At 45.7% G+C, this 256376-nt stretch overlaps 4 protein-coding genes and 1 long non-coding RNA gene across 9 annotated transcripts; 3 read left to right on the forward strand and 2 right to left on the reverse strand.

The window, feature by feature from the left end:
* Positions 1 to 16666: 16666 nt before the first annotated feature.
* On the reverse strand, positions 16667 to 18579 carry LOC141994990 (uncharacterized). The gene is made up of 3 exons (XR_012641231.1): positions 18509 to 18579; positions 18254 to 18381; positions 16667 to 16803 (listed from the first exon to the last, which is right to left on the reverse strand). It is a non-coding gene; the product is annotated as an uncharacterized LOC141994990 (long non-coding RNA).
* Positions 18580 to 22666: 4087 nt separating this feature from the next.
* HS3ST6 (heparan sulfate-glucosamine 3-sulfotransferase 6) lies at positions 22667 to 138279 on the forward strand. Its single transcript, XM_074965030.1, has 2 exons — positions 22667 to 23055; positions 135205 to 138279. Exons 1-2 carry the CDS (start codon positions 22667 to 22669, stop codon positions 135821 to 135823), a joined length of 1008 nt encoding a protein of 335 aa, XP_074821131.1. The 3' UTR covers positions 135824 to 138279.
* Positions 138280 to 205669: 67390 nt separating this feature from the next.
* On the forward strand, positions 205670 to 221618 carry MEIOB (meiosis specific with OB-fold). The gene is made up of 13 exons (XM_074964549.1): positions 205670 to 205738; positions 208793 to 208850; positions 210593 to 210724; positions 211525 to 211597; positions 213719 to 213914; positions 215068 to 215168; positions 216255 to 216307; positions 216409 to 216504; positions 217975 to 218076; positions 218743 to 218896; positions 219320 to 219503; positions 220457 to 220543; positions 221508 to 221618. The coding sequence occupies exons 1-13, from the start codon at positions 205670 to 205672 to the stop codon at positions 221616 to 221618; spliced, it is 1416 nt and encodes a 471-aa protein (XP_074820650.1).
* An 11285-nt stretch (positions 221619 to 232903) lies between these two features.
* FAHD1 (fumarylacetoacetate hydrolase domain containing 1) lies at positions 232904 to 235226 on the reverse strand. The gene has a single exon (XM_074965037.1). It carries the CDS (start codon positions 234810 to 234812, stop codon positions 234144 to 234146), a length of 669 nt encoding a protein of 222 aa, XP_074821138.1. The 5' UTR covers positions 234813 to 235226; the 3' UTR covers positions 232904 to 234143.
* Positions 235006 to 249271, forward strand: LOC141994734 (hydroxyacylglutathione hydrolase, mitochondrial). 5 transcript variants are annotated; one of them, XM_074965036.1, is made up of 10 exons: positions 235562 to 235624; positions 240194 to 240294; positions 241707 to 241888; positions 242442 to 242506; positions 243790 to 243907; positions 244999 to 245107; positions 245912 to 246015; positions 246485 to 246586; positions 247536 to 247615; positions 248365 to 249271. In XM_074965036.1, exons 3-10 carry the CDS (start codon positions 241784 to 241786, stop codon positions 248462 to 248464), a joined length of 783 nt encoding a protein of 260 aa, XP_074821137.1. In that variant the 5' UTR covers positions 235562 to 235624; positions 240194 to 240294; positions 241707 to 241783; the 3' UTR covers positions 248465 to 249271. The 5 variants fall into 5 exon arrangements, with proteins under 5 accessions (XP_074821134.1, XP_074821135.1, XP_074821137.1 ...); XM_074965033.1 differs by lacking the exons at positions 235562 to 235624; positions 240194 to 240294 and adding an exon at positions 235006 to 235397; XM_074965034.1 differs by lacking the exon at positions 240194 to 240294 and having other exon boundaries at positions 235500 to 235624.
* Positions 249272 to 256376: the final 7105 nt, after the last annotated feature.

The following is a 256376-nucleotide window of genomic DNA, read 5'->3' on the forward strand; positions in this document are numbered from 1 at the left end:
ATGAAATACAATGCACCTAAACCCATGTGGTATCTCCTGCTATTCCCGTCCTGAGTCCCCCTGGCTCAGCTTTGCCGATCAGCAGACAGCACCCTAGGCTATCCTTGTTTTGTGAACAGATAATGGCTAACATACGGTGGGTTCTCCCAAGGATGTGGAAGGGTATTAACACCTGGCAGTTTAGTGGCAATAGGAAACGTGAAAATCTTAAGTGGAATTAGTGGTTTTGAAAATAAACTTCCCCTGGCCTCTGGGAGTCCTGGGTTCAAATCCTGATTTGCCAGAGGTCACAAGTGGGAACTGTTAGTTCTCCAGTGGATATTTGTCCAGGGCAAAAATAACCAACCCTTTCACAGCTGAGTGTAATTGGCAGTCGTGGCAGAAGAGAAGTGCTGCTGGTTAGGCTTGTGGTGTATCCACAGAACTATCTGTATGGGGCGTCTACCTCTTGTATACACTCAGCCCCTCACAGAACCTTCCGGAACATCACCTTACCCTGATTTAGACATGAACAACGACAAAACCTCTTTTGGGAATGGCGCATTCCTGCTACTCCACGGTGTGCTGAAGAAAACTGACCCCCCGCCCCCTGCATACTGCTCCGTCTTTGTCTAAAGCGTTTTCACTTGACAGTAAAAATAGGAACGATCCATTCCTTAAGAAAGGGTGGGACGGAGAGCTTCTTTCTGTAAGCTGCAGCTGCTTAGCGGGGCAGGTTTGTCTGTGTTCATGCACCGGGCTAATAGAACTGCCTTTGAGTCTATCTACTAACTACCGCCTCTCCCAGTAGTGTAAATCAGGAGCAACTCCATGGCAGTCAATGGAGACAGGCCAGTGTAAAACCAGTGTGAGAAGAGATCCAGGCTCAATGGGCACAGTTCAAATCTGGTGTAAATGGGTGCACTTCTGCCATCATCAGTGCGTGATTGGTATGTTGGCACCATCTCTGTGAACACTCCTGCATGTGTCCCTGGGTTTTTCCACACGTACCCAAACAAAGCACTTTATTGGCCATTCAAAAGGCTTTCCCATTTGCCCACCTCTAAGTCAACCCTCTGTTGACTTGGATTTCATAGAATCAGAGAAGATCAGGGTTGGAAGAGACCTCAGGAGGTCATCTAGTCCAACCCCCTGCTCAAAGCAGGACCAACCCCAACTAAATCATCCCAGCCAGGGCTTTGTCAAGACGGGCCTTAAAAACCTCTAAGGATGGCGATTCCACCACCTCCCTAGGTAACCCATTTCAGTGCTTTACCTCCCTCCTAGTGAAATAGTGTTTCCTAATATCCAACCTAGACCTCCCCCACTGCAACTTGAGACCATTGCTCCTTGTTCTGTGATCTGCCACCACTGAGAACAGCCGAGCTCCATCCTCTTTGGAACCCCCCTTCAGGTAGTTGAAGGCTGCTATCAAATCCCCCCTCACTCTTCTCTTCTGCAGACTAAATAAGCCCAGTACCCTCAGCCTCTCCTCATAAGTCATGTGACCCAGCCCCCTAATCATTTTCGTTGGCCTCCGCTGGACTCTCTCCAATTTGTCCACATCCTTTCTCTAGTGGGGAGCCCAAAACTGGACGCAGTACTCCAGATATGGCCTCACCAGTGCCAAATAGAGGGGAATAATCACTTCCCTCGATCTGCTGGCAAAGCTCCAAGTAATACAGCCCAATATGCCGTTGGCCTTCTTGGCAATGAGGGCACACTGCTGACTCATATCCAGCTTCTCGGCCACTGTAATCCCCAGGTCCTTTTCTGCAGAACTGCTGCTTAGCCAGTTGGTCCCCAGCCTGTAGCAGTGCATGGGATTCTTCTGTCCTAAGTGCACTTGTCCTTGTTGAACCTCATCAGGGAGAAGAATTCTTTAAGCTTAGCACCAATGTGGACACAAGAACAAATGGATATAAACTGGTCATCGGAAAGTTTAGACTTGAAATTAGACGAAGGTTTCTAACCATCAGAGGAGTGAAGTCCTGGAACAGCCTTCCAAGAGAAGCAGTGGGGGCAAAAAAACCTATCTGGCTTTAAGATTAAACTCGATAAGTTTATGGAGGAGATGGTATGATGGGATAACATGATTTTGGCAATTAATTGATCTTTAAATATTCATGGTAAATAGGCCCAATGGCCTGAGATGGGATGTTAGATGGGGTGGGATATGAGTTACTACAGAGAATTCTTTCCTGGGTATCTGGCTGATGAATTTGCTCACACGCTCAGGGTTCAGCTGATCGCCATATTTGGGGTTGGGAAGGAATTTTCCTCCAGGGCAGATTGGAAGAGGCCCTGGAGGTTTTTCACCTTCCTCTGTAGCATGGGGCATGGGTCACTTGCTGGAGGATACTCTGCTCCTTGAAGTCTTTAAACCATGATTTGAGGACTTCAATAGCTCAGACATAGGTGAGAGGTTTATTGCAGGAGTGGGTGGGTGAGATTCTGTGGCCTGCATTGTGCAGGAGGTCAGACTAGATGACCATAATGCTCCCTTCTGACCTTAATATCTATGAGTCCATGAATCTATTTCTTTTTGGCCCAATCCTCTAATTTGTCTAGGTCACTCTGGACTCTATCCCTACCTTCCAGCATATCTACCTCTCCCCGCAGCTTAGCGTCATCCACAAACTTGCTGAGGGGTCAATCCGTCCCATCATCCAGATCCTTAATGAAGATGTTGAACAAAACTGGCCCCAGGACTGACCCCTTGGGCACTCCACTTGATACCAGCGGCCAACTAGACATTGAGCCGTTGATCACTATCTGTTGAGCCTGACGATCTAGCCAGCTTTCTATCCACCTTATAGTTCATTCATCCAATCCATACTGTGGGAGACCATATTGAAAGTTTTGCTAAAGTCAAGGTATATCACGTCCACCGCTTTCCCCATATCCACAGAGCCAGTTATCTCTTCATAGAAGGCAATTGGGTTGGTCAGGTGAATCCATGCTGACTGTTCCTGATCACCTTCCTCTCCTCCAAGTGCTTCAAAATGGATTTCTTGAGGACCTGCTCCATGATTTTTCCAGGAACTGAGGTGAGGCTGACTGGTGTGTAGTTCCCTGGATTCTCCTTCTTCCCCTTTTAAAAGATGGGCACTACATTTGCCTTTTTCCAATCATCCAGGACCTCCCCCGATTGCCATGAGTTTTCAGAGATAATGGCCAATGACTCTGCAATCACATTAGCCAACTCCCTCAGCACCCTCATATGCATTAGATCCGGACCTATGGACTTATGCATGCCCAGCGTTTCTAAATAGTCCTTAACCATCTCTTCTGCGCCCTTCACCATTGAGGGCTGCTCACCTCCTCCCCATACTGTGCTGCCCAGTGCAGCAGTCTGGGAGCTGACCTTGTCTGTGAGTCTTTGACAAAAGACTCTGCCCAGCATCCTCTTTGACACATGCCTGCTTTGAGGGCTGTGACTTCTCTCTGTGCTCACCCAAAGGGGCTCAATGAATCTTCAGCTGAGAGCTCCCTTCATCTCCATTCACAGAGAGAACATGGTGCTTGAGCCCAGCTGTGGATCCTTTGCATGTTTGCACTGAGAATGCACCTCCTCGAACTGGGCGTGAGGGCTCATGAGACTGGTAGGTGAGCACACGGCATTGGCCTTGGACTAATGACCTCTGGGAGGTCACAAGTGCTAGTTGGGCCTGGGAGGTGAGAGAATTGTGGTTTCTAATCTGGCATCTGGCCCTCTAGCTGGTTGACCTTGGACAAGAGACTTGTCTTACTTGTGGGTTATCTTAAGGCCAGCCTTAAAGGAGGGTGAAGGCAGACAATTGCCTTGACCCTACAGATCCTTGCATGGGGTACACAAGGCTATTGGTCTCCAGGGCAGGTGTGACTGGAGGCTCCATGCAGGCATGAGGTTAAGCTCTGGGTTGTGGGGAGTCCCTTGTGCACTGAATCCCTTACTTTTAGGGTAAAAAGGGGCAGGGTATGGGTGGAACATGGATGTGTCTGTTGAGAGACAGGATTCAGGGGGCTCCTGATCATGCTAATGCCAAGGAGAGTCTTTGGTGCCTGGACAAAGGAGGCTGTCCCTCTCTCTCTCGCTCGCTCTCTCTGTCTCACTGATGCTGTATCATGTTCTGCAGTGCTCCCTGCTCCTCCCCTTTTACCTTGTGCTTATGTGCACAGCCCTGCAGACGGGCGCTGTGCCTGGCCAAGCCCCAAGGCTCTGGCTGGGGTGAGCTCTGCGGTGGAACGTACAAAGCGACCGATGCCAGTCACTCACTCGCCTGCTTTGCCAACGTTTGAATGATGCTCTAAATCCTCCCTGTGATCAGACGCCAGCAGGTGCACAACATCGATAGGAGCTGGCAAGGCATTCTGGGTGCTGGCAAGGCATTCTGGGTACTGCCAAGCCAATGAGCCCGCCATGAGTTCCACTTGGCTCAATAATAGGCCTGGCCAAGCCAGGCATCATGGGGACATGCTCTGAGTAAACTTTCTGAGGAGGCCCACAGAGCTCTGCCAATGCTCCTCAATCCCTGAGGCTCCAACCCAAGGGACTCTCACACTGCTCTGCACGGCTCACACCTTGATTCGGACCTGCAGGACATCGGCTGTTCAAGTCCTCATCTCTGCCAATGCACCTCAATTCGGACCTGTGCCAGCCTTGGGCTTTCTCACTTCCCTTGCAAACACATCTTGATCCTGGCCTGCAGCATCCCTGCTGGTCCAGTCCCAGTATCCCCTGCCCAGCTCTGCCAGTGCATCTTGATCCTGACCAGCAGCATCTTTTCTGTGCCCTCCTGGGCTTCCCTTGAGTGCAGACTCCCAACTGTACCAGATTTCACAATTGTTGTGATATAAACAGACATCCACTGACATCCACTGTGGGACTAGGACCGAGAAACCACTAAACTAGAACTTTCCCATTTGAACCCTGGTCTCCTGCATTCACACACTGGCTCTCTGATGGGTTCCTTTCTATTTCTGGGGACCACGGGTCCAGCAGCAAAACCCCATGATACATTAACATTTTGAATTGGCCAGGAAAGCGAACGGATACAGCATGAAAAGGCATATTGAAATGGCACAGCTTGTATCCAGGAAGCACGGTTGAAAGACCTCGTGGCTGATGATGGGACAAACAGGGATCTGTCAGTAGACAGTGGCCCTAACCAGCAGCATACTGAGTGACTGTGGCAAGGGACCTTTCAACACCGTTAAGAAACTCACTAAAATCTTCACTCCCCAACAGACTGTGTTATCAGGGCAGTAGATGAAAAGGTGCTAACAGAAGGGGAAGACATCGAGCGGCCCTGGAGAGAATATTGTCTCAATGAACCACTGATGGATGGCCCAAACGTTAGCAAGAGTGAGTGCCCAGTGCCCATGCACCATCCAAATAATGACCTCAGGCAAATCACTTCACCACTCCCTGTGTACCTCGATTTCCCCTATGTCTGCCCAAACTCTGCAGGACAAGGACTCTGTCTCACTATGTCTCTGGGCAGTGCCTAGCACCACGTGTAGTGAGGTGGTCGTTTACTGAGCACCCCTTCGTGGCCAGGGTTGCTTTGCAGGCACCCTCCCCCTCTTAGAGCTCTCTTGCAGGTCATAGAATATCATAGAATATCAGGGTTGGAAGGGACCTCAGGAGGTCATCTAGTCCAACCCCCTGCTCAAAGCAGGACCAATCCCCAACTAAATCATCCCAGCCAGGGCTTTGTCAAGCCTGACCTTAAAAACTTCTAAGGAAGGAGATTCCACCACCTCCCTAGGTAACGCATTCCAGTGTTTCACCACCCTCCTAGTGAAAAAGTTTTTCCTAATATCCAACCTAAACCTGACCCACTGCAACTTGAGACCATTACTCCTTGTTCTGTCATCAGCTACCACTGAGAACAGTCTAGATCCATCCTCTTTGGAACCCCCTTTCAGGTAGTTGAAAGCAGCTATCAAATCCCCCCTCGTTCTCCTCTTCCGCAGACTAAACAATCCCAGTTCCCTCAGCCTTTCCTCATAAGTCATGTGTTCCAGTCCCCTAATCATTTTCGTTGCCCTCCGTTGGACGTTTTCCAGTTTTTCCACATCCTTCTTGTAGTGTGGGGCCCAAAACTGGACACAGTACTCCAGATGAGGCCTCACCAATGTCAAATAGAGGGGAACGATCACGACCCTCGATCTGCTGGCAATGTCCCTACTTATACATCCCAAAATGCCACTGGCCTTTTTGGCCTTCTTGTTGACTTATATCCAGCTTCTCGTCCACTGTAACCCCTAGGTCCTTTTCTGCAGAACTGCTGCCTAGCCATTCGGTCCCTAGTCTGTAGCGGTGCATGGGATTCTTCTGTCCTAAGTGCAGGACTCTGCACTTGTCCTTGTTGAACCTCATCAGATTTCTTTTGGCCCAATCCTCTAATTTGTCTAGGGCCCTCTGTATCCTATCCCTACCCTCCAGCGTATCTACCTCTCCTCCCAGTTTAGTGTTATCTGCAAACTTGTTGAGGGTGCAATCCACACCATCCTCCAGATCATTAATGAAGATATTGAACAAAACCGGCCCCAGGACCGACCCTTGGGGCACTCCGCTTGATACCGGCTGCCAACTAGACATGGAGCCATTGATCACTACCTGTTGAGCCCAACAGTCTAGCCAGCTTTCTATCCACCTTATCGTCCATTCATTCAGCTCATACTTCTTCTATTTACTGGCAAGAATACTGTGGGAGACAGTGTCAAAAGCTTTGCTAAAGTCAAGGAAAAACACGTCCACTGCTTTCCCCTCATCCACAGAGCCAGTTATCTCGTCATAGAAGGCAATTAGATTAGTCAGGCGTGACTTGCCCTTGGTGAATCCATGCTGACTGTTCCTGATCACTTTCCTCTCCTCTAAGTGCTTCAGAATTGATTCCTTGAGGACCTGCTCCATGATTTTTCCAGGGACTGACGTGAGGCTGACTGGCCTGTAGTTTCCAGGATCCTCCTTCTTCCCTTTTTAAAAGATGGGCACTACATTAGCCTTTTTCTGGTTGTCCGGGACCTCCCCGATCGCCATGAGTTTTCAGAGATGGCCAATGGCTCTGCAATCACATCCGCCAATTCCTTTAGCACTCTCGGATGCAGCACATCCGGCCCCATGGACTTGTGCTCGTCCAGCTTTTCTAAATAGTCCCGAACCACTTCTTTCTCCACAGAGGGCTGGTCACCTCCTCCCCATGCTGTGCTGCCCAGTGCAGCAGTCTGGGAGCTGACCTTGTTCGTGAAGATAGAGGTAAAAAAAAGTATTGAGTACATTAGCTTTTTCCACATCCTCTGTCACTAGGTTGCCTCCCTCATTCAGTAAGGGGCCCACACTTTCCTTGACTTTCTTCTTGTTGCTAACGTACCTGAAGAAACCCTTCTTGTTACTCTTAACATTTCTTGCTAGCTGCACCTCCAGGTGTGATTTGGCCTTCCTGATTTCACTCCTGCATGCCTGAAAAATATTTTTATACTCCTCCCTGGTCATTTGTCCAGTCTGCCACTTCTTGTAAGTGGAAGATCTGTGTTTAAGATCAGCAAGGATTTCACTGTTAAGTCAAGCTGGTCGCCTGCCATATTTACTATTCTTTCTACACATTGGGGTGATTTGTTCCTGTAACCTCAATAGGGATTCTTTAAAATACAGCCAGCTCTCCTGGACTTCTTTCCCCTCATGTTATTCTCCCAGGGGATCCTGCCCATCAGTTCCCTGAGGGAGTCAAAGTCTGCTTTTCTGAAGTCCAGGGTCCGTATTCTGCTGCTCTCTTTTCTTCCCTGTGTCAGGATCCTGAACTCGACCATCTCATGGTCACTGCCTCCCAGGTTCCCATCCACTTTAGCTTCCCCTACTAATTCCTCTCAGTTTGTGAGCAGCAGGTCAAGAAGAGCACTGCCCCTAGTTGGTTCCTCCAGCACTTGCACCAGGGAATTGTCCCCTACCCTTTCCAAAAACTTCCTGGATTGTCTGTGCACCGCTGTATTGCTCTCCCAGCAGATATCAGGGTGATTGAAGTCTCCCATGAGAACCAGGGCCTGCGATCTGGTAACTTCCGTGAGTTGCCGGAAGAAAGCCTCGTCCACCTCATCCCCCTGGTCCGGTGGTCTAGGGCAGACTACCACCACGACATCACCCTTGTTGCTCACACTTCTAAACTTAATCCAGAGACACTCACGTTTTTCTGCAGTTTCATACTTGAGCTCTGAGCAGTCATACTGCTCCCTTACACACAGTGCAACTCCCCCACCTTCTCTGCCCTGCCTGTCCTTCCTGAACAGTTTATATCCATCCATGACAATACTCCAGTCATGTGAGTTATCCCACCAAGTCTTTGTTATTCCAATCACATCATAAGTCCTTGACTGTGCCAGGACTTCCAGTTCTCCCTACTTGTTTCCCAGGCTTCTTGCATTTGTGTATAGGCACTTGAGATAACTTGCTGTTTGTCCTGTTTTCTTAGTATGAGGCAGGAGCCCTCCCCTTTCGTGTTCTCCTGCTCATGCTTCCTCCCGGTATCCCACTTCCCCACTTACCTCAGGGCTTTGGTCTCCTTTCCCCAGTGAACCTAGTTTAAAGCCCTCCTCACTAGCTTAGTCAGCCTGCTTCCGAAGATGCTCTTCCCTCTCTTCGTTTGGTGGAGCCCGTATCTGCCTAGCACTCCTCCTTCTTGGAACACCATCCCATGGTCAAAGAATCCAAAGCCTTCTCTCCGACACCACCTGCGTAGCCATTCGTTGACTTCCACGATTCGACGGTCTCTACCCCGGCCTTTTCCTTCTATGGGGAGGATGGACGAAAACACCACTTGCGCCTCAAACTCCTTTATCCTTCTTCCCAGAGCCAAGTAGTCCGCAGTGATCCACTCAAGGTCATTCTTGGCAGTATCATTGGCGCCCACGTGGAGAAGCAGGAAGGAGTAGTGATCCGAGGGCTTGATGAGTCTTGGCAGTCTCTCCGTCACATCGTGAATCCTAGCCTAATCCACTCTCCGCATTAGTACCTGTGGAGAGACCATGAAAACGGTTGCTTACCTTAAGAGCTGCATGCAGGTGTTCATGTGGGTAACATACCCTCTGCCTGGGGCTGGCTTAAGAACAAAAGCAGTTCTTAACACTCCTCGAGGTCCCAAAATAAAGTCCTGCGCCCCACAACAGTCTGTACTTAGCTCTGGTGTCATCTGTCGCAGCTCGAGCTCCTCTTCCGTCCCAGTCTGTTCTCACAGCCCATCCCACCAACTCTTCTGATCTGGAGCTCAGCCTCCTGGCCCTGTCTCTAGGTCCCCAAACTTCTAGGCCCCAAGTCCAGTCAGGTTTCCTCACAGGAGTAGGGGAGTGGCTCTCTATGTCCAAAAGGGCAGTACCTGTTTCCACATCACTGGTAGCATGGAAGAAAATGATCTGGAATGCTTATGGATCAATGCCCTAACAAATAAAGGACAAGCTGGGGTATTAGTTGGTGTCTGCTACAGACCACCAAATCAGACTAGGGAATAGGATGACCAGTTCCTTATGCGCCTATCTACAATGTGTAGGAAAAAAGCTGCAGGATCATGGGGGACTTCAGTGTGAGTGACATATGCTGGCGGTCGCATGCTGCCAGCACTAACAGCCTTGGAATTTCTAAACACGCCAGACGACAATTTCCTAACTCTAAAGGTGTTGCAGCCAACACGGAGGAATTCTTTATTAGACCTTGTCCTAAGAGAGAAAGGAACAGATCACAGAGCTAAAAATAATGGTAGCTTAGGTACTAGTGATCATGACTTGATCACATTTATAACGTGCAAGTAGAATAAAGTCCAGACCAGTAATATACATACCAGGTGCTTTAATAGGGCCATTTCCACAAAGCTCAAAACAGTTATGAGCTAAATCAGCTAGGAGGAAGAATTTAATCAGAAAAGAATGATCGTTGGGAATCATTTCAGAACACCTTACTAGAAGCTCAAAAAACCACAATCGAGGAAGAAGGTTGTGCTGGTTTAAAAAACCAACCCGGTTTAGAGGGAAGGCAAAGGCAGCTCTGTGTGTGTATCAAACACATGGAAGAAAGGGGAAATTGATGGTAATGACTTTAAAGTCTATGAAATCAAAAGTTAGGAATTGCAGAAAATTGATAAGGGAAGCCAAGGGACACAAGAAGAAGTCGATGGCCAGCAGAGTTAAGCGGGGGGGGGGGGGGGGGAAAGGGGGGGAAGGAGTTCCTTAAATGTACTAGGAACAAAAAGAATCCTGTCAGAGGTATTGGTCCATTACTAGATGGAAATGGTAGAATTATCAATAATAATGCAGAAAAGGGAGAAGTGTTTGATAATATTGCTGTTCTCTGTTTCGATATTAGGGCCCCAAAGCAAAACTCTTGATCCAAGCACTTCCAGCCTTTGGAGGAGTTTGGAGATGGAACTGAACTTTAAGGCCCTCTCCAGTGCCATGCTCTGGGATTATGATGGAGAAGTCAACCACCATACATTATTCCAGAATTAAAAAGGGGACACGCAAAGCATTGGACAAGTAACACAGGCACTTGCTATGGAAGACAGGTTCTGCCTGGCATGATCTGCCAGGCTAAGGCCATGTTACATTGCAGCAGCAGTATTGCCAACCTCAAATGTTCAAAAGTTATGATGTGGGCCCCCAAAATCAGGAGATTGGCTTAATCATGAAATTAAAAAAAGCCAACACGTGGGTGCTTTGTCTTGCCTCCTGGTTTCTGAGCCAGCAGGGTCACACTGAGGTCACATTTTCGAGCTTTTCTCTGCAATGATGAGGGCTAGAAGCTTATTTCTTGTATTAAATGAACGCTGAGATTCTCCCCTAATTAGTGCCTCCAGGAGCAGCAGGGGCTTTATGTAAAACATCAAATATCCTGAGTCTCATGCTACAAATCATGAGAGCGGGCCATGCTGGATCAGGCCCCATCGTGGGATCTCAGCTCAGGCTCTCAGTTAGAGAATCTTTGATTGAAAAGAGCAGATAATTGAATCAGACACTCTACATCCACTTCATTGATTAGCAGGAGGCCCTGGAGTGTGTCTCTTTCATACACAATGTCAATGCTTAGCACATATTTTACTGCTCACCTAATTGGATTGTTTTAAAAGCTGTTTGGCAAACAGCAGCAGGAAGCAGTGGCTTTGATCCTAGGGGAACTGTTGTCCCACGGGGCTGCATGCTCTCACTCTGCTCTTCGGAAAAGTGATGACATTTTTAACAGGGATTTGAACCTTGTGCATCACCTCATCAAATCTCTGCTCCTGAGGTCTGGTGCTGGTGAGGCTGAGAGTACCCAGTGAGATGACATGTTGGCTGTTTCCTCTAAAGACTGGGGTTTAAATGTTCGGTCTGAAGTAAAGCAGAATTTGGAGACATCATCTTGACATCTGCTGGGCATTTACCACAGAGTGTGGCATATGCTATGCAGCAGAGATGCGGCCTGGACTAGTGCAGTATATCAGGTGGCGTATGTTTGACCTGCTGGACGCAATCAGCCCTGTTCAGTGGAGTGGAGCACCAGCTCAGCTAGAAGCGTGAGAAGTCCGGTCTGTTTAAAGGTTGATTCTTCAAGGTGCTCTAAAATCTGCATGCTTTTGCAGCTTACCTTGCCATTTGCGGTGCCTCACATGGGTGCAGGGCAGCATTTGGGATCCACATTTGGGATCATAGATTTGTGCTTGTAAGACGTTAGTGGCTGGTCTGCACACATGGCCATTAGCCCCAGTACTAGTGACAGCTAATTGAGAATCTCTTCTATTTAATGAGGGTAGAGGGCTGTTGTTTTGGAAATAGAAGTTCTTTGGTTCCTCTTCTTTTTATTTTTTACTGCTTTTAACCTCCAGGAGGCAGTTTACAATCAAACAATTAACATGAAGATTAATTTCCCGAATGCTTATAGCTGCGCACAGTTATGCTAATATGGCCCACATTTGCAGGGTGTTGCTCCCAGCAACCAACTAGCAGGGTGGCAAAGAAAGGTTGGACGGAGCAAAACTGAAGAGGGAAAATATAGTCAGGGCAAGTGAGCAAACTTTAAGAGCAGGCAGAAGACACAGAATTTGCCACCCCTCTTGTTCAGTAAATACAAGGCTGTTAGAGGAGACCATTTGGGCTGCAGTATCATTGGCATGTGGATGACACTGCGCTCTAATCCTCCTTTCTGAAGATGTAGATGGTGGCGTTTACTTGCTTTCCGAGTGCCTGGCCAAAGGAGGGACCTGGGTAGGAGAACAACTGGTTGAAAGTCAGTCTGGAAAAGGGGGAGGCAACATGAGGGACTAATGTTTACTCCTATTCCATCTATTGGCTGGAGTATGTCCACTCCTTGCGAGATGCTTTTGGGCCTGCGATTACTTTCGGATTCTCAGGTGAGAGTGGCCCCTAGTCACACGATTTTCAGTCTGTGGTAATTCGGAGTTGCAGCCTTTCCTTTTTGATGTGGCCTTCATCACAGCCATCCACTTCCGGGCTTGAACACTGCAGTGTGTCCTACTTAGGGTGACCAGATAGCCAGTGTGAAAAATCGGGACGGGGGGTGGGGAGGAATAGGCATCTATATAAGACAAAGCCCCGATATATCAGGATTGCCCCTATAAAGTCGGGACATCTGGTCACCTTAGCGCTACTAGGGGCTACTCTTGAAGATGACACAGATGTTTCAAGATGGTTGAGCATGCGGTATGCTGCTCCTGGTGGAGTGTGTCAGTTTCAACTCATTCTACCTCAGCCCAGGGAAGTGCCCAGATTAGGACACTTTATGTGCTTCTGGGTGCAGTTCAAGGTCTTGTTTGTAATCTAGAAAACCCTGCATGGTGTCCATCCTTGATATCTTAGAGATGGGCCGCCATCCTATGAACCATCAGATTTTATGGCGATGAGGGACATATAAGTACCTGGATGGATGGTGGTAGCTGAACTCATCCAAGATGCTTTTGCTGACCATCTGCAGATGTGTACTGTTCAGCATATATTTAGTGAAGTGTCTCTGGTTGTGGAATTGCTCCTGGAGCATTTTCCAGAACCTGAATTTACCACTCTTCAGGGCACAAGTGCCAGATGCATCCCTTTGGTAACTCATTGGTTTTACTCTGGGCCATGGCTGAATTATGTCTGATTTGGTGGGAGGGCATAAGAAGTGGGGCTGAACGTGTTGTCCATCATGGCCAGTTTCATATTGATTGAACAGTTCATCGCTGCAATTTAAGCCCATTGCTTCTTGTCCTATCCTCAGAGATTAAGAAAAACAATTTTTCTTCCTCTTCCTTGTAACAATCTTTTACATGCTTGAAAACTGTTATCATGTCCCCTCTTGGTCTTCTCTTCTCCAGACTAAACAAACCCAATTTTTTCAATCTTTCGTCATAGGTCATGTTTTCTAGATCTTTAATCATTTTTGTTGCTCTTCTCTGGACTCTCTCCAATTTGTCCACATCTTTCCTGAAATGTGGTGCCCAGAACTGGACACAATCCTCCAGCTGAGGCCTAATCAGCAGAGTAGAGTGGAAGAATTACTTCTCGTGTCTTGCTTACAATACTCCTGCTAATACATGTTCTTTTTTTTTTTTTTTTAAAACAGTGTTACCCTGTTGACTTATATTTAGCTTGGGGTCCACTATGACCCCCAGATCCCTTTCTGCAGTACTCCTTCCTAGGCAGTCATTTCCCATTCTGAATGTGTGCAACTCATTGTTCCTTCCTAAATGGAGCACTTTGCATTTGTCTTTATTGAATTTCATCCTATTTACTTCAGAGCGTTTCTCCAGTTTGTCCAGATCATTTTGAATTTTAATCCTGTCCTCCAAAGCACTTGCAACCCCTCTCAGCTTGGTATCGTTCACAAACTTTATAAGTGTACTCTCTATGCCATTATCTAAATCATTGATGAATATATTGAACAGAACCAGACCCAGAACCGATCCCTGCGGGAACCCACTCGTTATGCCCTTCCAGCATGACTGTAATTATGGTCACTATTACCAAGCAGTCCAACCACATTCACCTCTTGGACCAGATCCTGTGCTCCACTTAGGACAAAATCAAGAGCTGCCTCTCCTCTTGTGGGTTCCAGGGCTACCTACTCCAAGAAGCAGTCAAGTAAGGTGTCAAGAAACTTTATCTCTGCATCCCGTCTTGAGGTGGCATGTACCCAGTCAATATGAGGACAGCTGAAATCTCCCAGACTCCCAGCTAGAGGCTGGTTCCTTATTTACTGGGAGCTGGGCTGAGACAAGCAATGTTTCACACAGACTAGTGTTTGGTGGTGACTGAACACTGTTAATAATCTAGGTGGCATTTGAACCATGTGACCTAGAGACAAAAGGCTCCCAACTACTAAGTCCCCACCCCACCCCCATGTCTTGAGCCATCCAGTCCCCTTGGCCGACTTAACTTTGGTGACAATTCTGCAGTCACCTAACTCCTCATCAAGCATAACAAAAATCTGTTCTAAAGCTTCCGAAAGACACTGATCCCTTTGCTTCGCAGAGATCCTGGCTCCTGTTTGCTAGTAAAGGCATCATGCACTGGCAGTAGGTGGGGGTTAGGATGCCTTCTAAGGCCACGGATCCTTTATCCTCTAGTCTAAACGATGCCTGTGTTTCCGGTGAATCAGAGTTATGTGAGCCTAACAAGAGCTGGCAAATGCTGTTGGCACCGCACTGTATATCCAGAGTTAGTTTCTGTTTATTAAAGTGCTCCCAGTAACAGGCTCACGTCCTTGTCTTAATCTTTATGTCTTGTTTTCCCTGCCTGGAGACGTTAGTGTAGTGAATCGGGAGGCTTAAGCTGTTCTCCCTGTAGCATCTTTGCCCTCTTGCTAAAAATCTACCAACTAATTTAGCAGTGAATCGCCGCTGATGTCCCTGGGCCTCCTACTTCAACTAGTACACTAGGGGGCGCTATTTCTCCCTCTTTCTCCGGCAGTGGGAGAACGTCTGGCTGCTACTCTGAAACCTGTGTTAGAAAAGGCTCTCCTGGCTTTTGGGTGCTCTGATATAGAAACCCCAACTCTCGTGGACATGTCCCCCATAGTTCTCATTCACAGAGAGCTGTAAGCGCACGCAGGGCTTGCCAAAACATTTAAAAGACCAGGTCCCTGTCCTGAACTGCTTGCAATCGAAATTCAGGTAAAACACCAACCATGAGACCACCACTTGCGTTTAGAGACGCCAGGCAATGTTTTAAACTCACTTCAAATGGGGACAGTGAACAGACTCTTGGGAATTAAAGGACTCTTGGGAAAAGGACTTGTGGGCCAAATTCAGCTGGTGAGCAGATACGACTATGTTAAAGCCACTTGGCCAGATTGAAGCCCTGGCATAAACTGATGCAACTGCCAATGAAATCCTCCTCCAATACACCCTCTGATGCCTTAGAACAGTTCCCCTTAGAACAGGACTCCGTTTGACCCATCAGGTCACAAATATTCTCCCTTCCCCAGACGGTTCATTAAAGCTTGTACAACGCTTTGAGATCCTTAGATGGAAAGCACTGACCAAATGCACAGTATTATTATTTATTCTGATTCACATTCTGTGATTTCTTAGTCTGGGTTGTCAATGTCACCACTGTGCTGTTCTGTTTCTTCTCCAGCCCCTCAAACTGTATCCTCCAGTTCTATTTAGAAACAGCAGCATCTGGTAATCACCTGCAGACGTCTCCAGCTATGACTTGGCTCGCAGTGCTGACATGTCCAGCGCAGTTTTTGGGTGCTTCAGGGGGTAGAATCATCTGAGCGTTAATAGGGTGGTTTCCGCTGGAACAAAAGATCGTCTTACTGCTTCTCTGTCTGATTGAGATTCCTTATCAGCTTAATCTTGTGCCTGCCTGTCAGGCCCTGCATTTTAGCTAAAAACGGCCGACTACAAAATTGGAAATGACTGAAGTGGCAGCGTTTCAGAAAGAGACTGATGGAAGGACCTGTGTGCTTCTCAGTTAAGTAGCCAGGGTTTCCATAAAGTTAGACCAGACTCCATAGTCTACGACTGAGGGCCTGGGGTGGAGATGTGTACAGACATATTTAATTTAGTAAGTTAGTTTGCGGCAGTTTTATTTCAATTCCAGTGATAAAATGTTCCTGGGGTGAAGAAAGGAAAAAGATGCTGAACGCAGTGGGTCAACATTTTCCCATTGCCAAGAAAATTTGGGGTGCATATTAACCCTAAAACTCCCCGTTGAAGGTCCAAATTACTCTGACAGATACAGGGTAAAATTTTCAAAAGAGCCTATGCTCCCGTTTCAAAAGTGATTTGGGTATTTGGGGCTAGATTTTTTTTTTAAAAGGTATTTAGATCACATTAAAAAAGGTCAATTACATGGTAGCAGATCTGTGGCTACCCATGCACTTATGAAAAGGAGTACTTGTGGCACCTTAGAGACTAACACATTTTCTTTTTGCGGATACAGACTAAGACGGCTGCTACTCTGAAACCTGTCATTATGCACTTATGGTTGTCAGTGTGCTGCATGCCTTGGCCATTTGGAACTTTGCAGTCACAGTGAGGATGTAACTTGGATTCTTTTACTCTAGAAGCCAAAGCCTCTACCACCAGAGCTAAAGGAAAATCTCTAAGAGCTGTTAGCAGTATAGGACCTATGACACACAGGCCAGCAGATCCAGTCCCATCCAGAAGAGGGCAGTAGTATAGAAACTAGTCACTTGACATCTAGTCACATTCTAACCTTCAAACAAAACTCTTTCTCCGGTGGACATTGGTTCATTCTCACTGGCAAGTCACATAAATAAGGTGTTGGCTTGTTTCCATTGGGTTGTATTTTTTCTTCCCGGTGTCAGTGCACTGTGCAGGCTTGAGTAAACTGCACAAGTGAAAGAGGAGTGCTCTGGAAAAGACAGAGAGAGAGAGAGAGAGAGAGAGTGTTTTGAGAGATTTCTCAGCCGGTATCAATGCAGAAATGTACCCCATCTCAACAGGTGCTGAGATCCCACAGAAAAAGAATGTAGCAGAAAGCTCCTTACACCATGACCCTTTTCGACATGACATGACTTGACAAGAATACCATGCATATTGCAAACTTAGGGCCTGATCCATCCAGCTGTTGAGTGCCCTGTGACTCAGTGGAAGTTAAGGGCACCCAGTAATGCACAGGATCAGGCCACTGGAAGAAGGAAAACTTTAAGCAGCACCTGGGAAGCTCAAATGATGTGTATAGATCTCAATATAAGGTGTTTCTCACTACACAATAACTGCTGTGGCAGACAAGGGGGAGGTCTGGTGGAGAGGACAGTGGGTGGGTATTAGGAGTCTTGGGTTCTTTTCTTGATCTGCCACTGACCCCAGCGTGACCTCAGGCAAATCCCTTTGCCTCTCTGCATGGCTCAGTTTCCCCATCTGGAAAACGGGGATGTTTGATGCCTAGATTGTAAAGCACATTTAGATTATCTTGTCATAAGTACTAAGTATTGTTATTTATTGCTTCCACCAAGACACAGGCCTTTACCCTGCTGTTCCAGGAGGCAGCATGCAAAAGTTGCAATCCCTAGAACAACTTGATTCAAATCCTGCTTGCCTTACTCACAAGAGTTGTTCCTGTGACCTCAATATAGCATATACATCGAATACCAGGGGTGTTTCAGAAAGTTAAATCAGACCTATTGAAGATGAGCAGGGTGAATAGGTAGACCCCTGCAAATCTGCAGATATCTGCTTTATATCTGTGAACTATGTTTCCAGATTGGATGCGGATACAAATTTTGTATTGGCGGAGGGCTCTACAAATCGGACATAACCTTCCAGAAATGTATAGGCAGTAGATCTTGTGCTTAAGTCACTATCATAGGACTCAGGAAACCTATGCTGTGACACAGACTTCCTGTGTGACCCTGGGCAAATCACTGAACCTCTCTGTTCCTTAGTTCCCCCATCTATAGATGGGATGATAATATTGCTTTGTCTGTCTTGTCTATTTAGATTGTAAGTTCTTTAAGGCAGGGCTGTCTCTGTGTGTTTGTAGAGTGTATAGCACAATGAAACCCTACTGCAGCTAGGAATTCCAAGTGCTACTGTAATCGAAATAATAATATAATACAGATATTGTAGCAAGAATGCACTGAATTTTCCACGAGAAAACAGCAGACAGGTTTTTGGTTCTCTCTGAGGTTTGCAAAAATGTATTTTTAATGTGACCCATCTCAAGTATTTGATTTTGAAAAAAAGTCCCACATTGTAAATTGTTTCCTTTTAACTTGTTTTGCAAGCCCTAAGGTAACTGAATAAACCTTTGAATGGTTTTCCCCAATCTGAAAATATATGTGCACTGTATTTATACTTACACATAAGAGCTGATGCAGTAGAATTAAAATTGACTTTCTCAGTGTTGATTGTTAATTGCCTGGCATTTGGCTATCATCTCAATCCTTATTGTTTATTTACAGCATATTTCCCCCTTTGATTAAAAACTCTGCAGTAAAAAAAGTTTGTTGTAAATCCCTTTGCATGATGTAAGTGATTTAAAACAATAATTAGAGTGCCATAAAAATGAAAACATATTTAGTTAATCAATTGTAGGCTGTAAAACAGTTTTTTACCTTCCAGTTTTATTGGTATTCAATCTCTGCTTGATCTTCATTTTAATTTAGAGACAAACTTTTCAATGTCCTTTTTTTGTCGCTGTGGGGGTGCTGTTCACTTGGGAAGGAAGCAGTTGGAACTTGGAAGGATTCTGCAAAATGAGCAGAACGCTTTTTGGTGCAACGCCCCACCTCTATTGCATGCATCGCAAATGGTTCAGTGGCACCCATAGATGCTGTTGTCATTACGGCTGATGTGGTATTTTCATCATAATGTTGTACTTTGGTGCTCAGCCCATGTCAGGGGCCTGTTTTGTCGCACACTTTGATTACATACGTTCAAACACTAAGGTCATCACTGGGAGAGGAACCAGAATTTTTCAGTGCCAAAAGCACAAATTGCTGCTTTCTGAGTCAGGGTCTAATTCTCATCTGGTCTAAATCGGCTTAGTGGCTTTGTGAGTAATGTGGATTTACACCAGCTGAGGGTCTGGACCTAACTCAGTAAATAGCAGGTGCTTGTATCCACTGGCGCCAGCCACTAAAGAAAGAGATGATCATATGCTCTGAGCCAATGAACAGAAATGTTCCTCTCTGGGTGAGCCAGGAATGGTGTTCATCACGGCAAAAGGCCTGAAAATCAGCCCTCTGTGACATACTGTGGTGTTATCCAGACCAGGGAGGGGCTGTGTCATCACCTTCCCCCTTTTAACTGGAGGCTCCTGCAATGTTTCGCTGCTGTATATCCCAACCTGGATCGCTCACAAACAGCCTTCAGCATGCAGGTGTCCCCAAGTGTCTATGTGTAACTGCAGCCTGCTAGCCACACTGGGGCTCTCGGCAGCCTTGGTTACTACTGCAGGGTGACCCCAACACGCTCCCAGTCCAAAAATGTATGTTCTGTACTGTCCAGCCCACTCCTGGACAGTCCAGAGGTATTAAGCCTGCAGTCCCTCTATGGGAACAATACACAACAACTTGCCACCTTAAATGGAGTTACCCAGACAGTTTAACTTAAACACACTGGATTGGATTAAACAATACAACAAGTTTTATTAACAAAAGAAGAGAGGATTTTAAGTAATGAGGCATAAAAGTCATAAATCGTTACACAAAAAATAAAGACAAAACATTTCCTAGTGCCTAACTTAACAAACTATACTTGAGTCAAGGCAAAGTCCTAATCACATCATTCAAAAGCATTACTTACCAAAATCTTCAGGTCAGGACCCCTTCCCCAAAGTCCAATAGCTGTTTCTTTTGTCTTCCTAGGTTCAAGGAGTGAGATGGACAGGGAGAGAGATACCTTGGGGTGTTTGCCCCTCACTTTTATAGTTCAGCCCCCCCCTAAAGTTCTATCCATCTGAGCAGAAGGAAATACGGAGTCTAGTGAGGAAAGATGCTTCATGCCGTTTTCTTTCACTTGTGTGTGCTCAGATGCAGATTTTCTTTTCTCTCTTGCTGTCTGAGGACTCTGTTTACAGCTTATATGCAAACTGAAGGAACTCTACACCCCTTTCTTTAAGACATGCTTGACCAGTTATGCCTTAATTTGTGCTACATGAGTTGGAACATGTGCCTTTAACATTAGATACGGGGGATTTCATAACTTTACACCCAGTGTTGCTGCATACATTTCACCATGATAGTGTTGACCAGCGAGTTATTAGTCTTCAAATTTTACCTCACAAGGCCTATTATAAGATTATTATACTAGGGTGTAGGGTGTGAATACAGGTGTGGCTATTGCCGGGGGGAAGGAATGTGGCATAGCTAGAGATTTCCATAGCCCCGCAAGCACCTCCTGCTCCATGCTGGTTCTGACCAGACACTTTTAATTTAACTCCTTGTGTTGCCTGGAAAATATGAATGGACAATAGGCTAAATTTTGGCTCTGTTAGCCTACTCGGGATTTGTATTGAGAACTCCCTATTGCATTCATAAAGGGGGGAGGGATAGCTCAGTGGTTTGAGCATTGGCCTGCTCAAACCCAGGGTTGTGAGCTCAATCCTTGAGGGGGCCATTGAGGGATCTGGGGCAAAAAGTGGGGATTGGCCCTGCTTGGAGCAGGGGGTGGGACTAGGTGACCTCCTGAGGTCCCCTCCAATCCTGATATTCTATGATTAATTCAGTGAAGAATTTCACATATGGATCAATAGCAGGCCTGAGCATTCATCCTGGAAGCTAATTTCCAGACTTAATGAAGCAGCTTGATTTAATAATTATTGTTGCATCTCTTTTAGGGTTCAATAATAATATATTAAGACTTTGCAATATATTTATGTATTATTGGCTGAGCTGGTAGCAACACTTACAGATAAGAGTTCATTATAAAGACTGTTTTTCAGTTGCGTATAACTTTGCAGAACTTTAACCCTTTGGGCCCAAATTTTCCAAGCTGGGTGTCTGCCTCAGGCTGAACTTTTTGGGAAACTCTTGAGCAAAGATGGCATAGCCATTTCCAAGAACAAGGATGGGGGGAAATATGCTGTTTTGCCCAGGATAACCACTATTACAAATGTTTCCTTGAGAAACGCTAGCCTCTCCATGCTTTGGAGCAGGGATGGGAAATTTGGCAGGGGATCACCATGGGATCAGACAGGTGCCTTTTGCTGCCCCTCTGCAAATCCACACAAATCTATTCAAGTGAGTAGCATGTGAAAACTGCCAGTTGCACATACACAGGAGAAGTTTGTTACATGTTATGGCAGCAAAATTCTTTGACAGATTCTGCCTGGCATTCAGCATGCTCCACTCCTACAGAGCTGACTGCGCATGCTCCCTCCCAGGGCTGCAGGGGCTGAGCCTGAGTTCACGGCTGGTGCCCTCTGTGGTGCCAGGTATTGGCACTGAGAACAATCTCAGACAGAGCAAACCGGTTTTCGCTAGCTCCCAGTGTTCCTCCTGCTGCTGCCCAGGAGAAGGGGGGAAAGCCTGAGCTGAATGCACAGGGGTGAGGAACAGAGGGGGAACAGGGCAGGTTGGGAATAATAGAAGCGGAGGGGGATAGGCTGGAGAGATGTTCAGGGGCAGAGTGCTCCAGGCTGGGGTGTAGGAAAGGGGACACCAGGTCTGTAAGCACTACTTGAACCCACCCCTACAGAACCAGGACCCCAGCCTCAATATTCCTCTGCTGTCGAGCGAATAGCTGGCAAAGGGCGTACCTCACCCCCACTCCTAGAGTCTGGTGCCTCGCCTGGGAAAGAAAAGGTGTGTTTTTAACTTGGCTAAGGTGTCAAAATCCTAGTGTAGACAAGGCAGGGTGTAGATTTAACAGGTGCTAAAGGGCTCATGGTAACTCCTAGGCTCCCCCCTAAACTGTAACTCCCCCGGTTTAAAACCCTGCCTTGTGTATAGGAGACTTTTAGAAGGTGCTAGCTCACACCTTCCCATCCTACTCCGGACAGAGCCTGAGGCTGGCATCCTGAATCCTCGACAGAGGCAGGAGTTCATTCTCCGGGTCTGGCTAGCGCGCCGCTGCCACAGCAGGGCCCGTGCGTGTCCCGCAGCCGGAGCCCGGCACCCCCGCCCCCGGGGCCGCCCCCCTGCTCGGGCTGAGTGCCGCTGGGGGCCGGGGGGTGGGTGTCAAGCTCCGCTCCTTCAGCCCGACGCTTCGCAGGCGCATCCCGCCGAGCGTCAGGAGCCCGGCTGGTCCCTGCCTCTCGCCCCGCCGCTGCCTGCGCCGTCTCCAAAAGGGGAGGGACTTTGCCAACTCCCCGGCCCCGCACCGCCGGCGTCTTTGCCCAGGTCAGGCACCCGCGGGACTCCCCTGCCCCGCCCGGGACCGGCCCCGGCCGCGGACTCCGAAAGGGGACGGAGCAGCCGCCGCACCAGCAGCTCCCGCCGCCGGCGCGCCTTTGCGGGGTGCCCGCCCGCGGTCCCCGGGGCTCCCCGCCTCGGAGCGGCTCCCCTCGGGCAGGAGCCGGGGACCCGCCCCCGCAGCGGGACAGTGGCAGAGGAGGAGGGCGGCGAAGGGGGCTGGCTCAGAGGTGGCTCCGCCGGTGCCCAGCGCTGGCCCCGGGACCGGGCGCTGCATCCTCCCGCGGCTGGGCAGCAGCCTGGGGGGCCCCCGCTGGGCCAGGCTCGCCCGGGCCCGCGGGGCGGCGGCGGCGGCGGCGGCCGAGGGGAGCATGTGCCGGCCGGGCGGCGCTGGCCGGCCCCCGGCAGCGGCGCCCCATGGGCGGTAGCCGCGGCGGGCTGGCGGGGCAGCTGGGCGGGCTGCTGCGGGCGCAGCCCCGCGCCTCCCTCGGCCTCCCCATGCTGCTGCTCGGCACCTACTTCTTCTACTGCCTGACGGGCTCCTGCGAGCCGCTGCCGCCCGCCGCCCGCCAGCTGCGCCCGCCGCCCCGCGACCCCGCCGGGGACCGGCCCGAGGAGCCGGCGGCGGCCGGGGGCAGGTCCGGGCCGGGCAGCCGGCGCTTCCCGCAGGCCATCATCGTGGGGGTGAAGAAGGGCGGCACCCGGGCGCTGCTGGAGTTCCTGCGGGCGCACCCCTCCGTGCGCGCCCTGGGCGCCGAGCCCCACTTCTTCGACCGCGGCTACGAGAAGGGGCTGCGCTGGTACAGGTGAGACCCGGGACAGCCCGCTCCGCTCCGCCCCGCCCCGGGGATTCCTCCGTCGCGTAGCCCGGGTCAGTCCCCGTTCCCCGCACCCAGCCCGGAGCACGCCCGCGTAGCCCGGGTCAGTCCCCTTTCCCCGCACCCAGCCCGGGTCAGTCCCCTTTCCCCGCACCGAGCCCGCAGCACGCCCGCGTAGCCCGGGTCAGTCCCCTTTCCCCGCACCGAGCCCGCAGCACGCCCGCGTAGCCCGGGTCAGTCCCCTTTCCCCGCACCCAGCCCGGGTCAGTCCCCGTTCCCCGCACCCAGCCCGGAGCACGCCCGCGTAGCCCGGGTCAGTGCCCTTTCCCCGCACTAAGCCCGGGTCAGTCCCCGTTCCCCGCACCCAGCCCGCAGCACGCCCGCGTAGCCCGGGTCAGTCCCCGTTCCCCGCACCCAGCCCGGGTCAGTCCCCGTTCTCCGCACTCAGCCCGGGGCACTCCAGTGTCGTCCGGGTTCGCTCCTGCTCAAGCCGGGGCACTCCTGTGTTCTGGCTGGGTTCGCTCCTGCTCGCAGGCCACACGGTCCAAGTGACTCCTCTGTAATATACACCGGCTTAGCTCCCTTTTCCTGCACTCAATACAGGTCACTCCAGTGTAACCCGGTTTCACTCCTGCTCCTCCACCCAACCCGGGTCACTCCAATGTAATCCAGGATTGCCCCTGTTCCCACCGCACTTCATTCAAGTTACTCCTCTATAATGTGCTCCACGTTACCCCCTTTCCCCACACTCAACCGAGGTCACTCCAGTGTAATGTGGGTTCACTCCTGCTTCCACTCCCAGTCAACCCCCATGACTCCTCTTTAGTGTAATCCAGGTTAGCCCCCTTTCCCTGCACTCAGTCCATGTCACTAATCTGGGTTCACTCCTGCTTCCACCCAGCTCCATCCAGGTTACTCTGTTGTAATCTGGGTTACCCCTTTTTCGGCACTCAGTCCAGGTCACTCCAATGTAATCTGGGTTTACTCCTGCTGCCCCACAATCTAGATCACTCGTCTTTATTGTAATTCAGGTTCACTCCTGTGCCCACCCCACTGAATCCAGGTTACTCTGTTGTAGTCTGGGGTACCCCTGGTCCCCCCACTCAATACAGGTTACTCTTCTTGAATATAATCTGGGTTCACTCCTGCTCTCCCCACTTAATCCAGATTACTCCAGTATAATCTGTGTTCACCCCTGCTCACATCCACTCAATCCAGGTTACTCCTCTTTAATATAATCCCAGTTAGCTGTTGCTCCCAACAATTCAATCCAGACTAACCACCCCCTAATCCATGCAATTCAGGTTGCCCTCTGCTCCCATTCAACTAAAACCAGGTTGCCCCTCTAAAATTAATTACTGTCTCTTTAAAAATTTTCTGTGCACACTTTTTGAGGGGGTTATGGTGTGGAAAGATGACCCGGGTTGCATTGGTTTTGTCCCGTCCCTCCCCGCATTAGAAAAAGGCAATAATAATCTTTCAAGGCATGAATGGGCTGTTAGTTTAAAAAACAATCATGCCAGGGAGTGTGTATGTGGGAACCCTGTACCTAATTTTTATTAGCAGAGTGACTAAAATGCCAAGTCTAAGAAATCGACTTTATGTACAGCCTTTATAAAAGTGTGCCTAGCCTTTCCCAATCTCTCCCTCCTTGGGAAGTCATTCACCTCTCTGGGTCTCTGCGGATGCTGCGTTTTCATAGCACAGCAGGAATGAATGCCCCGTGTGCATAATAAATCGTGAGCCACTTCTCTGCAGCATCATACAGTTTAAAGTATGCCAACCTGTGTCAGACCTGTGGTGGGGTATCTGGTAGTGCCTTGGTCTCTGCTCGGGTGCCAAAGCAACAGGTTTACAGTGATCAGGCTTTAAGTTCCAGCCCATGCCGCCCTGTGTGCTTTGGAAAGCTCTGAGCATGTGCTGGGGGCTCTCAGTCTAAATTATTAATAATAATCAGTCTAATTTTTTTTATTCTTAACACTTAAAAACAACTTTTTTTTTTTTTTAAAGGGAGGCTGACAGAAGTTCCAGTACTAAACCATACTTAAAATGACCTTTCATACCTGCTAGTTGCAAGGCTGGCTTTCGCTGCAAAAATGTTTATCAGAACAAAACCTGTCTTTGTGTTGCAAATCCGATGACTTCTTGTTTCCTGAGTCTGAATGTTATTTCAGGGATTCGGAGGCCAGTGATCGACCAATCAGTGGTCTTAATAAAAACAAAAATTAAATTGCAGGCATGGATGGGAACAGACCATTGCAAGTTTGTTGGTTAATGTCAGCATGAACCCAGTGAATCTTGCATGATAGGAAGCCCTGGGTCTATTTTTCAGAGGAGCTGATTGCCAGCCATTCTCACTGCCTTCAGCTGGAGTTGTGAGCGCTCAGTAACTGTGCAAATCGGGCCCCCTGTTCTTAATGCACCATACTAACATACCTATATGTGGCAGGCTTCGCTGGTTCTGGGACAGATGGCATAGGTTAAGGAAAGACTGATGAATCTAGAGACTTGGCTTCTGAATTACCTGGGATTTATGGTTTTAACCCTTAATATTTTATCCTTGATACACCTGCAATTTTTTCCCATTTCCTTTTATGGTGTTTCATTTAGGGAGTTTAAAAAAGACTGAGTACCCATTAGCATTGCATGACATGGTTGAATCGATCAAAGGAATCACTTATTTACAGTGGGTTGGAAATATTGGCACAGTGGAGAGAAGCGGGAAAAAAACTATTGTCTGAATTCCTTGATACGTTACGGCCGGCCCGTTGTGTCAAAGGGCAGACCCGTATTGATTCAAGGGAGTTGTTTGGTTTCAAGGGTTTCAATGGAGTTGAACTCTTCAGGCGATAAAACATTTGGAAGAGCAGCTACTGTGCATGTGGTGTCTATTAAACTTCCATATCTTGGCCAACTGGAAGTGTCTGGGCCAAATTCACTCATGATGTAAGTCCCCCAAAGTCAGTGAATGAATCTAGCCTGTTAGGTTGAAGAGAGCCAACATGTGCAGATTGATAAAGTGTCACTCTGTTTTATTCAAACATCTGAAAGTAATGAACTGGGGAGCCCTGTCTGTCTTTCTGTCGGTTCAGCTATTGTTTTCTCTTCTAAACCAAAACAAAAAAGGTTTTTTTCTTTTCAATTACTTCATCTTTCTTCACATTTCTTTCCGTCACGGGGAAGGTTTAAGGTAATAATTCTCCCTGAAACACAAACCCTTGAAAGTCAGGGCTTTGAATGGAAAGTGAGGTAACTTTAGCCTCACAGTTGCAGCTCTGTAATACCACATCTGGGCTGTGAAGTTGTTGACTTAGTGCCCCTTCAAGTACAGTGAGCAGCAAAGGTATTTTTATGATTGTATTAATGTTACAATGATTTATGATTTCATTTCTAAGTTCCATATATTCCTACGCTGTTGACAATAATCAGTCGTCTCTTTCTCGTTGAAAACCAATCGATGGATCTAACCAGCCAGAAAAACATTTTAATGACAATTATACACATTATGAAACCCCATACAGAAGTTAGAATACTCTTTAATGGCTGACAGTGGAGCAAAGAGAAAGTTGCAGCGTGTATCGCGGAGGTATAAAATGAGTAAATATGCTTCGTGCCGCATTAGTTGTGAATTTGAGGGATATAAATGTTTGCGGAGAGTTTAGGTGAGACCAACGAAACGTTTTAAAATGGTTCTGAGCATTGTGGAATCAGTGGAAATACAAGTAGAGAACATTTTTATATCGTTAACTGAATACCAGAAATGGGTGCAATATTCTATAAAGATGTGACCATTTTCTCTCTGGTAAAGAAGAATCTTTAAAGAGACTTCGCTGTGATTCAGAGTAGAGCAAGTCTGCATTCAAAACAATATGTATAAGAATATTTCTTCTATTACTCTTTGCTTTTCCAGTTTTATTTTCATATGAAAATGTGTTTTCATTGTTGTTTCTTCATTTAACGTCAGACTGAGCTAAAGTTGAGATGTGCCTGTGTGAAAAGAGAAGGTGGATGAAAGTTTAAACTTTTCCTAGGACTGTCTCAAAGTGGCGTAAACATTTTTTTTTAAATATTTGAATGAGCCAAGAAACTAAAATTACACCAAAGCTTTTAATGTCAACACATTGGGGCCCTGGGGCACCTGTATAGAGTTGTTGCTTGCCTTAAGTAAATTAAAAAAAAAAATTCCTCTAGAATATGTACAACTCCAGATTCCCCTTCTTCATAATCATAGTTCAGTTTCCCGTGCTTGGAACAATTGCTGTACTGAAATGAGCAGTATTTAGTTGTAGTTGTGGAGTAGTTTATATTATATTACCCACTTAAAGCATTGTTTAGTTAATTGATTACAAACATTCATTCTAAGTTAGTCTTTCACTGTGTATTTAAATTCAATTTATCTGCTCTGCCTTTTTGAAAAGGGTAGGGTGGGGTGGGGGTCTTTGTTAATGGCTCGAAAGCCTTCAGCATAAACCGACCAAATATCTAATGTGACGGTTTTCTGGTTACTATAGGTTTAACTCATAATGTGAGGATAAACAGCTTTCCTTTCTGGTTTATGACATAAATAACCTAATGGACAATCCAAGCATGAAGTGAATTATTATCCTAAAGCAAAACCACTTTTTTTGCACTTAACACTGTGTAAACTAAACCTAAATGGAAAGCAAAGCTGATGTTTGTAGTCAGTTTGGCTACTGGGGTAACAATGCACTGTCTTTCAAAGGAGAAGGGGTTCTTTTTTTTTTTTAATTTAAATATTAGCACTTTATTGTCTCTATGTCTAGTTATTTCTCTGCTTTATGGAAATAAAGAAAAGGGAAAATGTAAATACTTCAAATTGCATGAAGACATAAGTTGACAAGTGATTTTTAGAATTCTAGCAGGAATATTTTTAGGGATGCTAACTAACCATGAAGACATGGGGGCAGTTCTGCACTCATTTGGATCGGTGCATGTATCCCCTAACTCTACTGAAGTAAAGGGCCTCAGCTACTGTAATACATTGACATAATGCCTTCATTTCACTGGAGCTCTGCCTATTTACATCAGCAGACTATCTGGCCCAATGCAGTTAGTCTGTACTTGCCATGTAAACGGGATCAGAATCAGGGCCACAACCTGTATTGAAAGAGGCTGGATAGAAAGAACTGCAGAATATTTCAATTCAATAAAACTTTTATGTGGAGAATTTCTAGCTGTAAAAGGCTGTGGCTGATTTAACATACAGCAGAAATTGCTCATCTCTGATTGTATAACTGGGGATGTTTTTTTTTTGGGGGGGGGATCTAAAATGTTGCATTTGATTTTTTTGTTTGTTTGTTACTAGTGCTGAGATTTTTCGTTCAGATTGTTAGATCTTAATTTGTTCTCATGGCAGCTATAACTTAAACGGATTCTCTAAAATCTCCCAGTTCCTTGCTTCACAGAACGGCCTCAACGATTCTAGTGTCACGGGGAGAGTATGGAAAAGTTTGGATAATGGGGGTTTTGGGTAATTGAGGGAACTTTCAATGGAATGACTAGATCTTTAGGGACATTATGTTAGATAGCAGGGAGTTCTGGGTCATTAAGGTTTTTAAAATCAGCTGATGCAAAGAGCAGTTTCCCTGCACTGAAGCCCTGCAGAATGCAACAGCACAGACTAGCCAGTTCATTGTCAACCGAATAACTAGCAGTGCGTTTTCTATTTCCTCATCTTATTGACGATCCGCTCCGTCCCGCAGCCTGTATTTTGATACCTAAAGGAACACAGTTTTACAGAGGCAGGATAAGTGCGGTGCTGTGCCAAAGCACTAGATAACTGATCACATGTTTGTTGCCTCTGACAAACACTGAAAGTGCAGCTGCTGAAAGATTAGCCTCTTGTGCCACAAAATTTTACACTGCGGATGTTGGCCCACATCAGATTTTTATAGGAACTCAAAAAAATGCATACTTCATTAATTTTTTTTGGCATAAATAACAAAGCCACACAATCATGGCTGCATGTATGCAATGGTAACAGCTGGCAGGCCCTTGTGGACGAATATAAATGCTTGATCTGTGGACCGTGCTGTAGCACAGAGAGGTTATGCATAGTACTTGTGCCCTTAGGTCTCCATCAATTTAATAAAACAATTTAAACCCGCTGAATTTATTTGAGCCTCTCCCTCCAAACTTTGTATTTCTTAATTTTCCGTTGTTCAAAAAGAGTACACACAGGCCAAAAGGAGGAGCTAATTATTAATATTGTTTGTGTACACACTTGTGTGTGTGTGTGTGTAGAATGGGACTAGAGGTAGTTAAACCTTGCCATCTGCAAGCGTTTCTTCTGTCTCACTGTTAGAGGCAAGTAACAATCTTATAAGGAAGCTGGGAGACAGGGTTTCTTGGGGCAGGCTTTCTTATCTGGAACCCTTGTTGTCCTTAAGTCTTTGCGCGGGCGTGGAAAAGATACACAAAAAGACTGCTGTGATTCCAGTGTTGCTCTTTTGACATTAGCTGAGAATGTTATTGGCAGTTGAAAAGCAGAGTTAAGTGGATGCCTCAAGGGTTTTTGCGTGTGTTGTGATTTGTGCAGACAGATCAAGACATCCTATAGCAGGATCCATTAAATAAATGGACATTTTCACTTCCTAGTGATCGCCAAGATGCATTTTGGCATGAAACTCATGTCCTTGCTTGAGGAAAGCTTTTCACAGAAGCATTTAAGTAATATATAGGTGGGGAGAGACAAAGAAATCTTACAAAATAAACATGGAATCAGATGACAAAACATCCAAGGAGCTTGACTTTAATGCATTATCTTTATTCGTTGACAAAGGCTAATCTGGTTTCCTAATGAACTAACTTCCAAATCCTCAAAGTTTGAGAGCAGTCTTCCTTTCACAGTGTCTTCCTACAAATTGAGTTCTGGAGCACACTTCTTAGTTATCATTTTCTTATCCCATTTTTTAAAATGTCAGAAGCAATGTCTATCTTCACGACCTCCAAACCCCTCACATCGGGTCACAACAATCCAAAAAATATATAAAACAAAAACAAAAAGACAGAAAAGTCAATCAGGCTAGCCCCTCATTAAGAAATTTTAAGCTTTGCACCTTAAATTGTCTGGGTCTGTAGAATAACTATTTAACTTTCTTTCAGCTGAAATAGCAAAATTATCTCACCTGGATAGCAACCCTTTTGTGCACTTAGCTTGCTGTTAGTTACATAACATTTAGCCCTGCGCTCTGCAGACACCAAGCCAAATGAGCCTCACATGCATGAGTGTTTGCAGGATTGGGCCCTCTCTGGGTCATTTGGCCTAGACAGTAGTTATGAAGCAATCTGTCGGGATGCAGGACATGCAGATTTTTGGCATTTTGCAAACTGCTTTCAAGTGGGATTAAAAATAGCTTTTACTGCTGCTAGGATGGGGAAGAAACGTTTGAAAATGTTTAAGATGATCACAGGGCAGGCGTTATTCATGATGACCGAGATGGGCTATGCTGTTGCTGTTTCGAAAACTCTTTGCAACTAAAGCATAATCAGCTCTGAGGCAAAGGGCCTGATTCTGATCTCATGTACATCAATTTCACACTAGTGTGACGCTGTTGACTTTAATGGGGTGGCTTCTGGTTTTGGCCCCAGTCCAAACCCCATAGAAGTCAATGAAATTCTCTTCACTCACTTCAACAGACTTTAGATCACACCACTAGACTGGTGCAACTGCAAAGGAATTAGGCCCATTTATTCTCTGTGTTGTTAAATAGACACCATCAGGTTAAAACTGATTAAGGCTGTGTGTTGCTATTAGCTATGGTCTTCCTGATAAAAGCTCTCACTCTTAGGATGGAGCAAGTTATGTTCTTTGTAATCAGCTGCGCAAGACTTTTAATTATTTTTTTTTAAACAAATTTGCAATGTAGTGAAGCTTTGGGGAGTGACATGGGGTTTTAAATGGTTCAAAACAGTATTGCCGACCCTAAGCATTCACAAACCATGAGCCAGGCCCCAAGAAATCATGTAATCATGAAATTTAACAAATAATACACTTGGAATTCTTTTTATATTTGCCTTCTGGCTTTTGAACCTTTGGACTTCAGGTTTTCAAGCTTATCTCTGCAACCACAAGGATTAAAACGTACTGTTTTTATACAAAAACTCAGATTCTTGTGTATTCACATGACTCCAGGGTCTGAAGTTTTAAGAAAAACCTCAAACATTGTGAAACTCTACTATAAAAAATAGCAAAAGCTGCAGCACTGCTGTTAGCTTAATTATTATGGAACAGTTTTAAATAATTGTCATTGCAAAATAAATGACATTCAACACAAAGCAATGTGCCACTGTGAAGTTTGCTCATATTTTCTCTGCATTTGTGAATTTTGCATGTTATAGTGTGTCATGATTTTTCTGCTATGACAATCAAATCAAGGTTACAGTTAATATATTTATTAAACTCTTAGCTATGTTACAGATTAGATTATTAAAACGGAAAGAACTAAAAAAAATCCTAATTTACTCTTTGCACTTTATGCTCTTTGTTTACTGGCTGCATTTCTCTATTTGGACAATGACAATAAACTAGCCAGTTTCGCTTTTGCTTCTAGTCATTTTCTCTGTCTGATTTTCATGCATTCATGCAGTGCGGCATTGTCTGAATTGCAAACACTACCTTTATTGATAAACTGTTTTCATTAGCTTAAAGGCCATCACAGAAATATTGGTCTTAAACTCTTTGAAAGCTTTTTTTAATACAAAATATTAATTCTGGATCAGATTTGTCCTGTGTCCCTTTAAGAAAAAGGACTATTTAAAAGTCGTATTAAAAGAAAAGTCGGGGCTGATTATCAGAAGTTCTGAGCACCTGCAGCTCCTGTTGAACGTCAACGGGGATTTGGGGTACTCAGCTGTTCTGAAAATCCAGCTTCTTAATTGTTACATGGATAGATACAATGCAACATTGCTGCTGTAAAGGGGGATGATACATTGCTCTTCTTGACTTGATGATTTTAAATTGATATATCCAGTGTATGATCATGCACATTGCATCTGATAACATGAAGTAATTGCGATTGTCCTGAAAGACAATAACGCCTTTCTTAGCAGCGACCCTACTTATTCTTGAAAATACCGTGGTTTTTTTTCTCTCTAGGCAGCTTTTACAAGTAAATAATGACAGGAAAGTGGAAAAGGCTAATGGAGTTGGATGCTGCCTAAATGCAAATGGAATCTGTTAGTTAAGACTGTTCAAAGATTTTTAAAATAGTAATTATAGTCACCCTGCGAAGGAAGTGGGCTGCTCAGAGGAAGTTGTGGAGAGAAGCACAAAAGTTAATTGGAGAACATGCTTAAAAGCTTATTCCTGACCCTTTCAAAACTCTTCACTGTATTAAGCTTGGGTGGGGATTGAAAACTTGGCTAATGAAAGGCCTGGTTTAATACCAGGATTTAGCTCTAAATGGCTTTTCAAAGAGCTTTCAAAATCCATCTGCTTACAAAGCTCATCAGCAACGGACTGATTCTTCCCTGCCCCCTCTGCAAAAGGATGGCCTGCCCAAAGCAGAAGCTGCCGCATAAGAGTTGTCTCTGATGGCAAATACTTTAAAGAGTCAAGGGGTTAACTTCAGATCAGCTACCCTGCTCCCTTGCAGTGGGTGCTCAGGGGAAAGGCTATAAGCGGACAGCTTGGGAGGCAGTGGGGAGAAGGGAGTTTGGGTTTCACGCTCAGGGTCTAAGGGCCATGCTGAGCCCCAAGCAGGAGAGTTTCCCCTTTTCACTTCCGTTGCTCACTGACCCTACAAGGTACTGATCATTCTGGCCCCGATTCCAGCAAAGCACTTATGTATGTGCTTAACCTTAAGAATATGATTAGATCCCCATGAAGTCAAGGGGAATTTACTCACATGCTTAACATTAAGCAGTGTGGCGCACCGCATGTCCTCGTGGGAGGGACTTGGGAGACCTGGGTTTTATTCCTGGCTCTGCCACTGGCCTGCTGGGTGACTGCTCTGTGCCTCAGTTCCCCATCTGTAAAATGGGGATAATGATCCTGCCCTCCCGTGTTAAAGCACTTTGAGATCAACTGATGAAAAGCACTATAGAAGAGCTAGGGATTGTTGTTGTTGTTGTTGTTATTTTGTTATAATACATACTGAAGAAAAGACCTTTCTGATTGCATCTGAATATTTCTGCTGAGTCTCTCCACCTCCTTGCAGTCAGCCTCTATGTACCATACAAAGCAACAGTATCAAATCCCAATCCCTCCTTCCTCTTTTTCTCTTCACAGTCTCCATTCCCCATCTCCTAAAATGAACCCAAAAATGGGGGTCACACAAGGGAAGGGATTTTTAAGAAAACCCCCCAACTTGCTTTAGGTTCCAAAGCTGCTTTGATTCTCTAACTTTCCTTCCTGCAATTCCCTCCCTAACTTTTGCAGCTTCGTTCGTGGCCACTGTTTTGAAATGGTGTGACGTGCATTAATCCAACAGGAAGGTCTCTTGGTTCTGAACCACATCAGGCTAGGGATAAAAAGGAACTGTAGATGGTGAATGTCACAATCTCTTTAGAATTCACTTCCTTTGGTAGATATTTGACTTGTGGGAGAAGGAGGTGAGATGGGAATGAGAGGAAGAAGGGGCCAGGGAAGGCAGCCGTCAAACGGGTTTAGGGTTTTAATTTTGAAAGCTTCAAAACTTGCAGAGGTTATGGACCAAATCCTGCTCTCTGTTATGGTGTAAATCTGGAGTAGCTCCAGTGAAGTCAGTGGTGTGAATCTGGCCTCTTGTCTCAGGTTCCTAGGTCAGGTTTTAACGCTGTGATCTTATTTTAAAGTGAGCCTTTATTTTCTAAAAGATCTATGGACGTGCTCCAGTAAACATTTACTGCCAAGCACAGGCCTTGCTACCATGAACCATTGGCTTCAGTGGGACACCTTGCCATAGTCTCATGAGTATGGGTTTGCTGGATCATGCTCTGTTTTGGCTGCATGTAACAGTTACATCAAGCTCATGCCCAACAGAGGGTTTTACAAGAGCGGTGCCCAAACTTCGTTCCGCTTGTGGCAGGGGGCGTCACATTGACAATTTTCTAGGAACCCCCTGGGGTGCCCTGGAAATAGATAGCAGCTTTCCTCAACTTCAGTTTGGGGCTCATATCTGCTGTGGGTCTCAGCTTGCGGTGCCCCATCAGTCCGTGGCTCTGACTGAATGAGCCTTGCATGCTGGGCTCAGAGGGGTCTGTGGGCCAGAACCCCGTGTTAGGGTCCCGCAAGCAGTGTAGGGTTCAAGAGCTGCAATTTCCCCATTCGTTTCACTTTAGCCACCCCGCTCTGTGATTCTGTGGTCCCCAAACTGTCCATGTTAGAAGGTATAATATGCTAACCCATTACACAAAAATTGCAAACCCTCATTTTGAGCTAATGAACCTGGGTGAATAATTCACATCAAATAAGGTGGTTTGACAAATTGTGGCTTGTTTTTTTTCCTGGTAGTAAATTGCTTATGAACACACACATCTGAAAGGTGTCAGCAATTCAGAATTATTCGCTACTCCCTTTGGTGAATAGTTCTTGGTCTGCAGATTGTCCGAAATGCAAATGGGGACTGTTACAATTCGGTGTACACTTTGCTCTGTAACTTCAGCAACTAACTCCTGCCACATGTCTGACTAACTTATTTTGAAGATTTAAGTGGGACCTTTTTAAAGTGGTGTGTGGAATGGAATTTCAGGCTGCAAATTTCAAATGGTGACTTGCACATCGTGACTATCAATTAAATAATTATTATTTGTGATTTGTGTTACTGTCACACCCATGAACCCCGCGCTATGGACCAGGACCCCACTGTGTTGGTTGCCATACAAACACAGCACAGGAAGATTAGCCCTGCCGTGTAATCTTTTATTTGTGTGGTGTGTGTTATTTAGCTACATTGTCCAATCAGGGAACAAGGCCCAATACCATGTGACTGATATAACTAATCAAGGCGGCCCGAATTTTGCATTTTGAATAATATAATCAAATTTGCTCCCTGCAAATATTCTCATTGAACATTTGCTTTTTGTGAGTAGCTGGGCTAGGAAAGCCTCAATACACAAATGTTCACGGACAGCAAAGGTGAAAGGGCTGCAAACATCTTGTAATCAAAACACACTGTCAAATTCGATTTAAATATTCACTGCAAATATTTGCCTCTCTTTGTCAAGCCGTAGTACTGAAGATGTTCCAAAGTGAAGAAATCTTGGCACCAACAGGACATCATAAATGTAAAATTCTTTATGTGAAACAGCTGATCGAAAGGAGCTGGTGTGGGGGGAGGGAGGGGGAGAGACAAGTGATTTCAGGCATCAAAAATAGCTGTGAATTTTAACACAGAACATTGATTACAAGCAGGAGAGAATTACATTAATGTAGTCACTTGTCACTGGGGTCTTATTAGTAATCTTCACTCATTAGTCTGGAGAGAATAAGAATGTGACCTTGTTAAGCGTCCTTGCTGTTGGAAGTACTGACCATTCTGGTATTGATTTACTACTTAGACCCATAAATACGCTGCGTGTGTGCGTTTGCGTTCTTGCATGCATATGCAGCAGGTGTATTTGCAGCTATAATGAAGAATTAGCAGTCTCCTAACCTGCCACCATTTGTACTCATTTGGTAGCTCAGCTGGTGAATTAGCAGGTGTTTTGGACATGCACCATATTGTGCAAAAAGGAGTCTCTGGTGATTGATGGGAAGGCACAAGAAATCTGACAGATACGGTCCCTGGAGGCCAAATCATGTTTCCTTCTCTCCCCAGCTTCTTGTGTTCTGTGTAGGGACCTGGCTGCAGCAGGTTTGCTGCTGGTGCATGGGGGTAGGCAGCATTCTGGGAGCCCACCCTTGGTGTCTGAACTCTGCCCGTGCGCGCTGAGCCATGAGAGCTCCCTAAACCCCAGTATTCTGAACGATGGAGCTCTTAGCTGGGGATAGCCCTGGGGCTGGGATGGTTGATCCACTGGCCATTCCCCACCCTGGATTCCTTCTGACCCTGGTGGATTTCGCCATCACACAACCTGCTCACTTGAGCTGTGGACTGAGGGCAGAATTGACCCCGACGTGACTTTAACAGTCAGCCTTCTCTGACCCCTTGCACCAGAAGTGACCCTTATCCCAGAACACTCTACAAACATTAACTCAGTCCTGCAGTCCTCCTGTGAGGTTGGCAGATACTCTTCCCTTTCACAGATAGAGGTAAATAGAAGCACAAAGAAGCTAAAGTGACTTGCCCAAGGTCACATGCAGAGTCAGTGGCGGAGCTGGGACTAGCAAAAGAAGATTCTTGTTTTCCAAGCTCCATTTTTAACCACTGGGCAGTGCTGCGCCAATAGAGAGGTTACAACTTTGGATTTATGATTACTCTACCTTCCCCTCCTCCCCTATGCCCTCTCCCCTGATTGGCTCTGAACAGACTCTGTCCTGCTCTGGCATGCCTAAGCCATGTGTACCGTGATGTAGTTTTTAACTTTCTTGAGGCAATATTACTTATGGCAACTGGTAGGCTCATTTTGTTTTCCTTCGTGCTTTTAGCAACATGCCGCCTTATCTAACGTGCATCAGGCAACAGGCATCTCTCTTTAAGTGCATCTGCTGGGGAGGTTGTAGGGGTGCAGAAGTCAGCCTGTCCTTCTGTTCAGTTGTATAAATGTGCACTTTTCAAATGGCTGATTGCACCCCAACAGCTTCCGGTGCTGGATTATTCGAACACCTCAATGCCGTGTGGTTGTTGCTAATCTTGCCCTGTGTCTTGAAGTCGCACTGTAATTCCTAGTGACAAGTTGTGTGTCAGCGCCCGATGGAGGAACTGTCAATAATGATGGAAGTGAAAGCAGTTCCCCAATTACCGGGTGCACAGAGTGGGCTGTTAAAGGAATATGAAGAAGGTGTCATTGATCAGGTGCTGGACTAGGAGCTCTCCAGCGTGTCAGTACGCAGTCCCTCATTACTTACACTTGTCAATTGATGCTTAGGGTTTGGGATGGAGCCATTGGCAAGGGACTGAATAGGCTGCCAATAAAATGCCGTCCATCGACACAGCCTGCTCAACAAAAGTGGCATGCTGAGGTCTCCTGGGTTATTGATGGCAACGCAAACCTTTTCATGGACTGTCCTAACCTTGCTCGCGTTTGCCTGCCAAGTCCCTTCCCTGAAGTGACAACTCAGTGGGGTGTGTGTGCTGGGGCTGCATTTGAGCCACTGAGCTTTTGGCATAAGCGGGGGAGGTTATTCTCTCCAAATGAGAACGTACGCTGCTTCCTCTGGCCGCTTTTATATTTCGGAAAGTCATGTTCCAAAGCCACACAGACGGTGAGAAAAACGCAAGGGCCGCTGCCAAGTCAGTTAGGCTCAGAATTTTGGTTTTGTTGAAGGAAAGAAATGCTCGTTTCAATGAAAAGCTTTTTGGGGGGTAGATTTAAACATTCGCCTGCCGTGTTGTAGACCGAAGCATGAGGGAAAAACCTACATCTGCTTGGGCTAATATTCAGAAGTGAAATTGTTTCACTTTGCCTGGCTGGTCAATCGATTTTTATTTTGTGTCCAAGTGAATGAAATGCAGCAGGTGAACTGGCAGGATGCAGAATGGTTATCGGTTACTAAAAGGGAAATGAAAGTTCGTGGCGGAGGGCCTGGTTCTCCCCGGACTTCCACATGGCTTGGCCACTTATGCCTGTGCAACAGGGGTGTAAAGTGTTACCAGATCAGAATGCGCCCGTGTTGCACGAGCACAAATTGATTATTCATTTCAGCTACGGTAGAATCCAGGTACAGTAGAACCTCAGAATGGGAACAACGAGATCCAGACTAACACGGCTACCCCTCTGATACTTGGTATGGAGGCTGTTTGTTTGTAACGCTGAACAAACCGTTATGATGGTTCTTTCAAAAGCTCAAAACTGGACAGTGACTTAATACAGCTCTGAAACTTTACTATGCAGAAAAAAATGCTGCTTTCCTTTTTTTGTTAGTAGTTTACGTTTAACACAGTGCTATAATGTACTCACTTGTGTGTGTGTGTGTGTGTGTGTGTGTGTGTGTGTGTGCGCGGGTCCTCTGCTACTGCCTGATTCCGGTTCCAAAGGAGGTGTGCGGTTGACTGGTCACTTCGTAACTCTGGTGTTCATAACTCTGAGGTTCCACTGTACCTCAATCCAGGATGAGGGCCCATGGTCTAGGCAGACAAGGAATAAAGAAGACCATGTCTACCCTGAGAGCGTATATGGTGTCCACAGTTGAAGGTGAGGATCATGCTCAACTGCTCTAACACTATATTATGTTGAATAGAATGAGCCATATTTGGATTTCAGCTACATTGGTGTCAGTCCTCTTGGCAAGTTGTACTACTTATTCACAGTAGTACAGCTAAGAGCAGAATTTGGCCCCTGGTGTTTCCGTAACGAGGTCTGACTTGTTTGTCAGGATTTACGGTGAACCTGCTGGGACTTTAATCTGAGGTAGCTACTGAAGTTATTACTTATTTAATATTTACAAAGCATCATTAATGTGTATGGGATTTCACAGAAATAAAAAAGACATGTTGCCCAGTATGGACCTGTATGTTTTTACACACTCAGATATATATTTGCTTTCTGCAATATGGCTTGGATTGAGGGAAGGTCAATCTTACTGGCTGCTAGTCAGGCTTTGTAACAGAATGAGGCACTGTTTGGTAATACTTGACGGTATTGCTCACCTCCTTTTCCTGTCTCTTCCTCTGTGACATGAGTACAACATTGGAGGACAAACATAGAGATCGAGTCTCCCGGCTAGTGCATTGCTGAATGGGTGTTGGAAATATTCTGCTGGTGTAGACGGTGTCAACTGGATTGAGTCCCATTCTAAGGGACAGTGCTCGACCCCACACTTTAAACAGGGGATGATCATATTTTCTACCCTGGGTGTTAAATAGTTTGTTCTCTGCATATACCAGCACCCAATCCAGTTCAACCAGTCGATGGTCCTGTACTGCTGACAACTCCTTGATGTGACTTCAGGTTCCACCCACATAGTTTTTTTGTTACAACCAGAACTGCTTAAAAGGGCACAGAAGATTCTGAGGTTGAGTGGAACACTGGACATGCTTATTCATTTGCATATTGCTACCCACAATGCTTTGCAAGCGCCCAATTAATCTTGCAGCAGATGCTGGTGGTAGATCTCTGCTCACTTTTGTATAGCGCATTTCCCCCTTTCTGATTTTCTTTAATTTCAATAAGCTCAGTGCAGAGCATCTCAGGTCTCTGCTTTTACCTCTTTTACGTTATTAGTTAAAAGTGACTCTTGTACTCAGTGAAAAACCATTGTTGGCTGACGCAGCATTTCCTGCTTTTTAATTAATTGGCAGGTCTTTTTTAAACTCAAGCTTTTTTCCAGCCCTAGTTCTGTCTCTGGTCTCACTCATCTCAGAACCTGTCTGGGCTACTTTAAGCCAAGTAATTGGAGAACCTCCAGAGACCTCTGTTTGGATGATTATCCAAACCTTTTCTGAATCTCCTGGGTCTGATAGTCAAAAAAGGTGGTCTCCTGAGATATGAGGTGTTCTGGAGAGATTTCTGGTGTTATACCAGATCCATCTAGAAATACCAAAAAAACATGCTTTTATTTTTTTCTGATATTTCAGCACATCTGCTCCTGGTCCCAGCCTCATTATGAAAATGCAGAGGCATCGGGAACAGACTGAACAAGTATTTGTCTGAAAGGCTTGAAACCTCAAAATAGCAGATGGCTGTTGAGGTTGGTTTTGAGTCAGTTCCTGTGTTACCCGAACACAGTCTTCTTCCATCCTGCTTTCATAGTCAGAACGCTTCCATCCCTATTTCTACAGCCCTGAGTTTGTTCCTTAAATAGGAAGTATCCAGTGCCTTGGCCATTGCTTAATCCTGATTGAGAAGCCAACATCCCCCATCCCAGATTTTAAGGGTCCAATCCAAGCCCAAATGGGAGTCTTTCCATTGACTTCTGTGGTGGAAAAACTGGGTCCAATCCTCAGCTGGTGCCATGCAGTCTTTCCATTGATTTCAGTACGGCTCTGTTGATTTACACCAGCTGAAGATCTGGTGCATTGTATTTCCAGGTACGGCTAACACAGCAGCTGGGAGGTGTAATTCCCAGCTTGGGCAGACATACATGCCCTAGCTCTGCTTGAGCTAACAACTGTCATTTGCTGTATGGCCCTGGCAGCATGGGCAGCAGCTAAGGCCAGCTACCCGAGCACAATCCTGATGGAGCCCAGGTACGTACTCCAGCAGCTAACCCAAATTCCCATGGTGCTGTGGCCACGTTCAAGCAGAGCGAGTGTGTGTGTGTCTATCCCTGCTGGGAATTACACCTCCCATCTGCTGTGTAGACATACCCTAAGGGACCAGATTCTGTTCTCATTTACACTGGTGTATATCTGGAGTAACACCACTGATTTCAGTGTAGTGGCTCTGGATTAACACTAGAACGACTGGAATCAGACTCTGGCACAAGGTCAATAATAATAATAAAAGATAATATCACAATTCATTTGGCAAAGCAAAGAAGCAGCTGCCAAAGTTGTTTGAAATCACGGAGTCCCAATGGGTTGTCATAATCAGTCTGGACAGAGTCTTGGAGTTTGGTGCTCTGGTTAATTTCCTAACACACAAATGAAAGAGAAACTTGGTGGTCCAATGTAATCCAGCTCTCTCTTCACCTAGGGATATGTTTTGACTTGATTCTGATCTTGTTATAAGGCAGATACCAGGGCTATGTGTTAGAACTTCAAATTTGTTTGGTTTTGAGTGTACTAAGAAAATGATTAAGGGCCAGATTCTGCAGCCTTTACTCATGTGACTTAACAGAGTAAGGACTAATCATAGGAGTAAGGCTTTGCAAGATCAGGGTCCTACACTTTCAGAAGTAATTTGCAAAGAGTGAGTTATTGAATGTGTAACATGACCAAATATGTCAGTGAGTCAATTCCACATTTAGCGTTACACCTCCTGATAGCTCCACTAAACCTTTTTTCTACTGATGTGTTAATTGAAAATAAATGAAAATATTAGGTCCCAGTTTATCTTCCAGCAATGTCTGTAATTGGCAGCCAGCTGATTTCAATTCTGCGTTTTTAACGTTCGTGACCCAATTGAGGAGCCCTCATGTGAATGAGTGAGCCTGCATCAGCGTGGGTAAAGGGCAGAGACAACCTGCCCCCGCTGATAGTGGGGGCGGGGTGCAGCGTGAGGGCAGCTGGCTTCAGCAGTGTTACTGAGTGTGCTCAGTACAAGCCAAGCAGCAAATCTGGAGAGCCATGTGACCCTGCATGCCCCATCCCACACGTTGCCACTGGTAAAGGGTTCCACAGTCTGACCATGAATGTTCAAACATGGAGCTGATGTTACCTGGTCTCTGATGGACATGACATTCCTGGTCCGTGAATTAGACCTACGACAGCGTGTAATGCACCCTGTGTTTCTCAGAGTGAAAAATACATTTCCATTTAAATGAAATGAGGAATCATATTCATTTCCAAAAAAGTGAGAAGTAAAAACACACTCTTTGGGAAGAATTCTGAGGGTAAAAGTCTGCAGTATTCCACTGGGATTGTTTAAACAAGAGATACTTCTCTTAAGTCACAATTAGAATTAATGTTCAAAACATAATCTGTGTGCTATGCAGCAGTGCAAACTCCTGCAATTGTATGATGAGTCTCATGATATTTGTTGTTTATCTTAAAGCCCCAGATCCTGAAGTCATGTTATAATGGGAGGATCTCCACTGTCACTTCTTTTAAAAAAAACATGTTTCCCAGAAAGTGTCAACTCTAAAGGCTCAGAAATTAGAAGGCTAATAAAAATATCCCATATTTCTAATTTAAAAAAAATACTCCATGATTTTTAAGCCAGTCTCATAGTCTTTTGGGGCCTGGCCCCTGGCTGGGTTGGCAAAAGTACAAGCCTGCCTGCCTGACCCCACCAGGTCCATCCTCGGATGGCTGCTCCGGTCTGGGCTGCAACATCCGTGATGCCGTTTTTCATGCTCTAGCTCGAGCGGAGCTAGCGTGTGTCTGTCTACCTGGGTTGGGATGCAGTGTGGGTGTACTCGAAGAGGCCAGGCTACCACAGAAGCTACATGGAGGCCCTGAGCTTCTACAGAAATCTCACTGACCTGCGCGGCTCTCTCAAGGTCTGCTGGTTTTAGGGGGCCCCTCTTGTTCTTTGGGGAGCAAACAGTGATGGCCTGACGTGGGTTTCCCATCCCGTATGTGGGCTTCTTTCATGTAGGGGATGACCTGGTCTGTCTTTGTCGGCCTTGTACACGCTAAATGGTAGTTTCTTGGTTACCATGTGGGGAAGGCAAGAATGCTTTAAAGCACAACTAAAAAGGTTGTCATCTCAGAATCATAGAATCTCAGGGTTGGAAGGGACCTCAGGAGGTCATCAGAATTGATGCCAGACTAGTGATGTTCCTTTATTCTCCTTTGAGTTGATTTCTTTGCCTCTGTCTTAGCATCCTGTTAAATTCCCAGTTGCAATCCAAACACTGCAAGCAGCAAGGCACACATTAGGAATAGACTGCTCCAGCCTTTTTTAGCCTTCCCGTATCAGTTACTCGTGTTTCTCTTGCCCTGCTATAACACATCTGAAGCACACTGGTGTAATGTGGAGATCTGTTTTGGGTTTTTTTTAATATGAAGTATGGTGTATGCAAAGTCCCAGACTCGGCGTTCTCAGCAGGCAGGTCTGTTGTCCCGACAGCTTCGTACGGTGGCATAGAAAGAGGTCCCCGATAAACCTGTTTAAATACACTAATGAGTAATTTATACAGCCACCTGAGAAGTGTCTGATGATTTATGCTGTTATTAAAAGGCTATCGGAAGAGGAGAAAAGATTTGTCACATCTGCATATGAAATCCAGCCCTGACCCTAACACCCAAGATACTGACCTATTAAATATCCAAACAGGCATTCAGGCGTGCAGCTCACTTGGAGAGATCCGTACACATCTGGTAACACTTGGTCTGATACTTAAGACCATGAACAGTGTGTAATTAAGTGTAATACACTCCCTGTCCCATTGTGGAGCTGCCCTTACGCTCCAGGCTCCCCAGTTCTCTTTGAAGCAAGGTTCCACAGGCCTCATGAAAATTGAATGAGAGGCCGCGTCAATCCCAGTGTTAAGTGTCCAGCTGGGCGTCTGACACAAGCGCTTTACCAGGGATGGCTAAGAGGAGAGAGTCATTTTGCAGGGAAGCTGCGATCGCCGGGCTGGGAAAGGATTCAAGACCGGTGTTTTCAAACCCTGGGTGCCTAGATTTAGGGACCTAAATATCCCTAGATAGCTGAGCTGATTTTTCAGAGATGCTGAGCACCTGTATCTTCCTGTTGGCCTAGCATATTGGGGGAAAACGTAGATGTGAAGCAAAATCCTTCGCTTTTCACTCTCTTCCCTAGATGCTTTCGTCTTGTTCTATGTAACGTGGCTGTGTCAATACTTATCACTGCTGTCCACTCACTCTTGGCAGCCTCTAGAGACCTGCCAAGAGGATATGAGCAATCGGTTATTAGCACTCAGTGTAGATGTCTGTTAACTTTAGCGGCAGGAGCTTGTGTTTTTGGAGCAGAAGGTTCCTGTGTTGCCCGTTTAGAGTTTAGCAAGTCACCTTTGCATCTGTTATTTGCCGCTATAGATTCATGGCACCATCAAATGAACAGAGTGTTCTGCTAGAGAAAAATTCACAGCAGGAAACAAGACCAGTGAGGAAAGGAGAGAGAGAGGAGAATAATCATGGTAGAATGGCGCTGAATCAAGGCCTGGCCTTATTACCATTATACAAGGCACCGGTGAGACCTCCTCTGGAGTAGTGTGTGCAGTTCTGGCCTCCCACGTTTAAGAAAGATGAATTCAAACTGGAACAGGTACAGAGAAGGGCTACTAGGATGGTCAGGGAAATGGAGAAGCTACCTTATGAGAGGGGAATTAAGGAGCTTGGCTTGTTTAGCCTAACCAAGTGAAGGCTATGGAGCGATATGATTGCTCTTTACAAATGCATCAGAGGGATAAACACCTGGGAGGGAGAGGAGTTATTTAAGATAAGGACCAATACCGGCACAAGAACAAATGGATATAAACTGTCCATCAATAAGCTTAGGCTTGAAATTGGACAGCTTCTAACCAACAGAGGAGTGAAGTTCTGGAACAGCTTTTCAAGGGGAGCAGCAGGGGCAAAAATCTTGACTTGTTTTAAGACTGAGCTTGATAAGTTTACGGAGGGGATGGTGTGATGAGGTTACCTACAATGGCATGTGGCCCATCTGCAGCTGCTGGTAGCAAATATCTCCAACACCTGGAGATGCGACACTACAGTGGAAGGCTCTGAGTTATTACGGTGAATTCTTTTCCTGGTGTCTAGCTGGTGGGTCTTGTCCACGTGCTCAGGATCTAACTGATCATCATATTTGGGGTTGGGAAGGAATTTTCTTCCAGGTCAGACTGGAAGAGACCCTGGCGGAGGGGAGAAAGGGAAGGGTTTGCTGCCTTCTGCAGTGTGGAGCATGGATCATTTGCTGAGTAAATGGTGGATTCTCTGTAACTTGAAGTCTTTAAATTAAGATTTGAAGACTTCATTAACTCAGCCAGGGGCTAGGGGCCTACCTCAGGAGTGGGTGTGTGAGGTTCTGTGGCCTGCAATGTGCGAGAGATCAGACAAGATGGTCCCTTCTGGCCTTGAAGTCTATGAGTCTTTGAGGTCTGACTGATCCTAGGGGTAGGAATTGTGGGTCGTTTGAATAGTGCTGCTTGCTCGGAAATTGGTTTGTGATGTTCTGAGTGCTTCTGAACAGTGTTTTGGGAAAGGGTCTGCTTACTTTGATGTGTATTTCCTGCGGCTACCATGAACAGAACTATAGGAAAATAGCCTCATTCTCCATGGCCTTGCAAGTTGAGTGGACATCGAGGCATGGATCCTCTGTGGTATAAATTGACAAAGCTCCATTGGCTTCAATGGAGAGATGCTGATTTACGCCAATGGAGGATCTGGTCCTCAGTGTGTCTGACTCAAAAATTCCACATGGTGGGCCAACAAGAGCAGCTTTATTGCTTAGCAAAGACCCTTTTCCTCTTTGTCACCAGTGGTGGAAAACTGCCCTTGTGGGTGAGAATGGCTTGAGCAAGTGGGTCCATTTGTTACAAGGGCTAAAATGTACCCAACACTTTACAGGATTAGCATGGAGCCAGTTCTGAGAGTGAGGGTGGAAGGGGTGACGCGCCTGTGTTCAGAGAGCAGAGGGAAAGCTGGGGGTGGTGGGAGGGGATAAAAGCAACATATGTTGAATCATGTAGATGGTGAAATGCAGGCCAGATGGCTACAAATACGGAGAATTTGTTTAACAATTTGTAAGATATTCGCTCTATGGAGCAAGATCACAGGGACCCACATTCTGTTCCTCTGTACTTGGGATAGGCTCCTGGTTGTTAGCATTAATCTTTTGGCTACTAGGTAGAGATCTTAGTAGGGATTTTTCATCAGCTTCAGAAATTTGAGGCATTGTCAATATATATAAAGCTCAGCGTCCTCTGGGAAGCAGGAGATGGATTCTGATAAGAACGGCACCTACATTCTAGGGTGAGGGGTGCTTTTGAAGCGCCACTGATAAACTGGCATCTTCTGTGGTGTGAACATTGCCTCTGGCTCCAATTAGTGCATGCCATAGGGGAATGTTCTGTAGTGTCACCCTGAGCAATCGTCTGCAAGGTTTAGAGTCACAGGGTTCGGTTCTGATCTCACTTGGCCTGCTACGTCTGATTGACACTGGTGAAAGTGAGATTGGGACCAGAAGAAATGGAGTCATGCCATTGAAATCAATGTAGGCTCACCAGTGTAAAACCAGAGTAAGCGTGATCAGAATCTGTAGGATGACCAGATAGCAAGTGTGAAAAATCGGGATGGGGTGGGCGGTAATAGGAGCCTATATAAGAAAAAGCCCAAAATATTGGGACTGTCCCTATAAAATTGGGACATCTGGTCACCCTAAGAATCTGACCACTTGAACCTGCATTCTTTCAATCTACAATAGCTACCCTGAGTGCTAAGCCATTGGCCCTGTGGTTGAGTCTCTTCTGTGTGAGTACTTAAAAATGGAGGTCCTGTCTGTTGGCTACCCCTCTCCGCTCGAGAGATGGCTGTATTTCTCTGTTATACTGGGATATATGTTTTGTGAGGGACTTCGGGATGAAGGCAAGGGCACTGCAGTACAGAAATGTAAATGATGGTTATACTCCTGGTGGATCTAGAGCAGTGGTTTTAACCTTTACTGCAGCCTGCACCCCTTTGGTTCTCAAAATATATTCTTGCACCCCTTATCAAAAATCGTTGAAGTCGGTCAGTTCTTTAAACCAAGATATATTTTTTGGTGGTACATTACAATAATCGTTACAAAATGTATCGTGTTAATAAACACACAGGTTTGATGAAACAAAGTAGTTGTACTTACGTGCCTGTGCTTAATTTGTGTTTTGGATGATTTACCTTCTAAAAAAATCTGGCATGTCTCGCACCCCCAGAAAGGGTGTCTCGCACCTCCAGGGAGTGCATGCACCCCAGGTTAAGAACCACTGATCAAGAGTATATTGCACCCCATGCAGTTCATCCTATTGAACACTCCAGACCAACAGTTTCTGTTTAGAGCCCAAGATACTTTGAAATATGAGTTTGTGCTAATGCAAGGGGGCTGACTGGTAAGTCTGGAATCTGTCCCCATAGCTCTGTGGTGGTTTCCATAGAACAGCTACAGCATGGGCCTGCTGTATTGCCGGCTTCCCGCCCCCTGCCAATGTCCCTTCGTCTTGGCCTGAAAGAAACACTGTTAAGGAAGAAGGGGTATTCCAGTTTCCATGCCAGTGCATTCACTGAGATTGCCCAAGAAGGCTAATTACAGAGCTGGCTGTTGTGAGATGGACACCTGTCTAGTCCATAATGAAGCCAAAGTCATCACCTCCTGTCACAGAGCTCTGCACAAAGAAGTGTTTTTCCTTTTTTCTTTTATTAGTCTAATGTGTGTATTGTCCTAGCCAAATCCCAGAAATTTTAATTTTCCATGCAGTAGATAGGAATGTATTTTATTTAACCAAATATTCCACACCTGAGGTACGGAAAGGCAAGGATATTGTGCAAACACGCTGCAAACCACAGTGAGACGCTAGTAAGGGCCAACTCTGGCGAAATGTGTTATTCCAAAGTATAAAAGGAGAGCATGGGTGTAGCAAGCCTGCAGCTGCGTAGCACCTCGGGATGCGATCTTGTCAGTTGTCACAAGCTGGGCAGGTTTTGGCATGGTTTGAAATGGGGTTGGGCAGATTGATTTGGATTAAAAGAAAAATAGCCCTGCCCTCTGAATTTGCACCTGTTTTTTAAGAACCAAACCCGCACAAAACCTTCTGGGAGGCTCTGAAATGTTCGGAGAAGCCAGTTTTCTCTTTACGTTTCCAAGACCAGCTGGAAGTGCCAAAATACCGTGGACTAGATGGACTGGAAGTGGAAATGTTAGAAATCCTGTTCTCATGAGATTTCCAGACCAGTTCTGCACACTTGGGAGGCTCAGATCATTCAGAAAAACATCAGATTCGTCCTTTAGCCCAACTAAACTTGAATTCTGACCCTTTTGAGGTTCCCCCAGTCCCAGCCAATCCTCCAAAGAGCACCCCGTGTGTTGAGGGAAGTAGTGTTGGTGACTCATTTGAACTCCAATTCAGGACATCATCTTTATTTGGGGCAGCATTGAAGCACAATCTAAAGTCCCACTGAAGTCACTGAGATTCAAGCGCATGGTTAAAGGTAACCGTGTGGTTACGTACTGTCCGGAATATAGATCTAGACTTAAGCATTTACTTGAATTCTTTCCTGGACTGGGAATGGACTTGAGGATGCTAGCATACAGCGAGGAGCGAGTCTCCTGCAGGAGTGTATATATAATAATAATAATTAATAATACCTAGCTCTCATATAGCATTTGTGGAACACTTTGAGATCTGTGGATGACAATCTTTAATGTATTTATCCTTGCCACCCACCCCTGAGAGATAGGAAAGTATTATCCTCATCGGACAGCTGGGGAACCGAGGCACACAACGGCTAAGTGTCCTGCCCAAGGTCACGCAGAGTGTCCCTGGCAGAGCAGGGAAGTGCTCCTGGCTATTAGTGGCGGAGGAAAACTGTTTTGGTGAAATGTCGTGCAATGGTGTGTGCATTTTCATTCCATTTTAAGCCCCCACATTTTGGTTTTTGTGAACTGTTCACTTTTTCGTTGAAACGTGGGTAGATACAGATTTTTTTTTTAATGCGGAAATGGATCTTTTTCCAGATGAGATTTTGAATTTCATGAGTGTTGGTGGTTCTGGTTGAAAACAGGGCAGTTTTTGAGTAGGACACCTATAATTTGGGGCGGGTTTGGGGCAAAGTGGGGTTGTTTTTGTGAATAAACACCAAAATGTAAAGTCCTTAATTTCATTGTGAATATTTCACTAATTCTTAGAAACAGAAACTATTATTACATGACACTTTCTGTAAGATGTTAGCTGTTTTGTCCTGGCCAAATTCCATTTGGAGTGATAACATTCTGCCACTTAAGGGACCACTCTTGTCAACACCGATAGATACGGTAAGGTCTGCAGGATTGGCTCCTGCTTATGTGTTGTTAAAAAGAGCTGCCATTTTTCACTCTAGAGGTGGCTGTACTTCAGAATCGAATGAAGTATTTTCTGTATATAATGTTAATAAAAGTCTGTGGCTTCCTTCAAGGTGAAAAGCACTATAAAAAAGTAAGTTCTTATTCCGGTACATTGGAAACCCCCAGCATGAACAAAAATTAACAAACTTCAGATTTTGACGGGCTAGCTTTCTGTTCTCACTCAGCTTACCCCCCCTCCTCATGTATAACATTTATTCTGTGGGACATGAAATGGCAAATAAGAAAAATAAATTCAAATATTCAGATTAATTCTTTTATTCCGAGCACAACTCCATGTAGCATTCTAAACATCGAGGGATTCAGGGAACTGGAGAGATTGTCAATGTTTTTTTGGTAACAAGTATAAAGTGTAGTGAGTTGGAAAACGTGAGAACCTGTTTCTGATTAATTTCTCTTCTTTTGACAACTTCGTTTTTTCTTTTCAGAAAAGAGAGGGAAAGTTTTTTTTTTTTGTAACATAGCTGGGTTAAAGAGGAAAAATCAGTTTAGAATATGCAGGGAACTGAAAAAAATCTTGAGTGAAGAATAAATTTAACTGACCTTAAAGTATCCCATTGCCATAAGGGATTGGAAAGTAATACTTCACATGGATTTTGGTGAGGCATTTAAGGCTGTGAGGAAGAGAATATTTTACTCAAAATATTTTCTGATCTAAAATTTTTTAGGATATCTATAAAAAAACTCAACCCTGACATGCATTAAATGTTGTTTTAAAAAAATTATTGACAGAGGAGGAAAAAGCAGTTTTCCTTAAAGTGATTTTTCTGATCTCAGTTCCTAAAGCACAACACAGTCAAACTGTGTGTGTGTGTGTAGGGACAGATCCTCAGTTGTCATAGTTGTATTGCTCTGGATCTCTGTTGATTGACAGCAGTTGGGGACTTGCGCAGCATTAATGTTAATCAGACATTCTGGTAAATGTTCTCACCTCCTCTCTTCACCAAGAGCTGGCCACTGCTGGTCAATTGTGAGAGCTTCTGCAAAGTCCATGCTAACACTTACTGCCCAGGACTTTAATGCATGCTTTGTATGCTGTGTGGAGCTGCAGTTTGCCAATTCGATCTGATAAGTACAGTCTCTTCTCTTGGCATGCACATAACTCCTCTGGGCTACGAGCATAGCTTTTGTATTGGGGACATGCCCTGAGAGATCATACCCGTTGACGGTCTAACAGTGTTCCTCTCGGTGATGGAAAATAAGGGTCTATTACAATGGAAATACTGATAGATCTTCGCCTGTAGGGATGGGGTATGATCCATAGGCCAGTAAGCAGTAGGAGGTGAAGGTCTTCCACACACAGCAGGAGTAAGCACCTAGTGGACAAAGCACTGGACTAGAGTCACAAGATCCTGGTTTTCTCTTCCCAACTCTGCCACTGACCTGCTATATGGCCTGGGCAAGTCCCTTACCCTTGTCTGTCAAGTCTGTGAGCTTTTCAGTGCAGCAGCTGTCGCTCCCTATGTGTCCGTACAGTGCCTTGCACAACAGGGACTCCATCTCAGTTGGTGCATCTAGGTGCTACCTAGATTATTATACTGTATTATTCATAATACGGTATAATAATGAATAGCAGTAGCGCTGTACAGGAGAGAGGGAGTCGGGGCCCACTGAATTCCTGTCACTTAGCCTCTCTGTGCTTCGGTTTCCCCAGCTATAAACACCCAGATATAATTCCCTCCCTCACAGGTGTGTCATGATGGTTCGGCAGTTAAGGTTTGGAGAGTGCTTTGAAATCCCCGATGAAAGGTGCTCGAGGAGGTAAAGCATTAGTAACGGGAGTGCAGAGAGGGATGCTATAACACAGTAACCACCCATCCCCTGTAATGGCATCCGATGAAGTGAGCTGTAGCTCACGAGAGCTTATGCTCAAATAAATTGGTTAGTCTCTAAGGTGCCACAAGTCCTCCTTTTCTTTTTGCGAATACAGACTAACACGGCTACTACTCTGAAACCTTTCAAATTGTGTTACCTTCCTCCCATCTGAGAACCCAGATTCAATTTAAACCAAAAAGAAAAATGTCTGGCTTCCACAGTGGCCAGCAGAAGCCCCAAGAAATCGATTTCGATAGGTTTCCGAGGTGGGGGAGCCCATTGGATTGTTTTCATTCGATCCAGCCTACATCACATCCCGCCCCCTCTTTTAAAAAAAACCCACCGCCAACACAAAAGAGCATTAACACCCTCCTCCGCCCCCCCCCCCCCGCAACTAAATCCAATCCTCTGATCCCAAGTCTGTTTTGGACCCATCCCCAGATTCAGGAGGGAAACTCCAAGGCTCTGCCACTGTCAACAGGAGTTGGCGTTCAGGGCTCAGTGCTGAGAGCTATTCAGTGGCAGCTCCCAGGAATCACGGACACGTCGTTCTCATGAAAATGCCGAGAAGCTTTCACAACGTGTGTGTGTGTGTGTCTTTTCCCTTTGAAATGGTTCTAACGTGCGTGCTCTGGATTCCAGTTGGCTGCCATTAAAAGTGGGAGCTTTATAGTCTCCTGGCACCCATTTTACACAAGCGCTGCTCAGCTCCTGACTGTGTGCAGTGGATGTGGGTTGCTGTTTTTTTTTTAAACACCGAAATCATTTCCTTATGCTGTGCCTATGGCTGGGCCAACTGGAAATGTTGAGATTTCAACTCCTGGCTGGAAAACTGGTGGACGGATCAGCTCTAACCGCCTCGCTTTGGAACTGTCTGCTAGGTCTGTTTGGGGAAGAGCCTGGATGAGATTTGGAAGGGAGCCAACTGTCCTGCTCCAAAAGCCATGATGAGGAAAATGTGCTCGGTGAACGTCAGTGGTGGGAACGCCCTGCTACCGCCTGGAGAGAAAAATGGATCCATTTAATCCTCAAGTAGAGCGTGAGTTGCAGAGTGAAGGAGTGGAAGGGATGAGTTCAGCAAACTGAGCCAGGGGGATGCAGGCAGTGTGTATAAATAGTGTAATTGTTAAGAGCTGAGACATCACCCATCTCCTCTCTTCTCTTAAACGGCAGCATTTTCAGGTGGGCAACTGGTCAGTGGCTGAGCCAGGAATCGAATCCAGTCTCTGATGCCCAATCCAATGCCCCACGGACTAGACCATGATGCCTTGTTGAGTTTAAGGTCAGAAGGAACATGACCATCTAATCCGACCTCCTGCACATCCCAAGCCTCCTTAGTTTCTCCTGCACTGAGCCCAGACACTTGCATTTGGACTCAAGAGACTAAACCGTTGTGTGTCACAGCACAGCAGAGGAGAGAGCGAGAGAGGTGCACGGGTGCTCGAGGCCCCTGAAATGGCAGGAAGTTGGTTAGGTGAGCTATGCCCAGATGATGCTAGAAAGTGACCTGCTCTCTATGCTGCAGTAGAAGGTGAAAAAACACCAAAGTCTCTGCCAATCTGATATGCGACGGGGGGAGGGGGGGGATTCCTTCCTGACCTGGAGAATGGTGATCAGGTTGACCTGAGCGTGGGAGCAAGACCCACCAGCCAGGCATCTGGGAAAAAGACGTCTTTATAGCTCCTACTGAAGCTCCTCGATATCAGTGATACACCCAGCGTGAAATCGCGGGTCTGGAGGCATATCCTTCAACTTTTAGAGATGGGCAAAAATCAGTGGTGGATTTTGCCTGTCAAAACTAAGACAGGGCAAGGTTCAGATCTGGGTCACAATTCATCTGACCCCATTGTTAAGGAGTTGTTGGATTGATGGCTCCAACTCTCAAAAAGAGGATATGCAGCGGAGCTAGCAAAATTTTTTGGCCAAAACTTTTTTTGGCAAATAAATAAATAAATAAAATGGAGACTCAGCAACACCGAAACAGTTTGTAAATTCATGTTGATTTCTCTGAATTATTTGTTTAAAAAAACCCCTCAAATTCTGAAAAGATCTAAATGTTTTCTTTTCTGGGCTTAAGCAAATTTTAGTTTAAAAATGTCTTTTAATTTTAATTTTTTAAAAAAATCAAAAATGTTTAAAAATGGCCGAAATCAAGATAAAACATTTTGTTCGACCCCAAACAATTTTTTTGTTTACTTTTCGAAATTGCAAAACATCTGTTATTCCCCGGCTCTAATTTGCAATCTGTTTTACTTGTGTTCCCCTCCGGGGGTTAAGTCTCCTCTTGCTACAACAGGTACTCTGTCATCCTGCCTGTGTGTGTCTAACCTTCGCTGTTTAGATCACGCTGCAGGTTAAGAGCCATTTAAAATGCAATTTGCTATGCTCTGCATTGCACGCAGGAAAGGCTGAAATCTAGAATCCTGCCTGCGAGTTCCTATCATAGTTTTTGCAAACTCTGATGAAAATCAACCCTGGATTAATTTGACATATGCTCTCAATTTCCTCAGTAGGCAGTTTGGTGGGGATCCAGAACTGTGCTGGTTTCTTGAATGTAAAAAGCTCCATTTCCACTATCTGTAGGATTTTCTCACTGTAAACACCTGAGTCTGCAGGCCTGGCACAGATGTGGCCTAATGTCGGCTGCCATGTATCCGTTGCTGACTGATTTACCCTCCCTGAAAGCATGAGGGCAAAACCAAATTCACCAAAGACTCCGGCTGTCACAGTTGTGGCCACTGGGAATTTAGCACCAGCTGGGACAGAACTCTGATCCTCCCTCTCCAAAAGCCTAGGCCTCCATCATTTGGGCTAAAGGAGAATCTTTTTAAATTGCCCTCCAGGACTTCCCATAAAAAAAGGAGGCTTGCTATCCGAAAGAGAAGAGTTCACGCCTTTCTCATGGGGACTGTAAGAAGATCCCACAAGTAATGTAAAATGGGGCTCTTGGAAATACTCGTACTGAGTTGTAACTCACCACCCCACCTAATGTACAGAGCAAGCTCCCAATATACTTAGTGTTTTTAAACCCCAGATGAAATTCCCAGGCTTGCTGGACAGCTTTATAATTAGCTGTGTGTGCATTGCAAGGAGAGCCTCTTGGTGACTGACCATTTAATACTCACCAAATGTCCCAAGATGTTGCTTTTATTACCCACACATGAAAAGAAAGAACGGTGTGGTCCCAAGGCAAACGCCCTGTGCTCTGAGAAGAATTTCTTCGGATCCTTCCTATGAGATGCAGGGGTTAGGTAGACCCTGATAGCTGAGGGCTGATCCCCGAAACACTGAACTTGCGCTGTGCGCTGGATGAAAACTGTGTGAAAACCCTTCCGTTTCCCATCGTTTGTGCTGCTGTTGTGAAAGGGAACCAGGAGCAAACAGATCAGTGTTATGTGAGTGTATAAACAAAGGGTTCTGTCTGGGCTTGTGCCGCTTATGAATACAAGGCCACGTTTTGAGCTGGTGTAAATCTGTGCAGCTTCGTTAACTTCAAGGGAGCAATGCTGATTGACCCGAGCTGTGGATCTGGCCCTTGAGAAGGCCTTGTCTGCAGTTTTTGTGCCGATTTAACTCTGGTGAGTGGTGGGATTTTGTAGGGATATGATAAAATCAGTCCAACCCCACAGTTACACCGGTGTAAAAGTGCTTATATCAGGAGAGCTCATTTCTGTCCATTTATAGGAATAATTTATAAGGGGAACCTTTATATTGGCACTAGAGGGCTGTGCTGCTTTAATTAAACCCGTCTCTCAACACATTTCAGGAGAGTGGGAAGCTTTCAGGGGAACGTGGCGGCGGTTTTGTTCTTTCCTTCAAAATCTCAGAAAGCCTCCTAATATATGGTCCTGGGCACCAGATCCTCTGCTGGCGTAAATCAGCACAGCTGCATTGACTTTGAAGGAACTGATGCCTGCTGAGAATCTGGCCCTGTATGTGAAATGGCACCATCTGAGCAGAACTGATGTTCATCAGTGAAATGTTTGGAGAGATGCATGGGGCAAAGGCACTGATGTCTCCACGTTCTTCCCTGTTCTCTGTCACTCGCTCCTTCTCTTCTCCATTGCTCTAAGGCGTCTGCATTCAAAGCCTGTTGGTCAGCATTTCCAGTCTCGCTCTGGTGGGTAAGGCGGGCAACACTATTTCTGCGGTGGCAGCAGGTCAGTCTGTTTTTTTTTTCTCTGTAAACCACATCTGTTGCAAGCCGGCAGGAGGCTGGCAGGTTAGCTGCTTTGTGGGGATGCAGGAAGGCAGCACCGGTTGCTTCATCTGCCAATGACAACTAGATGCTTCCAATTGCACAACGTTGTACAGTTGGCCTTGTGCATAATTGCCTTTCCAGGAATCATGGGTGTTAGCCACTGCCAGGAACTGTATCCTGAGCTTGATGGAACTATGGGCTGATCTGGTCTGACAAAACCTGCTTCTGTGCCTTCCTTTATAGCATATAGCATATTTCCCTAATATTGTGTTCCATGGGCCAGTCCCAAGTCTCGCCACCGCCACCCCACCCCCGGGATGATGTGCATCCCAGAGAAGTCCTGAGCGTGCCTCTTGTGCCCTCGCAGAAGACTTTGTCAGAATCGGGGCCTGACACTCGTGGAAGTTAATGGAAAGGCTTCCATTGATTTCACTGGAGCTGGACTGGACCCACGAGAGGCAGTCACAGTGATCTGCCGGCATGACCCACCCCAGCCTGGAGAGAGACGCTGCCAGGGAGGTCAGTCTCCACGGTCCATTCAAGGCCTCTGTCTATTGAGATTCTAGCAAAGGGGGCTATTGCATTTTTAAGATGTCTTTTAGAGTTAAACAACAATGAAAAGAAGTCCACCCGAAGAGTTCTCGGCACCGTAATGGCAGTGGTGCAGTGAATTAACAATAACATGGTGATGACCAGCTCACAGCATTAAGAACTCGTGTGCAGGTAGCATAGTAACTCGACTAGCCAGGGTGGCGGAGGAGATTTTGTGGTGTGCGCCCCTGACTTCTAGGCGCCAGATCAGAGACACCGACTTTTTCCACCAAGGTCACAAAAGAGCCATCGGACAGTAATGACTTTAGGTCAGCTTAGAAACCTGGGCTGGGTTCATACTGTTAGGATACAGATATTCAGGCCTGTCTGTAAAGGCCTATACTCTAATTTAGGTGTATTCTTATCACTTGGCTAGTTCTAGGGGTATAAAAGAAAGGATCAAAATCACTGTCTGCGGGTGTAAGGGCCTTCTCTCACTGTGACAGTCTGAGGCCCTGTGCTTAGGCTAAGGCCTTTGGCGAGGCAGCCATAAGCTGGGAAGCGACCGGTCACCTCCTCACATCCCAAACTAGTCACATTGAAATAAGGTGCTATTGGGCTGTTAGGATACAATCCTGTCCTGATAATGCCTGTCGCCTCCAGAGAAAGGGAAGTGCCTAGAAAATGTAAAAGGAAACTTAGTTTGATAGCATCCTGTCTGGCAAGAACTCACTTATCAATAGCTGGGATGTGAAATCCTCATTTCTGTGTTTGTTCTATCACTGTAGTCCCCATTTCCCTATTGTTTGTCTGCATAATCTCTGTCTGGTTCTGTGATTGTTTCTGTCTGCTGTATAATTAATTTTGCTGGGGGTAAACTAATTAAGGTGGTGGGATATAATTGGTTAAATAATCATGTTACAATACGTTAGGATTGGTTAGTTAAATTTCAGGAAAATGATTGGTTAAGGTATAGCTCAGCAGAACTCAAGTTTTACTATATAGTCTGCAGTCAATCAGGAAGTGTGGGTGGGTGGGGGGAAAATGGGAACAGGGAATGGGGGTGGGGAAATTGGAATCGTGTTTGGCTAAGGGCAGGAATGGGAACAGGGACACAGGTATAAGGCTCTGTGGTGTCAGAGCTGGGAAGGGGGACACTAAGGAAGGAAACTGGAATCATGCTTGCTGGAAGTTCACTGCAATAAACATCGAATTGTTTGCACCTTTGGACTTCGGGTATTGTTGCTCTCTGTTCCTGCGAGAAGGACCAGGGAAGTAAGTGGGTGAAGGAATAAGTCCCCTAACACATACCAGCAGCCTAGAAATGAAAGACACCATCTTCTAGAGCCGGTTGCCTGAACTGTCTCCTCTCCAGGCATCTTGTTACTCTGAAACGCACTAAGAGCAGTAGGTATGAAGTGGCCGGACAGAGGGGTCATGTTTCTCTAAGGGAAGGTTGGTTAGCAGATCCAGGAAGGGAAGCCGGTTTAAAAAGGCAGGTTTAATGGAAAAAATATTCTCTGCATTTTTTTGAACTAAGAAAAACAGAGTCTTGCATCTCGAAGGCAGTGAGAGTTTGTGGGAGTTACCTTTTTAATTAAGGTAAATTCCTCGTTATACCCAGTGAGACCTGACCCAATAATATCTATCAAAAACAAAAAATAATGGGTATAAACCTAGAATGTTCAGCCCTTTGGCTTCACCTCCATTCTTCGTTCCTGCCGTGGTGCCCAGATCTCATAGCCTGTTTGGTGTACTGGGTAAGACCATCTGCTGTTTGCAAACACGCTGTAGTATCTCAGATGGAGCCCAGCCATCTTAACACCGGAGTGTCGACCTCTTTGAACGGCCAGGTACTGACAAGCTTTTCACTTGACTTTGCCATAGTTGCAAGCAGGGCTTTGGCTGGAGATGGCCAGCTGTCAAACTAATTGTGTGTGTCCCATGTATAAGATTCCCATGCATGTTACTCTCCTTGTGACATCTGGGGTGGCTTCTGTGACTTCTCTTTGTTGCTCTTTTCAGCGGCTGGGTATTAGTGAAGAGCAGGCCAAGTTGCGCTGTTATGCTTTGTGTATCCAAAACTGTGGTCTCTTGAGTGCTTTTTCATCTCGACGACCCTTCATTATGCTTGTTCTTAGGGAAACCATCAACCACTGCACGCGTGAGCCAGGAGGGATGATCAAATCCCCCTGTGGGAGCAAAGAATTATTGCAAGTTTCCTAGTTGGGTGTTCAGATTGGGGATTAAAGTCTCTCTGCCTGGTAATACCTATGACCTGTATATGGAGACTTGGTAATCTGGAGACCAAATACTTCCAAGAGGCCCCAATCTAGGGAACGTCCTACTTTCAGTGCTTTACTTTTAGGCAAATTCCAGGTCATTTTTTTTATGAGTAAAAACTGGGTTTTTTTTAGCATTGCTTTAAGAAGAATTTTTGGAGCTGCTGGCCCCTTCCAAACCTTGCAAAAATGGCTAATTTAGAGGATTTCTTCAAGTTCTAGGGTGGCTTCTATTTTGATTGACCCACTTTACCCATCCTTAGTGCAGCCTAGTTATTTCTCACTCGAGCTGTAGTTCAGAAACTCACCCTAAAATCCCGATGATCAAGTCTTCTCCTTCCCAAAGCTGTTTCTTGGCCGCTGATCAGACGCTGCCAGCTGGAACTGGCGACTCCTCCTAAAGAACCCAAATGGAGTTTGGTGCTGCTTCTTTCTGCCATGCAAGGACTGATGGGACTACTGGGCTGTCTGGAGCTGAGCGGGGTTTCCCTTTCAGTGGAATGAAACTTACCAGAAGTGGTGTACTGTTCGAGCAGGAAACAAGAATCTCTCTGTTTAATTTCCAGCGTCAGTTGCAGGGATTCTTTGCCATCTTTGTACAAAATAAGGAGACCTGATCTCCACTCTCCTCGCCAGCCTACAGTAACCTAATAGTGAAGCGGAAAAATCCGCCTGCTACGTTTATTACCGGAGGGGGCAGGGAATATATATATATAAAGTGTCTTTTGTGCTGTTATTCGGCCTGTATTCTGAGGCACGGGGTGGGGTGGCTGCCTCCTACGTCATCTGCAGTTTGATGATCTAATGATTAAACAGAATTGATTTTTCTGCCATGTTTGAGTAGCTCTTGAGAAGTGTTCCCTCTAATTTTTGACAGGCCGTGTCTGCAAAAAATTTCTTCTGTGCAAATTGTTGTGTGCGCGTTGTTTCGGATCTGTGTGTGCGCGCAAAGCTTAGAGGGAACAGTGCTCTCGAGTGTTGATCTGTTGGAATGGGTCCGTTTAATCATAGCCATACTGTGCCTCTCCAGTCTGTCTGGCACAGTTTGTGCTTGGCTCTGGAGATTGACGATTGCTTGTGTTTTCTTGTCACGCTGCTCTGTTTCTTTACGCTGTGTTGTTTCGATCACGCAGTACCCTGAGCTGGCAAGGCAGGACTTTATACAACGGAGGCTTCCTTCGATATTCCCCCACCTCTGCATTCTCCTTTCCTTTTTTATTTGCTCCCATACCTGGGTGTCAGCTTGGATCAGCGTGTTCTCAACCTGCCTCTGGGTCCCTGCTCCCCAAAATGAGCTGGCTGACCTTAACCACCACTCCAGAGCATCTTCTCCAGGTCTTACAAAGCAGCCATGTCTTCGCTGCTTTGGACCAAAAGGGTGAGCAACGGTCTGAGGCCAGGAGTGGTGTCAGTTTGTGGCTCAGTTACCAAATGAGTGGATTGATCTGTTTGTCTGTCTAGCTCCATCCATCCGTCTGCCCCTGTAGTGTCCAAGTATTTAGTTAAAGATGCTAAGACAAGTAGTATGCAGGAAATATTTTCAAATTAGTGTCTGGTGGTTTAATTGTTTTACTCACACGTGTACGCAACTGTGTGTGTACACGCACAAGCACAAACATACTTACGTGCAATGGGATCTGTGGAGTGAAATCACTGGGCACTCTGTTTCATGCTGACTACACAGTGCCAGAATTCACACCCCGGTGTGCTGGGGCCATGTGTGGCTGACCCTGTTCTCTCCAGATCTGATGACAATCCTAGATGTTTCTGTTGAAGTCATCAGCATTGAAATAGTTAACGAAAGATAACATCGAGCCTGTCATCGTTCGGCTCCAGTGCAAATGTCCCATAGAGACAAATGGTCCCAGTTCACACCTCTCTTGGGAGTTATTGTTTCTGTCTGTCTGCCAGCAGATGTGAGAAGATGACACTGTGTCAGTTCACAGTGAGACTTTGGCCAGATCTGCGCTAGGAACATACACCTGTGTAACTGTGTCGCTCAGGGGTGTGAAAATCCACCCCCCTGAGCAAGGTAGTTATACCGACCTAATCCCACATGTGGACCGTGCTAGGTCATTGGGAGAGCTTCTCCCGCCAGTATAGCTACTGCCCCTCGGGGAGGTGGATTAATGACACCGATGGGAGCAGCCCCCCTCGGCATAGGAGCATCTTCCCTTCAGTACTACAGCAGTGAAGCTGCATCGATGCAGCATTTGAAGTGCAGACCTGCCCTCTATCTCTGTCGCCATAAGGGGGCTAGAAACTTTTTTTTTTTTTTTTAAATAATAAAATAAAAATTTCTGCAGCAGCTGCTGGGATCCCCAGAGAATTGCTGACACAGCTCACCAGCCTTTGACAGTGCAGTCCAACCTCAGCCGGGCCCCTTGGTCTCCCCGAAGATTCATTTCATTCCCCCCCTTGCACTTCCCCACCCAAGCAGCATAGCACTTTGTTATTTCATGCCCATGTCTCTGGGTCACTCTGGGTCACATCTGGGTCCTCACTGGTTTTTGCAGTGCCTCCCAGTGTATGATCATCAGCCTGTTGCATGGCCATGCTATTTGCTTCTGTGATGGGATACAGCAGGGATGGGCAAACTACGGCCTGTGGGCCAGATCCGGCCCATCAGGGCTTTGGATCTGGCCCATGGGATTGCCACCCCCTATCGCCATGGGCCCCGCACCATACCTGGAAACAGCCAGCACCACGTCCCTGCGGCCCCTGGGGGATTGGTGGGGGGAGGGAGGGCAGAGGGCTCCGTGCACTGCCCTCGCCTTCAGGCACCGCCCCCTGGAACGGGGAACCGCGGCCAGTGGGAGCTTTCGGGGAGGTACCTGCAGGCGAGGGCAGCGCTTGGAGTCCTCTGGCCTCCCCCCCCCCCGACCCCAGGGGCCGCAGGGACGTGGTGCCGGCTGCTTCCGGGAGCGGTGCGGGGCCAGGGCAGGCAGGGAGCCTGCCTTAGCCTCACTGCGCACCGCTGCCACCCCTGAGCTGCTCCAGGCAAGCAGCGCCGGGCCAGAGCCCGCACCCTGAACCCTTCCTGAACCTCAACTCCCTGCCCTGAGCCTCCTGCCACATCCCGCACCCCTCCTGCGCCCCAACCCCCTGCCCTGAGCGCCTTCCTGCACACCGCACCCCTTCCCACACCCAGCACTCCCTCCTGCACCCCAACCCTCTGCCCCAGCCCTACATTCATGGCCTTGCATGCAATTTCCCCACCCAGATGTGGCCCTCGGGCCAAAAAGTTTGCCCACTCTTGGGATACACAAACCCCACACCAGGCGGCGTGGGGTTAATGGGCTAACATGTGCTCCAGTGGCCCTGCCCCATTACACCTTTGAGAGATGTCGGCATTGCAGGCAGGAGCTTAAAAGGGAGAAAACCAGCTCAGCTGCTGGTGGGCCAGGAAGGAGAGCAGGTCCCCAGTGCTCAGCTCCTGGTGAGAGGGGGCTCAAGGCAGGAGCTCCAGCACAACCCCTGCCCGACAGCCAGAAGGAAGGGAGGGCCCAGTGGTGACTCACCCTGAGAGGGGACTATTCCTCTGTAGTGACATGTGAACGCCACTTAGTGACCCAGCCTGACAAATGCTCTCTGAAGGCAGAGAACCTTTACCCAGCTTTGGGGTGGGTTTTCTGTGATTTGACAACCCCAGGAAGGGTGGACTGTCTGGGGCCCAGCCAGAGGATTGGAACTGGAGTGGGAAAACCCTCCGGACATCATAGAGTAGGGGTCTGGGTGAGTGCTGGGGCTGTGCCCCGAGCCTCTGGGATGCCCAGGGGGAAGGAAGCATAGGGGACGCCTAAGAGGAAGGAACCCTGGAGACATCTTTATCTTCTATACGTTGATGAAGATGTTAAATAAGGCGGGACCTGGCCCCGCCTGCTAGCAGAGCCGGACGTGTGATTATCCACCAAAGAGCCATGTTCCACTTTACTCACTGCAGTTGTTTTTAGCAGGGAGCAGCTTCAAGCCCTAACCTCAAACTTGCCCACTTTCCTTTGCCAGCCAAAGCCTGCAGCTCATCCCTGGCAGCCCCAGGGCACGTCCATGCTCCCAGCCGTCACGCTCTGCCCACGAGCATGCTGCTGTGGGGTGAGACAGCCTCGTAGCCAACCGTTTGGCGAGGCTGAGTCTCGCCATATCCTTGTGATCCAGGAATTCACCGACTCAGCCCTTTGCGCTGCCGTGCCAGTCACCACCCTGCCGGTGGTTCTTGGTTTAACACCATAATTGTAGATCTCGAGGGCAGCTCAGAGTTATCAATGAAATGTTTTCCCATCAGAAAAAGCTGATTCATTGCAGACAAACAATTTTTGCAGACATTTATTGATTTAGCCAAAACTTTTGTCAGGAAGGTTCTAGGGTCCATGTGATTTCTGGTCAAAATAAGAGAGAGAGAGAGAGAGAGAGAGAGAGATGCCAGTCGTTAGCACACCCCTGGGACGTGGGAAACCTAGGTTCAAATAAGGCAGAACCTGTGTCTTCCATCTCCCACTGGGCTAGTGGGTGTTCTAGTGTGGGTGGGTCTCTCTCTTCCATAAGAAGTCTCAGAAGGTCTTGTTTTTGTTCTGGTGGGGCATGAAAACAAATGCTGCGACACTGACATCTTGTGCATAATGGAATTCTTGGTTTTTGGCAGCGCATCTGGTGAAGACGCTCCATGCCGACGGGAGAGAGCTCTCCTGTCGGCATCATCAAACCACCTCCGCGAGAGGCGGTCGCTGTGCTGGCGGGAGAGACATGCACTGTCCACACCAGCGCGTAGGTCGGTGTAACTTATGTCACTCGGGGAGTGGCTTATTCACACCCCTGAGCGACATAAATTATGCCGACATAAATTGTAGTTTAGTCATAGCCTAAATCTGAATGATTCTGGAACCACAAGGCCTATCAAGGTGACTATACGGAATACACCCCAAGACACAGAAATGATGTCATCTGAATAAAGGGGTCACCTTGAAGCGAATTTGCCAGCTGGTACCCCAGCATGGCGAGTCCCTTTGCTAAGAAAGGTGCATTACCTTAGCACGCCAGGCGATAGGTTCTCGTGCACTGATAGTTGGTCTCTTCATGCCCAGCACGATTAAAAACTAAAGGAAAAGGTGCAACAGGTTTTGCTTTCGTAAATTGTAACCATTTCTACTCCTCCCCTATGTTTTCTGGACCAGATCCTGAGCAGGTGTAAATTGATGTCACTCCTTGGAGTTCAATGGTTCAGATGATTTGAAAGCCCCTCCTTCCATAATTCTGCATGGGATCGATTGTCTGAGAAGCAGTTAGCAGGAGGGAAAGGAAAGGCAAGGGATGGGAGCCACCCAAGGGATTCAGAGAAGAGGGGGTTTGGGACCAAAAGTCATCACCATCTGGATGTTTGTGGTTTTTGTGACATGAGTCAGTGGCCTCAGGTTATTTCTTGGAGACATCGTTGTGTGCTTCACAATTCTCTCCAGTCTACTCCCTTGCTGGGCAGTCTGAACAAAGACTGAATGGGCCGTGGAGAGGGAACTCCTCACTCTTTTCTTGTATGCGTCCCTGGGTGAAATGGCAGTGGTGGGTGTGGGGAGTTTGCATTGCCTGAAGTGCCCCTGTCCGGTAGCTAGACAAAGGAATTCAGTCTAGGGCAGCTAGTCTGGCTCCTTTCACCAGCATTGTGTTTGCTCTGATAAAACAGAGCAACCCATGGGTGTAAAAATGCCGACGCACCATCGGGAAGAAGAGTGGGGCGAGGGATAAAGGCTGCAGGAGATCTAAGGTCAATTCCAGCTCTGCCCTGTATAACCTGGGGCAAATCACTTAATCTCTCTGTGCCTCAGCTCTCCTTCCTCTGCAGCACGGGGATAATAATAAAAGTTTAATTCAGGCATCAGTCATAATCCTGCTCCAGCATGCTAGTGGGCGCTCTGGGGTTGTTCTCCCTTGTTGTCTAGATGCTTGCACCAAAAGTAACAAATTATACACTTTAATTCCAGCACCTCCTCCAGCTACTGCAGTCAGGATCGAGGACACCTCTAGGGACCCGAACGAGCCAAGGCGGGGTTATTTTCTTTCTTGGCCCGGCCATTCGTCTGGATCTATTAGTATTTCTCCTGGCATACTTCTCCCAAACCCATCCCAGAGCCTATAACCTAAAGCAGGGACCAAACCACAAACATCATCCAAATCACCAGCTGTAATTTACTCTCTGTGTTTTCCGAGTTGGCGTGGACTAGCACATGGAAACGTTTTACTGCTGATAAATTTAGGAGAGAAAACTACAAGGTTCTTGGGAATGGCTCGGGGTGGGGGAGATGGAAAAAGGGGGACCCATTCATCTCGCAGGAGAGAGAAGAAGGATGTTTCTTTTCAAAGGCTTGCAGTTCCTGGCATTGCTGCTGAGGCGGGGCTTTGGTGCAAACAGATCAGTGGTGACTTGGTCGCAATCAGTGAATGAGAAGCAGAGCCCGTGCATGCTTACCTGCTGTGCTCTGGTTTTTGCTGGGAAAGGAGCAATGGAGGATGAAGCTGAAATTCTTTCCCCTGTTGGATGCCCAGAGATAGCCCAATTCCAGTGTGGACTGTTTGGCTAGAACCGTACTAGCTGGGTGTACCTGCTGGGAGGAAGGCTGGGCTTGTGGGTAAAGCACTGGGCTGGGACTCGGGAGATGTACACTTAATTCCCAGTTCCACTGCTCTTGCTGTATAATCACTTAATCTCTCTGTGCCTCAGTTCTCTTCCATCTGTAAAATGGGGATAATAATTCTGTCTTGTCTGTTTTAGATTTACAAGCTGTTTGGGGTAAGAACCCTTCCTTACTACGTGTCTGTAGTGCCCAGAACAATGGGCCCTGATCCCAGTTGGGGTTTGGGAGAGGGACCATCTTTCAATTTTGTGTTTGCGTACAGCCCCCAGCGCACTGAGGTCCTGGCCCATGACTCAGGCTCTTACTTAATGCAAATAAATAACAATAAATACTACCAACTACAAATGATGATGTAAATAAATCTACACAATAAAATGCTGGAATTCAATTTTGTATGTTGCAGCTTACATAAAAATCAGGGGGTAGCCATGTTAGTCTGTATCCAAAAAAACGTTACTCCAAACCATAGCAGTGTTTCTCTATGAAGGGTTCTGGTAGCTTACTGAACTGAATAACTGCAGAGAATGTGGTCTGACCATTCAGGCCTGATTATTTAGAACGTAGGGCGTGCAAGCAAGCGTGCAAAATGCTTGCCCAGTTTGCTAACACAGTTACTGTGAAAAGAAAAGGAGTACTTGTGGCACCTTAGAGACTAACCAATTTATTTGAGCATAAGCTCACGAAAGCTTATGCTCAAATAAATTGGTTAGTCTCTAAGGTGCCACAAGTACTCCTTTTCTTTTTGCGAATACAGACTAACACGGCTGCTACTCTGAAACAGTTACTGTGGTTGTGTTTGCACGTGGTTGGAGTTTCTGCACAGATGGCTGATGGTGGGCATTGCATGTATCCAGTTTGCAGGTACACTCACGGGAGGTGTACGGTTGCATCCTCATTTTATGCATGCAATTTCCCAACTTGACCTTCCCTCCCTCCCCCACAAAAAACAAAACCCAGCCCTTACTATGTATCCATATCCTTCTAGTGTTTTGTACTTTTAAACTCTGTCGAGGTTCATTTTCACTCTCCCTTGCGTTTTATTATCTATTTAAAAATGAATTTAGTGTTAATGAAACACGCCTCCTTGAGAGTGTTGTAGGCTGAAGCCCTCTTGTTTGTCAGTATAATAGTACAGTTTCTCCCATGTAGGGTGACCAGATGCCCTGATTTTATAGGGACAGTCCCGATATTCGGGGCTTTGTCTTATATAGGCATCTATTAGCCCCATCCTGATTTTTCACACTTGCTATCTGGTCACCCTGCTGCCACTGCCTAGTCAGTGTGTCTCAGCCCTGATCAGGCAGGTGAGAGGTTCATTCATTGTCCAATGCCCATTCAGTCCTTGATGTCTCTGGGGTTGGGGAGATGGGGTCAGTGCAGTTGGTGTTTCTTGTGAGATGGACCTATCTCCTCCAGACCTTAGACTAGAGCTACCTTGACCTCTTCACAGAGAGACCTCTCTGAAGCTAACTCTCCTGCTGTCCTTCAGCTGAGATGTCAAGCCAGGTCATCGTCTCTTCTGGGAGCAAATTTTCAAATGTGCCTCAGTGATTTAGGAACCTAAGTCCACATTGTCTTTTAACGCACTTAGGCTTTTAGGTCCATTAGGTGCTTTTGAAAATTTGACCCCTTTTGAAGATCTTTTGAAGATCCTGTCATGTTTTTTAAATACCAGAATTGGGAGTGTCAGTCCAGCCTGACCAGATTCTAATTCTGGTCACACATCATGGTTCCTGGTAGTTTCATTTTTGCAAGGTGTTCATTCTGTATTCTTCTTGCCCTGAATTGGTGTGCCCTATTAAATAGCTGCTACGTTCCCCTCCAGAGACGGTTGTATGTCAGCAGTGGGTGAAGTGATTTTTGTGTACAGCATACATAGGCTTGGCAGAATTTGATTGTTTGTTTTTTATCATTTTGATGGATAATATAGATGCTTGTGTTAAAGGATTTTTTAAATTTTTTATTGATTTTTAAATTTTCACTATTGCAGGAAGTTGTGGGGGGAAACAGACAATAATGAATGTCAGTAGATGTTGAGATTCAAAAAGTTAAAGCTTGATAACCACTAAAACACAAATTGTCAACATCACATGTCAAAATATACCAAGTAAATACCCTTACATCAAATATTAAGTTCTCATGAAAGCATTTTTCTGACTTTTCCTCTCTCTACATTTTGATTATTATCAATGGAAATATTTTTTCCTCCGCTTGTGTGAGGACGGTGAAATTGATGTTTACCGATTAAAATTTAATCCTTCCAAGCCGACATATCCTGTTCCTTGGGGGCCTGGTTGCTTTTGAATTAAACACTCAGTACTAATCCCCAGCATTTATGGAATGAGTCTCCCACTTAAAAGAGTAAGTGATTCTTGAGGGCAGACAAACATTTCTTTCCAGTTCCTTGGTGGTCTCAGGATTAACACAGGAGTCTCTGATTTCTCAGAAGCCACCTCCCTAATAAAAGCAGAGTAGGTCTCCATCCTGATATCGAAATGATGGCAATTAATGTATCTTGTGAGCATTTTTAGATCAGGGGCCAAATTCAACCATGGTGTAATTTCATTGGCTCTAAGGAAGTTGCACTGAAGATGTTGCTGGCACATGAGGTTTAGGGGAAGGAGGGTAGTGGAATCATCCAGTTAAAATTCTATGATATCAGGCATTAAAGCAAAAAAAGAAAAAAAATAGCCAAAATCTTATTTATGTGCCTGGGCTTTTAGTAGCGATGGAGGAACCTCAAGATCTTCAGGCATGTGGTCTGAAGCCCCTCGGAAGTTCACTGCTTTTCTGACACAACCTCCTCCCCCCTCTCCGGCACTGCCACTGCCTTGAGTCTACAGACTTGCGCTTGAAACTTCACCTAACAGGCGCTCTCGCAAAGAACGGCCAGTGAGCACTCCCGGGTGGAATCTGGTGAGCAGAGGCTGCAGCAAACATGAAAAATTTAACCCAACTATTTGAACCTGAAGAGAAGGTTTTGCTTGGGTATAGTCACGGCTGGAATCAGGTTTGTCTTTCACTGTCTTTTAATTGATCCTGAAGGGGTCTTTTCAGACTGAGGAGACTTGCACAGAGGTTCTGGGAGATCCTGCGCAGAGATCCAATTTTTAGAGATGTCTCAAACGTGGAAAACTCAAACCCTGCTCTGCATTTGGAACAACTGCAAAGTCTGAATGTTCTTTGGATCCAGTGTTGTGGTCTGGCCCCTTACCAAGACAGGAGCCATGTGGAAAATTCCGTTCCAGGTCCCAATTTCATACTTCCAGGACATGGGATGGTTGAGGTTTGATGTTCTGGTGTGGGCCTGTATCTGGCTAATCTGCCTATCTAGTGTTAGATCATGCCCATCACCTCCTGCATTTGAGCCGGACTGCCACCCTTTCTCATACTGGTGAGTAGTTACTCACAGAAATACTTCTGTTGACATCAGGGTGACTTGTGTGAGTAAATGCTCACCAGTGCGAGAGAGGTTTGCAAATCTGGCTTTTTGTTTACATCTTAGATTGTAAACTCTTTGGGGGCAGGGACCGTCCTTTTTTTCTGTGTCTGTACAGCAGCTAGCACAGTGGGGTCCCATTAATCGTCCAACGTCTGGTTTGCTGTGACCATCTGAACTCTGCTTGCAGCCTGGACAGGTCTGAAATTCTCTTACTTGTTCACAAGCCAGGTAGTGTTGTTGGCATATTCTTGGTTGGTAAACACTTCTTGACCAACCTTGAGTCTGACGTGTAGAACGGCAAGTCCTGATATCCAGTCAACAGAATAGCACTGGGGAGGGAATACATCCCTGCCGCGCACTTGAGGCTGTGTAGAAATGCAGCAAAAGCTGCGAATTGTCAAGCACGCTTGCACTGGTACTGATGTGAAGGTCACGCATCGATTTAGCAAAGATTTAGCAAACTCCTTTAAGTGTGAGCCAGAGGGCTGGCCTGTTGACTGAATCAGAAGCTGCTTTTTATGTTGATATTTGCCACATGAAACGGGTGGTTAAATTCTCAGTGCATCTCAGCCAAAAGCCGGGGATTGTTGACCGCCCAACAGTGAACCCTGATTGCGTGTTAAAGAATGGCTGCATCCTACCAAGCAGAACATGAGCAAAGACCTCTCTGGGGACTGATTACAATGAATCATAGAATCATAGGACTGGAAGGGACCTCAAGAGGTCATCTAGTCCAGTCCCCTGCACTCATGGCAGGACTAAGTATTATCTAGGCCATCCCTGACAGGTGTTTGTCTAACCTGCTCCTAAAAATCTCCAGTGGTGGAGATTCCACAACCTCCCTAGGCAATTTATTCCAGGGCTTAACCACCCTGACAGGAAGTTTTTCCTAATGTCCAACATAAACCTCCCTTGCTGCAATTTAAGCCCATTTCTTCTTCTCCTATCCTCAGAGGTTAAGAAGAACAATTTTTCTCCCTCCTCCTTGTAACAACCTTTTATGTACTTGAAAACTGTTATCATGTCCCCTCTCAGTCTTCTCTTCTCCAGACTAAACAAACCCAATTTTTTCCATCTTCCCTCTTAGGTCATGTTTTCTAGACCTTTGATCATTTTTGTCGCTCTTCTCTGGACTTTCTCCAATTTGTCCACATTCTTCCTGAAATGCGGCGCCCAGAACTGGATACAATACTCGTGATGAGGCCATATCAGCGTGGACTAGAGCAGAAGAATTACTTCTTGTGTCTTGCTTACAACACTCTGCTAATACAGCCCAGAATGATGTTCGCTTTTTTTGCAACAGTGTTACAATGTTGACTTATATTTAGCTTGTGATCCACTATGTCCCCCAGATCCCTTTCCTCAGTACTCCTTCCTAGGCAGTCATTTCCCATTTTGTATGTGTGCAACTGATTGTTCCTTCCTAAGTGGAGTACTCTGCATTTGTCCATATTGAATTTCATCCTATTTACTTCAGACTATTTCTCCAGTTTGTCCAGATCATTTTGAATTTTAATCTTATCCTCCAAAGCACTTGTAACCCTTCCCAGCTTAGTATCATCTGTCAGCTTTATAAGTGTACTCTCTAGACCATTATCTAAATCACTGATGAAGATATTGAATAGAACCAGACCCTGAACTGATCCCTGCGGGACCCCACTCATTATGCCCTTCCAGCGTGACTGTGAACCACTGATAACTACTCTCTGGGAATGGTTTTCCAACCAGTTTTGCACCCACCTTATAGTAGCTCCATCTAGGATGCATTTCCCTAGTTTGTTTATGAGAAGGTCATGTGAGACAGTATCAAAAGCTTTATTAAAGACAAGATATACCACATCTACCGCTTTCCCCCATCCACAAGGCTTGTTGCCCCGTCAAGATTGGCCCGTAGTTGCCACACACAGTTTGAGATTCTTTGCCCTTGTTCAGGGACACTATGATACCATCTTTCTATTCTGCTTGTACTTTGCCTGATGTCCATGCTCTTAAGAACAGTGGATGGAGGCTGATGCCTTAGTATAGTGAACACCTTTGAGCAGCTCAGGTGGAATACCATCAGGCCCAGAAGCATGTCCATTCTGTAACTTTTGGGTGGTCTTTTATACTTCCTTTGATGTCACTGAAGATGGTATTATATGTGGAGACCAACTGAAGAGAGATTCAGGCAGGATCTCAGGTAGGGCTCCTCATCCCACTCCTCCCAAGAGGCGGAGTGGAATTAGGAGGAGATGGCCTGAGAACACAGTGGAAACCAGTAGCATAAATGTGTTGTAGGCAATTGTAATTGGGATAAGCTGGTTTCCCATGATGTGTCTGGACATCATATCATGTTACCTCTCTATAAATCTATGGAGATGGAGTGGCTGTGCCAGCCAGCGAGGGAACTGGAGTCCGGACATTCTTGTTAAGGGCTCCTTGCCGGTGGAATTAGTTTCACCAAAGCTAAGATGCATTGCCCACCAGGCCTTACTGCGTGGCCGAGTTGTCCTTCCAAGCCTGCAAGGGATGATGTGAGAGAGCTGGTTGTGGAGAGAGCTTGGGAAGGTTCAGTTTGTTGGATGTTGGGCCTCGCTGTTTTATACCGTGCTCAGAACATTGGCTAGAACTGGCCAGCCGCTGTTCCCCCATTCCCTTTTCCCAGCCCACATACCAGATGCTGGGCAGATGGACTGATAACCGTTTGTTTGAATCCCCACTAACGACATGTTGCTAGAACATGCTTTGATGCTGATGGGCATTTGATGGTTTCCTTCTGAAGAAGGCGGTTTGGGGGAAGCACAGCCACTGAGTTTCCTCAAAGGCTAAAGTTACATGGAGAGGCTCAGCCCAGAGTTCACAGGGAGGAGAACTGTAGCATCAGGGCTTTGGGGTCCTTTCAAATCCTTGTTGTGTCTGGCCAGGCTATAATTACTTATTGGTGCTTAAGATCTGGGCAGAAGGAAGGACAAACCACAGTGAGTCCTCCAGAAAGCAGGTGCTTCTCTTTCCTTTGTCTCCCTCCCCCCTTTTTTCTTTTCTAGCAGGAGGGTCAGTGGCTTGCGGCATGTCCATCGACTGTTTTCTATTGTAACCAGCTGCCAAAGGAAATAAGCCAGAGAAGAGCACATGGGAAGTTTCCTGGAATTATTCCTGACATGCCGGGGGCTGCTCACCAAGCCCCAGAAGGAACTGGGTGGTCCTGGCTGGGATGGTCAGGGTTTCCCATCCTGACTTAGCAAGTTCAGGGCAGCTGTAGAGAAAAGCTTTGAGACGTAATTGTAATAATAACAGTACCTTGTGTTTCCATAGTATGCTCACCCTGAAGGGCTTCAAAGCCATGAGGGGCTGATCTAAAGCCCAGTGAAGTACATAAAAACTATTCAAAAGGTGCTGGGTCATCCCCTTAAACTACAGAAACTGCTCATCTGCTACTGAAATGCAGCCACCTCTGGAGTGCAACATGGCAGCTGTTTAAAGGGCCATTGCCAGGTGGATTTCGGTTCTGTAAAAAGGGAGTTCAGTTCAATGGAAAGGTTTTTATGGGTTTATGTTTACAATTTCAGTGAATTGTATTTTAATTGGAACTGGAACAATCCCCATTCTGCTGGGTTTGCAGGCCAAACATTGCAGCATCATGCTGGTGTCTGAGAGCTTGAAAGTGAAACAAAACTTGATTTCATCCTCCCAGCTGAGTGAAATGCAAAGAGTTTAAACAAGTGGTGAAAAGAAAACGATTTAGGGGCCGGTTTTCAAAAGAGCCTCATGCATTTAGGAGCATATGTCCTGCTGACTTGTGCTCCTAAATCTTTTAGGCACTTTGGAAAATCTTCCCCGTAGCATTTCGTAAGCAGAGGCCATGTCTACACTATAGATTTGGTTTTTGCACCAGTGTTGGTGTACCCGGCAGCTGATGTAAAGCCTAGTGTGGATGTGCTGTGGTGTGCAAGTCATGGTTTAAACTGATGCAGGGAGTCTACCCTAGGAGCATGTACTGGGGTGTCATGCTGACAAAAAAACCACCACCACCACTAATAACATAGGGAAGCTGAAAGTGTTTTTAATAAGCCCAGTATGAAACAATTTCCTGCCCCCCGACCTGTTAAATATGTTTATAAAAGTGACGGTGTCTAACAGCTCAGGGCAACACAGCACAAGTTTAGGACAGGAAGTGAAGACTCCCGCATAAGGGTGGGTAAGTGGCAGGGTGCATTGAAGTAAGGATGCGGGGCGGGAGGGAGAGAGACAGATTATTTTCCTGGACTGACCACTTCCAAGCAACTCAGAGACACTAATGAACTGGAAAACTACCCTCTGCAGAAATGTTAATGGCACCCGTAAAACCCGACCTGGGGAGCCGTGGCCTTTGGAAAAGGATTGTCTAATAGAAACTTCGGGAGCTGTTAGCAGCAAATGATTCCAGCTCAGCTGGAGCTGCAGTGGCCAGAATGGTGCCAGATACGGAAACATGCCCCAGATCTGAAAAAAGCTTCCTAGCGTCTCTGCTGTGTTTCTGTGTGTGGGAATCAGAGGAATGGCTTTGTGAACAGGCGGATGTGTCAAGCCTGCTCCCGTCTGCATTGTATGGGCTCCATGTTGGTGCCAGCAGGGTCTGATTCTAGGGCTTCAGGCACCGTGGGCGAGATGACCTCTTACATCCCTGAAAGAGACACATGCATGTTCGGAGGCATCCAAAAAATCATGATAGTGCAGGAAGTTGTGTTGTATTCATGAGCTCGATCTGGACAGATTTCTGATCATGTAGCATTCTCGGTCAGTGGGGAAGCATTTATCAGATAATACGGAAGTGCAAAGGGCTTCTGTAGTACAGAGGTATGGAAATGGCTGGACAGGTTGTCAAGAAAAATAACCATGTGGCAACCACACGTCAGCAATAATCGGCCGTGGAAATACACGGTGGTGCTCGTTGGCTTTTTCTCATCTCCCTTTAGGGCAGCTCCCATGAGACGCTCCTTGTTGCAGGCCTGGTGCTGGGTGGTACTTTTGCCACTGGCTGGTAAGCTGGGGAGAGCATAACACTCTGAAACCAGCCGTTATTTGTCCGTGTGACTGCATCACTGCTGTGGCCCAAGGTGGAATGTTATTGCGCTTTCTGCCCGCAAATGAGGGGGTTTTTTATGGTAAAAAGAGTGAAATTTGTTCCTTATCTTCCCCCAGGCAAAACTGAAAATTTGACACAGATGGGAATTTTTCCATTTTTGTGGGAAATGTGATGCCATTTCCATCTCAAAGAGAGCCTTGCCATGGGGAGGTAACAGCTTTCTGCCTGCAAAAAACCCACCTTCCATGGCCAAGGGGGAGAGGAGAGAAAAGGAGATTCTCTTCCCTAACTCCCAGAAGCCCCAGTGTGCCTTAGAACATCGATGCAACCACATGTGCCCGGTGTTAGCCCTTGTGATGCCTCACACCAGGCAAGCTGTTGTTTCTGAGCAGTTAGGAGGAGGTGTGGAAAGGCCTCTAGACCAAGGGTTCCAGGGGTGTCAATGAAAAGAGACTTTTTAAATTCAAAACTTCCCTGGCAGACTTAGAAAATCAAACCCAAGGGCATTGTGCTCGGGCCTGTGAAGTTGAAAGTGACGAAAAACCAGGTGCCTGATTCTCATCTCACAGAGTACATCTAGACTGCTGACTCCACGTGTGTCCAGGGCATGACCGTGCCCGACACTCCCCTTGTCCACACACAAACCCCCGAAGTGCGCATCTCGGGACAAGTAGGTGCCAAGCTAACGAGCAGGCAAGGAGATTAACACCACAGAAAAGGATTTTGCTTTAAAGCACTGTTCTTATCTCATTAACAGGCAAGTCCAGCCTCAATTACCAGAGGCATTCTTATCCGCTGGGTCATTTTTAAGAGTTTGCAAACTAGGATATGGGCCAGATTTGGTCCTTCCAGTCCATTGGGTGCTTCAGTGGCTTAATTCAGCCCCAGCCGCTAATTGGAGGCCTCAATGATCATGTGGGGCTTCGTTGCGTCCCGGGACACCGATAATTTTGAATTCCTCAGGGGTTATAGACAAATATTCTGAATCTTCTGTTGGAGGATTCAAAAGACTCAAGTCTACACAAACCCTCCCATTCTGCATGAGCCTGGGGAGCGGGGTTAGCTCCCACTTCAGAGACGGGGAAATGGAGACAAAGGGAGGTTAAGGGAATGACTTATGGTCAGGACACGACTGAGCTGGGACGAGAACCAGGAACGCTGACTCCTCCCGCTAGGCCAAATTTCCCCTTTTAAGGCAGTGTTACTGCTTCCCCTGACAGCCCAGGTCTGGAGAAGACCAGCCGTGGAGAGGAGCTCTGCACACTGTGCTCAGGGGTCCTCCTGCCCCCAGCCAGCCCCCAGCCACCCCCCAGCAAAGCGAGCAGAATGAGCTTCCAGCAACCGCCCCTAGTCATCGCTGGCCGTTGGAACGAGGGTTTTCAGCCACCTTTGCCCAGCATCTCACTTCGTCCGGAGAGCCCCATTGCCCAGGAGGCTGGTGCCTCAGGAGGGTGCAGGCTTGGTCACATCTGCTTCATTTTCTTGCTGACTCCCTTTCCAAGTCTCTTCAGGCACACCGAGTGCCAGGGAGGACATGGGTTGCCTACGGGGTGCAGAGCCAAATCCCCATGTCCTCCCTTTTGGTCACAGTGAAGGACAGAAAGAAAAGGAGTACTTGTGGCACCTTAGAGACTAACAGGCTCTCTGGGAGCTCAGCTTGTTACCTGGAGCTGCTGTCTCGTCAACCTATTATCCTGGACAGGTTTGTACAGCGTGTGTGACCAAGAGGACCCGGAGCCTGGGGGAGAGACAACAACAGGCTGCAGGTTCCACCCAGGGCCAAGTGGGCAGTGTCCCAGGAATCGATAACTTGAGTCCTGTCAAAAGAAATCTCAGGGAAAAGGGAAGACGGGGTCATTTCATTCCCACCTCCAGCATGGGGCTGGCTACAGGATCCGGTGAGGTTTGCAAACATGGATGAGCTGTCTTCCTGTTCTAAATGCACTATCGGATTTGTCCTCCGAGACCCTTAGGCTTTGCACAGCTGAGACCACAGCCGTGGTTTTCCTATCTCCTCTGGCCCCCTCCTTGAGTAATGGAACATCCTAATTGCTGCTGCCTCTGACCACACCTGCACCTGCAGGGGCAACATGGCCTTCTGCTCTTCATGCTGTTCCCATGCCAGACATCTGCTCCTTACTCTGAACCATGCAGGGGCTCGGTGTCAGGTCCCCCGGCCCCCCAAGCCAAGCGCTAATGATGCAGATGACACCATTCACCTGCTGGCTATTAAATCTGGCATGAGGGTTGTCAGGTTGGCTGCCATCAAAGTTCTGCTGAGCTCAGATTATACTGCCAAATCAGCACTCGCCAGCCTGTGGGCCAGATTCTGCCGCCTTTACTCAGTTTTCATGCTGTTTTCCAAAGGCAAACTCCCCCTGACTTCAGGGCTACTGAACCTGTGGATTTGGGTCTGTTTTGCTGGGTTTGGTGCTGCAGCAAAGCCCCCTAAAGCCCACGGCACAAAAATATTAAATAACGTAGCATCTTTTAATGCCGTTTAGGAGCCCTGTCGGCTCTGATCTGTGCGGTCCGTGTGTCAGACTCAGTTAGCCTGGATATTAACATGCTGAATAACGTAACGTTCAAATGCAGCCGCTTGATTTTCTGGGGGGCGGGAGGTAGACCTGTTCTAATGAGGGATTCAGTTAGGCTGAGAAATGCCAAGTGACCTGTGATCCATGGCACAGATTTGTATTGGAATCCTCCTCCTCTTCTCCCTTATTCATTTGGTGATCCAACCCCTCCCACCCCCCAAGGCTTAATACTCTTCCATGGGTCATATTGGTGACAGTCCCCATATGGCCTGCTGCCCAGGTACCCTTTTGCAGACAAACGTGTGAATATCATCATGGGGTTTTCTTTCTTGTTGAATTCCAGTCAGTTATTTTCTGTCCTCCCAAGCCTGCGGTTATGTCATTTATAGTAGATAGAAATACTCTGCTTTGCATAATTTCCGAGTTCTCTCTCGCCCTTCAGGCCCAGCCTGCCCACCCCAGCCATTCACACAATCAATAGGCAGAATGTCAAGTGGAACCAAATTAAAGCTCTGGAAACCCATCCATCATTGTCATCAAACGGAGCCGCTTGAAACGGACGACGGCTCACCTTGCGGGATGGCGAGCTGGGCTGGGGTGGCGCGAGGGTTAAAGGAGGAAACGAGACTTGATTTTAACTTGCCACTTGCAGCTTGGACTCATTTGCAGAATGTGATGCCAACATCTAATTTTAATGGGTACAGCGGGATGAGAGGGAGAAAGAGAGCTGCCAGTGGCAAGACAAGGAGCTTGCTTAGCGCTCCTGTCTTCATGATAAACAGAAGACACATTTGTGGTGTGGATGCAGAAATGTTCTTGGAAAGGTTAATTCCCCTGAAGGGCTCAGGGCTCTCTTTGCGGCTGTGGAAAGCAGTTTAAAAGGATTGTTGACTCTCCCTGAATAGGCGTCTCCCATGGCTGTTCTCCCTCTCTGTCTATACGAGACACAGGACTGGAGAAAGAATTAGTCATGCCTTCAGCTTCCAGGGCCTGAGCCGAAGCCCGCTGACTTCAGTGGGGGTATGTCTACACGGCAGCTGGAAGCGCACCTGCTAGCCCGGGTAGGCAGACTTATGCTAGTGCCACTCGAGATAAATAGCATGGGCGGCAGCTTGGACCGGGGGGGTGTCTGTCGGGCTTGGAGGAGGGTGAGCTCACGCTGCGGCCTGTGCCACGACGCCCACATGGCTATTTTTAACACGCTAGGTCAAGAGGAACCAGCGCGAGTCTGTCTACACGCTCCCAGCTGTAGTGTAGACGTAGTTTGGGAGACTTTCCATTGACTCCCCTAGGCTTTGGATCCAGCCCCACGTTGGCTATGGAGCCTGAGTGGCTGCAGTCCTGGATTGCCATCCTCCCTGATCGTGCACATCTCCAGAAGGTAGGTGAGGATCCAGGCATGGGTGCTTCTTCCCTTCCCCATGAGTTTATTGATGATTATTTCTACTGTGTTAGTGTTCAAAGGTCCCAGTCGGGGCAGTGGCCCCATTGTGCTAGGCACTGTACAAATGCATAGGAAGACACAGTCCCTGCACCAAAGGGCATACAATTGACATGGGAAACTTTCCTGATCGAACCCAAAGACTTTATTACAGACCCCAAATGTGGCCCAGGTTCACAAGCTGGGACTAATTTGTGGTTTTTAGGTGGAAACCAGGCGGCTTTGGAGGACTTTGACTGAGAGACATTGGGCTCATTTGAACCTGTAATTCAAGTCAAAACTCAAGGGGTGTTAACATAGGTGAAGCCAAGCTGGAAAAGAATTTGCACAAATGCCCTTGAAATGCAATTGCCAATTTCACAACAGCTCCACATGATACCTGTGAGCCTTCACCTGTGAGTGTGAAAATCACCAGCCAGTGATGCAAGAAGCAGTTATTCCAATGGCTAACGCAAGGCTCTTGCCTTGTTAAAGATTACGCTTACCTCCCAGGCTATGGTTGACTTTGACCTGCTAACCCTCTTTTAAATACTACCTGCTCTGTCTACACTAGGTGCAAGGTCCTGTTTCAAATCACGTTAGTCAAAACAGGTTCGCTAGCATGTTTAACCTATTTGCCTAGTATAGACCTAGCCTTTATTATTCTGTGTATCGTGGTATCAAAACCCTTTGTGTTAGGGGCTGTACAAACCCATATCAAGAAGATGGGCCCTGCCCTAGAGAACAGCCAGTCTAAGCGAATGTAGCTTCTCAAGATCTTTGTGTGATGTTCTGTACAGGAGTGTGACTCTTTCGCTGGCACTGAAAGTTGATTTTTTTAAGCAAGGGCTTAGTGCTTTTTAAACTGGTTCCATCATAATTTGCTCCTCTATATCATTTGTCACTGGAAATTCTAAACATGCTTTACAAACATTGGGTCATGTTATTAATTAATTAATATATGATGGTTATTACTCCGTGTAAGTCAGTGTAATTCCACTGCAGTCAAAGGGGCTGTATCAGTTTACACCAGGAAAGAATCTGGCTCACTTAATTAAGCCTCACGGTAGCCCTTGGGGTGGGTAAATATCATTAGCCCCACTTTTATAGGTGGGGAAACTGACACGTCTCTGTTAAGTGACTGGCCTAAGATCACACGATGTGTCAGTGGGTGAGCTATGAATTGAACCCAGCTCTAACCACTAGATCCCACTTCTTCTCTGTAAATAAATTGTACTCAGTATGAAAATCAGCAGTGTTCAATGGTACTTTCATTGGGTATTAGATGACTAGAGGCTTTGGTCTGTTTGTACCAGACTGCATTCATACTGCCCCATGTCACTGCACTCTAAGAGAGGGACCTGGGGCTTCTGAATCAGAGGCAGGAGTCTGCCTGGGATTGTAACATGTGTTGCCCTGTTTTAAAATTTAATAGAGTAAAATTCCCTCTGCAGAACAGTTCTTAAGTTTTCAGGGAGTCTAGGCAAAAATGTAGGTCAGGATTCAAAATCCAGGGGCAGCCGAATGTGGAAGTGTTGGGTAGACATTAACATACTCTGAGACCTCCGATACTCTTTCAGAGAGAACATCTGTTATCTGGTAACTTAGCCAGGAATCAAAGCTTTTGTACCGCACAGTTGTTTAAAGAATTTTAAATGGGGACGGATCAGCTGGTTAAAGCCCTCAACTCACCTGGGAGCTATTCTTCAACCAGCTGGGAGCAGTCCCCTAATTCACAGCGCTTGCCCTCACGTGACCTGCTCAATGACAGTGAGAGACCCGTGTGGCACTAATCAGTAGCACCCTGTGAGTGAGAAGGAAACCTCCTCTTCCCCTGGTGCAGGCAGTGTGGGGATGGGCATGGACACATATCTCTATGGAAATGCAGCATCAATCTGCTCCATATCGGATGGCAGGCAGCTAAGGACCAAGGTGGATTCTGATCTCAGTTGCACCAGTGTAAGTATGGAGTAAATCAACTGATCTCTCATTCTGCTCACAGCAGGAACTCCACCTACTGGAGCTGAGGCAAGTGTCTGGATCAGTGTCTTAGCTAAGCACACTAGCCAGTCAGTTTCTCTTTGATTTTTATAGTCAGTTTCACTTTCTGGTTCTCCAGCCCTGGCATGATGATGTGGTGGACCTGTTACAACTGAAGATCCAAGTAACTAGCTGCACTGTTTTTGGAATATAACTGTACCCTGAACAGACCCTCGTAGCGGACCGGGAGAGCTCCAGGAACTCAGGGCTGCATTCTGGCTGCACGTCACAAGGGTGGGGGGGGGGGGAGAGGGAGGAATACAAGAATGCTCTCCATGCCCCACACCCACTGTTGCAGGGCTAGCCCAAATCCCCGTGGAAAGTATAGTCCGAGTACCTACATGGGCACTAGCTGCGCATACAGGGGATGGGTGGGTGCAGCCCCGTGTCCATTCGTTTCAGCCCATGAAGCAGGCCGGGTGGGGAGCACGTGGCATCCTCTAGGCTTGTGCATATGCCAGGAGAACTCTGAGTCAGCCAGGATCCCACCTGGAGGGACGCAGCTCCAACGCGTCTCCCCTGTATCCCGCCTCCTGTGAGCTGGGCAGAACCCTGCCCTGAAAGCAGGCAAAATTCACCCCAGGCCCGGGGCGTCTGCAGCACTTAGCCCTGGGTTTGGGGTTCTGTGAGCCTCTTGTGCAGGGGTGAATTTCATGGTGCTGCTCTGCAAGCGTCTGAGCATCTCTTTAGATTCTTGCCCTGTCAGGTGTTTTACTCCGATGCATTGTTCCTTTCCTAGTGGGAGTCCATTTCCTATAAGGCAGTAACATGGGGCTGGCTCACTGCTGGTTTCTCCCACAGTGTGACTCTACCCAAGTCAACACGGTTACTCCAGCTCCATGCCAGGGTAAGGCAGTGGTGAATGAAGCCCTGTATGACTCGGCGGTAAATTTCCTGCAGTCTAGCCTCCAAACCTAATGGAAAACCTGCTGTGAACTCCACTGCTCCTCCCCAGCTCAGAGCTGGAGCAAGCCATCCTCCACCCTTGATGCAAAGGTTTACAACGTGCTATTGATCCCATTTGGCTAGTCCCACCTTCTACAGCCGCAAGCGATTATGCGATCTGAAGGGGATGTGTAATTATCATCCTCGGAGCAATTTCCCATGAATCACAAACCGGCCTGTTGAAATCTCTGCAGCCAGGTAGGGAGGCCGCCCTCTTCGGAGTTTACAGCCAAATGCGAATGCTGGCCTGGCTCAGGTTTTCGACTCGTGCTGCTGACGAAAGGCAGACGGCGGCTCCTGATCTGGTTTGAATTACAGTGGCTGTGAGTCCAAGGCCTGGGTTTCCTCTGCTGCTGTGGGTTTCCTCGCCACTCAGATCGAACGTGGAACAGAAGTACGAAGCGACTCAACACGCTGTGTTCTCAGAACCTGCTGGAGTGGGGCCTACACTGAAAGTATCTTCAGCTGTATGGGGTGTGAGCCCAGCACAGGGCCTTGTGCCTTCTTACCTAGAGGCTCCCTGGTTCAGCCCTTGGCATGGATTAGAGGAGCCCTAAGGGCTGCCCTAACTTGCACCCTGCCTGCTATGGCAATGGTGGGCTGTTGCGACCAGGAAACAACTGGGGCGTTGGAACACACCCCAGGCCACCCTGCTCCTCCTGGACCAGGTGCTTCTGGAAAGGCTTCATGGATTCCCCTGCGGCCAGTTCTGAGGCATTTCCTTCCAAGCTCAGTCAGGGTTAAGAGCTGAGTTCTGCATCACTTTCTTGTCCCTAGCAAACCCCATCAGCTCCTGCTGTTGTCTAGACACTCTCACTAGAAACACCTGTTCTGCACACTTTCCTGTCCAAGTCCTACTGAATTAATTGCTGAGCTTCTTAACTCCAGCATCCCCTTCCTGCCAAATGCCCAGAAGCCACCATGGGCTCGGAGTTTTTCTTTTGGCAGGCCATGGGGATGCCAGGCACGTGGGGGATCCCAGCATGGTTGCAAGGTCAGGTGTTAGGGCAGGAATCTAACCTCTGTGCTATATTCTACCATCATTTTACATCAAGCCAATTAAACCTGGCTTTAATTCACAGGGGAGACTAGCCCAGCCCCTGGCGTGCATGGTAGCTGCTGCAGGAGGATCGTGTCCCCAAAGCCAGCACAATCAGTGTTGTAAAGACTGCTCCACCACCCCAAATTCTTGCTGCGCCCCTGTCCCCCGTACATCCAACTGGTCCCTAGCCGCTGTGTGAACCTTTAAGGGCTGCTGGCAGCCAATGTTTAGCGTGATGCCAGGGGGTGATCCAGTTGGGTGAGTGCAAAGGCGGTCTTTCCTGTCCCTCACCTGAGTGGCTGTCCTCAGCCCTAGCAGAGGGGCTGGGTCTCTGGCCCCACACCGCTCTCCCTCCCACTCCATTTGGAGGAGCTCCACTGAAGTCAACTGACCCTGGTGCTGAATGTGTGTGAACGAGCATCGAGTCGAAGCACACTCCCCTACAAAGCACTGGAGGACTGATCAGGCTTCGGTTGAGGCCGCTGGGAGTTCTGCCTTGGTAAGGGCTTTCAGGGTCATGCCTGTTAAAAGGAGCTCAGGGTAACCACAAACATGCCTTTCAGTTTGTCCCCCCCACCCAGGCCTGCTAGAAGATGAATTCCTCCACCCAGCACTGCCCCTGCCAGTTCTAGAGCCCTGGGCGTATTCAGCCCAGCACCATAAAAAGACTAGACAGAATTATCAAGGGCCAAGATATTCTTTCCTTTAGTCCTTATTACTTCTCTCCCTGGGTTACCACTGATTCCAAAGACGCCCACCGAAGAGTGGTTTTAATTAATGACCCAGCAGCAGCCATGCTGTGCTGAGCAGTGCTCCTGGGTAGATACAAGAGAAATGGTGCCAGCTGAAGACAGAGATGATTAGGGCAGAGCTTGGCTCTTACGGTTTTGTGATGTCTGCTCTCCGCTGGGGACAGACAGTCGCTGGGACCAGCTCATACATTTTCCATAGCTCAACACAGGAGGTTTATCCTAGATCGACGCTGTTAGTTGTTCTGAGCTTTACGCTCCCTAGAATGTTTAAGGAGCCCAAGGCAGGCACAGGGGTAGAGAGGGGAAAGTTGTACTTAGAGCTTCGTCAGGGAGCACTGAGATACAGCAGTTCGATGAGAGGAGACGAGGGTGGTGAATAATTACATAGTTACATATAAGACCCATTACATTATTTTTGACCCTAAATCAAATAATGATGGCAGTTGGAAACAGGATGGGAAGATCCTGGTCTGATGGGCTCTTGAAACCTTTTCAAATAGTGTAAAATATTTTCCACCCCTTTGCCATACTGCGCTTTGGTTTCAGTTCACAGATCTAACCATACCAAGACACAGCAGGGTCAATATCCAAACATAAATGAGAAATATTAATAGACTTGTTTTTCTCTCTTATTAAAATACTCTGACCCAAATATGTAGAGACCTGTCGTATAGCCAGATCCTCAGCAGTTGTAACTCACTGTAGCTCCAGTTGCTGCAGTGGAACGAGGCTGATGCATAAGTGGGTGATGATTTGGCCCATGAAATATTTGCAGTGCACTGTCATGCAGTGCGGCGAAACTCACAAATCTCTTTGTGTTATCAATAAATCGGAGAGTTTTGCAGTCTGCTCGTGAGCACAAAAAGAGGTGGAAACTCGATGGCTAATTGGGTTACAAATTAATCCGCTCAGCTCTAGTAATTACCTGGCTTGGAATGTGGCCATGATTCTGCACCTAACTCCCCTAGGCTTGCAAAAAGTGCCTGCGGAACGGTAATGACCGCAAGTAATCAGGAGCCGTGTTTCATCAGCACACGTTCACACTGATCCTCTGCCACGGACACACGTTTAGCCGTTCTTATACAGAGTTATTCCTGCTGGTAGGAATTATTTCATAGGATTCCCTTATTATCGCCTAGACTCGTGTCGTGATACTGTTTCATCCGCCGATGGTAAAGCTCACGACTCCTGTGCAGCACCCAGCCTTTGAACTTGTGTTCGCCTCAGAGTTTTTAACAAGAAATGCCACAGTTCGAAGCACACACGAAACTCTCCCTCTTTATGGGAGACCTGATCCAGCTCAGGGAAATTCATAGCATGGGAAACATCTGACACTATAAAAAAGAAAATCCTGTAATGTTAACTAAAACTGAGGTGGGGGAGGCATAGCCACAGATGAAATACTGCGCTGGGAAAAGCAGCTAGTAAATAACCACTTAAAAGAAGGAAGGAAAATAGGGCTGGAACCTAAGCCAGAGTCATGCAAACCAGTTAATAACAACAGTAATAAAACAACAACTGGAATTTTCTGCAGGAGGCTTGTTTGGGCAGCTAACGAGTCTTGTTCCTGTGAACTCTGCGAGCTCCATCATGTGCTGGGTGGTGATAATATTTAGCACAGTGTGTTGGACACATTCAGCCATAGAGCTTGAAGCATTCCGATTTCAAATACAGGGGGAAACTGAGGCACAGAGAGGGGAAGTGACTGGCCCAAGCAGGTCAGTGGCAGATGGAGGAGTAGAATCCAGGTCTCCTGGTTCCAGGTCTGTTGCCTATCCACTGGAACACACTGCCTGTCCCATAAACCGTATACAGCTGGACACCTTCCCAAGGGTATAAAGAAGGTCCCCTGTCCTCAGACTACCTCCACTGATGCCCCAGCTGTTTTAGATCCAGTTCGATATTGACCTTTTATGGCTGAAACCCCAGAAGCAGAACCTTCTTTGCTGGTGTGCACCCAGTAGATCCACACAGTTAGCAGGTCTCCTAGCAGTGGGACAGCCAGTTGTCTGACCAGGCCCACTGTGTCCCTCTCCAGACTGCCTCGCTAACAGCCTCTCCCTCCAGTTGTCTAGTGCCAGCCTCTCTCCAATCCCTTCACTCGCTCTCACCGCATTTGATAGCATAGTTCCTGGCACCTAGAAGAGCCCGTCTCATCCACTCTCCATCCCATTCCAATTCTAAGCTGAAAACGTCCTTTCCCTTTTGCTTTTAACTTTGCTCCTTCTGTTTAACTTTGCAAAGTGGTTCGGGACACAGGTTTGATGATATGAAATTGTATTGTAGCAAACAATGCTCTCCGTTCTTCTCCTCAGAAGCTTGATCCGCTTCAATCTGATGAGAATAACTGAGATTGGTTTTGTCCTATGTGGTGGCCATCCTATATAATACGGGTACAGTCCTATGCCTGACCACAAAGCCATCCCATATTTCTGCTTCTTTTAAATCATCCTCGCTGTTCTCTCACACATGGTGGTGATTTGCTTTGAGGTTTTCTTATTCCCCAGCCCCTCGGAATTGGAGCTGAAGTTCCTCTCAGCTTCCCTTCAAGAAATAAAAAAAACCTGCTGAAGGAAGAGGCTTTTAACCCTTAATTCAATCAAGCATCCAGTTGCCCACCCAAAAAAAAAAAATAAAATAAAAAGGCCTCATCGGTTGACCAAACTTGACAGCTTTTCCACACCAGATTAATTATCCCATCTCTGGAGTCTGCTCTTATTTCATGGAGCAGATTCATCCCGCAGAGCCAAATATCCCAGTCAGATGTTCCTCTGCCGTTGTGTCCCGTAGATAACAGGGAGTTCCCGCAGCTGCTTCCGTTTTGTGCCACTGGAAGAAATCTGTATACTGGCCACGTGTTGGGATTATCCGCGCTGCGTCACAGCGTGGGGGACCTTTGAAGGCGGCCCAAGCTTCGAATTTGTTGTTGCTGCTGTCTAGGTTATCGTTTATTGGGGAAATCTGGCTGTATGAGGCCTCATCTCCCCTTGTTCGCTTTGGAGAGATCTCTCTGGCATTGCAAGCTGGCCAATAGCAAAGGGCTCTCAGCATTTTCTGTCTGTTGCACGTTGAGTCACGTTAAATTCCCTGTTGCCACTGGAGTTGGAGCTACAGGAATATGAGGAAAGCTGGGCGGGAAATAGCTTTCCCATCCTGCGCAAATTTTCCTGATTTTTGAAATGTTTTCCTATCCTGAATTGGGCCAAAAAGTGAGAATCTGTAACGGGTCTGTGAATCGACAGACTGAACGTTTCTTTGATTTGGGTCAATCAAAAGAAGTTGTTCCAATTTCATTCCCTTTTGAAACTCTTTTAAAATACAAATTAACTTAAATTTCTAACCAGAAAGTCATTTTGGAACGAAAAGCCAAGCCGGTTTGTCCTGACAGGGTTGACACAAGCCCTACAGCGAATTCAGAACTCTTCTTTTCCTCCACTTCTTTGTCAGGAGACTTGTTGAAAATGACCTGTGGCTGCCAGCCGTTCTGGTCTCGACCAATTGGTGTTTTTTGGGAGTGGGAGGGGAAAGTTTTTAGTAAAAAATTCCCAACCAGCTCTAAGTCTGGGGCTTCTTGTTTCCTGCCTGGGTTTGGTCCAGCACCCTGGGAGTTGAATGATGCTGCATGCGTAGAGGTGAGTCTGCTTCATGACCTGCTCCCACACCCCACAGAAAATCCCTCTGTAAGGCGGTGTCCAGGTGGAAAGGAGGGGGGACTGTGTGGGCTCCTCCAGACTGTCCCTCTCCCAGACCCGGGGAGGGGAAAGCAATGTACATTAATACAGCCTGAGTCCTGGGTTCACATCCTCTTGACAAGCTACGGGGCCTCAGCATCACAGCCCTGACGGGTGTGCGGGTCTGTGTGCGGGATTTTCTTGCTTAACTCAGGTTGACGTGTTTGGCAGCCTCTGCTGCTGTGAAACTAAGGGATGGAAATGGCAGGAGTGTTGCAAGTCCGAACTGAGGGGCAGCCGCAGAGCTGGGGTGGGGGCAGCAAGCCCAGGACTGGAATACCAGAGGAAGGGTGGGTGCTGCAGGTCAAGACTCGGGTGCATTGAAGAGCTGGGTATGGGGCACCCCGGACTGGACTAGTGGGGGAGAAGGTCAGGAGCGAGGTGTCTTACAAAGGGGGCTGTTCGCTATGATTGGGCTGCATTGCAGGAGAGTTAGGTAGACCTGATTCTCCCCTGTCTGGGTGAGTGCACGTGGCCGGTGTCGGTACAAGCTGTCATGGTGGAGATTCCAGAAAATAGCCACCCTAGCCTAGGCTTCCACTGGCTGCGGTGCCAGGTGTCCGAGGCTGGGCTTTGTAAGAGCTGCTGATCAAAAGCCAAGCAGGGGTAGCCTCTACTGAGATCAAATAAAGGGAAATTATTCATAGCTCTGGGGACTCATCCAGAGGCTTTCGCAGCATCTGCTACTTGAGAAATGGGCAGAAATCAAAGGGTCTGTCAATTCCTAGACAAACGGGAACGGTCTCGAGACAAGTGTGAATCCTTCCTTCCTTCCATTTGTTCTTCATTATCGTATGCCTAAATGGTGACTGCGCTGGGTTGGGCTTGTCAACTGCACATCTTGCAGTGGGGGCGTGCTCAAAATTTACCAGCATGCTGGAGAGATCCCTTTGCAAATATGGCCCAAATTGCATATCCAGAGATCTTCTGTTCACTTGGCTTAATTGTCTCGCTTTCTGTTTTCCCTCTGGCAAGATGGAGCATGGGAATCCAACACAACAACCGTTCCTAGGAACATCCCAACTTTCTAAGCACCCCACTTTGCCTGAACCTTGGCCTGTCAGGTTGTCATATGCAAGTCAGGGAGCTGCTCCGGAAGAGGAACATTGAGAATATAAGGCAATGATTTACCCCCAGTGTTGGAAGTTACTTTTGTATGGTGTACATACTGCATTTGTCATATTCAGTAGTTCAACCCTTTATTTGCAAATAAGACAGACCCTTAATATTTCTTAATGCTCCAGATCCAGGGTTTTATTTACCCTCTGTGATTTTCGCCTTTATGATTGAAAGGTTTTGTGGGTGGGTGATCTGAAGACTTCCTGTTGTGTTAAAAAGGAAAATAAATGTGTCCCCTCTGTGGCTTTCCAAAATCCATTTGTCAGTGATTTTCCTGGGGTGGTATTCTGCATATCTGTGTGAATATCCTTAGTGTGGAAAAGAGGATGTGGTCCGTGTAGAATCTCATCTCTTCTGCAGTAGCACTGAAAACTCAACAGGCAAAACTGCTGAATTGTTGATAATTCCCCCCCCCTCCAAAACATAATAGATATAGAAAGCTCATGCAAGATGTAACACAGACTAGATGATCATGATGGTCCCTTCTGACCTAAATATCTATGAATCTATGGAAAAAAAACCCACCATGGAAGTGAAAAATGCTCGCTTCCCTAGGCGAGCTGCCTTCCCATATGATATTGGCACATACAGAACTCCCGTTACTATTTGTGTGTATTTCATGCATGGGGGTCTTATCCAAAGCCAGTTGTTGTCCAGGAGTATCTTCCTATGGCCGATGGATTAGATCCAAAAGGAAGGAAGGCAAGAACCATAAAACCATGAGAGTTTTGTGGTTTCATTTGTATTTTATAATCTGTGAGCCCAACCTTCCCTCTACCACTGGTTAGGTGCGAGAGCGCAGTGTAGGGAGTGATTTAGTCAGCTGGAGACCTTCCATGTAGGGGCTACTGGAGCCAATGGGAGTCTTTTTTTTCACTGACTTCAGGGGGAGTTGGACCGCACGCTAAGTCAGTCCAGAACCAATGTGCCAGCACAGTGTTTGGAGATCTGTGTGGTTAGAAGTGCCAATTCCTAGATGAAATACAGTTCCTCATTATTTTAATACCAGATCTTGAATATCTCCTATAAAATGCCATGAGGACACAGCTGCAGATGCCCCAGCATCTTGGCCAAATTCTCCTTGGGGTAACTAAAAGTGCCTAGCTAAAATGCCTGCTGCATTTTCACCTGGAGAGAATATTCTATTTCAGGTCTATCCAGAGCTGTTTTCTACTGTTAGAACTCTTCTGTTCCACCCCAGCAGTAGCTCCATTTCAGAGGCGAGTAAAGCAATCCCTGTGTATAGGGTTTGTACAGCATTGTGGAGTTCTTTAGTGGGAAAGGTGCAAGATGTGTAGATGCAATTCTGAAATTCTAACTTCAAAGAGATGCTCTGAAACTATCAGCTGAGGATTTGGTTGAGAATCTGACTCTTAGCGTTTCATAGGATGGACTCTTTTAGGTAGAGAAGAGAATGTTCTGAGTGATGTAGGACTGATGTACTCGTGTTAAGGAGTGAGACTCCCTCTGTGTGTTTTAGGTGTGTAATATAAATATCCCTTTGGTGTTCATTACAAATAACACGTTAGATTGTCAAAAATGAAAACTGTTAAATATCACATCCCCTTCATTTCATTCCTCATTTAGGTTGTTTGTTTATGGCTTTTATTCCTCTTAGCCTGGGCAATGAAACAAAGAGTGGTTAGTTTCACTTCCTGGGTTTTGTACAGTTGCCCAGCGCTGCAGGAGAATGTTTAAATCAAAACCGAATTCCTTCTTTCCTTCCCTGCCCTTCCCCGCCCAAGAATTGAAAAAAGTTCATAGAAATGTTTATCCTGGTCTGAGGGGTTTGCTTTTAGCAGAACCTAAGTTTTGGGCCTAAATTGCTTTGATTGAAAATCTACCGTCTCTGTGCTCTGTATGAAATATTCAAACTGGGATCATCTTTTTTTTTTTTACATGGCCTGTTGTTAACCAGTGTAATGGCGGCTCACATGCTTGTATGTCTGCTGTAGGAGTATGGTCACACCTGGGCTGGTATCCCATTTGCCTAGTTCAGTTTGGTGGCCTCCTCTGCAATGACAGGCCTCAATTCTGCTCCTTTTCCCACACTTGCTGCAATGATTCAAAGCCCCAAACTTGGCAGCCCAGTTGAGTTTTAAAAGCAAATTTTCCTGATTTATTGGCATGCTCAAGAAACCCCAGTTACCAGAGGTATAAAATTTGTCACCGGTACCTCCTCTGTGTTTGCAGAAGGGCGTAATTTTTTGTTTTACCACTTGCAGACAGCAAGTCAAGTATCTTCAGCTAGTCATAAAACACAAGATGCCAGTTTAGGAAGTACACGTTTAAAAGGCTGATCCCTCTGAAAGGTGTAATAATCTGCTGGATTACTAGCTGGATAGCTGCTGGCAAATTTACTGCTCTGGGAATAGATAATGAGCAGCTGCTGAAGCCAGCAGATTTCTTTCTGTGTTATAAAAGAAAAGGAACCTTTGGATTGAGTTTGTGCTGTTTGTCTCCATAACCAGTGTTTTCACTCCAACAGTAAAACTGATCATCTCAGTTTTAATAACCCAGAAGAACAAAGCGGCTAAGAGCCCAAGCTTTGCACTTATCCACTCTAAGGCCCTGATTTGACAAAGTACTTATATATGTGCTTAACTTTAAGCATGTGCTTTCAGTTAGACATGTGATCAAGTGCATTTTTGAGTTGGAGACTTAAGCACCAATCCTGCAGTTGGTTCTCTGTGGGCATTGCAAGATCAGGCCCATGGGGTCTGGCACTATCAGGTGTTGAGTGCCTCCTGACTGATACTGAGCACCCTCAACTCCCCTTGGCTTTGTCTGGGGATGAGGCACTCAGCACCTCACAGGATTGGGCCCCTAACTCTCTCTCTATTCCCTTGTTGAGCCCAGTGGCTCAAACTGATATGCACGTAGGTCTCAATCCAAAACCTGATGAAGTTAATGGGGAATCTTGCCCCAATGGGCATTGGATCAGGCCCTTAGGTTGGGATGTGAGGCCAGGAGCTAATGCTGGAGCTGAGTGATATGACAGGTTCAACAATAGTTGCTAGAAAGGAACAAAGTCCTTTATATTTGGAGATCTTAGAGATTAGAATCATAGAACTGGAAGGGACTTCAAGAAGTCATCTAGTCCAGTCCCTTGCACTGAGGCAGGACTAAGTATTATCTAGACCATCCCTGACAGGTGTTTGTCCAACCTGCTCTTAAAAATCCCCGATGATGGAGACTCCACAACCTCCCTGGGCAATGTATACCAGTGCTTAACTACTCTGACAGGAAGTTTTTCCTAATATCCAACCTAAACCTCCCTTGCTGCAATTTAAGCCCATTGCTTCTTGTCCTGTCCTCAGAGGTTAAGAAGAACAATTTTTCTCCCTCCTCCTTGTAACAACCTTTTATGTACTTGAAAACTGTTATCATGTCCCCTCTTGGTCTTCTCTTCTCCAGACTAAACAAACCCAATTTTTTCCATCTTCCCTAATAGGTCATGTTTTCTAGATCTTTAATCATTTTTGTTGCTCTTCTCTGGACTTTCTCCAATTTGTCCACATTTTTCCTGAAATGTGGCGTCCAGAACTGGACACAATACTCCAGTTGAAGCCATATCAGTGTGGAGTAGAATGGAAGAGATCTTTAAAGGGGTGCTGTCAATTTAAAGGTCAAAGCACTTTTTAAAAGTCCCTGCTTGTCTTGCTAAACAATACTTTTGAATAGTGAAAGGAAATTTTGTCAAAATTTAATTTTTACGTGTGTGTGTGTGTGGAGTGTTTCCCCTTCTGCATTTCACAGACTTGCATAGTAGAAATAGATTAGTCAGCACACATTTGTTCCTAGTCAGTTTCACTTTCTGATTAATGCCATGTTGTAATGGCTCGTGAGCTCTTGTTTAAATCTAGACAAAGACTATTTTCGATGCCGTGTTGTTTTTCAAGGCATGATTTAATAAAACAAAACAAAACAAACCTTGTGTTTTCAAACACAACCTCCACCCCCCGGAGGCTTTGGACCTAACCTCCCCATGAGCATCCCTTTTAAAAAAGTATCCAGGTGCCAGGCCTACAGGAATGCTTTTTTGTCTAATTGTAGAGCAGGACAGGACTGTCTTCCCCATGGGCTAAATGAAAAACTTCCTTTAATAGAAATCCAGACCCGGGCCAACCCCTTCTGCAGAAAAAATCCGCGAGAGGTGAGAGAATCTCCACAGAGACACTCTTGCCCAGTCCCATGGAGGGGGGCAAGGGTTGGATTTGCCTCAGGTGGAAAACTCATGGGAACCCTAAACAATGAGCCCCGGTCATGTTGCTGCTGTTCTGAGCGGTTACGATGAGATGAGCTCCTCTTTTAGGCACCAAACTGTATATTCGAGCAATTGGGGGGTGTTTTTTTGTTCTTATTTAAGGGAGAGGGATAATGGCAGGCTTGGGTAGCTAACCCCTTTAATTATGTGCAATGAAGGCTGACCGTTTTGAGGATCAGTCTTTAAGAGGGGTAGTGAACCTTTAATTCCTGAATAAATCATCTCCAGTCTGTTGCCCCTTCATCTGCAAGCTGTTTGAGCGCTGTACATATTCACTGATGGAAAGGGTCATTTGGAGATCAGAGCCCTCAATTGACCCGGGTCACAGGCAAGACACCTGTCACAGAGTCTCCTCTCCGCCCCCGATGGCAACAAGGACTTGTGAATCAAAGAGACACTAGGGAGGGAATATCAATAAAAGGATTTCTAATTGCGGCTTTGCCAACACATTTCATTCCAGGAGGATAGGAAGGGGTGGTTTGTCCCATTCTCTTCTCACCCCAGCCCCTGCATCTCTCCGTCTCGTAAACATAATAATTCTTTTGCGGTTTGAGTTCTGCAAGTCCTTAGAAATCTCCCTTTGTAAACACGAAGGAAAGAAGAAACTAGAGTCCCTAGCTTTGTACCCCTCTGAGCGTTGAGTTTGCATGCAATATTAATAACAATCTAAGGATGAATTAATAGCTGTTATTAAAACACCTGTAGGTGCTAGGAAGGTCTGCTTTGCTTGCTTCCTCTAACTCTGCATCGGTAGAGTGTTCTAGCAGGGTCCAGCTATTGTGTTTTATCTCGTCATAGAACGTCTCTAATCTGCTGATCCCTAAGCTGTGCACTTAATAATGAACTCCTGGCGGTTTCCCAGGTGGAGTTTCAGTGCCCACCTCCTGTGAGCAAAGGGTTAATATTACTGCTGTGGGGAGGCCTCTTTGTACCCCACTTTCCTTAATTCTAAGACTTAATCCTGTGCTTTCACTAGGATTCTGGGGGGTATTTCTCTCTCTCAAAAAAAATCAAACACAACTGCAATATGCAAATCAAAGGAATAAAGCACGCTGTGGGGATACATCAGCCTCGCTGTGCTGGAGCCGACCATTCTGCAGCCCAGCAAAATGTTTAAATATGTGCTTCAAGTTAAGCACGTGCTTAACTGTAGGTCTGGCCAAACCCGGTAAGTTTTCAATTAAAAAAACCCAAACCTTAGTTTTTTCCATTGGTCAGGTTTTTTGTTTTTACTTCTCCCCGCCTTTCTTCTCCCCCTCCACACCGTTCCTCTTTCAGGACAAAATCAGGAAAAGGAAGAGGGAGGAAAAAATTTGAAAATGGAAAATTGTTTGATTTGTTGGAAACCTTGGAAAGAAATGAATTTTCTCTAAAGGTCACTTTTTAATGCTAAAAAGTTTTCAGAGGGGAAAAAATTATGATTGACTCTTCTTAAGTAGGTTCATCCAGAATGGATCCATAATGGGCTAAACGTACTGGCTACACGTGTAACATACAGTCACTCTTGGGGTTCCTCCCAGTCATCGGTGTGAATTAACGATGTTACTTCTAGTGTGGCCATCACCGTGGTATCTGGACACCAAAATACCAGAATGAAAAGTTTTCCATGATGCCCTCATAAGAATGATCTTCTCTGCTCTTTTTTATATTTCATTCCATGGTTTCTCCTTCTACAGAAAGCAGATGATGGTAGTTTTGCTGACAAACCATGTTCCGTAAACCAATCTTTTGTTATTTACAAGAATGAATTGAGCTGTTTCGTGTATCACACCAGCTTTCCTGGAAAAATGGGTTTGGCTGCTTTTTCATTACTGTAACTTTTAGAATATCTTTAAATTAACGAAGTGAAATGCTGCAGTCTGAGTATTAGGTTGACTTTCTTAATGATCTCGGTAGTTAAGTGGCATTCTCACTGTATTGATTCATTGTATTACGATAGTTCTAGACGGCGCGGACCAGCTGTGGGTTTTTCTTTGCTGTGTATGTAATACCGACAGACCCCGGTCGTCAGCAGGCGGGATTGAATCTGGGGCCTCTGGAGCTTAGTGCATAACTCTCTAGTCATTAATCTCTTTCTAAGTGGTCTCAGTGCCACTAAATGGGACAGAACACCACACCCAGAAGGTGCGTGGGTTATGTGTTGACATACCCTGAGTGACTTAGACCTTCATCCTCAAAAATGTTTAGTCACCTAACTTCTGTTGAAACCAGTGGGAATTAGGCACCTAAATACCTTTGAGGATCTGGGCCTTTATCTCCCCCTGGCTTCCGTGGTTGTTGAGGGCACACAGCACCATTCAGGATCAGAACTCTCTTGGAAAGGGTGGCTCTTTCTGACTATAAATTGGATTCTTCTTTCCTACCTACAATACTAAATAGCACAAGGCTGAGGAGGTGGGAGGATTCAGTGCCCTGCAAGGTGGAACAGGCATCTATCTCCAGCCGGTATTGAGGGGAGCTAATGTGTCAAGCCAACAGGCGGTGTGGGATTGAAAGAGCATCCCCTGAAGCAGGTCCCCTCTGATGGCTGGAGAGAGGGTTCAGGGAAGAGCCACGAGAATGACTGAAGGATTAGAAAACCTGCCTCATTCTGATAGAGGCCCGGAGCTCAATCTAATTAGCATAACCTCCGTGTTAAAGGGTGACTTGATCATACTCTGTACGTACCTACCTAGGGAACAAATATTTAATAATGGCCTCTTCAGTCTAGCAGAGAAAGGATAACATGATCCAATGGCTGGATGTTGAAGCTAGACAAATTCAGACTGGAAATAAGATATAAATTTTTAACAGTGAGTGTCATTAATAAGGCTATGTTTTAGTCACAGGTATTTTTAATAAAAGTCATGGACAGGTCACGGGCACTAAACAAAAATTCACAGCCCGTGACCTGTCCATGACTTGTACTATATACCCCTGACTAAATCTTGGGTGCTCTGGGGGTAGGGGGCTGCCCAGGGGCACTGTGTGTGCTCTGGGGGAGGTGGCCTGAGGGTGCTGCGGGTGCTCTGGGGGGTGGCGGTGTGCGGTCTGGGACTCCCACTGCCGCTGGGGGGTGGAGTTTGGTAGGGCTGGCAGGTTCCCTACCTGGCTCTGTGCACTGGTCCTGGAAGCAGCCAGCATGTCCCTCGGCTCCTAGGTGGAGGTGCAGCCTGGGGGGTTCCGCACACTGTTCTCGCCCTGAGCGCCAGCTCTGCAGCTCCCATTGGTTGGTAACAGCGGCCAATGGGAACTGTGGGCGGGGGGGCGGAGCCTGTGGGCGGAGGCAGTGCGCAGAGCCGCCTGGCCACGCCTCCGCCTAGGAGCCGAGGGACATGTCGCCACTTCTGGGGAGCCCCTTGGGGTAAGTGCCGCCTGGAGCCCTCACCCCCTCCCATTCTCCAATCCCCTGCCCCAGCCCTGAGCCCCCTTCCACACCCAAACTCCTGCTGTTGCTGGGCTTGGGGCGCAGTGGCCTGAGACTGTCCCAGCAGTGGCCAGCTGCACTGGCCGCTGCAGAAGTCACGGAATCCATGACTTCCATGACCTCCATGACAGACTCACAGCCTTAGTCATTAACCACTGGAACAATTTACCAAGCAAGGGTCATGGTGGATTCTTCTCCATCACTGACAATTTTTAAATCAAGATGGAATGTTTTTCTGGAAGATCTGCTCTAGGGGTTATTGTGGGGCAGGTCTCTGGCCTGAGCTATACAGGAGGTCAGACTAGATGGTCACAGTGGTCCCTTCATGCCTTGGAATATGTGAACGGCTGGGGGCTTGTGTGAAATGAGCTGCTGGATTGCAGTCCAGTTCCTTCCAGAACTAGGTATCCATGTCACAGAAAACCATACTCAAATAGGCACAAATTGACCGGCAGGGTCAACAAAGAGCCCAGGGAATGGATGGGATATGTCCCCTACTGCCCCGTTGGAGCTTTCCCCACACCGGGAATGAGGCACATGGTTAGGATGGATAAACCGAGGACTCCAGTCTCTAGGGCTGTCACCTTTCCACTTAGTTAATGTCTTCTAAGAAGAAAAGAAATGGCCCCTTTAATTGTCTCTTATATCCCACTATACATAGTCATATGCTGTTATGTGCATTTACCAGTAACCCTCTGGCCTTAACAACTCTATGGAAATGAGCATGACTTCCGGCCTTGGAAAGAAAACACCGTAATCCTCCCAAAGGAGTGAAATGTTATTACTATTGACTATCCCCTGTGCTCTCCAGAGACAAAGCACTGAACCCATGCTGCCGTTTGGGAATAAAGGCTTCCTTGTCTTCACAACCTGAGATTAAAAGGCAGCCCTTGCGGGCTTGGCTCATAGGCCTGTGGCGTTCGGAGTTGGAGGAGGAATCAGCCAGCCGTACTGGATTTTCCAAAGTATTGGGTTCAGAGGGAAAATCTTGTGTTAGTCACTTACAAACCTGCAGGGCGTTGAACTGCCCATAATTACACAGCCTGGGTCATAAAAATTAGCATGATCTTAATGTAAATCAAATGCTGAATGAAGGGGGGTAGGTTATGTCTCAAAGGAGATGAGGATCACTTAGAAAGGGTTGTACCCAACCACGTGGAGTGGGGGTGACCCCTTTATCTCCCCTTTCAGTGACTGTTTCGAGGTTCAGTCTCTGCAGTGTGTCCCTGGGACACATTCTGATCTCATTCACGTGGGTGAAAATCCAGACTAACTCCACTGACTTCAGCGGATTCACTCACCTGCAGAAATGAGATTGGGATCTGGCCCTCCATTGGATCCAACTCTGCAAATGCTTTGGGGCTTCAGCGCTTATTGAAATGAGGAGCTAACTACAGAGCCAGGCAGATGGTGGACACGGTTACTCCACACAGCTGTGCCAGTGCATCCTGGTTTCCGTGTACGAACCCTTTGTGCTTCCACTCCTTGGAACCCACCCAGCTCCTCCAGTCCTGGTCTTGGGATCTCACTCGGCCACGCCAATGCACCTCATGCCTGACTGCCCTATTTCAGTCCTAGCCGGAGGGGTCCCCCCAACCTACAACTCCATCACTACACCCAAACCTGTATGACTTCTCTTCCTGCACACCCCTCTGCTAGCGCCCCTCAATACTGACCTGCAGCGTCCCTCGCTCTCCCAGTCCTCGGCGTGTCAGCCAGTAAAGCCAAACTGCTCTCGCCCTGAGCACAAACGGGATCTGAGACAATCCCACACAAACCAGCATCCAAACCCAGGTCTGCTGGAGCTGCCGGCTAATGTGCTCTCTCCGCTCATCTCCCTCCTCTGGGATAATCGCTTTAGGCTGTGCTGTCGTGTTTGGCAGATGACACCAATTAACTTTTTGAAAATCCGAAGTGGCTGTGGCGGTGTCAGAAATCGGCTCGGCTCTTATCTAAGGTTAATAACCGGGCCTCGGAGAACTGATTCAAGTGGAAATTACTCCAAATGGCAATGTTAATATTGGCTCTGAGTCAGGATTCTGTCCTCTTTGTCACTCCAAATCCCTCCAGGTCTTAAATGTAAATAGCTGGCAAAGGAAAACTGGTTGCTTTCTGGCCCACAACCCCTGCCTGTGCTCTCTGAACAGTCAGTTATTAGAAGCAGCTTCCGGGTCATGACCTCCGCTGGGGTCATTGACTTGTGGACACTGCGGACCAAACTCGCTTAACTCTGCATCCAGGAGGGATCTGTCTGTACTGGGCTAAATCCTGCTGTTTGCAAGACCAAAGTGAGCAAGGGAAACGTTTTGACTCTCTCTGTTTCTTGCAGCAGAACCAGGATTTATACTGTAACCTTGGGCTCTCTTCCCCTATCCCACCAGCCCCTCTTCATGTACCTCAGCCGTACGCTGGATGGGCAACCCCTGTGGGGGAGAATTCAGTTTCCAGTGGCGAGTTTTGGGTGCCACACAGACATTTGCCCACTAGGAGATAGTCTCAGACCCGGCTGCTCCATTTCATGCACACCACCAGGCTTGACTGCTATTGAACCAGATTCAAACCAGGGACCTCAGAGCGAAAGGCACCAGGCCCTGGCCCATCCACTCCTTGCTCTGGAGACAGCAGGAGGTGCTTTGTGCTGGCCAAGCTCCGGAGCATGGACCATGTTCCTTCAAGCAGCAAATATCTGGGGCAGGGGGATCGTTCCCCCACCCAGACCTTGGATATTCTTGTATCAAACTGTAATTAGGTGCAAAGGGCGGTGTACGTGTGTGGGGAAAGCGCATTAATAAATTGTCCTCCTTGTTGTTAATTGATGGGTCTCAAAGTCAGCGGATTGTTGAGCCGAGGGGCTGGCTTTCATTCCAGGGGCATCGTCGCTTCGTTATTGCCTCTATTAGCATATTCAGGTTTCCCTTCTTAAAGGCAATTAGCTCACAGCCAGGCCTGATTGGAAACCCACAGCCTCATTTGCACGGTTTTTGAATCAAAAATAATAGATTGAGGAATTGATGTGCCCGGAGGGCCCAGTGACTGCCTTTGTGAGTCACTTGAAGTGAAATGCTGGATTCTCTGAAGCGGGGGGAAGAAGGGGGAAGATTAAAGTAATTAGAAGTAAAAAGGTTTCCTGTTGCCAAAAGGAACTTGGCCTAATTTGCTCCCGGGCAGCTTGCTGGAGCGCTAATGCTCCCCTGCCTTGCATGTGGGAAGGCAAGGAGGGACATTAGAGATTCAACAGAAGCTCTGACATGCCTCTCCAATAGGCGCTTCGGCGGGGGGGATTGGGGGCCCTGGCGCACCCGCTGAGCATTTGGAAGTGGCTCCAGCATGCTGCAGGGTCTTGGTGGGAACAGGGGTTGTGGACAGAAGTGGCAGTTCTGCTTCCATGTGCATCTCTTCGGAGACTGGCCACGTCATTGTGAACCAGGAATTTCAAGCGCCTCTTTCCGTCTGTTCCCAAGTCGGGAACAAAAACACCCCATTTGGGCCATGGTCATCCTCCGCGTAACTCCATCTGCGATAGCATGGGGTTACCCCAGCACTGGCTCTGGGCCCTTATTTTCAGTCTAGGTGCTGCTGTTTCGATGCTCCCCCCCACCGCCAAAAAGAAAAAGGGAAAGGCTGGTATATCTGCAATGTAATAACTTCGCAGCAGTGGCTTTCCACTCTCACAAAGGCGGCCTTGTCTCAACTTTGCTGCAGATAAGCCTGTTATTGTGATTCATATGCAGAGATGGGTGGTACTGTATGTCTGGTGTGAGCGGATAAATCTGCACCAACCATCGGCCCCCTTTCCTGGTTCCAAACTGTTTTACATTTTCACAAAAAGGGTTCTGTCCCCCTTAAGCTCCGTTCCTGGGGCAGCCTGTCACGCTGCCTTTGAAAGAGGCACTCCCAGCCTAATTGTGGCCGGACTGAATTCAGAGCATCGCCCCTGCTATTCTAGGGGCCGCCTGAGTGAATTGAGGAGGGGAGGGGAAGGGGCGCAAAGGAAAGGGGAAATTAATCTGTGTTGGCCTTGCTGGGAGTCTTGTCCCCACCACGATGCCATCGGCTTCCCAGCTCACTGGCTTGAAAGGGTGACTCTTTCTTTAGCACTGGAGAATCTTTCAACCGTATCGGCCCCAGGATAAATCCCATTGCCTTTTGCTTGCTTTTGTGGCGTTTTTATAATGAGACACAGTTTCTTCCCTGGTTTCCTAACAACTTTGGGTACGTCTACACTGCAGCAGGGAGTGTGCGTCCCGGCTTGGGTGGACAGGTGCATGCTAGCTGTTCTCCAGCTAAAGCGCGACCAATAGCAATGTAGCTGGGGGTGGCGTGGGGAAGCTGGGGCTCGCCGCCTGAGTACAAACCCACCTGGGCTCGCTGGATCCCTATCCTGGCGGCTAGCCTTAGCTGCAGTGGCCGCACTGCTGGTTTTAGCATGCTAGCTCCAGCAGACCTAGCGCGCCTGTCTGCCCAAGTGGGAAAGCACCTCCCACCTGCGGAGGCAGGTGTGGGCTGAGGTGGACCCATATATGAGTAGCCTTTGTTTATGGTTGTGATCTTTAATCTATGGACAAGGCACCCAGAGCACTGGATGGCCGCCTACGGCTGTATTTTTAAAGAGGTGAAGAAATAAATAATCTAATGAATGGGCTTACTGGCAGTAACAGGCATGGGAATTTGGATTTAAATGGGGACTGTTGCATACGCAGCATATTTTGAATGTATAACCCTGAGTGCTGGCACCTTCATTTATTACTATTTGTATTTGGGTGGCATCTGTAGGCCCTGACATGCTGGGAGCTGTACACGCCCAGGGTATGTGTACACTGCAGTTAGACACCTGCGGCTGGCCCGTGCCAGCTGGATCAGGCTCAGGGGCTCTAAGATCCTGTGAGGTGGGAGGGTCCCAGAGCTCGGGCTGCAGGCTGAGCCTGAATGTCTACACTGCAATTAAACAGCCCGGCAGCCTGAGCCCCGTGAGCCTGAGTCAGCTGGCTCGGGCCAGCCGCGGGGATCTAATTGCAGTGTAGACGTAACTACAGAGTGAGAGACAGCTTCTGCCCCAAAGAGCATACAGCATAAATAGAGAGAGGGGAAAGTCACGCAGGAAGGGACTTACTCAGGGACATGCAGTAGGTCAGTGGCAGGGCTGGGGTTAGAAGCCAAGTCTCTTAAATTCTAGTCTAGTGCCCCCTGCTAGACCACTCTGCCTTCTTCAGATCGGAGGCTAACAGTTGTGCTCTCATCGAAGCAGGGAACAGAAACCGGCCATGTGACTTACATGTGCCATCCCAAGTGTGCTCATTCACAATATCATAGGGAGAATATCATGTTTGTGAGCCCTGTGAAGGTTATTCATTGGAAGGGTTTGGATGATAACTGAGGAACAAATCTGAGCAAATTCAGATCTGTTTGCAGGAAATTTGCAAGTAGGAAAAGAGGTCACGTTCCCTGAAGAAATGAATTGTGAATGACTCACCCAGTTCTACAGTTCTCAAAGAAGTTTGCCCTTCTAGTGAGGAATTGGCTCAATCTTTCTCCACTTACATCTGTCCTGTGATATGATATTTCTTCTTCTGATTTAAAGAGCTCCATAAATCAAGACACTTAAGACCAGATTGTGCAGATACATCTTGCACCACATCCCAAGAACTACCAAACCTGGACTGAGAGAGAATGCTAGGGCTGAGGCCCTGGCACAAAGAATGGCCTTCCATCCACTCTCCCACGCTGGTGAGAGATTAATGGCCACAGCGTTTGACCTGATCCCATGCCCTGGTTTCATGGTAGTTGGGGAGTGGTGGTCCCAGTGATAACTGGGGTTCATACATTTTAGTGCCTTGAGCCCCATCCTCTGTCCTCTTGTGACCTGACTCCTAGCGATGTCATGTTAGTGCTGGATTTTGTAATATACTACTTGACTCCATGGCATTAGCTGAGACTTGAAAGCAAGAAGCAGGTGAAGCAGATTTTGGGCCCTGGGGCTGGGAGAATGGCAATAGGGCCAACCTCAAGAGTTTAAAAAAAAAAAAAAAAAGGTCATGAACCAGTGGCTCAAAAAATCTGGAGAGTGGCTTAAAAAAAGATTTTGTAAAAAATAAAAGTGGTGGTTTTTTTTAATTGACCTGGTCTCTGCCCTATAGGGTGCACTCCGGTCACACTCCCAAGCGGTTCTCCACCACTGCAAAAGCTGGAAACTTACTTTCTGTTAAATGAAAGCTGCAAATCCCCTGTATCCACCTGACTCCAGGAACTGGAGCTTTGAGAAACACACTGAGCGGTGTGACCACTGGTTAGGGCGGTAGTATGGGACTCAGGAGATCCCCATTCAATTCTCTGCTCTGGCAGGGGCTTCGTGGATGTCTTTGGGCTAGTCACTTAGACTCTCTGGCCCAGATCCTCAAAGGTATTTAGGCTCCTCACTTCCATTGCAATCAATACCTTTGAGGATCAGTGCCTCAGTTTCCCATCTGTAAAATGAGAATAGTATCACTGTCTTATGTCTTTGGGGCACCATGAGGATAAATACATTAGCGATTCTGAGATGCTCAGATACTACGGAGATGGGATGCCTTAAAGTACTTGGATGCGCCGTTTTGTTGTGGCCCAGACTTTTGGGAAACTCTGCATCTGTCTCTGGGAGCCGGCGACTTGTGCTGTTACCATCTGGCAGTGTTTTCATTTTAATTCAAACTCCCTGGAATGCTCTCTTCTGTTGATTTCCTCCTTCCCCGCTTCAAATCGTAGATCTCAATAATGAGTCTGATTTTTCAGAGGTGCTGAGCACCTGTAGCTCCCAGTGAGTGTAATCAAGTCCTCGGCCAGATGCCCAGGACTTCTGAAAATGCGATGTGTTGTATTGTAGGTCGTGTTTTGCTGATCCTGTGGGAAGTCAGCAGTGGAGCTGCCTGCCCACTTTGTCCCATTACAGTTTCATAGGAAGCCTGCTGAGTCTTCTATGTTGTTCCTCCAAGGAGCACACTCCTGCTAGTTGTGAGCATTGAGCAGCCTCGCTCCCCTTGAACAGCACCTTTACATTAGGGACGTGTTTTACGCAGTTTCCTACCACATCACTCTTTGGACGAGATCAAGAAACTCTCCATATTAAGTCCATATAATACCAGTAATGGTGCTGTCCATGTCTCCCATCCCTTCCATCCAGTAGGACTGCAAAGGGCCAAGAGCTAGACTTACAAAGGTATTTAGGCACCTAAAGATATAGATAGGTGCCTACCAGATTATGTACCTAATTCCCTTTGGTATCAGTGGCAGTTAGGCACCAAGTGGATTAGGTTCCTATTTGCATCTTTAGGTGCCTAAATACCATTGGCCCTAAATCCTGGGGAATAGTGCAGGACATAGGCATATACCTCCAGACAAGTTAACTTGGAAATCAGCCCTTTCTTCCTCACTTTCCCTGTCCCTAAAATTTATCTCCATTTTGCAGCTTCTGTGGGGATTGCTTAACTTGCTCTGCGATCCTCAGATGAAGAGGCGTTGCTGTGGTGTAGTTATAATAATTTCACTTACATGTGGAGAAGTATTTTTAAGATCAGATTCTGGCCTTTGGTGCTTTGAATACAACCGCTGTGTCCTCCATCAGCAAAGCAACATCACACAGATGTTGTTTGAAATGGCCTTGCTCTTAATTAAAACTTATTGACGCAGAGGTGCTTGTGAAGGCTCTTGTACAGTTGCCCAACACCAGCAGTGTGATAACTGGAAGACGATATATCTCAGATCCCAACCAGATAGCTTGCAAGGCAGCGAGGAGAACAGTGTGGGGCAGGGCAGGGCAGATTTCCCTAGGTAACCGTGGGGGAGGATGACACTTGTGGATTGGAGAGATCTTCCCTTATCTCCGGTATCTGGTGACGAGGCAGGTCCTAGGACACTTGCAATTGTCAGATCTGCTGAGGAAGAGATGCAGCTAATGGAAGATGCCTCTAGCACACAAATTAATGGTCGTGCTCTAGAGTGGGGAAGGAGAGACTCTTTAGCAGCTGCTGGGAATCTAGCTTCCGTGGCTAAGGAAGAATAGGGGCAGCATCTCTGATGGAACTTTCTAGACATATCCCAGGTGCTTGCTGCGCGACTGAGTGCTGTCATGGGGCTTGCCAGAGATGGCATGGCCTCTAAGGATCATGGGAGCAGCCTCCTCCATGCCTGTCAGACATGCCCTGAGGGGGATTCTGGGTAAACGTTTGGGGCCGTGGTAAGCGCCACGGGCAATGCTTAGGATAACGTTTGTCAAGTAAAGAGGCAGCCCCATTGGGAAAGGTGTCTGTGGTCCACCTGGCGTTCGGGTTTCTCTCCTGGAGCATTGCAAGGTGATGGCTGAAAAGGGATTTCAGGGAAGAGCAGTGGGAATGGTTAGAGCCTGATTTATGAGGAGAGATATTAAGAGCTAAATACGTCCAGCTTGGCTAAGCCGTGATTAAGCAGGGGGCAGGGAAGGAGTGAGACAGGATAACTGTCTGTCTGCAAATATTTGAACGGTATGAACGCCCAAGGAGGAAGAGGAATTATGAGCATAATAAAACGGAGTTTAACTGCGAGGAAGGGGAAATCTAGTCAGAATATTCTGTAAAACTTTCTGACAGGCCTGTTAATCTTCCCCAGGGAAGTGGTGGATGTGTCATTGCTTGGCACCTTTAAAACGAGACTGGGCCATTCACTAACACACAAAACTCCCATTGCCAGAGTGAGGGCTGCACTCAGGAGCTGGACAGTAGGTTTGTACTGGGATTGGTTAGTGTGTAATCTCCTTCCCATATATCTGCAACCCTCATTTCCCTGTAAAACGTAACCCACACCTGGACCATCAGCCGGGTCAGTAATGTGCCCCACGCAGTTAACCAGCTCCTGCTAAGGAGCGAGAGAGAGCGGGCGGGCTCCCTCAGATAGGTGAATCTCAAAGAGTTAACGCTGAGTTTTTTTTGGCAGGGCAGTGTTTTGTGCTAGGTCCTGCGATGGCGGCTGCGTTACCAGTGCCAAGATGGGAAAGATGGTAGCCGGGTTCACTGAGCTCAGGCCCGTCTCATAGCAGTTCAGCAAACGAGGGCTGAGGAGGCTGGCAGAGCCGGTGAGCTGCTAACCCTGCCTCCCATCTCATTCCCCTCCCGTATCCATCAAGACATCTACAGTAAGAAAGGTTCTGGGCCTTGTTCAATAGCAGGAGGTGGCTCAACCAGTTTGACTTTCCAGGTGAACCAGCAGGAGTTGGTTCAGTTCACAAGGGCTCGAAGAGGAACAGTGGGTGGGCAGATGGACCAGATTCCTGCTGTAATGGGTTATGAATTAGGCTGGGGGAATCCTGTAGGGTCCGTTTACAAAGGGAGCCAGTGAACAGAACTAGGAGGGTCAAGTTGGATGAGCCATCTCCTCCCATCCATCGAGACCCAAGGCCCTTCTTACTGTATATGTCTTCTTGGAAGGAGAAAGATGATCCCGGGGGGTGGAGGGGAATGAGATGGGAGGGAAGGTTACCAGCTTACCAGCTGTGCCAACCAGCTCAGCCCTTGTTTGCCAAACTGCTATGAGACGGGCTGAGATTAGCCAACCCATCGAGCATCTTGATCTGTTATTTATTTATTTTGTGCGTTTCAGTAGCTCCTAGGAGCCTCAGTCAGGGACATGAAGCCCATGCGCTAGGGGCTGTACAAACTCAATCAAAAGGTGATTACCACTTCAAAGCGCTTACAGTCCAGGCATGTTAGTGGTGGAGAGCCTCCTTAGCTGGTATAAATCAGTGTGGCTCCTGTGACTTCAGTGAAGTGACGCTGCTTTAGATCAGCTGAGGATCTCACCCTCTGGGAAAATGTCTCAGAAATCTGGTTTGTGCATGGCCCTTGTGCTGGGCGGGGCATGCACAAACAATAACCCTCGCTAGCACCTAGTGCACTGTGGTTGGAAGAACCAGAGCCAGAGCCGCAGACTTCTCTATCCCCTTATTGTATCATTAGGATGTTTGTTAGTGCCCTAGGCTTTCCAGGCAAATGACATTTTCACTTTGCAGGGGAAGGCGGGAAATCCATGTTTATGCTCTTTAATGGAGCACTCTCCCAGAAAGCCTTCCCAACCAGCAACATGCATTCTAGCCGTAATGAGACTTGGTGATGTGAAATCAATCCCGCCTCGTAATGAAGCTGGACCTCTGGCCTCACTAAAGCTATTTCCTGACATTTTTAAAGGAATAAATTGTGCTCCCTCCCCCCCATTTTAAATAGTAAATCAGCTCACGGGGCCTCTGCCACAAAGGCACCTACAGATAAACAAGCAAAGATCATGAGGCTTATTTTATATGAATCTTCCTCCAGTGGGCTGGACTGAGGGGAATTTTGGATCACATGGTGCCAGTTCTGACACATAGGCATCATTTAAACCCTTGTAGATCGGATCGCCTCATCTGTGTTCTGTTCAGGTTCTTATACCTCATCCATCACCGTGGTATCAGAGTGCGTACAGCTCCTGACGTTAGGGGGGAAAAAAGAGAGAGAGACAACAATACAATGGATGGACGCCCTTTAGCACCAAGGAGAAAGGAACCTCAGATCATGGATTCTCAACCTAGGGGGAGGCAACAGGGGTCTGGAATTGTGACCACCGTGCCCTTCCCATGCTGCTAAATGTCTGCGGATGGCACCCATCTAAATGGGACGAAGGGTTTTCCCCTGCTTTGTGTCAAGTAATAATTCTACTTTGCTCTTCTATCGGCTGTTTCATTCCAGAACCTGAAAACACTGTGCAAATATTAGATGATAAAATTTCCTTTGAAAGTCACTACCCTCTGGGATGGCAAATAACAGCCCTGTGAACCATGTGCAGCAAGCCCGCATTGCAGGCTAGGATGGGAGAGCATAAGAAGATTAACAGCAGTTTAAATTGCACTTTGGAATGAGTCATAAACTAGAGGTCCTGGGATGTTTCCCAAGAGCAGGGGCCTTAGCCCCAGTTTACTGGCCAGATTCTAATTTGGGTCTTTACTGTTCCCACGTGTTTCAGCATAAGATGCTGAAAGACCCCCGGTCACTGGTGTTGTGATAACCGCTTTCTGACTTCTAGACGTGCTGTATTTGCCTCTGTAGGTCCTATCAGGTGGGAGGCTCTGGCTCTGCAATCTTACTTGTCAGTGAGTGCATCCTCCCTTAAACAGCTGGTTCCATTATGTGATGGTCTCAGCGTGTTATCAACGGAACTCCTTCCTCTGTGTGACCGGGTTTGACTCACCACCGCAGCGCCACCTACTGGCCATCCTGGGAATTAGCTCTCATTTCACCGGAGCACCCTGGTTTAGTGGTGTCTCACTTGTCGTCACTCTTGCCTCCACCTCTAGGATCCACGTCACTCCCCGGACGTGGCATCCTCTTCTGGACACAGCCCCCTGGCTGTGCCCCACTTGGTTCTCTCCCCACTTCCGGGGGACCTGACAGTCCTCAGTCTAGCCACTCGCCTCAGTGGCAAACTGCAGTCCACGCACTGGCCACTCCCCTCAGTGGCAAGTGGGGGGACAAAGAGAGGGGACCCGGGCCCGCCCGCTACTCTGGGTCCTGGCCCAGGGACCCTGTAGCCGGCAGCCACCTCCTGGCCCTACTCCTACTCTGCTGTCTGTTTACCTGGGCCACTTCCCCACAGCCCTAGCACCTTCTCCGCCCTTGCACCAGGGCCTCAGTCTGGCAGCCCTTAGGCTGCAGATCCCTCTTGCTCCCCTGACCCTGCCCAGCACTGCTCTGTCCGAGGTGCTGTCTCGCTTAACCCTCCTACAGGGCAGCCAGTCCTCCTCCCTTGGCCTCCTCCCTCTGTTCTGCTCAGCAGCCCTTCTTATATGGGCCAGCCTGGCCCTGATTGGCTGCTCCACTGAGCCTTCTCCCTATTGGCTGGCTCAATAAGCCCTCTTCTGATTGGCTGGGTTCTGTGCAGCCTCCCCAAGGTTGTTTTAACCCTTCTTCTGCCTGTGTGGGGAAGCTGCCCCACCACCCTCTGCAACAAAATCATTCTAGATTCCAGGAATTGTGAACCAATTAACACTGGATGGTTATCTCTGTCCAAGCTTTTGAATTTTGCTGGTGATGTGTATTTAATGCCACTATGCATGCATTTTTATCAGTGTTAGACTTATTACACTTCGTTACCTAAATGCAAGTAATTAATCTTGCAAGGCATTTTGGAAGTACAGTCTTAATCTGAACTTTCTGTTTGAATCCAATATATGTGCCCTCTGAAATGTCCAGCAAAGTGAATCTTCGCTGGCCTCCGAAACGGTTCTCTACTGATAGCAATTATAGACCGTTAAAGACATGAGCTTGTTAGCTCAACCCCTCAGTGACTGATAATTGAAGTCCAGGGTCATGTTTCATTTCACATGCAGAGGCTGACATTATATGGGAGCAATTATGCAGCCTCCAAGTGAACAAGCATGCCTTGAATGGACAAGAGCGTTTACGTGGTGATGGCCCTGGCTCTTAATTGTCTACATTTATGTTCCTCCTACCGGACCATTGGTGACTCCTTTTTAACACTTTGAATATTGGTATTTCCCAGATGCCAGACAAATAAATACTTAGCTGAACTCATGAGTGCTGTCCCTCTAAAGCAATAGCCTGACAGGGTTTGGATTAGGATGTTTGGGTTGCTGGAGAGATAGGGATTATTAGCATCATAGAATCATAGAATATCAGGGTTGGAAGGGACCCCAGAAGGTCATCAAGTCCAACCCCCTGCTCGAAGCAGGACCAATTCCCAGTTAAATCATCCCAGCCAGGGCTTTGTCAAGCCTGACCTTAAAAACCTCTAAGGAAGGAGATTCTACCACCTCCCTAGGTAATGCATTCCAGTGTTTCACCACCCTCTTAGTGAAAAAGTTTTTCCTAATATCCAATCTAAACCTCCCCCATTGCAACTTGAGACCATTACTCCTCGTTCTGTCATCTGCTACCATTGAGAACAGTCTAGAGCCATCCTCTTTGGAACCCCCTTTCAGGTAGTTGAAAGCAGCTATCAAATCCCCCCTCATTCTTCTCTTCTGCAGACTAAACAATCCCAGCTCCCTCAGCCTCTCTTCATAAGTCATGTGCTCTAGACCCCTAATCATTTTTGTTGCCCTTCGCTGGACTCTCTCCAATTTATCCACATCCTTCTTGTAGTGTGGGGCCCAAAACTGGACACAGTACTCCAGATGAGGCCTCACCAGTGTCGAATAGAGGGGAACGATCACATCCCTCGATCTGCTGGCTATGCCCCTACTTATACATCCCAAAATGCCATTGGCCTTCTTGGCAACAAGGGCACACTGTTGACTCATATCCAGCTTCTCGTCCACTGTCACCCCTAGGTCCTTTTCCGCAGAACTGCTGCCTAGCCATTCGGTCCCTAGTCTGTAGCGGTGCATTGGATTCTTCCATCCTAAGTGCAGGACCCTGCACTTATCCTTATTGAACCTCATCAGATTTCTTTTGGCCCAATCCTCCAATTTGTCTAGGTCCTTCTGTATCCTATCCCTCCCCTCCAGCGTATCTACCACTCCTCCCAGTTTAGTATCATCTGCAAATTTGCTGAGAGTGCAATCCACACCATCCTCCAGATCATTTATGAAGATATTGAACAGAACCGGCCCCAGGACCGACCCCTGGGGCACTCCACTTGACACCGGCTGCCAACTAGACATGGAGCCATTTATCACTACCCGTTGAGCCCGGGTTATTATATTGTGGTAGCACCTAGACAGCACTAGACAAGGGCTCCATTGGGCTGGGCACCAGGAGCAGGTTAGCTTGGTAGATTAGATCGAAATGGACACGGAAATGGTAGAACCTGGTTGTCATTTGGATCTACTGGAACCAATACATCTTTCACCAAGTCATGGGTGAACCTCAGAGGGTTTGATGTTCTGGTTCAGATGTTCATCCCATCCTTCTGAGTCTGCACAGTCAGCCTGGAACTCTCCTGAGGACTGGCTTTCTTGCAAGGCTTTTGCACGTCCTGATTTGGGGCATCTTCGAAAGGGGTGCTGCTCCAAAGATACTTGTGCTGCTGTCCAGACATGCCTGGATATATAAAACAATGGAGAAGGAGAAGGTGATCCTGCCATTTTTCCTCCAGCAAGGACTTGGATTCACTCTGACTTCATGGCCACGCTCTGAGCAGCCTTTTGTTTGATCCTAACCACTTCCTCCTCCCTGCCCCTTCTCGCCAGCAGATGCAGGCACAGCCCTGTTTTGTGCATGTCAGGCACCTGCTCCCGGGCTCCCACATGGGAGGGAAATGTGAGGAGTGAGTCTGAAGAATCAAAGGCAGACTTTGCGAAGCAGTTGCTGAAACTCCTCTCCTGGGCTGGGACCAATTAGACCGAAGTCCGTTGACACACGGTCTGCATGGCACATTACTGCAAACAGCGCAGACGTGCCAGATTTCTGTTGCTCTCCACAGGTGTGGTAGCACCAGGACAGTGCAGAGGCCCAGTGCAGAGGCCTAGCTTCCAGTGTTCAATGCTTAAGGCTCTTGTGGGGGATGGTATTTTACTCTTGGGGGGACAACGATGAAGAGAGTGGCAGAAATCTGGATTCTTCACATTCGTATTTTATTTAATGAAGCACAAAAAAAGAAGCAGGGGGTTTGGGCCCTAAATCGTAAGGATCCCTCTCCCAAGATCCACTCTGATCATAGATCAGACACATGGCCACCAGCACAGGGGCCACTCTCCCGCTCCAGTAAAGCTGGGTCCCTGGGACCCACTATGGGGGACAGTTTCCCCATGATGCAGTGTGTATTCTATTCCCTCTAGTCCTCAAGCCTCCTTCCCACCCCGTAACACAAATCATAGAATCATAGAATCATAGAATATCAGGGTTGGAAGGGACCCCAGAAGGTCATCTAGTCCAACCCCCTGCTCGAAGCAGGACCAATTCCCAGTTAAATCATCCCAGCCAGGGCTTTGTCAAGCCTGACCTTAAAAACCTCTAAGGAAGGAGATTCTACCACCTCCCTAGGTAACGCATTCCAGTGTTTCACCACCCTCTTAGTGAAAAAGTTTTTCCTAATATCCAATCTAAACCTCCCCCATTGCAACTTGAGACCATTACTCCTCGTTCTGTCATCTGCTACCATTGAGAACAGTCTAGAGCCATCCTCTTTGGAACCCCCTTTCAGGTAGTTGAAAGCAGCTATCAAATCCCCCCTCATTCTTCTCTTCTGCAGACTAAACAATCCCAGCTCCCTCAGCCTCTCTTCATAAGTCATGTGCTCTAGACCCCTAATCATTTTTGTTGCCCTTCGCTGGACTCTCTCCAATTTATCCACATCCTTCTTGTAGTGTGGGGCCCAAAACTGGACACAGTACTCCAGATGAGGCCTCACCAGTGTCGAATAGAGGGGAACGATCACATCCCTCGATCTGCTCGCTATGCCCCTACTTATACATCCCAAAATGCCATTGGCCTTCTTGGCAACAAGGGCACACTGTTGACTCATATCCAGCTTCTCGTCCACTGTCACCCCTAGGTCCTTTTCCGCAGAACTGCTGCCTAGCCATTCGGTCCCTAGTCTGTAGCGGTGCATTGGATTCTTCCATCCTAAGTGCAGGACCCTGCACTTATCCTTATTGAACCTCATCAGATTTCTTTTGGCCCAATCCTCCAATTTGTCTAGGTCCTTCTGTATCCTATCCCTCCCCTCCAGCATATCTACCACTCCTCCCAGTTTAGTGTCATCTGCAAATTTGCTGAGAGTGCAATCCACACCATCCTCCAGATCATTTATGAAGATATTGAACAAAAACCGGCCCCAGGACCGACCCCTGGGGCACTCCACTTGACACCGGCTGCCAACTAGACATGGAGCCATTTATCACTACCCGTTGAGCCCGACAATCTAGCCAGCTTTCTACCCACCTTATAGTGCATTCATCTAGCCCATACTTCCTTAACTTGCTGACAAGAATACTGTGGGAGACCGTGTCAAAAGCTTTGCTAAAGTCAAGAAACAATACATCCACTGCTTTCCCTTCATCCACAGAACCAGTAATCTCATCATAAAAGGCGATTAGATTAGTCAGGCATGACCTTCCCTTGGTGAATCCATGCTGACTGTTCCTGATCACTTTCCTCTCATGTAAGTGCTTCAGGATTGATTCTTTGAGGACCTGCTCCATGATTTTTCCAGGGACTGAGGTGAGGCTGACCGGACTGTAGTTCCCAGGATCCTCCTTCTTCCCTTTTTTAAAGATTGGCACTACATTAGCCTTTTTCCAGTCATCCGGGACTTCCCCCGTTCGCCACGAGTTTTCAAAGATAATGGCCAAGGGCTCTGCAATCACAGCCGCCAATTCCTTCAGCACTCTCGGATGTAACTCGTCCGGCCCCATGGACTTGTGCACGTCCAGCTTTTCTAAATAGTCCCTAACCACCTCTATCTCCACAGAGGGCTGGCCATCTCTTCCCCATTCTGTGATGCCCAGCGCAGCAGTCTGGGAGCTGACCTTGTTAGTGAAAACAGAGGCAAAAAAAGCATTGAGTACATTAGCTTTTTCCACATCCTCTGTCACTAGGTTGGGCTCTCCAGATGGGCAACAATCCACTGGCCCATCTGGAGAGCCCTCCGCCCATGCAGGAACAGGGTGGAGGATGCCACAGAGGGTGTGGAGATCCATGCACAGAGGTTCCTCTCCATATACAGATCCTGGAAGAGGAGTAAGGATCTTTGGCTTTGCTCCCTCGGAAGCTTGCGGAGCAGCCCAGATTTGCTGAGGAATTGTGATGACTGGTATATAAGACGTTTGTGGCTCTGACCCAGGCTCGCTGGAGAATGGAGGGAGCAGCGAAATGAGCTCCCTGCCCGTTGGGGCTGTGCATATATCTATTTTGGGGCTGGGAGCACAAGATTCAGAATCATCACTCATCAGGAACAGAAAACGTGGAGCCAGGGAACCTAGAAGCCTGGATCCAATCACTGAGCCAATGGGACAAAACCCATGGCCTGTTAGCCTGTAAGCAACTGCCACGAACAGTCGCTCCACAAGGTGGGGGGGACAAGGGAAGCAGGGTAGGTTGCCAAAGGTGTACGTAAAGGAAAACTTTCGAGAATGAAAAGATAAATCACTCCTGGGAGATCACAGGGCCAGTGACATTTTCCGTACGTCTGAGGTTTTCTAAACGTTAGCAGTTTGATGCGTTGAATGCCCCCACATAGGATATCCTGTCTCTGATGCCCAACGAATGCCAGTCACTTTAGTATTTATTAACGATCGAAATGTATCAGCTTAATAGAGAGGCAAAAATGTTTTATTCTCCCTGCCAGGCATTAGCTCTCCACTTGAAATATAAGTCCTTTCGAAGCGTGCCTGAGTGCGCCGTCATTTGAATCTCTCACCTTGTACCTGTAGGCAATGCTTAGCATTCCAAAGATAGCCTCTTAAGGTCAATAGGAATTAACTATAAATTTAATTAAAGTTTCCAATGCTTTCGCCAAAGTGGAGCCTGGCCTTTCATTTGCCAGTTTCATCTAGATGTGGAGGGAGAGTGGGGTTGTCAATAATTAACAGACGTAATTTAGGAGAAAGTATTAGGGAGTTAATGAAAATGTGAAATAGTGTAATTATCTCGCAGTAGCTGGGAATTTGTGTGCTGGAGCCGCAGAGGAAGAGGATGCATCTCACAATTAACTATGGAGGCGGTGGGTGGCGTTTCCGACGTGATCCCAAAATGGGGGAGCGACCAGACACTAAAAATAATGTCAAGAATATATTCTTCCATCTGTGACCTGGTCTGTGCCGGTGGTTGGTCTGAGTTAACTAAAGGTGCGACTTTAAACTGAGTTAGTTAAATCGGTGCATCATTGTACATTGACTCTAGTTTCAGTGTTAACCTGGCTTATATCGGTTTTGCCTGGTGCGAGCTAACCTTGTATGAGTCAGGGGTAAATTGATTTGAGTGTCGGGGTTTGCACTGGTTTCACTAGCTCGCTTTTGAAACTGGTGCAGCTTGTGTGTGTAGTTAAGCTCTTGGATGCAAGACTACACAAACAATTGGAAAAGTGTCCAGTGCCTTTGGCTCATTAAAGACCTTGATTTCCCCAGGGATTGTACTTTGTGGAACAGTCATCTCTCAGCTAGAGAGAAAGGGGCGCCAGTGTGTCCCTGCCTTGTTGCAAGGCCTTTGCAGGGGTGCAGAATGGTTGGGGAACTGGTTCACCTTGGTCCTGTCCCCTACATGCCCCCTACCTGTGGCCCATCCCCTCTCTGCCCTGCCTCTGAGCCCGGGGCTACTGTCGATGTGGCTCTGAGCAGGAACCAGAGCGGTGGTGATCGTCTGCAGTGGCAGCTGTTCTTTGGGATCTCTTATCCCTGGCCGCTAGCCCCTTACTCTGCTGTCATTCCCACCTATGCAAAGTGGGTATAAAATGCCTTTAAAGTCAAAATACTTCACTCAGGTTCATAGCAGCATTTTATACCCACTTTGCGCAGGTGGAGATGGCTCTGAGCGGGGGACTCCAGCGTGGAGGCGACCCTTTCAGTTAACTTCACTGGGATTTGGGTCCATAAATCCAGTAGGCCCTTGGGTAAAGGTTGTGCTTTCTATTCCTTGCTGCACAGGAAAATGCACTTGTTTTGTGGAGTGAATGTTTTAAATGCCGGTTCATAAACCTTTCCGACCACCCACATCCAGTGTTCTGTAAAAGGTGGCAAATTCAGATCTATTTTACAGTGTTTGGGCTCCAGTGTATTTGTGGACGAGTTATTTTTTATTTGCACTTTACCTGCCATAAGAAGTTTTTAAAATAAGATTTTTACAGTTCCAGATGGTCAAACCATTCCTACATTTGTATAGCCGCTTTAAAGAAATGACTGCTAATGCACAGTTATTACCCACCACCTCTGCTTGTTACCAACTCTTATGGGTTTCCTCTTGAGTTTATTTTTAAGGAGCACCAGTTAGGGCACATAAAATAAATCTGAACCATTATGTTTTCTGAAAACTGAACAGAACCTGAGTTCTTGTGCTGAGTTCATAGAAATGCCATTCTATGATGCAGGGATTTAGAAAAGCAGCGTTTCGGTTTAACGTGGTCCCTTCCGAGATGATGTAATCACCAGCTTTTTCTGCTTGATAATAAACATTTTATTGCACGTTAAACAGAGGGATTAATTTAGCTCTCAAGTCTGTGTCTGCTGAGTGATATTTTTATGTCTGTTAGCAGCACATGGAAAGAATCATTTTCCTGTACAAAAATATTAATGACATCCCAGGAAAGCACTGGGGAACAGCATAAATTCTTCAGCAGTCTACGCAGAGCAGCTCTATAAAACAGCTTGGCAAATCTTATGACAGATTTCTGAACGTAATTAAACGTATATTGCCTGCTTATCTTATTGAGCAAAAAACAGCAGCAGGTTTAAGGTGTGCTAATGGGCTCTTTAACAGAGGTGCGGAGCTTCAAAGACATTTTGGCTTCCTTCTGCAAATGTAGACCATCACTCAACCGACAATCTGCTGCTCAAAGGGTAGATGAAAACAGTGCTGCAAGCAGGCTCCAAGGGCCCCTTCCGATTCTTATTAAAGTTAATGGAAACATTCCCCAAACATCAGGCCCTGGGTGCATATTAGAAATATCAACGTCCTGGGCCACTCGTGTTCTCACTGAGATTGGCACGGCAGAATCTGGCTTGCTGCTTTTTCCCGAGTCAGTCTCCAGATCAAAGTGGAATGGAATGAAGGATGCAGACCCATGACCAAAAAGCTTCCTGTGAAAGAACCCAGCTCTTATTCTGTTTCATGCAACACCCTAAATGCACGCAGGAAGGATGAAATTCAGGCCTCTGCAGAGGCCAGCACAAGTAACCCACTGGTGAGTGTGTGTTACAGGTTCCTCTCTCAGCCCAAACTGCAGAGGATATGAGAGTTACAGTCCCGGCGAGGGAGCTTTAGTGCAAGCTGGAGCAGCTCATGCTTTGAGCTCTGGAAGTGCCTGGTTTAATCCCTGAGCTGTTGGCCAAGATGGTGACTGATACACATACCCCTCTTAGTTGTGGGGTTCCCAAACCTGAGCAGGAACTGTGGCTCGTATGCTTCCAGGAGGCACAACGCCGCCCAGAGTTTCCCAGGTGCAGAGAGGGAATGCATCCATAGTGCCTTCCCACCTGCTTAGTTGTAAACTAAGGCTAATCCCTGGGGCAAAGTCAAACATTTCCCAAACAAGGGTACAAATGTGAGGTTAATTGGGGGAGAGGGGGAAGTATTAAAAAAGGCTTGGGAAGCAACCAAATCTCTTCCTCTTTCAGAGCTCCCCACTTGCAGGCATGCAGGCAAACTGTCTCATGCCAAGCGGGAACAGGAGCATGCTAGACACTCATACCAGCTGTGCTCCCGGCTCTCCAAACGTATGGAAACTGCATGTGCTCTGCCAGTTGCTTCAGAGTGGCAGCAAAGCCGGGAATGAATAACCGGCACTGTAAATGCTGACCCAATCAAAAGCCACAGTCGCTCTGCCATGGCGTTCCATGGGAGTGTGTGAGGAATAACCTCGCGAATGCTTTTAATAAAATGTTCTTTCCTGCATTCAGAAACCCCCCAACCTCCCGTCCTCTTCCCAAGTTGCCAGCTCTGCTGGGTAGAGAGCTAGCATTGAGAAAGCACAACCTCTTCTAACTGTGAGGGCCCCTAGACTGTGGGCTAGCTTCCCAGGCAGAGGAAAGGAATTGCTTTGGGGATGCGGGGCTTGGGGTGTGCTGTGTGCTGATCTGGGGGGGTGTCTCATTCATCATTCCCATCAGACATTGGGAGAAATATTCTGAATCTCCCAAACTTTGCACAGGTTTTAGCATGGATGAATTTTCCACAGGATATTCATCCCGGAAAGTGAGCTCTTTGTCAGTTACATTTTGCTGTGTGATACCCTATTGTTTGGTGGGTTCTTGCTATCCATTGGGGAACACAGAATCACGGGTTAGTGTGCAGGGGACCCTGCACCCCTATGACCCTAGCAACATCTCATTGTGAGAGGGCAAGGGGCTCACTGGTATCTGGTAGTGAGTTTCAGCTGGCCTGACCAGTTCAGAATATCTCAATTTATTAATGTCATAAACTGTATCCAATATGGGTCATGTAAGGTATAATTAGAAAACTAATAACACACTGATCATTAATATTCTTATGTGGTGTGTCTATGATAAACACCCGGGGACCATACAAATATGAAGGAAATGTAGAACTAAAGTGTGTTTATCAGACAAGTCCAGGGAATGGGTAAACAGGTTTCTCCCAGATAAAGGACAGGCCAACGCCTCCAGCCAGGTGTCATCAGAGTCCATTAGCAATCACATGTCAAGTGGCCATTCATTTGCATTGGAGAGGACAGGAACAACTCAACTTGCCTTGCCTCAACTCAAACACCAGCAGGAGAAGAAACCTGCATGAAACTTCCTTCCCCACCAGACTCACAGCTTGAATGAACTTTATTTTGGGGGATAAGCTTCAGAGCAATCCTATGCTGAGTTTCCCTAGACTATAAAAGAAAGGGGCAAAGAACCCCAAGTTATCTTTCACCTAGGAGGATAAGGGGAACCAGTAGCCTGTGGTTCTGTGAAAGGTCCTGACTAAGAGCGAGTCAGCCATGCTGGGCAGAGTGTTTGGTGAGAGACATCATCTTAAACAAAGGCTGTTCCTTGCTAGATGGGTATTTTTCACTTATTGCTTGTAACCGTTTCCACCTTTATTGCTTTTACTTGGCATCACTTAACCTACGTCCTGCTGTTAATAAATCTAAACCAACCCATTGCTGTGTTTGAATTGAAGTGATTGTTAACTCCAGTTCATGTGGCGAGCTTCTGGGTATTGACTCTTTAAAGGAGCAAACAAACCTCATTATTCCTCTGAAAGGTGCAGGAAAGGCCTGGACATAGTAGAACACACGGTTTTGGGAAAATTTGGGGTTAGGAGTGCATGGGGTCATTTGGCTGGTGGCAATCAAGGTTGGTGGAGAGCAGCATGTGGCTGGGGTGTAACAAACAGGCTGCTGCAATCAGAACGCTGACCCAGAGCTGCTTAACACACAGACACGCAGTGTATGCTTGTCTGGTGTCCGGGCTGGGAGCCACAACAGCAGAGCCCTGAAGGCACCCAGGGTTACAGCGCAGGCAGGACACAACCCCTCACTGGTCTGGATTGCATCCCCAGAAAGGGACAACCCCAAGTCATCCCTTAGGATGATTCAGCCTGGTGCCCCTTGGTACTTTCAGACCAATAATAATCTGCGTTAGGTCAGTGCAGAGTTGGGTCAGGACTGTAGTCCCATCTCCTCCCTAACTGTTCTCTAGCCTTTGACCCTCCCATCTGGAACAGGCCTGTCAGATTTGTTATCCAGCTTTCCACACACTGCCTGGGACTCTTGGACTCTGCCTTGTTCCCCAGCTCTTTGCAGTGGATCACTGGCAATCTCACGGCCTAACCCTGGGTTTGACAGTGCCCCATTCCGTAGCGGGCAGTAACACATTTATACCCATTCTCACGGTGATCCTCTCCTACAATTCCTGGGCTAAGTGTATTCTCCACCAATCACGGAGGTGGTGAGTTTGCCCAATGCAATGTAGGAACTTTCCTTCATCCTCTTTCGCTCTTTAGATTGAGTTAGAGAGAAATGCTTGGAACAAATGTAAGCCTGCAGCTAAATACAGTCCTTTCTCAGTTGCACAGGTGTCAATATTAGTCAGCATGACAGGCTGTTGAGATTATCTCATCCTTCCCCGGTGCTCCCCTGTCTGTTTGTCTCCATCTGTTTGTCTCTTTTCCTGTGCTTAGATTGTAAGCTGTTTGGGGCAGCTGTGTCTGTACAGCTCCTAGCACTGTGGGGTCCTGGTCCATGACTGAGATGCCTAGGCCCTATGGTAATACAAACAATAAGTAATACTAATAGTCATTGTTTTGAATTGATCTCCCAGCCCAACTGGAAGCCTGTGGCAGTGATGAATATCGTTGTTTATTTGGCCGTCTTTTGATCTGGTAGCTGCAGACACATATGCCTCCCCTCCCATTGAGAGTGCCGGCTTTGCAGTCTAAGAAACCTCAGTCGGCAGGAGGAAACCCTAATGTACCGTGCTTACAGGTGGCAGGACTAGCTAAGAAAACCTAGCAGTTAAACTTCTGGAAATCTGGCTTTTAGTCATCCTTTTTCCTTCATTCCAAGCTAATTGAGTGTGATGCTGTTTAATATATTTAGTGAGGAAAACCCTGGTGTTGCATTTGGAAAGGCCAGTCTCACACTAAATAACATTGTTGGGGGCCCAGTGGGGACTTGCCCAGGGTTTGGGCAGCAGTCCCTTCTCCAGTGCTCCAGATGGGGAGAGGCTGGGAGGTATTTTTAACTCAGCAGTTCCACTCTCACCTCTCTTCCCTTGGCTGCTAAAAATAGACGGGCGGTGACGCTAGACGGCTTGCCATTTGTCTGCAGGATACAGACCTGTTGGCTAAGGCAAGCTTGTTCAGCCCGGGATGTACACATGCAGTTGGCTGATGCACTGGTTCTGAACCTGCCGAAGGTTGCTAAGCCATGGGATCAATTTATTTTTGTATAAAACTCAATTTCGTGCACAAGGCTCCCCATTTCAGCTTGCTTGGGCTTGTTCTACCACATACCTGTCCGAGTGCTGAAGGCCTCAGTGGCTTAACTGACCGGGCTGGATTGTCACCCCATATTCTGTTGGTGGGCAGCGACTCTCCATGAAAAAAGTGGGATTCCCCATGTAAATAGCTGCTCGCCAGTGGGGCTTCAAGGACTCACAGTCTGGCCATAAGACAGGAGTTGGAATTGGAGGAGATTGGAAGTCTCTGACCACTTCTCAGTCAACTTGTAGGGGTCTCCCCTTAATACTTTCCCCACTGCTAGGTATAGTCCTGAAGAAACCGCCTGGTAAGATTAGGGCTTGTCTGGGCATGACAGAGAGCTCCTGAGGGAAGAGCATCTTCGCAAGCAGTCTGGCTAACCTAGTGAGGAGGGCTTTAAACTAGGTTCACCAGGGGAAGGAGACCAAAGCCGTGAGGTAAGTGGGGAAGTGGGATACTGGGAGGAAGCACGAGCAGGAACGCGCGAGAGGGCAGGGCTCCTGCCTCATACTGAGAAAGAGGGACGATCAGCGAGTTATCTCAAGTGCCTATACACAAATGCAAGAAGCCTGGGAAACAAGCAGGGAGAACTGGAAGTCCTGGCACAGTCAAGGAATTATGATGTGTTTGGAATAACAGAGACTTGGTGGGATAACTCACATGACTGGAGTACTGTCATGGATTGATATAAGCTGTTCAGGAAGGACAGGAAGGGCAGAGAAGGTGGGGGAGTTGCACTGTGTGTAAGGGAGCAGTATGACTGCTCAGAGCTCAAGTATGAAACTGCAGAAAAATGTGAGAGTCTCTGGATTAAGTTTAGAAGTGTGAGCAACAAGGGTGATGTCGTGGTGGTAGTCTGCCCTAGACCACCGGACCAGGGGGATGAGGTGGACGAGGCTTTCTTCCGGCAACTCACGGAAGTTACCAGATCGCAGGCCCTGGTTCTCATGGGAGACTTCAATCACCCTGATATCTGCTGGGAGAGCAATACAGCGGTGCACAGACAATCCAGGAAGTTTTTGGAAAGGGTAGGGGACAATTCCCTGGTGCAAGTGCTGGAGGAACCAACTAGGGGCAGTGCTCTTCTTGACCTGCTGCTCACAAACTGAGAGGAATTAGTAGGGGAAGCTAAAGTGGATGGGAACCTGGGAGGCAGTGACCATGAGATGGTCGAGTTCAGGATCCTGACACAGGGAAGAAAAGAGAGCAGCAGAATATGGACCGTGGACTTCAGAAAAGCAGACTTTGACTCCCTCAGGGAACTGATGGGCAGGATCCCCTGGGAGAATAACATGAGGGGGAAAGGGGTCCAGGAGAGCTGGCTGTATTTTAAAGAATCCTTATTGAGGTTATAGGGACAAACCATCCCAATGTGTAGAAAGAATAGTAAATATGGCAGGCGACCAGCTTGGCTTAACAGTGAAATCCTTGCTGATCTTAAACACAAAAAAGAAGCTTACAAGAAGTGGCAGATTGGACAAATGACCAGGGATGAGTATAAAAATATTGCTCGGGCATGCAGGAGTGAAATCAGGAAGGCCAAATCACACCTGGAGGTGCAGCTAGCAAGAAATGTTAAGAGTAAAAAGAAGGGTTTCTTCAGGTATGTTAGCAACAAGAAGAAAGTCAAGGAAAGTGTGGGCCCCTTACTGAATGAGGGAGGCAACCTAGTGGCAGAGGATGTGGAAAAAGCTAATGTACTCAATGCTTTTTTTGCCTCTGTCTTCACGAACAAGGTCAGCTCCCAGACTGCTGCACTGGGCAGCACAGCATGGGGAGGAGGCGACCAGCCCTCTGTGGAGAAAGAAGTGGTTTGGGACTATTTAGAAAAGCTGGACGAGCACTAGTCCCTGGGGCTGGATGCGCTGCATCCGAGAGTGCTAAAGGAGATGGCGGATGTGATTGCAGAGCCATTGGCCATTATCTTTGAAAACTCATGGCGATCGGGGGAAGTCCCGGACTACTGGAAAAAGGCTAATGTAGTGCCCATCTTTAAAAAAGGGAAGGAGGATCCTGGGAACTACAGGCCAGTCAGCCTCACCTCAGTCCCTGGAAAAATCATGGAGCAGGTCCTCAAGGAATCAATTCTGAAGCACTAAGAGGAGAGGAAAGTGATCAGGAACAGTCAGCATGGATTCACCAAGGGCAAGTCATGCCTGACTAATCTAATTGCCTTCTATGATGAGATAACTGGCTCTGTGGATGAGGGGAAAGCAGTGGACATGTTGTTCCTTGACTTTAGCAAAGCTTTTGGTACGGTCTCACCACAGTATTCTTGCCAGCAAGTTAAAGAAGTATGGGCTGGATGAATGGACTATAAGGTGGATAGAAAGTTGGCTAGATTGTCGGGCTCAACGGGTAGTGATCAATGGCTCCATGTCTAGTTGGCAGCCGGTATCAAGTGGAGTGCCCCAAGGGTCAGTCCTGGGGCTGGTTTTGTTCAATATCTTCATAAATGATCTGGAGGATGGTGTGGATTGCACCCTCAGCAAGTTTGCAGATGACACTAAACTGGGAGGAGAGGTAGATACGCTGGAGGGTAGAGATAGGATACAGAGGGCCCTAGACAAATTAGAGGATTGGGCCAAAAGAAATCTGATGAGGTTCAACAAGGGCAAGTGCAGAGTCCTGCACTTAGGATGGAAGAATCCCATGCACCACTACAGACTAGGGACCGAATGGCTAGGCAGCAGTTCTGCAGAAAAGGACCTACGGGTTACAGTGGACGAGAAGCTGGATATGAGTCAACAGTGTGCCCTTGTTGCCAAGAAGGCCAATGGCATTTTGGGATGTATATGTAGGGGCTTTGCCAGCAGATCGAGGGACGTGATCGTTCCCCTCTATTCGACATTGGTGAGGCCTCATCTGGAGTACTGTGTCCAGTTTTGGGCCCCACACTACAAGAAGGATGAGGAAAAATTGGAAAGAGTCCAGCGAAGGGCAACAAAAATGATTAGGGGTCTGGAACACATGACTTATGAGGAGAGGCTGAGGGAACTGGGAATGTTTAGTCTACAGAAGAGAAGAATGAGGGGGGATTTGATAGCTGCTTTCAACTACCTGAGAGGTGGTTCCAGAGAGGATGGTTCTAGACTATTCTCAGTGGTAGAAGAGGACAGGACAAGGAGTAATGGTCTCAAGTTGCAGTGGGGGAGGTTTAGGTTGGATATTAGGAAAAACTTTTTCACTAGGAGGGTGGTGAAACACTGGAATGCGTTACCTAGGGAGGTGGTGGAATCTCCTTCCTTAGAAGTTTTTAAGGTCAGGCTTGACAAAGCCCTGGCTGGGATGATTTAGTTGGGGATTGGTCCTGCTTTGAGCAGGGGGTTGGACTAGATGACCTCCTGAGGTCCCTTCCAACCCTGATATTCTATGATTCTATGATGAGCGCCAAGTCTGGTGACTGCATTATGTTTCTGTATTTGTTGGAAGTGGAAGACACTCTGCAGTTAGGTCTCTGTTAGCACGGGGGGGTTAGTGTGATGTGTGAGTCTAGGTACATTCAGGGTGGTTTCCTCGACAGGCCATTTCCTTGTTTCTCCATGTTTGCACTGGGTCGTTTTGCATTTAAGCAGCCCTGTCGATTAACCAACCAAATCTTTGTTGGTGGGGACATACGTCGGAACAATTCCCAGCTGCCCTTCTCTGGGGGGTTGGAACGAAAAAATGAACTCACAAGGCATGTGCCAATCATCACACTGATGGCTCTGCTTCTGTGTGTTGCGTCTCTCCTCTTCCACCTTTCTTCTCTTGTCTAGATGGCAAGCTTTATGGGCCTGGGAGTGTCTCTTCATATGTGAGTGTATGGCGTTTAGCCCTTTTGGGTTGCTACTACAATATTAATAAAAATGACCTGAACATGCTTTGACTTGAGTTCTCCGTGATCTGTGACTGCATTGGCTGGAGTCATCTTTACTTTATAGAAGTCTAACATTAGTCTGGACTTGTTAATTTTATATGTCTGTGCAGTTCCTGAGTATAAAAAGGAACAACACTCTGAGCTAGGAAACTCATCAAAGAGAAGCTTAAGGAATTGGTTTAGAAAAAATTCCCCAGGCTAGGGCATGTGGCTGAGCTTGTTTTCAATCATGCAGTATAAAAATTGCTGCCATAAACTGAATTAAAAAAGTATAAAGGTGCACGTCTGGTGGTGCAGGGTTGTCTAATCCTTTCCAAATACCCTCAGTGAGTATCCATCATTGCACCTCCCTTTGAAAATCCAGGAGGAAATCTGTGGAGGAAATCTGATTGAAATGTGGAATTTTCATTCCATGGGAAATTTTGACATTTCACATTTTTTTTTATTCCGAATTGGAACAAAAAGTCAAAATTTCCTGCAAAACAAAATTCCCTGAAAGGACAATCAATTTGAAAAAAATATTTAAAAGTCTGAATGAAAATGAAATGTTGATTGACCCTAAATGATTTTTCTATTTCATATTTGTATTTTAAAATTAGGGTTTAATCATTTAAAAATTATCATGTAGAATAATGAAAAATTAAATAGATTTCAAAATGCAAAGTCAATTAAGAGAAAAAACCAAAATGTTCCATTCTCAAAAAAAACTAATTGAAACATTTTGAGCGTTTCTTTAAAACATTGAAATTGAAGTGTTCGCGTGTAATATTTCTAATTTGACAAATTGGCATTTTCTGATGGACAGACATTCCATTGGAACACTTTCTACTGGCTCCACTCTGGAGTATTCCAGCCACTGAGGCCTGCTAGCCAGCAGTGGTGGTGACCCGATGTAGTACTTGTCCTATGGAGTAAACACAGGACAGATGCCTCGGTGTGATGATATGGGTGGGGATCTGTGCTGCTGCAGGAGACATCTTTCCAGAGTTTATAATCACTGAAGATTAATGGCAATTTTGGCATGAGGGATTAGGCCGGAAGGATGTGCCCATGGGTAGCGAGCTAGCTTGGGATGTGGAAAACAGATTCAGGTTCAATTCCCTGAAGTGCCACAGGCTTCTTACGTGGAGAAGTCACTTAACCTCTCTCTACTTCACTTCCCCATCTGTACAATGGTGATAATAGCACTGGGCTTCCTTGCAGGGGTGTCGTGGGGATAAATACAGGAAACATCGAGAGGTGACAGGAAGCATAGAAATACCAGATATCTAGCTGCATCCTAAACAAATTGTCGCGTTGTCTATCTATGTTAGCAGTGTCTTTTTCTTATAGGTTTGTAAATGAATTTCACAACTTTTAGCCCCAATATTTATTGGTCCAAAAATGTGTCCCAAAAAGTGCATTATTCAGCATGCCTCAGACACTGTTCACATCCTCAAAAAACGTTTATTTCATCGGGAAGCAGAAACAATATCGTGACTATTGAAGTTGAAGTGAACAGCTTGCGAACGTCCCCAGGGGCTGAAATTTGTTTGCTTAAGAGCTATGGTGTAAATATTTGTGAATAACAACTACTTCCTTAGAATTCAGGATCATGACCGCTTTGCAGTGAGTAATAATGGTATATTTCCTACATTGGTTACATAGGATCCTTTCTCTTTAACAAAGTTGCCATTGGACATAATATACTTTTTTTCCTTGAGGCGTCTCAGAGCCAAAACGTTGTGCTTGCCTATGGAAATAAGCAGGGTAGAAAAGAAATTCCAAAGTGAACTTTTCCCTATTTTGCTAATGCATCAGGAAACCCAGTGTGAGAGATTGTTTTTAAAAATATTACGTTTGGCTGCAAAAGTGCCCACTTATTTCTCTACTGGCTTATGCATTATTAAAACCCATGCCTTATGGCAATTTTCAAAGCCAAAGGATCTTTGTATTTTTTTTTAAATTTAAACAAAATGGATCTTATCTTAGAAATTAAAAAATCTGTTTCAAAGCTCAGTGCTGAGTGAGCTAATGGTAGAGGGTGTGTATGCATAGCTAGCTTCCAGACCAGCAATGAGTGTTCATCAGAGCCATCTGCATTAGTGCTAATGTAATGTAATGTTTGGAGACTCTGTGGCCTAGTGGTTAGATCAAAGTGTTCGGAGGCAGGGGGAAGTAATTCAGACCAAGCCACTGAATTGCTCTGGGGCCTGAGGCGAGTTACTTAATTTCCTTGTGGCGTAGTCAGATGAGCTGTGAGAGTAAAGCTGATCTCTAGTGCACATTTCCCCACATGTGGGGTTTCAATTCTTGTTGATGGCAGTTTCCCAATCTGCAGACAGAACAGGAGCCAAATAGGCAGTCAGGAATTGGGATCCATTTTCGCTGTGGATCAGAGAAGAAACTTCTCCCCTAATTCTGGAACAGGCTGAGCATCAGGTAGTGTCGCTTTCTACATTTGGTTAATACTGATAATACTTTGCAATTCTATAATGTTTTCCACTGGAAGAATTCAAAGTGCTTTAAAAGCATGAATTAATCCAGCTCCACAGCTGCTGTGAGGAGAAGAATTATTATCATCACCATCTCACAGATGGGGAACTGATGCACAGAACAGGTAAGTGATTTACCTGTGCGGCCAGGAGTAAAACCCAAGAATCCTGAGATGGAACCAGGGCCTTCCAGAGCTAAAGGCATGAGCTAATGAGGACAGTTTGAGGACTGTGTTGGATTACAGATGTGAGTAAAGATACTCATGAGTTTCCAGGCTGAAGCCCTTTGGTTGGGAGCTCTGTAGGCCAGGAAATGCGTCAATCTGTGCTAACAAACTGCTGTGTACGACACAGATTTAGCCACACAGATTTAGCAACATCAAAAGCTTTCACAACTTTGTGTTGATTTTGCTGAACTTAAAAAAATGCTGAAAAAAAATTGAAATATTAATTTTTGACATTTTCAAAATGAAATGTTTCAATTTTTGGTTCAAAATGACTTTTTGTTCCCAAATTTCCTTTCAGGTTATCCCCCCTCCCCCGCAGAAAATTTTTAAAAATGGATAAAGCCAAAAAGAAACATTTTAGATTTTAGTGAGCTGTAGCTCACGAAAGCTTATGCTCAAATAAATTGGTGAGTCTCTAAGATGCCACAAGTACTCCTTTTCTTTTTGCGAATACAGACTAACACGGCTGTTACTCTGAAACCTGTCATTTTAGATTTTGTCATAACAAAACATTTCATTTGATCCCCCCAAATGTCATTTTTTGGAGCTTTTTCAGCAAAGCAAAAAAGGCTTTATTTGCCCAGCTCTACTGGATCCATCACATTCATGGTGCTATATAAAGTGAGCGAGGGCCATGGGAATTCGCCTAGGAATAGCAGACACTTCCATTCCGACGTAACTTCCTAAGCGTAACTTCCAAAGCACCAAACATCGAAGCGTCGCATATGTTGCATTTCGCAAATGTAACACAGTGTGCTGGATCAAAATCAAACTGCAGCCGTAAAGTCATCAAACATACTTGTGTTACTTCTTGAAAGCCATAACTCACGATTAGCAAATGCCCCCAGGCTTGTGCTGCCATTTCCACTTCCGCTTCCTGGCTTCAGCCCAATAAAGCAGCAGGTCAGCAGGTTTTTAGAAGTTGATTGGAATGTACTTTCCTTCTGGCTCGAGCCAATACGATGGAGGCTAAAGCAAAAGAGATTCAGGTTAAATAATTTGTCCAAGCAAAAGCAAATCCATTCCCAACGGAAATCCCCCGTGCTACGGGGAGTATGTGTAATGGAAGCCAGGGAATGTTTGGCTGACTTCAGGCAAGGGAGGAATTTAAAGAATTGCATTACAGAGCTGCTCAAACAAGCAGAGGTATGGAGAGACAATGTAATCTAGTGGATTGAGCACTGGATAAGGAATTGGTTTATCTAGGTTTGATCTCAACTCTGCTACTGACTTGCTGTGCAACCTTGGGCAAGTCTCTTCACCTTTCTGAGCCTGGGTGTCTTCCCACTGTCTGTATTTATGTAGATTGTAAACTGTGCAGGGTATGTACTCTCTCTCACTAGGTCTAGCTCAGTGGGACTCAGCACTTGGTCGGAGCGTCCAGGCGTTACTGTAATAAAAACACACACACACACGTATCCAATTTGGCCTTTTTTCTGTTCAGCGATAATCTTTGGTGAGACCTGGATTTTTATGGCTCTGTTGTTATCTGTACTTGTTCACAGAATAGGCTTTATTATCATAGTTGGGCAGACAGGTTTATCTCAAACAGTTCAGATCGATAACTCCATTGTATTTTAATATTTGGAATCCACTGCTCCAGGGGCACGATTAGCTACTGGATGAATACCTTTTCTGTTCATTCCCTCTGAAGCACCTGGCATTGGTCACTGTCGGAAGACAGGATACTGGGCTAGGTGGACCTTTGGTGTGACCCAGTATGTCCGTTCTTATGTTCTTAATATCAGTGTTTATTTTTAAACATTTTTTATTTTTTATCTAAATTGATAAAATTTAAAATAATTTTCACAGTTGTGAGAAATGGGGGGGGTCAGCATGAGGGGGGTCAGACAATTATTTAATGATAGTAGACACTGACACTCAAAAAGGCTTATAACTATTAAATCACCTTGTAACCATTGTCAACGTCACATATCAAAATATACGTAAATAAGTATATAGGTACTTATATAAGTAAATATCCTTAAATCAAACTCTGATAAGTTCTCATGCAGCACTTATGGGTTCTCATGCTTATGGGTACATTTTCATTATTATTGATGGAAATATTTTTCTGTCAGTTGTGTGTTCGGTGAAATCGATATTTACCGACATTTGCTGATAAAAAGCGAATCCTTCCAAGCCTAAATATAAAAGGATCCTGCAGAGTAACTGGCCGCAGCCCTGACACAAACAGCAACTCTTCAAAATAATGGGAGGGAAAGAGAACAATTGCTGAACGTAGCTAGGTGCAGCCCCTCGTAAATGCACTGCTCACAGACCCACTTCAGTGGCTGGCAAATCATTTTGGATGAGCTCCCTGCCTTGCAAAGCTACAGATGGAGCAGTCAGAGTCAGATTTAAAAAAAAAAAACCCAACAATATGTTCTGATTGCTCAGACGTTCTCATTCCGTAGCTTCTTTCCTTTATTTGATTACCCAATTTGTAATCTTTCCGGTTTGTTCACTTGAGAGGCGAAGATATTTTTGAGGATGATCTGCTGACAATGTATGTCTTACAGAAAAGCTGTTGGTAAAGGTTACCTTTTGGATACTGGCTGCTAATGCACCATAGAAATTGAATCACTTCTCTTGATTTCCGTATTGCTTTTTAAGCTGTTTAGAAGATTTCATTCGCTTTAAGGTACTTTTAATTTGGGGAGTAGACAACACAAAAGCCACCACCTCTAATAACACTAATTGGGCAGGTTCAGCAGTAGAGTTGATTGGAAGTCAAAATTTCCATCCCATTGAAATTCCAATATTTCAGTACTTAGTTTTGTCCTGAATCTGGGTGAAAAGTCGAAATAGTGAAAGTTTCATGCCGCAGAAAGTTCCAGTAAAATTCTGTTTGGAAAAGTTGAAATGTTTCATTTCAGTTTTTTGGTTTATGAAATGTTGACATTACTCTCCCTGTCCTTCAGCCACTGCGATGCATTGTGGGGCCCCTAGGAGGCACTGTGACAGCTCAGCCACAGCGAGGGACTGCTGTGCATCATGGGAGGTGTAGTCTGCCTGGGGAACTTGACTGATAGAGGAGACTGGGAGCAGGAGGGATGTGGAACTACAGTTCTCATGAGGCACTGCAGCCCCTCAGGCAGCTGCAGAGATGATTGTTCATCCGGAACCAAACATTTAATTTCGTTTCAGAAAATTCTCCCCAAATTTACCTTTTCCCCGTGGATAACTTAGATTTCAACAAAACTCCATTTTCTGACAGAAATGTTTTTGGCTAGCCTTATTCAGCAAAGAGGCCAGGGACTGAACTGCCTTCTCTGTCCTAAAAATGGTGTCTCCAGAGCAGAATTAAGGGTCTAAGGCAGCAGTTCCCACACAATGGGTTGTGGCCCCAGGTGGGGTTGTGTCATCAGTGGATGCGGTTGTGGCAATCCCGTGTGTACAGAGGACACCATTTTACAAAATGGCCTCCTCCACACAGCATGAACTTGCACTCACCCTCCATGAACGATCACCCTGTGCGTAGGATGCCACTCTGTAGAGCAAAATGGCGTCTTCCATGTGGCATGACCTCGCACATACGATGCACATGAGATTATGCTCTGCGGAGTATGTCATTTTGTAGGGTGTGCTCTCGCCCATGCAGTGGGGTCACGCAGAGGAAAAGTTTGGTGTAAGGGTCTCTGTCTCCTCTCACTTACCTTGTGTCACTCCACTGACTTCAGTGGAGTCTCTCCCAATTACTGCCCGTCGAAGTGAGAGGAGGATCAGGCTCACGGTACGGAGAGAGCTTGCTGTGCTGATCCCGGTTCTGTGGATGTAGCTCACTGATTTCAGGGTTCAGGCATCCTTCGCCAGCGCTGAATTCATTCTAAAATCATATGGGTCAGATCCCCCTCTACTGTAAATCGGTGTAGCTTCATTGACTGGGTTGTGCACGTTATGGTGGGTTGACTTCAATGGAACAAGGCTGATTTGCACTATCTGGCCCAATCGATGTTTTTAGTGTATCAATATGCATAAGGGGAAATGCACTGAATTTCAGTGCTTCTGAAACTCAGGGCACTGGGTGAATCCAGGTGTCATGGGGACAGGTGCTTTTAATCCCCTCCCCCCCCCCAGCTTTGTGGCTGCTGCTTAGTCATGAACAGCAAGGCACTTTGCTTCCCTTGACGCAGAGCTTGCTGAGTTATGGGGTGGTTCTATGGTGTAAACACCCCCCCACTTGGGAACACTCATGTCACCTCTGCTCTAAAGTGGCTCTGACCTTAATTCCTATGGGATGAAAGGCGAACACATGAGCTCCCTTGGCCACCTGGCATGTGGCCCTTTGTAAAGAAAAATCAAGGGTCGTGCTGGGGGGGTAGACTGAACGTTTGTGGAGTAGGTGTTTAATCCCCAGTGTCTCCCCTTGCCTACCCACTGAAGTGGGGTTCTTTTCTGAATAACCTGACACCAAAGCGAAAATCAGGGGATAGATGGCTGAGTCAATGCAGCATGCAGAAAACTGTGTATGTCAGTGAAGGGCATGAGCATCAATAGTATTGCAGCAAGTGCAGACCGCAAAGATGGTGTGTTAGGTACAGAATGAAATGACTGCAGACATGGAAAAACCCAGCACTAATCTTAACAGTGAATAAACAACTCTGGAAAGGACACTACAAAATACACAAATCATAAACAACACACAGTTACACACACAAACACACAATCTCTGACCCTCATGCCTACTCATGCACCAAATCACTCCTAATTCCACGCAGCCACTTCCCTGAACACCATCCCACACATTGCAACCACAGGCACTGGCGCAGGTGGGCCTGTGAGGACTCTGGTGGTGCCGTGTGCGAGGGAGGCAGCTACCCTCAGTTGTGTGCGGGTACTTGGTCACAGGTTCAGGAAGGATGTTTTAAAAATGTGCTCCCACCGATCCATCTGGAAGACCAGGTGTGATGGAGGAGTCAGAAGGTGACTCCAGGAGCTAGACTAGATGATCTAGTCTAGCATAGAATTATTCTATGATTCACCAAGGAAAAAGTGTGGAGCTTTCTGGGAGATTGGGGCCAGTCCTGAGGCTGATGAGCAGGGACCAGCTGGAGGCTAGTGCACCGGGGCCCTATTGCTGACAGGGGCCATTGTGCTGCTATGTGACATAAATGATAAATATTCTAATAATAATAGTACTTAATTAGCCTTGGAGTCAGCTAATTTGGGGGCAGATCCTGAGGTCTGACTCCGGAAAACTCCCGTTCAATTTTGTTGGAGTAAGATCTCAGGATCTGTCTCTTTGCTATGAGCAAATCACTCAGATTCTTTTGTCCTTATTGCTGGACTCCGCTAAGCCTTCCTGAGTTCATCTGTATCCCACCTTCCTTGCGGCCTGCCTGGGAATGGCTGAGCAATCCCCCCATAGGCTGGCCTGTTATTTGTTACTAGGCGAACATCACTTCACTGGTGAATGAGACAGCCTGGTGCTATGAAATAATCATGACTGTGAGCCCTGTGTTTGGGACAGTGTCCCCGCTGCATGGGACAAGAGACTGGTGTTCACAGTGAGGAAGTCTACGTGCTCCCAAATCTCTTTCCTTCCTCTCGCTGCACCCCTTTTGGCATTACACCTCACGTCTGGCTGATGTGGACAGAAGACGACTTCGGGGGATGAGGGGGTGATCAAAGGGTTGGGTTCGGTTGTAGGGAGCCGGTTATTTTGCAGCACATCCCAGCTAGGCAGGGTAAGGGGGAGAGTCAAGTGAAGCTCAGTGGGATTTGCTCCCAGGGGTTGCCAGGTATCACTTCACCTGGGTTCACCCAGCCATCCCTGTGCTGTTTCTATTTTCTAGACAGCTGCAGCTTTTGGACCGTTGGAGAAGTCTGACGGGCCTGGGAAACTGGCATCGTGTGAATCCAGACCAAAGTGACATTGAGCAAATTTTGTTAATGTGTAGCCAGTGTGGACTGTAATAATATATATTGGAAGAGAGCGATAAAATACCATTCAGTGGGGATATTGTCATTGGGTACGAATTGCCATGTTCCTTCAGACCAGGGTCCATCTACTCCAATATCCTGTCTCTAGCAGTGACTTCAGAGAAAGGTGAAGGAAAGCCTGCAGCAGGCAGTTATGGGGTAACCTGCTCCCAGGGAAAGTATCTTCCTGCTCCCCATCAGTTAATATAGTAACAACAGCTAGCTGTCATACAGCACTTTCCATCTGTCGATCTCAAAACACCTCCCAAAGGAGGGCACTCTCAGGGGTGGATTAACACATAGGCAAACTAGGCACGTACCTAAGGCCCAAATTCATGAGGGGCCCAACCCAAGGGGCACTGTGACCCCCTGTGCCCTGGCGCAATGCCACCTGCTCAGATTTGGTCCGGCCTCCCCTCTGTCATCACACAGGGCCCCGGGGTCAAACCTGAATGGCCAGTGGGGCGGCCAATGCTGCTTCTCACAGCTTCCATGGGGCTGGCTCCTGCACCAGGTCTCCCCACTTTGGGCCTTCCTGGCCTTGTCCCACTTCCAGCACCCCGACCCCTCTGCTCTGCCCACTCAGCGACAGTCTTGAGACCTGTTAGCAGTACAGGGAGCTGCTGTGAATGCCCACACGGGGAAGCTGGCCCAAGGAGCCCAGTGGGTGGGACATGTGGGGTAGTGTCTGGGCAGCAGGAGCCAGTCACTGACTGACCTGGACAAAAGAGGGTTAACTAAGCAACATCTGTGTGGTGGGAGCCAGATGTGTTTGGGTTAATAGATCACTAGTGCAACTGTGCTGGCCAGGACACTGTTAACATAAAGGTGCCCACACCATGGGAGCATCTAGTTTAGCTGGCCAGCAGAGGGGCCCAGAAGTGTATGTTTGTCTAGGGCTCAGTGATGGGTTAATCCAGCCCTGGTGGTTATCATTATTCCCATTTTACAGATGGGTAAACTGAGGCACAGGGAATGGACGTAACTTGCCTAAGGTCACTTAACAAACCAGTGGCAGAGGCAGGAATTGAAGCCAGGGTTCCTGAGTCCCAAGCCTGTTTGGCTTATGCTCTGAGCAGGGGTTTTATATCCCTTTCAAAATTCTGCTTTGTTTTTAATCCTTACAATTGTAACTCCACATTGTGCTGTTACAACATTAGCTGGGTGTTAGAACAAACAAAACATTTCCCTCTCCCACCTAAATTTGCATGCTGCCCTAAAAATAGAAACCGGACCAGATTTTCAGCTGTGTAAATTCGCATAGGTCCCACACCAGTTCATACCAGCTATTTCGCCTGGGTTGTTTATCATCATCTGTAAGTTTCAGTTCGCCCACAGCACATTTCAGAGAGACGACAGGATGTGCTAAAAGCACATTTGAATTTTTAAACAATGGCTGGGGTCTTATGTTGTCGAAAAAACATCTTGGAGTGTGTACTGGACAAGTCCAATGAAATGCTGCGTATTCCATGCGTTTCCTGTCTTCCTGAGTGAAGCGCTGGTCAGGGGAGTGGGTGGCAGAAGAATTAGCAAAGGAATGCGCAGGACTCAATCTGGCATTTTATTTGCATTTTTGCTCACACCTTTTGTGTGCAAAATTGGGAACTGAACGGTTTTTAAGAGAAGGAGTTCACTGTGCTGTTGGCAAGTCCCACAGCATCCCAGCTGGCCTCTCTACAGTTATTGATTAAACAGTAACATTGCCAGGAGTTCTCCATCCGTCACTGTGATGGGAACTCCAATCAGGAAAACACAAGAGTGAAAGAAAAAGCCTTTACAATGACAACCTGCAGCTCACTAAATGAAGAATAAAAAACGATTGAACACCCTATAAATATTTATTGGCGCAGCAATAAGAGAAATTTGCTTTTGTGTTAAAGGGCTTGAGACTGGATTTGCTGAGCAATGAGTCAGAGAGAGAGAAACCGTCTCCAGTAAGAGAGAAAGTGGACTGAAAACGCTTTGTAGCTGTTGGATTGTGATAGGGTGCAGTTAGGTGAGAGATTTTACCTTAGTCTCTTCTTTAAGTCCATTAATGGCTATTAGCCAGGATGGGTAAGGAATGGTGTCCCTAACCTCTGTTTGTCAGAGGGTGGAGATGAGATGGATGGCAGGAGAGAGATCACTGGATCATTACCTGTTAGATTCACTCCCTCTGGGGCACCTGGCATTGGCCACTGTCAGTAGACAGGATACTGGGCTGGATGGACCTTTGGTCTGACCCAGTATGGCCATTCTTATGTTCTTACGTTTAATAAAGTGAATTTGATTGGGCTGCTGACAGTGAGTAGCAGGCATGGGAAGTCACCTCATGTCCCTGGCCCCTCGGGATGCTAGTACAGCCTAGCAGAGTTGAATCTGTCCAAACTGGGCTAACCAGTGTGGTACAGAATGAGCTTTCCCTTCTCCCTGTGCAGCCCGAAGCGTGTGGCTACACCTGGCTGATAAACCCCCGTCGGGGAAGAGTTTGCGCTGTAACGCTTCTCGCTCTTTGACGTTTGCAGTAGAGACAGGTCTGTTACGAGACAGGTCTGTTACAAGACTGTGCTGTAGAGTAAGTCCTTGAAGACCTGGTTCCCCACACTCCTCTCCTCTCACTTTCCTTATTCTCCTCTCCTCTCATTATTTTCAAGTAGCTCTGATGGTCCTCGGAGCAGCCCCAGAAACTCACGTAGCTCAGGCCCTCATCCGCCTGTGAGGATATTTATGCAGACAGACTGATTAATTCTTCCCTCCTGAATTCCAAGCAGCGTGGGCCTGCTTGCCGTGTCTGAGACTTACACGGCACCAAACTGAGCTTGACAGCTCAGGAAGAGGGCAGCCCCTTTGGCTTCAGACAAGGAGAAGGGTTTGTGGGGGAGTCGATCTGAAATCAATCGTTGACACAGCTGGGGTCTTCTCTTCAAGAAGCCTGGGCCAAATTCACGGGGGATGTACTCAGTGGGGCTATGCCCAGTGGCAATGTGACCCCCTGAGCTCTTAGAGAGAACAATTTCCATCCAGAAATTCTTTATGTGGAAAGGTCCTTCTAGATTTCTTTGAAGGAAACTCAGCATTTTTCTAAACTTGTCTTAATTTCTAGCTTCTGAGCTTCCTTTAAAGAAACAAACAAACAAACAAACAAAAAGGATGCTAGCTTCTTTTGAAAGCTCTTCTGAGGTCAGCCCTGTGTAGTAGTGACACAATCCATGGCCCCTGAGGGCTTTTGTGGATTTTAAGGGCAGGTGGGATCATATTAATTCTCTAATCTGACCTCCTGCATCACACAGGCTAGAGAACCGATGTTGAGCCCATAACGTCTGTTGGAGCCATAGCAGAAAGACATCCAGTCTTGGCTTAGAGCCAGCAAGTGATGGCGAATCCATCACATCGCTAGGTGAGCACCATGGCCCTGAGGCTTGCTGAGCAGCCTTGTTGCTCAGAACTCCACCGTGACCAAACTCACATCCAAATATACAGACTCTTACCCTTTGAGGTGACAGAGAACCTCTCCTAAACGTTAGCCCTGGGGCTGGCTGGAAAGCAGTGAATCTATTTTGCAAAGAATTTCAAAGTTTTGAAATTTGTTTTCATTCTGTTACGGAATGAAACTAAGGCCTTTGGAATTTTTTCACAAGAAAACAAAAACAGCAAAGCGAGATACCTTTCCACTCTGGAATCCAGGTTAAAGTCATTGCTTTGAATGAGGCAGAGTGGGGACTGGAACCGGGATCCTCCATATCAGATGAGTGCTTTAACCACTGAGCTAATGACTATTCACACTTTTTGGTTTGGAATCAATGGCATTTTTCAGTGGAAAAGTTTCACTGACATCTTTTCAACCAGCTCCAGTTAGCACTATTGGGTTTATGATACAAAGCTGAACAGTTCTGAGTCCCTCCAGCAGGGGGCAGTCATGCACATACACACTGGCCAGTTCCTGACGATACCATGGTACGCAGCATTCTGTTTGTTTTGGTAGCGAAATCTTGGAAGGGACTCTGTAAGTGAGCAAGTCCAGCCTGTCAGAAAACAAAGTGCCCATTAGAGTCTAAATGGACCCCCATTTCCCAGGTCTTATTAGCTGGCAGGCAGTTTTAAATGAACAAACTGGTGTGTGAAGGCAGGTAAAAGGAAGAAAAGGGGTTCTTTTTTGTGGTGTGAGAACCTGTGGCCACTGTTTCTGGGGGTCAGATAGTAGTTTGGTCTCCCCAGCCATTTCAACCTTTCCTTGGCTTTTTTGCTGATGATGCCAACAATGGTGCCAATTAGTATCAAAGATGATGATGACTTTGGTGCTGTGGACAATTGGACAGTCTGAACTGGACCTGGCTCTCCACCCATTCAAGAGAGGGCCTGGACCGGCCTCAGATGGCAACATCGTCGCTCGCCATTATAATTTAACTTTTTTCTGGTAGAGCCCACAATGTGCCAGGTGCTGAACAAATGGAAGGGAAGGCGCGGTCATTGCTGACCCATTCTGGAGTCCCACCAGCTAATTAGAAAAGAAAGTCTTCTACTAATCATCCTTTGCCTCCCATCCACACTCCTCAGAGTGACTCCAGATCTTATACCAAGGTCATTGACATCAGAACCTTGACCTGTGTGCTTAATTCAGGGGAAGACCAGTAATGTGATTGTCGTACTGTACTTTGCTTTTTGTCAGCACTATTACAGACTAAAGCCAGTTCCTGCTCTGACTTACATCCCATGCAACCCCACTATAGTCAATGGGTTTGCACTCGGTGTGTCCGTCTGTACTGGGGTCACATCTAGCAACCCCAGACCAGGATCAGGACTCCATTGTGCTAAGCACTGTGTAGACAAGTACCGAGAACAGTCCTTGCCCAAGGCAGCTAACAGTCTAGCCATGCCAGAGGTGGACAAAACAGAGAAATGAGGTCGGGGTCTGTTGGAGAGGGAGGTAACAAAAGAAACAGTTTGGCAAAAAAATAGAAGTCACAACCCTAATCGGGGCCTGATGGGAATGGCTCGTAGGCAGCACAACACAATAGGGCTTAAGTAGGGATTTTAAAGAGTTTTGATGAAGGATTTTCCCTGTGCATTGGGCTTGGCATGTGGGGGCTGACGGCTTGATATTATCAGCTAGTTCTTACACTGGTGCGAATCATTGAAGATGTTAATGGGTCAAAGCTGGACAGATCCACTTGAGTCATTACTGTTGTCCTTTCCTTTCCACAGGAACCTGATGCCACGGACTCTAGAGGGGCAGATCACGATGGAGAAAACCCCGAGTTACTTTGTGACCAAGGAGGCTCCCAAACGTATTTACAACATGTCCAGGGAAACCAAGCTGATTGTGGTGGTGAGGAACCCGGTCACCAGGGCCATCTCAGACTACACACAGACACTATCCAAAAACCCCACCATCCCCAGCTTCCAGGCTCTGGCCTTCAAGAATGTCAGCACGGGCCTCATCGACACCACTTGGAGTGCAGTGCGGATCGGCATCTATGCCAAGCACCTGGATAACTGGCTGCAGTACTTCCCCCTTTCAAAATTCCTCTTTGTCAGCGGGGAAAGACTCGTGAGTGACCCGGCTGGGGAGATGGGCCGAGTGCAAGACTTTTTGGGTCTCAAGAGAGTCGTGACGGACAAACACTTCTATTTCAATGAGACCAAGGGCTTCCCTTGCCTGAAGAAGCCCGAAGGAAGCAGCCGGCCCCGCTGTTTGGGGAAGTCCAAAGGGCGACCTCATCCAAAAATCCATGGGCAGGTGATCCAGCGCCTGCAGGAGTTTTACAGACCCTTCAACATGAAGTTCTATCAGATGACTGGGCAGGACTTTGGGTGGGACTGAGATCTCACCAGGCCAATGGCTTTCTAAGCCACAGTGGAGAGAGGACAACTAGTCTCCTTAGCAGACCTACAGGGCCCTTGGCACATTGTGTGCCAAACTTCCCAGGGACTCTAGCATAGGTGTGTCCAAGGCAAACTTTTGGAAGACACTTCCCATGTTCTAATTTATAACGGACTTGTTCCTGGAGAGAAATGTACACTTACTGACTAGAGAGAAATATTTAAGAAAGAAAAACAAACAAACAAACAAAAAAAAAAACCCAACCCCAGATCAGATTAAATATTCTTCCATATAAATCTTGCTAATCTATATTAACCAGAACGGTTTTCAGATGGTGAGAGAGAGAGAGAGAGAGAGAGTGTGTGTGTGTGTGTGTGTGTGTGTGTGTGTGTGCAGTGACAAAGGCACTAAGATTCACAATAAAGCTTTGCAAATCAGAGTTGGCCTCCTAATGCTGCTCTTTCTCTGACTATACTGAGAGTGCTGTAATATTCACAATCAGCCATCCCGACCCTTTTAATTAGCAGGCAAAAGGGCCCTAGACACCAGTGCTGTGTTGAGGTCTTGGATGCCTTCCTTGCAAAGGGACACTGTAAAGATAACAACTGCAGCCAGGTTCAAAGCTGCTGTACAGCAATGTAGGTCCATTGACTTCAAAGGAGCTAGGTTGGTTTACATCAGCTGAGGCTCTGGCCTGGTATATTAAAAACACTAATGACTTATGATAATAACATGTTAGGAGACTGACCTTGCTCCTCCCATTGGAATCAATGGAATTTTGGCCATTGACTTTATTGGGGCCAGTAGCATGCCCCAGTTTAAAAAAAAAATCTTATTTCCCTATTACTTTTTATGCTATTTGTTTTTCTTTGTGCTTCACTAAGTTGGGCCAGTGAGTTTTGGCCTAGATCCTCAAAGGCACCTAACTCCCCTCCACATACCTTTGATGATCTGGGCCTATGTGTTTCTAGTCAATTTCACTTTCCAGTGCCTACGCCCTGCAAGTTTGGTTTTCGGTTTCCCATGCTTCAAGAGGACATGGATGCCCTCCTCTTCCCAAAGCTCTTTTTCCTTAAAATGTACAATAAATAAAATAAAATGTTGTGTTTATTAGAGTTTTGTAAAAGCCCTTTTAAAAAAGACAATCTGAATTTTGGACCTAAGTCATGTTTGGTGTCCTTAGAAACAGTTACCTGGTTTGATAGTTTCGGTCAGATCTGCAAAAAACAGGACACAATGAATCTACAAAATAATACAAATCTGTGGGTGATTTATTGTTATTTAAAGGCTTGATTCTGCCTCAGAAGTCAGTGGGAGTTTTAACATTGCCTTCAGTGAGGGCAGAATTGTGTCTTAAATGCACAGGGTAGAATGTTGACCCTCTCTGAAGTTAACGGCAAAAGTCCCATTGAGTTCAGTTGTCCAGGATTTTACCCACAGTTCTTTTCTGGCTAACCTGTTTGCATTAAAAATTCTATTCTGGTGTGGTTTCAGGAACATACAATACTGACAACTCTGGGCAAAAAAGAGTAGAAAAATCTCCCGTTCTTAATTGTGACAAAAGTTGCAGCTCTACAAAATTGTTATAAAAATTTACTAGGCCACATCACAAAATCTGCTTGCCAGCTCTTTTCCCCAGGAGAATACAAAATTATTGGTACTTTTCAGTCCAAATATTATTTGTCTTGGTGGGTGGTCAAATAGCATATGACAAGGTTGGACAGAAGAACTGTAAATTGGCAAAGTTTGAAATAAAAGGAAATATTAATTCTGTCCCTAATAAGCAAAATCGTCTTAAGCACATAGTCAGCTTTAAATTGGTACTTATATGTAATTGACCTCAATGGGAGTTAAGCACCTGCTTAAAGCTTAGCAGGTGGTTAAATGCTTTGTTGAATCAGGGCCTTAATAGTTGAGTCAAAACACTCATTGAATAGAATGGGACCACTCACATGCTAAAAGCTTAGACACATGCTCAAGTACCTTGCAGGATTGGGGCCCTGTTTTCAGAATGGCACTTTGACCATTTTCTCTTTCCCATTTTGCAGCTGGCTCTGCATCTCTCATGTTGATTTTTATTGAGGCGAGCTTCCTTTCTGAGATTGGGCAGTGACTGGCATTTGATGATACATCTGGTTGAACAGCGAATCCAGAGAATGGTGTATTTTTCCTGATTTAAAATAGTCTGAAAGAATAAAAACAATTAGCGGCAGTAGTTCTGAATATATTCCAGATCCAGTTGCATTGTGTATCGCATGCAACACAGGTGATAAAGTTGGAGACCTCCAAGAGTAAGGACAAATATTCCTCCCTCCCTGGAACAATTTTGCCAAAGAACATATAGCAAATAAAGTCTGACCTTTAGCCCAGTGCCTATCAATCGGTTTCCAGATTTGCAGCCACAAAGGGCAGTCATGGGAGGCCGGTGGAATGAGTTTCAAGTTTTCTCATAATTAAGGAGGGGCAAAAAACACTTTGTTAACCTTTCATAATCTTATTAGTGACTTGTTTGTCTTTTTAAGTAGTTCATTACATGGTTTTGGAGGGCCCCAAGGCCCTGCACGGTTTTTACTATGTGATAGATCCATTTGATTCCAGTACAACATAGTCTCAGTGCTGGCTATCCTGTAAGGCGTAGGGTTGACTTGCTGTTTCAATGGTCACAAGCCACTGGTTGCAAACCATCCCGGCTGCATTGTTAAACAAAAATGTTAAACTCTTTCAGGTAGCCCATGTTTTCCTTGACAAATACAATGTAAACAAAGAGCCTCTGCCCTTTCCAGTGCGTCCCTTAGTGCTCCAGTCATTCTCCAGATTGATTTTGCATCTGGCATTTCACATGGGGTGTTTTTAGTTGGTTTGCAATACATGTTGCTAAAGCTTCTCCCACTTCTTTGCTTTTTCTACAATAAGAGACTCCCCTTTGTTCTTCATCCTCTTCAGTGGCATTTCTTTTCTATGGGTGGCGCTTAAAGCCTCTAAACTCACGGCTAACGGTCAGCGCTCTAGTCTGTTTCAGACAGGAGGCTAATCTGTTTACTGCTGCAACAAACGATGCACAAAATGATGCAACTCAATGTCAGGTCTAAGTTGAACACAAACATCTCAGCTATTTATATATTGAGAGATGGAGAGAGAAACGTGAACTTTTTTTGGTATACCTTGGAAATTGACATGACTTCTAATTTGCATTGTCTTTGCCCTGCTTTAAATTCCTGTCAGTTTCTAAAGCCAATGTAGCTGCATTGTACCTGGTTAAGACGCTGTGGTAGGTTAAACAACAAAGAAAATCTGAATTAATTTTGTGCGGCGCTCGAAAGGCTGGATCCTCACCTGGGGTAAATCAGAGCAGTTCCATTGATTTCAGTGGAACTACAGTGATTTCAGGCCAGCTGAGGATATGGTCCTGAAGAGGCAATTGAAGCAGAGAGCGGTGCAGGCTACACGTAAATGGCATCTTCCCCCATTTCCGTAGCTTTTCCCGTGAAGTAATTCTACAGCTTCGTATGGTTGGTTTTGTCTGGCTTTGTACAAACCACAGAGGAATCTCTCTCTCCTCCCCTCATATCCTACCCCCACTCCTTTGAAAATTCATGCCAAAATGAGGCCCGATCCCAGGTGCTGCTGAGCACCCTCTAGCCAGGGGGAACTGAGGGTGCTCAGCCCCAACAGCAGGTGCCCAGCACCTCGTAAAATTGCCCTCCCCCAAGTGTGCAAATCCTGCCAAGGTGAGCGGCCCAAGGAAAGGGAAGTGCCCTCTCCACCAACCCGCTTGGGGTTGGATGTCAGAGCTGCTGGAGCCTGTTGTCACTTTCGCTGGCAGCACCACATGATGGACTGCACTTTGCTTGTTTAGGTTTTGTTTCCAGCCACGACATTCGACCAAATTATTCTCCACGAAGGGCTTTAAAGTTTCCCAAGTGCCTGTGAAAGCCTAGAAATGCTGATAGTGACCCTATTTCTCAGCTGAGTGGCTACATTCAGCCAGAGCCATATTGATATGCAAAACGTTAAGGGCCCCGGGTCTAAAGATGGTTTCTGTCTGCCTTGTGAAAGGGGGCCATACTTTTTTAAAGCCTAGGCCTTTCTAAAGCTGCACAATACCATATAGACTATGCCATTTAAAGCATCTGAAGCAACCCAAAATGTATTGAAAGCTTGCTTTGCAAACTCATTAAGATTACTCAATAGGTTCTGGCAAATACCGTGCCAGGGCTGACCGCACGGATTAAGACTTTTGAAGTGATACACAAACCTCCTGCTTAAACTAATTGCTGCCCCATGGCTCATGAGGTCAAGTATTTGTATTCATTGCATTCGAGAGGAGCCATTTGTGGGGCTGTCCAGGTGAAGTCTGCACTTCATTAGACCAGGACAATAAGCTGGAAGTTCCCTGTAGGAAGGGGAAAGGTAACCAAGATGGAAATTTCATGGATCTCTCAAAGGAGAATCACTGAATACAAACAAACTTATGTCCACCACTGCAGGGTTTTTCAATGAAAGAGTTCCCACATGGAATAGTGGCTTTGCAATCTAATATACTAAATGCGGGGAGGTAGCCTTGCCAAATGCTTCATTACGATCTTTGTTGTGCTACCCTAAAATGGCCAGTTCAATTAAAAGGGAATGTAACTTTAATTACATATATCAGTTCAGTGTGTACAAATCTCTGTCGTTTTGGTTCGTACACAATGCTGCAGTTTTTTGTTACTGTCACCCCCTGGGAGTTACTTTGAAACCTATTACTTGAATTCTATGAATTTTGTTACAGGTATACTGAAAGAAAAATTGCAAAGCTGACTGAGATCAGAGAAAATCCACTGACATTTCATTTTCTTTGCCTTCAGCCCTAGATGTGTTTGCTGGGCAGCAAAATTTCATCCTTGCCTATGACACTGTGGGGATGTATCTTCCATATCCTGCGTTTAAACTTTCACAATGAATTGAACATTAATAAATAGGCCAGGCTTGTCCTAAAATGTTTGTCTTCCTGTTTTGGGTAGGGGGACTTACCTCATCAGTAAGGAAAGAAAAGCAGCAGCAAGAGGCAGAATTGGCATCCAAGTGATGGTGAATTAGAGAGGAGATTGGATAGTGAATGCTCTACCTTATATCACCGGGGCTGCTTGAAATTCAACGTTATCTCCTAAGAGTTCTCCGTCGTGACACATTGAAAAATGCCACCACAATCTTAGCAAATTGCTGCCATTGGTTAAACTGTTCCAAAGGCAACGTTCTCCTGTGACACCACTAAAGCATTGCGCCCAGCATGAGAAATATAACATGCTTCAAACATCCATCAAGTTCTATGGCTAGCATTTCAATTTATGCAGAATCATTAGCCTGTGATAACCCTTAAAGCCAGAGGAATTCCAAACGATTCACTTCTGTTTGCCATCAGTGGACAGTTAACGATTGCTGGTGAAAACCAAGATGCAAAGTCTACATTGGGCTGGTAGAATCAAATCCATTGAATGAGCAGTGGTCACTTTTGTGATGCATTGATCCCCAATTACAAGTGGGTTCCTTTCAGCGACAGAATGGGGAACCCATCATGTGTTAACACATGTGCCTCGTGTATATCCTAGAAGAAATGGCCTTTGTCGTCACTTGCTAATGGGCCTAATTAAAAAAGAAAATTTAGAAAAATTAGGGGCGAGATTTTCTAAAGATTTCAGCCAGCTTTTCCATTAAGGCACAACATACTGTAGTTCCAATCCCTCCCAATGGGAGCTAATGAGCGCTGAGAACTTTTGAAAAAAAAAAAAAACGTTGATCTCTTCATTTTGGGTGTCTAAGTGGGACACTTAGAAAAATCTGTCCTCAATTGTGGGTACTGAGTACTAATGAAAATCTAATCCAAAATGTCTATTCTTTTTTCCCACTGGCCGATTTCACCTAATTTACAATCACTTTTTTTTAAATTCCTCTAAGCCTGTGGGCATCAAACTTGTATTGTGAAAAACCAAAATGCTACATTCTTTATACAGGCAAAACTCCCCCAGGAGCCACTGGGAGTTTTGCCTCAGTAAGAATGCAGCAGTTGGCTCTGGAAATATCATCGTATGGTGTGAAATGTATTTGAATGTCGTAAATTATCAGATGGATTGTTTGGCTTGGATTGTGCTATTATATTTTTTTCCCCTTTTCCCTATATGGAAGATACATCTTTGTGTTTATATTTTGTTAACAGAGAGAGCGCTCTGGGTCTGATATCACTCTCCTTTGCTGGAGTTTTCTCACCACTTGTAAAACTTGTATAAGCAGTCTCCACTGGGATAACAAAGCTGGGTGAAAATATGTCAGAATCTGATCACACTCAAAAAAAAATAACCACTATATTTTTCTGCACAAGATCTCTGAAAATAAAGTTATAAAGAAAATGATGCAGGACTATTGTTTGTTTTCGTTGGTGCATTTGCTGTTCTGGACCAGTGTGAAAAATAGACTCTTGTTATTTTCATAGATTTTTTCTCCCCTTTTGTCCCTATCTTGAATTTGTAAAAATTCAGATTTTTCAGGTTAGTTGGAAGTCAATATTTATTCTCCAGGATGTCTAGTTATAAAGGAACCTGGCCTCAAAACATGAGAGAGAGAGAGCCTGACATATATCAAACATTTTCTTCCCACGTGCTACTGACTGCTGTTAGGTCAAGACATTTCCAAATTAGCATGCAAATGATGGTTTGGATAATGTATGTGGATTTCGGTTTGCTCCGAGAAAGCACTATCAGGCCTCCTACAGCTAAAAATGTAAGGATCATGCATACATGATGCAAGAATCATACACTGAGTGCTCCTTAACTAGGCATAATCTGGGCACGTTCCTTCCATTAAACCGTTATCTTGGCATGCCTTGCATCATCCATGTGTGAGCTGAAATTGATCACAGAGAGAGGGAAGGCAAAGCTGAATGTGTTAATGTGTCAAAGGTGCTTTATTGCCAATGAATTCTGGTCATGTGACTCTACAGTGAACTGTAACTAGTAATTTTGTGCCTTCTGCATCCTTAGTAATTTTGTTTACATAGATGAAAATAATGGTGAACATTTTCCCGTCACCTCCCACAGCTTTGGAAATTGCACCTTGCCAGGATTATTCTGTTCGGTGAGCTCTAGGAAGGAAAAAAATTGTATCAGAGACTCCTCTGGCATATAAACGACATTGTCGTATTCTACACACATTTCCCTCAGCTCTCTTCAACTGCCCCCAGCCCCACAAGTTTTCTACAGGGATTCTGACTATTTAAACATTTTGGGTAAAGTGTCAGTTATATTCAGACTTTCTGGCAGGGTCACCCAGTGATCATGTGACCTTGTCAGTCACAGATCTCCCTGGCTTTCTTGTCATGTGACCTTGTCAAGTGTTTGGACAGAGGGCAGCGTTCACTGTCAACTGAGATTAACTTGCACTGAGAAAGTTACACATATTGATAAAAATGTTTGCATCCAGAGACGATCACAATCTATATCTGGGGTCCTGCTCAATGACATTTTCTCTGGTTCAGTTGAATCCATTAGTCCAGAAGTTTGTTATGGAGTCTGCTCATGAAAATGACCCTAATTGTGAGCTGGCTACACTTAAATGGGTGACCATTTAATAATTGTAAGCAAGGCCCATTTGCTGTGGAAAACACTTGGCTAGAAATAAAGAATTCTATGCACAAAGGATACCCCTTTCCACAAAACTCACATTTTACTGTGTGATCTGGCCTTCCTCAATGTCACATGCTACCAGGATCTGCATATATCAAATGCCAGAAGGCGGCCTTGATTGTCTTTCTGCTTTGAAGTGGTGTTGAGCATGCTTGACTCATGGAGTCTGCAAATGTTGATTACAGCCAGCCTATTGAGGAGGGAGTGGAAGAGTGGAATGGTGCTGAAGGAGTCTGTCAGCATGGCTGGTGCAGGAGACAGTGCTTATTTATAATCTAGCTATGGTCACCAACAGGAAAGCAGTTCATCACCACATTTTGCAGCGTGCATCTGATTGGCAGTGCCACCATCACACCTGGTAAATGATCAGTCATCCATTAAATGGGGCGCGATCTGTGCAGTGACACAAACACAAAACTTTCATATTCCCTTACACATACAGTGAGTCAGAAAAACCATTTTTTTCTAGGAAAAATTTCAGCTGGAAAACTGTCATTTGAAATTTTTCAGGAGAAATTTTTGAAAGGAAATTTTCATAGGGTTTTGATTCAAATCGAAATTTTCATTTCAAACTGAGATTTTTCCTTGTGGGTAATATTTTGAAAACTGACCTTTTAAAATAAAATAAAATAATTGGATTCCCCTCCCCCCCCGCCACAAACTTTCTTTGGCCACTGAATGTGCTAGGCGGAATGATGTGTTTATTTTCTTTCCACTTTTTTCACACTGTAAATATTCAAAACTTCTCCAACTTTGGAAAAGTTTCAGAGTTTCTATTGCGTTTGGTGGCCCCCTCCCTCCCAAAAAGGAAAACAGCAAGGGAAAGGCAGGAAAACAAAAAATCTAACATTTTGAAAATTTTCCATTTTCAAAAACCAAAACTGAAATGTCAGTATGAAATGAGACCATTTAATTGTGCAATTTCCTGTACAAGAAAAGGAAAAATAATTCAATCATAAATGATATTTTGCCATGAAAAATGATATTTTTCAAAGCAAACTCAGTTTGGTAGCAAAAATTCTCAGTCAAAATCTTGTAATCAGCTGTAGCTATTTTTATCAATGTGTCTCAAATCTCTTTGCAAAGCCAGGTGACCATCCTCCTCCTCATTTCATAGGTGAGGTAGAAGAGGCACAGAGAAAGTTGAGTGATTTGCTCAGGGTCACACAAGGAGTGAGTGACAGAGTGGAGCATAGAACCTAGCTCTCTCTACAGATCAGAGAACAGCCTGATACTGAGGTAGGACACCAAAGTGCAGCCATACTAAGATTTCAGTGCAGGATGCTCAGAGTACATCTATACAAAGAACATCTATAAAAAACATTGCATCACAGGGACATAACTATTGCAAAACCACCAGGCTCCAGCCTTGAGAAAGCCCAGGGTGTCTTCCACCCACATTCCTGGCCCTTACAAAGATGGGACTTCAGCTCATCTCAAGTAACTATTTCCTCTGCACTCACTTGGTTTCCAATATAGGCTCACTAGCCTTTCCCAGCATGCTTTTCTGATTACTGGCTCTTTAAATTTGAGAGGGTCAGCAGCTGCAGCCCTAGAACAGCCATTTTGTATCTAGCTGCAGTAGACTGCCCATCACTCCGTCCCTCCCTGCTGGTAAGTACTCTGAGATCCTATACCTGTGAGATGTCCCTCTGATGTTCCCTTCTTCCTGAGCAAATGGAATATCGCCCAGGGATGTTTAGAAAACAGTTCTGAACCATAAGATCAGTTGGGCAGTGGCACAGGCTGCCGGGGAGATGTGACCAGGGAGGGCACCATCCCTGAATACAGTCAAGAAATGAGGAAATTAAAAAAAAACAACAAAACAAAACAAAACAACAACAACAAAAAACCCAAGAAGAGTGGGAATGATGTGAAGATGGGAGCTAAGGGGTCAGGGCATATGGGGTCAGGGCATATGGCCCTGGAAATTTCTGGCCCTGATGATTCATGCTGACTGGTTCATATGACCATGTGAAAGAGTTGGGTGAAACCTAGCCTTCACTTAAATCTTAAAAACAGACGACAGGTGAGACCTGAGTGGTGCATAAGCTGCATGCCGGTGGTGGGTCATTAGCAGTGGGTATTGAACCTGGGGGCTCTGGAGCTAATGTGTGACCTTCTAGTGCCTTGGCTACAAAAATCTAGCTCTCTCAGCTAAGGAGAGACTCATCAACCACTTATGTGGACCACCTGCCACTACAGGGGGACAGCTGTCATACTGAATGGGGGTGGGTTACATCTGCATGGGTCAATTTCACTTTGAAAGAGCAGGAGAGGAGAAAATTAGGTTTACCAATGTACATGGCATGCACAGAGTAGGCAGCAGTGATCCCTGTGTGCATGTGGGTTAGCTGTGTTAGCCCCGTGGGCTGCCAAAATCCATTTCATTTGCTGGTCAGGGATTCTGGAGAGAATTTTTTCCCCCCAGCCTTGGTTATATGAATGGAAATGAAACCTGAGCACTAGAAGAGAGTCTGTTTGCATGGTGATACTTGGTGTAAAATTATCACAGTTTAGGTAGAGCTGGCTGGGAATTTTTTGACCAAAAAATGCCAATTTGTAGAAATGGAAACTTTTCATAGAAATGTATTGGTTTCTAGGAAAAATTTTGTTGGGAAGGTTTCTTGGGTCCAGGATGAAATTTATGGTGAAATTGCTTAGGGCATTCATCGAGGATGTGGGGAGGCCAGCTTCAACTCCCTAGTCTGCTTGATTTGGAGCAGGGATTCAAACCTAGGTCTCCTACATCCCAAGTGACTGATCTAACCATCACGCGATTGAGTCAATTTCTGCTGTTGTGTCACTCTCTTCTTTTGGAGCTGTTCCACTCTGTATAATGGACAATGGTTAGGGCGCTCACTTGGGAGGTGGGAGGCCCAATTCCCTGCTTCATATCAAGCTCATTCAAATTAAACGAGGAGATGGCTAGTACAGAAATCATCTTTTGACAAGATCTCTTCAATTTGAAGACCTCCCACTGCATAACACTAAGAAGCAAGCTGTATGACATGCTTGAGGTATGGGGTCAAATTAGTTCATTGTAGCTGTATTGACAGCAGTATAATATAGTCACCACTGGCCAAAGTGACCATGAGCCTGTTGCAATCAATGGAGTGGCGCCTGCTTTCATCTGTGGGGAATCTAGCCCACAAAACTTTGGGATGCTCATATAAAAAGCACCGGAAGCCCAATATGAACCAAGGCTTAAGGCTCAGAACATGTCCATGAATTAGGTAAGATACCTGTTTTACAGATGGGTAAAGTGAGGCATAGCGAGCTTAATATAAGTTGCTAAAGGTCACATAGCAATTCAGTATCAGCACTGGGAATAGAACCCAGGAGTCCTGGCGCCCAATCTTGTGGTCAAGCTAAGGGATAATACTTTCTCTATGGGCCCGATCCTGCTGCCCCTATTCAGGATGAGTAGTGCCTTTCACCACAGCTAATCCTACTGAAAACAATTACCATGAGCAAGGATGGCAAAATTGGGCCCTATATGAGTGTTACATACTCTATATACCATGTTACATTCTGAGACCACTGGTAGCTCGGCTGCCTGCTCTGCGGTTCCTATAACCATCAGCAGCACTTTCAGCAGCTAGGAGATACTCAATGACCTAGAGCTTCCCAGCCAAGAGCACTCTTGTATCTTCAACTTCCAACACCGGTAAACAGATCAGCTGGTTGCTGAGGCAAGCAAAACTGTACATGATGTCTACACTGCAGCTGGGACCATGCTTCCCAGCTCAGATAGAGGTGTGCAGTAGCTCTGCTTGAGCTAACCCACTAAAAATAGCAGTGTAGCCAGGGGTAGCATGGGTGCTGGCTCAGACTCGTTACCTGAGTATGCACCCAGGGGCGCAGGTGTGTTTGTACTCAGGCAGATAGTCTGAGCTGCTGTGTTCATTACCCCTGGCTGCACTGCTAGCCCATCCGTCCACCTTAGCCGGGAACTGCAGTCCCAGCGGCTGTGTAGACATACCCTATGTTGCAGCCCTTTGGGAATTCGGAATTGCCACTGGCTAGGGATTTTCAACGAACCATACTTAACAAAAATTGCATTTCCCCCTTCCCCCCAACACAGGCAAAACACTTTTACTTTTGTACCACTTGGTTACAGACCATATTCCAGTGGGCTATACTAGTTCAGAGAGAATTGGTATCTTAACATACCATTACTTTAATCATATAACTCCTGAAACAAGAACTAACTCCCATTATAAACCACTTATTTTTCAAACCATCTCTCTAATTTCCCAGTGTGCTTGTACTATACCATTAGGCCGTTTTGCACAATTTAACCAGATGCAGACTTCCATCTTTCCAATATGCTGCTCTTTTCCATGAGAAGAGAGCCTCAGTAAGACTCATTGCTGAGCTACATTAAAGGATGAAATGTTATATAAAATCTTATTGTACAAAATGAAACTTGTGTTCAGAACTGGTAGAATAAAACAAAATGTGATTTGTAACTAAAAGTGATGAACTCGGTTTGCTGTGATTTATTGTCTGAGATAAATTCATGGAGGACAGGTCCCCCAGTGGCTATTAGCCAAGATGATCAGGGGCACAACTCCATGCTCTGGGTTCCAACTGCCAGAAGCTGGGACTGGATAACAGGGGGTGGATCACTTGATAATTGTGTTCTGTTCATTCCCTATGAAGTATCTGGCCAGATGGACCATTGGTCTGACCCAGTATGGCCATTCTTACGCTCTGAAGAGTGTATCCATCCCGCTCAGCACTCGTGAAAATATTGGTAAAACCTCAAACTTTCACAACTGATTATTTGTCCAACAATTTGTATCAGCAGTTTAATTCTTTTCTATTAATTATTTGTCATTCTGTTTAAAATGTTTCAGTCTTCCAATCAGGGAGTAGAAGCAATATCGTGTGACTTAGCTGACCAAAAGAAGGTGGTGAATCTCAAATACTTAATGGAATGAAGGCCTTGAAGCCAAGGCATTTGTGTGTGACCTTGGGCAAGTCACTTGATTTATCTGGGCCTCAGTCTCTCATTTTTAAAATGGGGATAACAATATTTCCTTTCTCCTGCCCTTTGTATTGTCTGTTTGGATTGTAAGCTCCTCAGGGCAGGACTGATCCCTTACTAAGCGTGTGTACAGTGTGGCCCCAATCATGGGTAGGGCCTCTAGGTGCAACCATAGCTGAAGTGAATGGTACATGCAGTGCTTAATTTGTAAAGAAAGAGATGCCAGAGCTCAAGCAATAACGATAGTGTGCTCTGCACAGCATGAACTCGCACGTATCATCCATGTGAGGTCACACCCTACTCTCCACTGACAGAAGAGGTGCTGGGGCTGAATCCTGGCAAACCCTGGCACAAAATAAGCTCTAACTCCATGAATAATGCAAAGACTAGAAACAGCTGAGCGATCTGGTGAATGGTACCAGTATCACTGAGCAGCACCTTCCTTCATCCACTGTCTCATTGAAATAAATAAGACTCCGCTTGCTGACTAAGTTTCTATACAGCCTGAGCAAGGATATGAGAACCTGGCTCTATGTTTGCAGATTGTTCTTAAATGCTTCCTGGAGAGAAGAAAGGGCTAAACTGACAATGGCTATTGTTTCACAAGAAATAATTCCATCTGCTGCGTTGTCAGCACTAGGGATCTGAGCCAGATCCATCCTCGGTTTGACACAGTTCACGGCAGGGATGAATTTAACATTTTGTTGACTCAACAGCCTCTTGTAGTGAAGAACTCTCCCCGATGAAACTGAATGAAAAGTAAAATCATAATGTCAGCTGCAGATTATTTGCCTCCTATCATCAGGTACTTCCCCGAAAGACTCCTTTAAGGAAGGGAGTACATCTATGACATTTCCCTTCAAAAGACGTAACATTCCTCACAATGACTGGGCAGGGTGCAAGATGACAGCATAGAGAACAGTTACATTCCTGGGGAGAAAAATGTTTTTTGCCTTTTGGGGAGTTTTCTTTCTTTCCACTGACATTTGATGTAAAGTATTCATGGCTTTGAGCATGGTTCTTGAGCTGCAGAAAGCCAGAATAGCTTTGCAACATTCAGCCCAGCCGAGTTCTACATTTTATGTTCTGGTTTCAATCTCAATGTAATCCCAATACATAGAATAAACTCATGCCATATTCCTCAGTCGTCAAGAAAATGCCCATGCCAAAGGAGAGAGTGTTGTAATTGTATCCACATGCCAATGGCCTGGCTCCAAGTCATCTAATGTTAAGTCTGGTCTACACATGTGCGTACAAACATGATCAGGCATTGCCGGTTTATGCAAGTATGTAAATGAGAGGGAAACCAGATACACTGAGAGTATTTTCTAATTTTCAAATCAGTTGGCATGCTTTGGTTTAATATCTGCCTTAATTATCGTACAAGGCTATCGGTTACCCAGAATGAGAGTGGAGCAAATATGATATTTGACTAATTTAGCCTCTAGTTCAGTTTGCTAACTGTCTGCAAGCAACTTACTGTTTCCTTGAAGGCATTTGTTTTTTTAAATTGTTTGCCCAATAATGTCAGCAGATAATTCTTATTCTGTAGCTTGTGAGCAATTTACTGTGATTATTTACTATTTGAAAGCTGATCTGTGTTGGTTCAAATTCATTGGATGCACAGGTCCCAGGGTTTCTGTTTCCTGACTGGATGAGCATAGCTTCTGAGTCGTGTTTCAGGGGACACACACACATTCACTTGCCACCAGTATGCTCCAAAAGCCCTTTAACATTCATGGTTTCTGCAAACATTTATCCCAGTAAACTCAGTGATTAAAAGTGAATGCAAAAGAGGGGCAAATACACTCAAAGTGCATTCATTAAATTAACAATTCAAACAAACTTTCATGAAAATTTTTCCACAGCATGCACGAAGGTCTCCCCAGAATGCTTGTTTCAGCTCCATATTGATTTTTAAAAAAAGGCACCACACGCAGGATGTTCCATAAATGAAGAGCATTGTGTGTGTGTGTGCGCATCATCCAGCACATTTCAGTCGGCATCCAGAATTCAGACAGGTGACCAGCTAAGGCTTAACGTAACAATTGGCTAGGTGCAGAGTCAATGATGAGCATTCTGCAGGCACTCACTGAGCCAATAGCAAAGCCATATAAAGGCTTCACTCCTGCTGCCACAGAAGTCAACAGCAAAACACGCTTTGCCTTCAACCGGAGTGGGCTTGAGCCAACGCGTCTTATCCACAGCGAGAATGTTGGAAACAAGAGGCTGTGTGGCATGAAGCTAGCTGAGGGCTTTCAAGACCTGCAAGAAAGCACAGAGGGGTAGGATGGTTTAGTTCCTATCACCCAGACGTAGCACCATCAGGTTTTTGCTGACCAGTCTTTCCATCAGCCTCCTCCAGCTCTAACGTAACTTATTCAGCTTCCCCAACGAGAGAAGGAGGCATGTGCCAGAATAGACCACACGGTGCTGAACTAACGAGACACTGCCTAGAGACAGGATGAAGATGAAAGAGGGTGTTCTTAATAACGACATTAACGAGTACCTTGGATGACATGGCCAAATGAATGGGGACATCAAGGTTTCTGAGTTTAGCCTCCGGAACCTAAGCAAGTTGATCAAAAGGAATTAGTGTGCAGGAGGGTGGGGGCAACAGACAACCCATAATCAAACCATGGGGAACAGCAGTTGAAGGCAATTCTGTTTCATCGGCACTGGGGGTTTTAAAAATGCCTCCATCATCCGGGCCGCCGTGTCCCATACACAAAGTAAGATGGACCGCTCCACGCCCATCCAGCTCATTAGGGATCCTCAGCAAGGGCGCAGGGAATGAATATGTCCTCAGCACATGTATGTTAATCACGGCCAGATCTGAGTATAATGGGGCCGGGAGGGAGCCGATGAATATTAAAAAGAATAGGTGCGAGAAGAGGACCCTAGGGGACCTCCCAAATCAATAAGGAAAGGGCTAGGTCAGAGAAGCAGCAACCCAGTACAACTCAATCCGGTGTTACTGACAGAGCAGGGAGACCAGGGGACCTGAGGAAAATGGTGAGATGCTAGAATGTCAGTTCGCAGCTAGAACAGTCCCCCGGGGTCTCATTGCATTGAAACGAATAAGGCTTTTCATTAGGCTCAGAGGGTCAGATACTCCAGGCTGTAAATTGGTGTAGCTGCAGCAAAGGCAATGGCGTGATGCTGGTTTACACCAGCTAAGGGTCTGACCTTGGGGCCTTGTCTCCACTAGCCTTTTTTTTTCCCCCTAAAGTTTTTCCACTGCTGCTCCCATTGGTGCAGCACCACCAGTGGGAGGAAAGGTGGGAATGCTGGAGTGTAGACAAGGCACAGACATCCTTAGCACCATGTTGTTTAAATCTGCCACCTGGACAGAGAGAAACACAGGATGGCGTTCCAGAAAATCCACCTCTTGATCCACCTTCTCAAATGCTAAGGAAGTGCTCCGCACCTGGAACATGGATATAAATCACTTGTGCAACCATTGTTTCCACCTCAGGGTAACCTGAAGGCCTGACTTCCTGATCACTTACAAGGTGTCTTAGATGTTTCCACAGCTCACCTTCATCATTGTCTTTTCTGATCACTTAGTAAGAAAGCATGAGGTTGAACAGCTGATAGTCCTGAGGCTATTGGGAGTCATCGGGGAGGGATAGCTCAGTGGTTTGAGCATTGGCCTGCTAAACCCAAGGTTGTGAGTTCAATCGTTGAGGGGGCCATTTAGGGATCTGGGGCAAAAATTGGGGATTGGTCCTGCTTTGAGCAGGGGGTTGGACTAGATGACCTCCTGTGGTCCCTTCCAACCCTGATATCCTATGATTCTATGGGGGATTGATTTCAGGGTAGCAGAGAAGTAGCCAGCTATGCTTGCAGGATCATTTGCAGACTTTGATGATAACACCAAAGCTGCTGTCCACAGGTTTTTGCAAGCAATGCGGGGAGAGCATCAAGAAGTTATATGGCCGCAGAATAACAGAACTGACTTCTGCAGCTGTCCAGGCTGCCGTTTATTAATACGCAGGTGTCTACAAGAGACGAGTCAGCGTACTCAAGCCCATACTGTGGAAATTGTTCTAGCTGTCGCTGTTCCCACCAATCTTATTACTGCAGCAATGCGAAAACTGATTCCAGCCCTTCAGGAGCGCTGCCAGGAGCTGGCTGTTCAGGCATAGCAGAACCGAGAAGCCATTGGAGTGAGGATAAATCCCCCGAGCTAGCCATTTTTAGTGGCTACCATGACCTCCCCACATCTGAAAGCAAAGGGTCAACTCAGATGTCTTACACCTTTTCTGTTCCCCAGCCAGCTCCTTGACCCCTACCTTGGCAAGTCAATTCAGAAGACTGTTGTGTCTGGGAGTGAGCTGGTGCCACATAGTCAACAACGTTTCAGGGCGTGGCATTAGCTGCGTCAGGCATTGCCCATCAATGGGGGGGTGGGGCACAGACCGTGTAGAAGGCCTGTGCCAACCATGAAAATTGATATACAGCGGGGTGGGAAAGGAGATACAAAGGCATTATCTCTGCAAGCATAGAGTGGAAGATAGCCGTCAGTGGTAGGGCCCTCAAAATAATGCAAGTATCTCTGAGAGACTTGTGTATAAGAGACCGTCTCATCAAGGAGTGACTAAGAGACTCGACCTGGTGACCATGTAGAATCCTCTGTTTTTTCCCTCCCTGCGCTCAGCCTGGCTATAAAGAAGGCAGTTTCCATATGTGGAGTCTTGCCTTTCACAGGCCCTGATTTTGCTTGCTAACAAAAGGAGGGATTGAAGGTCTTTTCTCTTCCTGCCTCTGAATAGTTCAGTTTTTGTGCTGAGACTTTAAAACCCCCTTGATAAGGCGCTCGCCGTTTGGGGAAGTGACGCTTTTATTCTGGTGCCTGTAATTCTAGAAGCGACTGCCCGGCCTGAGTTGCAAGGGTTCGACTCCATTCTCTGTTTTGATTTCACAAAGACAACAGAAAGGAGGAGAAAAAAAAAGGCCCAGAACAGTGCACACTGTAGGCTGAAAGATTTGTTCTCCACTCCTCAATATTGTAACAATGATAAAGCCTCGCTCTTTTCATCAGTAGCTCAAAGTGTTTTACAAAGGGGGTCAGTATCATTAACTCCCTTTTACAGATGGGCAAACTGAGGCATATAGACTTACCCGAGGTCTTCCAGCAGCGAAGCTGAGAATAGACTCCAGGTCTCCTGAGTCCCAGTACAGTGCCCTATTGCTCTGCTGAACACCCCTGGGCACTTAGCAATTCATATGGACAGCAGGGACAAAACCCAGATCCTCCCACTCCAAAAACCCATGCCCCCACCAGTTGAGCTATAGGAGCAGTCTCCTTTAATTTATAGCAATATAGGGTGTATGGTACATAGTGGAGTGGCTCTGATTCCATCCAGCAGATGGCAGTGATACACTAGCCAGATCATTACAAACTACAAGCCATAGAAATTTAGTGAACCCTGCACTTCCCTTACAGCCATTTCATCAGCATCTTTAGTTGTTTAGTCGGTTTCTGGTCCTGCTTTGAGCAGGGGGTTGGACTAGATGACCTCCTGAGGTCCCTTCCAACCCTGATATTCTATGATTCTTGGTTTACTGCAGTTCTGTAGTGTCCCATGCAGTTGTAGAGCTACCCTGGGATCTCCTGGGAGCAAAGGCTCACTAAAGCCAGTCTGAATTCTCCTCCAGGGCTGGAGAATTGTGGAGTGAACTGGCCACCCGGCACTCCCTTCACCGTGCTCCAGGGGTGGGAACTCAAAGGGCGGGCAGCCTTTTTGCAGCTGGCACTTCTTCCCAGCATAGTAGGACAGGAGCACAGCCTTGAGGCCTTGTCTTCACTGCTAACAAGGGTGTACACTTCTTAACCTTGGGGTAACTAATGCACGTGAGCTATCCTGACATAAGAACACAGTGCCAACAAGGCATTTTAGTTTTACGAGTGCAAAATGTTATCATTCTGCTTTGGTTGTGCATAACACCCATTTTGCATGGGTGAAGATGAATGCACGAGGTTCGTGGCAACGCAGAATCAGGCCCAAATTGTCACAGCACTACGCAGACGCTAACTGATAGAGTCTTGCACATCCCCAGGAAGTCAAGCAGTAACTTTGAGTATCTCAGCTTGTCGCACGGGGAGGCTGGTGTTCAGTGAGACTTCAAGCCTATACACAGCGTCAGTGTCAGAGCCACAATTAGAATGCAGGAGCTCCTCACTGCTGGTCCCATTCTTGGTCTGCCTGACCAAATTATTTGTTTATTAATCTAGCTACAAATCCAGAGCTTGCTTCTTTTTCTCCATCACCCTATACCTGCTTTCGATCACAGTCACCCACTTGTAAATCAGGAGTAAAGCCATCAGTGGTGTGATTCTTCTCTCATTTTTACCTGGCTCTACTGAAACCAGTGGAGTCCCCCCAGTATCAAACAGGTGTAAGGGAGAGCAGAAGCAGCCCCCTGTGTGTGTTAATTATGATAAATGTAGCGTCTCTCGTTGGAAAGTTTTCCAAACCATTTCGGCCTTATGAGCCACATGCCTCACACAGATATAAACTTTTGTCATTGTGTTAAAGAACCACAACTGCCTACCACGTAGAGAAAAGACAAGGATTCAAAGGAAGCCAGCACATTCCTGGACAAAGTCATCATATTTTTGTTGTGAACTTTTGCATGTATTGAGTGCCTAAGTTAAATTAACGAAAGAGGCTTTGGTTTTCTTTGATTAGAAACAGCATTATGCTGCCTAACAAAATACTCCAATTTATAGCAATAAAATAAAAAAATGGTGCCTTTGGATATTTGACACAGGAGATACAAAATCAAATTCTGATCCTCCCTCTACATAAAATACCTTCTTGCTCCCACTCTTTAATGCAAAGCAGGCTCACACGAAAGCCTCTCTGTATCCTGGATGAGTCACTAGTGAGCCCATGTGAGAGAGACCCAGTCAGATGCAGTGCTTTTAAAAAGAGCAGTGGGGACGAGTTGACCACAGATGGTCTGAGAACCAGTCACATGTGCTTATAGCTTTTGCATCATGTTATAAAAGCGAGGCTCTAAAAGCAGAAGAAGATCTGGGGTGGGTTTCTCACATGCGCTTAGCAGAGGCCTGACTGCTCCTATTGAAGTCAAAAGAAAAGGAGTACTTGTGGCACCTTAGAGACTAACAAATTTATTTGCGCATCAGCTTTCGAGAGCTACAGCTCACTTCATTGGATTCATTGGACCTGTCATTATTGAAGTCAGTGGGAGTTCTCTCATTGACCTCAATGGGGACAGGCTTAGGCAAAGGCTGAGTGCCTTCAAAAACCCAGCCCTGAGATTTGCATGGGTTCCTGGCTCCCCAAAACAATTCTCCCTGTTCTGGAACATAAATGGAAGCACAAGTTATAAGAGTAAAAGGACAGTGGGCCAGATTCTGATCTTAGTTCCACAGGTGTGAATCCATATTGACTCCATTTACTTCAGTGAAGTCATTCCGGATTCGCTGTGGTGTAGGTGAGAACAGAATCTCTCCCAGGGATTTCTGATCAGTGCCCTTCTGGCAGGGTTTCAATCCTTTTTCAATTCCCCTCATTTTGTTGCTCTTTGCTGGGACCTTGCAGCCTGGTGCAGGAGTGCCCGGTGAAAGAGGATGGCTGCCAACGGATAGGGTGACTCCAGGGGCTAGTAACCATATATAACTTTTTTTCACCTTCAGTTCTCCCCATCCAGCCTGGTTTAAGGGGCGGGGGGGGGGGGGGATAGGTGCCGCCAGCTGGTGGCTGCTCAGGGGTCTGTCTGAAATGAGTTTGGTAGTCTCAGTCCAATTCACCTCACAAAAGTGGCTCTCCTGCCTGTGGGCAGCCTCAGCAGAGAGAAGACGGGTTGAATGGGCCTTGGATGCCAAGCTACCATTTACCTGGAGAAGTGACTTGTTTAGGTCATGGTTGCAACGTGCATTGGCAGGGCAGTACGACTGGAATGGCGCAGGGGGTAGGGGTGGGGGAAGAGATATTTGGTGGTTAAGGCACTAGACTGGGACTCTGGGGACCTGGGCTGAATGTGCTGCACTGCTACAGACTCTGTGGGGTGACCTTGGACCAGTCATATAATCTCACCACCAATCTCGCCTCAATTCTCTATCTGTAACCAGCAGGTAATAATTCTTCCTTTCTCCCCTCCTGACCCTAGTCAGATAGTAACCTCTTCAGGGCAGGGACTGTCCCTCAGGGAACATCAAGACAGCGAAAAAAACCCCAAAGCCCAAGGCAGCAAAGCTCAGTCTTGATGGCAAGTCTAGACGCTGCCTAAAGAAACCACATGTGAATGAGAAGAGGGCAAGAATTTGTTTTCCCCATTTCTGCTGTGAATGAAAACGTCCATGTGACCACAAAGGGTCAGCACTTCAGCTCAACCTCTCCCAGCTATGTGCCTCCCGACACACTCAGGACAGAGAGAGAGAAAGGACTAGCAATGACAGGTGGGGTGGGAGTTGGGGGTCTGGGAAAATGTTCTGGTTAAGATAGGAAAGAGTTTTACAGAACAGTCAGCCTTCAATTAAGGGTCTGTAAAGTGATTTTCCAGCTGGTTCACATTGCTTTGCCATACTGGAATGGTTTAGACGCAATGCTCTTCTGAAATTATTCTCTTCCTGTTTAGTCACAGGCTTAAGTGACAGCGGCCTGCCCACCCATCTTCCAACCCCCATATGCTACCTGCCTGGGAAAGAAGGGATAGGACCATTGAACCATTTCAAGGTGGAGGGGAACAAGAAAGGAAGCAAAGAAGAAAAACACTTGGGAAAATAGCTGAAGTCTGTTTTTTTTGGGCAGTGAGATACAAAGTCCAGATATTCTTCTATGTCGAATGTGCCGCCTCAGTACCACTTCTGAAAGCAATGGAATCTACTGTCTGCAAACCAACACGTTGTCTTAATTGCCACCAGACATTGTGCTGGCTGAGCGTTTGTCTTGCATCGGGTGCAGAGACGACTTCCTTTCTTGGGAGCTCATTCAGAGAGGATGTGACTAACCCTGGAGCCGAATTGAGCTTTGGTTAGGAGTGGAATGACGGGAGGGGTTTGCTGAGATCTGGGGACAGCAAACCTGAGCTGAGACTGAAGCAAACCTGGCCCTCTGGCACCAGTGAACGTGGGCCATCAAGGTTTTGGGTGGGAGTCACGTGAAGTTCAGCAAAGCCCCTGCTCAGAGTGAAGCCCTTCTGCAGAGCTCAGAAATGACCAGTGGCCACTCATGAGTTTGTGGACAGGTGAGGCACACATCACAAAAGCAGCAGGTGGACCCGGGAGCTAGAGCCACTACCGGTGCTGGCGGCTTCTGGCCCACATGCACGTGGGGTAAGAGACTGGGCAGGGGTAGGATGCAGGCCCCATCCTTGCCCCCTGCAATTCCCTAGCAGCCCAGGCTTAATGGCTACAAACCCATCGTGGCCTCACCAAGCAGCGGTTACCATGGCAACGCCCTTATAAAGTGACTCCTGGGCGTGGCAAATTGCCATGGCCACAAGGCAGCTTCTCGAGGAACTACTCGAGATACCACGATTTGAGCCTCACGCAGCACTATAGTCCTCCATCTTCCTGGGATTGCGTTTTGCTGCCAGGGCAAGAGAGGTTGTGGCATTTACATCCAATCACAAATTGTCCTGAAATCTGTATACACTGATCGGGGAAACAAAAAACATGTCTATGTAGTAGCTTGTGGGAATTCTTCGTTAGGCTGTGCCTCACTTGCCCAGGCTGACGAGCCGCCCCGGAAATGACCCCGTTGTGAGCATTCTTCACGGTACCAACATCTCGGCCCTTACAGTGTAGCCAGTAGTCTGTGTGAGTAAGCCTGGGAGCAAGAGACCGAGAGACCCACCAAGTCTGTCTGTGTCCAGCAGCCTCAGTAAAGAAATCCCTTTTTTAATATCCATTACAACCTGTGCCCAGGGGCGCTGGGACAATGTGTATAGTGCGGGTGCTGAGAGCCATTGAACCAAACTGTAAACCCTGGATATGGAAACCATGTCAAGTCAGGGGGTACGGCAACACCCCTAGTTCCAGCACCTGCGCCTGTCTCTTTCTACCATGAGAGATGCTAGAGACTTCACATTGGCAGTCCTGAGCATAGCCCTGGCAGAGAAGTCACAGATTCTGCTTTCTTGAGGCTAACCGAGATTGCTGATTCCACATAAACATAAGAGACAGCTACGGGCTCCCCACTACAGCTGTTAGCAGCTTCTATGAAAAGATTTTTCTCTCCTCCAACTTCTTATGTGTTACATTGCTTTGGGCCAGTGTACAGATCTGGTAAAGCTTCCTCCTGCACGGCCAGACTTAGAAGCACAGAAAAACCAAGGGACATATATATAGAGAGAGATAATATATATCATGTTGGCTACATACTGCCACATTGGGACTGCAAGATGTATGACCCATACTGTCAGTGTGGTTCATAAGGAGCTGTGTGGGCTCCCCCCGCTCACCGGGAGGTATCCTGCTTTGCTGACAGCCTGGATTTTCTTTAGATAGCTCAGCACATTTTTCAACAAGAATGTAAAAAATAAAATAGGCTTTTTTGCGGGGGTGGAGGAGAAGAGTGGGGGGTGAGTTCTTTCTTCTTCTGACAAAGAAAGTGGGATAAATAGAATATGCCAGGGTACCAGAAATCTAACGCGGGAATTCCTGATTGTGCTGGAGAGGCAGAAAGGGAAGAGAGTTTGATGCTCAGAGTTGATAAGGCTTTAAGAGAGAATGGTGCATCTCTCTTGAGGAAGGAAGCAGGGGGATTGCTCCTGAGGTTCAGACAAGGACTGGGAACGGAGGAATCTGGGTTCTGCTCCAATTGGGCTCACCTCATCTCAAAAAGGACATAGTGGAACTGGAAAAGATTCAGAAAAGGGCAACAAAGATCACATGGGGTATGGAGCGGCACCTTCATGAGGAGAAACGAAAAGGAGGGGGGCTGTGCAGCTAAGAAAAGAGACGACTGAGGGAAGACATGATAGCGGTCTATAAAATCATGACGGGTGTGGCAAAAGTGAATAAGAAAGTGTCATTTCCCCTTTCCCACAATACAAAAACCAGGAGTCACCTGATGAAATTAACAGGCAGCAGGTTTGATACCAACAAAAGGAAGTACTTTTTCACACAACACATAGTTAACATGTGGAACTCATTGCCAAGAGATGTCGTGAAGGCCAAAAGTATAACTGGGTTAAAAAAAGAATTAGATAAGTTCATGACGGATAGATTCATCAATGACTATTAGCCAAGATGGTCAGGGATGTAACCCCTTGCTCAGGGCGACCCTAAACCTCTGACTGCCAGAAGCCGGGAGGGAAAGATGGGGTGGATCCCATGATAATTGCCCTGTTTGTGACACTATCCGTGTAGCTCTAGTGTAGGGCACTGTAAGACACAGGATACTGGGCTAGATGGACCATGGTCCATCCCAGCTCTTACATTCTCTGTCCTGGGCTGACTATGGATGAGATTCATCTTCATGCCAGAAGCCAGCACAAGATCTAGGAGTTCGGTTAATGCATTACGGGGCCCTGCGTCCAGCAGCAGAGGACAAGGACTCTTTGATCACTCCAGGGCACAGTGCAACCTGAGCTCAGCAAGGAACGTGCTCGGGAGGGAGCCAGAGGCTGCATGGGAGCAGAAGCAGCAGGCTGGGATCTAGCGGTGGAGGGAAGGCTGGACAGTACACAGGCTGGGCAATCTATGGCTGGAAAGCCTGGGGTCTGGCCAGAGCCACACCCTCTTACCAGTGGGGAATTAGTAGCAGCTGCAGCAGGAGGTTTGCAGGTGGGAGGATGGTGTGAAAAGGTCACTGTGAGACCAGTTTACCCTTAGAGAGACAAGGTGGGTGAGATTATATCTATTGTTGGACCAACTTTCATTGGTGAAAAGAAAAGGAGTACTTGTGGCACCTTAGAGACTAACCAATTTATTTGAGCATAAGCTTTCGTGAGCGACAGCTCACTTCATCGGATGCATTCAGTGGAAAATACAGTGAGGAGATTTATATACACACAGAACATGAAAAAATGGGTGTTATCATACACACTGTAAGGAGAGTGATCACTTAAGATGAGCTATTACCAGCAGGAGAGCAGGGCGGGGGTGGGGGGGAAACCTTTTGTAGTGATAATCAAGGTGGGCCATTTCCAGCAGTTAACAGGAATGTCTGAGGAACAGTGGGGGGTGGGGAGGGGGAATAAACATGGGGAAATAGTTTTACTTTGTGTAATGATCCATCCACTCCCAGTCTCTATTCAAGCCTAAATTAATTGTATCCAGTTTGCAAATTAATTCCAATTCAGCAGTCTCTTGTTGGAGTCTGTTTTTGAAGTCTTTTTGTTGTAATATTGCGACTTTTAGGTCTGTAATCGAGTGACCAGAGAGATTGAAGTGTTCTCCGACTGGTTTATGAATGTTATAATTCTTGACATCTGATTTGCGTCCGTTTATTCTTTTACGTAGAGACTGTCCAGTTTGACCAATGTACATGGCAGAGAGGCATTGCTGGCACATGATCGCATATATCACATTGGTAGATGTGCAGGTGAACAAGCCTCTGATAGTTGGTGAGAGAGACAAGCTTTCGAGCTACACAGAGCTCTTCCGCAGGTCTGGGAAAGGTACTCAGGGTGTCACAGCTAAATACCAGGTCAAACAAATAGTTTAGCATGAGCAGCTAGCATGTATTTTAAGGGACCACACCACTCCTTTGTAGCATCAGCCAAATGGTACAGGACAATTGCCATTCTGAATTGGCTCTTCATTCAATGGTGTTCCATAGCCCGTGTGGCAAATGGAAAGCTAGCTTAATTACACCTTCATATAAACACTGACATGGAAGGGCTGATACTGCTTTAGAAAAAAAAAAACCCAACCCAACACCACCATGTAGTGTCCTTCATTCTCTGTAAATTTCTTTCCTCTCAGGCTCAAGTCAGGGATGGGGGAGAAGGGCAGAATATGAACATTTGCAAAAAGAGCGACAGATTCTTTGGCACACGCAGGAAAATGTGAGATTATTGCGGTTCATGCAAAACTAGAAACAGCAGCAAACTCCTTGAACACCCCACCCCCAGCTCTAACACACCAACAGGTAAGAATTGTTGCCCGGTATTTCTTGGATGGAAAATATTTGAAAGCTAATACTGAGATTTATTTGCTCTAGAGGTGAGATAGGGGTGTGGGCTTGTCTCTGCACAGGGCCAAGCACAATCAGGCCCTTGCCTCTGTGTGTTAGCATAAAATAAAATAAACAACAATAATAATATCAACATCCCTAGAAATGCAGGGCTGGTTAAATAAAGAAAAACTAGATGAATAAACAGACTAATTTTGCTCCATGACTGTTGATGGGGCAAATTAATCATAAGTGCTCCATTTGCAGCTCCTTAAAGAAGAGCATATTCCACGGGAGTAGAGCAGTGAGTTTCTTGTACTATCAAAAGAAGAGGTGGGGAGGGGGTGTCAGTTAATCACCTTTAGTATTACTTTCTGATGTGCTTTATAATAGCTGTAAAAGTTTATTGCATGAAGGTCCCTGGAAGATGATACAGCCCCTGACAGGGGCCTGGGAAAGGTTCCTTAGCCTCCGTGTTTAGTCTGTATAAAAATGAAGTTATTTCTTTATAAACATTGCCAGGGACTATAAGTGAGGGAAAGGCCTTTCTATAATCACTGCGAGCTATGTACCATGGCTCCAGGCAGCTGAGTTAAGGCCCCAATCCCCAGCACAGCTGCCTAGGACCTGCTTGGATTGTGGGTCCGGAAGCAGAGGCTGTGGCTCCTAACCCCCTGTCATGAACAAGTGGGTGGGGAAGCGGTGGAGCAGTGGCTAATCCTCTCCTGCTATATGCCAGCTACCAGTGGAGGGACAGCTGGCTACACGCTGAAAAGGGGTGCGATAAATTCCTCTTGCCCCATCCCTGAAGCAAGGGCAAGTAAGGAAAAGATGAGGATTCCCCAAAGCACAATTCCTTCCTGGGGTAGTGTCGCTACAGGCTGCCTCTCATTCAGGGTGTGCGGCAAAGACACAATTTAGCCCACATGGAAAAAGTAACAATATCCCCTTTCATCCACTTTTCTTCAGCCCTTTGCAAACCCCTCTTCCCTGGTCCTGTTGCTTGCAAACAATTGACCTTGATTTGCCCAAAAATCATGGGGAAAATGTGTGTGTGCGTAGGGGGGTGGGGGTGGGTAGCAATTTTAATGAATGTTTTTGATTTTCATGGAAAGGATTTCCGAATTCTTGTATCTTCATATGACCTTTGGGCAAACTAAGCCTCCATTTTTGAAATTCAACATTTTGAAATTTTGGGACAAATTGCGGGCTGTTCTAGAGCGAAAACGAGCTAATTTTCACTCCGACAGGTCCTGCTTGCAAGCAAAGGTTCCCTGAAAGTTCCTGGGTTTTTCACAAACCAGGACTGATTATGCAAATTGGAAAAGCAAGGCAAAGCTTGCAAAGTTTCATGGAAAAGTGCTGTAGAATTTAGGGCCTGAACTAACTGCCATTAGTGCCACCAGTGCATCCATTGACTTGTTCAGTGGAAGTTGAATTGGCTCCATGATCAAGCAGGAGAAGGACGGAGCAGTGGTTGCCCCCTGCGGTCCTCCAGCTGCTAGATCTGTGCTTCCATGGGCCTCCCACAACCTAGTGTATAGGCTGGTACACAGGCCACTTGGGAATTCTTCCCCAGTTCGTAGGGGATCCAGAAGCCACCGCTACAGCAGGGCTTCCTCAGACCAGTGTCGTCCTGGGGCAAATCTGTTGGATTCTGAACATTGTTCTCTCGCCATTAAACCCAGCACCTCCTTTTGCTTCCTACTCCCACCCAGGCTATAGCCCACTTAGAGGCAGCGGGCCATAGCTCCCTCTGGTGTAACTGGGTGCAACTTCTCTCAAGCCAATGGAACTGTGCCCATTTACCCCAGCAGAGGACTTGACCCAGTGCACATAACTGACTGGTGTGTGTGTATGAGGGACAGCAAGCAACTGGGGGCAGAGAGGGGAAATGAATCAATGAACTGCCTTACCTAACTGTGTTTTAATCTTGCTCCTGACTGCCCTGCATGGATTGACATGGTGACATTTGGAGCAAAGGTGTAGCTCTTAATGCGTACGTGACTAAGTAATGCTGAACAAGGAGCGAGGGCAGGGGTGAAAATCAATGGCAAACTATAAGCACCCGTAATAAAATATTGATGAGCCTGCTGCTTTAAATGGCACCAAGACGCTGCTTAGAAATTTACACATTTATTAAAGTTGTTCCATTTGCCATATCCATTAAACTCAAGTGCGTGGTTTGGTCGTTCCAGGCTTGACGGATCTTTGAGAGACGCTAATGTTCTAGTGAAGAGATTGTGTGTGGGAGGGTGGTTTTAAGGAAAATCAAACCAAATTATGATCTCATTAGTGCAGGTTAATTTATTTGCAACTTCAGCTCAATACTTAACAGTTAAATCACTAGTGTAATTCTGTTCTCATTAAAGGCGTGGACAAAACATTATCGTTATGTGAGGTATAGGAAGAGATGTAATTTGTTTGTGTATGAACCCAGATGTAAATAAGTATCTTAGATGTGTGTATGATCTATCTATCTAATCTTCATTAAATGTAAACCCAAAGGACAATGTGTTCATAAACTTCCCCATTTCAAAATCCTGTTTTCCCCATTATTTGGCTTCCCATTTTTTTGGACTGCTCTAAATTCCTTGCTCTTTTCATTACACATTCATATGTCCCCCTTCCCCACTTCCCTTTCATTCCATTTTCATTGATATACACTTGACATGAGACATGGCATCTGTTTTCTCTGATGATGGTGCTTTGAATTGTTCCCGACGGTTCACTGCCCCATGTGCCTTTATGCTACACAGTAATGAGCTGGCTTTAGATCTTTGTCTTCACTGCCAGTTTTACATATGGAAATATAGCCATATGTTACAGGGAAGATGTCCCCCTCCTGTTATCTAGTCAAGGTCTTGCTATGCTTTTAAAGCTGTGGTGAGCTACTCTAGTGAGTGCAGGAGAAGGCCCCCCAATAGCATGTGTGTCATCAGTTCTTAAAAGGTCTGACGACTTGGCTTTCAAAACAACACCAATGCTGAACCCTTGGGCCATTGTTTGTCCGCACTGTTTTTTGTCTCATCCAGCATGGAAACATCTGTATAGTGCGATATGTGATAGCCCAGTTCACCTAAGCAACGCCCACGGTGAGGTGTTTCCGCTCCATTTTTGCGGATATGTCACTGGCAAAGTGTGTTGTCTGATCCTTTTCTATTGCAGTTCACACCTCCTTCCGAAGCCAACACTGTGTTTTCTCCTAAGGGAACAATTGGATCCTCCATTATGCACTCTGTGTGAACTCAAAAGCTGTGATCTCAAATCTCTTAAAGCCTTAATTGGAGGTCAGATCCTGCTGTCAGGTGATATGGTGTAAATCCAGGGTAATTCCTTTAGGCCTGATTCTGATCTCACACTGATGGCTGGATCGTGACTGACTCGTGCGCAGGCACATGGGATGGCAAGAAGCTTCCTCCCACTTGTACAAGGCCTATCACAGCAGCCATCCCTGTGAATATGGCCTGCTTGGTCCTCACTCCCTCCAGGGTGCATGTTACCCAGAAGGGGGCAGGGTGGAGGCGGGGCTATTATCAGCTCCCTGCTTCTGCCAAACGCAATGGTGGCTGTTCACACAGCTCTAGAGTAGAGGAAACCCTTATGGCTCTGATTCAGGAAAACATCCAGATTCAGGGAGGCACTGAGCACATGATTTCCGGAACTAGGTCCTAAATCAGGAGGCAATGGTGTGTCTAGTGGTTAGCAGTGAGGAAATGGGAGAAGCAGGACTCCTGGGTACTTTGCCCAGCTCCGCCACTAATACCCTTGGGCAAGTCACTTAACCTATCTGGAGCTAACCTAGCCACTAACTTAACCTGTCTGTGTCCCAGTTAACCCATCTATAAAGTGATATTTATTATTGGGTATGAAAATATTTGCCTACCTCCAAGGAGGAGTGGGGGGCATTTTTGATTTATTCTGCACGTAAATCCCTCTGAAAATGCGTGTTTGTGCACAGGAGCTGTTTCCACCAAGTGCTTTTGTTACCATGGAGCATTTTTTCCCCTCAACGTCCCACCAAAATTGCCTCATCTCAGATCAGCTTCATCCTTATTAAAGCACAAGACCCACTGGTCCAGAGGGGCAAGAAAGCTGTAAGATGTGATATATTGTGCCCCCTTTGCTGGCAAGATTTATTAACGAAATGAAAGAAAGGAAAGTGCCCCATGTATCAAAGTCATGCTGGCCTGCCGTGAAGCCTTGTAAATAATGCAGGGACTTAGTTTGAACAGAGTAGTGTTTAACAAATCAGGTTGCTGCTAGGCCCTATTGAGAAGGGCTGCTAATGAGCAGAGCTGCAGAGTCAATTCTGCACCCCAAACCGGCCCTGTTTGTAACCTTTCCCTTCCTGATTTCTCACCATCTGTCAATAGCCTGTGCTGTGTTCTGTGTTGTTTCTGCATGAGGGGAGAAGTCTTGTTGCATGTTGACTCTGATCCTGATGCCTAAAGGGCGCCTGATTTTGCCAAACAGCTTGACGACGGTGCTGCTCCGAACAAAACCCCCCAAAGGGGAAGACACTCCCCCAAAATGTTCAGCATTTTTTCTGTCAGAATTTGTAATTTTGACCCAGTTTTTCAGGGACGTCTCAAAAGTGGAAAAATTTCAGCCTGTTCCAAAACCATTGGAAGGACCTGGCTTGTATGAGTGAGCGCCACGCCCCCTGCTGGAGGGAATTAGCTTGGTGCACAGCAGAGCACATGACAGTGGAAGTTCACCAGTAGGCAGCAAGCGGTAAAGTAAAGCAGCCAGTTCCCAGGGAGCACAGAGAGCCAAAGCAGCTGTGAGTGTCTCCAAGCTGGCCAGTGGATTGACTCCACATATCTGAGCTGCAATATAGGGTTGTAGTGTAGACTAGGCCTCTGGCTTTCAACCGCTTCTTATATTGCATTTTTTGGTGCTTCAGGGACTTTTTAATGGTATGTCTCAACTTGGGGAGTTGATGCAGTGACACTTGAGAAACCCTTCAAATTTGGGTAAGTTTCTGGAGGGGGTTGCCCCAATGTGAAGCCCCACTCTGCTCGGGTTCTGTGCATGTGCGCTGGGGTTGCACTGATTTAGCGCTTGACTACATGAGCAATTAGTTTGTGGCAAGCTGGGGTGTGAATCTACCCCAAACTGGCCTGCTGCGGCCTAACTGTCCGTGTGGACCCTGCTGATTAATGTGCTTTGATGTTGTCTTCTTTCAGACGGGAGTAGATCAAAACCATCAGCAGGGGCAGGATGGACAGTTCATAGAATCTCAGGGTTGGAAGGGACCTCAGGAGGTCATCTAGTCCAACCCCCTGCTCAAAGCAGGACCAATCCCTAATTTTTGCCCCAGATCCCTAAATGGCCCCCTCAAGGATTGAACTCTGAACCCTGGGTTTAGCAGGCTAATGCTCAAACCACTGAGCTATCCCTCCCCCCAGTTAGCCCACAGCAGGCTAACGCAGGGTAGATTCACACCCCAACTTGCCATGAACTAAATGTTTGTGTAGACTTGCAATAGCTACATCATTGAAGACACATCCCAGGACACATCCCAGTACATCACCCTTCTGTGGAATTATTGTCACTTGGCACTTGTTTCCACAGGATACCTAGAGATAAAATAATTAATGCTATTAACATTTTTGGAAGGTTTATACAACTTCATGCTTTGGGGTTTAAGCCAATCACTAACTGTTAGTTCTTAGGATTGGACCTTCATGGGGGGGCAGATTGTCCCTCAATTGCCTACAGCAAGATTTATTACATCCTCCTCTGGAGTATCTGCTGCCCTGAACTGTCTAGGTGGCCCTCAGGTCTGATCCAGTCTGGCAATTCCTATGTTCCTCTTTCTATTTCCCCTCCCCTGAGCTGACTCCTTTAGCAGAAGTAGCTCTGCTGTTATTTTAAACTCTTAATGTGAACTGCGGTGAGATTTTTGCTCCAACTCCCCCTAAAGAGACCCTATCACGTCAGATCCCAGGTATATTAAAAAGTAGCCAAACCCCATGTGCCTGCACCTTCTGCACATTAATGTGTGGAAAAACACTGGCTTCCTAAACTGCCTTATAAAGAATGGGTGGTGCATTTTACTGTGTGTTAATATTGTTCAGGGGCTGTTTTCAGCCTTTTAAACATAGCTCCTTCGGGTTTTTTTTTTTTTCCCCTTTTGCATCCCTAGCCTTTTACCAATAACAATATAAAATGTGCTGCCGGATCTTTACAAAGTTGTTTTAAGAAACTGGTGTTTTTACAGATTGGGTCCAACACGCAGTCTTGTGTATGTGTGTGGTCATGCATGGGTGGCCATGTACTCACCGCAGTAGATCCCAGGATGACTGGAAGCCCAGGTGGAGTAATAGTAATAACATCGGGCTTTCGCACCAGCCTTATTCCAGTTACAAGTAACATGAACGTTCTCAGGATATAAAGATCATTTAAAATGTTAACGTTCCTGTTATAATGAATGCCTATAAAAGGTACATTAACCATTGGCCTGTGCCCATGGCCTCACTTAGCCCTTCTGTAACTCAGCCCCCCCAGGCACTGAAGGAAGGCAACCTTTTATTTATAAACATCCACTGCATTAAACCCAGAAAAGACACTACTCCCAGATGTCCAACCCTCTGCTGATATTAAACTCTCCTGCCTGGAACAATATGACATCAGTGGGAGAGGTTCCCGGCTCTCCTACCTTTATAAAGAATCAATAGCCAAAGCCACCAGCTGGGGAAAATGTCCCGTGAAAGGGCTCCGTTCTGCTCTCTGTACCCATGTGGTGCTGAGGAGAGTTACCCGTGTGCATGGAGAGCGGACTGGGGCCCATTTGCAGCTCCCAATATATCTGCCTTGAGCAGCAACCCCTTCCCAGCATGCAAGGAGCTCTGACCCCTCCTGGTCTGACCATGGTGGGAGAATCCCTGGCAATTCCAATCTCCATTAACCCTATGCCTTTCCCAGCCAGATCCCCACCACCCACCAAGATCTTGACTACAAGCTAGACATCTCTCTGGTCTAGTGATCAGGATATGGTGTTCTCATTGCCATACCCTGGGTTCAATTCCTGATCAGGGACGCATCTCCATAGGATGAGAAGCAATGGGCTTAAATTGCAGAAAGGGCGGTTCAGGTTGGACATTAGGAAAAACTTCCTAACTGTCAGGGTGGTTAAGCACTGGAATAAATTGCCCAGGGAGGTTGTGGAATCTCCATCATTGGGGATTTTTAAGAGCTGGTTAGACAAACACCTGTCAGGGATATTCTAGATAATACTTAGCCCTGCCCTGAGTGCAGGGGACTGGACTAGATGACCTCTCGAGGTTCCTTCCAGTCTTGTGATTCTAATTGGTCTCAGCCAGACTATGGAGATGGGTGTGGTTTTAGTGCCTAGATGGATAAAATCAGCAGGTCTCCATTGCTATAATGGTCCAAATCCTGGGTCTGTACGCTCTTGAACTTTGGGGAAATTCTGTCCTCGTGTTGGAGCCATATTTTGAAACTTGTGTCAAACCAAGGAGGCTAAAGATAGGAAGTGGGGGAGAAATACCATGTTAGTTGACTTTCTCTCCTTAGTCTGTTAAGGGAAACCTATAGCAAATATTCCCCCTTTGCCCGAAACACTTACAGCCAATTTGCACCAGCTGATCAGCACAAAGGGGCTGTAAAGTTAGCAGATCTCTCCCGCGGGAGTAGTTACCTCCACTGTCGCCCACTTGCAGCCTCCAATGTAGGGGTTGTGTCCAGAGTGTCAATGCACTCTGGCAATCCCTAGCTGGCAGAACAGCCTCTAGAGTCCCATAGCCCAGCCGGTAGAGTTTAGAGCAGCCCTGAGATTGCTGTAATCTACATTGTGGAGAGAGCCGCAGAAAATCAGCCCTGGGAGTAAGGAGTTTCAACTGGCTCCTTAATGGGCCCCTCCTAACTACACCCAGTTGGGTGCAAAAGGGGAATCTGAGTCTTTGTTCCTCCTGGGAACATTTCACACAGGCCCTGAGTCTGCATGTGCACTCACTTGCCACTGCTGTGACTCCATTGGCTCTAATAGTGACTCCAGATTAAGAGCAGTTTAAGTGAGGTCAGAAACAGGCCCAAACGCTTTCTGCTGTGGTTCCTGCGGGCCTACGTTTCAGAGGGGCTGAGTATTCCCAGTGTCAGCTGAAATCAGTGGGAGCTGCAGGCACTTAGCCCAGTTTTCTAAAAGGATTGAGGCATTGTTGCAATGCCTAACTGAGTTAGGAGACTGAATCTCATTTTCATAAGGGATTTAGGCACTTAAGAGCCTGAATGCCACTGAATGCCCTTTTGACAATGAAATGTAGGTCCTAAATCGGTTAGGCTGTGCACTGCTGAGCTCTGCAATGTCTAAATACCTTTAAAAATCTGGGCCTAAACCCCTCGGGAAATCAGGCTATGTACATATCTGTGTGTGTGCTGGTTTAAATCTAAACATCAATATTGCGTATTTTATTTACCACCTCAAACTTTTCACCAGCCATTGTAGTTCTCTCCAGTAACGAAAACATAAACTCATCCAAAGTCCCAATTATTTCCGTTTCAAACTGTATTTGTAAAGGGAGGGAATCCAACTGACCCGTCATTGTTTTTCTCTCCTGGGACGTGGAGTGACCCCCAGAGGCTTGTGCAGAACAGAGAACATTTCACTCGGAACTATGAAATTTCTAACTTAAAAAAAAAAAAAAAAAAGCCAACCAGCAAAACATTCAGACATGAAATGTGCCTTCCCTCCCCCCCCTAAATGGTCCCTTGATCAAAGCTGCAGAATGACTGGCAGAACTGATGAATACCCATCCTTCTCCTCCTGAATGAGGCCCACAGCAGAGCACAGGCCTGTCCTCACAACAGCAGCTTTCCCAGCTTGAAACTCCAGAGTCTGTCAACTCTGATGATATGGTTGGCTCCAGGGCTCTTTCCACTTCCATTCTATTCTTTTATCTGCTGAAAATCAGAATAGAGACTAAAATGAAACTTTAATACTATAAAGTTACAGAAGACTTAAAAAAAAAAGGGGGGGGGGGGTTGAGAGAAAAGAACTCATGAATGGGGCTAAAGAAACACATAGCTGGGAAGCTCCCAACCATGATTGAAAGAGTTTTGCTCATAAACTCAAGCATTTAAAAAAACATTTTCTATCTCTGCAGTGCCATCAGTGTGTGGATTTATATTTTCGGGGGGCAAAGAGGTGCCTGGTACGTGTATAAATTCTTTTGGGTTTGATTTCAGATGGATAGATTTTAAATATCCAGCCCTTCCAGAAGACGCCAGGTTGCACTCAATACATCACCCGGCAATCAGCATAATTGTGATGGCTTTTCAAAAATTAATGGGGGCTGTGGTTTGGGCTGGAAATAGCCAAATAATATATTTTGAAGAATCAGAGACCAAAAAAAAAAAGAAGTTATGCCATTAAACCAAATGAACCTTCATGCTTCCAGCATTGTGCAATAGGTCCCACATTTAGCTGCTAATCTAATCCAGAGCAACATTTACATAGCCTGGATTTGTGAATTACAGAAGGCTCAGGGAACTGGAGGGGGAAGGATTTAGAGGGGAGGGACTGGGTGCTGCAACACTGGAGTCAATGGGAGATTGGTGACTGACTTCAGTGGGAGTGGGCCCACCGAGAGGTGCTAATCTAGAGGACCCGGTGCCGCACCCACATGTTGTTCTTGAACAGGCATTTATTCCAGAAGGCTCGGGGCCCAATCCTGCTCCTAGTGGAATTTTTTCCTTGAGCTCTGTGGGAAGACGATCAATCCCTTGGGAAGCCCATTTTGGTTTGGTGCATGGACAAATGAGTTGTTTAACAGATCTGATTATTTATTTTGTAATGGCGCACTGGGCATTGATTCTTCTCCCAGGTCTAGTCCTGGATCAGCTGCTCAGCTGAGAAGTATTTCTGTGAATGTTTGGGGGCCAGATAGTCCCCCTGAGATCTAGGCATGGGGAAGAGCCTCTGTGCATGGATGTTTGAACCCTTTGAACACATGAGGATAGTGTCGGCTCCCACCCACAAGCCCCTGCATCCCAGATCATGCAGAAAGCTTTCCATGGGGTTGGATATGCACAAGCGGGGAGGGCGGGGACTAGAACCACAAACCCAATGGAGAATCCGCTCACAAGTGAATACAACCTAGGGCTATGTGTAACATCTAAGCAGAGCCTATCCATGAAGGGAAATCCTTGAAGGAGGAACTCCTTGAGAGGCGCAAGACAGGGGTCTGTAACCTGTACAGACCCCAGGTTCAAATCTAGCAGTGACCAAATGTCATTAGCAGCCGATGGCTGACCTATGTGAAATGAGTTGGTTAGGTCTCATTCCAGTCCTAGAGCACAAAACCCACCAGTCGACTTAACACCCTTGTGGGCAGTCGGAGCAGGAAAACGAAGGATCGCTTAGGCAGGGACAGTGAACTAGCCTCTCACAGCTCCTCGGGGCTGAGGCACAAAGATTCACTGCTTTGCCTGGGCTGTACAGGTTTTGTGTCTAAACAGAGGACTTAGCCTCCAGGGCCCCAAGCTAGCCCCTTTCACAAGCACCAGATCCATTTTAAAAGTCAGACTAATGCTGCAACTGATAAAATCCCACTCCCCATCATAGAGGCGTAGCACGTGCGGAGCAATTTGCCCTAGCAGAAGTGCTGAAGAAAACATCATGGGCCTGATCCCCAGCGGATGTAAGATGGGATAGTGCGGCTGGCTTCATTCAGGATTTGGCTTTGTGTTTATCTTGGGGAAATCCTAGTCTGTCACATCACAGAGCAATTCAGAGAGCTGCAATTTGAGCATGCTGAAAACAGTTGGAATATTTAAACATAGCAGGGTTTGATGCTCCATTACCTTCCTCCTCGGCTCATTCTTTTGCTTCTGTGAGAGGGAGAGTAAAATGCTACCACTCTGGGGGTGTTTTACACTCTCTTTGCACCTGCTTGGCACACCACTCCATGACCCAGTAAAGCGCAAGGCAGTAGGAAATCGGCCCAGCTACGATCACAACACAACAAAGTTAATTTTTCTTAACAGCCTTTCTGCAGCCAGAGGTTACGCAAAGCACGTGGTATGATGTCCACTCTGTTTTTTGCAGCCTGACAGCTTGCAGTGAGTGGGATTAGCTCCCGATAAGCTTCATAAGAACCTGTAAATTGAAGTACAACCAACAGAGGGGTCAGATAACTGATGGAATAAATTGCAAGTCTTACAAGACTTCACAGAAATTTCCATCTTCTGTAACTTATCTCAAAAGGGGGGGAAGAAAGGCAAGCCTGAAATAATGACACAAGCGAACAGTAATTGAAGTGTTGTTTACTGTAAGCACTGGTCACTTACTGTATTTAGCTCAACAGTCTTGGCTTTTAATGCATGAGAAAACAATGATTAAGGGATTTCAGTTGCAGAATCATTTTACTTACATACACTGTAATGTACACACGCAACTGGGTGAAATTCTCTTCTCTGTGACACACAAAGAACTCTGCTGATGAAGTCCACTAATGTCCCGGAGAAAAGAACGTAGCTCCATCTGTCTTGATTAGAAACGAGTGCAAACCCAGAGCATGGACTGAAACCTGGGCAAGGAATCTCCTCCCTGGCGTGGCCAGTTTATGCTGCCCTGCATCCGGCTGGGGAATAATTCCTCTGGTGTGGGAGATGAATAAAACAGAAGCCCCCTCTACAGGATCCAGTGGGTGTGGAGGGCCCAATTTGTAGCAGACACTGCTACAGTGATTTTATGCTGCTAATTTTAGGCAGCTCATCCAGAATTGGGAGGCTTAAAGCCGCTTTAGCCCCTCCTTTTCCTGCGCCTCCTAGAGGCAGAGCATGAACTCGCAGCCTTGGAACCAGGCCCAAACTTTGCAGATGGCTCCTGTTAATAAAGGGCTGAATCAAAAATCGTTCTCTGAATATTCACAAGTTGGGGGGTGTTCCGATTGCAGCCATGGAATTGCATTTGACAGTGTGAGTCCTGCTTCAGTCTCTTTCTAAATGCACTGGGCCTGATTCTCAGTCAACTCTGACTTCACGCCCGCATGCTTCCATCCACAGATAACTCCAGGTGCAACTTTGCAGGTGCAGTTAAGTAGTTAGATACCTAAATGCTATAAAATGCATCATAATTATTTAGGTTTCAGAGTAGCAGCTGTGTTAGTCTGTATTTGCAAAAAGAAAAGGAGTACTTGTGGCACCTTAGAGACTAACAAATTTATTTGAGCATAAGCTTTCGTGAGCTTTCATGCTGTAGCTCACGAAAGCTTATGTTCAAATAAATTTGTTAGTCTCTAAGGTGCCACAAGTACTCCTTTTCTTTTTGCATAATTATTTAAACCGACATTTTTATTTTGCCTGTGCAAAATTTGAGGGCACTTCAGAAAATCAGGGCTTACGACGTTTGTGTTGGTACATATCTCTGTCTTTGCGGAGAAAGTGAGAACTTCATTTAGTAACCTTTTAATACTGAAAACCTGATTCTGATCCCATTTACACTGGCACAAACCCAGAGTAACTCTGCTGAAGTCAGTTATGCTAGACAAGTATATAAACAGTGACGGAGGCATCAGAACAGGGCCCGGAGTCTACATAATACTGAGATACGGTACAACCCTGTTTGTCATGTTTCGGGGACATATTTGGATGATCAAGGAAGCAGCCCACACAAGCTGATCCACAAATGCTCCTCCTAGGAAACATAACCCTGATTTGGGCAAGAAGGCATGTTAGCTGTTCAAGGTTCACATGATCAGAGTGGTTTTGTGTTATCGCTGGCAGATGGCTAACTATGGAAGTGCAGCTAGATATTGCTACCATGAAAACAGCTAAGTATCCTGGTTACCAGCAACGCACCTGCATCAAACACACTCAGCACATGATCGCTGCTGGGCAGGCTATATCGGTTTTGTTCACCCTTTTGGCCAGCACCGTTTATTCCCTCTGACACAAGGGTGGAGGGTCCCCCATTGAACCTTGAAGAGTTCTTCTAGTAAATATGTCCATCCACTTTGGGATGATGACCAGGTAAACTGGAAGGAGACCCGTCTACTGCTAGAGAGACATCCAGATGCCATCTTCACAGCATGTCCCAAAACAACCAGAGTCCAAAGAAATGATTCTTGTTTTCACATTACAATACATAGCCTTCATACAACATGCCACCCTCAGACTGCAGTTTAGGTTCCAGACAGCCCAAAACTGCGATTTCACCAGATAAGTTGTTACCACGTAGTAGAGTTTTTGGATCCAGTCTCAACCCCACCCAAAGGGACTTGAAGGTGCTTGGTACATTGCAGGATCGGACCGTTATTTTGCAGTCTGTGGGCCCACTCCTGCAAACAGTAATGCATGGTGCTTAACGTGACACGTGTCAGTGATCCCGCTGAAATCAGTGGGATGGGTCACCTGTACAAAGTCTCACACATGCTTCAAGTGTTTGCAGGATGGGGGCAAGTGATACAAAATTCACAACTCTACATCCACATGGTGTGAATGGCCTCAACATTATTCCATAAACTCTACTCTCGTACTTGATCGACTACCCATCTTCAGAAATTCAAATCCAGCTTTTGATCCCCGATGCAATCACTGGATGCAGAGCCACCTTCTCCCAGAAGAAATGTTCAGTGCAGTAAGCTAAGCAAGAGCCAACCTTTGAAAAATGCCTTTTGAAAACATAACTAGGAGACAGAGACAATAGGTATATGCTCCCTGGTTTGAGTGAGAGGAATTCTTTTCATGCTGCTTAATTTGATCCACATTTTCTGTGTCCTGTGCTGAGAGCAACCCTAGCGAAGACAACTAAAAGCAGATAATACAAAAACTTGAAGCCGGAAGAATTTCATAGACAATAAATTAAATAAATGAAAAAATAAAAAACACAACAGAGTAGGCAACTCAGAACAATCAGGGATCTTGTTTCTCTTTTCTATAGACCCTGCTGCACCTGAAGAGAAGCTTTGCCCCAACTTGATTATTTTTTTGTCGGTCAGATAGTATCTTACCCTCTTCCGTTCTTTAGAAAGAAGGCTGGGTCCTCAGGCTATTATCTGATTGGAAAACAAACCTAATGCAAATGCTTTAGTTCTGCATAAAGGAAGAAATATATAGATTGGTAGATTTTTAGGGCCAGAAGAGGGAATATTACTATCATCTAATCTGACCTCCTACACAACACGGGCCAGAGAACCTCACTCAGTAATTTCTCTAGTCTAGTCTATCCTTTATCGATTCTGATACCCCACCTTCCCTCCACGGTATTTGAGTGACTTGCAGTAGTGCATTAAGTGACATGACTAACATCCATCACATGTTGTCTGTTCTCTCATGCTCTCTCCAGGGGGAGAAGTGTGTGCAGTAGAGTGAATGTTTTGGTAGGTTGTTTAGGGGTTGTTGTTGTTGTTGTTTTTTAATATGTATGTTGCTATATGTTTATGGTAGAGAAGGGAAGGTCAAAGAAATACATCTTGCACTTGGAGCGGAAGGCGGGGAGGTTTGTGATCAGGGAGTTCATTCCAGAGTCTGGGACTAGCCCCCGAGAAGGTGCTGTCCACCGCACAGACAAGCTTTGCCCTTATTGTAGAGAGTTCAGTTGTGTCCAAGGAATGTAACTGTCCACCATGATCTCATCCCAGAGCTTAGCCTTTAAGAGTCCATAACTTCTGTAGAGATCTGTATCACTTCTCCAAGGTCTTCAGCTCATGTCAGTCGTAGCAGCATTGATTTCAGTGGAGCTGTGCTCATTTACACCAACTGAGAATCTGTCCCATTTACTAAAAAACGGATCCTTAACAGCTTCTGGCAATGAAAACTTCAGACCAGATGGCCTTTTTCCTTTAGGAAATCCTATAGGGTTATGTGACAGGGTGAGACCTCAGTATGGGCTAGAGAGAGTTAAAGGCCAGATAGTCACATTTACTACATCTGTGGTGTAGTTAATTAGTTGCTCCTCAGCCAGAGGGGGTCTAACAGGGGTCAAGTGATAACTTTATGGACAGCAGGGCCTCATAAAAGTTGAGAGAGCTCCGCCTGGAGGATGAGACATGGAGAGACTCCTGGGCAGGAGAACAGATACCTCAGAAAGACTCACTCTGAGGGGGGCAGTGCTCAGTATTGGAGCTGGGGAGAAGGTTCTGGAGTAGCCACCAGAAAGGGGAATGAAGACAGAGCCCAGAGGATGGGCTGATTTGTTGAGACAGTTTGGATGTTACTTTGACTTTTGTAACCCTGCAGAGGATCTGAACTAGATGCTTCTCAGCTGAGGGTTGAATGGCACACAAGGACAGACTGCCTACAGGGGTGGCTGGAGCATGGACCCCTGCAACGAGAAGCCCTGATGAGAGGGGGTGCTACAGTGGTAAGTGCAACTGCTTACAGGCAATTCTGTGCTCTTTGTAAGCATGCAGATGGGAATAGGTCCCCTCCATTAGTTCTTTTTTACATTGTTGCTTCCTCAGATTTAGAGCCAAAATTCTACTCTGGTATACGGGTGTGAAATCAGTGACACACTGAGGTGTCTACTCATGGATTGTTGACAGATCATTTGATTGCAAGCCGTCCTAGAACCTGTTGCAGAACTGGGGGTTGGACGATGGGCCAAATTCAGCCCTGGTGTAAATATGTTGAACTTCAGTGAAGTCAAGAGGTCAGATCACCAGTTGGTGTCAATCAAGTCAAAAGAGCTACATAGATTTACACCAGATGAGGATCTGGCTCAAATATTCCTCCTTGTTTGTTGTACCCTCTGACTTTGACTAAAGACAATTGAATAGAGATCTATCAACTTGAAATGTATCCAGCATGACACTCTGCTTTCCCAGTCTTTGCTCTTTATTACAGAAGAGGGGGTGTCTGATGAAATATGTGGGACAGTTGAGAGATATGGGTCTGCACATCCAGCATTATGTAGATTTTCCTGTTGATCTTACTCCTGAAAAAGCCCAAGAATCCACAGACATTGAATAAATTCTGCATACATTAAATATGCTAATTGAGTAACTATTTATACACAGATGGTTAATGCACTATTTTTCACCCCAAAATGTGCACAAATCAAACCCAAAACATCTATACGCAGGGCTTTTCTTTTTAATAATGCCCTATTTTTTATTCCAGAGTGTAACTGCTGAGTGTACCACAGCTACATTGGCATATCACTACTCTAATAACTTCCTGACAGATGCTCTGGGCACCTGGAGAATGGTTTGAACTACACTAGGCAGCCACTTTTCAACTGCTTCGTGGTCACCATCATTACCCTACTAAAGTCAACTGCAAACTTCCCGTTGACCTCCATGGTGCAGGAGGAATCCCATATCATTTCAGATACCTTCCTAGTATTTACCATCCAGGCGGAGATGGTGTCTGTGAGGCCAGTTCTCCACTTAAGGGTCTGATCCATTTCCCATCGAAATCTGAAAATGGGAGTTGGATTTGTCCCTAAATTCTTTCTTTGATTATAAAGAGGAAAGCCTATTTGATAAGAGGCTCCATCAAACTGGAACGGCTGTTGAAATTCACCCAACTCTGGATTCATTTTCATCACTGGCTATGTACATGGTCAGTCTTCAGCTGTGTTCTTCGCTTATTTAAATGAATTGTGCTGGTTGGCATTATTGACTTTACCAATCAATAAATAATATAGGCAGCCAGCTGTATTTCATGCACACAACATTATACACGTACCCGCAACTATATTTCATGAGTGTAAATAATACTGGTGCATCAGTGGAAATTAAAAACAAACAGATATACCTTAGAACGATTTACATCGGATGTTTCTTAACATAATGGGGAATTAAGGAAACAAGATGGAAAACAGATCTCTAGAGGACATGTGAACCCACATTATCAAGACCTTCTGCTTTCTTGTGGAGGTTTAGGGTTGCTAGCCATCCAGATCCACTCAAGATCTGAAAGAGACTGTGGCCTTTATCTATAGATTTGCACTGATTCCAACATTCGATGGCCAGCCAATACAAACCCAAGAGTAGATAAGGAAAGCTGCCTTTTGCACTGGAGGAACTCACTGCTGCTTGAAACCACAGTTAACCCCACTGATGCAAATTGCAGCTTTCCTTGTCCCCCTTGTGGTTTGCACTCATGCAGCTATGCTGGTGGCTCACTCTCGATTGCTGGAATTGAAGCAAATTACCAGCAGTGCAGACAATGCTTGTGTTCTGCCCTTTAGCCTGGCAACAGAGTCTACTTCTTCCTGGCAAAAGAGAGATGCTTCCTAAAGGGCCTCCTGGAACCAGAGGCATTTGTAAACAGGGGCTCTTCTCAGGAAAGAAGGATTCTCTTTCTTTGGTCTTACGGAAATGGAAATAACCATGCTGGTCATAAAGCCTCTCTTCCTCCATCTTGTGAGCCATACAACAAGCACAGCTACTGTTGAGTGGTTTCTCTTTGTGTGGGATCCTTTGTGTTGAGTCGGGTATTTATGTTTGCTGATGAAACTTTGTGTAAGGTTTAGCTTATTTTTTGCACAGCACTTGGATGCCTCTCGGCTACAGGGTCCTTTGGTAAATAAGAGTTGTGTTATGTTTTTATTATTGCAAAGGTAGCATGGACAGAAATGACAAAAGGGTGTAGGATGTAACCCTCTCTGGAGTAAGTGAGACCCAGCCTGACACATAGCTGAGGGGTCTGTCTTTTTCTTACACTTTGGCAACACTTGCATATCTTGTAAGGCCAACAAAGTCACATTGAAATGACGTGAATTGAAAAACTGTAAGCTGGGAGCAGTCCCTGTGGACTGCCCTGCCGTGTTAAAGATGGAGGGCAGTTGCAATCTGCTCCATTGGTGTGCAATTTATATGACCCTGAACTGAGCAAGATTTGAAGGCCTCTGCACTGGGACCAGACCATGAGAGATTGCAGATCATTTCCTGTGAAGTGCTGAGTGCCTTCAGGCCCATCCTGTAGAAGTCAATGAAAAGAGAAGCGAGCGCCTCCCAGCTTCAGACCTTCAGTGTGTAATAAGGCTCCCCACTGAAAACCGCATTAGTGTCTGTGGTCCACTTTCCACTAAGTGCCCACCCTGCACATCCTGTCCCTACTGGCTATGACTGCAGAAGTGTTCATTGCAGTGACATCGCTTTACTTTATGCCTATTTTCTTCTCCTGGCGTTTATTTTGGTAGAGGGTCTGTAATCCAGTGGCGTGTGCTGCTGTCTCTGAGCTATTTGTTTTCCTTGAAAATTTAATATAGATTTAATTATATGAAAATGAAGTACAATAAATAGACCAATTATTCAGCCCCACCATCTAAACATCAGCCGTGGGGGATATGACTCCTTCATCCAGACAAACATGCTATGGGTATACACAATGAGCTCTCAATTACCCTTCCTTCTGTTAGCATTTAACCATTTCCCTCACCCTGGTGATGCAGAAGCCATGCCTAAATCAACTCAGGTAGAAGTGCATTCGCTCTGGCTTTGAAGAGGCATTAGATCTTTGAACAGAGGGCTTCTTGCTGGGTGATCCTGTATTTCCTTGTGGGAGGTGGATCTGGAGCCCATTTTGTGTGTTGGAGAAGGCTCAGTGGCGGGGAAGGGAGACAAAAACGAACAGCTTGGCTTTGCTGACAAAAATAGTCTTGACACCATGCACCCTGTGCGCCATTAAAACCCCCCGACACACTTATTTACTAGGAAGACATACGTATTGATTTAGCAGTAATCAGAATTAAATGCAGAAAGGTCTGGGCATGCAGAAAGGCTCCACATCAGATGCCCCTGATTTAGGGCTTGATCCTGCCAAGTGATGAGTAGCCTCCAGCTCCAAGTCACGGGGAGGGGAGGTTGCTCAGTACTTTGTAGGATGAGAAATGAGCAACCAAGTGGACATACTCAAGCCGGTTCAGACACACGTCTCTGATGTCAGGCATCTCGTCAGGCATCTCTTCACCTGCACCATGGTCTGCATTGCTGATTTCATTTTGCATGTTGCAGTTTTATCACCTGACAAGAAGGCTGCTTTGAATTAAAGGAGGGAGGCAGAGCCAGTTGCGACAGTACATCAGTTATAATGAACACATCAGCTGTCAGCAGGGAACAAACACAGTTTCCCCATCGATTGGTGCCAATCATTTTTGGCATATACATCTCTTAACCACTCTTTTCTGTAGCACCAGAGACCTTTGCAAAATGTCAGTTTGTGAGTACAGTTATGCATGCTGGCCACTTAGAAATTGGTGTATATTGTACTGTAATGAAGCGGTTAATCTGTACATGTCATCACTGCCCTCTTCTGGGTGGAGCCAGCAGTACTGAATTTTGTGCCATAGTCCCTATACTGCTAACTGCTAGTTTCCGGTACGAAACTGTGGTAAAACCTGAGTGTCTCTGGATTAAGTTTAGAAGTGTGTGCAACAAGAGTGATGTAGTGGTGGGAGTCTGCTATAGACCACCGGACCAGGGGGATGAGGTGGATGAGGCTTTCTTCCGGCAACTCACGGAAGCTACTAGATCGCATGCCCTGATTCTCATGGGTGACTTTAATCTTCCTGATATCTGCTGGGAGAGCAATACAGCGGTGCATAGACAATCCAGGAAGTTTTTGGAAAGCGTAGGGGACAATTTCCTGGCGCAAGTGCTAGGGGAGCCAACTAGGGGGGGCGCTTTTCTTGACCTGCTGCTCACAAACCGGGTAGAATTAGTGGGGGAAGCAAAAGTGGATGGGAATCTGGGAGGCAGTGACCATGAGTTGGTTGAGTTCAGGATCCTGACGCAGGGAAGAAAGGTAAGCAGCAGGATACGGACCCTGGACTTCAGGAAAGCAGACTTCGACTCCCTCAGGGAACAGATGGCCAGGATCCCCTGGGGGACTAACATGAAGGGGAAGGGAGTCCAGGAGAGCTGGCTGTATTTCAAGGAATCCCTGTTGAGGTTACAGGGACAAACCATCCCGATGAGTCGAAAGAATAGTAAACATGGCAAGCGACCAGCTTGGCTTAATGGTGAAATCCTAGCGGATCTTAAACATAAAAAAGAAGCTTACAAGAAGTGGAAGGTTGGACATATGACCAGGGAAGAGTATAAAAATATTGCTCGGGCATGTAGGAAAGATATCAGGAGGGCCAAATCGCACCTGGAGCTGCAGCTAGCAAGAGATGTCAAGAGTAACAAGAAGGGTTTCTTCAGGTATGTTGGCAACAAGAAGAAAGCCAAGGAAAGTGTGGGCCCCTTACTGAATGAGGGAGGCAACCTAGTGACAGAGGATGTGGAAAAAGCTAATGTACTCAATGCTTTTTTTGCCTCTGTTTTCACTAACAAGGTCAGCTCCCAGACTGCTGCGCTGGGCATCACAGAATGGGGAAGAGATGGCCAGCCCTCTGTGGAGATAGAGGTGGTTAGGGACTATTTAGAAAAGCTGGACGTGCACAAGTCCATGGGGCCGGACGAGTTACATCCGAGAGTGCTGAAGGAATTGGCGGCTGTGATTGCAGAGCCCTTGGCCATTATCTTTGAAAACTCGTGGCGAACGGGGGAAGTCCCGGATGACTGGAAAAAGGCTAATGTAGTGCCAATCTTTAAAAAAGGGAAGAAGGAGGATCCTGGGAACTACAGGCCAGTCAGCCTCACCTCAGTCCCTGGAAAAATCATGGAGCAGGTCCTCAAAGAATCAATCCTGAAGCACTTACATGAGAGGAAAGTGATCAGGAACAGTCAGCATGGATTCACCAAGGGAAGGTCATGCCTGACTAATCTAATCGCCTTTTATGATGAGATTACTGGTTCTGTGGATGAAGGGAAAGCAGTGGATGTATTGTTTCTTGACTTTAGCAAAGCTTTTGACACGGTCTCCCACAGTATTCTTGTCAGCAAGTTAAGGAAGTATGGGCTAGATGAATGCACTATAAGGTGGGTAGAAAGCTGGCTAGATTGTCGGGCTCAACGGGTAGTGATAAATGGCTCCATGTCTAGTTGGCAGCCGGTGTCAAGTGGAGTGCCCCAGGGGTCGGTCCTGGGGCCGGTTTTTGTTCAATATCTTCATAAATGATCTGGAGGATGGTGTGGATTGCACTCTCAGCAAATTTGCAGATGATACTAAACTGGGAGGAGTGGTAGATATGCTGGAGGGGAGGGATAGGATACAGAAGGACCTAGACAAATTGGAGGATTGGGCCAAAAGAAATCTGATGAGGTTCAATAAGGATAAGTGCAGGGTCCTGCACTTAGGATGGAAGAATCCAATGCACCGCTACAGACTAGGGACCGAATGGCTAGGCAGCAGTTCTGCGGAAAAGGACCTAGGGGTGACAGTGGACGAGAAGCTGGATATGAGTCAACAGTGTGCCCTTGTTGCCAAGAAGGCCAATGGCATTTTGGGATGTATAAGTAGGGGCATAGCGAGCAGATCGAGGGATGTGATCGTTCCCCTCTATTCGACACTGGTGAGGCCTCATCTGGAGTACTGTGTCCAGTTTTGGGCCCCACACTACAAGAAGGATGTGGATAAATTGGAGAGAGTCCAGCGAAGGGCAACAAAAATGATTAGGGGTCTAGAGCACATGACTTATGAAGAGAGGCTGAGGGAGCTGGGATTGTTTAGTCTGCAGAAGAGAAGAATGAGGGGGGATTTGATAGCTGCTTTCAACTACCTGAAAGGGGGTTCCAAAGAGGATGGCTCTAGACTGTTCTCAATGGTAGCAGATGACAGAACGAGGAGTAATGGTCTCAAGTTGCAATGGGGGAGGTTTAGATTGGATATTAGGAAAAACTTTTTCACTAAGAGGGTGGTGAAACACTGGAATGCGTTACCTAGGGAGGTGGTGGAATCTCCTTCCTTAGAGGTTTTTAAGGTCAGGCTTGACAAAGCCCTGGCTGGGATGATTTAACTGGGAATTGGTCCTGCTTTGAGCAGGGGGTTGGACTAGATGACCTTCTGGGGTCCCTTCCAACCCTGATATTCTATGATTCTATGAACTGAGATTCTCCATGAGCTCAAGAGGAACTGATAGGTTTGAAGCAGGAGGGTCTGTTTTCTACCCCTGTTGGTGCAGAGGATAAATTCATCAAGGTATGAAAGCTGTCCACATAGTACAGTGATGGACATTATAGAAAAGTTTAGCGTATACATACATTTTGGCCACCATTGTGACCAGGCAGTAGGATTACACAGGTGTAGCTGAAGACATGATTTGGCCCACCCTGTTTTGCTTTTATGCTTGTTCCCGTGTCGGTAAGCTGGCACGGAGGTGGCAGGCTTGTTTTTTCTTGGCTTAGTAGTGTTTTGTGTTAGTGAAAAGCCTGGCATTTCCCCATCTTTGGAAGTGGTCATGCCGTGTGCCCAGATGGGCTCTATGGAAATGGAAACCCTTTGTTGCAGGGATGGTTTGAACTTGTGTGCATGTATTCTTCCCTTACCAACTTCAAAGGGAGCAGAAAGTTATTGCAGACACTGACACGCTTGCATGTCATCGGAGTGAATGCCCCAGCCTGTTTGCAACTATCTTTCCAGTCCAGTGTTAAAGCCCGTAATGTTAGAGTATAGCAGGGAAGGAGTTGCATAGTTTTTACTTCTCTAAACTGTGTTAAAAGAAGGAGTTAAAGTGCTAGCAGGGAGGCTCTGCACAGGGGGGAAGTTGCTGATCTCAATCCCATTGCACAGTGTACCTGGCCCAACTGTGTTTATGTTCATTATTATTTATTACTCTGTGTGCATTGCACTTAACAGACCCATAGAGGGACATATCCATGCCCTGAGTCAATTACACACAAGGGCTCAAGTACCACATTAGGGCCCGGAGTCTGAGGGACAGCATAAAATAACCCCTATAGTCCCTTGCTCCCCACGGTGTAAGGAGTTAGTTACAATTTATTCTGTTCTATACAGATTCTTATCCTGTGCTCATCACTGTAGTATCTGAGAGCCTTCCAGAAGTGCATTAAGTGATGTGACTACACACCTGTCACATGTTGTTTGTTCTCTCATCCTCTCCCCAGGGGGAGAAGTGTGCGCAGTGAAGCTGGCTCAGGAACAGGTTTGCCACTGGGTGAGAGTTGGCTAGAACCAGTATGTCCAGGGTAGGGTGACCAGATGTCTGGATTTTATAGGGACTGTCCCGCTATTCAGAGCTTTGTCTTATATAGGCACCTATTACCTCCCACCCCCGTCCCAATTTTTCACCTTTGCTATCTGGTCACCCTAATTCAGGGCAGGTTTCTCGAGTGTTGGTTGGATTATTGCATGTTTGAAGGAGTAAGGGAAGATTCCTCCTCTGCATGATGTGTTGGCTATTTTGGTCAGGAGTGGCACCTCCTTCCCAATCCAGGAAGGGCCTGGGTTGGATTCACAAATCTTGGAACAAGACTCCTTTAGGGTGTTCAGAACTTCTTGATGAGTGAGTGTACTGAACTCTGGGAAAGTGGGCAGGCAGTTGGTTGGTGGGGGCAGGTGCAGTGGCTCCATGCTGTTTGAGAAAACTTCCTGAATGTGTGTGATCTTTTCAGCGCAGTCAGGTGATAGTTCTTCACTGCACTTGGTGCTCAGTTGTGTTTGGGTTTTAGGCATTCAGAAGTGATGGAAGCAGTTTGCCAGCCCGGATAGCTCCTGCAGGCAGAATCTGATAATGGGAGCCAGTGAGTCAATGGTGCGCTAGCGACAATGATCATGATTCACCAGGTCCCCGACTCCTCATCCTGTGAGTAGAGTGCTGTTGTCCTTTCGTGTGTTCTGGTGGAGTCCATGAGTCTCTGTGGTTGAATCAAAGTCATTGGTCTTTCTTGTTGCCTGGGAGCTGGAAGATCTCTGACCACAGCCTTAATGAGGTAATGGTCTGTCCAAGACAGTGGCTGGGTTGTGATATACTCTGTCGAGACATCTAGGCTGAAGATCAGGTTCAGGATGTGACCGTCTGTGTGGGTTGGGCCAGAGATGACCTGTGAACGTCCTAGAAGGGTATGTGGGGAGATGAGGTTTTGGGCTTTTGCATCTCAATCCCTGGTCCTTTCTGAGCTTAGGCGCTGATCCGCGCTAGAAGGCCATGTGACCCAAAAGGATTGGGGAGGAGAAGGCAGCTTCATGGCTCCTCCTCCCCTTATGCCAGCCAGCTCTGTGTAGAAGAGAGTATGCTGCACCCCAATGGGCCATATCAGCCATCATGCTCCAATGTCTGCATCAGGTTGCTCGGGGAGGCACAGCGCTCACAAAGATGCCTGCTGAGGCAAGGTGTCTCCACCACACCCTCAACAGCACAGTGTCTAAAAACCACAGCAGAGCCCTTAGCAGTGGGTGAAGTAGATTGAAAGGGGAACATGAAATAGGGGTATTGCAAATCTTAGCCTAGACAAGCATGCGCTATGTTCTGCGTTAGCGACTTCCTTGAATGAAACAGTTCAGGATTTCTCCTGTACATTTTGATAAGATACCTGTGAAAATGCCTGAGAACTGTTCTAATCCAAGAAATGACTAATGTTGATCATAGTGCATCCTATTTGAGAGTCCTGCTTTGCAACACCCCTGGAATGGTCCATGACACTGCGCAGTTATATTGCTGTGAATAGCATTTAGTGCAACCTGGGCCTCCCTGATCGTTACAAAGGGAGGGACAGAAGAACGGATCTCCCTGAAATATTTTGAAGGGGTCCGTTTGGCAGATCTTTAAAGGCAATTTCAACATGAAGCATTAAGCAGCAGTCTGTTTGCTCTTCTGTCTTGCTGGGCCATTTCCATGAAGGCAAAAGCCAAGCTGTTGAGTGACTATTCAGGATTGCCATATGGAGCTTGCCTTTGGCTGATTTCTAGGAGAAAGTCATTCGGAGCAAAATTCACAGCACTTATCCACAAGGACTACTCATCATGTGTGAGGGTTGCAAAATCTGGTTCACAGTAAGGGTTTATCTACACATGAAAGTTAATCTGGAATAAAGTAGGGTGAACATTTACATTGGGGGTCAATTTTGAAAGTGGATTAAACTAATTTGGAATAAGGCACTCTTTTGCCGGAATAAGAGCATCTACATATGGAGTTAATCCAGAATAGCTATTCTGGAATAAGTCCCCATGTAGACAAGCCTTCAGAAAGAAGAGCTATATTACAGCTCTGACTCACCAAGACACTTACTCATGTGCTTAACTTTAATCACACGAGTAGTCCTGGTGACTTCAGAGAGACTACTTACGTGCTTAGAATTAAGCATATGCTTTGCTGGATCAGGGTCCTTAATCTTTTGATTTGAGTTTCCTTGAATCTTCTCTGGTTGAGCTAGTGTCTCACCTGAGACAGTCTCACAGCTTGAGAAGCCTGGATTTACCTTCAGCATTTCTTTGGATCATTATCTATTTTAGAGGCCTCAGGAATGAGGAGATTGTTAGTCCAGAACAGCTAGATAATTGCTTTGAACAACAGTAGCAGGTTACTAGGTGCTTAGTATTCATCAGCAAAACTACCACGTAGAGCAGGGGTTCTTAAACTGGGGGTCGGTACCCCTCAGGGGGTTGTGAGATTATTACATGGGGGGTCATGAGCTGTCAGCCTCCACCCCAAACCCTGCATTGCCTCCAGCATTTATAATGGTGTTAAATATATAAACAAGTGTTTTTAATTTATAAGGAGGGGTTGTACTCAGAGGCTTGCTATGTGAAAGGGGTAACGAGCACAATAGTTTGAGAACCACTGATGTGGAGAAAGATGTGTGCTTTCACATTCAGAATCATCCCAGGCTAACTGCAAATCATATTTAGCTCTGATATATAGTAACAGAAAACCAGTCATAGAGAAAGCTGTGCTTTGGGAAGTCATAGCCTATCATCACTATTTATTTATTATTTGTATTACCATTGCACCTGGGGATTCCAGTCATAGACCAGGACCCCACTGAGCTAGGAGCTGTACAAACACAGAACCAAACGATAACCCTTGCCCTGAGGAGCTTGCAATGCAAATTTCCTTGGTATTAGACCAATCCTTGAATGCACATGTCCCTACACATAGCTTAGAGAGGAGTCCAATAGGAAGGGGCATGATAGAGGCTTACAGAATAATGTGTGGTATAGAGAAGGTGAGGAAGGGAAGGGCTCCACATTTGCCATTTCCCATAAGAAAAGAAGAAGCAGAAATACACTGAAACTGAAAAGGCAACCCATTTAAAACAGATGAAAGAAAATACATTTTTATATAGTCCACATTTAACCTCTGGAACTCAATGCCACAAGGTATCACTGAATCTAAGAGTTTAGTTGAAAAAGGATGAGACGTGGTTAAGGAGAATATCCACCTTTCCATTAAATAGGATATATTTTTAAGGATATAAACCCTAATGCTTCAGGTCACAGGCCAAACACTGAGATTATTCCATGATGGTCCACTGTGGGGATTCTTGCACCTTCCTCTGAAACAATTGGTACTGGCCACTGAAGACAGCATACTGGATTAGATGGACCATTAATCTAATCTGTTACTTTGTTCCCACATTCATTCGTAATCTAACTCCATCTACTTCAATGGAATTACATCAGAGATACATTTGGCCCCATGTAATCTACATACTCAAGTGCTACTTTTCCTTTTCACTTCATAAACTGGTAGTTAAGTATATTAGCAAATTACTTGAATTGGGATAATGATCATACAAGTAAACTCTAGAAAAGAAATACTAATTTATAGCAAGACAAGAACAAATTTTAAAGCATAGAACGAACTGTGTGTTAGATATGAAATATGTCACCAATTCAGTAAATGTGGTTGTAGTTAGAACTGTACTGTATACAGAAAACGGTCTGTAGTGTTTTATTCCAGGAATAAACATTTCTGGTACAAGTTGCTAGATTGACCTCTAGTGTTCATCTTCTTAAAATAAAATTTGTTGGGCAAGTCCACTTCTGATCAACTCTTATATTTGTTGCATTCTCAATAGATATTTTATGTTTAAAAACGTAGGTGACAACTTTAAATGTCAATATCAGAAGGAATTTTCTAAACAGCGGACTGAACACAATTCAGGGATATAAAAGAAACATGAACACAACGTTACTTATAGAAAAAGATCACATGAAATCTTGACTCTGTTGAAGTCAGTGGGAGTTTTGCCATTAACTTCAAGGGAGGAAGGATTTTACTCATTATATTAAAGATATATTTATGCTGGAAAGTTTAACTTGGATGTATTATTTGGTTCTCACTGAAGCCCTGTTTCTTTGTGTTGGGAGGAAAATCCTGTTTATTCTAGGAATCCTCAGTTTTATCTCACACCCATGCCCATCTGTCATTGAGAATCATATCCAAAATTTTCTTCCTTATGCAACTGCTAGTTTGACTGAGTAGTAGAACTGGTTGGAAACTGAAACAAAAAAAAAATCAACATCCTCACCCCCAACTTTTGTCATTGAAAAATTTTGGACAACATTTTTTCCCATTAGCCTTGTCAAATATCTTGTTTCTCAAACTGAAATCCAGAAATAGGTTTTTCATTGATTTTTGAGCATCTGATTTGAATAGTGGGAGATATTTGTTTGGGATGACAGCCAATCATTTTCAAATATTTTCTCTTCCCAAATCCCAAGTCATTCTTTGCCAGTTTGGGGCAAAAACTATTTTTAACCTTTGTATATCTCTTTTCTTTAAAACTCACAATGTTCTGTTGCAAAATGTTAAATTTTGGTTTGTCCAGGGTGGGCCAGATTCTGCTCTCAGTGATACTGATGTAAAACTGGACTAAGTCCTTTGACTTCAGTGGAGTAATTCTGGATTTATATCAAGAAGAACTTGACTCCCAGAAGCTGCATGTGGTAAAGCACTGGCTCCTTGGTTCCATAAGGAAGTTCTTTTCAACTCTACAGATACAGGCAAGCTAAATTTCTAGCTGATGGCTTTAAAATCTCAGACAACTGGAGTCTGACATTCAAAGAAGCAAGATACAGCACCAGTCTGTGCACAGAGACATAGGCAAAGTGACATCTAAAGATATTTTCCAATGTTTATGAACATCAAATAGCTGCACAGACAACTTATTTTAGCTATCTTCAAAGGGACTAAGGTTGCAGAAATAGTCAAACATAGTTACAGACACATAGACAGTAGATAAAGACACCCAGATAGAGAAGTTCTGGGAGAGCTGTTCATTGCCAAGAATCTTTTCCCCTTTTTATGTTAAAAATGATCTACAGTCTTAAATTTGTACTATTCCCCCCTGCCCCAAACTGCTCAATGATCATGTTGTCATGCTGTCTGGAGTGGTTCACGACTGAGTGCCTGCCTTAGGGCAAACAGTCTCAAAACAGGTCAAATACCCCAAACCGGTGGTATGTTCTACAATTAGATTTCACAAAGCCAGTAACAAATGTGAACTCCTGGATGACTATACCAGTCTTAGCATGGAGTCACAGAGACAGTCCCTTTTGACTCTCCAGTCTACCTTTGCACCCAGTTAAACTGGACTTTGTGATAAAAGGCCAAAAATCATACCACATCAGGTTGCTTCCAATCCCAAGAGACCAATCACTTACCCCAGATCAATTGGTACCCTTGAAAGACAACACTGGTAACCAATACTATAGTAAACTAACTAAAGGTTTATTAGCTAAGAAAAGGAAATCAGAGTTATTGAGAGGTGAAAGCAGGTAACGTATATGTACAGGTGAGTCACAGTCTACAATTCCAAATGGTAGCAGAGATGTAGTCATCGGCCAGTTTCCCAAAAATCTTTCAGGGCTACCCAGAATAACTCTGGGGATCTCAGTCTTCTTATTCAGTTATTCCGCTCTGTTAGAATCCAAACAGTCCAGAGAATCCTGAATTCCCTGAATCCATATTTATAGCTTCTTCTCACAGAAAACAAGCTGATAGGGTCACTGCCCATGTAGGCTTTTCCTTTGATGTCGGAGAATGAGGAATGCATTTTGAGTGTTTGCCTCCGATCATCACACACAAAGACCACTTGCTTTGAAATTAACACTTTTCTCTTAAAGTTCTTTATCTGCATTCCACAAGGCTTCTTTCTCATTGGATGGGTTATTTAGTTGCAGGGGTACACGCAATGTAAATGTTTGCTGCTACATTATAATGTGATACAGATAAATGAAAACAATGCAAGTGACATCCCACTAGTTTTCATGAAGTTTAAACACCAAATACACTCTTATACATTTAACAATCACTCTGATCTACATTAATACACAAGTGAATTGGCTTGGGGCTTTGACATGAGCTGGCATTTGGTCTGTCAGCGTCACACAGGTAATGTGAATATATTTCAGAGCATGGATTTGCTTTGACTATTTGCATTATTCCTGGGGAGTGACCGGTCACCTGCGTCACCTGTTATTGTTTCTGCTCCCTGACTGGGTGAATGAAACTTTTCTAAATTGGACTTTCAGCTCTCTGCAGGGACCAGCTTTTTCAAAGGCATAGGCTGCAGGGCCTGGGAGCAGCTGGGCCATGGCCTGACTCCTTTTGGGCCTGCCACAGCCCAGCTCAGGCAAGTGATGCAATGACTCCAGGGCCAGGAAGGACAGGGCAAGGCATTGTGGGAGGAGTGCCCCACGTGCACACTGTGGTGAGAGCCAATGGGCCAGAGTGGGGAGCTGGGCCCCACCTTGTGGGGTGTGAGGTGCTGTGGGGTGAGGCCTTGGTCCTGATTGGGGACTTTGGGCAAATGCAAATAATAAATCATACTAACAAACAAGTGGAAGGAAATCAAAGTTGGCTGCATGAACATTTCCACTATGAACACCGGGACTGCTAAATAGTCACCTGAGTATTGGCAAGAACTCTGCTTTCCACACACATTCTTGTAACCCCTGTCCCTAAAATGGCTCACATAAAAGCGTGGGGGGGGGGGGGAAGGGTTGTAAATACAGTCAAAGGGAATTCATGGGTTTTATTCAGGATTGTAATACTTTTTGGAAGCATTTGTACAGCCCTAATGGATAGATGGGTGGATATCTCAATGCGGCCTACCAAATATCCAGATTTACAATGTGACTCTAATATGGCCTAATACCCCTCTTTAGATTTAAGTGACAATATCTGGTTTACCCACATGGGAAGAGAATTCCTGAGCTGTGGGTCAAGCTTCTCAAGATTATATCCCAGGACAGATTGCAGTTCCAGACCTACTGACCTCACTTGCAACAGCTGGACATTAGGCAAAAGATGATCCTTTGAACTGAATGTTCCTATGTGATGGAAGGGCTTAAATTCTGTTTAAAAGGTCTTGAATTGAACTTGCTGATTAATAGGCAGCTGGTTCAGGTTTTGGAGAAGGAGAACTGCTAACTATCATAGATAAAGACCCTTGGGAAATTGTTTGGATTCTCCATTTGAACTCCCTAGATGTCATTTACTAATCTGCAGTCCTGTCCCTTTAAAATTTCTCCTGCCCTCTAGGAAGGGTGAATTTATTTTTAAACAGGAACTGCATTTTAGTAAATGGATTTTCACTGTATGGCAGCAGGTATTTTAAAGGACCAGGACAATACTGACTGTATGTTAGCAATGGGGGCCATTTTTACAAAGCCCTGCGTGTCATAGATGTCAAGTGTTGTCAGGTTTAACGCACTGAGAAGCTCGGTTGTTCTTTCAGGTGGCATTATACCAACCCAAGTATATCATGCTAATTGTAATTGCTGTGTCCATTTAAGACCACCACATTACAATCTGAAAACCCCATCACTGCTGAAAGCTACTTTGATGCACAATTTTTAGAGTATGGAGCAGACTGCTGGAGCTCTGCTAATAAGCATATTAGCCTTGTACGTGCATGTCTGCATGGAGTAACTTACATAAAACATTACATTACTCACATGCACAAAATCAAGTAGGTTTATGCCTTAAAGCTTGTCCTTTTCCATCCTTGTTAACACACAGGCCTCACTCCAGTCAGGCAGCAAGAGTGAGTCGTCATAATCTCTAAATCTAACCCAATCTAGCCACAAACTCTCCCTCCTGCTCGGACATGTATATACATATACCATTCACTCTCCTGTCTCCTGGGAGCCTCAAGTCCTAGTGGTCCAAGAAGGCTTTGTGCTAAAGCAGAGTAGTCTAAGGTAGGCGCCACGTTCACATAACTGGCTTTTGGACTGAAGACTGCCATGGTTCGTTTTCATTTTACAGTGGCAAATGAGCATGCATGCATGCAGGCATTCTTCATGGGCTCCAGGAAGTTGCATAGTTAGAGCAATGTTATGAGCTGGGTGAAACCTTGTTATGGGGTGAGATCAGCTGGTGACAATTCGTCGGTCAGTTAACATAACTGTAAGCGTAAACCCCCTCCTAAGACAAAAGGTGTGTGTGAATCTGCACAGGCGCTTTTGGTTGAGTATTGTGTGTTGTGTGTGTAGAGAAAAATACACAGAAACTGAGAAATGGCAAGAACAGAGAGAGGGGGATGCAAGAAAGCCAAGCAGGAGCTTGTGAGCACAGTGTGACTCAGGAAAAACCTAGAGAGAGACAGCTTTTGGTTCTGGTGTTGGCTAAAGAGGTGGAGGGCTGTAAGCTAAGAAACAGATCCTTTTGTGCTTGGTTTCTTCTGCATTCAGAGACACAGGACTTGATGCATTCCTTGTAAATAAACAAGGTTGCATCACAGAAAATCTGGCAGGCAGTCAATACAAGGACTACTCCAGTCAGTAAGGCTGCACGGGATGGGGCACTGTGTTGGTGAAAGAGTTGAACAATGGCTTACTGGGGTGATGGCGAGAAGGTTTAGATTGAATATCCTTCAATGCACCAAGCATCTGTTTCGCTGCATCAACACCTGTATTACTTCTATTAAAAATGTCATCATTACTCAGTCAACGCTCCTGGTTCCCAGCCAATTCAGGTATCAGCCAAAGGCAAAAAACAGTGAATACCTTTAATAATCTGCTGTTTCTAATGCATTCAGGCAGGCCAATTACATGAAATTACAGGTCTGCCCTTTTCATTTTACACATTCTTTTCGGTGTAAGCATGGATAAATATTAGATGAGTCCACTCAATAAAAGCGGTGGGCGGCAGAAATTTTATGGAGCAAATATTAGGATGTCCTATGGCTTTGATGAGCCTGTTAAAGCTAAAAATATATGTCTTAAATGTCCACAGTAGTGATGAATTCCAGATTAGCTCTCCCTGCATGCATGCAATGTTAATCATGGTATAACAAATTGCTAAGTGAATTTATGAGATGCCATTTGGATTCCGTGACCATACTGATGAACATAATTTAAATAAATACATTTATGAAGAAATAACTATCTGGGCCCATTGGACGCTCTGTAGAATGTAGAAAGTCTGTGCTAATTACTGGCTCAACCCTACAAAGTGCTGGCAGTGAAGTCAGTGAGAGTTGAAGTTGCTCAGCCCCTTGCAAGAACTGGACCCTAAAACTGAAAAATGCTGATCCCAGGGTTGAGCCTGTTTCAAAGGGGCAGTATGGCCTAAAGTGTAGCTCTCTAAACTAGGAGTCATGAGACCTGGGTTCTGTTCCCCACTTAGCCAAGTCATTTCCCCACATTGTGCCACAGTTTTACCATCCGTAAAATGCAGACCTCCTTTGTAAAGCCCTTTGACATATACTGATCAGAGCTAGGGATTATTGTCCTTGAGATAGCAACATATTTTTGCAGGTTCTGTTAATTGTTTTTAAAATACCTAACTTTGAGAATCTGCTTTAATCTTTGTAAATTGGCTGAATATTTTCAAGTTAGTGAGTTCATTTATTAATTTAATATTATTATTATTATTATAATTTATGATTCATGTGTATTGCAGTAGCACCTAGTATCCCCAGTCATGGAGCAGGACTCAGTCTTGCTAGGCAGAGTTATTAAATATAATCTTGGGACTGATATGCTAATTAAAATAACCTTTTCCCTCCTTCCCACCTGAGATTTTTATCAATTTGGAATGAATAGGTAATCAGATCTCAAAGTGTAATTGTTTTGTTGTTGCTATTGTCACCTCAGTGGCTTGTGTGTCTATAACCTGTTGAGCACGACTACTTTGTTGTGATTTGATTCTTTAATGTCATTCTTTGACAGACCTTGTAACTTCATTTTAACAAGAAGTGTGACTGGAAAGTAAATTATGGTCTTTTCAAAATGCAGGTACATTGGTTAGTTGAAAACAAGAGCAGGAAAATGAAAGTAAACCACAAGGAAAAATGCTGACGGTCTGAGTTACCTGACCACAAAACATTACACTCCAGCTGCAGTCACACAGAGATATGGCACACAACAGCACCCTTGTTTTACTGGCTTTGAATCCAAACAATGATTTCACTCCTTCCTTCACCTTTATGGCAACAAGTCAGTCAGATTACACCTGCATATGCGTGAGAAATGGCAATTAAAACTAGACAAACCCTAGAGAAACTGGTAACTGTGCTTTGAACAAATGTGCAGCACTAAAGTCCTCATTCAGAGAGGCATTTAAGTACATGCTTAACTTTAAACATACATGTGCTTATGTCCCATTAAGTATGTGCTTTCAAAAGTTGTTTATAACTGGAATTCACATGAAATCCAATAGTTTTTTGACAACAGCCTTCAAATAAATACGAGGCCTGATTTTGATCTTGCTTAAACTAGTTTTACAGTGGTGGGACCAGTGGAGTTACTGATGATTTACATCAGTGTAACTGAGATAAGAAGCAGGCTCATAATCTCTAGTATTTAAGTTTTCAGATTTCCTATGTATTATTTCTTCTAGTGCAATTAGAATCCTATGGATACATGAAATGTCTTCTGACCATTCAATAGTTTTGTAAAACATTAATGAAAATGTTAGCCATGTGTTAGTCCCTCTTTCTGTTTATCAGGATTTAAGAACATAAGAATGGCCAAATTGGGTCAGACCAAAGGTCCATCTAGCCCAGTATCCTGTCTTCTGACAGTGGCCAATTCCAGGTGCCCCAGAGGGAATGAATAGAACAGGTAATCATCAAGTGATCCATTCCCTGTCGCCCATTCCCAGCTTCTGGCAAACAGAGGCTAGGGACACCATCCCTGCCCATCCTGGCTGATAGCCATTGATGGACCTATTCTCCACGAATTTATCTAGTTCTTTTTTGAACCCTGTTATAGTCTTGGTCTTCACAACATCCTCTGGCAAGGAATTCCACAGACTGACTGTGCGTTGTGTGAAAAAATACTTCCTTTTGTCTGTTTTAAACCTGCTGCCTATTAATTTCATTTGGTGGCCCCTAGTTCTTCTGTTATGAGAAGGAGTAAATAACACTTCATTCTTTACTTTCTCCACACAAGTCATGATTTTTTAGATATCTGTCATACGCCCCTACCCCCTTAGTTGTCTCTTTTCCAAGCTTAAAAGTTCCAGTCTTATTAATCTCTCCTCATACAGAAGCCATTCCAAGCATTTTCAAAGCATTTGAAAAAAAGTTAGATCCATAGTTCATGTTGTATAAAATGGTTACCTAAAAAACCAGGCCATCAGTTCTCTGGCATGCCATTTGTCATCAGCACAGTATAATTATAATGGACTTTATTGACATAATAAATATAGAGAGCACAGGTGGTATCCATTTTCAGTTGTTTAATTGAAGGACTGAAAGATCCTGTAGTATGGAGTTGATTCAGAGCATTTGTCAGGCCACACTAAAGATTTCAATAGCTGTGACCTTGAGGTCATAAAATTACTGATCAGGAGTAAAAAAATTTTATGACATAGAAGTGAATTCTATTGATTCTTTTTTAATTTTTATATGTATCATAAATGGACAAAATGGCCTGCTCCATTCTCCTGCTGTCTATGAAAACCCATGAGTGCTGTGTTCGAATCAATACAAATTATGTCTAAACATATAAATTTTAATTCAGTTATGAAATATGGCACACATTGAGTTGTATGGGCTAGCAAAGAAAATAAAGAGCCAGGGAATTTTTACTACAGAGCAAAGCATTCTGCAGTGCATTTGTCCATCCAAGTGCATTAGGCACTGAAAGTGGATATCGCAGTCAATGAGATTTAAAAATATCAATCCTCGGTGTAAACTGCAGTAGCTCCATTGACTTCAATGAAGCCCTGTTGATTTATACCAGCTACAGATCTGGCCCATTGTCTCTTTAAACTAGTGAAAAAATAGATCCAGCATGCCACAGCGTAAAATACTCATGACGGTGTAAACATCAAAAGAATTCCAAACAAAAAATAAAACTCAATGGACCAAATGCTGAGGTCCTTACCAGGCAAATTCTCATAGATGTGAATGGATCTTTTGCCTACATAAGGATTGAGGCCCAGATCTTTAAAGGGGGCTAACTCCCACTTAGTACCTAAATACCTTTGAGGATCTGGGACTGTCAGAGTGAAATATGAAAGTCTCAGGATTTAGCCCAGTAGCAATAACTGGGCCCTTTGGAGGCATAGCTTGATTATCTTAATTCAGAAACTCTGGTTCGTCTGTTTTTTCATCCATTCCCAATCTGTGACTCACCTACCATTTTTTTTCACACTATAAGTGAAGTAACAATTAGTGGATTTAAATGTGGCAAACAAGTTAATGATTGTGGTATGCCCCGCATAGACAGGCCCGAAATACACAAATTTGCATTTTGGATCTGAACTTTCCCAGACTTTGGGAGTGTTTCTGGTTCTGCCTGCTATAGATTGAGAGGTTGGCTGTGAAGTTTGGATCTGGATACAAACTTTGCCAAAATTTGTGGGTATTTGGATCTCAGGGGCGGAAGCGGCTGTTGGAACTGGCCCATCTCTAATCCCACAAAATTATTCTTCATACTTCAGAAGGATGCATTTATGTGTAGTTTAAACAAAACACATTTTCCAAGGATACATACTTATAAGCCTTCACATGGGAGCTCTTCTTGTGGTACATTTCTCTTAAGGATTCTTATGAGTGTCACAGACTAACAAACTGGAGTACACCCTTCAATCAAGAGCATACAAAATTCAGGATGTTACTGTGAGGTTTACAGTTTGTATACTGCATCATTGTGGAAATCAGGGATTGCATTATTTCATGTCCATGTGCTGTGGGTAAGAATCAATGCTGAGTTTGATTCCCATTATAGCTCTGTGTGTGTGGCTTGATGTATATTAGAGACAGATCTGAGCCAATCTGAATGAGAATCCAAATTTGTGAAAAATGTGGGATACTACATTCTGATGTTTAAGGTCTTGATTCAGGAAAGCACTTAAGTGTGTGACTTCAGAGGGACTTAAACATGATGTGGCTTTAGTTTGGACCTCTCTTGGGTGTTTACAGAACCTCTATCATCAAGGTGCAGAACCAATCTCAATAGCTTTTATAGAAAATATTTTTTATGGAATGAAGTGCACGGTAGATTAATTTCAAAAGATCTGTAAGCCATGAGTGGGGATGCACACACAGCTTTCTTAGTGTAAAACTATAAAGGACAGAGGTGGGAAGCCACATACTTCACAATTACAGACTTTTTTTTTTTTTTTGGGTCAAATATCCAAATCAGTCCACCTCTAACAGCAAGCTGGACTCTTTTCTCACTGTCTCAGATGACAGAAGCAAGGGATCCAACTGCAGGTACAATATTTTTTAAAGAGCTTTCCACGTACAGTGTATTCATAGCTCAGTAAGAGCCTGATCCAAAACCCACTCAGATCAATCCAAGTTGATTTCACTGGGCTTTGGATCAGACTCTATGGGCCAAATTCCCATTTCATTACACATATGGGACTTCTTGTCTGAGTAAGGCAGGCACAATTCGGGTTATGATTTTTTAATTATTTTGCATTTGTTTGGGGGGCACAGCCTTCCGTACCCAGCCCGCCATACAGTTTCGCACCCCGATGTGGCCCTCAGGCCAAAAAGTTTGCCCACTCCTGTTTTAAATAATATTACCTGTACCAGTCATATGGATACTGTGTTGTGTTGACTGTTTGACAGCTGGCATTTTCTGAAGAGATGACAGATGCAATCTGATATAATTTCTCTCGCCATATATGCAAACTATTTCAGCTCTGACCTTTGCTCAGTCACCCTTGACTTCTTTATCAAGTGGCAAGAACTAGTCATGTGTTGCCCTCATTTCTGTTCATATTAATCAGGGCTGTATTGACAAGTCAATGCTATTGTTAAGAAGACAAAACTATTGCACAGCAATGTTACCAGAAAAGGCAGAAACCATTTCTTTGCACATCAGAGATGCTGACTTCATTATGAAGACAGTACAGTCCTTCTCTGAAAAGCTGATCTCTGGAACCAAATGTAATGTGCAGTGAAGCAGGATGATTCTCATGAAAGAGTGGTCATGGTGTTGTGTTGAGCCTGACTGTGTTAGTTTACCAAGATGTAGCTTTCCGCAATTATTCATTTATTTAAATTAAAAACACACCAAAACAAGCCAGTGACAAAAATATGAATTATATTCCTTAATATTTTGCTTTTGTAGAAGTAATATATATGCATAATTTTAGTATAACTGAAGACTATTTATATTGTTGTTGTTTTTTAAACTGAAGATATTGTATGGCCAAAAAAAAAATCCTGGCTATGTGAGGAAAGGGCTTTTGGGGGTGACAGAACAATCTGACTACAGCAAATTGAAACTGCAGTTATAACTGTATACAAATACTTTTTAAAAATAACTCCAAGAAGGAGAAGGAATATTTGCACAGACCTTGACTAGGGAAGAGAAAGCAAATGATCTTTTTGTAGGAAAACAAGAACAGCTTCTCTTTAAGGTGACTGGTGCGATAACATTGGACAAATGATCATTTTTCTTCAGCATTAGGTAGTTTCTGTCTTGTAACCTCTGCACTAATGCCCTGATTCTGCAAAGCATTTAAACACGTCCTTAAAACTAAGCACATGAGTAGTCGCATTAATTTCACTGGAATTAAATGCATATTTAAATTGAAGCATGTGCTTCATTCTGTTCCTGTGGCCAAGCTCTTTGGATTGCAACGGGATTCAAACATACTTATAGTCAAGCCCCTGCTTATGTGCTTTGCTGAATGGGGCCTTCAGGCCTGCGCCTTGCATCTGCACGTGCAGGTGGCTTTCAAGCCTTGCCGCAGGGGTTGAGAGACTCAGCGACTTGCCCTCCAGGCCGGTGCTTTTTCCCACTCAGAGTGCGTGCAGATCGCGAGGGAGAGAGGCGGCGGGTGAGGGATGCCGCTGCTGGTGAGCTGCCGGATCCCCCTCCCCGCTTCCGCCCTGGGGGGGTGGGGGTTCCCTCCCCTAAGAACCCCAAGGCTCCTGGAGACCTTCGCCCCTTCCTCTGTAGCCCTCTCAGGGTCCCCCCACCTCTGCGCCCCCCCAGCCCTTGGGGGACCACCCAAGGGCTGGGGTGTGGGGAGAACGCGGAGGTGGGGGCCCCCCAAGGAATGGGGGGATGGGAGGCATGCGGAGGTGGGGCTCCCCAAGGCCTGGGGGATGGGAGGGTGCGTGGAGAGTGGGGGCTCCCCAAGGGCTTGGGTGCAGGGGGTGTGTGGAGGTTGGGACCACCGAAGGACTGGGGTGCGGGGAGCACGTGGAGGTGGGGGCCCCCCAAGGGCTGGCATGCAGGGGGCATCCGGAGGTGGGGGCCTCCCAAGGGCTGGGGTGCAGGGGGTGCATGGAGGTGGGGGCCTCCCAAGGGCTTGGGTGCAGGGGGCATGATGAGGTGGGGGCCTCCCAAGGGCTGGGGTGCAGGGGGTGCATGGAGGTGGGGACCACCCAAGGGCTTGGGTGCAGGGGGCATGCTGGGGTGCAGGGGGTGCATGGAGGTGGGGACCACCCAAGGGCTTGGGTGCAGGGGGCATGCTGGGGTGCAGGGGGCGCATGGAGGTGGGGGCCCCCACCCTGCGGGCGCCCCTCTCCAGGACCCCATGGGGCCCCCCACCTCTGTACTCCTCCTCTTGCCCCAGGGACCTCACCAGCCCTCCCTGGGGCTCCCTTCTGTTTCACCCACACACTCCCTGCCCTCCCACCCTTGGCCCCATTGACACCCGCCCCTGCTGCCCCAACCCTCTGGTCCTCCCAAGGGCAGCCACTGCAGGGCAGTAAGGATGGGCCATAGGTCGGTGTGGGTTTGCAGGCAGAGCTCCCTGTTGTGTTGGGACTGGCTGAGCCGGTGTCACCACCCCAATAATCGTTGCTCCTTACGGCGTCTTGGCAAATGTTGAATTAGTGACAATAATTAGAGCCCTGCACGGGTACAAAATTTGTATCCGCATCTGATCCGCAAAAATGGACCGCAAATATCCGCAGATTTGCCTGGCTCTAACAATAACCACTTACCGCCCCAGTCCTCCCGACTCGGACTCCAGCAAAGCCCCTCTTGACTTCATTGGCACCTCAGATTGAGTAACGGTGGCATGTAGGCTATTTTTATATATACACAAAAAACAACCAAACAGAAATTAAAAACTCAACTGAAACAAGACACGGCACTTGCTTCTCCCTCTAGGGAGAGGACGAGAGGACAAACAACATATATCAGATGTGTAGTCATGTTGCTTAGTTAGCATATTACTGGAAGGAGCTCAGATACTAAGGTGACGAGCGCGGTATAAGAACCTATCTGGAATAGTGTCGGATCAGGTCCATACAGCAGTGTTGCCAAGACCTTGCATAACTGCTCTTACAAGTGCAACAACCAAACTAAACAACCCACCCCCATATTATTGCAATGCTGTTACATCAATATAATAAAATATGTAAAGGATAACTGAGGGATAAGGGGTGAGACTGTTGGGTGTGATTTGTTATACTGTTATAGTTTATTAAAATATGTGTATGTTAAACCCAATATGTAATTTGTAAGGATATAGCAGCAGTTCAAAATGGAGTCTGAATCCCCATTTTGTAAACTCCATCTTGTGACACCCCCCCCCCCCGCCACTCCCTTTGTGCCCTGTCATCCTGGCCTAGTTATAACTTGATCAAACTGGTTTTTCCCGCCACTGGGCAATCTCCAGAACAATTTTACCTCAGACTGTTTCCCGCCTTTTCTGGGACCGTACCATGTTTTCCCGCCAAAAACTGCATAAAAGAGCTGGGACCACAGACAAGTGGCGCAGTGACTGTGCGTGCGTGGTTCAGGCCTTCGCAGCATCCGTGCGTCGTCGAGGGATACCACCTTTCCCGAAGTGAAGAGACGAGAGAAGAAGCCGTGTGTCACCTTACCTGCTCCTCTTCCTGGGGACGTCACCACCGGAGGGTTCTCGGTCCACTTCTTCTATTCCAAGAGGGGGAGGGACTCTCCAGTGCTGCTCCTCCGCGGGTTCCCGTTACCCAGCGCGTGCAGGTCCTGGACGTCACTGCCGGTATACCCATCCACCGGTGACAGACAGGGCAGAGGGCGGGTCTGCTCTTCTCAGTAAAAGGGGCTTGTCTTATTTCTTGATACCTACGCCACTGGCCATAGAGAGTGACCTTGGTTCCCCTTTGAGGTAACGAGGTGTCATTTTATCAAGACACGTATAGAAGAGCGTGCTATAAAATGTATTAAGGAGCTGGGTTGATACTTTTGACCCATCAAAGATTTCTGCTTAGTTTTTCCAACATAATTATATCACCCTGTGTGGAAAAATGCCCTTATCCTCCCTGTTCAGTAACGGCTTGGTCCTGGGAGGAGTTGAAAAGGTCCTGAGTACCTTCAATTCCTATTGACTTCAGTAGGACTTGAGAGTGTTCAGTACCTCAGGGTTGGGCCCTCTATTTCTCATTAAAAGGCAAGTGATTCATGGTATTGAATGTTACAATTTAGCTGTTTGAGCCAGTAGCATTTTTTACTTTTAAATCTTTAATAGCCTGTTTAATTTCCATTTGATACATAGCTCATTTGAGTTCATCTTTTTTACTGAATTCCGTTTCAGTGTGTGGTAAATTATTTAACAGTGTGTTTGAGGAAAGCATTGATAGATGCCTTGGAGATATATTTGGGCATGATCCTCTTCCCATTTAACGTTAATATCAATTTTTCCATTTAATTGAATAGGAGAAGGATTTGGGCCATAGTAAACAGTAGTTCTAAAATAAATCTCTGAAACCTTTCCATGAGATTTTCATTTTAAAATGCTTTTAAAGATTTTCTACTTTGCTTTTCAGATATTTTTCTTTGATGCGCAGTCTGCTTTAGTACCTTCTGTATAACGTATTTCATAGAAAATGAGGAAATCTGTTTTTCATCACACAAAAGTTACTCTCATTGATGTTACTGCAGTTTATCTGGGAGCATTATAGGAAAAACAGACCTCTGTGAAGGAGGATAGAGAATTCACCTTTTTGCTTAAAATCACTGTTTCATAAATTTGCGTGTCCCATTGCCCCTGTGATTGGAACATCATCCTTGAACCTGGTCCTGATTCAGGAAAGTAGTTAAGTGTGTGCTTAATTTTTAAGCACATGTTTAAGTTTTGTTGAAGTCAGTGGGACTAAAGCACATTGTTCTAGAGATGAATTGTTTCTAGTTTTGTTCTGCTTTAAATGTCTTGCTCTTGTTTTTTAGAGCCATTTTTTCTTTTCATAAGCTGTATGATTTGTGAAGTCACTCTGAAGGAATCCCATTTCATGTAGATGAGCACTTCCTGGTTGTATTAAATAAATAATATACTATTAGCTTGTCATTGTTAATCACAGCATTCAGGATCTTGTGATATTCATTTAATAATAGTTGATGGACTAAAGTTTATAAGCAGGCAAGAATGTCCCAGAATCCAGATGTTGTTATGGGATCTAGGGATGACTCATTTAACATTTTCAAGAAATTGTCTGTCCCAAAGTAAGCTTTGGTGTAATAAAGAATAAAAAACAAAATACAGTGGGAGATGACAAGTTTTGATTCATTTGTCAAGCCAAGTTTATGATAAAGTATTTTGTTAGTTTATGGTTTTAGAATGGTTTATATTTTATTATATATTTTCTATCCATGGTAAGAGAAGGGAATACAGGACGATGGAATAAGTGGATGTCATGTTAGGATATTCTGATGAATCTATGATCCATCTTTTTAAAAAACAAAACACAAAACTCATACTACTATTTCCCCTCTGAGAGATCCAGATAGAATTGCTGTAGGTGTGACAAGGAGGAAAAAGGAAACAACAAAGGTGAGAAGTACCATTCATTTACTTTTCCTGGACTTCTGCAGTAGCCTCATGGGTATACAAACCAGATGGCTGCGAATCTGAATGTTACTTTCAGTGCTCATATTATAGCTTTGGTAGTTGGGGACATTAAACTTTCAGTACAACAAAAGCTACAAGCAGAAGATAATGATGTTACAAATGTAACTTCCATTTCAGTGGAATTAGACGGGGGGAAAGGAGTGGATATTTTATAGGAATTATTTTTTATCTTTTTCTACTTATTTATTTCTGTACATCTTTGTAAAATCATTGCAATATCTAAGCATGATTTATTTTTATTTTTGTTTTTATAAACTTTTCTTTTAATAGGATCAGCCACAACAAATTACAAGTTCTACCTTTTGATTAGTCACTAAAAAGGTAAAAGTATAAATAAGATGTTCTGGAGTTTGAAGAAAGATGTGATTGTGGACCACATAGTAGTGAAATCCTTTAGCATTAACACTACTCTTATTAAACTAGAGCCTCCGGTGGTAATTTTTGAACATACTATCTAGAGACACCGGAGATAGCTTGGAATCACTACAGGTTTCTGTTGTGATTCTCATAAGAGATCATAATCAATTGAGAAAATGAAGATCTCGAAAATTACTTAAACCATAATCTGAGAATCCTAAAATTCCTTAAATGTGTACGGATGTTCTGAGCTTCCATATAGGAAGTACTGTATTTATCTCCCTCTGCTACTCTTCATAGTGCTACTTGCATCCCTATCATGTTAATTTTCATATGATGTCATGATGATGATATTTAGTAGTTGCCTTGGGAAATTTTATTTCATTTTTGAGAAATAAACTAACTGCTCATTTCAAAGAGCTCTCGAAAGCTTACCTAATCTTCTATAATGAACAGAAACAATCAGTGAATTTAGTGTCTGACATCCTGAAAGTAAGGTGAATTAGATGTTGACAAAGACCTGCCACAAAAGACCAGGCAAAACTCCTACTGCAGTCAGTCTCACCTTAACTATCAAACAAAATGTCTTTAAAAACTCATATGAGCTGTCAAAGGAAAAGTAATATATAAATATATAGTATCTGGAAAAAGGAAAGTAAGAGAGATTTCCAATGACTACGAAAGATATAATGGTGGTGGTGCAGGATAAAACAACTAAAAGCTCTCACAAAGTATCAATTGTTGTGAGTTGTAAGAAGGATGATGTCTCCAGACTTTACAGGTCTGACTTCTGAAAAATGCTGACAATTATTCTATTATTTGTACATATAATATGTCTTATTATGTATTAGACATCTTGATGGCTCTTTATATAAAAAGAGGGAATCTGATACCGCTTTGCAAAGTATCAATAAATGCCTCAGGGAGCTGCCCTGGAATTGAAACACTGAAATTACAAAAGGCATTCAGGCAGGCTAACAAAGCCTTTAGAGCCCAACACTGGCACACTCCCAGCACTGGGAGTCTTGGGTGCTCAGTATTTCCCAGGAGTGGGCCCTTTACAATCAAAATTTGAATCTTGAAAATAATTACATTGTTGTTAATTTCAAAACGCTAGTAAATAAATAAATAAAAAATTGAGGATGAGAAAAAAGTGTGTTCTAGCACTGAACATCCCTTAGAAATCCTTTTTCATACTGCCAGAAGTACAACATGCTGCTGCAGAATAAGCCCAAGGAAATAGGGCCTTCATTTTTTTAAAATAATATGTATTTAATAATAACTTCAAATTAAGGCCACAACTCTAGAAACACTTTACACATCTGAGTAACTTTATGTCGGTGAGCAATCCCATTAAGTTCAATGGGACTACCTATGTAGGAAAAGCAGTGTGGGTATTTGCAAGGTCAGGGCCTAAGAGAGTCATTCAGTACTAAAACCCCAAAATATCTCTGGGAAATGTGGATGGAAAATGAAATTAATGACTATGTATACAAACATGGACAGTAAGAAAACTGTTAGTTCAGAAGCCCTGAAATGCATTTAAAACTTTTACAGAAGAGAGGTGCTGTTTACCAAACTTCATGTCAAAATAAATTTCTTAAAGAAAATTACTTCTATTAACAATTTCAGTATGAATAGTTCAAAGTGATTTTGTTTTGATTTTTAGATTTAAATTCGTTTTTCTCAAATTACAGATAAAGAATGGCCTACTCCATTTCAACCCAGAACTTTGTTGCGCTTTCAGATCTGCATCCAAATCTGGCTCGCCCTGTAAGTCTCAGCAACGTCGCACTTTTGTTCTCAAATGAAATTGTATCTGACTATATTATATTACTGCAAAATTATGTAATTGACATGTATTTAGAAACTCAGAGCGTCAGTGTAATTATTAGATATAAAGTACCATACCTTCTTTGTGTACACACCAGGAAAATGAAAATTGCTGCTGTTCTTGTCGGTAGTGTGAGTACTACAGCTATAGATATTGACTGGGCAATTCATTATCTGGAAGTATCGGAGACCTCTTTGTATCGTTTTAAATGAATGGTGAATTAGTGATTACACATACAGAGTCAACTCTGTGCAGTCACAACACATCAGGGATGTGTGATATTCTCTGGCTACAAGTTATGGACACAGGGCCTGATCCTGCAACGTCTGCTCAAATAAGTAGTCCCACTGGGCAAATTCTGAAGTCCGTATTTATTCAGACAAAACTCTCACTGACATCAGTGGGAGTAAAGATTTCAAGATTATATACCCAATGGGTTTGTTTATTATTATTTCTTAATTATTTAAAACAAAAAATGGTCTAGACACTTAATAGATTATAAGAAGATAAGGACTCAGCCTCAGAATACATTAAGATACCATACAGAAAAAGGAAGGGGAATGAGGTGCAAAAAAAAGCAATTTCACTAAGCAGTGAAATTTAGTACTGCTTGTTAGTTCTGTGATCCGTGTTTAGATTTATTAATGTATATATCTATATTATATTTTCTATCATTTAACTGTTAACACTTTGAGTGAGGACCAAGACTACTGTATTTATGAGAGTAAAGCTTGCAAGATTAGACCTATAATATACACTAGCATAACTGTCTTTTGCATTTTAGCTCATTGACTTTGTATTATCAAAATAGGAAATCCCAATGCATATATTTAATTTTCATTCTTTGCTTTTCAAGTTTAGATTTTAATATTCTGGGCTATATTGAAACTGAGTTGAAAACACATGGAATTTTCCAAGTACTTTTCCTGTTGCCACAGCTTTTCTATGGGAGAGGACAATTTAGTCCGGTGTTCTTGTCTATTTTAAATAATGAAAGCTGGGTAATCACAAAAGGAACTGAACCAGATGAGATATTTTTACACACACCTCGGTATTTTGTGCTGACATTTTTCAACTTTTCATAAATTCTTCCTGTCCCAGCAAAATGCATTCAAGTCTTTGTCATTTGTCATCACTCACAAATAAATTGATCCACCAGCTCAGTTAAAATATATTCTCTTTTAAAAGCAAAATTGTAATTTTTGAGCGCAGCAGATTGTTTTCATCTGAGAAACATCCGATTACTACAAATTAAACCTGACTCTCTAATTAGCTTTTGATGGGCGGATAATTTAAAAAACAATAAATCTATCAATACATGTTTAACATGTTAAACTAATGAGTATGTATTTTAATTAGTTAAAATTAGTTTTTAGTTTACTGTAGTGTAATTTTATTTTGTTAGGAAAGGCTGAAATAAATTATACTTCAGGTTAAAGTTTTTAAGAAGACATTAAATCACTTGTTCAGATTCCAAGAACTAACTCCCTATTACCAGCAATGACATACAGGATGTGTTGCAAGCTCATTTAATTGCCATCCAGCCTGGCTTAAAAAAACTAAACTATGTTATGTGGATTGATAGAAAACGCTTTATGAAAGAAAGCACTGAAGACCTCAAGGAAGTTTACACTGTATTAAACACATGCTTTTAATGAAATCCTTTAAATAACTATAGGATAGGACAGTTACCATGCTCCACCTAGTGATTGAAAGTAAACTATAAACATGGGCTTAGGTTCTGAGCAGACTTACACTGTGTACTTCCAGAAAAATAGGTGACTAGCATGAGGTTGTAAATTAGTGCAGAATTCAACCTATATTGACCACTAAATTGTTACATTTGCAAATGCCAATTAACTGGGTCGTATATTCCATTTGTTGTTGGAACAACAAAATTGCAGAACATCCATTGAATCTAAGTGCAAGCGCTATGCAGAGATGTTGTCCATTCCAAAATGCAAATATAAATGATACATGCTCTGTGACCACTGGAATGGTCCTAGAGATCTAGTGGCAGTGTGTCAACTAGTGGGAACTAAACTGGTGATGCTAAGATTGCAGAAGTGGTAGGCAGCTTGACGTTCTTCGCTTTTTAGGCCCTTCACACCCTATCCTCTTCAATTTACCACCTCTCATCCACTATTGAGATGCTGACTCCTGGCTCCGGTCAGCCCACAATGCCAGGCTCCATTTCCCACTTGTTAAATTTTTCAAACAACCACCTTTGTGCTTTTTCCCATGCTGTCTTTCTCCCTTGGTAGGCACTCTGCATAACCATCTGCAAAGCTACCTCATAATCCTGCTTCCAAAACCTCCTTTTCTGTGATGCCCACAAAAAACTTGACCATGGTTAGGCTGCTTGTGTGCTGATACCACGGCTTACCATGCTGACCAATGTGGATTCTTTCCTTGTACTCCCCATTTGCCTGTATCTATCTGTTGTCTTTTTTTTATACTTGGATTGTAAATGCTTTAGGGCAGGGACCATTTTTTGTGTTTGTACAGCATCTAGCACAAGTGGGATCTTGGTCAATGACTGCTACAGTAATATAAATAATAACAATGAGGCTGAAAGCAAAAGGGTCTCTCTCCATTGTGAATTTAAGCAGATCTTGGCCCAGTACATTTTGGGGAGCCACGTACCATGCCCACAACATAGTCCATCTATCCCTGCCTATCTGAGGGGAAGACTGCCAAAATTATAGACATTTTTAGGTAACCTTTTTTCTTTCCACAGCTTTTTACCCAGGCAAACGTTTCGGCCTCTTTTACCATTTTGTACTAGTTTCTACTTTTTTTCTTATAAAACCTGAATGTTTCTGCTTAAGCCATTAGTTGATATGGCACCATGGAATAAATACATTAAAATGGTTATCAGTCAATAATACTGTATGTTTATTATCATCAGAGCATAACAAGTCCATGAAATCTAATTTATCATGTGCATTTGTGTTTAATATTTGTATTCTATAATGTTTTTTGTTTTTCAGAGTATAATCGGTGTAGTTATTGGGAAAACAGATGTCAAAGGTTTTCCAGACCGAAAAAGTAGAGTTCTTTTTTTAATTTCAGTTTCTCATGTGGTGTAACTTTGGCTTGTATGAGTAAAACAAAAAAATATTTAGTTTTCTTTGTGTTAAAAAAATAGAAAAGATCAAGCTTATTTTTTCGGAGACAGAAGGAACAGCATTAATTTGGCAAAAGTCTCATCAGTTTTGTTTTCCAAAACCCCAAAGCAGACGTGCTTGAGATCCATAGTTCCTAACCCCACCTCAGGGCATGGGGGGGATGATGCCAATTTTGGCTCCTTTCTAATTGAGAACATTCCAGAAATGTTGCTGTTTTTTATGTTAATTCTTTGTCTTAATAGAAGCGTCAAGGATGTATTTTGAAGAGTGAAGCAAATAGGGCTGTTTGGATCTCAATGGCACAGATTCATAGATTGCATACTTTTTAAATTGTATGAAAACAGTATTTTGTATGTAATTTATTGGAATTGAAAGGTACCAGACTGACAGCCCTGAAGAGTGAGGTTGTCTGTTTATCCAGAGAACAGGTATGGCACAGATATTGTTAGGAAATGCCTTCAGGGAGAGAAGGCATTTCTCCCTGACATTCAATGCTCAGTCCTGCTGCTGGCACTCCCAAGGAGAAGAATCCTCTCTAGGAAAGTATCTGCATAACTTTTAAATTCAGTGGTTCACAATACATACCAAGATATGTGTCCATGTAATTGTAATCAGAATTGTTCTTGCTGTGTGTGGATCACCATACAGTTTTTATTGAAAACTTACAAATAACAAATGTTACAGTGCAGCATGATCCAAAGACAGCTTCAGGGATGGGATTCTGTATTCAGCAAAGAAATTGCAGCCCGGCAGGAAGAGGGAGCGAAGGTGGCTTTTTGTCATCTTTGCTCCCTCCTGATACTGGACTGTTCCAAGTGCTGGAGAGGCCCCTGGTATAACTAAGTTACGGTGGCTTCTCCAGACTACCCTATGGGCTGCATTGCTGCCTGGAATCTCTGCAGAGCTTTGGCCCTGTCCTGCAATGAGTCCCTTCTGTCCCCAGGCATGTCGTCTTCGCAAGGGTTTGCGAACAGGTCCTCCAGAGGCAGCCTTAAGGCTGTTCACCTGATTGCCTGCCCTGGGGGAATCAGTGCTCCAGCCCATTTGAGCAGTGTAAAGGGGTTGGAGGAGAGGTGAGGATCTCAACCCATGAGGTTTTTTTTGCCTCATAGCTACACTTCTTCATGCCAGTTTTACTCCTGGGGAGGTTGCTGTAAGCCAAATTCTCTTATCTGTTGACTGCTGTGGAGCTATACCAAAGAGAAGTTAGCTCACTATGTTCTCTGTTTAGTGTTGCTTTATCATTTTGCACTGCTATATATTTTTATAGTTGACCTTAAATCTTTCTCTGATGTACACATTACATTTTTGGTGCATATCTACTGAATTACACTCCTAAACGTGATGTTACAGAATATAATACTCCATTAAAAGTTGGATGACAAGTGCTTTGCCAAAGTAGTGTGGGGAGACTTGCACAGCATCTGTTTGAACCATAGTATTTATTGGTGCCAGACAGCTCCCATTCATGAACACCAAATTTCATAATTAAAAAATCTACTGACCTCTAGTGGTATTTACCAAATTTCTGTACACTAACTTATTTAACACTTTTATTTAAAGTTATGGCAAAATCTGGTCAAGTATAATAATACTAATATCAGATTAAATTGACATGTTTTGATGCATATTTGACATTAAAAGCATTGTTTCTCTTTTTAGACATTGGATCCGAGAGATACACTTTCAGTTTTACCATTCGAGATTCACCAGCTTACTTTATAAATGTAAATTCTTGGGGCAGAGAGGAGTATGTTAGGTCACTTTCAGAAAGTTTTAGAGTAGGTGACTGTGGTGAGTTGGAGTTTACTCTTAACATATTTCTGTTTGAATATTTTTTCCTGTAAATCAGTGTTATGCATTTGCGGTTTTACTATATTTTCATCTGATGATTATGAGAACAATTTAATTGGAAACAAATTGTTCAGTTACATAAGTATAGAGGAAGAAGGAGTAAACCTTTCAGAATTTAAGGTCAAAGCTACAACAGTTGTCAACAGCGCCCCTCCCACAGATATAAACACTGAATATTGCCACTCAGAACCCATCCATAGTTAATGGATCCACATTTCAATATTGTGCTCTATTATTAATCATTAAAAGTGAATAGTGTGTTAAGATAACTTAGCATTTTTACTTACTACTTTATGTCAGTTATAATTTTTTAAATGATTAGACACAACCCTTCCCCTCCACCAAAAAAATCCCCCACACAATCCGCTAAAAAAATCCCTACAGCTCCTGATTTATTTGTCCTGTGCCAACGTCTCTTGAAATCAGTAGAAAGAGTCCCATTGTCGTCAGTGGTCTTTGGATCAGGCCTACAGGGTGAAAAAAAGCCTGCACAAGGACTGTGCACCACTTTAGTTCCACATAAGCTATATTTTGAGGGCTTAAGTGAGACATGGTATATTGTCCTTGTGTGACCCCTCTGCACAGGTGAGAATTTCACTCTTAAAGCACTTTTAAAATATTTGTAATAACTGTCAATTTTTGCAATCTAACCTAGAACAAATAAACAATTGCCCAGATACATTTATCTGTACTCTTCCTTTTAAAATAATATTACTTTTCAATGTTATATTTCATTTCAGTGACAATTGAAAATCCTTTAGTGCAAACAAAGGAGCTAGAAAAGGAAGAAAAATTCAATCCCACAACTCCTAGGTAAATTTAAAGTAGACTTCCAGCTTCTTTTGTGGAATGATCATGATTAATATTGTCTATAATTGTCAGACTACACAGTTATTATAAGGCAATTTCCCTTGGAAAATTGCAAGATTAATTTCATGCATCCATGCTTTCCTCCATACCCTACCACCACCGATTTAATGGCTGGGATACTTGATTGGACCTGTAAGGAGCTGGACAACTTTGTCAAAAGTGGGTGTGTACTGGGGTACTGAGTGCTCTGCTGCCCGTCGGCCAGCTAGAGAGATTGGCTATTGCTTCCCCCAGTCATTTACTTAAACCATGGCCTAGGCGCTTTACAAGCCTCTTGTCTATTTTTAGCTGAACCCACCCCCTCTCCCTGTTGTTATGTTGTATAGGAACTATGTTTTTAGGTTGCTCTGGGTCTAACCGATCACCTGTTTAAGTGATCAGGAAGGAATTTTTTCCATCAGGGACACATTGGCTGTGGCCTGGTTGTTTTGTTTTTTTTTTCTTTTTTTCTTTTGGTCCCTTCCTTCCTCATATTGTCCAGGAGACACAATTATGTTAAATAGGTGTTGAATTTAGGAATTTCATGTGAGGAACTTTATGAATGTTCGTCATCACAATTTATGGCCAGTGTCCAGTGTGGATAAAAGGCCAAACGGCCAGCAACCAAAATATCAGAGATGTAGGATTTCGCTGGTGGATCCTAGGTCTGTGGGGAAAAAAGGGAGACCTGAAGTCCCTGCAGAATGGGGTCCCTCTTTGGGACCCTCTATCCTCTTTGCAGGGGGAAAGGTGAGAGGATTCAGAAGAGCAAGTTGAATCCTTGGGGTAGGCAGTGAAAAGTATACCCTGAGAGTTGTGAGCTTTATAGTAATTGCCCTATAAAACCCACACTGGACCCACTTCAAATGCCTGTTATGGGGAAATGGGGCAGATAGTGATGTTACATTTTAATAAAGTTGTGGCCTGCAGTTTAAAATGTATCCACGTGTCTATCCTCATTCACTTGTGTGTCCTGAACAATATATAGTTCTATATTCTGCCAAACAGACTTACAAGAAAAATATATTTAGTCATGATGTGGACCTTTGGCTTTTGTAGTAATATAGTAAAGATCCTCAGTAGCTAAGCCTGACTTACATTATGCCTGCAGTAAAGTATGTTGAAGTTAATTGAATTTATTCCAAGGATGACTGTGCCTCATTGTGTTTAATTAAACACTGAATAATTTTATGGAAAGATGTTTAATCCTGTCAGAATCCATTTGCATGTCTTTAGCTGGAAGACAGTTTAGTACAATATAGCATTATTTTTTAAAAATAGTTTACCCGGTGTCACCATTATTTTGGTTTCAGTTAACTTTGTGAAAGGTATCTGAAATTTTGAGATGGCACAATGAGATTAACTAGCCCTTTAAGTCCTAACTCAGAGCTGAGTTTGTCACAGATGTTGAACAACTGAATCAAACCTTATCTACCCAAATTCCAGCATGGGATATCGATTGAGGGTTATTTGTTTGAGAAGGAAAAGCAAGGATCTTTTCCTTTTCTCATATATTCATCAGGCGTTTGAATCTGTGGAGAGGGAACTCCTTTATCCTGGCTAATGGGGTGTGTGTGTGGGTGGGTGGGTGTGTGTGTGTGTGTGTGTGTGTGTGTGTGTGTGTGTGAGCAGTAGTTGTATTACTGGTATTTGTCCCAAAAAGTTTACAATCTAAGTACTATAGACATTGTCACTGAGCTGCTACCCTAACAGTATGTAATTTAACACTTTGTAAAGCACTTCTTAAATGTTTCATTACATGGAGTATATATCACAAAATAAAAACTACTTGTGAAGTGCTGAAAGAATGCTGGATTTATGTTTTACACTGTTAATAATGCATGTTGACTTCTTGGTAGTAAATATCTATGAAGCGTAACATAATCATGTCGTTTTTGCTGAGGACGAAGAACTGACAAGTTGTTATCAAGATGTAACAATTTGCATTTCCTAACCTTTTATCATCCTCAGTAATAATCCTATCAAAAAAAATCAGCTGACATAGTTCGCTATGAACTGATGTAACTTTTCACAGGATAGTGTACTGGTGATGTGTGAAACGCTTTTTTTTTGTATTCAATTTAGCTGCTACAAATTATTGCTCAGTGAGACTCATTCAGTGGTCAAAATTTGTTGCTGCTATGAAGTGGACACCAAGCTGCTTTCCCTGTTGCATCTACCTGTAAAGGATCCTCACGATTACTATTCTCTGGGTGACATTGTTGCAAATGGGCAGAGCCTTGATGGAAGAATCATTAATGTGCTTGCCGCAGTGAAGTCGGTAAGTTAGAAGTGCTACAATAAAATGAAGAGGGTTTTTTTTTTTTCTCTGCTGAAGCCCTGATTGATGTCAGTGTAGATTTAGATTTACAGGGTCATGGCTGCCTGAAGCAATTATTTTCTTTTGTCTTGGTCTGCAATCATATGGATTGAGTTAATACAAAGTAAGGGTAACAAGTGACATTATTTTTTAATATTCATAAGAAAATGAAACATAAGGATTGATGTATATAATATGTTGCTTTATCTGATACAAAAATACAAGGGGATAACTTATTTCAGTGTTCATATCATACATACAAGTCCACTTTTATAAAGTAAAAATTAGATTGTAAAATTAGTTAATAAATGTAATATTTAAGTTTTGGGATGCTAGGACTTCTTTGGGTTGTGTAAAGCTCTAATTGCAGGCACACACCAGCACATACTGTCGCTTAAAAGATCTACGTTGCAAATATAATATCAAGAGGTTTGAGAACACAAGGTACACCTGCATATTTGAGATCACAAAAGAGCCCCAGATATGTTCAGAAATTTATTGCAACTACTGTACTGATGGTCTGTCTATGAACACCAATCCTGCTTTTCTGAAATACATTCAAGTGTATACGCTAGGCCAAATCCTGGTACTTTCAGTAAGTAGGTTTTGTATAGGTGATTTCAGTGGAGATTTATGAGAATGGAAACCTTCCAAATCACACACTGTTTTGGGATCATCTCAGCACATGCATAAAGATATGCATATCTGGAAATCAACATTTTTTTCAAAGTAAACCAGAGTGTCCATGGATACCTTCACATATATAACTCATTCAGTTTTTATGAAATAAAACTGGGGGTTTTCTCTGGGGGTTAAAGACAACACTGTCAAACTCTGCTTCTTCACAGAACACACAGTTAACCTGTGAAACTTGTTGCCAGGGGATGTTGTGAAGGCCAAACTATAACTGGGTTCAAAAAAGAATTAGATAAGTTCACGGAGGGTAGGCCATCAGTGGCTATTAGCTAAGACAGTCAGGGATGCAAACTCATTCTGTATTCTTGCCTGTTGTCATTTTTTATATATTTTAATCATTTTGACTCTTCCTTTCTAGCTTGATTCTTTTTAATTCTTCTATATATTTTAGGTGAATAGTAATATTTTTCTTTTCAAGGTTGGGGAGCCAAAGTACTTTACCACTTCAGACAAAAGGAAAGGTCAGAGGTGTGAAGTAAAGCTGTATGATGAAACAGAGTTGTCCTTTGCAATGATTTGGTAAATTATGTACTAAATCATTATTCAAATACACAAATTAAAGCCCGGGCAGATACAGAGAGAATAAATTGAATGTAGCAAATACTGCCATAATCTTGTAGTTAGTTAATTGAAATACATTATTAATTGGGTGGCCACTCTGATGAGGCAGCAGTATTTATTACATGGCAGCAGTATCCATTAAACAATATTACATATAAAGGATATCTGATCGTGACCTTGGATAGGTTTTCTATTTCTAGAAGTTACTGACAAACTTACAGCTCAAGAGTGTCAGAGTTAAACTGAGCTACAAATAAATTATGAAAGGTCATCAGTGATATGGAATAATAAAGAAACTGTTGCCAATCAGACCAATAGACATTTTATTTATGCAAAGAGATGTACTGTTTGCCCCCAAACATAGGTCTACCTTTGCATGAATGTACTTATACGTGCCTATCATCACATTCACAGGTACTCTGTTTTATAATTAAATCTCCTAGCAAATATCAAGTAAACATACTATTAGATATGCATTAATGCAGCACTTGCCATTTAAAAATAGCTGTAAGTGCAGTGCATTCCCTCCACAAACCAAACAGTTAAAAAGGGAATATAAAAGATGATAAAAGACTAAAGCAGAGTTAATAATGGGAAGTAGAGTTAGGGTAAAATGGGATTAAAATGAAAACAAACAGAGATAACATAGGAAAGTTTTGTAGTTATTTGGTGGGCTACATTTTCAAAATGTGCCCGTAGTTGTGTTTGCATAACCATTTGGGTATACAGGTGATATAATTTGTACACCCAAAAGCATTTGTGCTTGTGCACATAGCATACAAATACAGGTTGTATAAGCCCAGTAGTTTGCATATACAAATAATGGTATGCACACAGAAGTGTTCATGCACAATTAAAGGCCGGATTGGGGTCATTCTGACCATTTTAACCTATAATTAGATCTTTGTTTAATATTTTGGGGAAGGATGAGGGGAATAAATGCTCCTTAATGGCATAAAGGCTTACACCTACTATTTTTCATGTTTTGTCACCCATGTTCCCAATGCTTTCGCTATTAAATAAACAGAGGTTTTTTTTATTTAGTTGGGATAATGAATCTATCCAGCTTGCGCAGAGTTGGATGCCACGAGAAACAGGTATCCCTTTTCTATGTTTTTGTGAAAGATTTCTGCTGCTGTTTTTTATCTTTAGTGTGATACTTATTTAAAATAACAAAGAATTATGTTTTTGTGCCCAGTAATATTTGCATCAGAGCTGAGAATAAATTTTGACAAATTTAGGAACTTCATGACTGCAACTGTTATATCAAAAACCATTTTTACAACTAATCCAGGTAAGAGATTTTTAAAGCCCACATATTGTAGATAAATACTTCAAGAGAAAGTGTTAACTTTTTGGTTCAAATTTAGCTTGCATGAGAATTTAAAACAAATTTTGAAGGTTTAGCTAAAGAAAAATGTCACCACATACAATCGCTAATTTCTGTCTCTCTCACCTATTGATGGTTTTTCTAGAACACCTAGTATTGTAGTATTTAGCAAAACTGTCCAATCAGTAGTTAAAACTTAGCTGAGTCTCCTATTAAGCATTGTGACATGAATATTTTTTTTCTTCCTCTATTGGGTACGAAATGCAAACCCAGTAAAAATAACTTTTAGGATAATAGGTAGAGTTCATGGGTCAAATTCAGCCCTCAGATTCTCACATGCATCTCTGATTTCAGTGAGCAATGAATGTGAGCATATGAGTGCAGAATTTGGCCCAGCGTATTCATAATTTGTCTGTTTGCAGAGACATATGAAAATTTAATTTTAACTAAGAAAAGAATGGCCTGATCTAACACTAGCTGCCCACACAGTGAGTCATCTTCACCAGTTGGAAGCATTCTCTAAGGCTTTGTATCTCCTGTAAATAACATTGCGCTTGTTTTGTAAAATTAACAGTTGCATCGTTTCTGAGGGCCAGATGTTCTCATTCCATTGTGTGGGTGGGGTGGAAGGAGTGAACGTGTGAAGATCTGAGCTGAGTCAGTGTCTGTGCAGGAGAACGTCAGATCAGCAGCAGGGCTCCCAGTTAGTTCACTCGAGTCCATGGAAGACCCTTGTGTGAACATCATATGTTGGGGACTCTAGATTTTGGGGAGTGGAGAGAGGACAAAGTCAGACAAGAGCTGCTAAACACAGTTTACTTCCTTTTGAATGTGCCCCACAGTCTCTGGACATTTGGCACATATATAGATGCTTAGTTCCTTCACTGTGACAGGAACTCCATAAAGAGGTGTAGCTATGGCAGGAGAGAGAATGGCAGTACAACTTTGGAGCTGCTCCTGATGCCAGGGAAAAGTGGGGTGCCTGGATGGTGCACAGGGGAATCTCTGTTGGGCAGATCTGAGTGGAAGGGTTGGGCCTGTTTTACTTTGACTCCCTGGCCTAAGTGGCCCTCCCACTCCTCCTAGGCCTTTGTCCTTGTGTTAGTGAGATAATATGGCATTGGTACTGCAGCATTTTGCTCATATTTTTAAGAGTATTTTTCCCCTCTTGCAGGAAGGGGCAATCAGGAGCCGAGTGAACAATAATTTCTGGTTTCTCTGCTGCATTTCCATCTACGCTTCCTTTGTGCATCCCATATATGTATTAATGGTTGGAGAATGAAAGAGAAAAGCATTGCTCTGCTCACTGCAGACTGATGTGGCCTTGCTGCTACCAGAATAAAAATAGCAATAATTTCAAAATTCAGACATTTTGCTTGTCATTTTTTGCAGGGGATATTTATTCATAGCTAATTTTTATTTTATATTTTCAAGACACACCAGAAGCGAATATTCTTTTCAACTTCATAAAAGAGAGTGCAGCAACGGGAGCTTTGGATGATATAACTGAGGCTCAGTTAAAAGAATCCATAAATTGTAAGCATTCCTCCAGATATTCCTTTGATTTAATGTAACTCGGTTGTGTAGTACTGTCATTTGCTTTTTGGGCCTGTTCCTGAAGCTTTTTTATAGCGATAAAACTCACTGACTTCAATGGAAAATTTCGCCTGTTTAAGACTTTCAGGACCTGACCATTACTGAGCTGTTTTACAAATTGTCTGACAATGTTGTGTACCTCAAATGTGGTTGGCTATGCCTACCCGCAAACAGTTTGACGGTACTATTCTTGGAAATGCACTGGCCTTGGGGCAAGAGACCTAAACGGAATAAATCTGAATAAATAAGAAAAAGAAAGGGCAAACTATTGCATATAAAATACCTATTTATTAATTTATTTAGAAAAGGAAGCTCACAATCAATTAAAACAGGACAAATTTTTATTTGAAAATGTTTTAGAGTAAAACTTATCATCTCTGGGTTGGAGCTCTTACTTCTTAGGTATTTTCTTTATTGAATGTCTCACTTTTTTTTATATTAATTATGAGCTTGATCCAAAACCCTTAAGGTCAATGGGAGTCTTTCTGTTGATTTCAGATGTGCTTTAGATCAGGCCCAATATTCCTTTTTGAACTTAATCCTTTTTTTTTTTATTATTTAGTGGTGTTTTCTTGGACATATTTAACATTTTCCTTTCCACTTTAGTGCAGACTATAGTTGACATTTATACTGTGGAGCAGTTAAAGGTAAAAGCTTTGCAGAATGAGGGAAAGCCTGAACCAGTCTATGGCATTATTTACGCTTATATTTCTACATTGAACATTGATACAGATTCATCTAAAATTATACGAAACAGGTGGTAAGCAACTGTTTATATTTTAAATTTATATAAAAAAACCTTTGCCCTCCTCTCCTTTACCCCAACACAACTGAGATCAAACAATGTTTAGCCTAGTTCCAGGAAAGTAAAATGAAACTGCTCTGCGGGGGGGGGGGGGCAGGATCTCGTCTCGTTAGAATGGAGGGTTTCAGAGGTAGTAGTTTGTCAGAGATTATTAGAGATAGGGCCTGCCCTCTCTGGCCTTTGGGGGGAGAGAGGAGAGTAAGGGCCAGTTTGTCTCTATATGAGTGTAAAAGATGAAGGACTCTGGCTGGAAGGAAGAGTCCATTGGAGGGGTGGGCTTGGAGGAAGGTCAGGTGGTCTAGGGAACAATTTCAGATTGACAATAAATAACTGTATACCTGTTGTAGTTGATACTTTGTCTTTTCCTGTTCCTTGCAGTTCAGGGTGCCACTATGTGGTCAATGAAATGTCAAACACATGCACTTTCTGCAGTGACAACTCTTCAGATGCTAAGTCTGTTTTTACCAGTTTTGATTTACTAGTTGATCTTACAGATCACACAGGCACTCTACGTTCATGTTACCTCTCAGATGTTGTAGCTGAGGAAACATTAAGCTGCACGGTAAATAATAGAAATCAGTTTCCCCTGCTTGATCTGATCTAATAGTGTGAAGTTCCAGCTGTGTGAAGCAAGCCAAAAATTACTACTATTGCTATATTATGTTTGTACTCCTTACACAGTAGAACCTCGGAGTTACGAACACCTCAGGAAAGGTTTGTAACTGAACAAAACGTTACGATGGTTCTTTCAAACATTTATCACTGAAATTGATTTAAACAGCTTTGAAACTTTACTATGCAGAAGAAAAATGCTGCTTTCCCTTTATTTTTTAATAGTTTACATTTAACACAGTGCTGTACTGTATTAGTTTTTTTTTTTTGTAAATCTCTGTTGCTGCCTGATTGTGTACTTCTGATTCCAAATAATGTGTGTGGTTGAATGGTCAGTTTTAACTCTGGTTCATAACTCTGAGATTCTACTGTATAGCTACTGCACCTGTCAAAGACTAGGAACTAACAAGTGTCTAGAAAGAAGGAATCATGTTTAAATTTATTTAAGAATTTATAACGGTGCCCATTCTCTTAAAACCTTACTTTGATTAAAAGAGATTCAACAGAAAATCCCTATTTTTTCATTTTAAAAATTACACTTTCCTGGAGACATAATTGATATTTCCATTAATCTGCCTCCCTGAACACTAAGCAGTTTATTCTAGTCAATATATCTGCGTATTTATAAAACATGCATCTCTGTGATATTTGATAGCTTTACAAGTTTATTAAAATGAACAGCTTATCTCTCGTTCCATCCGCCAGTCGGTGGGAAGCGTTTCTGTTTGCTCATTTTTTTTGGTGAGGTATGATTGTTGGAACATTAGACTGAAGAAATGAGTTTTACATTTTCCTTTGAGGGCATTAGGTTTGTGGTCATTCTAATATCTTCTGAAAGTGATTTTCACTCACATGTATATTTTTATGTGTTTCAGAAATAAGTGTGTTTGATCATTTCAATAGGTCCATGAGTTCCTCACTCTGACAGAAGAGCAGAAGACAGCATTAAAATGGCACCTTCTTCTGGAACGAAGCAAAATTTATTTTAAAGTAAGTATGTAGTGTTTTCACTAAACAAGTAAACCAATTGTTAGTGTCAGTTAGAGAGAGGATTTTTTTAAAATTAAAATAAAATGATGAAAAACAGTTATAAGACAGTCACCTAGTGTACTTGTTGACCGTTAAACGGTGTATGAATTTATATGCACATAATTGTTTTAATTATTACAAGAAAATAAATGTCCTCACTATTGGGTTTTGAGAGCAGGATGGCTATTTCTGTAGGCCTTACTCAGGCAAAATCTGAGTGAGGCCTGCAGGATCTGGCCGTTACTGACTAGGGCCCTGGTCTTGTAAAGAGTTATGCATGTGCTTAACTGTAAACATTTTAGTACCATTGACTTAATTAGGACTACTCGTGCATAAGCTCAAGCATGTGTATGTTTGACCAAGTTACATGTTTGATTATATCGTACAGTGTCTAGGATTGCGTAAATATTACCTTTCATATTTAATTATGTAAATTAAAACTTTTTTTAAAACAACAACAATATGGCTTTGCCTTTGGGGAAGGGAATATGATAGCATCTAGAGTCTCTAGCATCTAGAGTCTCTAGCTATCTTGGGAATGGCAACAGTAATACAGACCCACGCGGCCGGAGAAGTGAATTGTTAAAACATTTGCTGCTTTGATGCAACATTCCTGATTTTTTTAAATCATATGCTTTACTGTGAACTGTACGGTACTCCCTTTTTTATAAAATTGCCTCTTATAGAGCTACTGTAATCTGGCTTCAAACTTTTCTTTAACATTCCTTAAACACAACTCTTTATAACATATACCCCTCCTTAGCCCACGCAGTCTCTGGTTCCCATAAAATGGAAGCATTTATCTTTGATATTTATAGGCATATAAGCAAGATGCTTCATTTAGACGTGAGATATTGTATATAACTTTGAAAACAAGAAGTTTTGAAATGTTTTGCAGAAAAAATACAATTCTTTATTTTTACAGTTGGTTTTGTCACCCAGTTTGAGAACCGGATTGAGAGTGAATTTGCTTTCATGCAAACTAGCAGATCCTGTAGAGGCTAGTCAGAGCTTGTCAGGAAAAGGAAGAAAATAACATTGTTTGGCTTTTTAACAGCTGGAAGATTTAAAAAGGTTGTACTGCGTTGAAACGACATTATTATAAAAAAGATGTTTGAATCAATACTTGTATTTTGTTAAATGTATTTAGATTGGTAAAAGAGAAACAGGTTTATTACTGAACTTTACAAATGGGCCTATATCATCTTGATCTTTCTGTTTTATATTATTCTACTTAGAAAAGCTGATTTAGGGGTCATTTTAGGAAAAAAATCTGTCTGCCATCTAGATGCACTTTCTGTTAAATTAAGCCCCTTAAGTAGAGAGGGAAACAATTTTCATTCAGTTTATAATAAATTTTGAAAAATGCTCAAAGGAATAAACAGTTGTTTAATCTAAGCTGCAAACATGTTTTTATTACAATATACCCCATAGGAAAGAAATTCTAAAACCATAATTCTTGATTTATTGCAGTAGATATGATCTGTGATCTTGTATAGCATGGGAGAGTAGTGATCACAATGCAGTAAAAACAGAATTCTGTCTAGCCAGAAATTATCTTCTGTGACTGCTGGCCCACTGAAGTTCTGTTTTTTCTAGCCAAAGAGGATAATCACTCCTTTTTGGGGAAAATCCCTGTAATTCTAAACTATAAAACACAATAGACCAGTGGTTCTCAACCAGGGGTACATATAGAGGTCTTCCAGGGGGTACATCAACTCATCTAGATATTTGCCTAGTTTTATAATAGTCTACATAAAAAGCACTAGCGAAGTCAGTACAAACAAATTTCATACAGTGACTTGTTTATACTGCACTATAGACTATACACTGAAGTGTAAGTACAATATTTATATTCCAGTTGATTTATTTTATAATTACATGGTGTGACAAAGTTCCTGCTCTGCCTTGGTGGGTCTTGCGCTTATTGGCAGATTTGCTCACCTTGGAGCTTCACGGCAGCCCTCAGCTTGGCCGTTTTTCTGAATTCACAGTCCAGGTCGACTTCTCCTGTGTCTGACCAGGAATTGGGAGGTTTGGGGGGAACCCGGGCCTGCCCTCTACTCTGGGTTCCAGCCCAGGGCCCTGTGGAATGCAGCTGTCTAGAGTGCCTCCTGGAACAGCTGTGCGACAGCTACAACTCCCTGGGCTACTTCCCCATGGCCTCCTCCCAACACCTTTATCCTCAGCATAGGACCTTCCTCCTGGTGTCTGATAATGCTTGTACACCTCAGTCCTCCAACAGTCCACATTCTCACTCTCACTCTCACTCTCACTCTCACTCTCACTCTCACTCTCACTCTCAGCTCCTCGTGCCTCTTGCTCCCAGCTCCTCGCACACACCACAAACTGAAGTGAGCTCCTTTTTAAAACCCAGGTGCCCTGATTAGCCTGCCTTAATTGATTCTAGCAGCTTCTTGATTGGCTGCAGGTGTTCTAATCAGTCTGTCTTAATTGTCTCCAGAAGGTTCCTGATAGTTCTGGAACCTTCCCTGTTACCTTACCCAGGGAAAAAGGACCTACTTAGCCTGCTCTCCTGCTGCTGCCCTCTGGCCTGGGCTTTCCTTGCTTTTTGCCCGTGCTTTCAGCTTCCCCCCCCGACTGGGCCAGACGCTCTCCCCCCTTTCTTTTCTTTTTGTTGTTTTTTTTTTCTTTCTCTGCTGTTGCTAGAGTGCTGGCTGGCTGCCGGCTGGCTGTTAGCTCCCCCGCCCGCCCTCGGACGCTGCTGCCGCTCCAGCTGAACCCCCCCATCCCCAAGAGAGGGGGGGGCCTGCCGGCCCGCTTCCCCAGAGGGGGGGAGTGGAAGGACCCAGCCCCCAGACGCAGCCGCTTGCTGTTTGTCTGCGGACCCGTCTCCTGTCGAGAGGACTCTTATCACTTGCTCCGGCATTTCTGGAATGCAAAAAAGAAAGCTCGGAACAGACAGAGAAAAAGCCATCCACCGGAGGAACACCACCCGGGGAATCTACAAATCATCGTGGAGGGGGCCTAAGACTGAGTAACTTTCGAACTGTGCTCTCGTGTGGGGGGAGGCCTTGACTGTGTCTTAACTGTGTTTGTAGGGACACAGGGGATGTGGCACGGAGCTGCCCCCCGATCCATCTGTGTCCTCCCAATCCCCACACTACGATCTTCACCCCCCCCACTCCACCATCTTTGCTGGCTGTCTAACATCTGCCTCTGGACTCAGCTGCTCGCCCTGATTCCACTGCATGGGCCAGAAGCACCAGCCAACCAAACAGGACTCTCTGGACAAGTGTACGGTGGTTCATGTGCCCCCTCCCCCTGAATTGTCCACCCCACAGATTGTCTTTTTCTACCTGACCCCAACTCCTGTTAATCACCTGCCACCGCTCCCGCTGGGGCATCGGCAATGGAGGGCACCGGGGTGACCTCTGCCGCTGCCAGGCCCATCGCCTCCCCAGACTCTAGGGAAGCCCCCCCCTAGCTGGTGGGAAACGCCAGGGCAAGAAGAAGGGGAAGGGCCCTGCTAAAACCACCAGGCCCTCCATGGCAGGGGCCACCCACTGCTGCGGCCCCGCCACCAACCACGGCATCCTCCCCCGCTGCCCCCTCCACCAGCTCTGTGGATGTCCCTCCCTCAGCCCCCAGGACGTATGCCTGGGCGGCGGCAGCCCCCCCACCTGCCGCCTCGTCATCTCTCCCGCCCACCGCCTCTGTCACCATCAATAGTGGCCGGGGCCCCTTTCCTACCATGACAAGGAAGCACGGTGTCCAATGCCTCCTGGTGCCCGCCTTGCCCCACGTGGAGACCTACGTGCGGGTGTTGGCGAGGGTGGTGGGGCCCTCGGCCATTGTGGTGGCCTCCAAAATGTACGGGAAGGTCGTTTTCTTCTTAGCATCAGAGGCTGCCGCCCAGGAAGCGGTGGAGAGGGGCCTGGCGGTGGGGGGGGGGTGTTTGTCCCCCTAGAGCCACTAGAGGACCTGGGCATCCACCTGGTCCTGACCTCTGTCCCTCCTTTTCTCCCCAGTGCTGCCCTGCTACCCACCCTTTCAACCCTGGGGAAACCTGTTTCTGTCATCAGCCCTCTCCCATTGGGCTCCAAGGACCCCACCGTCTGTCACATTTTTTCCTTCCGCCAGCAAGTGCAACTTTTACTGCCGTCGGCGGCGCATGACGGAGTGGTGCTCGAAGGGCCCTTCCTAGTCCCCCACCAGGGGGCCCGTTACTGGGTGTACTTTTCCACGGGGGAAGCCTGGTGCTACCTCTGCCTGGCGTTGGGGCATGTCCAGAGGGACTGCCCCTTAGCCCGGCAAGGAGGGGCACCTGGGATCCCTGAGACCCGGCAGGACATCGGCTCTGCCGACACCCCTGGCTGCCCGGTACCCAAACCCGCCTCCCCTCCTCTTCAGACCACCGCTACTCCCGCTCAGGCCCAAGGGGCACCTCCCCTACAAAGCCCAGATGAGCGGGAGAGCCCTGCCCTCGCTGCTGACAATCTAGCGGGGCCTATGGAGGAGGGTGTGGCAGAGATACCACCAGGCATGGGAGAGGGCCTGCCCCAGGGAGAATCCTCCCTCCCTTATGCTGCCCCACCGTTCCCCTCCCAAGTCCCTGAGCCATCGCTTTTACCCCCTGACACGACCCCTGCTAACCAGCCCCCAGATGATGCCATGGAGGGCTGGGCCATAGTCCAGGGGAAGCGAGGCAAGCGGAAGACTCGAGCTCCGCCTCATCTACCCAAGGCAGAGGCCCCCCGGAAGACCAGGAAGGGGGGCACCGATGCCGAACCTTCCGCTTTGCCCACGAGTGCGTCCCATCCACCAGTGTCAGCCCGGAAAGACGTGGCAGCACCGGAGGGTAGTGTCTCCCCTCCACGGGAGACCCTCCCCTCTGAGACCCTCGAGGAAGCCCCTTCTGTCCTGACGCTACCCGAAGACCCTGTGAATCCCGAGGCAACCGTCGTGGCGGGTGCCAGTGAGGAGAACCCCGAGGCGGTGGAAAGTGTCCTCTCCTCCATGTTCAAGGAGATCGAGGCCTCAGATCTGACCCCGGTCGCCCAGGGGGAAGGTGACCTCTTGCCAGCAAATCTTGATCTAGGCGACCTCACTCCACCCCTCTTTTCCCCATGCTCCCTCCCCTTAATTGCTGCTTCTGCTCCCACCTCCGAAGAGCCCCTGGACTCCTCCACTGACCCAGCCGCTGATGGCACCCCGCTGATGACCACCGAGCCTGCTCAGGTGACAGCCGGCGCCACGCGGCCGGGACATGAGTCGCCAGGGGCATCCCCCGTTGGTGTGGAGCAATCAATTTCCTTCCCGGGCAGGGGCCCTGTAGAAGATAATCCACCTCCTGATGCTGTGGCCGCTAAATCCACCACAGAGCGCCCGCCTAGTGTCACTGAGAGCTCCCTCCCCACCCCCTTAACCCTTGAGCCTGATCGGGAGGTGCCACCATCCAGCTGCCTGCCTTCCGAAACCCAGAACCTCGCCTCTGCCCCTGCCCCTGCCCCTACCCCTATCCAATTTATCTCCTGCAATGTCATTGCCGCCCCCGGGGCTGTTTCCTTCCCTTTCCCAACTGATGACCCCCAGGGAGCGGCCTTTGTGCTCTCCTACTCCGACCCATGAGGAGCTGCTATTTTCCCTCCACCGCCCCCTCTCGCCCCAGAGCTTGAGGCGGGCCTAGAAGCTCCAGCCCATCAGGCACCCCGTCGGGGGTCCGCACCCTGCTTGTCCGTTTTAGTGGACCACAGGGCTGCACCAAGGGCCCCGCCGGGGAACAACCGGGAAACCGTAACCCCACCCCCCCATGAGCTGCGAGGATAGCTGCGGAAGTTTTTAGAGGATGTCCGTGGCTCCCGCAAAAAGGTACAACTTGCTCTCCAGCGATGGGGGGACTTTTCTCAAATCCTCCGGGCCACAAGGGCCCTCATGGGGGAAGGTAAAGGGACGGGGAAGCAGGATGTCGTGGCCTACTGGCGGGTCCGCGTCTTCCGTGAACAATTACTCACCTACGAGATGGGTCACGGACTGCTGCGCGGCCCGCTGGGAGATGCAAGCATCCCTGCCAGTGAGGATCCCCCCCCCAACCCCTCCCCATGACACCTCTAACCATCGCAACGTTGAACACCCGGGGTTGTAGGATGGCTCTCCGCAAGTCCCAGGTGCTCTCTTTCCTTCAGGAGGGAGGGTACTCTGTGGTTTTCCTGCAGGAGACCCATATGGACCCAACCACCGAAGACAGTTGACGGCTGGAGTGGGGGGACAGGGTCTACTTTAGCCATACCACGGTTCGACAGGCTGGAGTGGCGACCCTGTTCTCCCCTGACCTATGGTCCGAGGTGCTAGGGGTTGCCGAGGCCGTGCCGGGTCACCTGCTGCATCTCCGGGTCCGTATGGAGAGGCTCGTGGTTAACCTCGTTAACGTCTATGCCCCGACATCGGGCCCGGAGCGGCTGCAATTCCACCAGCGGGTGTCCGCCTTCCTCGGCACCTTAGATTCTCACGAGTGCCTGGTCCTGGGAGGGGATTTTAATACCATCCTCAAGAACAGGACCGCTCGGGGACCAAGCAGAGCCCGGCCGCCACGGACACCCTCCGGGAGATAGTCGAACATCACTCCCTAGTGGACATCTGGCGCGACCACCACCCGGATGACACTTCCACATTCACCTTTGTCCGGGTGGAAGCCCATCGGTCGAGCCACTCCCGGTTGGACCGCATTTATTTATCACGCTTCCATCTCTCACGAGCCCAGTCCTCCAGCATTCGGCTAGCCCCATTTTCTGACCATCATCTAGCCACTGTGACAGCCTCCCTCTGTGCAGAGAGGCCGGGGCCGGCCTACTGGCATTTTAACAACAGCCTGTTGGAGGATGAGGGCTTCGTGACGTCCTTCCGGGAATTCTGGCTGGCCTGGCGAGGGCAGCGGCGTGCCTTTCCCTTGGCGCGGCGATGGTGGGACCTGGGGAAGGTGCGTGCCAGGCTTTTCTGCCGCAACTACACCCGACGGAGAAATGCGGCAATAGAGCAGTTGGAATGGGAGGTCTTAGAGCTGGAGAGGCGTCTGGCCACCAGCCCTGAGGACCCGCTCCTCTGCGGAGCGTGCCGGGAGAAGTGGGAGGAGCTCCGGGCCCTCGAGGACCATCGGGCCCGGGGCACCTTTGTTCGATCCCGCATCCGCCTCCTTCGGAATATGGATCGCGGCTCCCGCTTCTTCTATGCCCTGGAGAAAACGAGGGGGGGCCAAGAAACACGTCACCTGCCTCCTGGCAGAAGACGGCACCCCCCTCACGGAACCGGTGGAGATGTGCGGGAGGGCCCGAGCCTTCTACACAAGTCTTTTCTCCCCGGATCTGACTGACCCTGGCCCTTGCAGAGTGCTCTGGGAGGAGCTCCCTACGGTCAGCGCGAGCAACCGAGACCGGCTAGAATTGCCTCTCACTCTGGGCGAGTTCTCGGAAGCCCTCCGCCGCATGCCCACCGACAAATCTCCAGGCATGGATGGACTGACCGTGGAGTTCTACCGCGTGTTTTGGGACGTCCTCGGCCCAGACCTAGTCACTGTCTGGGCCGAGTCTTTGCAGAGCGGGGTCCTCCCTCTTTCGTGCAGGCGAGCAGTGCTCACCTTATTGCTGAAGAAGGGGGACCTCCGCGATTTACGAAATTAGTGTCCCGTCTCGCTCCTCAGCACGGACTACAAAATCATAGCGAAAGCCATCTTGCTGCGGCTAGGGTCTGTGCTGGCGGACGTGATCCACCCAGACCAGACCTACACTGTCCCGGACCGCAGTATCTTTGATAACCTATTTCTGGTTTGGGACCTTTTGGAACTCGGGTGTAGAGACGGTCTGTCGTTCGCCCTCCTGTCCCTAGATCAGGAGAAGGCGTTCGATAGGGTGGACCACGGGTACCTCCTAAACACTCTGCGAGCGTTTGGCTTCGGACCCCAGTTTGTGGGTTTTCTCCGGGTGCTGTACGCCTCCGCAGAGTGTCTGGTTAAGCTCAACTGGACCCTGACTGAACCAGTCAGCTTCGGGCGAGAAGTACGCCGGGGTGCCCCCTCTCGGGCCAGCTGTACACTCTGGCGATCGAGCCCTTCCTCTGCCTCCTCCGCAGGAGGTTGACAGGGTTGGTGCTGCAGGAGCTGGAGCTGCGGCTGGTCCTGTCGGCGTACGCCGATGACGTGCTCCTCGTGGTCCAGGACTCGGGCGACTTGGCATGGGTGGAGGCTTGCCAGGCCACCTATTTGGCAGCCTCCTCTGCCAGGGTCAACTGGGTCAAGAGCTCTGGCTTGGCGGTAGTAGACTGGCGGCAGGCAAGCTCCCTCCCACCCACACTTCAGACCATCCGGTGGAGCGCGGGTCCGCTGCTCTACCTCGGCGTTTACCTTTCTGCCACGCATCCCTCTCCACTGGAGAACTGGGGAAACTTAGAGGGCGGGGTAATAGAGCGGCTCCAGAAATGGACGGGACTACTCCGATGACTCTCCCTTTGTGGGAGAGCACTGGTGCTTAATCAACTAGTCCTGTCCAAGCTCTGGCACCGGCTCAACACCCTGGTCCCAGCCCCGGGTTTCCTGACCAACCTCTGGACATCGATTCTGGGGTTCTTTTGGTCAGGAATGCACTGGGCCCCTGTAGGGTTCTTCATCTACCCCTGAAGGAAGGACGATAGGGCCTGAAGTGTCTGCACACTCAGGTCTGCGTCTTCCACCTCCAGGCCCTACAGAGGCTCCTTTATAGTACAGACAGTTCGGCGTGGAGCATACTGGTGCACGCCATCCTGCACCGCATCCGAGGGCTCCGATATGACCGGCAGCTCTTTTATCTCTGTCCGGGAGGTCTTCCGCGAGACCTCTCCGGGCTGCCGGTCTTCTACCAGGACCTCCTCCGGACTTGGAAACGGTTTTTAATGACCATATCCATGGCGGCCACCGAGGGGGTAGATCTCCTCGCGGAGCCCCTGCTACACAACCCCCAGCTCTGTATGCAGGTGGCGGAGTCCCGCTCGGTGTGCCAGAGCTTGATCCTGGCAGAAGTCACGAGAGTCAGAGATCTCCTGGACTACGACCAGGGAGACTGGCTGGATCCCCTGACGCTCGCTCGGCGCATGGGGCTCTCCAGACCTCATACCCCCCGGCGCGTACTTCAGGAGGTGAATGCCGCTTTGACGCCCGCTGCTAGAGCTTACCTCGATCGGGCCCTGCTCGAGGGCACGCCCCGCCCACCCTCTACCCCAGGCCCGCCGGACCTTTTAATTGGACCCCTGCCCCGTAGACCCAATCGACCCCCTCACCCCTTTACGGCGAGCTGGCTGCATGAACTGCAGCCGGTATGCTTCCAAACCGCGCCAAGGAAACATCTATACACACTCGTGCTCCACACCCTTCTGCCACCTTTGGAGGGTGAGCAGCCCCAGTGGGCCAGCCTATAATCCACCTTGGTTCCGAGGCCCGTCGGGGACATCAGTTGGCAGCTCCTTCACAGAGTTGTGAGCACGGGCACGTACTTGGCACGGTTCAACCCCATCCCAGATACTTGTCCCTTTTGCGGTGTGAGGGAAACCCTGGGGCACGTATATTTGGAGTGCGCCAGGCTGCAGCCCCTGTTCTGGCTCCTCACAAATCTTTTATTACGTTTTTGGTTGCATTTTTCCCCTCACCTTTTTATTTATGCACTCCCCATCCGTGGCCTCACAAAGTCGCGGGATCTCCTAGTTAACCTCCTCCTGGCCCTGGCTAAAACGGCCATCTATAAAACCAGAGAGAGGAGGTTCCCTGATGGAGTTTCCTGTGACTGTGGGGCCATTTTCCGATCCTCAGTCCGTTCACGTATCCGGGCGGAGTTCCTCTGGGTGGCGTCCACCGACGCCCTTGATGCTTTTGGGGAGCGGTGGGTGCTGTCCGAGGCTCTCTGCTCAGTGTCCCCTTCCGGCTCCCTTTGTTTTGACCCTTTGATTGGGGGAGAGAGTAAGGGACCCCAGCCATTGCTGCTGCGGACACCACCACCTTAGAGGGGTCCTTTCACACGTGGGTGCACGTGCCACCCCCCCGGGTTATCCACCCCACAGCCTGCCCCTTTTGTTGGGTGCTTTCAGAGGAGGGAATTGTTGGTGACACTCGGGCGTGGTGCCAGGTAACTCGAGAGGGTGGCAGACCTTGAGAGTCGATGAAGCCCCCTCGCTCTGGGCCACCAGGTAACTCGGAAGGGTGGAAGACCATGAGAGTCGAGGAAGCCCCCCGCTCTGGGCCCAGGCAAGCTTGAACACTTCCCTCCCCTGAAGCTAATGAGAAAACAATTGTGATTTGTTGCTGTGTTACACATTGCATATGCTGTTGTTTTGTTTTGTAAGTGTGTTATGCAAATAAAAAAAATATCTTTTTTGCTTCCAAAAAAAAAAAAATTTACTCTCCTGTAGCCATCTAGCCCGACCCTGTCACAATGATAAAAATGAGAAAGTCAGCAATTTTTCAGAAATGGTGTGCTGTGACATTTTTGTATTTTTATGTCTGATTTTGTAAGCACGTAGTTTTTAAGTGAGGTGACACTTTGCGGGGACAAGACAAATCAGACTCCTGAAAGAGTTACAGAGCTCTGGAAAGGTTAAGAGATGTCACAATAGACCTTTTGTGCTTCCTACTTCTCCACAACGGAGTCGCATAGACTCCCCAGCTCAATGACACTGCACTGAGCTTGTCCGCAGATTCCCTCAGAAGGGGGGTGGTTCTGACGTGGAGGTGTTTTTTTCCACAGAAATTAGTCAGCTTGACATGAACTTAGAAAGAAACGGAGTACTTGTGGCACCTTAGAGACTAACAAATTTATTTGAGCATAAGCTTTCATGAGCTACAGCTCACTCCAAAGCTGACAAAATGAGCTGTTGATTCCAAACATGGCTGTCTGCTTTAAAATGGAACCACAGTTTAACTGTATTAGAGGATAACTGTGGTTGTAACCAGGTCCTCAGTACAATTCTATTTGTAGTATAGATGAAATCCTACAACGTATGGGAAGATAGATCCCAAAGCACGCTATGAATGACTCTCCCTGACTTCCTTCAGGAATGTAAATCTGTGAGGGAAGAATAACAGAAGGCCCAAGATGCATATGCCAGACATAAAAAATGTGATTAGAATACCTTTGCACTGAAATGTTCTCTGTCCAAAAAGCTTTACCAGCTGCTAACCCACTGCTAAGCCTACATGTCCCCTTTCCTTTTGGTTATGAATGACTTCTATTCTAGGTTCATCTATTTGCTGCACAGCTATATTTGAGGAGGAAAAGGGATTTTTTCAATTAGGGAATCTCAAACTTTTTCACAGTATATACCACATCTTAAAACGTCTGTGGACTATATCTTTCTGCATACATGAGTGTACTGGGCACCTTTTCCCCCCGCTCATGAACTTGTAACGTTGCTGTTATAACAGGAATTGTTTACATGGGAAAGTATAGTTACGAAAATATAATATTTTTTGCTGTATTTTGATGTTACCAAGCACCTGGAAACAAGGAGAGCCAGTACCAGGTGACCAGCCATAAACTAACAGAAATTCTGCCATTATGCACAGTGTTAAGTGGAAAGCTGTTTGTGGGGTTTTGGGCTTCTGGAACAGGCTGACCTTTCCTCTCACTAAGCTGGCCTTCTGCAGAAGCTGTGAACTTTCAACGGTGAGAGTATCAAGGGGATTTTCTGTTGGACAAGACACTTTGCTAGGTTAATTCAGATTCTTGTTTCACAATAGCGGGTTCAGCAGCAGTATTTAAATAAATGATATACATGAAAATTGTATTTCAGTCCAAAAGTGCTGTACCGGCTACAGTTTCATAAGTAACAACCAGGGCTCTGATCCTGCAAACACTTCAGGATGTGCTTAACTTTAAGTATATGAGTTTTCTTATTGAGATGATTTTCATGCTTATAATAATTAAGCATAGGCCACAATCCTGCAAAAATTTGGACATAAGATTAGTATAATTGAAAGAAGCTAGTGGAGGACAAAAAGCTTTCAATTTATTCTTTTTGTGCGTTTGATAGTACTTTGTACCATACTGAGTTTCACCGTTTCCCCTCTATGGCCAGGGTGTCGTCCAAGGAACATAAACGCCATAGGATTACTCGACTGACTAAATTGCTCATGTATGAGATTATTCCTGTTTAACTGTTTGGAGAAACAATCTCTTACTGAAAAGATCCTTAAACATCAGCAGGAAAGAATTTTTTAAATTGCTTTAAAGAATTAAAAAAAAAAAATATCACCCGTTTAAGGACTGTCACAAATGTAATTAAAAAGTTTAAAAAATGAAAGTGGCCCTTTAAATACTATCTTGTGTAGAAAGCATTTGCAGAATTGGGTCTTAAACCTTAAAATCGTCCCTCCTTATGTGGCAACTGGATCCCAACTGCTGAAAATTTCCTTAAAACTGTATTTTTTTTTTAACTAATAGTTGGATGAAGTAATTCTCTTGAAAGCCAGTTTGTTAGAAGTAATGGTATATTTTAAATTTTGCTAATTTTAATAAATATTAATTGAAAGCACTTAGCACAGGTGAGAGAGCCTTGTTTATCCCCATTTTACAGTTGGCTGTGTTTTATAAAATGCCTTTCCCCTTCTGGCTGCCCACTGACTTGTACTGATACAGCACTCACCTCTGAATTTGGAGCACCCAGCTTTCTCCCCAAACTTCTGTTAATCAGCCACCAGACGGTTTATGCCGTTAACGAGGCCTCCTGGCAATCACGTGCATGATTTCAATGACATGTAATTCCAAGCTAATTACCAGACTAGCTGTAAATATACTGTATATTGTGTATGCCAGCTATCCTTTAATTTTTTAACCTCCTTTGAAAAACAATTTGTTTTTAATGACAGTCATATAAAAGAAGCAAACATGTATCTGTGGTGAAGTATACCACAGTGAATTTTTCCTTTAACGAGACCAAATTTCGTGTGCCCATAATGTCACCTTGCCCCACCAAAAAATTAACAGAGAGTAAAAAGTGGTGAGGATAGTGCTAATTTTCTTGAACCATTTAAAATTTGTAGACACTTATTTCCAAAGGCCTCTGCATGCCTTAGCAAAAATCGATGTTTATTTTAAAGACAATATGCCTGAAGCACTAAATTAGTTTTAGGATTAGGGCAAACAATATGACAGAACATTTAATTTAAACCAATTTAATTAGAATACTTCCTAAACTAGCGTTTCACTACAACAATTCCCTTTCTCTCACACGCTCCCAGCTCTCCTTTTTAAAGCTGCTTCCTTTAAATATAAACACATTAACCAGATTGCGTGAGCGCCTCTCTACCATATACATATTTTTAGCTGGATCTGTGTGCCATTCAGTAATGTGAAAAGCTTGACCTTCACAAGAGTGGTAGTCCTCATCTGGGGCCTTTATAAGAAGGCTCACAAAACCTAATATTTTAGCTCAGTACATTTGATTCTTCATTGTTTCCAAGAGGGTTGGGCGATACATTCTTTTAGGCTGCTGGGGAACAGACAGCTAGGTATTTCTTCATTCTTCGGCTGTTTTAAAAGGCATCTGTAGAGTGCTCCCCAAAAAGAAATGACAGATTCCCCCATCAAGATCAGCGCGATTGCTGTGCCACCTTAAACTGCATATTGAGGATGCCGTTTATCCCAGCTTGTATCTCATCATGCTCCTGTACAGCAGAAACACCTTTGGGACTACCTGTCAAAATCAGATCCCCTTCTTCCAGTGTGATTATTTCACTGATATAGCTGATGATGTAGGGGATAGAGAAGATCATAGAAGAGGTTTCCCCTTCTTGTCTCAGCTCGCCATTTACCTTGAGCCAGATCTGCAGCTTGTGTGGGTCTGGTATCTTTTCCTTGGGCACAAAATCACTAACGGGACACGAGGTATTGAAGCCCTTGGCTAAGGTCCAGGGAAGGCCCTTTTTCTTGCACTCAGCTTGGGTGTCCCTGGCTGTCATGTCCAAGCACAGGGCATAACCTGCCACGTAGTCCATAGCAGCCTTCTGGGAGACAGCATGGGCTTTCTTCCCAATCACCACTCCCAGCTCCACCTCATGGTGCAGATTGTTGCAGTAATAAGGCTTGATAATGGGGTCTCCTTCCCGGACATAGGCTGAGGAAGGCTTCAGGAAAAAAAGGGGCTCGCTGGGGAGAGCATTTTTCATCTCCTTGGCGTGCTCTGCGTAATTCCTCCCCACGCAGATGATGTTTCTGCCCCATTCCCAGAACTTAGCCAAAGGCTTGGAAGAGGCCATCATCCCTGCAAACTTCCCTCTGTGTCAGATGATGAGCTGTGAGCAGGGCAGAACGATCACCTGACAGCTACGGCTGGCCAGGGGAGACACATTTTCCCTGCACCAATCCAATTGCTCGCAGCTGGAAACCATACAGTTGTCTAGGCATACACGGTTCCGCCCCTGTTTTTTTTCCCCCCCTGGGCGAAGCTGCTTCTGCAATCAGGGTATTTAAATGCATGGCCTGCCAGCCACCCTCCCTGCTCCTTATCAGCACGTTATGGTGAGGAGCAGGGATAGCGTTCAAATGCTGTGCAAATGTGGACTTTATAGCTTACCAACCGTTTGATGGAATAAAACGCACCAGGGCAAATTCCCCAGGCCACCTCGTCCCTAAGGCAATAGGCAGAAAGTGTGAACAAAGTGGAGAGGAGACCCAAAAACAAAACCAAAAAAAAAAAAATCACAAGAGAAGCGAGTTGAAACCAGCAGGCCAAGCCTCTGCCCCCCCGTCCTTATGCTGCTGGGTCGGGGCGATCCCTTCAGATGCCTCGGGTCACCCCGCCGAGGGCCGCAGCGTCCCTGTGATGCAATCCGCGGGCGTGCAAGGCAAGTCTGGGTGGGACACGGGAGCGGAGGGAAAAGCCCGAGGCAGCGATCGGGGTGTGTGTGTGTGTGCACGCGTGCCACCCCCCCCCCGCGCCCGTCGCAGGCTGCGGTGCAGTCGGCGAGGCTGCGAGCGCGGGGGCCTGGGGCAGCGCAGAGCCGAGCGCAGGAGACGGGGGGGCAAGCGGCGGCGGCTTGCACCCGGCCGGAGCGGCGCCTCCCGCGGCCCTGTGAGTCGCCGGCCTTGCCCGCCGGAGTGCCGGGCGCGCCGCCCCGCTGCGGGGGCTGGTCCGGCCAGCGGCGGCGCGATTGGCTGGCGGCGGGTCGGGGAAGGGGAAGGGGAAGGGGAAGGGGCTGGGGCCGGACCCAGCCGAGCGTGCGGCGCTGGCTCGTATGTAACCCGGCGGGCTGCCGCGCCGCCCTGCAGACCATGGTCCGCGGGAGCCGCCGGGGGCTCGGCAGCGCGCTGGCTTTGCTGGGGGCGGCGGCAGGCTTCCGAGCGGGTACGTGGCGGCGCCGGGGGGGCTTTTTTGCGGGCACCGCCTGCCGGAGCGGGCCGCGCTGGGTGGAGCGTCCCCGGCAGAGGGGCTCCGGGGGGACACCCTGGCCGTGCCCAGCGCCGTGCGCTGCGGCTGCACTACACCCCCCCCTCCCCCCGCCGTGGCTTCATCGCCAGCTGCGAGGGAAGGAAACGCGCAAGCAGCCTGTCTGCGTCGGGGCTGTAACGCCTGCAAGGGGGCAGAGAGCCGCCTCGGGGTGGGGAATGCCTCCCCCCCCCTTCTGTGTGTCTGCTCTGGGCCGGAGGAGGGATCCGTTTTGGGGTGCTGCACCAGCCCTGGTTAGTGGGTCTGGGCCGGGGGGGGGGGGATCTGCCTCTGGCTGGGCGGTTATAACCACTTCAGGGCTTGAAATAACCTTGAAGGCGACTGAACAAGGACAATCGGGGGGGGGGGGGAACCATCTCCTAGTTAAAAATGGGCCGTCAGGTTAAAAAATCGGCACCCCAAACGCTTCCCTTCCTCTTGGGCTGTAATCCTGGTTGTGACCCTTCAGGAGGTTACCGCTTTAACGCTGCTGTTTCGCTGAGGGATTTTTTGGGAGTTAACTCCACAGGTCGACCGCAGATAGGTGACATTTCCCTTTTTCCTGTAGTCCGTTTCATTTCTGGCCTTCCTGCAGCAGGATGATTGGGTGGGAAATTCTCCTGGAGTATATTTTGAAAACCCAGCCCAAGCTGGTTTTATTGATAAACTATAAATATTTTGTGGGTGAGGGGTTGTATTAGTAACTTTTAGAAACCCTAACAAACTTAAATAGTGACAGAACTTCTTTGAAACTCTGATTTTAATGTGAATTTATCACCCTGAGTCCTAGTGAAGTAAGGAGCAGAGGATTTTACATGGGTCCAGTTGTAGGAATGACCCTAAACCATCTATTATTGACTTCATTTGCTGTCAAACTTGAAAAGTGTACAGTATTTTATAAGCAACTCTGTCATCCCTTTGGATCATTAGGGACCCCACAGTTTGCCAGAACTTGAATGTTTGTACAGTGCTTTGAACATGTAAAGCACGACATAAGTGCTAAGTAGTATTAGGGTAATTATATTATTATTATAAAAGCATAATGATGTGATTGGCCCTTCCCAGATGTATTTCTGGGAGCTACTATTGCAAATTGCATTAATCACTTGGGTGGTAGCAACACAAACAGGAGCATATGTCATATCGAAATTCTGAGAACCATACAAGCAGTATGACCAAAAAGATAAAGTCTCACAACTGATATAAGAAGTAGTTTGTTGTAGTCCATTCTACCTGGAGAAGAAGCTGCGAATGTAGAACACAAGACATGCAGGTACCAGATTCAGAATTTAAATAAATATAAATTTTCCTATCTGATCCCTAATAGTGTAGAAGGAATGGATTCATAACGCCTCTCATACAGAAGTCTTGCATTAAACTTTGCTTCTTTGTCTCCTCAGCGTACATCCATATGCTGGGTAATGTGAACAGTTTCCTATCTGCAAACACGCCCTTCTTCAAGTGCAGAATCACACTTGCACACTGAAGAGTGGTACCAGAAGATATGACCAAAGAACTTGATCCCAAACCTGCTGAAGTCAATGGAAATCTTTCTGTTGACTTCAAGGGGCTTTGGATCAGACCCCAAGTATGATAACATATTAAGGAACAATATGAAAATAAAACCATTAGGCCTTAATGTTTTAGGGTACACTTTATTAAGGCTGACATAGTGACATTGAAATAAATGCTGTGATATGGTCCTGGATAGTGGGACCAGTTATGTAATGTTATGAGGCTGAATGACATCTTAAACAGAACCAGTTCTGATAGCATCAGTGTGCACAGATAAGAAATTATGCACCTGTAGACCAGATGAGAACAGCTCTGAAAACTAGGTCTGAGTTACAGCTGGAAATTCGGAGGGCATTTCAAAGTGTGTGCACACTTATTTTTATTTATTTATTTTATTCCGATCACACTTTGGTATTTTAAAGGCAAGTACTTGCATGAAAACCCCCTCTCAAGGATCTGGTAAATAACTTGGGGCCAGAACCTCCAAATACTAATATGATTACCTTTAAGTCAATGGGACTATTTCCTTACTTAAAATTTAAGCATGTGCATAAGTGTTTGCAGGGTCAGAGCCTAATTTAACTGTAAACAGGGCTGGAGAGGTTGGGGGAGATGAGGAAATGGTTTTACCCTATTGAAGTACGCCAGATTTGGGTCGGGGAAGAAGGATTGGTTTGTTTTTGGTGTTTCTCCTGCCGAGGAATGATAGCTTTATTTTTATAAAAGGGATTTCCCTGCTCCATAACGCCAATTGGCAGGTATGGATGCTAAAGTGTCTTCTCTGTCAAATGCCTCTTACGTGTATGCTCTATTATGCTTCAGAGTTGGGGATTTTCTTTGCAGTATTGCATTTTAGATTCTTGCACTCTCTTCCTTTACTGATCTTACAGCTCTAGTTTAATATGAGGTGGAAGGCAGATGTGGAGTGGAAAACCAAGGACTCTGGGCCAGATAAATAAGCCAAAGGGAACCTACAGCAACAACTGTCTGCCTCTTAAGTTTTCCAACGGGTTATTACACTTGCCAGTACTGAGATGGTTGCAGAGATCCTGATGGTTGCAAAGTGAAGCTCCGCAGTAGATTTAACATCATATATTCTAAAGTTCTACGGGCCTTTTTTATAAGCTATAACAAGACTACAAGGCTTTTTAAAAATGTCTCTCCTCAAACATGGACATTCCTGAGCCATCTGAGAGGCTTGCTCAGAAGCTGCCTCAGTTGCAATTTCGGTTTCCTGCTGTGCCTGTGGCACTCCAGGAAAATTGCGAATTGCCAAATCTCAGAAAACACTGGGCTGGAGTCCTGGGAGTAAAATGAAACACCAGTCCCTTGTGTCCCTACACTTCAAAGCAACATGGTTGTCTCCTTTGCTGTGCATCAATTCTCTCCGGCATTAAGACAGCCGGTTTCTATTCCGGGGAGATGGATGGCTGAATTCCCATAGGAGGCTATTTGATCGGGCGAGCGGGTTCCAGTCTTGCTAGGGCAGTTCTACCCCTGGCTTCATCAGGAGTGAGATCAGACTGAAAGCGCATTCACCTGGAGCATTTGCTATAGCCATGGGCAGACGCTGAGTTGGGAGAGAAGGGCATTTCATCTTGGCAAGCACAACAGTGCCAGTTGTGAACAGACAAAAACCATGTCAGGCCTCAGAAAATCATGAGACTTTAAAAAAAAAAAAAAAAAAAAAAAAAAGCTAAATATTTGGGAGTTCTTTTTATTTGAGTTCTGAGCCTTTAGGGTGCATGTGGGTCATCAGGTTTTTGCCTGCAATACGGGGGCTAGAATCATACTTTCAAAATGCAGACTGAGATTCTCTCACAATCCCCTAACTCCAGGAGCTGGGGCTTTAAGAAAAATGCCAACTAATGATAAAATTGCAACAGTTGGCAGCTCTGCAAGGGAGAAACTGCCGGAAAAGTCTCACAGGGTTGGGACAGAAACGGGTTCTGCTGCTTAGACAAAGAGCTGCTGCTGTCAGCAGGGTGAGAGACACTTTGGACTAAATGGGTCAGTAGTTGCCATAAGGAACTCCAATTTGGCTTCAGTTTTTGTCACGCTAACAGAGTGGGAGACGGTACCTTCTTGAGACGCAGTGACCTACTTAACGAGGACCATGTGAACAGACCTCCAGGCGACATAGTAGAACTGCTCCCTCGCTGAAGTTTTCTTGTTGCTTAAATCCCTATTGACTCTTGTAGCTGTTGTTAGTCTCTGCTGAGGTACTGCATGGTCCTGCCGCTTCCCTTTAGAGGCTTCCAAGCCAGGTGAGGAAAGATGGGGGGCGTGGAAGATCCTGGGCAAAGGAGCAAGTGCGGGGAGAGAAGGTCTTTCATTGAACTCGTAAGAGCTGGCTATGAAGTGACTTAGGGAGTCTGTTTCCCTACGCTTCCTGTTGGTGCATTGTGTCTCTAAAGTCCTAATGTCTCCTGCCATTCTAGGGCTGCGTGTGTGTTGTTAAATATAAATTTAGAAATACTTTAAATGTCCCGGGGGGAGAGGGCGGGCGAGACTGTGGTTCAAAGGCTTTTTCATGTGCCAAATGCTCGTAACACTGACGAAGTTGGATTGTAGCTCTAGGTCTGGTGTGTCTCCACTGTTGTGATGCCTGTGTACTGTGCATCCCAAAGCCTGTTTGGAAACCTCTTCCAGAAACGTAGATATTTCTTCTTTCCTATTCTTCTATCTATTATCCCACAGACAGAAGCCAGCACAAGCCATATTGTGGGGAAGCGGAACAGTCCAGTGGCAGCACTGGGTTCTATTCCTACCTGTGCCACTGAGCTGCTGTGTGACCTCAGGCAAGTCACTTTCCCTCTCTGGGCTGCCACCTTGTCAATTTAGACTGAACATGCCTTAGGGCGGTGACTGTCTCTCAGTGTGTGTGTGTCTATACAGCACCCAGCGCAACGGGGCCCTGGTCTTGCACCTCTCAGTGATTCTGTAATGCTCATGTTGTGCTGGCCCTCTCCATAGAGGTGAATTTCATCCCAGACAACTGGCTTACACTGAGCAAGATTTTACAGGCGACAGTAATCCTCCCTGAATGGAACATTTGTTGTTGTTGTTGTTTTTTTAAACCTTTAACAACTAAGGAGCCCTGAAATTGGTGAGTAGGTGACTAGAGGCTCTAGAAACAGGAGGCCAAGTGGGCTATCCTCTCTTGCTCATCTCCACCATTTAAATGGCTGAGCCTTTTGCCCATTGGCTGTTGTTTTACATACCGATTCCCTGTGGAGTTAAATAGGCTTCTTTTTTACTTTGGGCTGTTTTCATGTGAAATGTCCTGGATCTGCTTAAACACTTCACCCGAAGCAAACAGCAGAACACCTCTTTTTGTCACATCTGAGTGGCTGTAGCCCACTAACCCAAACCTTTCCTCCAGAGTGTATGTTGGTTAATAACCTGTATACCGAGGGGAGTCCAGCATCCTCCGCAGAGAATCCTGCATTCTCTCCCCCTTTGCCTTACCTTGCTGCTATGGTGTCTACAAGGAATGAGCCAAAGGTGTCTGTCTATGCTCTAATACAGCATTTCTCAACCTTTTTGATACCAGGGACTGGCATGCTGCCTTTCTAACCTGTGTGAGGGAGATCTCAGGGACTGGCACTGCTCCTTGGACTGGCCGTTGAGAAACACGGCTGTAAAACATGGGGTTTTTTTTATTTTTGGCTCCACTGTGCTGTACACTGGCCTTTGCTGATAACCCCATAGTCCTACTGCTGTGACAGCTGTCTGCCCTCCTCCACCCCCCTCTGCCTGCTCTATTACCCCTCTGTCAGGTCTTAAATTAGGCCCAATCCTGCAATCACATAGACCTTGTGTAACTTTTCTCATGCAGACAGGTTCATTGATGACTGTAAGCGCCCTGGGCCAGGGCCTGTCTCTCATCTCTGTGGTGACTTGCCAGGTTTTCTCCTGGGTGTTGCTGAGGAAGCAGAGCCGTACTGCCATGTGCTAGCCATTTCACTCCTCATTGTGGCAGGTGGCATCCTGCCTGGGAGAATTCACCCCTCCTGTGCCCTTGATTTTTCTCCTAGATGTGGTAGCCTATATCGGCTCTAGCAGGAGACGGCACTAAGCCACGTGCTGCTTTTCTCCGGGGCCCTTCAGAGCCTTGGAGTTCAGAGCCACAGGATCCCCTGTACTCTTTCTCCACTGCCAGTTTTGCTGCTGCACCAACCATATTTTCAAATATCCTCTGCATCTCCAGGTGCAACACGGCCAGGAGCTGGCTTCCTCCACGCTGACTCTGATCTGAGAAAGTCTAAGATAGTCACACAGACCAACATGAAGGTGGAGCTGCTTCCGGCCCTCACGGACAACTACATGTATCTCATCATCGATGAGGAAACCAAAGAGGCAGCGATTGTTGACCCTGTGCAACCCCAGAAGGTGACGCTCCATGGTGCTCTGGCTAAAGCGCTCTGCCTGGTGAAAAGGGAGCTGGGTTTGGCTAGCTGCTGCCTATGCTAGCCCTGCATTTAAATGCAGGAAATGATTAAGCCATGAACCTTGCTCTGGGTTAGGGGTAAAAAGGCTGGATGAAGTCATGATTACTGGTCGATACAGTTGCTCAGATAAGGGTAATCAAATTGTATTTATTGGGATGTGAACAGGGGGGATATTTTTTTCCCCTTTATCTGCCCTGGGTGCAGTATGGAGGTTTTTCTTGGCTTCCTATGAAGTAACAAGTATTTGCCGGAGGTGGAACATTGGACTGATGTTCTGATCCAGTCTGGCAAGCCCTAATGACCTGATCTGCAGTCCTTACTCCGGTGTCATTCCCAGCATTGCTAATGGGAGCCTTGCCCGAGTTCTGGGATGCAGGTTCTGGCTCAGCTCCTTACAAACCGTAATAGAGGCACAAAAGCCCCTACTCATGTTTGAGGCCATGCCTAAGCCAGGTTATATGAGGTCTAATGTTTCTATGATGCTCTGTTTGTAGGTTGTGGAAGTGGTCAGAAAGCATGGCGTGAAGCTGACTACCGTTCTAACTACCCATCACCATTGGTAACACTTATGTTCTGCGATGTTATAATCTTAGGGTAGGGTAGAATTGCCTCTGGAGGCAGTTGTTCATCCAAAGCACAATTCAAGGGGTGGTTCTTCCAGATATTATTGGTCCCCACACATGAGTTCCTGCTCAGAGGAGCTAGGGCTCAGTGGAAATGTACTAACCTTTACAAGGAGATTCCCTGTTAGGCTTAATGGGCCTGATCCAGAGCCCATCGAAGTCGATGGCAGTCTGCCCACTGGCTTCACTGGGCTTGGAATCCAATTTAGAGACAGGCGGACCCACTTCAATAAAGCAAATTACCGGCGGCAGAGTTTGGTCCTTGGGTATGTGCATGAATTTATCACTGCTGGATGCTGCGTGTGTGTAACTGAGAGCTGAATCAAGCCTCAGGGAAAGTGGAGTGAGGAAACTGGTTTGACAGTTGCTCTGGCTTCCCCTCACTTGGCATCTTGTTTAGATAGATTTACTTAACGCCCATCTAATTTAAAGTTTGGTGGGAATGAAAGCTCTAAGGAAGCACTTTTAATACAAGCTTAGGCGATGGAACTGGAGCTGGTGACGCTACCAGCTTTCTCATGGCAATGAAAAAGAATGACTCACTATGGCTTCTGTTTAACTGACCTAGCTGTGTACTTGTAGAGCGCCCATCATGACAGTGTCCAAAGCACAGATCCTCTGTAGTATTTAGGCACCTGTCTTCCATTGATTTCAGTGGCACTTAAGTGCCTAAATACCTCTAAGAACGTGGGCCCATGTCCCATTAGCCCCTCTTCTTGCTCTGCAGAAAAGACCATATCCAATTCTAAAATCTCATGTTGAAGACTAGAAAATGCTGTTACATTGTGAATTGAGATCTGTAATCTTCCTCCAGCTCTCCTGAAAATCCTCACGTCTTGTCAATAATGTGCCTTGGTCTTTGCATCTTTTCTTTTTTTGTAATGAACACATACCCCGTAAACTTCAGCACAGGTGCAGTGGGGAAACCCACGGCAGAAATTGTCCCGGTCTTCCTCTTAAAACATAATTGAACAATGAAGTCAAGCAATAGCTTTGGTGGGGCATATCCTCAGGGAGGAGATGGTGACCATGAATCTTCTGAAACTGTGTATGGAGGTGAAGTGCAGGGAAACAGAAACAAGTAGCTGCTTACGTTACAAAAGGTGGTAAAATTCAATGCCTGATAATGAGCCAGACTTTGCAGTGTAGCTAGAGGAGAGCTAGAGTTGTAAGAAATGCATCTTGTGGTCTCCCAAAATGTGACCTTTTGACCTTCTAGGGACCATGCCGGGGGTAACGAGAAGCTTGTGAAGATGGAGTCTGGGTTAAGAGTGTATGGAGGAGACAACCGAGTGGGAGCCTTGACACAGAAAGTGTCTCACTCTACATCATTTCAGGTAAAAACAAAAAAAAAAACAAAAAAACCCCAATCCAGAATGTGCCTTCCACTTGAGAAGCCTGTCTAGAGCTGGACAGATGCCACAGGTCTCTACATAGACTGCCACTAAGGGTTCATGGGTCACAACCTGTTCAGTTCCCTGCTCTGCCAGAGTCCCTGTGTGACCTTGGATAAGTCACTGCCTTTGTTCCCCATCTGTACAATGGGGATAATACCACTGTCCTGCCTCCCAGGGGTGCTGTGAGGATAAATGCATTTAGAGATTTTGAGGTGCTTAGACACTGTGGCGATGGAGGCCAGAGAGGTACCTAAGACTAAGGTTTAAAAATCAACTCCTGTAGATCCGCAAACGCAGAGTGGAGACTCTCTCCTCCTTGCTCTGGCTGGACTGCAGCACTTGGCAGGGGGAAGTGAGTGGTTCAGGACTGGTGCTGCTCTTCCTAAGCTGAACAAACGAAGGTTATTCGACAAAGCTTTGGTTTAACTGCAGTGGAGGTATCTGCCAGCTACGTTTGGCGCCTGCGCAGTAAAACGTGCGGCAATGTTGCTGACGCACAGGCATTCTGCTTGTCCCAGAAATATACATTTAGGGATGTATTTAGCAAAAAAGGAAGCACCAGGAGACACTGGGAAGCGTGTGTGTGTGGGGGGCACTAAAATTTAACTCCTGTCTGTGATAAATGGCCCCTTAGCCTGGTGAGCAGGCTGTTTTAGTACGTGTCTCTGGGTATAGCTCACGTCCCCTTTAACACAGCTCTTGGCAGTAGCTGTTTACACTTGATTAACTTGTTTGGGTTTTGTATGTCTCTCAATCTGTTTGCTCTTGTCGTGGCCTCATTCACTGCCAAGGACTGAGTTACTCTGCATGTAAGTGAGAGTGAGTCAGTACCTGCTTTTAAGTAATACGCTCCATTCTCTGGTAAGCTCACCTCTCCTTACCTTTGCTGAGCTCCCGTGGCAACCTGACTTGAGATTTTACTCTGCAGCTCTGAGAACTTGCCTGAATCATACGACTAGAAAAACAGTGAGTTAATCTCCCTTGCCCCCAGTGCACGGTGGCCTAACTTCATTCTTTGGCCTTCTCCTCAGGTGGGATCTCTTCATGTGAAATGCCTCTATACGCCATGTCACACTTCTGGACACATCTGTTATTATGTGACTAAACCAAATAGTTCTGAGCCTCCCGCTGTCTTTACAGGTGAGGAATAGGTGGTTTATTTTTGCCTCCAATCTGTGTTGCTGAGAAATGCAGGTCTTTCCTCTGCTTATGTTCTCCTGATTATCCAGATTTAGGTTCTTTCCCTGTTCCTTGTTACAATCACAGCTCACTTCTTCTTAGCCTATGTGCAACTTGCCTCAGGTGGCACGTGACCAGGATTCATCATTGAATTTGGTCCGCCGGTTGGATCACTAGCTTGCCCTGGCCGAGTGTTGATGAGGAGTGCGACATGAATGCTGATCCATGCCCCCCACAGCTCACTAAATGGAAATTTCCCTAAACTTGTCCAACTAGCGAGGCTTGGAATTTTATTAGCAATCGCTAATTTGGCCCATGTTTGCTTTCCTATATTTTCTTACAACTTTGTTAGTTGTGTAGCTAACTGGAGGGGAGACTAGGTGGGCGACTATGCTAGTGGGTAGCGCATTCACTTTTGGTCTCTGGAAACCTGGGTGGTGATCCTGCCTCGAGTGAAGTAGGGCTGATGCTTTGAACTTGATCACGTGTATCTGCTCCTTAATAGGCTCTCGTCAACGTACCCAAACAACCAAGAGTTAGGCACCATCACGTATCTCTTTACAGACCAATGTCCATTGGATCAATAGCATGGCCTTCTAGCCATGTCTCTTGCTAAAGGTGGCAAAACTGTGTGTGTGGGAAGCTTGCGTGTAATGATGATTATGACCAGCCACAGTACCGATTTTTTTTTTTTTTTTTTCCCCTGGGATTGTCTGCTCCAGTGTGTTGTCTGGTCGTGACACTGTGTCCTGTCCTCTCTCCCAGGTGACACACTGTTCGTGGCTGGCTGTGGGAAGTTCTTTGAGGGAACCCCAGAGGAAATGTACAAAGCACTGATAGAGATTTTAGGCCGCTTGGACCCTGAAACGGTATCGATCCCTCATCTCATGTTAGCAAATTAACCAACCTGAACCTATTACAGACTTAAGAAGGAATTGGTATTCAAAATGGGGGAAGTGATCTTTCAGAATGAACAAGGGCTATATCCAGGGACTGTCTTGCATGTAGAACAGTCAGAAGTCCGTGGAGAAGGGAGCACTGGTCCACTGATCCCTTTTCTGCTCATAAAGAGGGAATGCAGGCTAGGGCAGAGGACTTAGGAGCTAGGACTTCTGGGTTCTCTTCCCAGCTCTGCCATGTAACATTAGGCAGATCTCTTCCCCATTTCCTCTGTGCCTCCGTATGGTGGATAGAATATATATCCATGTCCTAGAGGATTATGAGCCCTTGCCATGAACTCCAGTGGAGCCAGGTTTGCAGCCCTAACATCTGTAATGGTGCTTTGAGATCCTGGGATATGAAGCGGTGTGAGTGTAACATTTTTTCCCCTTCTCTTAGAGAGTTTACTGTGGTCACGAATACACGATCAACAACCTAAAATTTGCCCGTCATGTTGAACCTAATAACGCTGCCATCCAGCAAAAACTAGCCTGGGCTAAGGTAAGTGGGATCTTGGCATTCGGCTTGGTGGGTTATTAGAATTATTTTTATAGTGGGGTAGCACCCCAGAGCCTCTTTTGGGATCAGGGCCCTGAGGCAGCTAGACACGGCCGCTGCCTCAGATCTTAGTCAAGTGTGGGACACGATGCAACAAGTGAGTAACAAATAAGAGGGAGAAGGAGGGCACTGGCACTGATGTGATGTGGTGGCGGAGGTGACCTGTACGCCTCCATCAAAGTCGTGCAAGGTTGGTGGGTGGAGCCATGGTGCTAGGAGGTGAGGAGGCAGGAGGAGAGTGTGGTTGGTGGGAGGGCAGGGATGCTGAGAGGAATGGAGGGCAGGGATGAGGTGAGGGCAATGACCGGGATCAGGAGGCTGAGGCAGGTCGTGTCCTGAGTTTGGTTAAACCCAGCAGCACAAAGGGGTTTGGGGCTGGCGGCGGGAGCGAAGCAGATGGACGGAGCTCACACACTGTCTTTATCCCAAAGAGGCCGTAGCTGTAGCTTTGCTGGTGGGAGCAGCAGGAGGGTATTCCCCCCCCCCCCCCCGCACCCCGAACGTGCGGAGCAAAGCCAAAGGGGCAGTTCCAGACAGCCGAAGACCCTGTGAGCCAGCACTGGCCCTACATCCAGCTTCCCTCTGTCCTTCCCAGTCCCACCTCCCCATGTGCTATTCCTGCTTCTAGAGGGTTGTGAATGGGGCCGCTCAGCATCTGCCTGTGTCCTGCATCTGTTTGAATGTTGCACATGTGTGTCCATTTGGGGAAGGATTATGCCACTTTTCCTCTGGTGAGAACAGTCTGGCCTGTATCATTGCGACATTCAGAGCAGCTAAAGGCAATGCAGACACAGCACTGACACTGTGTCGTAGCTTTACTGCACGATACTGAAGACCGTTGCTTTTCACATCTGTACCCATCATAAAGCAGAAACCTTCCCCTTTTTTACAGGCAAAATATGACAGTGGCGAACCAACTATCCCGTCTACTATTGCAGAGGAGTTTACATACAACCCCTTCATGCGAGTGAGGTACCTGTGTATGCATGGCTGATCCTGATATTATCCTGGGTTATAAGGAAATGGGGGAGGCCATGACCTCTAAAGAAAGCAGCAATCGCAGCTTGTTGCTCTGCCTTTCATCAGCAAATTTCAGTTTCGATGGAGACCGGTGTCACTTAAAACAATTATGGGGAGCAAGGGAGCTGGTGCTTCTGTGGCATTACTTGCGTTTAAATTGTTCCATTCTGTGACCTCTTCTCACATGCGTAACTATTTATCCTGGGAGAGATTTGTGCCAACAGATGAAGGTGTAGTGACTGGCTAAGTCTTAAGAATGCTATACAATTTGACCCGAGCGAAGATCTGTTTCTTGGCTGAGTGACGTGTTCCTCATTCATGCTGTATATTCTGAGAGTGCAAATCTGGATGTAAGCACCTCCTCTCAGCATGTTGATTTTATCACTTGCAATCTGTTCTGGCTGACGACTGCATCTTTAAAAATTCTTAAGATCGCTGTGAACATTATGACAGGGCTCAGTTCTGGATTGTGCTGGTCAGCCCAGAGAAACCATGCTCTGCCCTCACATCTTCATGGGTCGATAAGTATCCTGTGAGCAGACACTTTGCAAGAAATACTGCCTAGAAGTTTGTGTGATTTGTAACTTAAATGTGAAATCAGGTCTGAGTTATAATATTTCTGGTTTGAGTTAAAATATGATTAATATACACAGTCTTATTGCAGTGAAATAAAATTGGCTTGTCTATTTTACTTCTGCTAGAGAGAAGACAGTCCAGCAGCATGCTGGGGAAACTGATCCCATTCGAACAATGGGAGCCATCAGAAAAGAGAAGGATAACTTCAGGGTACCAAAAGACTGAGTACTTTGTCTGAAACACTTACCTGTCAGTTTTATTGTGTTTTAGGAACTAGAAGTTTCATTGTTCTGTTGTGGTGGAGACACATTCACAGTTAGGTTTTTTTAACTGTCTTAAGTGGGGTGGGGGTAAAAAGCACTTTGCTCTTGTTAAGATGTTCTATGGCTTATTTATAAGATGTTAAAGAATATTTATTCCTGGCTTTCAAACTGTCAGATGCAGTGAGGTTTTGCATGAATCCTTACAAATGTTCAGTATGTGGTGGTGGGAGGGGAAGGCACATTTGAGGGCTTCGTCCTTACCAGGGCAAAACTCAGTTAGCTTTATAGGAGATCTGCCTGCATATGGACTGCAGGATTGGGCCAGGAGACTTCCACAATTAAAGTAAATTGTGTGGAATGCACGTAAACAAATGGCTGTCCAACGAATCCTTTTGCAACTTATGAAATTAACCTTTCTGATTCTGTCACTTTAAGATCTGCTACATTCATTCGTCATAGTGCAGTGCTCACTTTGTCACCAGCAATTAAGGGTCTAATTCATTAAATATGCTGCCCAGCTTGCTTGGTATCTGGATACATCTGGCTGTAGAAATAACTGTCCAAGCTTGCATTAGAGTGTAGTTCCCCCTCCCCCGCCTTCTACCCACCCCTTTCCTTCTGCATCTTAGAGATCAATAATTTCTAAAGACAGCATGTTTTTCAGACTGATGGGCCATGATGTTGCTTATACCCTTCAAGTATGAACAGCTGCGTATTAACGGCTTAAAAAGCAGCTTGCATGTACCCACTGACTCCCCTCCGAAGTATACTATGAATAGTGCCTGTAACAACACCAAGCCTTAGGCAGGGACTCGGCCAATAGACCAGTCTGATCCTAAAGAGAACTAACTTGGTTTAGTGAGTAAATGCATGTCCTACAAGTTTGAGTAGATATAAAGTTAGACCGTAGATATAACCTTTCCTACCATTGTGCCATCAGGATAGCTTCTTTATGCTGTAAATGCTGCTTTAACGCAGCAGGATTAGCCCGACTGACCCCTCTGGCAAAAAGATTCAAGAGTTCTGGTTACTGTTGTGCCCAAGATCATCAAGGTACCAGCTGGTTTGGAACAGTGGCTACCCTTCAGGGCCTGCTTCAATAGGAGCAGAAACTAGAGTTGCCGTGTTTAACCCCTTACCTTCTGCAATCTCTTAGTCTTCCAGCAGAAGCTTCTTCTAGAGTGCTGTTAAGTGTAAAGAAATCAAAGCTTGCCCTGGTCGCTCAGCTGCACTGAAGCCTGGTTTCTAGGCAGATCCAGGGTGTCTTCCAACACAACTTTTGTTCCTTAAACTTTCCTTTCCTTGCCCTTGTGGCTCAAAGAGCCCTCCCTGGTGTGAACTGCAGGCACATCTAGATGATCGGAGTAGGCAGCCAGCCTGAAACAGACATGATGGCAACTTCCTCCCCAGACTGCTGTGTTCATTTAAACAGTCTGTTAATCCTGGTGAACAGAGCACAATTTTATGAAAGCAGATTGAGAGCATGGAAACCCTGCCTCCCTGGCAGAGACTGTGCATGGCACAGAGGGGGTGAACTAAGCCTGACTTTCCCCACCCGTTCTCTGGGTCTTTGTTTTCATGCTGCTTGTGGGTTGGTACTCTGGACAAAAAGGGACCACTTGGTCTCTTTCAGAGCAAAGAATGGTCTTCCAGATCTCTCAGTAACTGCTGGGGTGGAGGAGAATAGGCAGAATTTTGCCATGTCACAGAACTGCTGCTGAGAGTTTTCAGTGTCCGTGTTGGAAGATAGGCTTCAAGTGAGCTGGTGGGGCGGGAGGGGGACCTAGCATGGTGTCCGTGCCCCCTTACCATCTGTGCCATGAATCAGTGTTCGTTTCAGCCCTCTCATTAAAAAGGCTTCTTTTAAATATATGGCCAAAAGCACCCTATTAACACAAGCTGCTCATTCTGTCTTACTCGGAGCAACTTCCATATCTGCATCTCTGAGCCAGAGCTGGTGTCACTAGAGTCTTCAGAGGACTGCGCTTTAAGGAGGATAGTTTTCAAAAGTAACTTCCCTCCCACCCCAAGTGGCTAGGGCAGAGGAGTCCTGGCTCCCCTTTCTGGAGTCTGTTTCTGACCTTGGACAGGCCTCTTACCTTCTCTGTCCCTCAATTTCTGCATGGTTAAACAATGCATGTACTTTTCAGGAGGCTAGGGCTACTGTGTGTAGGTTTATAAAGTGCTCAGAGACTCTGGCTTTCATCCAGGGATATCGCTATAAACCTCTTTCACTCTCCTTCCCCATTTTTTTTTTTTTTTTTTAAAGAACCGTAAGCCATGTAATAGTGCCCACATTTTGATATGTGATAACCTGGAGGGTGAACACTATCCAATGTGTGGCTACTGTAGTTTCTCTTTTAAGCTCTGAAGTGGTTACTGCTCAAATGCAGCAAAGATGCACGTTGCTATTAATACTTCTAACACCTGTCACTGTTATGGTGCATGTGGCTTAGGAGCGGGGCCTGCGGGGAGGGAAGTCGGCAGAGACAGTTTATGCAGGAGTTGACTGTGCAGTGTTTTCATCTTGCTCGTGGGACACGATATGAGCACAAAGTGGTAGAATACACACTTGAAAAATTCTGACACCCATATCTTAATGAACGGGGCTCCTAATTACGTTCTCCTCCTGTGTCTCTTCCGATTGCGCAGTTACAAACTAAATGTATGTTTTTCAATAAATGATTCTCAGCTGAAACTGAGTAATGCTGAGTCATTTCAAGCCTCTGAATCTAGTTCCTCCTCTTCTGTTTATTGCCTGATAAGTAATGTGGGCATGGTGGACTTTGTCTCCTCTTGAATTCGAGTTAATTTTTTGCTTGCCAGCCAGTGCAGTCACATGATGAAAGTATTTTAAAGGGACATGACTTAAATTTAGGGGTGGGTGGGTTTTTTACACACTCTAAAAAGTGAAATATAAATGTCCAAATACTGCAGTTTCTGAAACACAGATTTCCCAACTGTCTCTAAAACCTGTACAGTTTCAATTAGAAAAGAAAAACAGTTTGAACGTTATTACTGCAAAGTGGAGAGACATGTAAACAGAGCATAAATCAGGGCAGTAATCTAAAGGGAAAGAATGTAAATGTATTTTACTTGTTACTAATGGTTAAGGAGTAAAATGTTCAAAAGTACTTAAGTTTCATGGAAAGTCAGTGGGGCCTGGGTAACACTTTCAAAAGTAGGTCTGGATTGTATTTAAAAATGTTCCTTTAAAATGGAAATCAAAAGACAGACCTGAAACACACTATGCCCTTTGAGCCTTTGGTTTGGCATTTCTGTTAGAGGAAGAGTCTGTCTCTCTTTAACATGGAGGACTGTTCTGGTGGGGAGGGAACCAAATTGGGGGTGGAGAGGGCATAATTAATTTCTCTGCTGGGGGGGAAGAGCACACAATTAATTACAAGTTTGGGGGCTAGAGAGAAGCTGGAAGTTCTGCCCCATCAGCTAGCAAGCAAGATCCAGACCACCTTATTCAATACCGTTGGAAAAGTTGCAACACTAAACAGACATAAGGGGGATTCAATAAACAAAAGACTGCATGATTTGGCGGGGGGGGGTTGTCTCATGATTTTTGAACCCTTGAGGTTGGCAATGCAGCAGATGCACTTAGTCAAATGTTCTTTCCACGGGTCTGCCCTGGCTCGCCACTTACAAATTAAACTTCATAACATCCTTGCAGAGAGCAGTTTGCTGTTGTCTGCAGTGTCCTCGGGGGGGAAATGGAGGCACAGAGGTTTAAATTCAGCCCTGGGGGAAGCATCAGATCTCCACTGCACCCAAAGGAGACTCTACCCGCTTATGAGGACTGCATGGGGTCCAGAACAGTTGGTGACCTGTCTACAATCACACAGTAAATCATTAGCACAAGTGAGATTAGAATTTGGGAGTGCTGGCATCTACCCCCTCCCTCACACAATATGGCTTATCCTTTATTTGCTATTTCCCAGCAGTGAGGTTAATACACAATCAGGACATCAAAAAGTCCAAGAAGAATTCAGTTCCCTGCTATAATAAACAGAAAGACCCAGAGATGTGAGTATGAACTTAAAATTCATAATCAGCCCTCAGTTTGTTTATAGTAGCAAAGGAAGCAATTTTTAAAAATCTAATGAAAAGAAACAACCTCTTTAAAGTACAATGATTGTTACATGACAGCTGCTTTACTGGGCCTCAGGCAGGGCCGGATTATGACATTCTGAGGCCCTAAATGATGTCAAGTGTAAGAGGCCCCATACCATTAAAATTTTTTTTTTATTATTTTCACAGAAAGGATGTTGAATATATAAACACAAAAGCTTTATATTTGCATAAATATAAAGGCAAAGTTGTAAAAATAGAATAATCTTCATTTTCAGCAGCCCTCTCTAACGATAAGATTTGGATGACCTTGTAAACTGGAGTAATAGTAATAGGATGAAATTTAATATGAGAAGTGTAAGGTCATGCATTTATGGATTAATAACAAGAATTTTAGTTATAAGCTGGGGATGCATCGATTAGAAGTAACGGAGGAGGAGAAGGACCTTGGAGTATTGGTTGATCATAGGATGACTATGAGCTGCCAATGTGATATGGCCGTGAAGAAAGCTAATGCGGTCTTGGGAGGTCAGGCGAGGTATTTCCAGTAGAGATAAGGAAATTTTAGTACCGTTATACAAGGCACTGGTGAGACCGCACCTGGAATACTGTGTGCAGTTCTGGTCTCCCATGTTTAAGAAGGATGAATTCAAACTGGAACAGGTACAGAGAAGGGCTGCTAGGACGATCCGAGGAATGGAAAACCTGTCTTATGAAAGGAGACTCAAGGAGCTTGGCTTGTTTAGCCTAACTAAAAGAAGGTTGAGGGGAGATATGATTGCTCTCTATAAATATATCAGAGGGATAAATACCAGAGAGGGAGAGGAATTATTTAAGCTCAGTACCAATGTGGACAAAAGAACTAATTGATATAAACTGGTCATCGGGAAGTTTAGACTTGAAATTAGACAAAAGTTTCTAACCATCAGAGGAGTGAAGTTTTGCAATAGCCTTCCAAGGGAAGCAGTGGGGGCAAAAGACCTATCTGGCTTTAAGATTAGACTCGATAAGTTTATGGAGGAGATGGTATGATGGGATAACATGATTTTGGCAATTAATTGATCTTTAACTATTCATGGTAAATAGGCCCAATGGCCTGTGATGGGATGTTAGATGGGGTGGGATCTGAGTTACTACAGAGAATTCTTTCCTGGGTATCTGGCTGGTGCATCTTGCCCACATGCTCAGGGTTTAGCTGATTGCCATATTTGAGGTCGGGAAGGAATTTTCCTCCAGGGAGGATTGGAAGAGGCCCTGGAGGTTTTTCGCCTTCCTCTGTAGCATGGGGCACGGGTCACTTGCTGGAGGATTCTCTGCACCTTGAAGTCTTTAAACCACGATTTGAGGACTTCAATAGCTCAGACATAGGTGAGAGGTTTTTCGCAGGAGTGGGTGGGTGAGATTCTGTGGCCTGCGTTGTGCAGGAGGTTGGACTAGATGATCATAATGGTCCCTTCTGACCTTGATGTCTGTGGATAAGGAGTACTTGTGGCACCCTAGAGACTAACAAATTTATTTGAGCATAACGAAAGCTTATGCTCAAATAAATTGGTTAGTCTCTAAGGTGCCACAAGTCCTCCTTTTCTTTTTGCGGATACAGACTAACACGGCTGCTACTCTGAAACCTCTCTAACGATGACATCATGACAGAAATACATTTTAGACAAATTCTTTGAACTAATTGCATATGGAAGTAGGGTAGATGTAAATAATACAATTTATTAGAAGACTTCTCAGAAATTTTTTTCTTCTCTGTTGGGGCATCTAAATTGTGGTATTCCTGGCCTGAATACGCAATGAGACTCTTAGAGGATATAGGATGCGGATAACCCACAAGCTTAAAGCTCAACTGTTAGTTATATTGATATGAATTACACCCAGGTAATAAGCAAACCATCAGAAAATTGCATGTGGGTTGTGTTTTTTCAATAAATAGATTTGTTTTGTTTTTATAGAAGGTTGTGCTGAATTACCTAATATTGGTACTAAAATTGGTAGCAGAAAATATTTATTGAAAGCAGTAAAAAAATGAATTTTATATTATAAATATTGAGATTTATATATCTATACAACAACAAATTATATGCCAAAAGCCTGTGTTGTTTTACCAGGCTATTTTTGTGAAAGTTAGTGCTATTTTGTCTATGTTCTCACAGGAAAACAAGAGAGGATATATAATTTTGTTTACACCATGAATAAGGAAAATTATTCTTTTCATATGAAAAGCGTTTGATTACTTTTGTTAGGGAAATACAAAGATTATCCAGACTATATGTAAAATATATTTACAAATGTTCATTCCAATTTAATATTTGCTATGAAACAATGAATTGTTGGGATTTTTCTTTTCCCATACTATAAAAATACAGTGTATTGTGCATATGATGTGTGAGTTATAAGTTTATATAAGAATTTTTACAGAGCATACTACCTATAATAAAATAGTATCTTGCATGCGCCAAACCCCTCGAGCAGAAAATCTAGGCAGACATCTCTCTTCGTGTTCACTTCTCTATCCTCTGTCTCTCCCAGGACCACTAATCAATCTCGAGTAAACACCTCGGACACACAGAGGAACAACAAGCTATATGCGCGAAAGAGAGAGAGAGAATTTACCAGAGAAAAGACTGGTAATCTCCAGGCAGGCATTGAGAAAGTGAGAAAAACTAGCCTATATTCAGTCAAATATAATGAATATTATAGGCTTTAATAGCCTATAAATCTTCCCACTGTATTTTCCACTGAATGCATCCGATGAAGTGGGCTGTAGCTCACGAAAGCTTATGCTCAAATAAATTTGTTAGTCTCTAAGGTGCCACAAGTCCTCCTTTTCTATATGCACATAGTTTGAAATAACTTGCTCATCAAGTACTCAGAATGTTTTTATATATATGTATATCTCCCTTCATGTCTCTCAAAACCCTCTTTGTATCCTTTGGTCAGCATTCTCTGATATTTACTGTGAAGGTTCCCGAAACTGACAGAGGGAAGCGAACACAAATTTATCCTCCTCAAGATCCACTCGACCCAAGTCCATAAGACAATCAGCTGCAAACTCAATCACGTGAAGCATGGATAGTGCATGAAGCAGAAAGCCGCGTGTGCACTAAAATACACAAGTGTACGCATGTACGGATCAAAAGAAGAAAGAACAGGAGTATGAGGTTGGCAGGATGGCTTCACGATACCACCGTCTCCAAACTCATCATTTTCCCGATTTTATCGGCAGTGCGATTATTTATTTGTTTAAATAAATTATGAAGGCATGGTCAGAATTTTACCAGTAGCAACTGGCCAACAAAACGCTGCCTTAGGAGACTGATAGCAGACTTACTCATAGAAATACTAATTTTACAAGTGCTTTTATCATTTTTTTTTTTTCTCAGACCTGGCCTCTTGCCTGCCAATAATGAACAATTAGTGAAGGGTAAGGGTATTTGTATAACCAGATGTGTATATTTTTGTCATATTTGAACGAAAATGTCTGTATTTAGAGCGAATCTTTTCTTTTTCTCCATATCTCCTTTACTTATCAGCTGATTTTGACAAAATTTGACATGGAGTCAGTTTTTTCTTTTTTAGAGGCCCCTCATATTGCAAGGCCCTAAACGGTAGCTTCGTTATCTTATACCTTAATACCGCCCTGGCCTCAGGAGATCTGAGTTCTCGGCTTGGCCCTGCTGTACAAATGTGAAGTAAAAAGACAGCCCATGCACTCAGCTTCTGCCTCAGTTTCCCCAACTGTAAAATGGGGCTGTATAACACGTTGCGACCCTGGGATTGAAAGCCCTTTC

The sequence above is a fragment of the Natator depressus genome, chromosome 10 (assembly GCF_965152275.1).
Source record: "Natator depressus isolate rNatDep1 chromosome 10, rNatDep2.hap1, whole genome shotgun sequence".
In the NCBI taxonomy this organism is placed as follows: Eukaryota; Metazoa; Chordata; order Testudines; family Cheloniidae; genus Natator; species Natator depressus.

What these genes read in the sequence shown, in the direction of transcription:
- FAHD1 (XM_074965037.1), bottom strand. Translation starts at nt 234,812, where the DNA reads ATGATGGCCTCTTCCAAGCCTTTGGCTAAGTTCTGGGAATGGGGCAGA.
- LOC141994734 (XM_074965031.1), top strand. Translation starts at nt 235,825, where the DNA reads ATGGTCCGCGGGAGCCGCCGGGGGCTCGGCAGCGCGCTGGCTTTGCTG. An exon ending in CTAACTACCCATCACCATTG is followed by an intron (nt 242,507 to 243,789) that starts GTAACACTTATG and finishes TTGACCTTCTAG; the next exon opens with GGACCATGCCGGGGGTAACG. An exon ending in GCCTCCCGCTGTCTTTACAG is followed by an intron (nt 245,108 to 245,911) that starts GTGAGGAATAGG and finishes CCTCTCTCCCAG; the next exon opens with GTGACACACTGTTCGTGGCT.
- HS3ST6 (XM_074965030.1), top strand. Translation starts at nt 22,667, where the DNA reads ATGGGCGGTAGCCGCGGCGGGCTGGCGGGGCAGCTGGGCGGGCTGCTG. An exon ending in AAGGGGCTGCGCTGGTACAG is followed by an intron (nt 23,056 to 135,204) that starts GTGAGACCCGGG and finishes TCCTTTCCACAG; the next exon opens with GAACCTGATGCCACGGACTC.
- MEIOB (XM_074964549.1), top strand. Translation starts at nt 205,670, where the DNA reads ATGGCCTACTCCATTTCAACCCAGAACTTTGTTGCGCTTTCAGATCTG. An exon ending in TTTTAGAGTAGGTGACTGTG is followed by an intron (nt 210,725 to 211,524) that starts GTGAGTTGGAGT and finishes ATTTCATTTCAG; the next exon opens with TGACAATTGAAAATCCTTTA. An exon ending in GAAGCAAAATTTATTTTAAA is followed by an intron (nt 220,544 to 221,507) that starts GTAAGTATGTAG and finishes TTATTTTTACAG; the next exon opens with TTGGTTTTGTCACCCAGTTT.